A 288,358-nucleotide genomic window follows, 5' to 3' on the forward strand; every position below is an offset into this window, starting at 1 on the left:
GTGCAGATCAGTTGCCATGCAAACTAGTACTATTGTACTCTGACAAAATCAACAAGCAATTAAGTGACTAATGTTTGTTTCTCAATATGTATTAAGCATGTGGATAGGAAGAAAACTGGCTACAGAATATTCAAAACAACGTGTGGTACGTAATACAAAACAAGCTTTGAAAGGTCTACTAGTACATAGAGAGAAAAATGTTTTAATTCATGTCATGACTGTAGCACTTTCAGAGTTGTTTCTATGCAGCCTTTGTCTAGAGAAAAATTGACTTTATTAATCCTTCCATCATTAGCTCTTTACACCTTTTGTTATAATGCTGTTTGTGATACCTGTTGTTTTCTCTATATACTTTCAGTACGTACTTTTTAATTCTTCAAGTTGGAGCTTTGCTTTGTAGTATAATTAATTTGATGTCCTAATCAAATAAGATACTTAGATCTCCTTGGTAAGTGTGGTCTGCATTACCTACATGGAGATAACTTAGTGGCAGAGAGCAACTATATATCTGTTCATCAGTAACACATTTGCAGGAAAGAAGAGTAGAAATTCTCCCTACACACATGGATGATGACATGGCATGTCTTTTAAATTAAAGGTCTGTTGAGCATAGGCTTAGTTTTGCATGCTCGAGGGTAATTATGTGCAAACACAGCCCACTGAAATTTTGAACATAAAAATGCAATGATTGTAAACTCTTTACGCAGAAGTCTTCTTAAAATTTTAACCTTGTGGTGAGCAACCTAGGACCATGACAGATGAACTGGATCCGACATACAGACACATTAAAAAAAAAAAAAGGAAGAAAAAATAAATACTTTTGGAAAAGTTTGGATGCAGTTTTAGTCAAAACACACGAATCCTAGTTTCTTCTGAATCAACTTGAGAAAAAAAAGTTCCGGTTCCAAGAAGCATAAATTATGTATCTGCATCTTTTGAGTTGACTCTGATTGCTGTTATTCCCTAAAACATATCTTTTAATGACTTTTTGAATTATCATTAGTGCATTAAGAAAAACTGTAAAACTTAAAACTGCATACAGCTTTGGATCTCATTACAAACCATGTCTCTGTCTGAGACCTAATTCCTAGAAAATTTAAAACTTAGGGCTCTTTTCTGCAATTCTGCAAAATGGGTAATAGCTCTGCTGTTACATCACCCTCTCTGCAACCTGTTATGCATAATACCTGCCACATCGTTAATCTCAACAACTCTTTGGGTTATGGAGCAGGTCCCTCTCCAAGGAACCTTCCCATATTGAGTAAATAAGTGTCCTGGGTTACACAAAGACTCTGGTATCCACCTTATCTTTTCTCCAAATATGCCTACTAATTTAAACTGTGGGGAGGGACTTAAAGTAAGGGTGGTACTCTTATTCTAGGAGAAGAATGTATCCACCAGTGTGAAAAGACTGGAAGGCTGATGACTCAGAGGACGTGGACACCTGCCACCTTAGGCTAGGAGCTGGGTACTGTTTCTTTGTCCTTGCACTAATGACTCATCTGTGATAACTCCCCTCAGGGAGACAACAGGACAATTCACACACATGGCCTGAAGATATTAATCTCTGCTGATGGCCATAATGGATCCACCTGTGCTTAGAAGGTATCAAAGACTTTTAAAATGTCCCAGTGATCCAGTATTATATCAACTCCCTGCCCCAGGGGAGGTACCAGAGGCATTCCCACCTACCCTGAGCCCAATGAAAGACCACACTCCGATTTCACTAGAGGGATGGAGGGTTTCCTTCCCTGACTCCATGGAACTTCTACCACCTGGGGCTTTCTACCACCACTCCTTGGATCTAGGGGAGGGCCAGAACTTCAACAGGACTGCAATGCCACTCTCAAGAGGACGGTGATCATTACTTCAACAGAACTGTGACCATCATCCAGACCAACAGGTTTTCTTTTCCTTTTACTTCGCACCTGGGGAGACCATGTGGTGCTCAGCACAGGGGCTAAGGAACACCATTCTGCTCTTGTCCCAGAGTGCAAGGTTACACATCTGTCTTTGTGAGTTAAAACCAATTTTCACTGTATCACTGTATTTATTGTAATCTTTTTAGTAAATTGTAACTCTGACTTGTAATCTTTCTCGAGCTGAGTTCATTTCTCCTGCCAATTTACTTTTAAACCAGCACAGTAAGTTTAAAGGTCTCAGAGTATTCCAGTGTTTTTGACTTGGGGAGGAAAAGAAAGGTTGAGGAAAATGTTTTCCTAAAAGCAATAACACAAATCCTTTAGTACATTCTAATGACCGGAATAAAGAGGAAAATGGACATTGTATACAGTGAGGATAATTTTTGTGTTCTCTGGATGAACTATTAAATGAAATTATATTCCTAAGAATATCAACAATTTGCCACAATCACAGTGAAAATGCCTTAGTAAAGAAGCTACACAATTGTTCTCTGAAATATTTATTTGAGGATAGTTACTCTAGCTTTCAAAGACTTGAGTGTAACCCAATTTAAATATCTCACAAATTCAGCATCCTCCCAGTGGTCTTCAATAAAATTCAGGTATGATAGACCAAAAAATTAAAGAACTGGTGATGATGCCCACATAATCTCAATTTCATTCTCTTTGAGCATTGCATCCTGTGTTCAGAACTATGACAGTCTCCCAATCTTTCCTCTACAGAGACAAAAGTACCTTTGAAAAATTAAAATACTATACCCTCTTTCCTACTACACACTTTTGCTTACCTCTCAAACCCTAAGGAATTTCACTACTGCCAGAACACCACCTGGCATTGAATAACCTCTCTCTGTTACTGGGGTTTTCTATTTGCATGTGGACATGTCAAGAGAAAATGGTGTGAGAATTGATGTGTTCTACCTAAAAAAAAATATTTATTTGTTTGTTTGTTTGTTTATATGAGTTGTTTAAGTCTGCAAAGCTGGATACTACTGGGCAGTAGTTTTTCTGAGGGTTTTGATTTCCTCTTTCATTGGATTGTCATTGTGTATTGAAATAATATGAATTTGCAGGGGCTGACTATGGGTGAGACAGTACACTCAGATGGCTTCCTTTCTAAAATCTGGATTCTCTTTATGTGATATTTCACAGAACCACAGAATATGCCAAGTTGGAAGGGGCCCACAAGGATCATCAAGTCCAACTCCTGGCCTTGCACAGGACCATCCCCAGGTATTGGAGGGTATTGTCCAAAGGCTTCTTGAATCCTGTCAGGCTTGGTGCTGTAACCACTTCCCTGGGGAGCCTGTTCCAGTGCCCAGCCACCTCTGGGTGAAGAACCTTTTTTTACTCTCTGACCTAAACCTGCCCTGACACAACTTCAGGCACTTGCCTTGGGTTCTGTCACCGGTCACCACAGACAAAAAAATCGGTGCCTGCTCCTTCTCTTCCCCTTACAAGGAAGTTGTAACTGCAATGAGGTGTCCCCTCAGTCTCCTCCAGGCTGAACACATCAAGTGACCTCAACCTCTCCTCATACAACTTCCCCTCAAGGCCCTTCACCATCTTCCTTGCCCCTCCTCTGGACACTCTCCAACAGCTTAATATCTTTATTATATTCTGGCACCCAAAACTGCACACAATATTCAAGGTGAGGCCACACCAGTGCAGAGCAGAGCGGGACAATCCCCTCCCTCGATCGGCTGGTGATGCTTTGCCTGATGCCCCCCAGGACACAGTTGGCCCTCCTGGATGCCAGGGCACGGCTGACTCAGATTAAACTTGCCATTGATCAGGACCCCCAGATCCCTTTCTGCGGCACCTGAAACCAGGAAGAAATAACCTTCGTTTTGTCAGAGCACATAACTAAACCTTAATTAGGTGCTAGATCTTTTGGGGACTTAGCAAAACAAAACTTTCTTCTGGGTACAAACACCCTCCATTCTTTAACTTTGTTTTCAGGACTATGGGGAGCAGGAAGGCTGCAAAAAATCAGAGATCTGTGTTAACGAATTCAAATGGCAATGAACAGTTACTAACTTATTCCTGAAAACTCACAGCAATTTATGACAGTAGCAATTATGAAGACATTAAGATTGTCAGAAGTGAGAGCTACAGCAAAACTGGTTTAAAAGGTAACCTGTTTTTAACTGGGTAATGTATGTTAGTACATGCTTATCCTTATAAGCAAAGCAAGATATATGAATTTGTCTGTGGATATCTGAAGCCACAGATGCCGTATTTAGACTCTGTGAAATAACTCCTCTGTTAGTTTATTCTGTGAAAAATAAAGATGCATTTCATCTGTCTTAATAACCAGCTTGACTCACTTAAGGCTTTTGTTTTGATTTATAGGGTGATATTATAGCATTTGTTCTTTAGCATGAGCATATGTAGTTTCCAAGAGTTACTTGTGTGAGTGATATTACTACAATCAAAGCAATGAATGTGTGTCAGGTTGACTCTTCAGATCAATTGTTATTATAGATTTTTTTACAGTTTGGGTTTTTTTTTTTACAGTTTGAAAATTATTGTCTCACACTGCCTAAACAGTGGATGAATCTTGTCATGTCAAATGCAGAAAGAAAACTGGTATTTACACATTAATGCTCACTACAGGTAGGCCTAAATGAAAATACACATCTGAGCATATTTACATGAGCTATTTACTGATATTTCCCTTCTTTTCTGTATTCTGCAAACTTCAGCAGAAAGTACTTCTTTACGTAGTATTGTGTTTTCAGGCTTGATTAAATCGTCAACAGCAGGTAAAGATGGATGCCATACATTTTTAATTAAGAACTGAACTTCAATTATCTTTAATCAATTTGGAATAAATCAATTAATTGAGTTTCCAAGAGTCACATTTATAGCCTGAGTTGGAAGAGACCCACAAAAATCATCAAATCCACCTACTAGCCCAGAACAACCCCATGTGCCTGACAGCATTGTCCAAACACTTCTTGAGGTCTGAAAGACTTGATGCCGTGACCACTTCCCAGGGAGCCTGTTCTAGTGACCAATCACCTTCTGGGTGAAGAACCTTTTCCTAATATCCAAACTAAATGTCTCCTGACAGCTTCATGCTGTTCCCTCAGGTTCTATTACTGGTCACCAGAGAGAAGCATGATTACACACATGTTCCCAGAATTATGAACGACCTCAAATTTAATTTCTGTTAACAGGTGTCATGTATTCAGAGCCATTACTGGTTAATGCAATACCTTAATAATTATATCTAAATTGTTGTAGTAACATGGAATAAAAAGTGATTCCTTTTACATCTTTCAGTTCTGGAGTTGTGAACAATTCAGATCTATGAATTCTGGATGATAGTTATTAGGCTTCAATTACTACTCTTTCTTAAAATGAAATGAGAACAAGGCATAAAGGAACATGTTACTTAAGTTATCTCATCAACAAGATGAGATACAAAAAAACGCAAGATACAAAAAAGACTGAAGGGGTTTCTATCACCAAAAGACCCCTTTTAATTAAGGAAAAAAAATATAATGAGAATCCAGCAATTCCAAATTATGTATCATAATGAAATGCACTAAAAGAGACAAATTGGTTCACACAGTATTCAAGTCAGGAGAAAGAAAAACATCACAAACTGTGAATGCAGTAGCAGCATTCAACAGTTTAAATAAGAATGGCCTGTTGCCAGCATAGTAAAAATATCTACTTTATAGGATATTTATCTTCAGCAGAAGTACAAATGTGAAAACCGGAAACCAGCCAAGTGAACTACTGCAGAGTTTTGTAGCTCATCTGTACACAGGACAGTGATTCCAATTCAAATAAAGTTCAGTGGCCAGAGTTATACAGTGGAATTGGTCTTCCACATCAGAATGAATGGGAAACTGCAGTATCCAAATAGAGACTTAATCCTGATAATGTAAGTGCTTGAGAGAACAAGGCAGATGTGGCATTTACAGATGAAATTTGGGCATGCAAGCATTTAGCATCTCCAGTATAGTGTCAGCCTATAAAGAGTTATGAAGGTCTTGTAGAATATTAATTTATTGTTTCAACAAAAAAAAAGAGCCACTGTTGATGAATTTTTGAATAAGATGTAGTTGTAAAATGCACTTTTTTATAGTGCCTGAAAATGCTTGCTCTGCTTTAATACAAAGAATGAAACCAACAGAGCTGCTGTGTTACACTACAGTTAAGCATCTAGGGAATATGTAAACGGGACACATCTTTGATATTAGGGCATGGGGCAGTGCCTCCTTTGAGGAGGCATCCTCCTCCTTTATGGGTGGATAGCAACATGGTGGCCAAAGGCTGTTTGGAATAGTGACCCAGGCATCTTGCTGGTATGCAAATATGATTGCAAGTCATATCATCTTACTCCATAAATAGTGGACAGCCCAGGGCCCACTAAGCTCTTCTCTACCACAGTGGGTTGCACCACAGAAAGTCCCCTGGAGCAGGAATGCCTCTCAAGGTACTACTCAAGGATGAGAGATTCCTTGCTGCAGCAGATACTTGGTAAGTGATTAATAGCATGCTAAACTTTGAAATCTTAACTAAGTGATATAAAGGATTGACTGTGCATGACATAAACCACTGACCAAGCTGGCGACTAGCAGTGGATCCATCTGCACTTAGACTGCTCCCTAAGAAACAGTTTAGAACTCAAGGGTCCTTTCTGAACCTCATGACTCAACGGGAGGGTCCCAATGACAGTTTTGTCTGACCCTGTCCTCTATGTAGTAAATAATCAAGTGTCAAGTCTTGTTAAACCGCTGTCACATTTACCACTGAACTTTGTTAACTCTTTGTTTTATATCAGTAAAGCATATTGTTGCTTCTCTCTTACAAGTGAAATACATGATTCCATCTGCAATGGGGAAACCATATAAAGCCTGGAAAGATCTCAAAGAATAACATAAAAATAGGAGCAAAGGAACTTTCTTTGTGCCCTAAGCAATGTTTGGAGCACATGGAATGAATTGAGATTATTATCACCAATACCCAAACCATCACTTATGAGAAGCACAAGGAATAATCAGAGCATGCCATGACTGTTAAACTGAGAGGAGATAAAAATTCCATAGGTATCATACATGCTGGGCTTGCAGGGCAGGTTAAAATGCCAATATAAATGTGGATCTCCTTATCTTTTTAGATGAATTAGTGTTCCTGTTACAGGGACAGAAGTTTCAGGCTCAAGGAAAACCAAGCAGTATTACAATTCCAATGAAGTTCTAACAGTTTTTTTTTTTTCCCTTTTTGGCTATATATTGCTATTTGAGAAGAAGGGAACATCATGACAAGGGCAATATTTTGTATCCAGAATGCTTCCTGGATAGATTCATTGGCCCTTTCTTTTGGGAAACATAGCAATTCTTTACAAGAATGAAAACTTGTGTATACTTTAGTTATAATCTCATGATTGAAACTAACTGCTTATGCGTATGTCCATGTCTGTTCTGTAGCCTCTAAATCCTGTATTGATGTCTGTATATAAGTTCAGTTTGCAACTGGAGAAACTGCAGACCACAGACTGACTTTTAGCTTATGCGTTTAGAAATTTTGATAATTAAAACTTATTAAAAAAATAATGCATTATTATATAGACAATACACTTCAATCCATTGCATTCATTGAGGTCACTTGTCTGAATCATTGTTTAACTCCTCCCCTTAAGCTGCTAAATATTATGTGTGGGACAAACACATCTATTGGCAAAAATTGGTACAGTGTACTTGTTATCTACCTTACCAAGAAACCAAAATACGAAAAAACTTACTAGTATCTTTTGTAATACCTAACTTAATTCATTTATTAGACTGTAAGTGTTACTTGGCAAAATGTTCATCCTGGATTGTCATAATAACTAATTTTTTTTTCAGTTCTGTAAAATCTCTTTGTTTTTATTCAATGTTTGAATTAAGATTTTCCTTCTGAAGGAAATACACACTAGGAACTGCACATATGGAGTAAAAGTTCACAAGATGGAAAACAGTGCAAATACCAAAACAGTCTCTAGTTTTTACCTCATAGCATTGTTTTCGTCAGTTTCTTATTTTTATTTTATTACTTGGTTTTGGTGGTAGACAGCTTTTCATGCCTTTTTGTCCTAATATTCAGTGTTTTCATAGAATTGGTCATCTTGAGCAAGCATATTGGCTACTGAAACACTGATATTTGCAATTCAGTGGTAAAACTTCAGAGAAAATAACCCCTTGGTGTAATATTTGTATTGTGAATTCTGGTATGAGAGCATAGAACAAACTGACAGCAGGAACAGCCTAAGGGATGAGGGGGTATTGTGCACTCTTAAATGCAAGTAACAACTATTTAAAACACTTGTTACTGGGTAACCAGTATAACAACTTCACATCATGTGTAGAACATGAAGACGTGTAGGTCCATATTAAAATCGTATGATAGGTAACTTGAAATGCAGTGCTTGTAGGGATAGTTTAAAAGATAAAAGGATAAAAGAGGGAGGCTAGCAGGAGAGGTAATATTTTGCACTCATGATTCTAAATTACCAAAGCAGTTTTTCTGTTAGGATATCCTTACATATGTGGATTTCTGTGTGCTGTGTTTCAGTAGTACATTAATACTCATACTGTATCTGTATATCCTTTAGTTGAAATGCTTTCAAATTTTTAATAAGAATACTTCAGCAGTTTCATACCTTCCCCTATAGAACTACATACAGTACAGATTTTATATTAGCATAACAAAGATGACTCACTCCTTTTCAGAACAGACCTCGCATTGCAGCACATGGCAAATAAATATATCCTTACAGCCAGATATCCTCTAGTCCTCAGTTTGAAGAGCTCTGTTTTACAACAAACCAATGTGTTTGCATTTTGGCCCTTAGGCTCTCAGCAGACATTTGTAGAATGAGAGAAAACAAATGTCTGGGTTATACAAAGTTAATAAAAACAGATGCTACTAAGACTTCACTGTATCCTTATATTCCATGTGTCAACATAAGTACTGGTTTATGTTGTTTCGAGAAGAAGGGAAAGGAAGGAGCTAGTATTAGGATGAAATGGAAAAAAGGTATAACTGCGCATAAAATTTAGAAGGTTTATTTATGAAAAGGATAATAAATTAATTCTTCGTATTAAAAACACTTTGCGTAGAGAGATCTTCATTCAAAGAAGCACCATGAAGAAACCCATCAATCCTTCACAGGCATAGTGTCTGTGTTCACATATATGGGGACTTCACTTGCATTATCTGTCAAAGTAAAACTGGCTCATTAATGATGAGTACTCAAGGTAAAAGTGAGAAACAAGAGTTATGCCTTAATATTATCATCCAAGTAGTTGGACATTCCCTGTTAGCATGGTTAGTTCAGGCAATGGGCAGTATGCTTTTCTGTTTCTGAGTGTACAGCAGGAAATGTGACATAAATTTGGAATGACTTTCAATTTTGAGCTTTTTACTCAGAGGAGGAAAAAGGAACAAGGAAGGCAACTTCTGTCCTTCCTTCATTATACCTTTACAGTCATTCTTTGTTATGTGAAATAACTCTACCTTTCTGTCTTCTCTCTTATCTCCTTCTTCTTCTGACTATATATGAAGCATAACATACATATGAAACATAGCAGCATGGCAAACAGCAGGCTAAGTAAGCACTCCAGTAAAGCTGGAGTAAGCAGCTGGCTTCTAGGTTTGAGGTTTTTGGTTTAACAAACACATTTTACCTGGTCTTGGGGATATGCATTTCTAGCAGTGTTTCACCATGGCTACCTTCTATTCAAAGTCCAATGAGGACTTAAATATGAACAAATGAAGCATCTTTTATTTTATCCTGGAAATCCCCAATGGAAATGAGGCTTTATTTTTCTAAAAGCACAAATTGAAATGTAATGAAAATGATGATATTGTTACAAAATTGTTGGAGATTCATTCAATGACAGGAAGACTTTTTCTTCTCTTTTTATCTGTTATCTCTGTGGCTAACATGCTTGTCCAGTCTAAATGTTAGACTTCAATTCTTTTTTCTGCTTGAAGAGATTAAAAGCTGTTTCTCATTTTAGCCTAACTACCAGGGTGTGGTCAGCTCTGAAAAAGCACAAGCTTAGTCCTTCCCATTTTGAGACGTTCTACTGTAAAGTAGGTTTGGTTACTAAGGCACCTATTTTCAACTTACTGAAAAAATGGACATCAAGAACATTGTAAATCTTTGCTTGTGGAGCAACTGCTTTATTCTTATGTGTTTTTTAGCTGGTTTGAGTTAGTGTTATCACATTTCTGCTGCAGAGTTTCCCTCCCCCAGACTGATCTGAGTTCAGCTACTCTTGTGAGGGCACTCGTGATTGGTGACAGCTGGAGAAGGGGCTGTACACATTATTTTCTAAAATATCCAGATTTGTTGGCAGCCTGATAAGTAAATTGATCTTGCTCACCACATCAGCTATATATTCATTAATGCTAATACTGTGAGGTTTGGGAATACATGAAAGAAAGAGTCACTTTTGGTCAGCACATCTTACCGAAGTTTGAACTGGCAGTGCATCACATCCCGTGAGTGTGGCAATGGCTCACAAAATGAAGTTTCTTATTTCTTAGTAGAAGAGTCTTTAATTTCATGGATCAAGCCTGCAGAACCTGACTCAAATTTATTAATATCTTTGGGAAAACTAACGTAATATTCTTATGTAAATTTGAATTTTATTAAAAAATTATAATTAAGTACTTTTTGTAACTTTTCCTACCTTAATCCCCTTCCTAATTTTATGCTTTGCCTTAAATAATGTGCACAGCATGATTCTTTGTTTCTTCTCTTTTGCTTGCCATGTTCACCATGTTAAATGTGGTTTTGTTTTTTTTTTTTGTTTGGTTGGTTTTTTAATTGAGAATTTAACATAGGATTTTTGTGACTTGTAGCAGTAGAAGTTTGTTGCTCTAGAACACATAGGTTTAGGAAAGGTTTGTAAAAATCATATTAATTTCTGACACTTGGAAGGATTAACCCAGAAAAGTTTACTCTTGTATTTAAAGGCTATGGTTCTGAACTCATAAAGCACAAACTCATCCTCAACTTTAGTATCTCTCTAGAAATCTAAATATACTGGCTGCAAATATACCGAATATTTAATATTTCCAAAGAAAAAAATTCCGGGTATGGTAAGCAAAGAACTCAGACACCTCCTTGGTCATAATAAGTTGCTCTGGTGTGTGGTTCTTGGTTGTCTTAGTCACATGGAAGCACAGCAGCTGTGGTTACAGGATTGTTACTGGGGTCAAGGTATGAAGGAATCCAAAAAACTAGCTAGAGAAAGCTGCAGCTCCCTTTAAACCAGTATTTCCACCAGTGTTAACTGATACAGTAGTAGCAATTATAATGTGCCTTTCCCACCGACAGACTGACGCTCTGCTCTCCTGAGGAATTCACTGTGAAGAAATTGCTCTGCAATGGCAAACTGAGCTCATTTTTTTATATTAACTTCTCTGAATTAATTGCTTGCTATGCATCTCCTCTCCAGTATACATCTTTTTTCCAGTTAAATAATACCGTTCAAATGTCAGCCTGCCTCTTGCTTTATGTTGGTAGTGGCCTCATTATTCACTTAATATCAATCACCTGTGTGCGACTGAGGTATTTTTGTCATTTAAATTTTGTGTTCCACCTAATGAAATCATTGCCTGTGTCTTACCAAAATTAAACAGCACTGGACTCATGAGATCAGTAGCCTTTACTAGACCCTAGTGATTAGTCCACTTATGCAGTACAATGAGCAAAGGCTTGATACTACTGCCTCTGCCTGGGGCTTCAGGATCCCAGGTGGGTGGAAGACTTTTTGGAAGGAGAGTTCTCATACCTGCATGTGTGGTCTTACTGATCCAGTTTTATGCAAAATCGTTCTGCAGATAATAGGAAACAATTTAACACCCAAATACTTCCTTTGGAAGAGAGAAAGGAATGTATTTTGATATGGTGAGTAGCCATGCCAGTGTCTTAAAATGGTGAAACAAAGCAGCAATATTTGAGGCTGATGTAGCTCCATTTTTTATTTTATTTTCAGGGTATAAAAATTGCTATTACAAACCTGAATAGGTGAAATCTCACTAAGAAAGAAAGATGAATAAGGTAAGATAAAAATTGTGAATATAAGTGAAAACATAACTGCATATAGCTGAAAATTAAAAGAATTTTTAAACTAGTGACAGAAAGTGAGAGAAGAATTTTGAACAGCTTTATTTCCTTTTAATTATTTATCAGAAAAGAAGAAGAAATACATAACAAGCAGATAGAGCTTTAGAGAACCTCTCACATTTTGATCTTCAGGTCATATACCATGACCCAGAAAAACATGAGAAATAATAGTTTAATCTGCTTGAGTGAGCTCCATAATACAGAGATGTCTGCTTAATGTTTTAATCATGATGAAGGTGATGCTTGCATACGCTTGCCCTTATAGCAAGATTTGACAGTCTTCAGTCTTTGTAATGGACCCCTCTGGAGAAGCCCAAGGCTTGTACTACCACTCCTTCCACAGTGCACCCCAGACCAATGTTTTATTTAATTTCCAGACATGCCAATCAAGCACAATTAGTAAAAAAAAAAGTCTCTATGTCCTCTTCTATTCTTTCTGTCTCATAAGACCACAGAGGCATAGTTTAAATCAGTCTGGAATGGTTTGTTCTGGTGATGAAGCCTTTATCAAGATAGGTAAATAGCAGATGTATCTTGGTTCCGGAAATTGGGTCTATGCTAGATGTTTCATTTTATTTTGACAATCAGACTCTGGCCCGCCACCTGAGCATGCTGCCTCAGGACGTTAGCTTGTTAAGGTATCTAAGCCGTTCAAACTTATTTTCAAACACGACATGAGAATCATGAGATGCATGTTGTCCTGTGCCCCTGTCGTTCCCCGCCCGTGTCGTGTCTCCCCCCAATCTTCTCCGTGCTGAACTAAAGGCTTAGAGATGCCATTTCTGCACAGCTCTCCGAGGGGAGGGGGAGAATCCAGGCGACCACTCCAGTTTTTAATGCGAAGGGAAATAAACCTGCAAACAACTTCTTTGCCTCTCCTCGCCCAGGGGTTCCACGCGCGATTTCTATACTTGTAACATATTGATTTTTAAGGCTATTTCACGGGAAAAGCAGAGACAGTGCGAGAGAAGGAAAGGGGGCGAATCCCCTGGCGTGAAAGCTCTGACCACACGGCTTTTTCCCACGTAGTCGTTTCCATTCGAGCGGCCGCCGGGGGCACAGCCGCCCCTCCGGACACGGCAAGGCTGGGGGCAGCGAAGGGCGCGGGGGCGGCTCCTCCCGCAGTACCCGGGGGTCCCCGCATGCCGCGGCCCCGCTGCCGGCGGAGGCTGGGCGGGGCGGCCCGGAGGGGTGACATCATGGGGCGGTGCGGGGGGCGGTGCGGGCGGCGGTACGGGGGTGGTGGCAGTACCGTGTTGGGTGGGAGACGGGATGGGGCGCAGGGTGCATCTCGGCGGGAGTGTGACCCGCCGCCCCGGCAGCGGGCTTTCCGCGGCACCTCGTCCCGCCGCTGGTGAGTGCGCGGGGGGCGGCGCGGCTCGGCCCGGACCGGTGGCGGCGGGGCACCTGCTGGGTCCCGGGTACGAGTGCTGCCTTTTTTTTTTTTTTTTGGGTTGGGGGAGTATGGGTAGGGTTGGGTTGGTTGGTTGGTTTGTTGGTATTTTTTTTGTTTTGTTGTGGTTTTGAGGTCTTTTTTTTGGGAGAAGCGCATCAGGGCACCCGCGCGGGCTCCTGGTGCTACCCCTGGTCCCTCCGGGCGGTGCCGGGTGCGGGAGGCACAGGGCAAGGGCTCCCGGCAGATCCTGGGCTGGTTTGGCCGCTCCGTCGGGCCGGCGCTTGGGCAGCAGCGGCCCTGGCTACTCCGGCCCCTCGGGGGCGATTTCACACCCTCCTCCGCTTGACACCACCGTAAAATGCCGCTTTAATGATCAGGGCTTTCTGAGTAAGTGTGGCACGTCGCGACAAGAGGGAACGCGGGTTTGAAAATCCTGGCATGGGAACCCGGGAGAACCTGGCCTTTGTTTGTAATCAATTTTTAAGTGATTTCTTTTTTAGTTGATGCTCTGTATGTGGGAGGGGGGGATAGAAGTACCAGCCTTACAAAAGGGGACACTAAAAGCTGTGAAAATGTGGACGAAGTTGTTCAGGTTCTTAGTGCTGTCAGCATGTCTTGCGGAGACTCACTGGCCAAGGTTTCTCTTTATCTGGCAGTTCTCACTTTTCCTGTATCGCATATATTTTGCCCAGACTTCTTGGGAACGCAAGCATAAAATGCCTCCTCTCGCTTCTTCCCCGTCTTCTTTTTCCTTGTGTTTGCAAGTTGTGGCCAAGAACGAATTGAAAGGAGGGAAACACAGCCTTATACTGTAATGTGATTTCAGTTGTTTTCATTGCCTAACAGAAAGGTAATGAACTGCCTTGTATTTCTCCTTCTCTCTTTGAAATACTTCGAAGTTCAATTATCTTACTGTGTATGGATGGAGATCTGTAAATCTGATAGTTATTGTCGTGCGTTTTCTTAAATCCCTGTGACAGGGCATGGATTGAAATAAATAGACAAACTGATGTACTACTTGAGAGAATGAGCTTATCTTGCAGAACATTTCCTTTTTAATACTGAACAGCTAATATGTACTCCACCACAGCACTTCATTAAAAAGTTGGGAACTAATTAGCTGTTTCTTACAGCTAGAGTTCCCGATTTTAATTAGAGTTCCTGTCTTCAAGTTTAAACTGATTAAAGCAATGCCAATGCCACTCTGGTTATTTTCAGTGTTTGTTTAAAAAAAAGGAAAGGAAAAAAATTAGTAGTTTTAAGCTCTTTAAACTTCTTGTTGAAAAACAAACCCTTCTGTTTGGGGGTTCTGTCCCTAAGTCTCCTGGGTGTGGGGTGTGAGGAGATGCATGCTGTGTGTATACTATGTTTGAGAGAGGAAGGAAACTAATTAATGGCAATGAAACTCACAGGTTTGCTGTTCACTGGGTATTGGTTTCAATGGGAAAAGGACAATTTAAAAAGTAAAACTGAAATGTGTTAAATAACAAAGATAGCAGTGGAACCTATGAGAACTCAGGTGAATTTCCCAATGTTCAAACCACATACAAGGTTGTGCTGGAGGCAGTGGTGGCAGTTCCTATAATGGTAAAAACTCTGCATGAGACCAAAAGTCTCATGCAAACTTACATAAAATTGTTGTGATGGTTAAATATTGCTCTCCATTATGTCCTGTATTAATCTCATTTGCAATGTGCATAGTTTGTTCTGCTGAAGAACAGTTACTTGCAATAGACTTTAAAAAAAAGAAGCAATATATGGCTCATTTGTGGGTACTCTGCTATATTTTCAACAACTTCTTTACCCTTTTTAGGGGTTTGAGAGATTTGCAAATTGATGATTCCCAAGGGAGTTATTATGTTGATTAGACTTGCATAGTGTCTTTATTCTGAATATTTCACAGCACTCTTGACACTCTTTATGGGAATAGTTTAATGTTTTTCTCACATTGCTAAATACTTGTGACAAGATTTAGCAGTGGGTGCTTTAAAATACAAAAAAAAATGAAAATATTCCATGTGGAAATGCACATGAAATGAATGACACCCTCTTAAGGTGCATGGATGGGACAAACCAGCAGTTCTTGAAACTCTCCTATAGGCTGGCAGCTGACCTTGACCTTAACTCTATGAACTTGTTTTCTTTTATTGTTTGATCCAGGCAGCACTGTAATAATCCTTATGTTATAACAGAAAGTTCTCTTGATTTATCTGACATTTAAAGGATATTATTATTGTTATTTCACAAGGACTGAATTCTGTGCAAAGAAAGCTTGTTTGCAAAACCCTTAGTGTTAATTTGATGTTGCTAGATACTTGCATTTAAGGTGCTTGAATTCTCTGGTGTTAGGTGTGCTGCCAGTAAAACCTACAAAGTCAAATCTAAGTAATTGTGACTAATTTTCCTGTATGTTTGTTAACTACCGCACACATCAACTAATATGATGTCAGCATGGACAATGAGATAAACCGTCTTCTGTATTTTTATATTTGATGTGGGATTTCTATATGTGACTGCTGCAATTTTTAATATCCTCAGAATAGCTGTCTGACTTAGACAACTGGCTTTTATCTTGTGGAGGAAGAAAGTTCATGTGCTATGAACACCTATGTGCAAAAATTAAAGCATTTATTAGATATTTAGAAGACTTTATTAGCTAAACAGTCCTGGGAAACCTCACATATGATCTAAGAGTAAAAAGCCCCAAATATGTATTATACACTTCATTGCAAAGGGCATGGAATCGTAGATTGGTTTGGGTTGGAAGGGATCTTAAAGATCATCTAGTTCCAACCCCCCTGCTGTAGTCAGGGACATAATGGGAATTGGAAGTTTGGGAAGCATGGGAATTGGAAATTTCTCTGTAGTCTGAGGAGTCTTATTGAAATGGTCCAGCTAGGAGTTCATACATCTACTAGTAGTCTTTTCCCAAGACTACATCTCCTTATAGTTTTGGTCCTTTTCTCCTTTTCAATTCTCTCTAGTTCCTGCTGCCACAGCCATGCTGCTGCCAGATGCCTCTTTAATGTTTTTGCTGACTGTTTGCATTACTGCCTTACCCCTTCTTAGGTTTTCAATTTTGATTTTGTTTGGGGTTTTTGTAAGTATATTATACATTCCTTAATCAGGTAGATTTGCTAATTGTGTCCTTTCCTGTGGCATGGGGGTTGGAACTAGATGGTCCATGTCCCCTCCAACCTAAGTCATTGTATGATTCTATGTAGCATACAAGACAATGAAATTATATGCCTTGACTTGAAAAAAAAATAGGATCTTTAAAGAGGAACATCTTGTTATGTGAAATTAAATCCAGAATAGCCTCATCATCTTAATAGCAGTGCAAGTTCAAATAATGACTTAATAGAGGAACTTAAACCTTTAATATGATGAGAATAACCTTGTTAATTACTAGGGTTAATGAGGTGCATTCCTTTAAAGTGAAGAGAATGATCACAGGCCAGACAAAAGGATATCTCTTCTGCTGGATAGTATTTTTCCAATTCATTGGTAAATGAAAAGGGGATTTTGTTCCAGGAAGGTGTGTGATAATACAGCAATTTATATCAGATTCTTCAGGAAAGAGAAATAAACACCTATTTCAAAAGTAGACTTTATGATGCAGTTAAAGCAATTTGAAATGGTAAAATAACTTTACCTGGTTTTGTGTATCCATGCCTTTTTCTTTCCCCAGTTTCACTGGCAACTAGGCATATGCTGAAACTTAAATCTCATTAATTAGAGTTCTACAATTTGAAAGTAGTAGGGATTTTGATAATATTGCATTATTCAGTGTCGTTTCACAACTCCCTTGGGTATTTCAATACTGCTTGTAACTTGCCTTCTATGGAATGATTTTGATACAGAATCATTAAAGGTGCTTTGAGTGATTGTATTGCCACAGTGCTATCCTGTTGGGTTTAGGACAGGTGTACAAGATAGGTCTTATAATGAGTGTATTGTGAGAGGCCTTGGCAATGCTGAGCTGTGGATGGGTATAAAGTTAATATTGGACTACGTGATTATTGAAAAACAAAGGTTTTTATTTTACAGTGAAAATAATACTGTATTTATAGTTCTTTTATAATCTTACAAAATTAATGTTTTTGTATGAGGAATGTGGCTTTCAAGGTGTTGAAAGCATTTCTAGTACCTCGTGTGTAGGAAGAGTTTTAATGTTCCTGCCTGGATTTTATCCCACTAACTTTGCTTGTCTGTTACCAGATTTCTTCACAAGAATGTCTTCCAGAATTGACCCATCTATGCTTGTCCCTATAACATGTGAGCATGCCTACTTTATGACAGTGGTGGAAAGTACAGCACAACATGAAACCTTAGCTTGTTAGCTGCTATCCCGTACTAGCTTGGCTGAACTCTGTTTTGGAGTAGGGTGGCTGTATGTATTGCGTGCTCGGTGTGTCTGTCTGCACAGGCAGCGCTGAGCAGGTGGTTAGAGGCAATGGTTCTTTCTGAATCAGCAGAAGTGTTCTGTGAATATGCACCCACCTACCCTATATAAGAAATGAACAAAGAAAGAAGAGCAAAGAAACTGGAGCTAGATGCAGCTGTTACTGGAAGTTGGAAGATAAAATAGAAGTGCAGTTTTGTTCTATGTAAGCTTTTCTTGATATATTGCATGGCATGGTAGGAAAAGTGGTGTCAGTGTAGGTTAGCTGTATGCAATCTTGAGAATTTTCTAACTTGGGGAGGGTCTGGGGCCATCCATCTGAACTTCCAGAGAGCTAACTTCAACCTATTTAAAGACCTACTTAGAGGAATCCCTTGGATTGGGGCTCTAGAAAAGAAAGGGGTCCAAGAGAGCAGGTTGATATTCAAGCATCACTTCCTCCAAGCTCAAGACCATTATATCCCTGTGAGCAAGAAACCAAACAAAGGGGGCAGGAGACCTGCATGGATGAGCAGAGAGCTTCTAGCAAATCTCAAACAGAAGAAAAATTTATGGGATGTGGAAAAAGGGGCAGACCACATGGGAGGACTATAGGAACATCATCAGAGTATGCAGGAATGCAATGAGGAAAGCCAAGGCCCACTTGGAATTGAGTCTGACAAAGGATATCAGGGACAAAAGAAGGACTTTTACAAGTATATCAGCAGCAAAAGGAAGATTAGGGAAAATGTGGAGATGTTGCTGAATCAGTTGGGTGTCCTGGTGAGAGAAGACACAGAGAAGATGGAACTACTGAATGGCTCTTTTACCTAAGTCTTTACTACTGAGGCCAGCCCTCAGGAATCCCAGACCTTGGAGGTAAGAGAGGAAGGCTGGATAAAGAAGGACTTTCCTCCCAGTTGTAAAGGGTTGGGTTAGATATTGTCTAGGCAGACTTAAAACCCATAAGTCACACTCTATCATCTTTGAAAAACCATGGAGAGCAGGAGAGGTGCCTGATGACTGGAGGAAAGCCGGAGTTACTCCCACCTTCAAAAAGGGCAAGGAGGACCCAGGAAACTACCGACCAGTCACCTCCATCCCTGGAAAGTTGATGAAACAGATCATTCTGGAGGTCATCATCAGGCATGTAAAAGAAAAGAAGGTCATCAGGAGTAGTCAGCATGGATTCACCAAGGGGGAATGATGCTTGACCAATCTGACAGCCTTCTATGATGGCATGGCAGGATGGGTTGACAGGGGGAGAGCAGCGGATGTTGTCTACCTGGGCTTCAGCAAGACTTTTGACACTGTCTCCCACAGCATTTTCATAGGTAAGCTCAGGAAATGTGGGTTGATGAAGAACTGGCTGAATGGCAGGGGGTCCTGATCAGTGGAATGGAATCCAATTAGAGGCCCGTAGTCAGTGGTGTTCCCCAGGTGATCAATACTTGGTCCAGTCTTACTCAACTTATTTATCAATGACCTAGACAAAGGGTTTTCTGATGTTATGAAACTGGAGGTAGTGGCTGATACACCTGATGGCTGCACTACTTCAGCAGGACTTTGATAGGCTGGAGAGCTGGGCAGAGAGAAACATAATGAAGTTCAGCAAAGGCAAATGCAGGGTCCTGCACCTGGAGAGGAATAACCCCAGGAACCAGTACAGGTTGGGGGCTAGAGAGCAGCTCTGAGGAGAAAGACCTGAGGGTCTTGATGGATGACAAGTTGACCATGGGCTGGCAGCATGTCCTTGTGGCTGGGAGGGCCAGTGGTATCCTGGAGTGCATCAGGAAGAGTGTGGCCAGCAGGTTGAGGGAGGTTATCCTCCCCTCTGAAGAAGGTCCAGCAGAGGGCCACCAAAATGATTAGTGGTCTGGAGCATCTCTCTTATGAGGAGAGGCTGTGTGAGCTGGGCCTGTTTAGAGAAGACTGAGAAGGGATCTCATCAATACATATAAAGATCTCAAAGGCAGGTGCCAAGAGGATGGTGCTAGACTCTTTTCAGTGGTGCCCAGTGATAGGATGAGGAGCAATGGCCATTAACTAAAACACAGGAAGTTCTACTTCAACGTGAGGAAGAGCTTCTTTGCATTGAGGGTGCAGAGCACTGGAACAGGCTGCCCAGGGAAGTTGTGGTCTCTGTCTCTGGAGACATTCAAAACCCACCTGGATGTGTTCCTATGTAAACCTGCTCTAGGTGACCCTGCCTTGGAAGGGGGGTTGGACTAGATGATCTCTTGAGGTCCCTTTCAATCTTAACTATTCTGTGATTTTGTGAAGTAATAGCTTGATAATTTGATAAAGTGTGAAACAATTGTTAAAACTTCATCTTAGTCATTACGTGCATTTTTGCAAAGGCAAACTGCATGACCTCAAGTTGTCTTTATTTCACTTACAGCAGTGTGGTTGTGCCTTGTAGACAAAAACAGTAGTCCAAACTCTCAGACATAAGTAGAATAAAATATGTAACTTAAGTCTGGAAGATTAAGAAGAGTACAGTGTACTGGGAATGTTTCTACAATTGCCCACCAGCAACTGAAATCAAAGTTTGGTGTATTTGTACCTCCAAATTGACTTTCAGGTAGACAAAATTAGATGTCAAACATGATTTCTGCAAAAAGGATGTGTTAAATTTGACTGTATTAAAATAGTGGGCAACGTGGGACATGGTGGAAAATGTGGGGTACAAAATACTTCATAACACTAAACAGTTTAAGTACTCCTACAGGGGAGTTTGACAATCTAAAACCAGAAGCTTGTTTCATTTGCAATTCAGAACAACATTCTTCCTTTTCTGTTTATCTCTATTGCAAATTAAGTTCTTTAAATAAGGTAGTGGTCATTGACTGATTTCCATGTAAGGCTTTCTATTCTTCTCATAGGAATAGTTTCTCTATTCTTTTTTAATATCTTTATAAGTACTACAATTAACTGCTCCCTCACATTGTGTTATGTTTTTTCATGTGTTACACAGCTGTAGAGGGGACACTCTGGGGAAAGGACATGGCACCATGGTTCTGCAGGAACTTTTGGAAATGTAATCATCATGGCATTGTATGGTTAGGCCTCCCACTGAGGAGATGTAGGGGGCAGCTGTGCACGCCAAAGTTGTTTTGGTTATGCTGCATCACGGAGTGAAAATGTGTTTGAGGTCAGCAGCGTACTAATCTCTGTTTTCTAGTTTCTGCCCATTAGCTGTCTAAAGCAGAGAAGATTCCAAACAAAAGTACTGTAAGGGAAGGCCATCTTTGCAGCTGAGGGGCCAGTTCCTTGGCCTCCATAGAGTGTAGCTTACCTTGTGATGGCTCAATGACTGTGGGTCTCATGGGAGATAGGGTTCTCCCTCCTTTCCTCAAGGTCCTCTTCTCTGGAGTCTTTTCCAGAAGAAAAAAAAAGCGCCAATCATGTTATAGAAGAAAGGGATTTAGCATGGAGGAAAGTTTGAAGAGGAAGCCTATTACTAATACACTGCTTCAGAAGTGAAATTGATGTAACATGAGCCAAGTTAGGTATGTATTATAGGGACAAAATTTTGGCATGAGATAAAGTAATAATAAAAAAAGAACTAACATAAGATTTCTGGCCAGTGGAGAAGTGAACTTTTGGAGCTGTCTTCAGACAGGACAAGGGTGTGCATGTGTTCCATGCTGTCTAAAACTTCCTCATGAGAGGAGGCAAAAGGAAGGTCAGGCACTGATCTCTTCTCTGTGGTGACCAGTGACAGAACCCAAGGGAATGACTTGAAGTTATGTCAGAGGAGGTTTAGGTTATATATTAGGAAAAGGTTTTTCATCCATAGGGTGGGTGGGCACTGGCATGGGCTCCCCAGGGAAGTGGTCACAGCACCAAGCCTGCCAGAGTTCAAGGAGTGTTTGGACAATACTCTCAGGCACATGGTGTAACTCTTGGGGATGGTCCTGTGCAGGGCTAGGAGTTGGGCTTGATGATCCTTATGGGTCCCTTCCAACTCAGGATATTCTATGATTCTCTTTCACAGTTTTAAGGAGAAGCCCATGTCTACTGTAAGACATTGTAGGACTTAAGTGTGATGAAAGGAGACTGGGAGAATAATATGGACTGCAGCATTAATCCTTGTGTATTGCTGGAAACCACCAGCTAGAAGCTCTTTCTGTAGCAGAAGGACATGGTGTGAACTCCAGATCTCTGATATTCAGGGTTGGCTCAATGCAGAGGCAGTTGCAGTGAGCTCTCTGTTGCTCCTGTTTCAAGGACCTTGATGCCATCAACTGGACTAAGGAAAAACCCTTGCTCAGAAATAGGCTTCAGAGTGAAAGTCCCATGTGCTAGCACAAATCTAATCATGCTTCCTTGGCTGTCATAAGAAAGGGATGACTACGGTTCCCAAGGGAAGACCTTCTACTTCAGCATTTCCAGTATATGAAACTGGCATCAGGCTGTGTGACCAGTCCTTGCTGCGTAATTTATAAATGCAGGCACATTCCCGTCCTGGCCTGTGGTGGATAATGTGCTATGCTACATCATTACTGCTTCAGGCTCAGAGGGTCTGTGCTGCTTCTTTGGAGAGAAACATAAAGCATGGTTTCTGAGTGCCAGCCCCCTTCAAAAGATGTCTGCTATCTCCTCACAGGGGTATGATCTCTTCTATTTAAAATCTTTCTGCCAAGTACACATCAACGAATGGCACTGGAATTATTACTCAGTCCCATGTAGAAAATTTCTCTATGTAGTGATGGTATCAAATTGTCTTTCTCTGTGCTAGCTTTATTTGGGGGTAAACAGCCTTAAAGAGTCAGCTGATGAGTGTGGGTTTTTGTGAAGTCAGATGTTTCCATAAAGCTAGTAAACATAACTCTACAGGATTGAAAATGTTTACTATGAACTTTCCTTGTTTGTATAATACCTTCTTAAAAATCAAACAGTAAAATCAATGCCTTAAGTTAGTTGAAGTCCTAACAGATGATCTGAGGTATTGGATGGAAGGTGGCATACCTGCAAAAAAATCCAAATTTAATTCCATCTCAAATGCTGATCTTCACAGTTGGTGGGATGCAGTATTCTGTAGAGCTGAGAGAAAGGGACTGCCTGTCTATTAAAGGCAAAATGCTTAAAAGAGATAATAACTCTTTGATAAACTCTTGCTAGAGTGAAGAACTCAACTTTGCAATTTTATATGGTTATGTTGAAGTTGGTAAGGTGGGTGACTTAAGGTAGAGCAAAGCCTAAGAAATTAAAGTCTCACAAATTGTATTTTTCTCCAACAAAACACAGAGGAAAAAGGGAAAAGAAACAGATAACCCTTGAGTGTTTTCTTGATAAGTTTATTACGTGAACAGTCTCTTGCACTTTGTAACTTTTTTCTAAATTTTTTGAGTCTTTTGAACAGCATTCATAGTAATAGTGTACTGATTTCATTCTGTCCTCCTGTGAAAAAACTTTAGTGCAAACCCTGTTTGGTCAGTGTTTTAAAACAGCCCTGTTTTATTTAAGTAAGAAGATGAGGGCTTCAGTTGCATGTGTTTTGCTTTGAAAGAGAGTGATGTTACAAAGAACAGATTTTGGCAAGCGGGAAGAACTCTGATTAGAAGTGACAGAATGTGTAAGGGGCAGTTTTTATCCCTACTGAAAGGGTGGTTGAGAAATTTAAAGAGGAAATGATAAAAAGAATTTTATGGAGAGGAAGAGAAAGGTAAGATTATTGAAAATGGAGAAAGGCCTAAGCAGACTAGAGGAAAACAAACTGCTAAAATCTGAGATGGTGTAGGGTGGAAGTGAAAAGGAGGAGAGAAAATATCTATGATAAGAGAAGATTGATAGAAGTGGGTGAAATGATCTGAGTGGAAAAGTAATGGAAAACGAATCAGAACAGAGATACAGAATGAAAGATGATGATTGCTATGTGTGAAATGGGAAAAGAAAATATTGTTTTAAACATCTGCTGTGTTTAAAAATTCAAAAACCTTTTCTTCCCTTGTGCTAGAGGAAAATATCAGGCCAGTTCTGCAGCCTGAGAGGGATGAGACTGCCAGAGCTCCATGCCCCAGGTCCACCCAGCAGCCAGGCTGAACACACATTCCCAGTACACATGCACACAGGTGAATGTGCTCCTCCACCCACTCCAGGTGCTGCACTGCAGACACATGTTCCCATGACACAGCCCAGGCTGACTCTTGCAGCCACTTGCCCCAGTCTCTCTGGTGGCTGGCAGTCCCACCCCAGTTGCTGTGCTCAGCCCCCTGTGCACACATGCAGAATGAACAGAACCACTCACCCAGAAAAGAACTAGAAGGGATTTAATAAGCAGATAGGACAGACTATACTGATCAGAGAGGAAGTGCATGACCAGGCAAGTGACTCAACCAGCAAAATATTTGCATGCAACTGGCCCTTTTTATCCACTTACTCCTCTATTTTCTCACGCTTGTTCCTCCCTAAATCATGTGAATCCATCTCTGTTCCTGCCTTTCGCTCCTCCTGTAAACATCCCATAGCAAGTCCTGTGCAATCCCCAAATGCCCTTCCCCTACGTCCCATAATGTGTCCCACACCCCTGGGCACTCACATGATGGGTTTAACACCTGGACAGTGTGACTGAGGCTCTCCTGTGATAACCCTGGGAAGAGTCTGGATGAAGCCTCCCTTCCTTCCAAGTCCCTAATTTGTGTTCCTACCTGTCATTCTGAAGCCCTGTGGTCCTTGGGGTTTGTAGAGAGAGTTCTCTAATGGGCTAATTACTCCTGTTGTGGACCTGGGAGAAGATGGGCAAGATATTATTTGTGTTCCCCCACTTGTCACTGTCTCTCTGTGCTCCTTTGTTGGGGTTAAAATGAGCTTTTATCATATAGTCTAACTGTATACAACCATCTTCATTTGCTTATTGGAATTTTACAGAGTAAAATGATGATAAAAATATTTTGTTAAATAATATGTGGGAATGAAAAATATTTAATTGTTTTAGAGCACATTCTGTCTGCCTCCTTGTTTGGCTTTATGCTGTGGAATACAAATTCCACATGCATGATGTGTGAAATCTAGTTAAGTTAGATTTTTATTTTAAAACTTGAAAGGGATTATTCTTCAGTTAAAGGACTAGTCAGTAGCACTAAGCTACGGTATGGTTTACAACATTACTTAAACATCTGTGAGGAATCCAGATAATGATAATTGTTAAAAAACAAAAACCAAGGGAGTGCTTTTGATTGCCTGTGGTGATGTTGTACCTAATTGAATGGAACTCATTTTTTCTCCAGAATTGCCACCAGTATTTCTGTATATGTCTTTCAGAACTTAGGCTACTTCTAAAGGCTGTAACCATTATAATTACTTCTTTTTAAACCACAGTTAAGCATATGTGTGTTCTGCAGAGCCATCATTAAGATACACTTGAACTCATGAAAGAATGATTGTATTCATCATCACAACTAAGTTTTCAGTGCCTTCGGACTGGAGTCAGGAGCTTGCACAGAGAAACTATCAAGCTGACTTAGACCTTGCAAAGGGTATTGGAGTAAGGAGCACAAAGTTCATCAGATGTGTTTCCAAGAGTGGGAATGGGAAACATTGAAAGTCTAGGTTTGTCTAAAAAACTACACTGTGTGCCATGTTATACAGAAGTAATTCGAGTTGCCTGCAGGAAAAGATGTAGAAGTATGGAAATGGAAATTAAGTTGGAATCTGAGTCCAGATTGACTGGGAAGTGGAGCAGCTAGCTAATTAGGCAGTGATTGGGTAGTGTACTTTTTTTGGTTTATTTTTTTTTTTTAAGGGGGAAAAATTAATCCAGGGAATTGCAGGATTATGGTTTTGACGTCAGTGTTAATCAAGTTCTTAAAGTGCTTTTGTAGGAAGGGGTATTTCTGTGTATATTAGTAAAAGAAAATTAGAAAAAGGTATTAGGAATTTATCGAGGAGACTGATACTGTAAGGAAGTGTGACTGATTAAGGGTCCCTTTGCCTCAGCTGTGCTTACATAGCTGTCTTTATAGCTAAGCTGTAAATAAGATCAATTTTGTTTTTAAGAAACAAAATGCAGTGTCAACCTTTTTTGACTTGTATTATGTCATTATTTGGAAGCTTGACTTCTATGGTAAAATGAAATGTATAGAGTAAGTACTGTATAAATGTGTGGGAATAATCACATGGAAAGAATTACTTGGAATGAGGCAATGCTGATAGGAGAGGAAATAACCATGTTGGCTGTGTATAAATTTACTGTAGAAATTAGAGTTTCTAATCGATAGTCTCCCAACTGAAGGTATTTTATTTCAAACTATATCTTACTGTGTTAGAGTCTGAGATTTATGAAGAAGTTTTCATAAAGATCATGAGATGCCTATCAGAACAAGGAACTAAATTCATGGAGCAAGGAACTCTTTTTCTGTAGTATTTTCCTAAAATAAAGATAAAGTGAACCAATATAGTAAAAGCATATTTGACAGCAGATGCAGCTCTCTGTCCAAGGTGGTGTGGGGAAAGGTTTTCAAACAAAAGCAACCAGTTTCAACAACTACAGCAAAGTAAAAACAATTTGGAGGTAACAGCATTTTCCTTAGAAAGGCAATGGAAATTTTAACATGTAGAAATGTTAAATTACTAAAAAAAACTAGAAAGGAGCTTTCTTGGGTAAAGTTCTAAAGTAGGTAGTTGAAATGGTAGTTTAACAATGTGATAAATGATGAATACTCTTCTTTTATCCTAATAATCTATTTAAAGTCAGCATTTCTTGATATTTGACATTGGTCATTGTTACTTACACCTTTTGCTGGGCTTTAAACTCCCTGTGTGATGTCTGCCAGTCTTTTGAGTAGAAATTTTTGAAGGTTTCAGCAAGGTCAGAGAGCTGAGCTGGGGGGCAAAAGATAACTGTCAAATGCAGAGGAAAACTTAACATACTGATGCTTCAGGATAGGGCCCTTGAAACAGAATAGATTGATTCTTGTCTGAGGAACGAGTCCCCTTCCTCAGAAGATTTAATTGCTTGTGGAAAATAGTAAAACTCAAAAACACCTGGTTTTGCTCTAGGAAGACCTAGACTTCATTGGCTAAAACCTCTGTAAAATTTAATGGCTGGGCCAAAGTGGGATTACTCTGAAATCACAGACGTGAGTCCTTCAGGCTGTGGGAGATGAGGGTGTTGAGCAGCCCAACTGACACTTGCTGTTTGCTGCCTGGGAACTCTGGAAGAGAAAGCTGCTTAGAAGTAAGAGTCCTGCAAAAGCAAAACTAGGAGGAGAAAATAATAGGGAAGGGAACAAACCCAGAGAGATGAATGCATGAAACCTGAGGAGTCAAACTGTAGGATGGGGAAGTGATATCCAGAGTCTAGGCTAGAAAAATGATATGTGCTAAAAAATAAGAATTGATCTGGTAGGATGTGATTCAGATAAAGATACTAATGAGAGAGAATAATAAGGAACTAGTTAACAAGAACATCAGCTCAACACAGCATGTGTGGTTTGAGATGGTGAAGGCAGACAGGCAGGTGTGCCCAAATGAAGCCTGGTTGATGTGCTAGGGTGACAACAGCGTACACAAAATGTCCCATTAATTTGAGTTATCGATCACACAGGTGATAACACCTCGTCAGTGTTACCTACTTTGGCTATTACAGCAGACCCCAGTTGCTCTGCAGGTTTCTTTGGTGTATGTGAGTATGTATTACAGATGTGTATAATACCTTTTTCCATACCTTTTGTCCCCTTTCCATAGAACCGTTGCTCAAAATTTTGATGTGCTGGGGATAAATCAGAGCTGTATGACATTTTTATCTGTAGAGCTCTAAGCTCATTTTATACTACACAGTGAATACACAATAGGGGACGAGGACTTTTTGTAGTCAGGCAGCTAAATGTTGCCTGGGATATATGGCGTATATCCTTTTCTACCCACATAGGTCCTGTTTGATGCTAGACCTATTTTTTTTTTAAAGTTTGTTTATTTAGTATTTTTAATTTTTTTTTTATTTGCAAATGTGTATTTTCACCGTGTCATTCTTCTCCTTTTCTGGATGCCTGATCTGAAAGTCAGGATCTGATCTGCAGAAGAATTAGATGATTAGGAATTTTAGTGCTTGCTTGCTGTAGAGACTGTACAGCTCTATGTGTTAGTGTCTGGAGATATTTCTGAGCCAGGTATCATGTCTACATTTAAAAATGTTCAGTATTATTCAGGAAATGATATTACATTATAATGGGTACCTTTTGGTTTAGCAAATTTGTAGAAGAGAATTCTGCTCTCGCTTTTAATAATTTAGCCTTGGACCTAGCTTCCTACTTTAATATTACTGAGGAGTAGTGTGAAGCTTACTCCAGTTCTCTTTCTGCTTCGCTCTGTAGTGTTATGGTCTCCATAGGACTGCAGCTGTATGAGTTTTACTTTCATTCCTCTGAAATAGTCATTATAGAGCTGGAAGGTTGTCCATGCCTTAATGCCGTGTTGGCTGTGCGGTTCCATAATCGTTCTTCATGCATTATGTTGTCTGCAATTCCCTGTGCAATCGTCGCAGTTGTTGTGCGTTACTTTAAATGTACAGAGAGAATGCAGATGCTTTACTGGAAATGGGAAAAGAAATCTGTTTTTTTCCCTCCAGATATTAACTTTTCGATTTCACCTTTAGTTAAATAAGAATCAAAGCCTATTTTTGGATCTCTAAATTACAACTTTATGCCTCACTATCTCTACACAATACTGTTGAAGAATGCAAAACTTCGTTATTGCAAGGGCAGTGAATTATGCTCTTCTATGCTGACAAACTAATAAGAATTATGACAGACAATGTTGCTTTTTGGGCTAATAATAAAATAGTTTATTTCATGAGAGAAGAAATAATATAACAGACATCTGAGAGCAGGATCATTAAAATTGTCTGAGGAAAATGTTTCTTTCCTCAATGTTATGAACAAGAAAAAATAAAAATAGGAATAAAAATGCTGTTTAAAGTATAATTAATCCTGTGTGTTATTTGCATTTTAGGATTATTTAAATCACTTTCCAAGGAAGAAATGCTAGGAAATAAAACAGATGATGTCTTGCAAAACTGACAGAGAAACTAGGCAACTTCTGGTAGTGTTTAATTGTTAGTGTTCTGGGAGTGCACCAGTCAACCAACAGATAGATCCCTCAACTTTATAGAAATACAAATAGATTGACTATTAACATCTAAACAGCTATATGCTACTCCTGCTTGACTTTTTCTCTTTATTGCTTTGGAACACAAAAAGATTAATAATGTTTTTTGATCACAAAATATGTTATAGAAATAAATTAATTTATGGTAAGTTGTTGTGAAAAAACATGTCCTATATTTTCTTAAACTATTTATAAAGTAATTTTTTAAGGAAAGATTTTTTAAAATAATTGAATAAGTTTATAATTAAGAAAGCAAAGGGATAATGTGGGCTTACTTGCCTAGACTATAAAATGTCGACATGAAACAAGATGTATCTTCCCTAAACAGGCACATTTAACTTAAAATTCATAATCTTTTTTCCTTGATATTAAAAAAACCCCACAACTGCAGCTATCCAATTCTCATTCATCTTTTTTCTTTTCCCCTTGGTAGAATGATTTCTGCAGCTTGTGTTGCATAAAATAGTGTTAAGCAATGCTTATTATAAGCCAGGAAGCCTAATGAAATATTTACATGAACACTTAACTAACAGACATAACTTTTAGGATTTAACAGACCACCTGCTCTGCAACTGAAATAGAGCAATGCTGTTTTTGAAACTAGTTAGTTATTTATGGCCAAGGAAACATCCTGGATAGAGCTCCCAGAAAGTTGTTTGCTCATCCCATTAATTCTTTTAAACCTTTAAAAAAAATTACTTGACAAACCATAAGGCTTCCAGAAGAAAAAGAAGAATGGGGGTGGGGGGAGAAGGAAGAGGAACAGAAGGAGAAACTGGTAAAGAAATGCAGTCTAGAGTAGCATTCAAGAGTACATTCTCTTAAAAAAGGTCAAATCTTTTGCACCTCCACCTTATTTTAATAGTCGACTAGTTTAACACATTGTTCTTCTCCCCATATTCGGAGCTGCTTGTGCTCTGCCTTCAGGCCAGAATCTGCATAATGCTCTGTTACTGTGACTGTTACCCAATTTGCTGACTCTTTTTCACAAACCTGATTAGCAAAAACACAGCTAGTGCCGGCTCTGGAGCAGTTTGTGTGTATTCGTCCACGTAGATGGTTTTTGTGTGGAGGGGCATGTGCTAAACTGAAGTAAACCCTAGCCATTGCTGTGATTAGAAATATCACCAGTTTAACTGCTGGCATCTTTTTTTTTTCCAGCTATGGAAATCTAGGAGTAGACAGACATATCAAAATATTTTTGACTGTATCTGTTCCAGCAAGGACTTTATCAGAGTGAAATAGATACATCTTTCAGGTGTAACATCAGATAGCAACTAAATGCAACATTTTGCCTTGCAGGGGTGAGTTTTCCTTGTCAGACACAGTTGCTACACTTCCATTTTTGCATTTAAAATTGTTATCAAGTTTGTTCAGTCTGTGACAGTGGTATGGCCTTTCCTCTGTGCTTGTCTCTAGAATGAGATGAAATGAGATACAAGGAGTTAGAAGTCAATGCTGTTTCAACAGCTTTCATACAACACATACCCTTTTTTTTGTAAGTTCACCTGCTCAGACAGGCAATGAAGAAAAGCTTCAAAATCTGAATAGTCACATAGGTTGAAAGACTCTAAAGAATTAAATACCTAGATATACACCCTTGACAAATTAACTGTTAGGCAGTAAATGTGGAATTACAAACAAACTTACATATTCGTATTTTCACTCGGACTGGCCACTTCTGTTGTGAATATGAAAATGAAATTTTTTTTCTGGCAAAATGAAAGTAATTGTTCTAAACTAGACCTGAGGGGACTGGTCTTTTTCACAGGCAAGGAATATAAAATATCCTCCTGCTAGATCAATGTTTGTTTTTTTTGTTTGGTTTTTTTTTTTAATGCTGAAGCAATGAAGAGCATGCCTTCCATTTCTGCAGTTGGCTGATGGTTACCCCTACTGTCATGTAGCTACTATATTAGTATGACATATAGCAGTAATTACATGATAATAGTAACCACGGGGGAAAGGTTAGCTGTCATACTCTGCAGGACTGTACAGGTGGTGCTATAAGTGGCTGCTCTTTCTCTTGGTGGACAATTGTAGTGTCCTCACTGGACAAACACACCAAGCCTTATTCCAGCCTCAAAGCTGAGAAAACAGGCACAAACACCATGCATCTTAACAGGACATGATTAGAATGTTTCCTGTCTTGAACTTTGTGATGCTGAAAAAGTAAATATTCTGCCACAGCTCTCATTACTACTGTGTTAAGCAAGGTCTGGTTTTGACAGTAGTCCAGTTGAACTAACTGCTTATTTTTGGCATAATATTCAAACTGTTAGACAGCAAGTCTGACTTTCAGTCAACATTTTAAGCTTAGGCTTTGTGTTTTGTCCTGTAGTGAATGCTGTAACGATTGCAGAACTGGCAGGTACTGCAAGTACTTGGAAATAACAGAGGCTGTTTCAGGTAGCAAAACAGTTGACAATTGTGAGCATTTCTGCCAGGAAACGTTGCTTCCCAGTTAGGGAATGTTCTGTAACAAAAAATCCCCTGGATGGTTTTATTTCTAGGTTGGAAATTGTTTGACTGAACCCATACCTTGTAAAGAAAGCAATAAAAAATGGTTAATGGAGAGTTTTTTTGAAAGAGCTGGTGGTCTAATCCCCTTTCTACAAATCAGTGTTTGTTTACTTACTGGAGGATTTTAGAATCAATTTAATGTTCATTGAGACTCGCCTACTTTTGCCTTGATTCTCTGTTTCATGTTTCTGTGGTTATTTTGGGTCAGAAGATATCTTCCTTCAAACTAAGTCCTCTTTCCTAATTTTGTTAGTTTAGGTACTGTATAGTAATTAGTTGTATTTGTTGAGAACCTATGTTCTCAGTGGAAAGCATTAAATGTGAAACTTGCTTGTTAGCTGTTGAAAGTATACATAGTTGATAAACAGTTGCTACACAGAATACCAAAAACATTTTCTTTAGAGAGAAGGATTCCCTACCTACATATCAGTATTAGTGTTGTGGAAAGTCCTGAGCACATAGTTGTCTTTCTGGTTCATGGCCAAAATCAAGACAGAGGAGACAAATGCTGTAAAGACAGGAAGTAAAAGTATTCTTTATGAGGAAAAGTATAAGCTGTTATCCATAAAGATACTGTGTGTTGGTATCTAATTATCCCTTGGAAACATTCCCATATGGTACATTGTCATAATGAAAGACTACAACCTACAATTTATGGGATAACCAAGAATGGTCTTTGCAGATGGACATCAAGAAAACAGAATTTAGATAAACTCAGCTCCTGGCCTTGCACAGGACAACTTCAAGAATTGCACCATGTGCCTGAGAGCACTGTCCAGATGCTGGTTTTGATGGTCATCAGCTTTTGGCTTCTTTGCTGGGATTTCCAGGAATGACAGTTTGTGCTGTTTGTGATGGCTTGACTTACCTTTGCTGATCTTTTTTAGAGATCTGTAATAGATATATGAGGGTTGGTATGAATGAAGTAGAAATGGTGTGTTTAGCAAACAGAAACAGCAGAAGCGTTAAAAGAAAAGAATACTTCATTTGGGTCAAGACCAGGATACCCTCTGGAAGAGCAAGTGACTTGTCAGTGGAAGCTTGTTATGTGCACTAGTACTTTTCCTACGTGCCCAACAGACTAACAGGCTATAGACCATATTCCAAATGAAGAAAAACAGATTAGAAAACAAACTGGCCTAAGATTTATGGAGATTTAGGGTTTTAGTGTAGAGGATCACCCCACTCCTGGCTCCTAAAATCTATGAAGATCTGTCCAAGAACTATTTTGTTGTTTCAAGTTCAGAATAAAGCCAGAAACATTGTGAGGATTTGATAGCTGGTGCCTCTTGTCCTTTTTGTTGTGCACAGGTGATCCTGGCATCTAGACAGATGTGTCACTTGTGGGTAGGTGAGTTTGAGATTGGGAGTGAATGAAATCTCTGGAAGGATGAGTATGAGTGAGATATTTTCAAATTAATATCTTCTCCTTTTGTAAGAGCTGATGTAGAAATTTGCTGCATAGCTTTCCCTACTACCTGTTTTATGCTGAACTGAAACCTCTGTCCAGTCACAGACTGGAATAGCCTTCCATTTCCTTGTCAACATGAGAACTGTTGGCAGGGTTAAGAGGTCTCAAAGGTGGAAACAGGCTAAACCAATTTATGGTTTAGAAAAGTCTTGTGTATTACCAGAGTACTAAAATTTAGTCCATAAATGAAGAATGAGTCAGAGGGGAAGGAAAAAGACTGGATGGGGTTTCTTACTGAGTATCTTGTATTAATTAGACAATTTATTTTTAATATAAACATCTGTTTTTATTTTTTATTGTAATATATCAACATTATCAATAATAGTAAATTAATGAAACTAAATTTTAAAATAGTATTTCAATATATCAACACCAATAATAATTATTTTTAATACAGGCAATTTTGAATGGTTATACAGGATCCCCAAAGGTACCAGCATCCTTTGATGTGACTAAGAAGCCTTGGGAGTGCAGGAGGCTGTTTGACCTTTGCTCTCCGTGGCTATTTCAGCACCAAAATGTGGCATTATCACTGTTGGGTTCCCTTTTTTCTTAAGAGATGTGTTATCACTGATATTATTTTCAAAGGAGATAATAAGCAGAAAATATAGAGAACAAATAGGAGGCAGTAAGAAGAAACTATTTTTATAGAGTTCAGGCAGTCGTCAGGAACAAGCCTGGTAAGCAAGAGGTATTTTGCAAGCCAGAAGAATAGCCGTATGGCACATGCTATATTTTTGTGAACTGCCTTTTCAAACTGAAGAATGTAGGCATCAAGATAAACATTTGTACTTCTGTAGTTGAGCATGTGTTATAGTCAGTATATGTTCAAGCTTATGCAGCAAACCAGTGGGAAAGACTGCGTAAGAGACAAAAACACTTGCTGTCTAGCAGTTTTGTTTAGGTTTTTTGTAGAAGGTGTTGTTATTTACATTTTGTTTGTTTTGTATCTTTTTTTAATGTTTAGTAGACTATAACATGGTACTCTTTGGGCCTGGAACCATATTGTTTTCCAGGGCCTTGTATATAGTGTAATTAACTCCCTAGAGTGAAAGAGGGAAATTCTTCAATGTGCTACTTGATAAAAGCTATGCAGACCTGTAGGAAGAGTAGAAAGAGAAACAGCGAAGTACCTGATTGCTTCTATGTGTCCCTACAACTTGGCTGGGGAAGAACCTAGGTTATTAAATTGAGCAATGCTTTTAAAACAACTCCCCAAACTTTCCTTATCTTATTCTCTGATCTTTATTGGAAGCCTTTAAAGTAATGGTGACTTTTTGTTTTGGCTTTTTGGAAAAAAAATCATAATTCATTAAGCTTAATGGGTAATGATACTGAGTTGCAGACATACTGAATGTTTTTTAAGACATCTTTTCCTAAATGTTTATGTAGCAAACCTGGGACTTGTTTTGTGTGCTCTTTTTGAAGTAACACGATTGGAAGCCGTGTGGTAATTTCACTGTATTAATACTTTATTTGGATTTTATTTTGTATAGATATGGTTTGGATTTCTTAGTTTCTGAGAGGGAGTGCAGCTGAACCAATGAGCTGGGAATAGCAAGAAAATAATGCCTTATTTCATGTTTACAGAAGTCGCGCCTCAGGTGAAACCATTGTCTTTAATTTACCTGTTGAAAGAAGTGGTGCATTTTAAGGGTTAACCTTTGACTTAAACCTAGAACTAAAGTCTGTCCAATGAAAAAGCTGCTAGAAATGAAAGGTCATACAAAATGCAATGAATTTTTGAACTCCTCAAGAACGATTTCTCAAAGTACTGTAATTCCCTGTTGATTTGCCTAACCAGAGAGACATTTCTGTCACTGTTCACTGAACACAGTTTTTCTCATCATCTCCATGCAAATATAAAAATTCTAAGCAGAATACAGCTTATGGAAACAGCAAACAGCCTAAACAAATGGTCAGTTTGATTCCTTATGAAATATGTCAAATTGGGTCAAAAATTTTATCAGCTTGAATCAATTCAGTAACAGCTGACCTTGGATATATTATTTTCCTTCCTGTTTCTTAGCAACAGGAAACTTTTGTGCAGGATGGCTGCTTAATACCCTATTCTGTTTTGGAAGCTTTTATACCTAAAGAAGAACAGATGGTCTAAGGAAATTTTATTTGTCACAATCAAGATAGAGAATATCTATAGATTATTTTTTTCTCATTTTATTGTCCTGCACTTACAATTACAAAGTATTTCCTTGATGGTTGTAAAAAACTTTGGTCAGGAACAAAGAATAAAAGTAACAGTCTTCAGATGCTACAGGTTTGGTTTTCTGTTTTTTGTTTTTTTTTTTAAAATCATCATGCTTAAAAATACATGTGCTCTTACTTCTGTGATTGCATTCATAATACCAAGTGGGAGAAAATGTATAATTATGTTCTGTAAGTGATGAACTGTTCTTGAATAAATGAAGAAAGCACTATCTACAATGTGATTTTGTTCACTGGCATTTGCTTAATCACTCTCAAAATCTATCGTGTGATGTGGTTTCCTTTCTCCTTTTTTACGGATTCCAAAGGTTCTTTACATTTCAGTGTGAAGAATCTTTTTTAAAAGGTTACTTTTATGTGACTTAGTGTTCACAAAAATATGATGAATCTGTAGCTTTTAAACACTATGTTGTAACACAGAAGAAATAATCTTCTAATTCTTTCTCAAAATGCTGTTTAGTACCTTTCCTTCCTTGTTCCTGAAGTTCCTCACGCAAAGAGAAGTAGCTTCTCTCCATCACTTAGTTGCTGTCTTAAGAACCATCCTGTAATGATGCTTATAAATGCCTGACAGGGAAGATGTCTGGTTTTCTGTGATTTCTGGTTTGTCATGGAGAACAAGTCTTGACATGCAAGTTCTGATTAGCAGGTAGAGCTTTTTTAGCTGCAGAGTGTGATATGAAACTCTTCCATCATGAAACCTCCTCATCGTACCTGTTGCCATATTTCTGTGTTGTCATAGGGCTGTCATGGTTTAGGAACAGCACTCCCTAATTTAGTGTCCCCCAGTGAGACTCTCCCAGCCAGACACTGCTCACTCGCTCCTCTCCTGTCCACTCCCTCTTCCCGATCCAGGGATGGGGTTGAGAATTGGAGGCACGAAAAGGTAAAAATTACTGATTGAGATAACCAGATTTACTGGGAACAGCAATGAGATAAAAAAACAAACAGTGACATCAACAATAACAAAAGTGCTAATAACAAAAGTGTGCAAGGAGAGGATGATCTACATGCAAAATGCTCACCAAAGCCCAAGGTGACATGACCACAGCCAGTGGCACCCCACCCTGATCACTCTGTCTGCCACACTTGCTCCTGAATGAAAACCATGCCCTTTCTTCGTGGAAGTGAGAGAGAGTCCCCTTTGCCTGCCCCAGGCCATTACATAAGATGGTATCTAATAACACAATGTCTTGACCACACCCCCTCCCCTGATCTGGGCCAGAACTAGGACAATTGTGAGCTACCGTATTTTAAGAGTTAGCCTAGAAATATTTCTACTTGCAACTTCTGCTTGGTGCAAGAAAAGAGAATGTTGTCTTTTTTTAGTTCCATTAAAGTAAAATTTTTCTGACTTCACACATTTTCACATGAAATATTTTGAAATTAAACTGAAGTGTGGAACTTCACTATCTCTTTTACACCTTCGGAGAGGAGCTCTTCCATTTTGTTGTGTGTCTTTTTCTTGTATTTTAATTGGTTGGGCTGAATAAAATCTAGAGGTTTATGTTTTGACATATTCACCCCCATCCACTCCCTCATTTCCAGATTTTACATAAAAATTAATTCGAAGCTGAAAACAAGCTTGTCCTCTAAAAACAATAAAACTCTTTACATAGGAATGTTTTGTGTCTCCCAGTGAATCCTTCCAAGCCTTGAGTCTGTTATCAGTCATACATCTGGTGATGGCATGTTTGATCCAGAGAAGAAAGAGGTATGTTTTGAAGCATCATTACTGTGGCTCCAGGGAGTCTCCAAAGAAAACCAGGAAAGAAGGAGAGAAAAGGTGAAAGTAGGAAATATTTTGTTTTAATTTTTTTCTTCTTTCTGTCGTCTTTCCCACTATGTTTTGAAAGGAATGATAGCAAAAGATGTCTTTTACTAGGTACTTCATCTAATGTTAAAAATAAGCTTTGGTTCTTGAGATCTTTCATGGAAAATGGCCACATGAAGCTACTTGAATAAGTGAATTGCCTAGTACATTATCTTGCTCTTCTGTGGTTTTGTCTTTCTGAGAGTTAGCTCATTAATGAGAGGAAAGGTGATGAATCTCTAGGCTGTTATTATATCTGGCTCTTTTATGCAGAAATGATAGCCCTCCATATTTTGATCTTTCTATGACTAAGAAGATCAGTCTAGGAAGGAAGAACTCTTCAGTCTTAGTGGAGTATTTTCACAAAGCACATATGTGAACTTAGAAGGGCTGAAAAAGTAAAAATTTGAAGGATTTTTTTTTTTCAGGACAAAAGACCTCCCTTATTTTTTTTTTCTGAGTTAAAGTTCTTTATGAATGTTTTGTTGTGTAGTACTCAAGCACATCTGAATAGTGTGAGTGGCAGTGAGCATGTCTGCTCATCTATTATGTTCACTAATAGATCTCCATGTTACTTAACTGAATCTCAATAGTTGCTAAAGGAGTTCAGGATTTTGAGTGGTTCAAATCACATATTAGTTGAGAATTTAATTTGATCACTGCGAGTGCTGCTAGAACTGACTACTAGTGAAATCAAGTTTATGATTGTGTTTTTCAGAAAATGATTTCTTGCTGGGACAGGTGGTGTTTGGTTTTTTTTTGTTTTGTTTTGTTTTGTTTTTTTTCATTTTTAAGTAAAGCAGCTAATTTGTGCCACTTCAAAAGACTTGACAGAAGGTGTGAGTGTACTCGAGTTCTGAACTATGTAGAACAAACTCATATCACTATATCTGTCCAACACAGATTATAGTTTCCTGTTACAACAGTCTCTAATTGTATGTCTCTTTCTAAGGCACAAGATAAGCCTTTTATGGACACAGGGTCCTCATTTGACTATGACAAGTGATGTATGGGCTTTCACCTGTTGGTTCACTAAACTTCAGTTCCTCCTTTTCCTTTCCTGTTCCTCCTCTTTCTGGTCTTGCTGAGTCAATAAAAAAACAGAAAACCCCCAAAACCAAACAAACATTAAAAAAAAAGCCAAAGAAATTACACCTAAAAAATCCCACAGCCCCCACCCCCAAACATAACACAACCAACCAAGCAAAACTCCCCATAACAGAAGAAATAAACTCCTAAAAGCTTATTAAAAGTCTTGCCCATTACTATTAAGATAAATTCAAAATTAGGAGATTGCTGCTGCATGAGGTTGGCATTTATATCAATGCATAAACTCAAAACAACCAGATCAAAATGCTAAAGAAAAGGAGAATATGGATTGATATAACTGTAGCATCTAGAGCACATTCCTTTCTTTTCATGCGTTATATTGCTCTTTAAACATGTTAATTCCTAAGATGACCCTTTCTTACTTTGCTTATTTTAGATTTCTTAATCAGGAATATAACCTACTCCCACTTGCCTCTTTAAAAATAACCTGGTGGTGTCACAGTTCACTTTTTAATTTGAAAAGCTGGATACCATATGTAATCCATTGTAATATAACTCATCTGTCACATTCACTTTGACTAACGTACCTTGGCATCTGTTAACTGGGTCTTGATAGATGGCATCATGAATGGAGTTTCGGATTCCTAATTCATGCTTCATTTTTCTGTATCAAGCAGACAAAACTTAGCTTGGTCTTGTTGAGTATTTTGTCCAGAAGAGCAAATATAATACAAGTAATGTCAACAACAATAATGAAAAAAAGGATCCACTTAATTGATGCAGGTATATATTTTTTTTTCTGAATTCAAGTTCTAATATGTTCTACGTTATTAGTACTCAGTGTAAGCAAAGTTGTTTGTTATTCCAGATGTTTCATAATTTGGTTTTAACCCCCGCCACCCCCAATTCTTCTTTTCATTCTTACATCAACTTATTTCCATATTATTGTCATCCCATGTCACCTACCTTTTCCACTTGTAAACATGTACGGATTTTTTCTTGTTGTTCAATCTCAAGTTTAGCAAATCATGAATTCTTTGCAGGTACTCATACCATATGATCTTGCATGGTTATTTAGGTAATATAAAACAAATATAATGAAAATGAGAGCATTTTTAATTTGTCTTTAAAGCTAGATGTGGCAACATAAACTTGCAAGCATTTGATTTTCTGCAGATGTCTCTGAGCAAGGCTATCAAATATGCATAAGCAGCAATTTTGTGCTATAAAATTAGATCATAATGTTACTAGCATGTGGTGGTCTGTTGGAAAGTTTTATAATACAAAAGCTCCCAGAAACCTGTCTGGAGAATGTTTCAAAGTGAGTGTACCTGTGTTGTCCATTGCTGCCTATACTTTCAAACCTTCTGCATCTCAGAAATGTAAATGCAGTATGTCTGTCAAACGTTATAAAATAAACATATTCATTGTTTTCACACATTCTATTCTAGTTCTGATAAAAACATCTGAGGCATTTGTAGCAGCTCATTAGACTTTTCAGAGTAACCCTGTACTCCCTTGTTTTCACCTGTGCATAAGATAAAATAGGTGGTTGGTTTTAAATAAGCAAAAGGGGAAAATAGTCCACGACACTCTCAACCTAAACAAACAAACAAACAAATTCCTTAAATCTTAACCATTAAACCTTGTGATGTGTCTTACTGGCTTATGCTTTAATTATTTCCCTTGAGGTTTTTTTGTGTTTTTTTTTTTTCCCTTCTCCTTGGGAGGAGAGCAAATCCAGTGCATCTGCCAACATTTTTATTTTAGTTTTCATGTTAAAACAGTTGCTCAGCTATGTTCTCTGAACTCTCACAAGAGTAAAAATACTTTAAATTTTTTAAATATGTCAGAATTCACACATACCCACATAGAAACTTGGAGTATGATGCGTCATCTAATCATTCTTCTCAGTTTTGCTCCATCTTCCTTGAGACTGTTCCTGTCTCTTTTCACTTTTGAGTGAATATTGGTGGAATGGATACGAAGATAAATGTGTACACTCTTGGCTTGTAGCAGTTGATCTGTGCCCCTCCTGGGATATTGGCCAATACTGAATTTGTCATACTTTTTACATAGAAGAAAAAACAAACAGAACTTGAGAAAGTTTGGGGTAGTCCAAAATTTTAATGAGTAACTTCTTTCTCACAGCATTATGAGATTCTTTTTGAAACCTGTAGTATTTATGAGAAACATATATGAAGAATTATCATAGAATCATACAGTCATTCAAGTTGAAGGGCGTCAAACAGCCAAACACCACCCCAGCATCTTGCTCACTCCCATCTCCTGTAGGACAAGGAGAAAATAGAAGGAAGGCAAGTGTGCTCACGGATTGAGGTAATGACAGTTTAACAGAAAAAGCACAAGTCTGATGCTTAAGCAAAGCAAAACAAGAAATTTAATTCACTGATTCCTGTAGTCAGGCAGATGTCCAGCTGCTTCCTGCATGCATCATGAGTGCCATAACCGTGACTGTTTCCCTTTTTTCCTCCTTCCCTTGAGCTTTTATTTCTGAGCATGACATTGTATGGTATGGTCTGTTTGTCATAACTTATCTTAGCTGATTGACTTGATACTGTGCTGGCACAGTTCAGCAATAGGTAGAATGCTGGTGTGTTGCCAACACCATTTTAACCACAAATAAAAATCCCAGCACCATAAGGCCTGCTCTGAAGAAAGTTAATTCCACCCCAACCAGACCTGGTACAATCTCTGCCTCTTATTCCATACCATTTCTGTTTCATCTGGAATTGATCTGTCTAGCTGCCTGCTTGGAATGGGACTGGCTGTGAAGGTATACAGGCTGTTCTGGGCCATGTCTACTTGTTCTGGATATTTTCAAGAGTGAAGATTCCTCAGTCTTCCTGGACAGCCTGTTTTGGTTTTTGATCATCTTTATGAAGAACATTTTTTTTTCTTTTATCTAATCTGAATTTCTCTTTCTTCAGTTTACATTCATTGCCTCTCATCTTTTTGCTGTGGATTTTTCAGCAAGTATGGCTCTGTTTCTAAATAGTTGAGTGTGGCACTGTGATGTCCCCTCAGCATTCTCCTTTAGAGGCTGAACAGACATAGTTCTCTGAACTGCTCCCTGTACATCCCGTACTTTAGCCCCAAACCATCTCATTGTCTTTCCAATGTGTTTTATACTGGGGAGCATAAAATGGAATACAGTACTCAAAAGGTAGTCTGAAAGATGTGGATTTGAATAACCATTTCCCTTTTCTTGCTGGTTCTGCTGTAGCTACTGCAGTCTAGGATGTCCTTAGCATTCGGTTTCTGCAAGGGTGCATTTTTGACTTATATTTGAATTGTCCACCAGACCGAGCACATCCTCTTGTGCAAAGCTGATTTCTGATCATTTAGCTCTCACACTGGACTTTCGCATAGGGCTATTCCATCCTAGTTATAGTATTTTGGGTTGTCTTTTGCTGATTTTTCTTGAGATTTGTCAGCCCAGTCAGTTGCAATTCTTCTGAAGCGCAGCCAGGTACCCTGGTTTGTGTGAACCCCTCCCCTCAACAACCAGTGAATTTGATGAGATGCATTCATCCCACCATCCAGGCCATCATGGAGGTGTTAAATAGAGAATCATGGAATCATAGAATATCTCAAATTGGATGGGACCCATAAGGATCACCAAGTTCAACTCTTAGCTCCTTGCAGGACTACCTAAAACTAAACCAGATGACTAAGAGCATTGTTCATATGCTCCTTGAACTCTGGCAGGCTTGGTTCTCTGGAGAGCCTGTTCCAGTGGCTGACTACCCTCTCAGTCAATAACCTTTTCCTAATGTCCAGTCTGAACTTACCCTGATGCTGCTTCATTCCATTTATTTGTGTCCTGTCACTGCTCACCAGAGAGAGGAGATTGTTTTAATGATACTGCTCATCCTGTGCTCATAGGGTCAACAAGTTGAAGGGACTGTTGGGAAGTTGAGGCTTGCATACTATAATTTCTATTGCTGCTAGAATGCAGTCTGTTAGAAAACTAATGGTGACTTACAGGTGTAAGTGTCATTTGGGTTTAATTTATAATCAAATGGTAAGAATTTATAAATTGTCAGTACTCATTCTTTTGGGAGATACTGAATGCTTGGGGAAAGGGCTAAATAATAGTAATACGGATAGTAGTAAGAGAAGGAAGGGGACTATGGAAACCTGACAACAATGTAACATTTCCCTGGGCAAAGCAGTATTTTAGATTTTTGGATATATTCCTCATTTGTTACTTGAGCTTTAGCGAATCTCTGTGTTTAGAATAATTCTGTTGCGTTTGTTTTATTTATTTTGTCCAAGTTCAGCAGAGGTACAAGCATTTTTGTAAAACTTCTAGACTCCACCTGAACAGACTCAATTTATACCTGGATAAGATACTCAGAGATAGCACTTGTTTTTCTAATTCCAGATAGGATATAACAATAGAATAAGATGAGACAGTTACAGGGAAACACTAACAAGATTTCATTTCCTAAATGTTATGTCAAATTTGATCTAATCATTGGCAAAATCAGCTAAGCTTTGATTATGCCCCTTTAACCACTACTTTTTTCTTGCCATTTTTTCTTTTTGTTTTCCTTTATATGCCAGTATACGGAAAAAAATTGTTTGTAATGTGTTTTTAATTTCTTCAGCATTTTTATTAAGGCCCGTATTTGTAAGTATTTTTCCTTCCGTAAGTTCTACGTCACTTATGAAATACTTTGCAATAGTACTGGATGAATTTAGTGATTTAGGCGGTCTTTGGAATAACAAGAATAACAAAAAAATTAATCACTAGAGAGATTATATTTATTTATTCAGAGAATTAATTAGTGTATATTTCAGCACTTTGTTATTTATGGCTTGTGTTTATTTCCATCTCCCCCACCCCTTCCCTTTTTTGTAATTATATATCCTGAAGCAGAGACATCTTTCTCTTAGTAGTTCAAACAGAGTTTTTCAGTGGGTTTGCTCTGCTCTGAGCCCTTGGAGATTCTAAATCAGGGCACCAAGAGATATTTTTTTTTATCAGAAGTATCAAAGCTGGTTAAAAGCACAGAAACAGTTGAAAATTGATGGGCATTTTCCTGAATCGAGATAATTTTTATGCTCTTTTGATTTCTGTGTCTAATACATAGCCGGAAATTTTGCAAAGACTTGGTTAGCATAACTGCTACATAATGGGTGGAATTCATGAGCGAGGTAATATTGGTAGATATTTAGTAGAGTCCACAAGATTTTTGTAGGAGAAGCTATACTAAGTGTGAAGTGGTGGAAAGATTTTTAGCCACAATATTATCTGTAAATCTCTGTCTTTCATTACTTGCTGTTACATACTTTAATGGAAGTGTGTTAAATAGAGTGTTGCTATTTTTTGTTAATTTGTGTATTTTGCACTCTGAGATAAAATGCTCATTTTAATTTTGGGTTACAGAGCTGTAAGATTTACTGTCCCTGGGTATATTTTGCTTTTTTTACAAGTGGTTTAGAATCTCAACATTAAATCATAATTGACCTGATGAGTTCTTTCCTTGCTGTCATGGAACAAATGGGTGGGAAGAGCACATGTCAGCTTTGATGTCACCCCTCTTGAGCACAAGCTTGAGGAACACCTGCTGTTAAGGCTGTTGACTGTTATGACACTTCATTGAAAGACTGAGAACTTCTTTGTTTCTACCCTATTTTTAAACTAGAAATGTCTTCCTAATACTACAATTTATCATGTTATAGCAATAGTGTTAAGTTGCTATATATGTATGCAATTGGTTTTAGATATCATTTGATTTCTGAATGATTGGTCAGTGAATGCCATAATCATGTTTCGAATTCTTAGTAGGCGGTGTGAAACTTCCGTACTTCCCTTGCATATGCTTTTCAAATTATAGAGTAAATTTTGGTCCATCTGTTTGTGAAGTGACTGCTGAATCTGAGAATTTAGAATTTAGCAGAAATGCACGTAAGAAATAATGGTACAATGTATTTTTATGTACATGTAAAATTCTACCTAATTTTTGACTCCAAATACTAGCAGCTTGTCCAAAGTTTTGTAATAAATGAAGCAAACCTTGATTTCTGAAAGTTTTTCACAGTCTTTAGTTGTTTCCCCATATTGCCATTATCCTTTCTTTATAGAATTAAATTGGGAGGGGAAGGAAAAAAACTCCAACAACCTCATGCCAAAGAAAACCTGCAAAGTTAGTTTTTTTTCTCTTCTCTGATGTCACTTATGTCTTTTCTTCCATGTTTTCAGAAGTTAAAGCTATTGCACTTCATATTTTTCTTTCCTTTCTGTCTTCACTGTTTCTGCCTTGAAGTCTGTAAAATGACAGAGTCCAAGCTTGTTTCCTCACACTTTTAATTCCTTTACCTGACATTTTATATCCACTCATAGTATTAGACATTATTCCACTTCCTTGTGTTTGTTCTTCAGAATTCATGGAGTTATTTTATTTTATTAGAATTTATTTGGTGTTTTAATTATGAACCATACATCTTTTGTTCAGTAAACCTACCAAAATATTTTTCCTGTGTGGAAATTAATTTTTTTTTTCTTAATATATTGGAAGGATTTTCTGCAAAGAAAATTTTTTCTTGTTTGTTCTTTGTCTGTTGGTAAACATTGCAATGACTCCCTTTGCACTTCCTAGCTTTCTGAGCACTTATGCTAAGGCCTACTGTAATTTTCTGTGAATAGCCCAATTTGCATACAGAGAGTTGTCAAACATATGACTAATCTTTGCGTACAACATTTCTGTTGTGTTTTGGCATTCAAACTTCTTTTTCATATACATGTAATGTGATATATCCAAGTCTGCAGTATTGTTAATTTGCAACAACCTCGGTTTTGGAGTAGTTTGGATTTTCTGTTTGTGAAACTTGTAACACTTCTATTGTTTTTTTCCTTCCCCCCTCCCCCCTTCAGTTAACTTTATTGAAGTACAGTTTCCCAGAATCTTGACCCTAACAGGAGTGGATGGGATTTCTGTCTCCAAGGGGAAAATTATTGCTGTTCTGTCTAGGGGAAAATTATTGCTGTTGCGTCGATTTGTAGCATATTTATAATGCTTTATGATATAACCAGAAAAAATAGGATTTACCTATAGGTGAATTCTGGAATACCTTTTCCAGTGAAACAAAGCATGGATATTTTTTGCCAATTAAAAGTACAATGTTTGGAGTAATTTTAGATTTGTTTTTAATCATAGAATATTTGATGTTGGAAAAAACCTCTGGAAATTATGTAGCTCAGTCTCCCTGTAGGGAGTAGGGCCAACTAGAACAGTTTTATGAGGCATGTGTCATGTTAGGTTTTGAGCATTCCTAAGGACGGAGACTCAACAACCAGCCTGGGAAGAGCCTGTTACAGTGTTTGATCTTTACAGCACATCACCCAACATTGTGGGGACAGGCAGGAGCACATGCAGGGGTCAGGAGGGTACAGAGGACAGCATGTCAAGGCTTTTTCTTGTGTTTAAATGTATTTCAATTTGTGTCTGTTGACCTGTGACTGGACACCACTGACAAGTCTGCCTCTATCTTCTTTAGTTACCAGCATCAGGTTTTTAGATGGATTAAATCCCCTGAGCCTTCTTGTCACCAGGCTGAGCAATCCCAGCTCTCTCAGCTCCTCCCCAAATGAGTCTGCTTTAAACCACTTTAAGTTACTTAAAGAGTTGTGCAAAAAAGGGGATGACCCTTAATTTGGGAAGATATGAAGGTGTAATTTGTAAACAAAGGTAGGACTTGCTTTGCTACTGATGTACTGACTTTTATATAGTTCAACTTAGTGTGTTCTTGAGATCTTGAATTTGAGCAAAAGGATTATGCTTTTTGTCAAGTTACAATTGAAGCCGTGTGAAATGGAAAAAAGTATTATCTAATATTTATGGAACTAGTTTATTTACCTCAGGGGAGGAAAAAACAGAAAAAAATTGGTCCATCCAGCTCTTTTTTTTTTTTTCCCTAAAAATTGTCTACGTCTTTATTTGTATCATGCATTTAATTTTTTCTTCTTGGTTCTATGACTGACTTTTAATTTTTAATGTTGCAATGCAGTTTCTGGTTAGATAACGGGGCTGCTTTTTTGTGTTCATTTCAATGATTATTGAATGAGTTCTTTTAGGGTTTCTTTTTAGTCACAATATTCATCAAGTTTGACTTGTTCATTTGATTCCAAAATAGGATTGGGAAACTGATCTTTAATGTTCCTCTAAGGTGTTCAAATTAGTTGGAAGTGATAATACAGTGAGAATCTAATGGTAGTCCTCTGCCTTCCTTCACCTAATGTTGTTTTCTGAGCAGACAAGTAAAAAAAGGAAAGCTGCATTCTGGGGAAGAGAAAGTTTATATCTGACACTATACCATGCTGCATGACAGTGCCTCTTTTACTCCTGTTTCTGTAAAGCTTTCTGGTAAATAGTATATTGATTTTACCTTTTGGGAACAAAGTGCCTCTGCATGAACAGCAGTAGAGTGCTTCAGGCCTGCCCTATATGATCATCTCCTCTGAAACACAATCTGTTGTAAAATATTGCAGTTATAGTTGATCCTCTATATCCTGTCCAAAGAAGAGGTCAACCCCCCTTTAATCTTATCTTTCTTTTTATACTGCAATAAATTGCAGTATATATTAATTTCATTAATGTTTATAGTCTGGTTTTATTTAACTTTTTCCTTTCTCTTCCCTTTTTCCTTTCTCTTTCCTCTTCCCCCCCCTCCCAGATTCTCTGTCAGTGTTTAAACATGAAGAACATAAAGACAGTAATATTTGAATGGGTGATGAAGTGGAGAGTGATAAGGTCATTACAAGGGTGCATCAATAGTAGCAAGGACTTCAAGGGGCTGGGTCAATTAGTTTAATGGGACAGGGGCACAGGAGGTGTTTGTCTCAGTTCCTGCAGTAGCAGGAATGAATGAGGAGAGGAGTACGAAAACCCATCCTATCAATATGTGGCTAAAGGATTGGTGCCACCAGCAGAATTTTTGTTTTTTCAACCATAGGGCTAATTCTATGGTACCTAGCCTGTTAGAGTCAGATGAACTTCATCCATCTAGCAAGGGCAAAAGGACTCTAGTCCATAGGTTGTCAGGACTTATCAGGAGGACTTTAAACTAGGTTTGAAGGGGGGAGGGGTTGAAACCAGGCTCTCCAACTCCCTGAAAGGAGGTTGTAGCCAGGTGGGCGACGGTCTCTCCTCCCAGGCAACCAGCAGTAGGACAAGAGGGCACGATCTTAAGCTCTGCCAGGGGAGGTTTAGGTTGGATATTAGGAAGACATTTTTTACAGGGAGAGTAATCAGACATTGGAATGGGCTGCCCAGGGAGGTGGTGGATTCACCATCCCTGGGGGTTTTTAAACCGAGAGTGGATGTGGCACTGAGTGCCATGGTCTAGTAACCATGGCCATGTTGGATCAAGAATTGGACTTGATGATCTCAGAGGTCTTTTCCAACCTGATTGATTGTATGATTCTATGATAAGTTGTCTGTCCTTTCCCAAAGTTTGCTAAAAACTTGTCCTGAGGTATATTTGTCTATTTCAACTGCCTTGAAAAATATAATTCTGCGTTCTGAAGCCTCAGATAATATCAAGGAGTAGTCCTGCGGGTTATGTACGTGGAAATACCTTACCTGCATCATGGTCATGTTTAACCAAAAAAACCACATTTATCTCTTTGATTACTTTGTTGTTGAAAGAAGGCTTGTAGTTGAAGCAGATGAAGTAGGCAATGCTTTCAGCTAAAGAGTAATTTTATGTTACAGGCAGTGATTCCCTTAGAGTTTAGATAGACTCTTTAAACTGTTCTGTGGATAGAGCAAACCAAGGAGAAGAAATGAAGCATTCTTGCCCTTTATTATAATCTAAAAAGAAATTCTTTGTGGCAATATATTTCATTCAAATAATCAATGCATGGAACTTTGGAAGAATAAATTGATATCTGATTACCTAAAACTATAAAAGGAGAATACAGAGACACAAAGAGCTTATACTTCTAATTCACCTTGTCCTTTCGTATGGGAAACCTGCTGTACTTGTTACCAATATGTGATGGTTCAGAACAGAAGAAAATTCTCTTGGTATAATGACTTATTGTTACCCATTAATTAATTCAAACTGGGAAATTTTTAGAGGCTCATAAAGTGCTAGGGAAAATGTGTTTTTTAAGGGTTTAATTGTGTTGACTAGTTATTCTTTGCCACCAAATGTATGCTCAGCATTTTTTTATTCTATTCAATAATGTTCCAGCTTATTTTGTTTGGCCATACTGCTTCCCACAAAGAAACTACTAGTTTCCCTGTTGAAGGAAGGAGTAATTTATAGAGAACATCTGAAGTTCCAGAAGCTGCTGAAAAGATCCACAGCTCAAGTAAAAAATCCCCCCACACTATGCAACCAAGTAGCTTTTCCAGTATTGAAATGTTTGATACATCTTGAAGTTTGATTACTTTTTTCTTGTAATGTCTGTGGCTTGGTATTTTTGAAATGCTGTTGTAGATGAAAGAAATTCTTAGCACTTCCTTTCTAAAATTTTTTTAAAATCTAAGATTAGAGGCCTTCAGGTGTATTTGTAAATAAAATTTCAAGTTGGTGTGTAGTTTTCAAGGGATAAAGTAGTAATATTTTTCAAGTACTAGTGGGTTAGGAGAATTCAGTATCTAGCTTTGGTGTTTAATTTAGAATTTATCTTTTTGCAGATTTTTTGGTTACTGGACAATCTCATTGAAAAATTAATTCAGAACAGGAATTAACCTGTCTAAACCTAAGGTCTGTGAAAAGCCTGTCTCTCAACTCTCTGTATGTAGATGAATTATTTCTGAATTGTTTCTGCATCACTGTGAGCAAAATCTAGTATCTGATTCCATCAAATGAAGGAAAGGGGAAGAAACAAAAGCACTACAAACACTCTGGATAGGTAGCACAAACTACTCTGGGCAACCATCACAGCTGATGAACCCTAGACATATGTTGATTGGCAGGTACTTGTGGAGGGCCCAAGTGCAGCCTCACATTCAACATGGTATTGGCCAGAAGAGGTGCTCCTCCAAGCAACTTTTGGGTGTCCTTTATGGCTGGAGACTATGCAGCCTCCCTGCAAAACCTGTTCCATGAACTCTCAGCTGTCTGGCAAGGAGGAGGTTAACTACTACTAATAGACAGATTTGCCACAAAGACAAAGAATAATGTGATTGCTCCATTGTATTTAGCCTTGAAGGGCTGCTTAGAAGAAGTTGTATTTTCATTCTGTTAACTGTTGCATTTTCTAGAACAAGACCAAGTAATTACACGGAAGAGTAACTTTATCATAGAGGTTCCTCTGGACACAATAAAGTAGCTGTTCTGCTGCTTTGCTTTTGTTATGTTTGTAGTCTTCTGTGCTTTCTGGTCAGCATTCTTAGTGTAGACTGATGGTGCTTGTCGTATTCCAAGTTATTTCCAGCAGTTAGTGCTGACTGGTAAGATTCCAATCTCCATACAGTTGCCTTATTCTGCCTTAATCAATTCACATACACTCAGGTATTAAATTCAGCCACAGCTAGTGTGTGCATGGATTACTCTTGATTTCACACTTGTCATGTAACAGAGGCTTCCTGACAGCAAATTCTAACCTATTTTGTTTATCATGACAAGAAATGTTTGTCTAAATAAAGTTATAGGGCACTTACAGATGTTGGGTGTACTGGTAAGACTCTTCTTACCGTGTTCAATAATAAAGCAGCAAAATTCAGCTTCATGTGACGGCACAGAGCAACTACAGCACAGTTGTATACATAGATAGAACTTCATACAGTGACATGTCAACCCATAATGGAGCACTTTAAGGGCTTGACAGATCTAAATGGGTTAGCGACTGATAAACTAGGATGATAGTTATTTCAACTGAGATCTTTTAAGCTAACTTGCCCAGCATTTTTGTGTAGTTGAGAGGCATTAGTGTCTGTCTCCATTTAAAGTTCTACTTGAAGGGTAGTAAATTCTCTGGGACAGTAAATGCTAAGTGTTTCAGGATGCTGTGTAATGGTAACAGAGGCAAAAAGTGGTTTTTTTACTGTATGTGAAGAACTGTTAGAATTGATGATCTGCATATCTTACTACAATTTTTTTTTTTTTCCTGGTTTCCTGGAATCTGTCATGTGTGTGAGTTAATCAGCTCTCAGTGGAATTCTCAAGTCTATTTGTGGAGCGGTTTGTATTAATAAACTGGCTTATTAGAGCACTGTAGGCTGCTCTGTGTTTGACAAACTAACTGAAGTGTTCACAGGAATTGGTTGGTGTGTTTTAATTTGCTTACTGGTAGACACTGTCTGGCTTTCCTATTAAACAAAAATTTGCAATACTTAAAAAGAGGCAGTCCTACTGAAAGTTGCAGCTTTCTGGATACCCATTAGGTATCCCTTATAGGCAAATAGATGTTCTCTTAAAATAAGAATAAAAATACTGTGGAGAAAGATTGAGAAGACGCTTTTGAATTATTTTACTTTCTTCATGGCTATATGTAAGATACTGATGAAAAAAGAAAAAAGCTTTAGTCCATCACTCTGTCTTCCTATTCTTTGTGCAACCATTAACAATGGAAAGATTTGGGGTTTTTTCATAGAAAAAACAAATACTAGTGTTCTGTCTGTCTGTTCAGTAGTATCTAACATGTCTTAGGTTTCAATTTCCTTTCTTATCCACTGAGAAACTTTATTCAAAGGATTTGTTCTTTCTGAGCCAACAAAGGTCCTTTGGAATGTAGTCTTGATTACTCCATCAGCCCTATTATTCATCTCTGAATCAAACCTCATCCTGGAGGTGAGATGGATTCTGCAGCTAGCTCCATATTCTGCTGAAACCCTTTCCTGTCCTGCTTCCTGCTGTTCAGGGGCATTGTTGTTGCCTCAAAATGTCACAAATCCCCTATAGCCGTCGCTAGGGAAAAATAAAGTATTTATGGAAAATTGCAGGGGCTTTTCAGAGACTTCAGATTTATGGTCAGTATTAGGCAACATTTCTAGGAACTGTAAACGGCTTCTTTTCTGTTTGTTTTTGGCAGGCAGAGGGAGGGAACACTAGTATTAATCTAGTAGCATTTCAGCTGTATGTACTTCAGTTTGTGAATACCACAGAATAGGGCTGGGACATGCATAGACTCGTTGAGAAGACCTACAGCTGTGAGGCAAAAATTCTCTAGCATTATGAAATTTTGTCTTGAATTAATTTGTTACTTGGAAACAGCCCAAAATAATAGTAATGTATTGTTCTTTGTAAAGTTAATTGTGATAATCCAGTTTGCCATTAAAATTGAAGTGTTACAAAGGGGTAAAAGAAGAAAAGAGTATCTAAAATGAATTGAAAATTGGAGTGACCATTTTTACTCTGAAAATGTTCCAATAATTTAGTGGTGTTTTATTCCAAATTACAGTAATTTGATTTTTTTTTTTTAAATATCACATGAGAAGGAGGTTCTGAGGAATATGGCTCTAAAGAGACACTGATTTTAGTACGTCCCAATGAAGTCAGTCTGTCGGCTGACTCCCTGGTCTTTCCTCATGGAGAGAGGAGCCACTAGAAGCCTTTGGAACCTCATAGTACGCTTTAGGGATTTTGAGCAGAGAGATATATGTAATAAGATTATACCACAGAAACGCATTTGTTACCTCCTTGGACTGGGTGTGGAAAGTGGATGGCAGACAAGACAAGCAAACGAAAAACTCATAAAAAAATGTAGTTGGGAAAGCAGCTGAAGGGAAGAGTTTTGGATGAAGCAGAGAAAGCAAACAAGGCAGAAAATGTCTTTTTCAAGACAAGAAAGAGTGACAAAGGAGGATAGACTTAGAAGAAAGAAGCAGTAGAGTTTACTGAAAGAGTATATGCAGAGGAAGAAAGAAAGGTGATGAAAGATAAGGCAGCCTGAGAATTTGGGTAGTACTGTCATGGAAGATGGTGAAGTTGCCTCCAGAGAGTGTGTAGATGGAAATTTTTAAGAACTCAAATAAATATTACATGCTTAGGCAGCTGAGAGAAACCCCTGGTTTTTATTTTTGGCACTACTGCCTCTGGGGAAAACTGCTAAAAAGTTCATGCTGTGCATTTTCAAATAAACTGTGGTGCAGAAAGATGCTAGTAAACGTTGTTCAAGCTTCTGAACTACAACTGAGCACACATGTTCTTCTGGACCTATTTTTCAGCGCATTCAGTCAGTGGGGGAATTGGTTTGCTGCTATTTTAACTACATATACTAAAAATATTAACTCTATTATTATACAGTTCAGTAGCTAGAATCAAAATGACGTCAGATCCAAGATAAATATGGTTTGTATATACCACAGGAAGCAGTGGAGTGACTTGAAGTTGCAGGGCTATCTGGTCCTATTTTGCTTGCCAGTTCCTTATATCCACAGATATTTTCACTCCTTGTAAATAGTTTTTTTTTGTATCTGGTTTCACTTGTCTGTTATGCATGGATCTTTTATCTCTATATTGTTCTATATAAAATTAAATGGAAGTTTACAGTAAAAAACAAATACATGTTAATCACCTTGCAGTTTTTCCACCTCTATTATTAAAATCACATATGTAACCCAATTAGCATTTGTAAGTTTTATCAGTATTTCTAAGCGAGATACTTTCTCACTGCAAGTTTAAAACTCTAAGAGTAGACTTGGTCATCTCTTTAAAAACACCTATAGAAAGCTGAGCAATTTACATATCTGTCTGGATGTTCTGTGTAAGAAAAATGAAGAGTAAATAAAGCTACAAAAATTAAATTAGGAAAATGTTTTTTGAATCTTATGAAACAAAAAATACTGGTTTTCAGAGAAAACTGTATAGTCTTCTAAATGTAGACGTGATAGTTTTGTAAAAAAGGAATAAGTTGGATATGATGAGCTGTGATATGTGATCTTTATAAAGGCCATGATATTTGTTTTGAGCAGTAACTTGCAATTTGTTTCAGATTTTTTGTTTTCTGAAAATCTCTGCACTGTTGTGCAAAAAGTTGTTGATAAAAGTCCTTGTGAAAAAATGCTTAATTAGTAGCAGAAGGGCAATGGACTGTTAAGAAATAATAACTGAATTGGAGCATACATACTGCAAGTTAGTCAGTTGTTACTGTCAGTAAAAGTAGGGGGAAGAAGCGAACTCACATGCCAGTCGTGGATTTTATTATCTTCTAAAGATCCTGCAACTGGCAGTGCCTGCCATTTTCAAATTGTGTAAAAATGTGCTGTTTGAATTTCTGGCACTTGCTAAGTTCCATTTGTATATTTTCTATATATCCTCATCTAACTAAGACTGTATTTAAAACATTGCAAAGCCAGCAGTTGGAAACTCTAGTAAAGATTAAGAAAGTAGAAATGCGTATTATAGTGATTTTTAACTCTCTATAACAGATGTGATTCAAATTGATGTAAGATCGGTCTAATTCAAATAAAATAGATTAATAATAGTGAATCTTACATCAAATAGCGATGCGTAGGGAATGACTGAAGTTGCAAACTGGAAGTGTGGGATATTAATTACTGATTATCTAGTTCCACCAGGAGGTTAATATTAAATATGTATTGAAAACCATAGCTCATTGTTTTAAAAGTGTATTTGTAAATCCAGGCAAAGAAAAAAATTACTCCAAATTCAGTGTTGTTCCTTTTCAAATTAGACAACTTAGATTCTTAAATTTTCTCCTTCGTGGAATTTTTATGAATGCATCCTAAAGAGAGGATTCAAAATTTTTTTTGTTGTTGTTCTAACTAGTGAATCTTGACAATGCTCTCAGGTGTAAAATGTTATTCTTGGGGTGTCCTGCACAGGGCCAGAAGCTGGACTCAGTGATCCTGATGGATCCCTTTCAACTCAGCATATTCTATGAATCTATGATTCTATTCTATAAGGAAGAAACCTGGATGTCTACGTGCCCTTTTTATCTAAGGGATTCAAGTGACAGAGACATTTTGATCAACAGCAGTGGTGGTAAAATAAGATATTGATATGAACAGAAGGCTGAAGTCTCTTTCAGAAAGCATATCTTAAAGATCTCTGTTTAAGGGGCAAAGCAATGCAACACAAACTGGAAGAATGTTATGTTGTATAATTTTTTTAACAGTGGAAGTGATAAATTTTTATACTGCATTGGAAAAATGTTTTGAGTTTTCTAAATTGCATCCAGAGGGCCATTATACATGAAAAAGTGAATTTTTCCTATAAGAATATTAAATACCTATGAATTCTTCTGCATAAACTATGATGTAGTACCCAAGATTGCCATTCTAAAATAATGATAATTGCATATGCAAATCCAGATGGCCTTTGGGATAAGGTTCAAACAGATGACCTTTTCAAGATAGTTACAATTTGAATTTTGTTTTCATCTATGTATCAAGCCATTACTTAAATGAAAAATTTAGCTTGGCAGAGTTGCTGCAACAGATCTGAGATGCTTGTTCTGAAAAGCAAAGTGGTTTGTCATTTAAAGACATTCCAATATAAGTCGAATATTGGTTTATACGAGGCATATTCTATATGTGTCTATAAATGTATTTGGAGAAGTATATTCAAAACTCTTCAGTTTCCAGTATCACGTCAGTTTAGTTTCTAAGGCATTCTCTACTAATCATTTGGCTTCCTAGGAACACTTGAAGTCTAATATAGTTAGTAATGTATGGAAGTATATTCCTTTTCCTTCTTCCTTTTGCATGTGTCTGTGTCCATAAAACATTAAAGTCTTCTGAGTGTTATAAATGACCATTCTGATAAGGGTACTATTTATGACTTCTTCAGGAATAAATTGCAGTTTTTCTAAAATTGGTGAGAGACTGAATGTTAGTGTACTTGTAGATCAACCAAGATACACGTTTGGCTGCTTTTTCAGTATTGAATTTAGTCATGTTTGATTTGTTGGGCTGTTCAACTCATTTAATATTGTGATAATGAAAACAAATCACTCTTGATATATGCAATCTCCTAAATTTACACTGAAAACTAGAGATAAATTATCCAGGTGTTTTGAAGGTAATCAAGTTAGTGTATGATCTCATTCATATTAGTATTATAATGAGAAGCTATATACATTCACAGAAGTAAAATAACATCAGTATAAATGTTTACCACCATACTGTCACTTTCAATGTTGATACTCTGGCTCCCATTTTTTGGTTTTTCCACTGAAGAAAATAAGTTGAAATGCCAATCTATAACCGTTCTATTTCATTTGTAAGTAAGGTATTAAAACAACACAAGAATTTATCTTAGGAAATAGGACTATATTTTGATTTCATGTACTAACAAAACAGTGATAATTTTTAGCCTCTGGAAAAAAAAGCATCTTACATGAAAATAAATATTTTAGTCTTTGAACAATGTTTTTATGATAGAGTTTTTACTTTTTACAGTGGTACTTTTTAGAGTAACTTAAAATTTGCATGTGTATGTATTGTCAAGATAAACATCTTCAAGATAACCTACGTTTTAAAAAGCTGTTTGGTACTATTTTTCCAAGGGAGAATACCAGCTAGTAAAAATAATGGTTTGCTTAACAGCTTAAACAAAAATTGTCTGAGAAAATGTTCCATATTTCTCTAGTATTTAAAGAGAACTTGGGCAGTAATGTGAAAATTTACTGGAAAAAATTTTCGTTTACTGTTGCTGTCATTTCTCTAAAACCAGCAACTTTTATATATTGTGTATTGATAGAAGTCCTTGTGAAAATATACACACATACACAGTCACACCCCCCTCCCCCTCAATACAGAAATAGAGTACATGTGTTCACTTATTTGTTAAAGAACACTGTACAAATCTTTGCTATTGAGAAATGAGGGAATAACACAGTGGAATGTACAACAGTAGTAATGGAATCATACACAGTAGTAGTATGCTAGAAACATTGCTGACCTGATTCAAACCTCTGCCTAAGGTTATTGGTTCAGTGAACTTCTGATCAAGGCTTAGGGTAGGAATTATTACTGCCTTATGACTTGTGTTGTTGCAACACAAAAGCTTTGAAGGGAAATGATTTTTAAAAATCAGGACAAAGAGCATCTGTAGTGTGGTTTTGGGATAGTTGGGATGCTGTGAATGAATTATGAAGGGCTTAAAAATGCTTCACTGTTTATTGCTTATGCTAATTTCTTCTGGGCAATTAATGATGTACCTTTAAAGTAGGAGGACTGCACTGTAGGGTATTTTAGGTACGCCTGACAGGTATGCAGGAATACTACCAGGAAAGGAATTTCTGGCATCTGCTGAAAAAAATCATGGCAAACTAGGGTGTGGCGGCTCTTTCACATATATGGGCATATATGTGTATTTTGAATGGAATACACATAATGCTATGACAAATTCTGTTGGAAGATTCATAGTATCACATAGCTAATTAATTGCTTTAAGAACAATTAGGATATTTAAAAATATGTAACCTACTATTTGAGGAAAAGGATGACTTGGAGGAAGAAAACAGGAGAAGGTAGGTAGCAAAGGGCTAGTTTTTGCAGTGTAACTTGAAATGTCAAGCATTTTATCTAGCTGACAAAGATTGTCATCAATGTAGAATCAATATTAAGTTCTGACAGGTTGTTAGATTGGAAATTGGGAAGAAGACAAGACGGATGAATCAAAAACCCTGCTCAAGAAATATTATATTTTAACAGCAACAGTAGTCTACTTAAGATACTGCTTGACTTCATTCTTCTGAATCATAATGCGCATATGAAATAGGTGGATCTCTATTAATGGTTTATTTGTATCCTTTATAAAAACAGCTGGTTTTCATGGTAGCATTGTGGGCATATGTTCTCCACACGTGCATAACTTCTGTTGCTCAACCAGGAAGTGTGTACAGATTTTAAATCTTTTCCAAGGAGATGAAAGTTGGAGACATTATGAATACTGGTATATTACTGGTTTATATCCTCTGGTTTTACTCATTTGCCACAGTCGTGATTTCTTGATCATTTGTAGCAGTTCTGAAATCTGGAATACACTGTGTATGAAACCTGTGTGTTGGCTTCATTTGTATAATGATATAAAAGTTCTTGATTATAGAGGTATCTTCCAACTTGTAAAATATCTCTTCCCAAAAGATTAGATGTTAGGTTAGTTAACACATCTGGAATTGAATTCCATTTGCAATACTACCTTTATTCCATTCATTTGACTTCATAGAAATGAATGGTAGAGGTTTAACTTCCTACAGTAGCAATAAGGAATGAGTAAGGATTAGTGAGGTATTTTTATTTAAGATGGCTGAAGGTAAAAATAATATAATCACATAATGGGAATTAAACTTTTTCACTGTAATTAATACTTCAATCCATGAAACAGAAATTTCTGTTCTTCCAGTGCAGAGGTTAAAGCAGCTGCCTCCAAAGAGTACAAAACCAGAGGAAATATCAGTACTATCCTGCTGCCAGAGAGTGTGCCTTAAATGATACTGCCTTCATTTGTCATTTGGTCCCAGGAGGACTGACATCAATAGCGTTCGCAGCAGGACTGTGAATTAAAGTTTCTGGCCACCCCCTTTCCATAATTTTTATCTCTGTGTGGTTCCCAGGCTATGTGCAGGATGGAACAGGACTTGAACAAAGAACAAAAGCAGGCATTTGAACTATGCAGTCTTAGCATAAGAGGGGACTTTCCTGAAGACCCTCTTAGCTGTAACAGTTTATGGAATGCTTTAAAAACTGGAAAGCTGCAAAAATAGAATTTAATTATTCACCTTTATTCAAGCATTCCAGTTTGATTTACATTCATATATGACATTAGGTATCCAACAAGAAATATGTTTAAAAACAATTGAGTTGAAAGGTCACAATCTGCCATGAATAACCTACATATAAAACCTTGTTGAAATGGGAAATTTCTTTTCCATAGGAAATGGATATTTTAAAACATAACTTGAGTTTATTTAAACTCCTTTTTCAGCAAGTCTGACTCAAACCAGTTTTTTAATATTTTAAATTGTTAAATGTGATCTAAGGTTAGAATGTAAGGATATTTGTGTTGCTAGTTTTTTTGGTTGAAGTTCCTACTTAAGAGTGTAGACAACAATATTCCTATCCTTGAAAGCTTCTTCACTATTTTATAAATGTGTTTATTCTGTTTTAACAGGAGCTGGGTAGCTTATCTTTGAAAACGTATGTGTGTTGAGCTAAAGCTGTTTCATGGTAGATAGTATTTATAAAATGAGGTCATGCCCTATAGGTGCCGAAAGCTGTTTCAGTTTCATTTAGAAATCACAACAGATTTTTTTTTTCGATAGCTCATTCAAATGCCTCATCTGTGGAATTTTGTCTAGCGTGGCAAATTGTGGTTTTGTCAAAAAATTCTATCTTGGGCACAAAAATTTTCCTGGTTAAAGCCTTCTTACAATTGTTCCTCAAAATTTAAAAGAGAGGATACCATCCACAGGCTACAGAGACGTGGTCTGGGGCAGCATTTTCTTCCTTGTGGATAAAGCTCTCTTTGGTTTGATTGCTATGCAATCCCTTTCCGGGGGGAGGTTCTGCTGTTGAAATAATGGTCTCCTTTTTTTACCATCATCTCTGCAGAGAAAGGTGAGCTGCAATTCTGTAATCAGTGAAGGGAGTCATAAAGTACACTACACTTGAAAGATAATTCTAAATGCAAGGAAATCAGCTTGTAGTCACTGTAGTCCTGTGAATTGTCGTTAATTAAAATAGTTATGAATTCAAATGGTTAAAAGCTTAATTAGTTGGTGACCTACACTACTCAGCCCTGGCGAGGCCACATTTAGAGTTCTTTGTCCAGTTCTGGCTCCTCAGGACGAGAGAGACGTGGAGCTCTGGGAGCAGGTCCAGTGGAGGGCAACAAATTTGATTAAGGGACTGGAGCATCTCTCTTATGAGGAAAGACTGAGGGAATTGGGTCTATTCAGCCTCAAGAAAAGACAACTGAGAGGGGATCTCTTTGATGTCTATCAGTATCTGAGGGAAGGGTGTCAAGAGGTGCCAGGCTCTTCTTGGTGGTGCCAAATAATAGGACAAGAGGAAATGGGCAGAAACTGATGCACAGGAAGTTCCACCTGAATATGAGGAAGAACTTTACTGTATGGGTGACCAAGCTCTGGAACAGATTGCCCAGAGAAGTTTCCCTCACTGGAGATATTCAAGAACTGTCTGGACACAATCCTGTGTAATGTGCTCTAGGATGACCCTGCTTGAGCTTGGTCCCTTCCAAGCTTACCCACTCTGTGATTCTTTGACTTGCACAAAGTTTTCTGACAGAATAATATATTTTAGAAAGAGGAGGAAAACATGTAGAAGCATCATCTTTTCCCATAAAAATGTGTACTGGAAGATCATACATTGTTCAACTTGTGCTGCAGTTTCTAAAATGTTGAGAAATCTTACTACTACTAAAGTTTCTAATAATTTCTGCATAATATAATTATCTCAACCTTCAGTTTTCAGAAGGTGGCAATCCATGGCTGGCAGTAACAGCACATTATCATCTCTCCAATCACATTTTCTGTTTTTTTGTGAAGAATGTTTCTTGATTCATATTCACCAAACTGTTTGTTATGTTTCAAACATGAAAATTGTTGGTGGGTGGCGTAGTCTCTCTTATTGTGCGTGTGTATCAGAAATCATCTGTCATCCGATTTAAACTTCAATTTAGTCAGCAGAGCATCTCAATTTAGAGAAAATTGGACTCCATTATAAAACAAAATTGTGATAGCATTATGGTTTTATGGTAATGTATGTAATTTATTGCTCTGACTATTATGCAACAGATTGTAGAGTAATGTTTTGACTTACTCCTTTAAAGATGCTTTGGAACGTGAAATTATGAAATTATAACATTACTCTTATTTGAATTTTTTTCTTTTTTTTCGTCAAAATTTTAAAGAGACATACATTAGCCTCACTTTTATGGATAACATTATAAGGAATTTTCAAAATGTATTTGTTACTATGAAAGAAGTAAATGAGGGATACAGTATTTGAACAAAATATGGTGAAGGTGTTTATTCAAGAGTGAAATGAAGATCTTCTAGTTAAGTTATGGAATTCCAGCTGGTTTTATTTACCATAATCTCCTATTTTCTGCATGCACTTGGGTGCTATCTTGTCTCTGAGCAGGTTAAGTGCTAAAGTTATGAATACACAGATGTTAAAACAAACAACCTTCATTCCTTGGGAGGAACTTCATAACAGTTTTGCACATATTGAACTATAATGGCAATTCCAAGTTCATAAAAATTTCTAAATGGACCTACCTACTGGCCAAATTCATGTAATCCCTAGGAAGCTGTGTTCTGTCATTTTGGATTTGCTCTTCTCCCTTGAAATACTAGAACTTGTGCTATTGGTCAGCAAGTTATTCTGCTCCAGAAGCGCAAGGTCTGAATCTCTTGTGGCTATTGGTCAACTGACAGCTTCCCTGCAAAGTGAACGGCTTCTTTCCATCTAGAAATGTGGTTTGTAAGGGATGTGGCAATCCTATGAGACCTCTCTGCTGTTTTTGATTATCAATTTCAGCCTATATGCCCACTATGCTGTGATTAGAATATGAGAGATATTCACATACTTAAAAATTGCATGTAGCTTAGATTTTTTTTTTAAAGAGGATAGGAACAATATGCATTACTTTCCTGACAGAAAAAAAAAGAATACTGTGGTTTTTAAAATGCTTCTTATTTTGCATCACCATGTCCTGAGTACAACTATTCAGTAGACAGCTATGAGGAACTGTGTGCATGTAGGTCAAGTACACGCATTCAGAGTCACCCTGGGTTTTCATTTGTTTTTGTTTTATTAAAATTAGATAAAGCGCAGACTGTATCTAATTTTAAATCTAAAAAAAAATCTAATTTAAACCTAAAACCTTCATTTTCATGTGATTTTAAAGTACTTTATTCTAAAAATTGTGAAGATAATCAGGGAATTCCAAGTTGTATATTATTAAAAAAAATAATAAATTTTAAGTGAGGTTGAAACAATGATTATATGAGCCACTGGCAACTTTCCTTTCCCTTCTATGTGTGAGGAGTAGGGAGAACTCCAGGAGTTATGTATGGGCAAAACTTAAATCTGCCTTAAGTAAATTAATTCTTAAAATGATATGTTAATTACTTTCCATTGTTGACAGTCCTCTGGCACCCTCAGAGTTGTTGTTGATATTCATGCAGTTTTGTGCAGTGTCTTAAAGTTGGTGTGTGAATGAATAATTTATGTGAAATGTATTGTTCTTTAATCCTCATACAACAAAATCTGTGATGTTGGTGATAAATCATAATCTGTTTGGAGGAGTTGTTTTCATTATATGGAATAGTTCAAGCAAGGAATTTGCAGATAAGCTTTGCTGATCCTGGAAGGAGACCTGCTTTGTCATTACCTTGCAAAGGTGGGAGATCAGATGGCAGGACACTTGAGAGATGTACACTTTGGTGGTAATTTTAAAGAGGGGACATCAGTGGAGGAGAATGGTTGTCAAGTCTTTTTTTTTATATGAGGATTTTATGAATTATTTGACAGACAAAAAGGGAAGCTTCTGCTAAACTTTCTCAGAAAATATTTTGGTTATTTTTTTCATTCCAAAGATTAAACTTTGAATTCAGGTTTAATCACCTTCCTGATTGTTTTTAAATCTTTCTTCTTAATATGTGCTTTTTGGAATACAGTCCCAGAAAATACTTTTGGTAGGGATTCAGTATTGTTATTGTCCTCCTCTCTACAATACACAAATGTGTCTGCATTTTTCAGCTTACCTCACAATTAATATTACTGGTCTTTTTATGCTTATAAGAATGTTTATTCTCTGAAAATGCTTCATTCGGTTGATTTCCTGTAGTACATGTTATTTCTGCCAGGTTGCAAAGTAGATGGACACAAGGAGTAAGATCCTTACTGAGATAGCTAGAATTAATTTTCTGGTAACAGAGGTGAACCACATAATGTGGTGCAATGCATGCCTTTTGTACTATAGTAAAGCACTTGGCTAATACAGTGTTGGAGCTGTTTTTTTGATCAGTAATTAACCTAATTCTGGAAGCTATCCTTCTCTAACAAAAGGAAACTGAGATTTTCTTTGCCAAACTTTTTTGTATTAGCTTCCAATTAATTAAATTTATATGGATTGTTTTGTTCAGATCCTTTGCCTTTTTTGTAAGTCGAATTATTTATTGCTTCATGGTTTTGCAAGTGTTTTTCCTACTGTAAGCATTTTTCTCAAACCAGGAGATGTAACTACAGCTTTAATAGTGTCTTTCAGTGTAATGGATTAAAAAAGATTCTGAGGAAATTGGTACAAGCAAAGTTATAATTCTTTGTGCTATTTTTCTTTGCTTATCTAATGACAGCTCTTTCTGCAGAATAGACAAGCTTTTATGTCTCTCTACAGCTGTATCATGTGACTGCCTTACTACTTTGAGCACATTTCTTGATAAATTCTTAATATTAGGCAACAGCTTTTGGTCTAGAATAAAGGGCTAAAGACAGCATAAATGCCAAGCCAATTTACTGAGGATTTTTCTTTGTCTACATCCTGCCTTTTTAACCTAAATGTACATCTTTTTGTCATAGCCATTTCATTTTGGGGTTTTGAATTTAATTTATTCTAAGGCTTATCAGTTCTTGTAATGGCCAAGACCTTAAAAAAAGAAAAGTATAGAAAACAAACCCAAGGCAACAGCAACAACAACAAAAATAAAACAACAAAAAAGAAAGTTTTTCTGCCTGTAAACTTTGCAAACTAAATGAGGAACAAATTGATAGACACAGACAGGTGAGAATGAACAAAAAGACAAGATGACAATATTGACTAAAAAAAGAAAAGGGATCAAAAGTTGGTTCAGTTATTTGTTGCAACCTCTTACATTCTCATATTATTAATGTAGTTTCATACATTCAGTAAAGCATGTGGCATTATATTAAATCTGGTTTTCATTTACATCCAAGAGATCTTCTGTGTAGACGAAGAAAAATATCTCCCAAGGGAAGGACTGTCTTTTCAAAACTTTTTGGTTTTCCTCCTAAGATTGGGTCATTCATGGTTATCTTGTACTTGATCATTCTAATACCACCTTGTCCTCAATTTCACTTGTTCTTGGGAGAATATGGATAAAGGCAAAAAGATGTCAGTGTGACCATACAGAGTGATAGGAGGAAGAAGCCTTAACTGAGAATGAGGCATCCATGAAAGCACTTCTCAGCTAAACATGTGTTGAATTGTAGATGCGTCTGCTGGAAAGGACTTCAGGGGTTATCAAGCCCAAATTTCAGGCAGAGCTGGGCTATGGCCAGCACTGGGTCACGTCTCCCTGGACTCTGTCTGGTCTTCAAGGATGTGGAGATTCCATATGTCCATGGACAACCAGATCCAAACCTGCATTGCTCTTCTATGGAAATGTTGTCTTGCTGATGTTCAGCCTGAACCTCCCAAATGCCAGTTTGTGGCTGTTTCCCCCTGCTTACTGAGAATTTGGCTTCCTTGTCTTTGTGGTTCCCCTTCACATCAGCTTGCCCCCATAGCCTGCCATTAACCAGGCTGAGCAAGGCCAGCATCCTCAACCTCTCTTTGTGCATCCTGGGATCCAGTCCCTGGACCATTGTGACAGGCCTCTGCTGGATCTCTCCAACTTGCTTTTGAAGTGAGGCTGCAAAAGCTGGCTCTGTAGTATGCCAATCTCATCAGTGCAGACTGTAAGATGAGAATAACTTCTCTTGTTCTTTGGGCCCTCCTTGTTAATGATGCTCAGGGTGCAGTTTGCCTTATTCATGACTAGAGGGCACTGCTAGATGCTGTTTAACTTGATGTCCACTAAGTGCTGGGACCTGGTGTTGACTGCTGGTCTACACTGCAATTACACTGTTGGAGGTGTAAAACTTTGTGCTTTTCTGTGTTAAACTTAGTGGGGTTCATGACGCTCAGTCCTCGACTTTGCTGAGGTTTCTCTCAGTCAAAGTTCTACTGTTTATGCCAGCTATTTCTTCTACTTCAGTCTCATTTGCAGATTTGCTAAGGATACAGTCCAGGTAGTACTGTGAAGTATAATATAATGATTGGTAGGGATGACTAGCAAGAGGAGACCAGCAATAGGAGGCCAGCAAGAGCAAAAGGATGATGATTTTGCTATTAATAACATGAATTTGACCCTGATGAGACCTACCGAGGTAATCTTTTGAATGCACAGAAGAGTAGTTGCTGCTCCTTTTTTCCAGATATTGAACTTGGAAAAACTAACTTATATCTGCTTAAGACAATATTTATTGTAGGGAAGAAGATAAAGATCCTGATCTTTATCCATAGGTTCTTATATAGTTTATTGTGTTTCAGAGAAACCCAAACTGACTCTTTGGAAATTGTTCCTTAATGAACTGTGTCCCAAAGTAATAATCTTCAGAGCAAGTGATATAACTTATAAGTTGTGTTTTCTCTGATTCATGCTCTGCCCAGTCTATCTAGCCATGTTCTTGCTATCCTGCCTCAGTTTTCCTTTTTTTTTTTTTTTAAATTCTTACCAGTACATGTCCAGAAGCTTGGTAAGTAACACAGTCCACAAGAATGTGAAGGATGTGGTTAACATGGATTTAGTCTTCTCAAGTTCAGGACGAAGTTAAACATGTTTCTGTTGCAAGCTAGACAAGTTGTCCTGCCTAGATGTTGTACGAAGTGAGGGTAGTGTCTTTTGTCTTCAGTGTTCTATGAGTTTTAAAAATGGGAGTGCTTACTCCTATTCAACAGTAAGGATTCCTGGGCACATGGAGCAACTCACTGCACCCTTGAGTAAAGTGTCTAAATTTTTTAGAAGATAAGTAAAACTGCACTCCTGCCCCTCTTGACCTTGCAAATACAATGATGTGTGTTAAGAATTATGTTGAAATTATTTTATTATTTCAGAAACAGGAAGTCTGTTAAATCTCTCCATGCTTGCTCATCAGTCCTTGAGTTATCATTATGTTCTCATATACTCTTCCATTCAATAGCATTAAAACTCAGAGTTGACCTGAAATTTAGCAGTTATCCCATAGGTAAGAATCTTGTCTTCAAGCTTAAATTTTAAACCCATGAAAACTCGAGTATAGAAGTAGTTATCTATACAGCTTTTCAACGTCAGCCCTATTTCTGAGGGAGACTATTCTGTGATTGTCAGAACAGGATAATTGAGTAGCCAATATGTAGTTGCCACCATAATTGTTGAAGTCAAAGAACTTTTTTTGTTGTGTATCATTCAACCATTCAACTATCACTGGAGGGAAAAAAAACCCACTTAGTAGCTAGCTGTGTGACGAAATTACAGCTTAGATTGCCATAGTACTTTTTGAACAAGCCTGTGTTTGCCACTTCCAGACAAAGAAGATGCCTTTACAGTAGATGTCGCTTGGAGTACTTCTGTTGCAAAAGGTTGAAATTCTAGTGTAACCTACTCAGATGATTAACTTTCTCAGATATTTTCATTATTATTTACTGTTTCTATGTAGTTTTAATTGTTTGTAAATTGTTTACACTTTTCTTCTAATGAGGTGCTGTCATTTGTTTTCTGTTTCTGAGCTGATAAAGGGCTTGTGCGCCAAAAGTTTCTCTGTGGACTTGCTTGCTATCAGCTGGTTTAACAAAAACGTGCCTTTCAAACTTTGCCTCTTTATAAAACAGATTATGATTTGCTAGGATAGTGATTCAGTGGTGTTGTAGTAGAATTTGTTGTAGTGCCACAGCAAGACAGTGAGAAGATACAAGCTTTGAGTGTGTGCAGTTAATTAGATGAAATGTATTTTGACAAGACACCTATTAATTAGAAATTAAAATTGATTTTCTTTTTGCATTTAATTATGTTTTATTTAAGCTCTTTGCTGAGAAGCTTTTCATCAGCTGTTAGGAGTTTGTGTTCCTGAATTTCACTGAATTTCATGAAGAAATGTAACTCATGTCATCATAAGCTTTTATGTGCAGAGCTGTGAGTGTGATTTTCTGAAATTATTTCCAAGATAAGGATGCTACATATCTATGGAGTAACTGATTTTAAGAGCCAGTTTAAGCACAGGGGATAAGCTCAGATCACATGTGCAGCTAACTATGCTGCTGTACTGTGATTTATGCTTCCAGTGCTACAAAGACTTATGTTGAAATAAATAAATATAGCAAGTGTTCTACTACATCCACATTAAGTTATAATAAAACCTTCCACCAAAGTGTAATACTTAAATGCATTATCTCAGTTTGACAGGGTTTTTTCACAGAGAAGATCAACAGTCTTCTCTTGTTGCTGTTCCTTTTCCTTCCCAAATACTTGTTTTGAGAATTTGGTACTGAAGCTGTTGAGTTACACTAATGGTATAATTTTTCCTATTTAATGCACTTTATTTAAAAACAAAAACCCCACTGTGTGTAAGACGTTTTCCTCTTACCTGCTTTCCCTTAAGTGCTGACATGAAAATTAACTGTGTGAAGATTATTTTTAGTTTGGAAGAATTGACTTCTAAGATTGTTCTCTCACATCTATCTTCCCACACTGTTCCCCAGAGAGTGTTGTGAGGTGTTCACCGTACTGTAAATTTCCTCTCTCAAGTTGTAACATAGCTTTTGGAAATATGTTTTTTTTCTTTTCGAGTACATGCTGTGTAATATTTTACTATCTTGATGGAAGCTGGAGAGAGACAAAATAAGGGGTAGGGAAGCTTCTAACCTTCAGCTCATTCCTTGAAATACCAAGTTTTCTTCCACACTTAATGTGTCAACATTATTAAGTTCACTAATATGGTTATACCTGGCTGTGTGCTTTTGTGAGCACTTAACATGAATGGAAATTTGATGACTAATACCTTAAAAGATAGATAAGGAGCTACATGCTAAACTGCCTCTTCACTGTAACCAGGGCCCTGCTCATTTTGTCTCTTCATTTCACTGCACAGCACTGAAGGCCAAGTACTCAAGAGGCCTGCCTCTTGTGTCTCAAGATCTTGCATTGAATTGGCTTACTTTATTGCTCTGATCCAAACATTTTTATAATCTCTTTCATATTTTTTTTTTTAATTTGCTGATCAGATATCATGCTAGTTAGAGTATGTAGTGAATTTAGGTTTTGGATATTGCAAAATCCTTCTGCTGTAACAGTTCATAGAGCAAAACAGCACAAATGTACCTGTAAATGCATGATGTTTCCTTTGAGTTACTATGGGAGCTGAACGCAGGGGCTGATAAAGAACAAGTACTGGCAAAGAAACTGCTCTTCTGAGGAGTGAAAATAATACTAACCTTTAATTAAAAAACTGTCTGAAAATATTTCCTGAGACTTTTGTATTGAACTTGACCTGAAGAAGCTGAAGCAGTGGAGCTGGAAGAGTCCTCACCATGTTTCTTCTTCTGGGAAATAGTGAACATAGAATGTGTTGTCTGGACCATAATGCCTGGGTGAAAGGAAAAAACTGAATGGTACCTCTGACACTTTTAAAATATCCTGATACACAGATTTGAGTGCTAGTACTGCCCTTGGTACTGGGGAGGTGGGGTGTTTTGGGTTTTCTTTGGTGGGTTTTTTGTTTGTTTGTTTGATTGGTTTTTGTTTGTTTTTATTTTCTCTGAAATACCAAATAATTTGTTTGTTTAGGTAAAGTTCTCAGTTCGGGAGTTTTTGGTTGGTTGGGGTTTTTTGTTTGTTTGTTTGTTTTGTAGTGGTTTTTTTTCTAGTTTTCTCTATTTATTTTTTTTTAACTCGTATCCAGACACAAAACCAGTATATCAATGGGATATACTTCTATGTGTGCACATGGTAATAGCTTTACATTTGTTTCTTTGTTATTTTTCACCATTCTTGATTCTGTCACTAACTTGTAGGGGGAAACCTGTACCAAATAACTAAAGTGCACAGAAAACGTACTTGATTGTACATTCATCAACTTTTTGTGGATTGCATCTATGTCAGGGTTTCTTGGGATGCTCTTTCTTGCTGGCATATCACTTAGTTCTGGTATGAGAGAGGGAATTCAGCTTAGTCATTGAAAAATAAAATACAGTTGATGACTTCTTACTATTGTGGTCATAATCAATTTGTGTTTACAGTATTTATTTAATAAACCCTTAGTTTGCACAAGTCAACACTATTATTTTTATTTTAAAATGCAAATCACGAAAGTGTAACTGTAAAAATAAGTAGACCATAACTGACCACAGGACATGTTATTTGGCAGTAAATATCCACGTTTGTAAAGGTAAGATAGGGGTCTGATTTAAGTTATGCCTTTAAATGTCAAATTTTACAAGTTTTCCTTGCAACAGGAGTAGCAAGATATGACAAAATTGCTAGAAAACTGGCAACCGCATGAGGCTGACATGAATGTTCGGCTTTTGTCAACTGGAATAGTCTTTGAAGGAATACATCAGTGCAAGCAATTTTGCATTAGTTTTTCCTTAAAACAAATAAAGCGGAAAAGTCCTACCTCTAGCATTGAGACAGTTTTTCACTGTTTTTACCTTCTGCAAAAATGCAGTTTTACAGCTAGTCATATTTTTTCATTAGATTTTAAAACTCAGATCTTTGCCAGCCTTTCTTTGCTTTTACATTCCATGTTTCAGCAAAGCAGATACTGTCTGAATTTTTAATTTTAGCTGACAAAAGTTTTTAAGAGTAAAATCACCAGAAGCAAGAATGTGATAAAGTAGCAAGCAATATATTTCTAGCAGAGGCCTAGCTCTGAATGGGGTTGCATTTAGTATGTATCTTTGAATTCTGAATTACTGCCCAGACTTTTTTTTTTTTACCTGTTTTTATTTATTTAATTCTCTAGGGTCTGTGATTCTCTTTATCTTTATTTGAGATTAACCTAAGCTATTCAATGAATGAAGTTTTTGTTGTTGTTTTCTTATTTCTGAAAGCTGCTCTTAGCCTGTTTCTCCAAGTCAATTTCCTTTTAACTTTTAATCAAACCTTTCTTAATAAGTGATGTCTGCTGGCACTGTTTTCAGTATAGTGTCTTTCAGCGAGATACATGATGTCCGTGGGATTTAATTCTTTTAGCAGTTCTTTTTTATCTTCTTTTTAATAGGCTCTCTCATTTTTGTGTCATTTTCCTTTTGGAAGTCACATACATCTGTGGTGGGTTTTTTGGCTTTTGTGACTCCTGTAGGGATATTGAGTCTGAATGCATTATTAGCGTGCCTTTCAACCGAAAAAAATTGAACAAGATCCTTCATGCACTCTGGGATTACATCTCTAATGGTTTCGCTAACCAGCTCTCTGTGAAATGATTATCATAGCGCTAAAAGTTTCTTCTCTGCATTGTGTCCCTGTGTGATGTGTGCCTGATATTCATGGGTATCTGCCATTGCAGTTGTATTTCTTTCCCTCTCTGCCTCTCTGATCTCTCCCAGTGATGGTGGTCAGTGCTGTCATTCCACTAAGGCAATTAATAATCCTTTGAGCTCTTACATTCGGATCCAGGATCACTGAAATCTTCCTTCTTACAAAAATTCAGTCAGAGGCCAAATACTCCGCTGGACTCTTAATGTGGGCACCTGAGAGCTGAGACTTTCTACTTAGAAAACTTCATTCTGCTTAATACCCTGTTGTCATTCCATTGAGAAAACAATGTATCAAGTTCCAAGGCTTTTATGGCTGGTCCACGAGATTGGGCGTTTCACGGGAACAGGGCAATAATTACAGAATTCTTCAAGTGTGTCCCTGTTCCATCACAACTGATTATCCATTTTCTTTCTGAACACTAACTCCTGCCTTGGTGGGGAAAAAATGTACATGCCATGAACATCTCAGAGCTCTTCTCTACTGTAATGATGTATTGTTGTTTTTTGTGTTATGCTGAAATAGTACAGATATCCAAAGGATGTACAAGGTAAGAGTGAATTGCATCTCTAATTGAAACTAATAGGAGTTCCTGGCTCTTTTTATTCAGCCATCCGTTGGTCTCCATGTTCTAGTTAACTCCACATGTATTTGTTCAGAGTATTGTCCATTCAGAATGTTACATTACAGCTAGTAATAATTGACTTGTATTTTAATGCTAATCTGTACTATTTAGCTCCTGGGTCCAATTACTTATTGTTGAGGGGATAGGGAATCAATGGTGATTTTTCTCCACCTCTACCCTAGATTATGTGAACTACATTGTAGCTATTTAAAATTCAAAAAATTGCACAGTTCATGAATAGGGTGCTATTATTTTGCTGTTGACTACTGACTCTCAGTATATATTCCTTTTTGTGATGGAATAGAACACTTTTTTTGAAGCATGATACTTCTGATAGGTTTTTTGTCTAGCCTCAGTTTAAAGTGATAATATTTGTAGTAACAGCAAAAACATTCAAATAACATATTTTGCTGAGAATTCTGTGATTCTGAAATATGTAAGTAGAACTTTATCCATTACCAAAATCAGCTCTTTGGTAGCATTTTTTTTGCTGCAAGACTGGTGAAATTCATAGTAATGCAGAAGTTTTTCCCATCTAGCTTCGTAGATGAGTTTTATGAAATACCACTTGGTAAATAGCTCGGTGAGAGATCTGTTGAATTAATTTTACTTGAAATTAGACAGCTAATTCTACTTATAGGACTGAATATAATGCGACTAGTTGTTGCATTGAAAGATAGAATTGTTTTGCTTTCTTGTATGGCGGAAAAGTAACCTTAAAATAAGACAAGAAAACATTGATTTTATATAGATCTAGAAGTCTTTTTTGTATATTAAGTGAAAACAGTAATACTCAGCTTTTATGTGGTCCTTAACTTAATCAATAGTTTTGATAACAATGAGGTTTATGTATTAAGTGATTGTAATAACACAATCAAAGTACAGGCCCAGCCACAGATGTAAATGCTCTAGTTAGATTAGAAGAACCGGATGGGACAGAGGGAGGAAGGTGAGTCTTACTGTTCTCCTTCTTCCACTGCTGCAAGACTGTAAGCACCACATCAGAGTTAATCTTAGTACCTTGGAACTGTATACAGTAAAAACTGTATGATCAGTGCATTTATGTTCTAGTTCAATCCCCTGCCTTCTAAAGTGCCAAGGAGGCTAAAGTTATGGGGTGTGTTCATCTGTGTTCATTTTAGACTCTCTCTCTCTCTCCAAACTGCAGTACTTCATCTTCAGCTCCCTCAAACATATGAATATTGAGAGATACCTAAATTTAGTGACTGTGTCTTGGTTGAGATGCCTACTGTTCAGGTTTCCACTCTGTATTTTGTCAGCAGTCTATGTAATATTAAATACATTTCTGTGTTTACATTTTTATTCAATGTAACTACATTGTAGAGTTTTGACTTCATAACCGTAGATTATATTATTCCCAGCAGATTAAATATAAGGAAAGCAATAAGTCAGCAATAAGTTCTGTGTGAGACAGTGACTTTGCTTGCAGGTAGGCTTGTTGTTATAAAAATGCTATGAAACACTGAAATCTTGGCTTTATAAATAGTTATGAAGTGTGAAAAACTGTTAAAAATGTAGGGGTGAATAGGGAAACTTGTACAGACTGAGCTTGAACTAGTCACAGAGTAATGAGCAACTAATTCTCCATATTATAGTTATATTTTAGTGCTGCTGTTATAATGGAATATCTAATTGATGCACCGAAACTTTTAAAGTCTAGAAGAAAAATTTCTACCTGGTGTGATAAGGGACCTCCTCCTGCTAGTTCCTGATTTGTTTTATTACTTGTCTATCAAACTTACCATGAAGTTCTAGGACATGGCAGGAAAACAAAACGTCATAGGAGAATTTGCTTCCACATAGGCATAAAAATGACCTGTAATCTACATACTTGAAAATATTTCCTATTTTAACATTTGATTCTTACAGAATTCATAAATAGGACATTCCTTCAATCAGAATGTGACATGAAGGGTATTGCCATGGGGGTTTAGATGAGGTGGTGAAGAAATTTTCCTATTAATTCAGTAGAAAGGACTGGTGTCCTCAACTGAGAAGCCAATACAATGAATCAGTATTAATGAGTCTACTTCAGTGAATAGATAAAATAATATTTACTAAACAAACAACAAACAAATCAACAACAACAACTTTAGAAAAGGCATAACAAACTTTAAATGCACACATAGTTTTAAGGCTTGGCACTTTTTCCTTTAAATGGCTCCATTGACAAATTCTGACTGTACACAAAAGATAAATTGAGAAAACTCCAAAGTCAATTGTTCTGCAGGATTAAGGGATGGGGTAACTTTCACAAGATTCATATTTGAGCTGACTGAAACTAGACATATATTTTCTGTCTTTAGTGATTTGTTCATTCCACAAGAAGACAGCCTACATTTTTCTGAGGAAGAAAAAAGCAAAGTAAAAAAGATAGTATTTCATGCTGAAAATGCTGAAATTCTTTTCAGATGAATGAAATGCCTAATTTGCCTCAATCAAAAACAGCACAAAGCTTTGACTTTTACGTCTGTGTTCTTGAAAAAACAGGCCCCATATTACACCATGCCAAATGGAAACATAACGTGCTAAGATGAATGTTTAAGAAACACTTGAACACTTCAAGAAAACAGATAATTTTTGTAATTTTTGGTTAACCAGAACTCTTTTATATTTTTGTTTTAACTGACCAAAAATGGCCTATATTTATTTTATCCTTTTGGTAAACCAAAATTAGATGTTTGCACATCTGTAGATATAAAATATTTGCACATTGCCACATCCTGCCCCATTTGTTCATTTCCCTGTTTACAGATACCCAGTGCCTTAATATTGTCCTGCATAACATATGTTCTGAAATTTGCACAATAGCGTATTATAAACTGCTTTATTTTGGATCCCACCTGTGTCTTTACTGTCATGTCTTAATACATATTGAGCCCACAGACCTGTGAGTCTTGAAAAGAAAGGTAGAATTCTGTGTTTTTTGTATTTAAAATATTTTTAATTACTTTAAAAATAATTAGATATAATGTAATTTTCTTTTCAAAAGGATATTACATACTGTTATTGGACTGCTTAAAATGCTGAATTTCTATCTGAGTAGTACGTGTTTGAGTATGATAAGTGTTCTTGCATTTTTCCAGTACTTGTGTGTTATTAATAACTTTTTGAATACTTAGGAGTAAAATAGATATTTATTGGTTTCTGGAATAAGGAAAAATTTTGGTTATTTTCTTTTCAGATATTTATTTCAGCAGAAAGTGTTGGAATGAATAATAGATATCAGAGGTGGAAAATAAACCTGTTAAGCTGTAATTTGCACTTCCTCAGTATGGCATAAAAGTATTTCTTATATTTATTTGCTTTGTTACACTCTAAAAGTCCTAGCTCTTTCAGGTTCATACTTTTTAACAGGTTTTTTTTATAGCCTGATAAATATTACCATACAGTAGTTTTCCTTGGCATCCCATTTTTTTTCCTAACTTTGGACTATTATTTCTAATCATTGCAACATCCTGAATAACAGATCATGTTTTTATATATATATATATATATATATATATATATACACACATATATACAGTTAGAGCATATAAGAGTAATCCTTTCCTCCTATAATCATCTTATTTCTTTTTGTTCTCTAAGATAGATTGCTTCTTTAGACTACTTCCTGAAACTTTTCTGTTTCTCTGATGACTAAGAACTAATTTTTAGCTTCATTCATTAATCAGTGAAACTCTTAGAAGAAAAAGACACATACTATATCCTTATCTGTCCAATAGTGAAATACCATCATTACTAATAGAGACCTTTGGGAGGCAAAGTTGAAATTGCATATTATTGTTTGGTGCTGGATTCACCATGATTACATTTAAAGCTGTAGTTGTTAAATATAAAGCTTTTGGAAGTGGTATCCTATGTGAGGAGGATTTTCTCTTTGTGAATACACTACTGTTCTAAAAAAAATTGGAAATTGTGGATTGACAAGAGTGATAATTTGTTCACGAGTCATTGTGCTAGTCAGATTCTTGAAATAGTTTTGATTGCTGGTACAACAGCATTTGTGGAAGACTTAGAATTTTTCAATGGCAAAACTTGCTCTTTTTCAAAATTCTGTGTCTCCTCTTGGAAATTTTTTCACTACTTGAAAAACAGCCTAGCCGCCTAAGTGCTTTGAAGAAGTCTAAACATTAGGGCTAAAGAAACTATGGATCATGAATTATCTGTTTACTTCAAGAGAGCAGATTTTTTTCTGAATTAGCCCTTTGTCTTAAGCCTTTAAAGAACCCTCAGCACGTTAATACGGTAAGCAATGAGCTCCCTCAGCAGTTTGCTTGCCCACCAATTCAACTTGATTATTATGAAATCATAACCATATAACCTCATATTATAACTGTTTTTTATTCTGAAATGTCAGAATCTATAACACAAAACTGAGAATGTTTCATAGCATTGAAATTAATTTTTTTTTTAGTTGATAAGTGTGATGGCAAATATGTGAGTAAAGTGAATGACCACCATGCGTACAGAAGGCAATTTTTTAAAAAAAATCCCTGCTTCAGTGTTTGTCATGAAAACTGTAATACTCTATTACAACAAAAAATATAACTGTGCCCTGAAACAGCACACAAGATTTGAAATTACTTTGAGAACTATTGATTTTAAAGTTCTTGAAGAGTGTCTGTAATCAGCATAGCAATTTGACTTCTTAATTAGACTAGTCCTGTGAGAATTGGCTCCCCGTACAGTATGTTTATGAATCTAATCAACCAGGCAGCAAAAAAAACCCCAAAAAACAATTATAGAAACTATCTTTATTTTAACTCACAAGGGAGCAAGAATTTAAATACTGGAGCTCTTGCTTCTGTGATAATTAAAACATGGATCTGAATGAAGAGAAAGGCAAGAAAAATATTACCCTGAAGAAATCTGTTCACCACAAAATGAGGTCCTTGGCACTTAACAGAAACAGGAAAAGGACAAAAGAAATTCTTGGACTGTGCCATAAAATACAAGCTACCTGCTGGACTAGTGGGCATCAAATTCCGGTTTCTTTTTCTTTGGGGATTTATCAAGGCACAATAAGTCATATGTGAGAGTTTTTGGTTTTGCCATTGCAGGTCAATCAGTCTGTCATCTGGATTAAAAGATGAATAGCTAGAAACAGTGGTTGGATTCAACAATATACAGGTTTCTTATTTTCTTCATTTAGTTTTTCAATAGGATAGTTGTTCATTCACCATTCATTCACCATTCACCATGACTCCTAAGATTTTGAGCTCTGTGTTTGATATTACAACTGTGTTGGCAATTGAATGGTGTATTGTGTTCTGCAAACACATAGCTGTAGTATTTGTGGATGTTAGTCTGTGTCTGTGGTCTAATTATTGCCTTTTCTTTCCTTAGGGAAGAGGTTTTGTGCACTGGATTTTTTTCTTGTCATTGATAGAAAAGACTTGGTCTTTGGTTTCACACTTTGATTATGTTTAAAATTTGAGTTTGTAAATGCCTGTGAGAGAGTTCTGAGGAGTTCTAGGTAGGTCGGGAGTATGTGCCAGAGCCTTTTACAACTCGAAAGCTCTGGTTTCACACAGACAAACCTATCTCCTGGGGCAGGCAATTCTACTTTGCTTTTGTAATGGACTTGTTAGTTATGTTTGTTTATTCCAGACATCTTTTACAGTCTTGTAACTTTACTTAAGCTAGACCATTGATTGCCTAAAACTGTAGACTGAAACCTTGCAGTCAATACTATGCCAGGTACAGAGCAGGAGAGGAAATTTACATTCTTACAGGCGTCATTTACCTTAGTGTAAATAGCCATAACTCCAGCTATGAATCCTGCCTATGAGTAGTTTTCAATTTAATATCTTTTATTTAAATTACTGAATCAGTAGAAAGTATTTATAGCAGCAGGCATTGATGTCAAAAGGCCATCTGGGACTTTTAAAGGGAAAGGTACTTATTACTTTTTTTTTCCTGGTTCACATCTTCAGGTTTTGCTTTCCTTATTTAGCAGTGATTTTTCTGAGGGACTGCTGGCAGTAGTGGGGCAGGTGTGTACACTAGGCTTACTGAGTCTTTTGGGAAATGCCCAGTCAGAATAGCAGTTGTGGATGCAGTATGCTCTTTGAAGCAGTTTAATAGTCACATGCTGTCATTCTTTTTCTTGATCACACAAATAGAATTTGGATAAAATAAGGATATTCGTACTAACAGTTGGAGAGAGACTTTCAGAGTTTGAAACACAATATCTGATATAATGAGATGTGTTGGAAAGTGTTTACTGTGAGCTATGAATTCTTCCTTAATTAAAAGATACCTGATGGCAGCTCTAAGAATTAGAGGTATTTTGTTAATTTGACAAGATCTAGTAATGTACGACGTTAGGCACAACCACAGCCACGTGATCATGAAAACTAAATCCATTAGGGCATGTATGCACTCGCTGTCATGCTTGCTCTCTGGCCCATTGACTGGACTCTTGTCTTGGAGGCCAGAAGCATGCTTTTGTGTATAGACTCTGTAGGCCTTGCTGATTGGTGTTTTGGGAAGATTTGCCTTAGTGGTAACTGTCTTACTGGATGGAGGGTTTTTTGTTTGTTGGGTTTGGTTGTTGTTTTTTTTTTTTTTCCTTTTCCGAAGGATGTAAATCTTTTTTTCTCTGCAGTTTGGCATCTCAACTGGGACCTGGAAGATGATGATCATTTTCTTCCTCAATTCAGTTCCATTTCAAGTGAACCATAGTAGGAGGACAATTTTCAGCCTCTACAGATGATGTGAAAAATATGCTTGATGATGTATCATGGGGATATTTACTAAAGTGCAGCAGAGTGACTGAGTTTTGAGATGATGAGCTTTGAGTTGCAGAACTTGATGTCTGAAGTAATTAATGACAAAAGCCTCCCAGCTTTCATTTTGGGATCCTTAAGTGTATGTTAGCCAACCCTTAGTGCTTCAGTGAGGCAAAGTGTATTGGAAAAACATGAGCAAGTAACAGAGAACAAATGCTATTTAGATGGTGGGAAGGGATCTACAGAAATCATGTGTTTCTCATATGAACTTTACTTGAAATCATTCCAAAATTGCACATCTGTAGAGGTGTTGTCTACCTCATCCCTTAAGAATCTGCACTGAGGTGTGATGGTTTCTCTGTGCAGTTTGTTAGTTTGTTTGCAGTTTATTACCTGCTCTGTATCTCCTTCTGCTGAAGGGGGCATAGCTGGAACATTGTGGAAGGGGGCTGCCTTCCTTCAGATGCTAGGAAATGGTCGAGGTAGGAATCTTGGGGAGGAAGGGGTGACTGCTCCTTGCCAGCAGACAGCTCCCAGGATTTGCCTGAGGAACGGCTCTGGTAGTGCTGGGTTGTGCAGGTGGTCGGAGACTGCCTTAGCTGCTAGAAAGGCTTAAAACAGGCAGTAAGATGGGCTTATGAGAAGCAGGAAGGCTTCTGTGGGATCAGTTTTTAAAGATGGTTAGAAAAGTCTTCAGGAAGATTGAAAAAGAACTGCCTGGAGTTCATTAGAAACCAGATGCTTGCCAGAATTTCAGCATTGGTTTGAGACCAGTAAAAGAAACTCGCTATTCAGGGATGGGATATGGGCAAAGATGACTGTGTGCAAAACTTTTCATTCTGCTTACCCTTTAGAACCAAATTTCTTTATTCCAAGGTTTCATTCTTCGTTCTAACTAATTTTCAAGAAAATCACGCTACATCAATTTAGATGCCCTTTTGTTGTACTTGATGACTTCCGCCTAAAGCAGTAATGCAGGTAAATCCAGTGAAAACTCTGGCACATTTGAGTGGCCATTGCAGTGTGCAGCAACACATGCAAGAAGCAGAAGCAAAGTGCTGCTTTGTTTAAATTGCAGAGCTTGCCTTCCCACCCTCCTTTTTTTTTTAAGATCTTATCACCCTTTTTCAATTCTAGTGAGGCCCCCCTGGTCTTCAAAAGTCAGCTACTGGAAAAGCTTTAAAGAGACAAACCAACGACTGTATTGTCATGTTTTCAGGGACCAAATAGTAACTTGAATTTATGAAGTGTAGAATATCTCAATGTAGCAGTGGTTTGAAATGCTGGCATTCCCTGAGTATTTACTAGAAAAAAGTCTGAGAAGATGTACCTTCCTTGTGCATAAGTAAAATGGAGTTGGGCTCATTTGTTTGGGGTTTTTTGTTGTGTTTTGGTTTGGTTCTTTTTCTGAGAATGGGGAAAATAAAAGTTTAAGCAAAAAATGCTTTTGGTCCTCTGGCAGTTTCTTTTTGAAGATTTATCTTAGCATTAGCCATTCGCTTAGAAATTCAGGGTATATATGTTGTCTGACACGTATGTTACACAGATTTTGTAGGGCAATTATAGTTTTGGGATTTGGTTTAATAATGTAAAGGCATAATAATGCACCCTCTCTAGTAGAGGAAAAAAAGTTATGCAGTGGAGGCTTTGTGAATATAGTATATGGAGTTGTGGACTGAAAATGTTAAGTCAAAGAGGCTAGCACTGGTAAGACAGTGCTTTGCATGTTTCTTCTGTTTCAGGAAATGTACTACCTGAGGAACTGACTTAAACTTTTAGCTCCAACTTTAAGACAACAGTTTCATTATATGTGCATCTTAGATATGCAGGAACTCCACCTGTACTTACCTTAGCTTGTTAAGTAAGATTTTATCAGTTTAGCAAAGAGGCACACTAGGGTAGCTGGTCATCTAAATGTACTAACACTCCTTCTGAGTGGCACTATCACAGACAGAAAATCTTATTTCCTCTTTGCAGAAGTCATAGGATAGAGGTGAAAGGCTATGTTAGGATACCTCTCTATCTTAATTTTAAGATATCCCCAATGTATTTTTTTATCATAAGGAAACAAACTTCAGATTCTTTGAGATCTAGTGAAGTTTATGCACCCTGTCACTGGTTACTTATCCTTCACTCTGTGCTATACTTTCTTTTGGTTTCTGAAGATGTAGATTCATAAACAACTCTAAGACAGAAATACCTCAAAAATTCTCCCACTTTTTTCCTTCTGCTTTTATTTCCTTCTTTAATTCTAGAAAAAGGATCATTTGAGCAGCCTCCTGGTAACTTAGCATGGAAGAAACCTAGGTTTAAATGAATTCAGCATAAACCCCATAAACTAGTGATGATTTTGATTGTGAAAAAATTCCAGCTGGATTCAAAAGTGGGAGAAAATGTTTCAGGGAAGGTTGAACAGCTCCTTGTACGGAATGAAGGTCCATAAAGGGAGACAGCATTTGGGGGCAGGAAGGTATGTACAGTACTTCTTCCTCATGACAGCTTGCTGGATGTTGCTTGACAACTAGGTACTATGAATTCTCAAATTCATGAACTGAGTTCTCTTCAGTTAAATATTAATTTAAATGCTAGATTAATGTTCTATTCACAAAGTGTCAAAATAGAACATAAAAGGAGGTTATGGATGAGTTGACATAACTTTTAAATTGTAAAATAGTAAGTTGGAAATGGAAAATGAGAGATACAACTCACTTCATAGAGAATTACAAACTCTGAGATTTTTTTTCCGACTTTCAGTGATATGCAATGTCTTCTTTGTATAGTGAATGAAGATGGCTGGGATTCAGATTTTTTAATGGCAAAATTTGCCAGGACTTGGAAAACAGATGGTACTTTGAAAAATCTACACAATAAAATTCAAGTGATCACATTATGAAATAATTTTAGTGTAAGGCAATTGAAACAAAAAATCATGTAATACTTATTCCTGTAAACACTTTTCCCCGGTTTATTTGTTTTAAATTTTTTCTTTTTGCAATTCATTGGGTGCTAGTGTTGCTGATGAATATGAGAATTGTTACTTTCAAAGCAACAGGCAGTCAGACATAATGAGAATATAGTGGTTCAGTTGTTTGTGAAGTCGACTCAACGCAAAAACATAGTGGATCATGACAAAACATTGTGTAGACACATTAATTCTCAGAGAAGACTTTTATGGGTTCCCTTTTTAAAACCAGAGATGTTAGTCCTTAACAGAATCACATAATAGTTGAAGTTGGAAGGACCTCTGGAGATTGTCCAGCACAGCTTCCCTGCTTACAGCAGGGTCACCCAGAGTAGAGTGCATAGGGCTGTGTCAAGTCATTTGCTGAGCTTATACAAGGATGAAGACTCCACAAGCAACCTTGGTGACATTCTCCAATTTTTGCCCAATCTGTTTTTCCTGATGTTTAACTGCAATTTCCTGTATTTCAGTTTGTGCCCGTTTCCCTGTGTCCTGTGACTGGGCACCACTGGCAAAAGCCTGTCTCTTTCTTTTATGCCTTCCATTAAGTATTTATAAACATGGATGAGATCCCACTTAGGCTTCTTGTCACCATGCTGAATGCCCCCCATAATAATGAAAATGGCATTTCTAAATTCTTAGAGTATAATTACTGAGTTATGGTTCCAGTTCCCATACCTTCATTCAGTTCCTATACTTTCATTGTGGCTGAAAGTTTGCAGTTCAGCAAATAAAATATCCAGCCTTCAAAAAGAGACATTTGTTTGAATGTGCCCTGGCACCTGCCAATCATTTAGTGAAAACTCATGGCAAAATTTCTGTACAAATCTTGAAATATTTTGCAAACTTGAAAACTTTGGGGATTCACTGAATGTGAGGTGACCACTCAGAGTGTGGTCATGTAAAATGGTAACTATGGCAACTGCAGTGTGTTGAAATGGAGAGTAAGCAGAGAGCTTTATATGAAAGAAGTAATATCCTTGGACATAGAAAACATTCTCAGATGAAAATTATATATGGGCATTTTTTTTGTGTGAGGTTGTTTTGTTTTCTAATGTCAAGCAAAATTAAGCTTTCCATGACTCATCCACTTCCAAGTTTATTTTAATTGGTACTTCAGGTTTCAAAGAGAGGTTTAGCTCATGTTCCCCCATAATCTAAAGCTTGTGGAATATTCCTAGGGCTTTAAAGGCATTAACACCGTAGAATTAAATCAAAGGAAAACTAAAGCTATGAAAATATGTGGCTTAAAGTTTTTGTGTCTCTTCTAGTTTAATGAGAAATGAAAGAACAATAGCTTTTGAATTTTGACAAAGACTGTATGGAATAAATGTAGGTGAATGGTAAAGTTGCTTAAACAGGCATGTTCATAGAGAATGCTGTGCAGTATTTTGATTTGAAGCCTCTGGGAACAGAAAATTACTGGTATTTTTCAAGGCATTCTAAGATGCAGTACTTGCAAAAGCTGTCATCGGATTCTGCAACACTTGCAAGTCTTTTGAGAGCACCTACACCTCTTTATACTGTATCAAATCTCTAGCTTTTCTGATTTTTTTTTAAGTTCTATTTTTCTGAATTCTCTTCAGAGCTGGATTTGATTTCTTGTGATTTGTCCCATCAGTGCTGCTTCCCGTTATGAACCTTTTGCATGAGGAAGACTAGGTAGAAAAAGGAAAGTAGCTGTATATCTTGCTCTCTTCTCCTAAGATAACAGTTCACAGAGTGTTCCGTCAATACGGAGAGAAGTACTTTGTTCTAGAGCCTGAGTGGTCAAAATTGTAAAGTCATTGTTAATGACAAAGGTTTTTTTTTTTTCTTTTCTTTGGGTACTCAGGTTTGTGTCTTTGAGTATCTTAATGCGTAGGACAAGATTGAATCTGGGTCTCTAAGCGTCTTGTCAAAATGTTCTAACTGTTAAGAACATCCCTGCCTTCCTCAATATGCTTATAATGTTTTGAAGTAAAGGTGAGCCTCTGTCTGTTTTTGTTTGAAAGGCAGAACCAAGAGTATTTGGCAAGAAGCGTTTTGTTCATCTTGCTTTGAGTGTTGAACTCTCAAAAGCTGTTATTGAGCTTTGTGCTGTGATTTCTGAATTTTTCTGTCATTCTGAATTAGACTAGGGCCAAGCTGATGATCATGAAATTATTAAACGAGTCAGGTGTAGGAACTATGGTGACATGACTTTGTCCTCTACCATGGTGACGGAGAAAGCATGACTTTTAATCGTCTGTTTTGTCATCGTTGTCATTAAATATACATAGGGTGAAATCTTCACCCTACTGAAGTTTATGGCACTTATGCTATTAACATCAATGAAGCTATGACTTTACAAGTTGTATATTATAGAGAAAAAGCAGAAGATTTAGATTCAGGTAATTCTCATGAAATTGTTTTTGCTTCTATTGAATGCAAGTGTTATTTCATTTTGCAATTTTTGTGGTCTCTTAAAAATAATCATGTAATCTTTTTTTATCTTATATGAACATGGCCTTGCCATATTGTCTTGTTGTTTGTTACAAGAAGTGCAGTAGCAGGACAAAGAGCAAGGAAGCAGAAATAAAATACCAGTATGGATTCATTTTCTCTTACCAGTGGATATCTTCCCATTCCCCAGCACAAATATGCACACTTCTTACAATGGCAGATACTTTCTTGAATATTTCTTTGAATCATGTTTGATTCTAATATAATGCAGAAGTGAATGGAAGCAGAAAAATCAGCAGATGTTGAACTAACAGTTAAATAGCTGAAAAGTGAGTGGAAATTTTCAGTTAAGGAATGTGGTATCCAGTACAAAGACTCAAGGAATTCTTTGTTTTTAAATTAGTGGGTTGTGAAAGATTTTCCTACACTTGCAGATTCCAACTGTGGAATATATTCCAACTACTTGCAGAAAAACGTGCCTCCTCGTAGTTACCAAGTGTAACTCCTGGTAATTAGCATTCTAGCAAACTGTGGCGATGTCATTAGCTTAGTTAACCTGTAACCAATGTCGGGGCTGAGTTGGCATTTGAAGTTGCTCAGGATTGTTGTGGCTAAAAACAACATATCCAAATAGGATACAGGATAAAGCTTATCCTGTCTTCCAAAACATCTGCCATTTTACAAAGTTGTCTATATGGAGTAAAATTCCAAGATTTTCCATTTCCTGCTGACGGAATTCTTCTACAATACAAATACAACAGATTATTTGTATTCTGTCTCTATTGTCACACAAAAGATACCGTAGGAAGAAAGGTGATTTTTATCTTTTTCGCAGCCTTACCAAATTGCAGTGCAATTCCTGGTCTCCCTTCCTAATACTTGCACTCTAGTCTGCTTGTCAGAAAGGGAGAGAGATGGCAAGGTTGAAAGGTGATCTGTTGTGCTGTTTCATTGATGACCAGCCAGCAGCACTGACTGACTTAATGCAAATGAGAGCTAGTTTTGCTCAGAGATCCAGTTTGAGGTAGTAGTGTGTAATTCTCGATGGTAACCTAGTTTTAAAATTAATTTTGAATTTATCTTTTGATGTCCTTTTAACCTTTTGGTTTCTTTTGCTGTTAGGTACAAAGCATAGATATGCAGAAATTGCTTTGAATAGAAATGCTTGTCACCAACAATCTTTTTCTTAATCACAATTTTTTTTAATCTTTGGCTTTGATTATGGTAGTATTGAATCCCAGATTGAAACCAGCTAATGGATTTTGCAGAGAAAAGGCATAGTTACTATGGCTACACAGCACCCTGAAAGCTTAAAAGGACAAAGGATAAATGAATACGGACCTGGCTGCTCAGCCATTTCTAGACTAGATTCTAATAATTTAAAGGCTTTATAGCCTTTTAGACACCGTCAGAAAAAGCAGGATGTTAGTCCTTTAAGAATTTGTATTTTATTTTTCGATTAAATCATTACTTCTGAAGTAGCATATTTGAAAAATATTTTTCAAAACATGCTCTACTTGTGATCAGTTTATTTCATGTGTATCTATTTCTTGTAATGAAGTTGACTATTACTGATCATTTCATCACTGATGTTTTTACTCTGGTATTTCAAAATGAGCCGAAATCTAATCCTCCTATGGACAGGTAAACACAGAGTAAGTGTGATTTGATGAAAACTTACAGTAATATACTTTTTATAGCTTTCACTGTAATTTTGACTGAAATGTTTTTGCCTTTGATTTTCTTGCAAATCAACCTACACATTTAAGAGAAACATTTTGTATATAGTAAAGCATAATAAAGTACATCCATGGTTAGGTTTATACAATTAAGGATCGACTTACCAGTTTTTAGCATCACCCTGGTGACTGATGGCAGAAGTGCTACCACCTGTCTTTGCTTGAGAAATAAAATGCATTAGAAAACATAAACATATCCCTCATCAATCAAGGGTATACTTTAATGGCCTATTAAAAATAATACAGAAGAAAGGTTTTTTAGAGTGTAATGATAAAATAGATCTATCTGCCTACTGATGATTGTAAGCACCGTACTTTGGCTGATGGGTATAGAAAACCATTGGGAAGGTAGGAGTTGAGCTTGCAGGTGCTTTACTAAAGAGGTATTTAATGTGCTCTTATTTGCAGGCAAGAGGGCTCTTGTATTTGTATTTTGGATTTTTCTCTCCAGCAACATTTGCATATATTCATAAAGTGTACTGGACTTCCTGCATATGCAACAGACCTTGTTGTCCTTCTATTCAGATCTATCTTGTGCTTCATAGAAATACCACATTTGCTACATTAGAACATAGTGTCATTTATGTCTAAGACATGCAAAGAAGCCTTTCTAACTAAAAATATCAAAATTATTGTACAAAATTTCACCAGAGAGACCAGCAATCTAGACCAATCTGTAAAACCTGTTTGAGCCAAGTTTCAAGGGGAGCAAAAGAGAATGCCTGGGAAAACACAAGGATAACCTGAGGAAATGTATAGGTGAAAGGAAGTTTCGTGGACTAACCCCAACCAGCAACTAAGTACCAGGCAGCCACTTACCCACTCCCTGCCTCTGCCCTCCAGTAGGAAGGAGAATCAGAAAAAAAGTAAAGCTCATGCATTAACTGCAGTTTAATAATTGAAACAAAATACAATAGTAATAGTAATAATAAAAACAACAAAACAATAATAATAGTAATGAGAAGAAGAGAGAGGAATGAGTCTGTGATTCTGTGAATAAAACCCAAGTGAAACGAGTCATACACAATACAATTGCTTACCACGTGCCCATCCTATCCCAAAGCAGCGATTGGCCCCTTCTGGCCAACTCTCCCAGTTTATAAACTGAGCATGACATTCTGTGGTATGGAATATCCCTCTGGTCAATTCAGGTGAGCTGTCCCAGCTGTGCTTCCTCACAACTTCTTGTGCACCTCCTCACTGGCAAAGCATGGGAAACATGAAATGTCCTTGATTTAACGTAAGCACTACTGAGCAACAACCAAAACATCAGTGTTACTGACATTACTCTCGTATTGAACCCCAAACACAGCACTGTGCCAGCTACTAAGAAGAGTATTAACTCTGTCCCAGCCAAAACCGGGACAGGGGGTGATGCTGGTAGAAAATGATTGTGGGAATTTAATCCTGCTCTTTATTATGGATCTAAAATTGCTAAATTGTGGTGGGTCATAAAGTAGCTATAAGTTATAAATTAAAGTATGGTGATGTAGAAGTGACCCAGAAAGTCTGATTACCTTTCACATCTCCCTAGGGAGATTTGATTCTAGTGGTTTTGGACAGACAAATCTAAAATAAAGATATCAGACTTTGAAATTCAGTAGGCTAATTTTCCTAAATTAAGACAATTCTTTAATTTACGGCTTGAAGAACAAACACTTGTGTTGCAATTTCACACAGAATCAGTGTGCTCAAGACTAACATGATATTTACTGAGGGGTATAGAATTTTTTATGTGCTTCCTTTAAGAGAGTTTTTCAGAAGATTTTCACGTAAAAATGTATATTTCTATCGTGTCTTAAATTCTCAAGATATAATCTCAGGTAAAATATGATTTACTTTCATGAAATCAGTGTTCTTCTTTATCTTACATGAAAATGTATTGAGAAATTTTCCTCTTATATTTCTTTGATCATTGTAAACATGAGGATGTAAAATTTAGATGGGCTAATAATGAGTTGTAGGTGATATCTATCTGAAGTTGTCCCATAGTAAGCAGCCATTGTGGGCCTTTAATTCAAAAACTTACTTTCCAGCATAGTGTAACCTTATTCTTTAAAACTTGTATCATGCACAATTTGTTTTGCTCCATGTAACATAATGATTTTGAAATTTTGATCAAGTAAAAACTACTATCATATTGACAAGATTTTTTAAATAACATATATCTCCCACCCTGCCTTAGATTTTAAATGTAATTATTTAAATGAAATTATGGGATTTATTTATGGGTATTTGTTAAATTCATTTTTTGGTGCTTTTCATTTTTTCTTGATGAAATACTCCATTTATTTATTTACTTGAATACTGCAGAAAAATATGCTGCTTGAAATTCAGAAGGGCTTTGACAGAAGACTGAGACTATATGATATTTGATGTTGCTATGGGAAACTGCTTTGCAAGAACATTTGCAGAGCAGATGGACCATGATAAATAAAACAGATACAGGTATTGAATAGATATTGTTTAATGTTCTGTGCAAAAACAGGAAAACAGGAACTTAAATCTATGTAACGTTCTTTGATTCACCCTCTTTTTAATGGATGTGCTGTTTGATATGAGCAGTTCCATAGTGAAGTTTTCCTATAAATTTTATTTTCAACAAATCAAAGAAAATGTCAGGTTTTTCTGCTTCATCTTCTGTGTTATGCAAAACAGTAATGTCCTAACTTTATGCTGTAATCTACTGCTTTTTGAGATAGCCTCTAAAGATACATCTAAGCACACAAACACTATGGAATGAAAAGTCCTTGTGTTTCAGATGTTATAATTTTGTTAGCTTCACATGCTCTTGACTGTTGAGAGCTCGTCTGTAACCTTATACACTAGCTTTTTTTCCTTGATTTAAAAAATAAAAAGGCTAAGATACATACCCTGTTTAAGAACTAGAATGTCTCTGTAATCATGTGTTTGGCACAGAAGTTTGTTTCCATAGCAACATGAACACAAAAGATATCCCTGTGACGATATAAATAAAATGTGCCTTTTTATGAGTATATATGTACAGAAACATGCTGTTTATTTAACATGTATTCTTTGTTCTCCCTGGCAGTGAATAAAAGAGGCACGTGCTGTTTGCTTTTTCTTTAAGGAAATAGATCATTAGAGAATTTGAAATATAATTTCTAGTCATATCTTTTCAACAGCTCAAATTCTAACTTCTGAAAAGCAAAGCTTATGGAAAAAGAAAAGCTTAATCTACTTCCTTGAAGATGTATGATTTGAACTGCTAAAGGTTTTTTTTCCCTCTAAGTAATATATTGACTACAAAATATTTCTTTGAACTTTCTACGGTCTAATTATGCTTCTTTTCTCATGAGTTATAAAACTTACTCCATGGGTTGATTACGCCACATGCAGTGGAACAGTTCTTTGGGTCATGCTGTCATAAACCCGTGAATGCTTACATAAGTGTTGGTGTTTTCATTTACTATGAAATACCATGAAATACCAAACTCCATACAGTTGATTCACATTTTTAGTGTGCATGTTATCCAATTTTTTTGAGTAGTCAGAGCAATGTTTGTTTGCTTTTTCAGTATATCTTTCCATTATGAAACGAAATACATTTGATATATTTGTTGTCAATCCATTTTAAAAATCAAATGTGAATATCTGCCTGAAGTTCTACATTTATGTATATTTGCTTTCTCATGGGAAACTGGGAGAGTTAGAAGCAGGAATTATAGAGGAAAATTTTTGTCTTTTACAATCACAGAATCACAGAATTGTTAGTGTTGGAAGGGGCCTCTGGAGATCACCTAGTCCAACACCCCTGCCAAGGCAGGGTCACCTAGAGCGGGTTACAGAGGAATGCATCCAGGTGGGTTTTGTCTCTAGACAGGTGGGTCATTGTCTCTAGAGAGGGAGACAATGAACTGGATCAGAGTATCTGAATTTTTTCTGTTGCTTTTAATCTGTGATTGTAAAGTCTTGCCATTAATATCAGAGAGGCCAAAAGTCATATTGGCATGACTATCAGAGTTACTGTATGTTGCTAGCTTTCAGCTATAACCTTTTTATTCCTTTTACACTAGCTAAAGCACAATGAGGTTGATTGTGCATTTTTTTCCCATGCATCGTGGAGAAGAGATTTCATGGGTGATTAATTTAAACTCTTTTCAATTTATTTTAAGCAAAGACCAGTTAAATAAAACACTTTACAGAATCATAGAATTGTTGAGGTTGGAAGGGACCTCTGGAGATTTCCCAGCCCCCTGATCAAAGCAGGGTCACCTATCACATATTGCCCGGGTCTATGCCCAGTTGGGTTTTGAATATCTGCAATGATTCAGATGTATCTTGGGCAACCCATGCCATTGGTTGACTACTCTCATAGGAAAAAAACACCCACAACATTAAGTGGGATATCTTGTACTTAATTTATACCTGTTTCATCTTTTCCTTTCACTTGATACCACTGCCTTCCTTACTCTGCCCCCAACCAGGTATTTGTAAGCGCAGAACAGATTCCTTTTAGTCTTCTCTTCTCAAGGCCTCCATCTCTCATACCCTCTCCTCATACGAAAGGTTCTCCAGTCCTTTAATTACCTCCATGGTCTCTTGCTGGCCTTGTTCCGCTAAGTCTATGTCTCTCTTTTTCTGGGTAGCCCAGAACTGGACCCAGGTTCAGGGTGGCTTACCAGTGCTGAGTAGAGTGGAAGGGTCACCTCCCTCAATATGCTGATGATACTCTTCCTGATGCAACCCTGATAGCTGTGTGCCTTCTTTGCTGTGAGGGCACATTGCTGGCTCATGGCCAGCTTGTTGTCCCTCAGGTCCTTTTCTGCCAACATGCATGGGATTATTCCTGCCAAGTGCAGGAATTTGCATTTCCCTTTGTTGAATTTTGTGAGGTTACTGTTGGCCCATTTCTCAGCCTGTCAGGGTCTTTCTGGATAGCAACACAACCCTCTGATGTATCGAATACTCTTAGTTTTGCATTATCTGTGCACTGTGTCTCACCTTGCAAGTTATTGATGAATTTCTACTGAAATTTTTGTGTTTCATCAGTTTGTCAGGGAGAAGACAATGGGAGGCTCTGAGAGAAACATTATTTAAGTCAGGATAAGCAATGTTCAGTGTTCTCTCCTTGTCCACTGGGTCAACCTTCGGTCAGCCTTCTTTTTGTGAAAGGCTATCAGGTTGGTCAGGCACAATTTCCCCTCCATATATCCATGCTCAATATGCCCAAACAACTTCTTATCCCACTTGTGTTTGGTAATGGTTTTCAGGTTTAATTTCTCCATTCCTTTCCCAGGAGTCAAGGTGAGCTGTGACTGACTTTCTTTAAAGTAGAGATGATATTTATTTTCTTCCAGTCCTCAGAGTTTCCTCCCTCCACCCTGATCACTGTGACCTTTTTTGATGTTTCTGTGGTTGAGTGCTCTCACGATGACATCAGCCAGTGCTCAGTACATGTGGGTGCATCTCATTATGGTTTGTGGATCTGTGTGTGTCCATTTTGTTTAAATGCTTCCTAACCTGATCCTCCTCCACTGAGAGGAAACCTACCTTGCTCCAGGCTTTCCCACTGGTCGCAGAGACCTGAGGTTGCTGAGAGATGGTTTTCTTAATAAAGAGTGAGATGAGAAAGGCATTCAGTGTGTTGGCCTTCATATCGTTTGTGAGATCTTCATCAGCAGTGGGCCACCATTTTCCATAGTCATCCTTATGCTGCAGATAACACCAGCAGAAACATTTTCTGTTCCCTTTCATGTTCATGTGAGCTATTTACCCATGTCTGTGATCCCAGTGAAGTTGTCATTCTCCAACTGCATGCACCTCTTAATTCCGCCTGTTCCCTATACTGTATGTATTAGCATACAGGCTCTTTGGAGAACTGATTTCCTGGAAAAGGTAGGCTGGTAGGCTTTTCTCTATGTACATGCACACAGTTGCAGTTGGACCCTTACAGCCCCGGTTTTTTGCTTACAAATTTCCTCCTGTTGACATTGCCGGACACTGTTTGCTTGCCAACCTGGTCCTTCACTTCCTCTTTTGATTGCTGGTAATCCTCTCCTAACCCTGTTATTCCTAGTTTGAAATTCTCATTACTGGATTGGCCAGCCTGTTGGCAAAAATATTTTTCCCCACTTATGTGGACAACATCACTGCTAAACAATCCTCTGTCCTCATAGAACATCCCATGATCATGTGAAATCCAAAACCCTCTTGCCCACACCAACTGCTCAACCAATTGTTGACATGTGGGATCTGTCAACTCCTTCTTCACTCTTCTGCTTTTCTGAAAGCATTGAGGAGAAAACTGCCTGAGCTCTCCATGCTCTTGACACCCCTCCCCCACACTCCCTAACACCCCCCCCCATACACGAACAGCAATGTAGTAAATGTTAAGTGTTTTATCTGTTATACTCTTTTGTGAGCAAATTTATGTAAAAACATTGCTGGAGAACTAATTATATGTTTTGGCTTTTTTTTTTTATTAAGCTTTATTTATTCTTGAATGTTATTCTGCCAATGCTGCATGGGTTCGCTGGTTATAAAAAGGCTTTTTCCACTAGTGTGGCTGATAGAGGGAAAATCATGTATAGTTTTCCTGTGCTCAGGAAAATCAAGGATTTATCTCAAATCAGTCTGAAATTCTACAGAAAGATTAATGGTTATCAGTATCTGGTGAAGAATTTGATAAAAATTGTTTAAGACTACCTTTCAGTTCCAGAATTTTTATTGTAGGTTGTATCATCTGGAAGACACCAGCGTAAAATGTTATCCCAAACCTTGCTTCATAGCATGTTTTAAGACAATTAAATAGACACTATTTTAACATTCTAACTGGTTTCACATGTGTCTTTTTTCTGTTTGTTCTAGGAAATGAACCCAGGAAGTAATGTGAAGGGTCATGTGAAGCTCTGTCATAGCAGAAATTTTCTAAAAGATTGCTTTACCTGTAAGTTCTTCTTTTCTGTTGTTAAATGTTAAATTGTATTGTACAGTTAGAAAAAAACCAGTTTATTTTGAACTGGACTTGCAGCTTGATTGTGAAGAATATCTTATCAAGTGCATTATGTTTAACACCTACTATTATTAACTTTATATTTTAGGGAAGAGCAAGCAAATGTTTTTCTTCTTTTATTGAGGTTTTGAATCTAATGAGCAAGATTTTCATACTGAGTCGTTATAGGTTATGCATCCACTGTGATGCATGCTAAACTGCAAGAGCTTATTTTTCAGAAGTTCTTTTAAAAGCAAATGAAAGGTGAAAATCATCCAAACTTATATGAGAGTGTGAAACTTTACCACTAAAATTCTTTAGCAGATTGCGTGTGCGGATGCCTGTTGTGACTCAGACATCTTCGGTTTTCAGAGTTATTAAATTATATGATTGTGCCCTTTACAGTTGTGTCACTTGTGGCAAAGAATTTTCTTCAAGCTACAGTGAACTTGTTTAATTTTACATACGTCTCACAGTAAACTCCACTTAGGAATTTAAACTGTTGTTTTCATCTCAACTCCAATTGTCTACATCAAAATATTTAAGTGAGATGAACTTGTCTTCCTAGCAATATTGCAAGAAAAAGTATTAAAAGATCCATTTTACATAAAGAACCAAAAACATTAGGCTTGATTTTGACAGATACACGTACGTGGGGGTAGAACTGAGAGCAGAATTCTGAAGTTCTTAGTCCCCGTCAAGTGGTATAATTCAAAAATATATAGATAGGCCTAAAAAGGGTATCATGAAGGCGATTGGGAGTTTGCAAGCTAGAATTTAGGCAGGATATTAATTTTCTCCCTTTTGTATGTAATTGTCATGATTTGACTGAACATCAACTAGATATCAAGATCTTGAAAACTTTAAGGAAGAAGGTACTGATGAAAAATGTTTCAAATTTGATAATAGCAGTTTTAAAAAACTTAAAAAAATAATGATTTCAGAATTTTTTCCTTATTTAGCACTCTATTTTAAAATAGCAGCAAAGTCTATACATGGGCAGCACAAGTAATTTAGTTTGACATAAAACCTGCAACGAAATAAAAACTTGGAAACACTAGTCTTCCACAATTCAAGTTCTTTATGAAGTTTCAGAAAATATCTTGATATTTATTTCTGATTTTTTTCAAAAAGTTCTTCTTTGTCTCAATATTTTTTTAATGCTCTGATGTAACTTGAGACAACCATAAATTAGGTACAAACACAAGAAAATCTGTCAGAAATTAGAATCTTAATTCTGCACTTTGAGTTGTAAAGTAAAAACTGAACATTATTGTCTTTCTTGTATTAATATTCACACAGACTATTTTAAGATAATTCAAGGAGACTTTTACAATTAGTCAAGAAACTGCTGCTTTGATAATACTGTCTTAATAACTGAATTTGTCAGATTTTCAGTATTATTTAGCACTAGTCAGACAAGTGGATTTCCAGCATCATAATGGTAGCCTTAAAAAACCCTACACAAACTGATAAGAGCTAAGATTGAGTTAGAATTGTCTAATATATTTTAATTTTGTCTTCTCTTTCAAGTCTGTTCATGTCTTCATGTTTCCCTGAGAAATCCAAGTATTTTATTTGTGTATACCTGTAGATATAGAAGTGTGTGTCTGCAGATGTCTATCAATTAGAGATATTTATATTCATTGAAGATAAGACAACATTTGGGACAAAAGTACAGAAGTGACTTGGAAAATTCTTAGGTAATAACATGAAGAAAAGTCTTTGATAGGATGCAAACATGTTGTATTGCACACTGAGCAATAAAGCACATTTGCAGCCTCCCAGACAACAAATACGTTATTTGGAATCCTGCAAATATGCTGATTTCTGTCTGATTTTAATATTGTGACTGCATTTGAGGACAAAATAGCAGAAAAAATCTATTACTATATAGTTATAGACAATTTTGAAGTCTAGTTAAAGAGCTGGCAATGTGTAAGCATACTTCCTACCGAAGACTGCAATTGATTTTATAATTCACATATTCAATCATTATATTGGTATAAATATATATATAAACAGAATATATATATATATATAAACAGAAAAGTCAACATAGAGAGGAAAAAGGATGTTATTATTACTACTACTATTATTATTTTCTGAACACAGGTTGCTACGAGAGAGAAATCTAACATTTTTAACCATCAGATAGTTCCAACTTATTTTTCTCAAGTCTTTTTGTTAGAAATAATTCCATACTGTTGATTGTTATATTGATTAAAAGTCTTTCTGTTATAAATTTATTGTACCTGGTAGTATTCTGGCTGTCATGACATACAGAAATGTAACTATATAACTCATTGAGATTTGTAGATCATGGTGGCAATTACTTAATTTTGATTTGGTTTGTAATTATTATATTTTTCTCCCAAAAGGAATTTGCATGTATTATTTCTATTAATGTTAGCTGGTGAACAAGTCATACCATCATAGAATAGTTTGTGTAGGAAGGGACCTTAAAGATCATCTAGTTTCAACTCCCCTGCCATGGGGAGTTTTCTCCTATTCTTCTCATGCCCTCTGAAAAAAGAGATCTGAAATCTTCTCTTGATTCCACTGGCAGTACAGAGTTGGGTCAGTTGTTTGGAGATCCTGATGAGAGTCTAGTGCAAGTAGGGAAAAAGGTGAAACTAGCCCAGTTAAAAACCAAAAACACCCTACCAAAACCAGGAGTAAGAATTGATGTCTTTAGAAACTGGTAAAGAATAGCAAAGATTTTTTGTTGTAGAAAATTCCAAGACCCTAAGAGCATATTAATTTCCAAGGAGTGTCTTGCACAACTCTAATTAAGGTTTCAGTCATCTCTGAGGATTGAATCTTCCACTGCTCTCCCCACGCCTGCCTTTTGTCTTTCTGAACTAAACTTAGACTTGAACTTCTATATCATGTGTTGCCTGGCGTAAATTTTCATGTCGGGTTTGGTGAATATATTCAGGTTATACAAGTTATAACTGTAGCATTTTTGCATACTGTAAGCATCTTCCTGATCATAAGCTTGTACGGTGCTAACTTGCAGAGTAAGGAGAATAGAATTATTGTAAAGGTCTTTCATCTTTTGCTTTATTACTTATTAAGAAGATTTTTTTTTTATAAGGGGTCTGTTGAGGAATATAAATAGATATATCTGAACTGATGACACTAAGAAATACAGCAGCTGTCCCTGTTGCTTGATAATTTGCTTTGCTGAGGTATAATTTCATGCTTTGTTAAAATCAGACAGATATTACCTATGATTTGCTGAAGGTGAACTAAGAGGACAGGCTCTGTGAAAATTCTATGTTTTTAAAAATATATGGTACCTAATACTAACTGAAAGTAGTGGTCAGGAAAAAATGTCCTGTAAGTTAAATATGTTGACATAGTTAAGACCACTGATGAAACTAAAACAAAATATTTTATTCTTTACAGACAGTATGCAATCAATGTTTTCTTTAGGCATAAACTTCCTAAATCTCAGGTAGTGTCAGAATGCACATGTAGACATCAAAATGGTACTAGTGAAAATGTGCCTCTGTCTTGAAGCTACTGTCTTGACCATGCTGTAGCAGTAGCTTGGAAGGGAAGGAATGAGTACCATTATGTAGCCTGTCATTTTTACTTCAACTGTTTATTACACTCATTAGCTATTACTCCACAATTAGTCTATAGGAAACGTTATCTGGGATTAAGAGCCAGTGAAAATTGTTTTTGCTGAGTCTGTTTGCAAACAGTTGTTTGTCCTGCAAACAAAACCAATGCATTTTAGAGCATAAGTCATAATGATGTTAGAAAAAGTGCAAAGAGAATTCCCTATAGTTTTTAATTCACGCCAATTTACAGGAACAACGATTTCAGGTGAGATATGGTTATTGTTAGGCTGTATGTCTGCATCTCATACTACCTGCCTTTGGGCAAAAAACTTTGTTTCAGCTTCCTGACAGATGAAAAGTTCAACTCCACTCTCAATAATTTACGCAGTGTGGAGGTATTGTATTGTCAGAGAGATGCAAGGGGTGCAGCAGGACCTCCAGAATGCCCACGCAAGTACACTCATCTCTGAGAAGCTTGTTTGGACCCACTGAAAACAGAACGCTCCTGAGAAACCTCATATTGGTAGAGAAGCAACTTACATTTTTTTCCTTCATGTTGCCTAGGGGTTGATGTGTCACTGAGCATTGTGTCTCCCTCTTCTAAAGGAGACTTAAACTCTTCTAAAGTTTAAGATGACTGTCTCAGGAGATGTCATTTGCAGGATTACTGTTGCCATAGACTACTGATACCGTCTGAAAGACTGTAATGATTGTTACTTTCTGGTGCCATCTACAAAACTAGAGAGGATACTTATTAATGTAATGAACCAAAGACAGCACTGTTCTTGTGGGCACATTCACGTGAGGATGGTCTAATGATTCTCCATTTCCACTGCCACCTCCGTAGTTTCCTGGAAAAAAAAAAAGTGTAAGCTCTTGGCTCAAAACTTGAATGAGAGAGGCTAATTCATACTTCTGTAATTATTTTGATTGCAGTTTATTGTTGTAGTCTATTTCAGGTAAACCCACACTGCATGAATCATAAGAAATTGCTAGTTAGAAAACAGTTAAAATGTCAAGAGATGCTTTTGCTCCTCAAGTAACTAGTTTAGCGTTGATGTCAGGTCTGTGTGGCTATAAGTTTGGGGTTGTTTTTGTTGCCTTTTTTTTTTTTCTTAAATCGTGTGCATTGTAAGAGCATTGCCTTTCAACTATGCAGTAATCTCTGATAGGTTATTTGTATTTTTAGATTTTGTATGACTTTTGTACTCGGGCTTCAAGATATCCTTTTTATACAGCTATTGCTTTGTAAATAGGTTTGAAGTGAGTGCAACTATAAGTAGAAGGTTTATTGAAACAGAAAACAATCCAAAGAGTGACATAAGATATTACTGACAAACTGACATGAGGGCAGTAGGAATACTGATGTGCTTCCTATGTATGTTTCTATTTTTGTGATTAATCAGTGAAAGGAGTCAATAATCTAAAAGAAGTAAACAAGCAAAACTTGCCTGTTCTGCTATCTGCAGCTTTCTGTTTACTAGGAGGTAGGACATATCAGCAGCTTATGGTTTTTTTGCTTGACTGGCCCAGCAGTGTACATAGTCTATATTACACGGAACCGCGTAGAAGATCTTGAGAAAACAAGATTTTGTGCACTATTGCCACCTCCCATTACTAGCATTGCATAACTGTTGCTGCAATCTTTGGACTTCCAGGTTCAATTATCTTGTTATGGGTGGTAAAATTGGAAGAATACTGCTGGTAGGTAGTATTTGTGTGTTTAAATACTTAAAATACATAGTTATAACTGTAGTTTGTAGCTAGAATTTCTAACAGGTACACCTTGCAATATGCCTTGATTGTTCTCTGACTGGGAATGTGGCTAGACTAGAGCTGTGTGTGTGCTTGCTGCCTGCATGTGAGGGTTCCCTGCTGAGGGAACCCTGTGCATAGGTCAGAGAGGTATGATTGGTATTAATCTTGCATTAATTTGGAAGGTACTGTTCCTGGAATGTTTTACAGCAATCATTCAAGAATTCCTGCTAAAGCAAAAACTTCTTTAATACTCTTTCGTGTAAAATGTCATAAAAGTTAATTCCTGAGGCTACATTAGCACTGACATCACTGACTGCTGTTAATTTCAGAGTACAAAATTTGTGCCAACATCTGGCTTAACAGAGGAGAAAATTTGCTTTGGAGTGTAGACTGTGCACACTTTGAGTGGCTACGGTTAGATGGTATATATAAACTCTTTCCCCAGTGTGTATCAGTCAAAGAAAGAGAAATGCAACAACTTCCATTTTGAAGTGAACTTGGCTTTCATATTTAAATGATCTGTTGAAGAGGTGGCAGTAGTGTGCATCTTAAAGAAGGAGGTTATATCATCTATATTTTGTCTCAATTGACATTAGAGGGCAGGAAGATACTGGAATGATCCTTACAGCCTTAGTTTCCTGGGTGCTCCCATCATGAATCTCTCATGGTTTCAGCAGGTCTGATAGCCTGGCTTTCATGTGCTCAAACATGAACACCCCTGAGAAGGGAGTGCAGCTGAGCCTGCTCCTGACATGGAGAAAGAGCAGAGCCATGACACTTGAAGGTTAGAGCTTAGGGTACCTGGGAGGTGTCTCTGCCCTCACGTGTACTGACTTGGCAGTGGGAGTATATGTGTGTTGTACTGGAACTGTCTTTGTGTAAGATGTTACAGTGAAGACATTTCCTGAGAGCTGACAAAATGTAACTGCATTGGTCATAAAGAGAAATTGAAAGCAAAATGTCAACAATTCTTTTCTGACTGTAGATAGACTGAGATTTTTGTTTTGGAAGAGATTGTATTTTATTTTAAATAATGTTTTTTTCTTCCTAAGCAAATCACACTATATTTAAATGGAGCTAAATATACAAAGTATATATATATTCTGCATAAGCAGAGTTATAATGAGACAAACAGATACAAAAGGAAGCTGTTACTGTTTTTTTTCCTGGAAGATTTCTCTAATTTGCAGTGTTTTTAATAGTCCACATAAATCAATTTTCAAAGATGTCTTCATGAATAAGGACTTTGTTATATTTGACAAATGCATTTAAGTACAGTTATACTACTACTGCTATTATTATTAGGTGGCATGATGCCATATTGAACACCTTGAAGTAGACAGATGTAACTCATCTAAAGAGATGTAGTCATAACCAGTAACAATTAAAAATATCTTATTAGCTCGTGAAAGTCTCATCTGAGACCTAAAGTTTGATTTTGCTAATGTATCCTAGAAGCAATTCTTTCAACAAAATGTCTAATTGTCTTCTAATTCTTAATGTTACTATGACTCTAACTGCAACCTGTAACTGAATTATTTACTCTAATTTTATGCTTTATAAAAATTCTAGCCTTTTACAATTTATGAAATGTTTTCCTTACAATTTCATTCAATAGGCCCTTGTTTTCTGTCCTGGTAAAATTCTTCATCTATTGTTTTTGTGTATCTTTCGTTACTTTATTCACTTTTGTTCTTCATCATTCCTCTCCTCCAATTTAATAGTCTGTCCTTTTCATCTGTCTTTCTGCCTGTCGAAGTTTTGTGGGTTTTGTACTGTTGAGGTGAACCTAATGGGGTGGGAGTGTTGCAGTGAATGTTTATGACCTTGTGGCAATTGCTTCTGTGAAACTGGTGACACATCCCTCAAAAAAACAGAGAAAGCAATTACAGTAACAGTTTTGGGGAGTTTTTTTCCTACTTCTTTCTTTTTATGTTGGTTATACAAAGCTTTGTTTTGATTCTATTATGCTGTACCTGTAATGTGGTTACTTTATGTTAAATAAGTCATAGCAATAGTCTCTGTTGTTTGTTGCAATAAAACTACCCCAATAACTAATCATGCTTAGTTGTTTTCACATTTGTGATCCATGAATGGAAGAAAAGATGATATTTGCAGACATAAGTTGAGCACTGTTATTATTGCAAGAAGTGTGAGGTAAGAATGATTATAATGATTCTTTGATATCAGTGAATTTTTATCCTTTTGTCTTTTTCTTTTTAACAAGTGTTCCTATTTTAATAAAACTGGGTTTCCAATTTGCTAGATATGACATGCATATTAAGAAATATTCTTTTCCTATGGGAGTGCCTACCGTCTAAATATACAGAAAACACATGGGTTGAAAATAAGGTTTTACAGTGGTAGCTTTTTCTATAAGCAGAGCTTACTTGCTCCATCATTTATGCCTTATGTTCTGGTTGAAAGAAAGTTTCTTAGACTTTAAGTTTCTTACAAGGAAAGTTGTAATGAAGTGCTTTTTCCCTAAAAGTAAAAAAAGAAAATAAAGTGATTATTGGTTAAATGAAGAAATTGCACCCGTAACTGAACAGACAGCGTATGAAGGCAGATGTTCATGCTTGCGTCATACTCGTAGTCATACACTGCCTTGAGTAAACTGGGCTATGCAATTTAAAGAAGGGCACCTCTCAGCTTTTTGTTACTCATGTACTACCAGGGAATCACGCTCAGGCGACAGCGGGGAGTTTCAGTGCTTTTCTAAAGCAAGCAGTTCCAAAAATTGCAACAGTAGGGCACTTGATCTAAAACCAGATTTGTACCTGCTATTAATTGCATCCGGGGTGGATTTCACAGCATGCAGCAGAAAGGGAAAATTTTTTCTTTGCGTCACAAATGTAATGAAACTCTTGACCCAGTGCCACTAATAGCTGTGGCTTAGTTGACACAGTCTTGTAGCTTTTTTAAGTTAGTAGGACAGCAAGAACTCAGGGCTGTGAAAAGTATTTCATTCTAAGCTGAGTAATAGGAGAGAGCAAAGCTGCTTCATTCATTGCTTAGTGTCTCATAGACACCATCGTTTTAGTCTTTCTGGTAAATGCATGTTACAGTATTGTTATTATAGGTCTTATTCTGTCTATTATAGGTCTTATTCTATCTCATGTCACTTCAGTTTTCCTTACCGTTAGTGAGGGGAAAATCCTCTAGCGAGGGGTCATTTTTTAATTGCATGTTCCATCTGAAATGACAATTTCAGTGAGATAAGAGAGCTCTGGGTTTTCAGTTAAGTTTGTTTAAGTTTACTACTTAGGCTGGAAAAGCCAGTGGGATGAGATTTAGGTGATAAAATGCCTTTGCAGGCAGCTGAGGAATACTGGAGGGAGTGAGCAAGAACTGACTAGGAGGAAGTTCTACTATCTATTAATGAGATAGAATGTTATTTTAAGGTAAATGTTTATTAAAATACTAATATCTACAAAGTGTTTATCAATGGATGATATTAGAAAAAAATAGTAATCAGAACAAGACGTGCCACAATAGTTTTTGTGAATATTGAAAGGTGCAGGCTTTGTTCACGGTGCTTTGAGACTCATCTTTCTGGGAAACATGGAAATGTTATCTATGCATTCTTTTCTAAAGAAATTTCACAATACTTCTCAAAATAGTGTTTACCTGAAGTGGAAATTTTGCTAACTTCAGAAAATATTGTTTCAGCTTCAAAAATATTTTGTATTTTTAGATTTCTTCTATTTTGACCTGAACTGGTTCACTACTGTCATGAAACATGTTTGATATTTAATATGTCTTTTTTATGCAAAGACCAAAATTTCACTAAATTCTCTTTGAAGAAAATAAAGGACAAATCAAGAATATCTTTCAAAGATATTCAGTGTAGGTTAAATCCGTCAGTAAGTGAAAAGGATACAGTTTTCAAATACGATCATGGTGGATTTTCCAAGGAATTTGGTGTCAAATTGCCTTAGAAATTTAGCAGGCACAAGGCTTTAAATTTATTTAGACTCTTCAGAAAATTCAAAGCCTAATCCCAGGTTAAGGCACTAAGTAAGCGGCACCCAAAGTAGAGGATCTTTAGGTGCAGAATTTAGAAATACTCTTAGGAAAAGGCTGATTATATTGGTTTTGAGATATTTTTGTTCTTTTTTTTTTTTTTTTTTACTTTTCAGCTAGCATTTTTTTCCTGTGTGCCTATTAAACTGACACAGTATAGTCTAATAGTGATATTGTCCAAGGTCTTTATTAATTTTCCCCAGTTTTTTTCTTTTTCCGCTGTTTTGTAACTGTTTTTACTTCAAGTATGTGTTGGATTTCCTTATGCAGTTTCAAATAGTTTTGTGCTGGTATATTCAAGTGGTATATGCCTAGTTACTGAACCTGATATTTTTGTGCATTGGAGAAAGAGGTTTTCCACAGCTATTAGCTGAAGTTTGTGTAATGTGGTCTGATATCTGCATATAGCATCTACTCTGAGACAGCTGCTACCCTTGCGTTTTTTCTACACCGGGTACCTGAATGAAAATGAAGATATATTCCCCGCTTGCAGTGTTTATTACTAGAAAATGTACTGCAAATGGAAATGTACTGCAAATGGATTGTGCACACCAGATTGCAAGTCTTTATTTCCCATTCTCTGAGCAGCACAGATACCCTAGGTCTTAAAGTTAGGATTACACTGTAACACCTCCAAGATGTGAAACCACTCCCATCTATCTGCTTCTGAACTTCAAACTTATATTGAAGACATGAACAAAATCACAGCCTTGGCACAAATGTCACACATTTCTTACACAGCAAAGGTCCACCCTTAAAATTATGCTAGGCAAATACACAGACTGAAAATGATGGAACAGGAAATCATTATCTGAATTTGAATTTTAACCATTGCCCTCCCTCCCCCACAAGAAACTTTTTTCAGTAGGAAACTACAAAAAGCTGTCAGCAGGACACTGACAAATCTGACCCTTCATTAATTTAGGCTCCTGATAACCTCTTCAGATTCTTTTAAAAAATGCAGTTATTCAGTGAGAAAAACAAGAAAAAACTTATTTATGTCTGTAAATATTCTTGGGAAGGGTGGCTTCAGAATGTGTACTGGAGAGCAATTGTAACCTTTTTCTTGATTGTTTTTGATTGGTATGGGCGAATGATGAAAAATTGTGCTCACTACAGGTGAAATTGCTGTGTGGAGAAGCTTGACACTCTGAAGTGCTTAGTGGAACTTAAAAGAACTGTAACTGGTATTTGGTCTTCTCAGGTTTGATTTTCTTCCAGTGCTTAAGTAGCAGTGTGATTACAGAACAAGTGCTTTTCATAGTCTTCTCATACTGCACAGGAGTTAACTCCAAAAAGTACTACTTTCATGTACTATTAAAGAGAATTTAGCTTTTTATTGAAGCCTGAAAGAACACGTTTAGTCTTATCTTCCAAAGCTAAGCATCCAGGCAGAGGTAAGATAAAAGTATGATCAAATTAATCATGCAATGTTTAGAAAGCTGGTAATGGGTAACACAAAGGAATATGTAACTTAAATCTGTGGTAGAGGTGTGTTAATTTGGAATGAGTATTTAAGACACATAATCTTCAGAAATACATAGAGAGAGTGCATTGAATTGCCTGCGCGTTTATGTTGACGGGTGTGTTTCTTTAGGAAATGATTTTATTGTCTTTCTTCTCCTTCGTGTCTCCTAGATGAATTACCACTGTTGGATGCTGAGCTCCATGGAAAAGTAAAAGACAAAACAACCCCCTCCAAACTCTTGATTTCTTGTCAATTAGTAACGTGTTAAAACCTGAATAGTTCGTATTTCCGTATTTCTCCTCAAAAAATGTTCCCAGGTCTGAAAGTAATCATCAGATCCTTCAGAACAGGAGCTTGAGGGATTTGTTTTCTGAATCTGGGTTCGCTACAATTTAAAATGAGAAAGCTGTATTGTGATAATAAATTCAAAGCTAGTATTGCAATGTCCATCTAAGTGTAATAAATATTTACAGAATTAGGTAAGCATCATAATACCAAACTACATTTGATTAGAGATTAATATCTTTGTACTACTTGTGTGACTCTGCTTTCGATATACTTCCAGTTTTAAGATTAAATTTTAAAGTTAATTCCATATTTTTTGTCTTGTAGTTTAACAACACTTGGAAATTCTTTTTATCTGGAGAAAATAAAGAGGGATGAAGAAAAAACTTGTGCATGTTTAGAAAAATGCTGTATCACATATTTCTATACTTAATTGTCTTTATTTAATCAGAAATATATTCCATGTTTGATAAAGAAGCAACCTTTCTGATTTCATTAAATTTCTCAGGCATGTAGAGTTTCACCCAGGGAATATGTTTTGTTTGAAGTCAGTCAGTGACCCCTGTAAAAACGTTTAATTAACTTTTGCCAATGTTAATATAGTTCTGTTATACTCAGCAGGCTGGATGAGCTCCCTCTGGTGGCTCATTTACATTGAGGGTCTGTTTCCTTTCCTTGGTATCTGTTTACTCAAGCAAACAAGGTTCTGACCCCAGGTATCAGCCAGGCATCAGTTCCTTCTGGACTTATGCTTTATTGAAAAACATCAATAATTTTCTTACAGAATGATACAACAGCATTTAAATTTACAGCAGTTTCAGTTAATTTGCAAAATAAATAAAGAGATACTGGATAACATTATAAGGAAATAAAATTTGATTACTTCCTTCTACGTATAAATCACACAATAGGTGGGTTGCAGTAATTTAGCAGTGGTGCCCACTTAAAATAGTGTTTACTTTTAAACTTAGGAAATATTTTGATATTAAACCAAAATATTTGGGTATTGACCATGAGATTGTGGAGTTCAGTATCAGGCAAGGAGGAAGCAGGGCAGCAAGTAAGAATACAAACATGGACTTCAGGAGAGCAAATTTTGGCCCTTTCAGGGATCTTCCTGGAAGAATCCCATGGGAACAAGCCCTGCAGGGAAGAGGGGTCTAAGAGAGTTGGTTGATATTCAAGAATCACTTCCTCCAGATTCAAGAACTATGTATCCTGGTGAGCAAGAAATGGGGCAAAGGGGTCAAGAGACCTGTGTGGAAGAATAAGGAACGCTTATCAATACTCGAGCATAAGCAGGGAACACACAGATGATGGAAGAAGGGTCAGACCACTTGGAATGAATATAGAGAGGTTGACAGAGTAAGTGGAAATGAGACAAGGAAGGCCAAGGCCCATCCAGAATTAAATCTGACCAAGGATGTCAGGGAAAACAGGAAGAACTACTTCAAATACATCAATAACAAAAGGAAAAATAAGGGTAATGTAGGCCTCTTACTAATTGGAGGGGACACCCTGGTAACAGGGGATACAGAGAAGGCACAATTACGGCAGAATGCCACTTAACATCAGTCTTCACTGACAAGACCAGCCCTCAGGAATCTCTGACTCAGGAGACCAGGGTAAAGAAGTGTTGAAAGAAAGATTTTCCCTTAGTCAAGGAGAATTGGGTTAGAGAACACCTAGGCAGACTTGACATCCACAAGTCCATGCTGAGAGTGCTGGCAGACACTATGGCTAAACCGCTCATGATCATCTTTGAAGTGCCTGAGGACTGGAAGAAATCAAATGTCACCCCAGTCTTAAAAAATGGCAAGAAGGAGGATTCAAGCAACTACTAGCCAGTCAGCCTCACCTCAATTCCTGAAAAGGCAATGGAGCACTTCATTCTGGAGACCATCTATATCCATATGGAGGACAAGACGGTGATCAGAGGTAGTCAGCACGGATTCACTCGAGGTAAATCATGCTTGACCAACCTGATTCCTTTTTACGATGAAACAACTCCCTGGATTGATGAGAGAAGAGCAGTGGATATTGTCTACCTCAATTTCAGCAAGGCTTTTGATACTGTCTCTCACAACATCCTCATAGAAAAAAAATCAGGAGGTGTGCACTGAATGAGTGGGCAGTCAGGTGGACTGAGACGTGGCTGAACAGCAGATCCCAGAGGGTCATAATCAGGGCACAGGCTATAGCTAGATGCCTGTCATTAGTTGTGTCCCCCAAGGTTCAATACTGGGCCCAGTATTGTTTAATTTATTCATCAGATCACAGGAGGTGATTCTGCCCCTCTGCTCAGCCCTGGTGAAGTCACATCTGGAGTGCTGTGTCAAGTTCTGGGCTCCTCAGTACAAGAAAGATATGGAGCTCCTGGGGCAGGTCCAGCAGAGAGCAACAAAGATGATTAAGGGACTGGAGCATCTTCCTTACAAGTAAAGGCTGGGGTAGCTGGGCTCATTCAACCTTGAGAAGAGACAGCTGAGAGTGTCTATCGGTATGTGAGGGAAGGGTGTCAAGAGGATAGAGTCAGGCTCTTCTTGGTGGTGCCAAGCAATAGGACAAGAGGGAACAGGCAGAAACTGATGCACAGGAAGTTCCACCTGAACACAAGGAAGAACTTTTTCACTGTGCAGGTGGCTATGTACTGGAACAGATTGCCCAAAGAGGTTGTGGACTCTCCCTCAGTGGAGATATTCAACAGCTGTCTGGATGCAATCCTTTGCAATGTGCTCCAGGGTCTGAATCACAGAATATTCTGAATTGGAAGGGACCCACAAGGATCATTGAGTCCAACTCTTAAGTGAATGTCCCCTAGAGGGATCAAACCTACAACATTGGCATTGTTGGCACCATGCTGGATGACCCTGATTGAGCGGCGAGGTTGAACCAGTCAACCCGCTGCAGTCCCTTCCAACCTTACCCATTCTGTGCTTCTGTAAAGCAAATGATTCAAGAATGCGCAGTTTGTGTTTTTAAAGTGGGTTAATCCTGTGGATGAACTGTAATATGAGTTAAAATGAATCTTGGTATCAGAATTCATTTAAGCTATTTCATAGCATTAAAGAGAGGCATAATACATCTCACTCTTTATGGTCTTCTTAAAATTATGAAGCCAGGGCAATTTGTGGGTCAAAACCACCAGCAAATTTAAAATGAATTCGCCATCTCTGTAATGTTAGTTTCCACAAATCCTTTCTAACTCCATACTGTTGTAATTTAATGGGATCCTTATCATACTAGCATTGAACTGTCCTCTCTCTGAAGCAGTGGGAGAAGTTTCAAACCCAAACAGCCAATGCAAACTGGACATAAGGTTAAAAACTCAGTTCAATATAGAAGAGTTCATTTTTCAAGGTATTGTCAATAACTCTGGTTATGGAATAGAATACTAAAAAAATAGAGAAGTTATAGTTCTTGGAATATGAGTATTTAGCCAAAGATAAAATTTTGCTTATATGTTTCTGAAGGAAAGGAAGATAAAGGAGTCACAGCAGATGAAAATAGGAGGGAACTAACAATATTTATAAGCTTATAAGATAGACATGTAAAATAAAGGCAAAAATACAGTATAATCAACAATAGACACCTGTAGGAAGTTGAGGAGAAATATCTTATAAAAAGTCGTTTGAATGAATATTCATTTGCATGTTTTAATTAATATCTTGCATTTTTCTTATCCCTTAAACATCCTGGCAGCTGAGATTCACAAAACAAATAATGCTTAGCAAACATCTTTGTAGGCTTTCAGTATTCACACAGATGGACCTTTTATTTTTTGATCACGAATTGTGCATCTGTCTTTGTTCTTTATCAAATAATGATCCAGAGCACAGTTCATAGCATAATACTGTGCACCTGAATATCTGCATTAAAAATAAACAGTCTTGGTCTTCCAGTCTAATATGTGGCTAGTAACAGAAGCAAATGAGCTAGCAAATGATTTTCTTTTATGCAGGTCTTTTATAACAGTTTCTCATTCTCTTCAAGTTCAGCTTCTCCTTGATGCTGGTGATCAGAATTTGAGAAGTAAAAGGTCTAGTATTTGAGGAAGTTATTGGTGTACTTTTTTCAGGACTAAGAAGAATTGGAAATAACTTGCTTTATTGGAACTGTGTTTACATTCTTGCAGCTGATGATAACTAGCATTTTCCAGTCATCCTTTCATAAAGAAATACGCTGATCCTTACTATCAGTCTGTGCTCCTGGCTGCTACCTGAGTTCTTTTTCCTGTTCTACCAGTGCCATAACTGCTGCTTGTACTATTAAACTTCATCCTGTTTCTAATGCTCTCATCTGAAAGACTTGGACAAGTCTTCCAGCGTTATGTCCTTGTCCTCCTGTGTTGATTGACAGCTTTGAAGGTTGACCAAGAAGTTGAGTCCATTCTTAGCAAGCAACGCTGGAAGTCTTTTAAGATTAATGGATTCAGGTTTGCAGTGTTTAACCCAAAACTACAAGGGTGGATTCCACTGCTTGCTAAATTGTCATGTTTCTATCATAAAGACTGTTAACCACCTTATGATAGAGAACTGTTTAAATACCTTTTTCATCTGTGTCATTAAGAAGTGGGAAATAATGCGAAAAATAGTGGGAAGTAATATTTTAGGTGGCAATATCTTTATTTACCCTCTATTCTGAAGAGGCACATGGACAACAGCATTTAAATTTTGTATGCTGGTCAAAATGGGCAGCTAGACAGCATGGCATGCAGATTAATTCCACCACTGCAAAACCAGGAATATAGTTTTATACAGTGTAATTTTATTAAATATTACTGCCTTTATATTGCTGAAACTCAGCACCGTTTGTAAGCAAACTGATGGTTGAGAGGTTAATGTTTATCACAAAGGTAGATATTCATCATACTTCAACTAGAGAAGTAATAGGACTTTTTAGTACTTGTGGGCATACACACAAGTTGGGTATTGTAAATTAGAATGAACATAGGATTCCTGTCTGTGTAGTGAGTAGGTAAGTGTCACTGCAGTATAAATATTTTTTTCAGTGGACACTGATAATTTCAGTTCTTTTGTAATGTAAATGCACTAAATATGTAGTCTGCCCATTTTGCCTAAAACTTGGTCATTGCCTTTTTTTACTTATAAACAAAAAAAGCTCCAAGTAAACAAAAATTCTAAATGGGCTGTTCAAGTTACTGGCAGTTTGTAGAACTTTGCAAGTCTTCCCTTGTACCCTATTTCATGGGGACACTGTAGTGTGGTAAGTGAATAGTATGCTTGGTTTAATTTAAATAAACTTAGTGCACACACTACATTGGAGGCATCTGTGAAAATCTGTGTTTGGCAGTGAAAATCAGTTGGTTTTAATTCTGTTATCTAGGAGATAATGGAGATAATTTGTTTTACCTGCCCCGGGGCAACATTTTATCCAATTTACCACCATTCTTTCATTTCTTATCTCACTTTTATCTAAGTTTCGGCTGGTTAAACTTTTATTTGAGGTACTGGTGATATTTTAATTCAGTCTCAGATATTAGTTTTTGATTTTTTAGCTTGCTTTTTGACTTGTACCCTTCCATGAACTTGGCTTTTCTGATGTTCTAAAAATGTTCTAGACTGTTCTACTTAGGCAATATATCTACACAGAATATGCAAGTGGCAAATAGATTCTTTCATGTTTGCACTCACTTCTGTTTTAGCTTCTCCATGGAGGAGAAGATGACCTGTGCTTAGTAATGCTGTTGATGAAAGGATGTGTAATAATGTACAATATCCTGTGAATAGCGACATAGAAAAATATCCAAAGACATTAGTTGGAAATTTTCAGTTGATTACTTAATACCTTTAATACACTTATATTGCTGTAACATGCTGTATTACATGCTGTATTACATTACATGATAGTTCTCAGCACTTCAGTCAATTGTGAAGCTGAAGGAGGCAAAGGAAAAAGCCACCAAAACCTCCCTGAGGATCTAGTAACATGATGACAACATTCAAGTTTATACCAACTCCATGTAGTATTTAAAGAGTGACTTCTGATATGACATCTCACAGCCATTCATTCCGATTTGTGAAGACTGCAAAATCTATTCAGGTTTTTAAAATAACTTTTAAATGTTGCTTTTGATGAGGATGCACTTGAATGTGAGTTCTGCTGAAAACTCTTGCATTTCTGATGCTCCTCCATTTGAAGCCAGCCCACAGTGCAGAACAGCATTTAGGACACACTTGTCCAGATGGCAGAGAAAAACAGGTTTTCCCATTCAGAGGAAAAGATACCTGAAATCTGCTGCTTTGGGATATTTGTGTTTGGCTAAAGATATCTTTCATATTTGCTGTAATTCCATGACTAACTTTGAACTGTAGTAGCCTTAAAGGATGAGAGAAGATCTAAAGGAATTTTTCATTTTTCTGAAAACTCATTTGGTTCTAGTGTCATGTAACTTCAGGATGCTGTGGAAATCCAGGGGATTGCTTTATATCAGTCCTGTTTGGTCCGCATTAGGCTACTGCTAGCTGCACGATTAATTTAAGTGTTAGAAGCTTCTGCAATTTAAAGTGACTGTCCTTCATCCTGGTTGATCATTATCTAGTATGCATCTACTTCCACAGCTGCTGTAGTGTTCAGACTTTCTTCTTTGTATCTAAACTGTGATTATAAGACAAGCTATCCCTGTTAGATGGTAAAAGGAGCATAGTATATACAGTGTTTGTAGCTTTTCTGTTTAGTTTTCGAGGACAGCGAAAGTCGTTCCTAAATCTCAGGACTATAGATGATATGTCTGTAGCCTTTTGTATATTGCGTATTCATAGCCAATGTATCTTTTTGACAAATAATGTGGAGTCCAAACTACCAACTTGTAAATGTATTATGTCCACAATGATTTTTTTTTTAAATTCAAGATAGCTTTTGGCTGAAATATCATATGGTAGGTACACTACATCTTATCTAAAGAGCATTTTGTGTGAGCATAAAAGAATTAGAATTACCTTTGCCTGATAGTGGTATTTGTGGAGGTAAACTTATTATGGTTTTTTTCAATTAAAGAATCTTGTAAAAATTTGAGATTCCGTAAGTGATGGCAACAAGGCAGAGATCTTATATATAAGCTGCCAGTGAACTGGCAGTACACTAGTACATTGTTTCCTTGTAACTGTGTTAAAAAAGGGGTTGTATTGCTGTTTTTCATTCTCTCATTGACACTTGCATCACCATGGTTGAACTATTGACCCTAGCTGATCAGATTCTCTTAGTTCGATGCAGTAGTCTTGTGTAAATGGGTATGGTGAGAAGATAATGTACTCCTTATTAAATTAAACTAAAAACATTGTGTGATTGTGTGTGTATATAGGGTTACAATTCTTATCCCTTTTTGTTGTCAGATTCTTATGGAAATGCTTCCAGGGATGGTTTGTGCAGGGAATGCATGTGTCCTGAGTGTGAGAGAGCCATGGGGAAATGGAATAGGTGAAGAGGTTGCATGTGTTTCTGGCAAGAGCAGAAACATACACGGTGGTCTACTGCTAGGGAGCAGACTTACATTGTGAAACTCCCAGCCTTAAAGGATGGGAGATCTGACAGTTCACAAAGTATGTACTGAAGGGAGTGTGTTGGGTGACTAAAAACGAAGTTGGATCTCTTGGCTTATCTGAGTTGGGATTAGTAGGGTTTCAAACCATAAGCAAGAGGAGGGAGAGGTGACACTTCTCTCTTCTGTAGTTACTTACTTCAAGAACTGTGAATTATATTTCAAAATGTAAATCAGTTACTAATGCATATCCAACAATAGATCTCTTCTCTGACAATGTCATTTTCACCTGCTCCAGGTGACCAATTCTTTTATATCATTGTTATCTTCTTGAGACTAAAACCCTATCATGCTGCTTTGCAAGGCAGCTTCATACTTCACTGAGCAGTTGTCATGCAGTCCTTCGGGTGAGGCATGGCACTGAAATTATGGCTCTTTGGGTGGTACATCTGCCAAAATTAGCATTCTTTAAATAGAACACCGCAGGCTGATCACCGTGGGGAATGAGTGGAAATAGATATATTTTCTAATGAAGAGGGTTGTGTGTGTATATATAAAATCACTTTTTTTCCAACTTTGAAGTATGTTGGGACTCTGGGAGCTAAAAACACATTGTAAATTGAAATTGATAGTTTCATCGTTTCTTCAAGATGTGCTCTGATGTTGTACTGCTGTTCTGAGATCATGGGTGTATTAACACCTGTGCAAAAGTTTTACGTTTTATAATTCTATCATAGTAAACTTGAAAAAGCAAAAGTTTTCCATTCCAAAGATGGAAAAGTTTAGTGAAAAATGATCCCAACTGCACCTCTGCCACTGACTTTTACAGTGTGCATTTGGATACGTCTCGTATTTTCTAATAGCTTCGTTATCATGAAGTAGTGGTACTCTCTATATTTCTAGATATAGCAGTATGAGGCTTAGTTGTTTTTGCCACTTGTTTTAGCACTCGGACTAAGAGGAGCCATGTCCAGCATATGTACAGTGAAGGCAATTGCATATTAATTTAAAATCTGCACATGGTGAAGAAATGTAATTAGTGAAACAGTCAAGCAGAATGTGAACATGGACCTCCTTAATCTTAGAATATAGCCCTTGTTTTGGACTAGGGTTTTTTTTTGTTACATATGTATTAACGTTATAGGTTCACTCTGGGGGGAAAAGAGGGGCCACACAACTTCATAATTTTAAAAACAACTAAGCACATCACACCCTTTAAGGTATTTATTCTGCCTAAAACAGACATAGATGGGATTAAAGAGATTACTGGTTAACCTAGAAATCTCTGATTTAAATCTCAAGTTCATATGATTTATTGGCACAGTATCAAAAGGCAGGTTGATTTTTTTTTAAGCTTAACTAGACACAAAAGCATATATAAAGGAAAGTTCCATTTTAATACCACAAACCCACTACTTTTCTATCAATGTTTTTATCAAAGAGGTGAGTGATTATCATGACAAAGTAGAACCAGGCTTAGGAATTCTTAATCTGGTTGTGCCTCGGAGGAAGGAAAAGAATTTTTCTGTAGCTTTAAAACTTTGTGTTAAACTGAAAAGGAACATTATAGTCAAATTTAAGATTACAGTTAGACTTTGCCTGCCTGGTGTATGACATTTCTTGTCTTTGAATACTTCTGGAATAAATTTTTGACTTATCACTGTCTGGGTAGAGTTGGAGCTTGTCTTTTTTTCTTTATTTATATTCAAAATTCAGAAAAATCTCCCTGTATACATTGGAACCTATTTAAACTTACATTCAAACTAATTTTGAAATATAGGAGATGAAAAATGGAGTAAGCATGTAAAATACAACTAAAAATGTGTAAAGGGACTGTATAAATGGCAATAGACTTTACTTTTTGTAAATCTATTCCATGACTGTGGATATATAGAATATATATATATTTTATAAATATATAAATATAAAAATGTGCAGAAATACACATGTCTTGCAGCATCTGTAAACTCCTACTACAGATTATGTTTCTCTGTTAATGCATTTGGTAAACTCTTATATTACAGTGTGTCAATATACCTTAGTTTAGACCAGTGATGTAAAACTGAGATGACAGCATGAGCCAGATCCCAATTTATCTCAGGCTAGTCCCTTGTAAGCACTATTAACTCAGACTGAGAAATAATAACTAAAGTAGTGGAGTAGTGAATCAACAGTATTTTAAATCCTCCCCACATGGCTTTGTAAGAGAATCCAGGCTGTATATAATGCTATTATTTCTTGTTAGAATTCCAAGTGCTACTGTGTACAGCTAGAAATTATTTAAATCAAGGCTTGGATAATGTTTTTTTTCTTTAACTGACATATTAAAACATTGTTGGTGTTTGCTCTGGGTGTTTTTTATTTTCTATTTCATTCCTGTGTTATTTATACAGTGCTAAGAATTTGACTTCTGATGTAATAATTTCTTTACTATTTTTAATCAAAATCAATTTTGCTGGCATTTCTAATGCTTGTCAAGAATAATAAAATTTTTAAGGAAGCATAAATGTTAAGAGTTTCCTTTCTTCATATCCATTTTTGTAATACAGCACCTGGGATATTCTTCTATTATTTTACATTTTAAGGGGGGAGAGATGCTGAAACAGTTTTTCTGGGTGTTCCTCTTCTTGTTAACTGAGAGAACTGAAGTTGTTGGGAGGGAGAAGCTCACATAAATGACATTCCCAGAGCGCGTGTGAGTACTGTAAAGGCACGTGTGTGTCTGCCTTTGGCTTGCCCTGCTGAGCTGGCTTCTCGTGATGTCTCCGGAAAAGACAAGTGCAGCAAAGGGTTAACGTTTTACTATCAACCTCAGAAAGGCACATTTGCAATCCCTCCCAGTCTTGTCTTCCTTTTTACACCTCATTTGCTCACCGCTGCTATTCACTTCAAGGCAGATCCTTTGACCTAAGCAGATTATTGTAGACGCATGAAGGACACAGCAAGCTATCCTGTGCTTTTAAAGGAGGAGATTTTGGCTCCAAAATAGGACACTAAGCTTTTCAGCCTTCTGCTGCTGTACCTAGTCAGCACGAGGCAGTGTCTGGGGGTGCTTAGTGGACTCCTGTGGAATCGGATGGGAAACAAAAGCAGAAGTGGCAGCTGCTGCAAATGTGGGAGCCTGTGCCGTTAGTGGGAAGCGATTGCTAATAAAGGCCTGTGAGACCCGGGTTTCCTTGGTTTCCATGACAGTTATTAGGTAACACAGAAATTGAATTGTCTCCCACAGTGCTCTTGGGGGATAGTGGTGTGAGGGGGTGCTCCAGGGACACAGACTTGCAGCAACTCATCACTCTAAGCATGTGAAACTCTCTGGATTGTTGCACCTTACTTCTTTGTTTGCTGTGTCTCATTTGTGTTTGCAATTTTCTCTGCTTTGCTTTTTTTTTTCTTTTTCTTTTGATGGAAGACCCTGGCATATGCTATACCATTTCTCAAATAATATTTTCCCCTTTTTATTTAGAGCTGAGCTTGGCAAAGAAAGGATATGAACAATTATACAGGTGGGCTACTCGGGGGGAGTGAAGATATAAGGCATCCAAACAGGTACTGGCAACCTGCAGCACTGTAAAAATGCCCCTCCAGCAGATTTCTGTAGTTCCAGCACGGGAGACTGCCAGCAATGGGAGAAGTTCAATGGGCACAAACAAAGAGAAGAGCAAGGAAGTCGAGGTAAGAGGAAGGTTTTGATTTGCTATGGTAGGACAAGTCTGCCTTTGGTAGTCAGTAGGTTTGGCCGCTCAGCAGGATGCAGTGTGCTGGAGCGTTGCACAGTACACATGGGTGCAGCTTTAGCACACTGCAGCAAGATTCTGTGATAGCATCATGTCAACATTACAGAAAGAAGGAGCCTATTTTAAAAACAAAATAAATAAATGAAGGAAGTTGGAAACTGGATTAGGGGGTTCTAACAATTTCATTTAAGTGCTTGCAGCCTGCTAATACTGACAGTCACTGTTCCCTATAAGCTGTAAAGTAGCAGTTTCTTTATAACAAGTTGGATGAAAAAGTAGTTTTAGTAAAATTCCTATCTCTGCTTAAAACCAAGAAAAATACCATTCTAAAGCTTGTCTTTCTAATACACGTGTTATTCATAGGCAACATAGGCATGAGCTCTATGACTTAGTCTTTTAGAGGCATAAGTGTTTAGATTTTTATCCCTTGACTGACTTTCTTTGATTCATAAACATACAAAAGTGTTGTTTCATCAGTAAATATCATATCCTGTTGTCTCTCAGTTAAGAAGAAACTGTAGATTTGTATTGTATTAGTGGTTAGTAGAAAAAATACAGAAAATCTGTGTAATTTTAGTGGTATTTTTACCTACCTGTTGGAATCTCTTTTGCTACGTAGATCAAACATGCATTGTGCAAGACCAAAAAAAAAAAAAAAGACATCCCTTCCAATCCCAAAACATAAGTAGTCTGTTTGTAGATGTAGCAGTAAATGTATATAACATAGACATCTGCTTTTTACAGACATGTTTCTTGTCTCTATGTTTTTCTTTTTCTCTCACTGTATGGAAAATAAGGAACTATTGGGAAAACAAACATGATGTCTTTTAAGTATTGTCTGAGAGACTGTGACAAACTGCATCCCTGAAAGGAGTCTTTGTGTTTGTGTGACATAGTTTGCAGGAAACTGTTAAGTTCAACAGATGGTTGATATTTGTAACAGGTCTGTGTTTGTGGAAAAGCATTGGGTCTTGGTTTTTTTTTTAATTTGAGATAATTTTTTTTCCCAACATTTGGCTATAAAAAGTTCACTGAATATGATTATTCTGTTTTTTGTTTGAGCACTTCTGTATAAGCAGCATCCTTCCCTAGAAGTAGTCTCCCGTTGTTTACTGATAGCATTAGCATCAGAGTTTCTAACATTTTGAGATTTGTGTCCTGAAATGGAAAACTTTTGCTTTTTTTTTATTCTTTTTTTGACTGGTTAAAGATGAAGGTTCAGGTGGAAACTGTATTAAGACTTGGGGCGCGAAAAGTGGAAATATAGAATGTTACTTGGCTTAAAATTGCTCTCTGAGATTCTTGTTTTAATTTGATCATTGGAGTTAACTGAAGAATACATGCAACATTCACTCTGGTCAGATAAGTGTGGTCGTTAATTTAGGAGTGGAGGAAGTGCAGAGCTTCTGCATTGTAAGAATCATCTCATGCACTTTTCTGGGTTTTTTTTTCCTGTGAGGGCTGGTTTGCATCATTTCAGCAAGACTCCAGTGTCTCGGAAAACCAAGTTTCTTCTTGAATGTTGTGGAAGTCATATACCAGAAATTATCAAAATGGTATGGATAATGAAGTTCATGAAAGTTCTCATCTAAAATTAATATAAGAAGTACCAAACACCAACCTAAAAAACTCGCAACCAAACTTCAAGTACGTGGTACTCATTGCTAAACTGCTCTCTGCTGGGCAGAGCCTAATCATACTGCTTGAATATGTGCTCATCCCTTAAGGTTTATGGCTGGAATTTATACAGTGTAAAAATCCCTAATGTTATTGATAGAGATTGTAGAGTGGTAGAGACTAATGTTTTTCACATAATATCTGCAGTTTATGTAAACTATGATGTTCAGGTTTGTTTTATGGATGTAGTGTGGGAGAATTGAACCAGCCTTTTTATTGGCTAAACAGAGATTGCTCAGGCTTATGTAGATGGTCTTTTATCTCAGCAAATCCTGCACAGCATGGTCCTCACAAAGGGAAACTTCCTTGCTGGTACTCAGTGTATGTATCTCTGTTGGTGAGGGTCTTCTGGGTTCATGGTATCCACTGCTGTTGTTTCTGCAAGTACCTGCTTCCTCTGCCTTTCCATTACAAGCTTTTTGAGGTGGAAGCTAAATAAAGTAGTTAAATGGGCCTCTAGCTGAGAGCATCAAGCTGGTTCAGGTTCAGGAAGACACGAACAAAGGAAATGTCTGAAAGGTCTTCCAGTTGCTAGGATAACAATTGTTAGGATTGTATGCCAAATTCTGTTACTGCCAAAGAATTTTATATGATGTCCATACAACAGCATTAAAATTAATGAAGAGTTCATCTTCTGCCTAATTGCAGAGCTTGCTGCAGTGAACTATTTCCAGGTTCATGGTGAATTACATAAATCTACCTGACTTAATCATATACAACTGAGGTTCTTAATGATGCAACTCATTCTGTAATGCTTTTCTGTCATTTTTAGATGCCCATAGGCATGCTTTATCTGAAGGTTTTAATGTGTCTATGCACACTTATAGATAATTGCCAAACATTGGTCTATCTTTAAGAATATTAATTGTGGTACTGATTTGGAGCCACAAGTGCCCATAAAGAATATCTGACCAATATTAGGATTAGAGGTGTGATAATGGCTAGAGAGAGCTTTTACAGACAATCTTTCTATGCAGTATCCTTTGTGGGAGCAAAAACTTTACTGCAGTCTATTCCTATAATTTTTGAGTGATTTGCCTCAGTACCTAGCAGAAGTTGTAGCTAACCATGGAATTTACATCAGATTTAACTATAGAGCCTCTTTGAATATAGTCTGAAGATGAGGTAGGTTTTTTCCATAATGAAGCAATGAAAATGCTTAGGTGTTGAATAATCTGTTGCAGCAGCTGTGCACTACATTTCAGTATGCAGGTGTAATCTTTTGCTAGTTTGTTTCACTGATTTTGGAAAAGCTTAAGAGTCATTAGTGCTACTTGTTTTGCCTCAAACATTTAAGTGAACAGGCTATCTTTCTTATTCTTTTAGTTGGAAAAGATTGTTGCAGAAATGAAGTATAGAGTATAGAGTGCATTCACAACATGATGTGGGCTTTGTTGTTTTTTTTTTTATTCAGTACTTAAGTCATCTTTCTTCAATATTTGAGAAATATCATCACTTTATAGTGAAGTGTAGAATTATGTTTCTGTGACAAAGAAAAACACTTGGGTGTCTGTTTTCAGAAGACTTTACTAATAGAACTGTTGTTCAGAGCGAATCAGGTCAAATTGTCATCAGGACTCCAAATCTAGTTATAGTTTTGAAAACATAGACTTCAGTGCCTTGAGACCAGGGCCATATTAATATATGACTCCTATTTTATATATATATAGTATTTAAACAGTTATGTTGAATTTCTAGTTGATCTTCTCCCCTGTGATAAAAAAGAAATGTATATGATTCCTCAAGAACATTGGTTGATGATATGCCTGCTGTGGCTGATAGTTTTATTGTTTGCTTGTGAGCATACACAGTGATGTTCATAAAGTAACCTCTGTTTACATTGTCTTGCGTATGTATGAGCATGGATTATTATTCTCAAGTGTGTTAAGTACAGACAGAAAATTTCATATTGTAAGAAAATTGGACAGGGCAAGTGAGTGAAGGTTAAGCAAAAATACTACATAATGCTAACCAAGAGTTTCCAAGGGTCATAGGATAAACTGCCATGACTACTGTGGAAAAATAAACTTTAATGTTGTATACTCAGAATGTAAAAGCCAACAATTGATGTCATGATATGGGAGAGAAGATACTCCTTGCTGCCAAACTAAATTTATAGACACTACACCTTTTCAACTTAACCAGTTTTCACTATGTGATACTGGAAAATTTACATGTTGTTTTTAAAAGGATTAGTACAGTGAACTTTTGTCCATCAGAAGGAAAAATTAGATCTGTTTATCTGAGTGTAATAATTTCAGAGTACAAGATACTTGAATAAAAACCCCAGTGACAGAATCAGTCAGTGATTTGGTTATCTTGCAAGATTTTCATTAGAAGAAAAGAAAAAAAAAGGCCTTTTTAGTATGGCTTTTGGACACATTCATATGATGATATGACTTGCTTGTTATAGTGATGAGTCTTATTCTGTTGCCCGTAAACCAAACCAAATATCCTAAAGATGTTACAAAATTTGATATTCTGTAATTACTATTAACAAGTAATAACTTAGCCTTGTTATTGTTGCTTTACTTTTATTTTTGATTCTTTGCTCATAAGTTACTGGTAAATGGTTTTTTACTTACACCTACTGTGTTTCTGTAGTCTTAATATATTTCCTTGTTCTGGCAGAGGTGATGAGGACTGTAAGTTTCCTTCACAGAACTTCATACAATGTAGTAAGATGCAAGAAGGAATCCTCACTCCAATGTTTATTGTACTTTGACGTGAAATTGAGTTCTGCAGTCTGCACAGTTTTGTGCTGTGAAAGAAATATTGGACCTCTGTGTGTTCTTCAGCAGTGTTTTCAGGTTTTTGCCATATCAAAGGCAGCAAGAAAGCAAGAGACCTGCAATTTTGGAGGCTTTAAATGTTACCAGGGAAATACTTTGACATTTATGGAGGGAGTATGGTAAATTAGATTTGAATTTTGTGATTTTACTGTAGTGTTTGTACCTTAAAAAAAAGTAAAGAAAGAAAAAATGTGTTGCTCAAAATGATGTGTGCTCATTTATTGTGAAAAGCATGCATTTTTTTTGTAAGCAGATCTTCAAGTCAAAATTGAAACTGAAAACTCAATTTTTTGAGTAGCTGTTAACATTTCTTTTAAACACCAGACTAGAGTTTCTGCTAAGGTTTACCTTTAAACCTGTAAATAGTTTAGGAGATATTGACATGTTTTTTAAAGGAGGAAGCAGTAGCTAAATGCTCTTGGTGGGAATTGTGTTATATTTACCTATGTTATCTCACTTGTTCCTTACTTAATTTTAAATAGATGTAATGATAGATGAAATACTTTTAAAGGCATACACTTCTTGTGTGATACAAAGAAAATAGAGTTTATATATTTCTATTAAATGATTTTCATGTTATTTTTTTTTAGGGTTATATTAGGTTTTTTTGTTGTGATTATTTTTTGTTTGGTTGGTTTGATTTTATTTTTTTTTTTAGATAAGGAGGCATAATATTTAGTGTAGTTAAAAATGTTAGTGGCTTTGATCACTTTACCAAAGGGTGAAAATAGAATAACTCCTGATATGTAAAAATGTCACTTATACCAAGGCATGTGATACAAGGAATAAAAGTTTTAGAATTGTGGGATACTGATGAAATTATACTCAAGCCAGATAGATGACTTTGATTTTGTGGCTGATTATCGTACAATCTCAAAGTTTCTTAGGTATAAATTAGGTATAATTTAATAGATAAATAGATACAGTTGGATTTTTTCCTACAGGAAGGGTAAAGATGTTTGTTTTCAAAGACAAATGCTTGAAAACAGTCATATAATTACAGTCTCTTTAGGAAGTATAGTTTTTTATTCAACAAGAGATATGGGGATGGGAGAATGGAGAGGGGAAGCTCTAGCATATGAATCAGATTACTAATGTACTCTGGCATTGAACTATGAACTCCCTTCATAGTTTTTTTAATTTAAAGCTCATTTTGGACTTGATGTCACATGAAATTTATGAAAAATCGCTAATCCTGTTTATTGTCAATGGATTGGTATTTCTCAAAAGGGAGGTTATTTTCCTTTTCTTGACATGACCATGGTTTGGATTTCTACGCTATGTTTGCATGGAAATCCCAGTGTATCTGCAGTTATAAGACACTGCTTCCTGGTGAAGTTTTTATGTATTTTTTTTTGGTGATATATTGCTTTTGTGTTCAGTGGTTGAAGTTCTCCCAAAGTACAGCTGTAAATTTGACTGAGGCTTGCTTAGTTATCTTTAAGATGCTTTAGAAAATTAGGTTCTTTATCAGTAAGTCTTCTGGCCCCTGTTTGGGAACTTTATTATTTTGATCTACCATGTGATTCTTATGACAAGCAATTTCATGACAGTGAGAGAAATGACAAATGCGACCTAATACAGGCTAGATTTTTTTCTAATAATTTTGGGTCCTTGTTCCTTTTTAATATTTCTGTGAATAAAAAACATTGCTACCCATAAGAAAATAAGAGATTGCTTGCTGTGCTTTTTTTTAGCATGCTTTGGGATATATTTTCCCAATTTGAGTTTCTGTGTATTGACTATGCATCAAATACAAGTATTGATTTTAAAATTGATCTTTTCACTGATAAAGGATTTGAAGCTTAAGATTCCATATCTCAGTAGCCTTATGCCTCTTTATGTTTGTAGCCAATGCTTACAGTCTGCTGGTGCATGTCTTATGATGCTGCTGAAGTTTAACTACAAGTCTCATGAAGAGAGCTCTCATAATTCCTTTTATCTCTGGAATACCCAGTTCCAGTAAATTGAAAGTTTGTGCTTGTGTTTGTGTTTTCCCTCTCCTACTCTAAAATGTCTCTGAGTTTAAAATATTAGGCTTCAGATTTCATTTAATTTCGTTTTCTTTCTAATGTTATTAGAAACATCAGCTCTATGTTATTCATTAATGTTATTAAACATCAGCTGTTTCACATTATGGGATGGGATGATTTAACTTTAATAAGAAGATAGAGGATGGTTCTCAACCTACTTTAAAGTATTAGTAGATGTTTCAACTCTTCTTCTAGGCTTTGAATACACAAGACTCATGACTTCATTTCCCCATCAGTGCTATCTTTTAAAATTGTCACAGCAGGAACAGTCTGTGTAGACAGTAGAAGCATTTACTTGTTTAGAATACATTATTCTACTGTATTCATGTTGTGGAATGAAACTTTTCAGTCATTAGCATGATGCCTATACCTTCATTTGTCTCAGTTATTAGCCAAATGTGCCCAGCTATGTAGTCATAGGATTATGTGAATATAGAAGGTTGGGACTATTTTAGTGTCAATAATAAGAAAATTGTCTCTTGGAGCAATTAGATGATTGTCTGCATCCATTGGCATGTGATCCAAAGGAAACCCTTTTAGTTTACTCACTAAATAAATTTGAGATTACAGCTGTATTTACAGCACCATCATGCTGAAAAGTTTAAAGTACAGTAATGTCTTATTGATTTTAAAGAAGTGTTTGTCTTATTAGAGAGATTTGTTCTATAGTGGCAGTCCAAATAAAAGAAAAACCCACGCTGTCATCATTTCTCTTAAGGAATCACACTTGCAGATGCTTAAAGGGAGAATTTTCCATTCTGTACTGTATCATTTCTGCAGTAGCCTGTTGCACTGGCTTTGTTGGTTTGTGGGGAATGAAGATACAGCTAGCACTTCACCCCCTTATTGCTCCTTATAGTTCTGGGCAAGAAATCAGAAACCATCATTTCAGTATGGGATGTAAATGTCAAGTACGTGGTGCAATAACAAAATGAAGTATAGGTAAGGGTCAGACAGCAATACTGTGTTAGTATTGCTGCATTGACTATATTCCTTCCCTTTACTTCAGACACTCTCTTTCTTTATCTTTGAGAGAAAAATAAAATGCTTCTGATCGCTTGACTTCTCCAGTGGTATGCAAGTCGTTATTACAGTGCAAATGGTTAATTGGACAAATCTTGTGAAAATAGTGCATTTTGTTGGTGAAATATGTTCTGAAGACGTGTTTCACTTTTGACAGTGAACCCTGCAGTGCTGGTGAGTAGGGACCAAGATGTCTGAGTATACTATATCACATGATGGATGCAGCTAGAAGTGGTTGTGCTTAGGCAGCATACATGGCCCAAAGAGGAATGGGTAACTTTGTAGACTGTGTGCCTGGAAGGACACTGTCTGCAGTGCTGGGTGAGAGAGTGAAAGGTGCTGGCATTGCATAGGACAGTGATTGCATGACTCTTGTGAAAGCTTTACTGCTCTCCCAGTTTTCTGACCACTTCAGACTTTTGAGCTGAATACAAGAGACCAGACACAGGTGGGAATGTGGATTGGGTTTCCCGAGCCCTGTGTCAGGGCTGTAACACTGTTACTGATGGGAAGCGACCGGAATGCCTGTTAAGACCTTCTGATGCTGCTGCAGTCTCCTCCAGTGAGGAGAGGTCACAGCATGCACAGGGCAGTGCCACTGTGAGCTCAGCCTATCCGCGTGCTGTGCTTGAAATCTGTTTCAAGACTCATTAGTGAGGAATCCCCTCTGTAGCCACTGTCTGCAGGTAGTGTGCTTTGGCCCTCCTGAGCCACAGTGAAAGTACTGAGTGCTGGTTCGTTGATGGTCTTCTTCATAGGATCCATGGGTAACCATTTAATGCATGAAAGTAGTCGTATTTTTATGGTAGTTTTGCAGCTGTATTTCTTTCCCCTCCCCCCATCACCCATAAATGCCGTTATTTGAGTCATTAGAGCAATGTCCATCTAAATTATAGTCCACTTAAATTTGATGGGCACCTCACAGCACTCTGACTTTGGTTCTAATTCCAGATGTATTTTTCTGTGCTTTCATTTTTCTCTTCTGAAATTTGTGTGGCACTGCTCCTTCTGCTTTCATAGAACATTATGAAATCCCATTTTCTAAGGGATATGAATGTGATGTGTTGTATTGTTTCCTATAGGTGGATCCTGTAGGTAAAAAGTTTCCATGGAAACAATAAACCCTTCAGCTTTTACCGTTTCCACCTAATCATGAAAGTTCTGTGCATACAGTGCAGCTTGGATCAGCTTACTTCTCATGTGGAGGTTCCTTGCTTTTTGCCATTTTAAGCTTTGTTTAAAATACAAATGTTAATCACTTATCTTTTGTGCATGTGTTGAGTGTGGTTGAGAATTTGGACTACTTGTTTCATTGTCCATTTATAATTTTTGAATATTAACTCATAAGAACTAAAAATCATAACTTAGAAGAGGTTGGAAGAATAATAGTAGAATTTGATGCAGAACTGTTGAATCATAAATAACATATCACTTGGTATTTGTGACCTCCAGGATATAGCTTGTCATTCTTGAAATTTTTAGTGCCTGATCGTATGAGTGTTTGAGGATTTTTTTCTTCAATAATACAACCTTTATTTATGTGACCATGAATCATGTTACTGCTCTTCTGTGTTTTTAGCAGACAGGTGGATGGACAGTTTAATATTCCATAAATTATTTCAAGGTTCTGGTTTTCCAATCAGGCTCACAGTATTCCTTTCTGATAAAACAAAAAACTCAGTAGACTGGTCAGGATAGTGCAATGCCAAATGTACAAGGAATTAAAAAGAGTAACCGTATAAAAAATGATGGGCTCCAAGGCTGTCATTCAGAATTGTCTGCTTCAAAACATTTCAAACTGAAAAAAGAGTCAAACCATTCAGAATGGGTTTTGCATATTTTCACAGATTGTGTTATCAAGCTTTTTCTCTGCAATTGTAATTGTAAGACAGTGGCTTCTAAGAGAAATTTGGCATTCTTGCTTAATAACATGACTTAAGAATGAGCATTGCAGTCTTTACTTGCAGAGGTGTCATAGTCTCAGTGTCTGCCACCAACCAACCTGGGCAGAAGATTTTGAGTTAAATTAAGATCTTAATATAGAACTCCCTACTTCTGAATTGCTGCTGTCTGGTTGTTACAGGAGAAATATGACAGAATCAATTTTCTCTCTGAAGCTAATGTAACCATTATTGTCAAATAGCTAAGCTTAAATAAATAGATTATGACATAACTGGGAATAACTACTCTGCTGCTGCTATTTGCAGTTAAGTCCACAATGCTGCCATACACAAGTGAAGGACCTATTCTATAACACCTTGGGGTACCACTTTAGTGTCTGTTCTGAAAAAGGTCATTAACCTACAGCATTTTGTTAACCTAATTTTTTCCTGAATTAGGGGAAAATGTAAAGATCTGATGATTGTATTTTTGATTCATAAAATGTTTTCTGATAAAATGATTACCCCAATTTATACAGATATCTCTGTACGGTAACTTGATGTGCAGATACGTTAAATGCAGGTTAAATGTGTCTGACTAAAGTTTAACTGAGCTCTTCCATGTGACATCTTTTTTTTCTTGTTTGTTTTTTTCCTTGGAAACCCTACATTAAGAATTGACACTTCCTAGTGTGCACAAGCATATTCTGTTTGCCAGTCACTTTCTTGCAGAATAATGTTTGGCACTGAGTAGAATCGGAAGGGTGGAACTCTTAAGAACCAAATGCTGTACTTCTACTAGTAGTGAAGTATTACTCTGTTCAAAATAAAACCAAGCAAACCCTGCTGATGTTCTAGCTCTTCTATGAAGTAATTAGTCAAAGTATACCTAGCCTTTAAATCAAATGCTTAGACTGCAAAATAAGTTTTATATCTCCTTACATTACTAATAACCAAGATTTTGGTGACACTCAAAATAATAATGTAATATTATATGTCACATAAGTTTAAGTGGCATTATGTGACATAATAGCATGTCTGAGTTCTCACACTTGTAGTGCAAATACCTATTCCCAATTTTATGCTGCTTCAGTTTAATGAGAGAAAAACTAAATGGTATTTCTTTGGTCTTAACTCTGCCTGGATTGCTGCTAAGATTTTTAATGCTGAACTACTGTTTCAGATATGATTTATAGAAACAAACTCACTGTCCTTCCCATGATGAAGAAGAAAAAATCCTTATATTTTTTGCTTTGCATATTGCTCTGTGTGGTGGGGGATTCTTAGTTGTTAATTGTGCTGTCTTTTATAGTCTAGATTGACTGCTGGAGCTATGTTCAATATATTGTCTGAGTAATTAGTCTTTTTTTTAAACAAAGACTTTTTTTAAAAAATCTTAACATGTTTATTTATTAAGAAAGTTAAAAAATTGCAACTTATTACGTGCAGAAGACTAATTCTGAAAAGAGGTTGTGTCATGTGGGACCCTTATTTTGTCTAAGCTCATCTAAGTGCAACGTAGAAACTTTGTGCAATCTAGAAGAGTGTTGCAATAAACATTTGCCTCTTAGCAGATGCTTTTTATGTTTTAACCATTTTATTAGGAAAAGATATAAGAGGAACATGTAAATACAAATCCTGGTAGGGAACAATCGTGAGCATTCACTTGGCATTCATGGTAAAAGGTATATGAATAAAAATATGAAAATATATTTAAAAGGTATGCAAATCCCTAATCTTGAATTTTGTTGTTTCGTGAAGCAACAAAACACTGAGTTTTGCTGGTTTTCTATGAGAACTGATCTCACTGTGTGCTGAGTGCTTCAATGAGATGCTAGATGCTTTCAGACAAGGAGATTTAAGAAATTTCTGAGGCATCAGGCATCTTTTTCCTTGCTAAATCAAAGGCCTGGCTGGTATTTCAACTAAATAAATCTTAGCTGAAGATACGCTGAGATCTTCTTTCTGTCCAGGAAGGTGTTTGGATATGAAGCACAAGCTTGTGTACTACTTTGGTTTTTGTTCTTTAGGTACCAAGTCTCCCATGTTTCTTAGGGTAATCTTTTGACTTATTTTTCTATCTAAAGTTAGAAAGGTGTGTTGTGGGGGTTTTTTTGTTTGTGTTTGGATTTTTGTGTGTGTGTTTTTTATTTGGTTATTTTTGTTTTGTTTTGGTTTGGTTTGGTTTGGTTTTTTTTCACATGATGGACTTTGGCTGTTTTACATCATTGGTTATCCTTCCTTCATCTAATGGGCTTGATTATTTCTGGTTATTGAGTACTGTATGTAGGAGCCGTTTTGGTTGTAAAATTAGTTCTATAAAGAATGTTAATTCTGTTCTGTACCAGGGGTCTTTTTTGTATGGATTGTTTTTCTGTCTCTTTCAGCAATTTGTAGGGTCTTGTTTTTCATGGTAATCCCAAAGGGCTTTTTCTTTCTTTTTTATGCCTCATGCCACTACCTGTGATAAAATTTCTCTAAAATTTCAACAAATTGAGACTATCGGATATAGGCTGAAAGAACCTCCAAGGTGATCGTTGGTCTGTATAAACAGTACTTACTTGTGAGTGACAATCAAGTTTTGAAAAATTTGAACTTCGGGCAAAAAAATGCCCAAATTTACTTCTTTTTGGTGTTAAAACACTGACTTTGGAAAAAATGGAAGAAGGATGGCATTTCAGAGTAAAAATTTTATGCCCTAATCAACAGGGAACTTTTACCTGCTGTCCTCATAAAGTCAATTGCATTTGGTTTAATGTTAGGGCCACAAAAAACCACATTACAAAACGCTGGCCTTCATTCTGCACTGAAAATTTATGTCTGAATAGCAATTATTTGTCATGATGTAAAATTATGAATATAAAAACAGGAGAGTGGGTCACTGTGAAAATCAATTCAGAACACTTTACACACTGAGTAGATGCTCCATAAAATTTATCTTACACAAAAAGAGATAAATGCATGGGCCATAAAGAAGCGTGCAGCAGAAATGCCAACTGTAAATTTGCACGGGTTTTTTTTCTGTGTAAGAACAAAAGGTTTAAAGGAAATACCTATCAAAAAAATCCCCACACTGCAGAGCTGAGCAGTGAGGAGAAGGTACCCCTTGGCAAAGGTGGCCATACTGATCCTATTCTTACTGTGAGTTTGTACAACTTTCATGACTTGGAGAGCAAGAATCTGCAACTTGAAGACACCAGATGAGTGAAGTGTGTGTATGTGCATATGCCTGCAAGTCTCCAGAGTCTGACTTCTGTGTGCAGAAGTCTCTGGCATAGGTCAGAGAGTATAGTAATTTTCTGACATAATTACTTTTTCCCAGTGTCACCTGCATCTGAACATATTTCTGCAATTACATTTAATTTTTTGGGTTTTTTGTTTGTTTTAATAGGAAACTTTCTTGAAGAAAGATTGAAATTATGTGTAAAAATGAAGCAATAGCTCATTAAATAATAAATATTGAAGCTCATGATCAAACATTTAAAATATCTGTATCATGTTTACCTAGGGTATGTGGAATTGATGAATGGGAAATTGTTTTCAAATATTTCTAAACATCAAATAATTATTCTTCCCACATTCTCTTTATTCATTCTTCATGACTGCATAAAGGCTGTACCTCTCTTCCCTTATGACATTTAAAAATGAAGCTTCATGATACCCAGTATGTTCTTAGCTTTCAGATTTGGAGTAAGAGATTCAGGGACGAAGAAGTATGTATGATACCTGTGAAATAATACATAGCTGTTAAATGCAGAGTTGTATTACAGCAGGCAGCATTTGCAGAATTCTCAGTTAATACTAAGTACCACTTAATCAGTGTCAGATATGTTTTAAACTGCACAACTTAAAATAAGAAATTTATAGACTTGAAACAGAGAGAGGATGCTAGGGATTCTTGATTGTAATATTTGACGGTCCAGTGGTTCCCACCTCTCAGTGAGATAGTTAAAATGTGGTGTTGGCATAATGTATTTAATTTAAATGATTTTTCAAGAAATGTATTTTTGCATTTTGAGGTCCCTCAAATGCAAATTTCAGTTGTTATTTCTTAGAGATATTAATGTGGATTTAATATGAGAAAGTTCTGCACATAATATAGGACCTTCTTAAGGGGAAAAATATGTATTTTCACAGGGGAATTCAGGGTGTTGTACCTGCAAGAACAGGAGAACAATATGGCATAAAACCATTTAGTAACAGAATATAAAATAAATCACTAAACAAAATGGTAAAGTGGGTGGACAGCAATTTCTGTTTTAAGATTTCTTTTCTATGAAACTTGCACATACTGTAAGGACACACAAACACTGATCAAGGCTCCTGCTCCTCTGACCCAGTTGAGTAGCACCGTAGGCTGCAACAGGGTCAGTTGCTCCAAAGGGTCTGTATGCTGAGTCCTGGCTTGCAGCTGGCTTTTTTGAGTAGCCAGCTGTTTCACATCAGACTCAGCCTTCTACATGTTTTTGGCACCCGTAGATGGTTTGTCACTGAGAGGCACCCTTCTTCACTTTTTGTTGCTTTCTGACTTGGGTGGTCAGGTTAAACTGCCAATTGCTTTGTTGCTGGATAGCCCCCAGCTAATCCCCATGAATCTGAAGGCAATTAGTGGTTGTTACCTGAGTTACTGTGACTTTCTGGCCTCTTACCTTGAATATGTTACAAGGACATAAAGTCGTATGACTGCTTTATTTTCTTTTCCTTGCATAGCTAACCTATGGAATAGGATAGACCTTCTCATTTGGCAGGGATTTGGGTCAGCCTTCCCTATGCCATTTACATGTGTTATCAGTCACAATTATATTTGGTTTTCAAATTGTCATCTAACTGGTGGGCATACCTATGGTTCAGACCTTGTTTTATCTGAGTGATGCCTTCAAGTAAGCTTTGCCCCATGACACACACATATACGTGCGTGTATGTGCATATATTTTTTTAAGAAGCTTGCTAAGATAACAAATTGGCAATATTCATAGTTCGTGTTGCTCAACACTTTTCATTATGAAGGTGTTTTTTGTTGGTAACAGTTTTGCTGGGCTTTAACTGTTTGGCCCAAGTGCTCTGTGCTGTCTCTCAGTGAAAAATATTCAGAAGAGATGATACAGGTATGTCCCTGAATAAAGCTGGAAAAATTGCTTCCTTTGATTGTGTTAAAGATTTAAAATAAAAACATACTTGGAGTTCCTAGTCTTTGCTTAACATTTGTTAATAGTATTTGCTAAGTAAATCTGCTAAAACAACAATAAAAAAATCTAAAAAATGATAAATTACTACTTTCTCTTTCTGACAGTATTTATTTAAAAAAACAATTTTCATAATACCTTGAGAATACACTCAAAGTATGACTTCATTTTTAATTTGTTTTTAGTTTCATTAAAAAATTTAATTCTGAAATGAATTATAACGTTATGATTTTTCTCTTGATTTGAAGTTTCCTAAATAAGGGAGAGGAATTTAGATAGCAAACAGCTCAAAGTGTATTTTCTTTACTTTTTTTTCTGCATTATCATTTCTGCAACTTCTGAGATTATCTGTCTCTTTGTTTAATCTGTTGAGTATTTTATGTGCTATCCCTTTACTTTCCTTCCATTTAATCGTAGTAGGTCACATACCAAAACTTGATCTTTTCTTAAAAGTTCCTCTCTTCAGTGCCTGGTTTAATTTCAGTGTATTGGCTGTTCAGATGGTGCAGACAGTTTTGTAGTACTGTTAAGTCAGAATGGTGATATTTACTGTGTGAAGTATATATTGCTGGTTAATAAAGTGACACTCATCCACCTGCAGTCAGTTAATGGATTGATATTATTTGCATATGTCCCCTGATATAGATCTCTTGTTTGACATGATTTTTGTACCCAACTTTTCAGAGTTTTTGTTTCTACAGGGAGGCCCTTCATTTTCCATTTTATCTAATGATGCAATTTAATGCTAGTTTCTAGCACAGAATAGCAGTTTAAGAATTTATCTGACCAATGACACAAGAATGTTAGATTCATTGAATTTTGAGGGTTAATAATTCAAATTTTCATCATCTATGAGACATGAAAGATATTGACTAACATAAATGGTATCTGATTCCCCTGTCCTGTGTCTCCTTTTTCCTGCTGAGAAAGTCTGTACAGAAGGCTAGAAGCCAGCAAACATGTGGCATGATATGCATTTTTATTTTTTTTTTCCGTAGTAAAATCAGATGAAGATGTTGTAAACCAAGCCTATTAAAATTCAAAGTATGCAGATCATTGCAGGGAGTGCAGGTTACGTTTTTGCTTCAACAGACACCCTGTTATTTTACACAAAAGCTTACAGTCATTTGGAAATACTGTATGAATTTTAAATTTGTTTCAGTATCACTAGTTGTAAAACTCCTATCTTGCTCTCCACAGTTTGCTATGCTAAAACTTTAAACATCTCCTGCTTCCAAAATGCAAAAGACTATGATGCTATTTAAGAGTGAACAATAAAACTATAGTTGGATGGGTAAATCAGCAAAATTTGCAGCCCTAATAAACTGCAAACACATTTGAGAGGCTTATCAGGTTTTATTGTCTTGCACTAGGCATGTAATACTGTAATCCTTACAGCAGTTTCTTACCATAAATCAGAATTGCAATAAACAAACACAGAAGAAAGTTTTGGTAGTTTTGAGTGCCTTCTAATATTATTTGTTAAATATGAAACTGATAGTTCTCTAGAAGGCTTTAAACTTTTAAAGCAGATAGTAATAAACTTTCTGCTCATCTTAGCCCTCTACACAAAGAGTATAGTTTCTTAAATTTTCCATATATCCAATCACAATTATGATAATGTTGATCCTACAAATATTTTCACTGTGTTCTCTTTTTCATAATTACTATATGTAACTACAGTGACACAAAGATAAATATAAACAGTTCTTGCTCAGAAACATAGAAGAAATTAATGAAGAATGAGGAAAAAAGTGGTGCAACAACAGTAAAAAAAGCAATTTGGGGAAAGTGAATCCATTACTGTGGGCCACACAATTTTATTTAATTTCATTTTAATAAGATCTGTTATTTCTTCCTACATGTGAATGTGTATTTATATGAAGACAATACCGAGCATTTATACTAAGCATAGGCTTAGTCTTAGTGAATTTGTTGCTTGTACCATTTCTTTATAAGGATTTTTATTTTCTATTTAAAATCCAAATGGTCTTATGCGTCAGGATATAATTCATGTTACTACTAAATCATCCAGTTAGCTACTTACTGTTCTAATTAAAAGGATTAAAAACATAAAAGTTCACTGTTTGTTAAAAGAATGGGTTTTGGCTGAGAAAAGTAATGATGTCAAGTTCAAGAATATTATGTTTCTTCACAAAAGGTTGAAGTCCTGTTACAAAATAACTGTTAAAAAGGTGAATCATAATTAGCTTTTTTGAAAAGTAGTGAATCTTCAAACAGTTTACAAGACTCCTTTCTTTCCCCTACACATAAAGGAGTAAGTGTATTGATCAACATCTTTGGGAATCGATGGCAGCAAGAATGCCTTCGTTCCCCTGTTGATTAACAACATGGTTTTATTGAAGCAGATGAAATGAATCTTCAGTAATCCGTGAAGTATCAGGGTAAGAAATCAGTAGAAATAAAGGAAAAACGTTTCTTGATTTTTTTTCTGTTGTCATTGTTTGTTTAGTTAGTTTCATTTTGAATTAGTAATTATAATACAGAGTAATTTCTTTTCTCATTAATATCCCATCTTCAGTAAATCCTAATTAAAATGTAACAATTGGTATCTTACTGTTACATTAAATATAGCAAGTATAACAGATTTTTGCTAACAACTTTGTTATTGTGCCTTGAACATACCCTCTTAGGAAGTACACTTTTACCCATGTCCCATCCTTCATGGGACCATACTCATTATTCATTGTTGTTTCTAATGTAGGCATGAAAGCAACTCTTTTTTTCTGCTCAAAACGAAGTGAATGGATCCCTGGCTGTTTATGATGGTGTGAACATGGAGTCAACATGGAATGAAGTAACAGAGCAGAAAAATGCTTGCACAGCTAATGCAGAATGCAGCTTCTGTAGCCTTAGCAGGAGCGCCAAAGTCCAGACTTAAAAAGTTTGGGCCATGGTTGTGACAGTTATTTTGCAGCCTTAAATTCAGGATTTGATCCCAAAATCTAGACCTGAGCTAAGGTAATATAATAACACAGAAATAAGAGGAGTAAATATGACCTGCAGTAGTGAAGATGCAAGGGTATAATTTGAATGTGACTTACTGCGCCTAATTTTCAGGAACTGATGAGAGTTAAGCTTAGATGAGACAAATATTTTGGTGCCAAAATACCCTTAAGTGCTGTGACAGACATTTAGATACTAAATTCCTTTAAAAATCTGAAGTTTTTTTCATAACCATAGTTATTTGGAGATGCTTCATTGTATTATGTAAAGGCATGACTTTTATTTGTGTTTTCTTTCCCTTATTAGAATGTAATGAACTCAATTCAGCAAACAAGTTCTCTAAGCCTAACAGTGCTCAAGATATACTCCTCTTTGTGTTTGCTAGAATTTAACAACCAGAAAGTCTGAACAGAGTGAATAATTTAGGATTAATATGCTTAAAAGGACACTAAGTTCTTAATTTTGAGGTTACTCTGAAATACATTTGCTTCTTTGTTGAAGTAGTTAAGAATGTAGATTGTATATTGAAGGGATTTTATAAGCAGAGAAACCAGTGAGAACCTACTCTAATTGGTCTGTGGTAGTATATTTCCAAGAAACTAGATTAGATATAATTGTCTTGGGAGGTTAAGCAACCCTCTTATCCCCATTAGTGTACTTACATAATATATGTTTTAATACCGTCTGACAGTAAGGCTACTGATAAACCATAGGAGATATGCAGATTCTCAGTGTTGCCTTTTCTTTCTCAAAGGCACAGAACAGATACGACGATTCCTGGAAATATGGTTTTCTTTCTTATCCTCTTTTTGTCATGACTTATTATGGGCACTTGTAATTTTCCCACTAGCTCGGCCTCAGGTGTTTAGTTGTTCTAAAGGAAGGAAAAAGGTGATGTGAACAGCTGAGAGCTTTTTCCATCCCTTGGAAGAGGGTTGTGCAGCTAATGATATCTGGTTAATTTGATGGTAGAAATAAACAGTAGGAGGAGAAAAATCCTGACTTTACAAGTTTTGGGTCTTTTTCTGTAGTGAAGAAAAGTGAGCTTCTCTGCAAAATCTTTTACACCTGGGAGAGGTATTGAATGTGTAAAATTCCATGCTAATTGTAAAATTTCTGTATGATGTTACTATGTAAACATTATTAGTTAAAGAGCAGATTCAGGTTTTAAGATTCAAAAATCCCTCATTAAATCCTATGAATACAGTACCTTTACTAGGTGTATTTTAAAAAGGAAGTAATTTTCTCCATGTACTTGGCATGCCCCCAACAGTGCAACACTGTCAAAAATATGTGAACTTCTTGAAATGTCTTTCAGTGGCTCAGTAGAATTTGTTTCATCACTGTCGGTTTTAGTCATTTGACAAACATGAGGACTTGCAAGTGCTGTCTCCTTTTGTTTCAACTTTCTTGCTAGGATTTAACCTATTCAGAAGCTTCTGTTTCTGTTGGGTTTTTTTGGGGTTTTTTTACTTCTTTTTTGCTTGGGTTTTGTTTTTTTTTCATCTCTGAGTCATTAATAAAATTTCTTGTATAAAGTTAGAGTATAAGAACCACTATCCAACACTGAAATTAAAAAAAATGGCATTCAGGTTTAGAAATGTTTTGTTTCTTGTATACATTTTAGATTACATATTTTCCTGATATTATACTTCATGCTTTCTGATATGACCAGTGGCTGTGATAAAGAGGCTATTAGGGTGAATTGTGTTGGTCTGATGTGGGAGGACAAATAAAATCTATTTTGGTTTAAAAAGCAGCAACAGCAAAGACCACAACAGAAAAAACCCAACCCAAACCAAAATCAAACATCCAGATTTGCTACGTTTTGTTGTTAGCACATTTCACTAATTCCACACCACCCTTAGAGTGCCTGTTTGAAAAGCAGTTCTTGTACACACAGTCTTCTATGATGGGTTCTTCCAGTATGTATTCACCCATCTTAAAGATGGTTTCCTCCCCCACTGAGCTCTGTGTGAGCTGAAGTTATTTCGAGCAGTCTGGATTGGCAGAGGGTAAATCATTAATATTAATGCCTTTACAACTTCTGCATTTACAACTTCATGAATCCTTCTGGGGAGAAGTGCTGAAATCCAAGTTCTTGATTTTACCATGATAATCTTGAGCTTTGCATCCGTAATGGATTGCATATGCTTATTTAAGAAGCAGGCAAGTTCTTGCAGGGTTGGACTGAACTTTTAAAACAATCTTGCCTTCTGAACTTCTCTGATAGGTCATAGTATACACATATACTATTGATGGCAATAGCTGTTGGTAGTACTAGAAAATATAGGAGAATTGTATCATGTTGCTAACTTTGCTGAGAAGGGCTGTCCTCTTTAGATATACAGAATTGTAAAAGAGTTAGATTACGTGAGTCAATAAAAATAATCCTCAGATGGAATTGCATATTTTTTCAGTTTGTCTAATTTCAGTATAAGGCCTGCGGGTCCTTTTGTTTGACAAAACCCTGGATTTTGTATTTAATTCCAAGTTGTGTCTTTGAAAAAAAGCCTTTTTTTTTTTTTTTCCAGAACAGCTGTCCAGATGTTAGTGTCCCAGATGTTTTCTGTATTAGGAGCTACTGCATTTTTTGCTTCAGAATACAATACTCTGTGTGTGTGTGTTTGAAGCTCTCAGAGCGTTTTTGTAGGCCCCCTTCAGATACTACAAGGCCACAGTTAGATCACCCTGAAGCCTTCTCTTTTCCAGGCTGAACAATTCCAGTTCTCACAAGATTTCTGGTGGACTACGTTTTTAGAAGAGGAGGAAGATATGTGAAAAGCTAATATGATCCAAAAACTTTTTGAATAACAAACTTGTGTTTTTGAAGAATTTATTTGTAGCCATAGGTTTTGCTTTTTGTTTGAATGAATAAGCTGCATAGCAGTCATGGTGATGATAATGTTATCTTTATTTTTTTGTTGTCTTTAATTCCCCACCGTTGATATTCATCAGTGTGTGAAAGCAACCTAGAATTATCCTATCTTAAATATAGAACGTACAAAACAACCTTGGGAATTAAGTGGAAATATTACTCTAAATAGTTAAAGCAGTTTAATGTACTTTCTGTGTCTTTCAGCCAATTGCTTACCTTTTACTACAAGGTCAATATTGATAGCAGCAGTTTTAGAAATGCACAAGTCCAACTGTAGAGCTTACCTACATATGTAGGGATGACTGCATTGATATATTTTCCAGTCTGTACTTGCCTTCGCCCTTACCTGTGATGCAATCATCTATCACACAGCAATTTATTGTTGATTCACAAATCTCTCATTTCAGCCCCAAATTTTGTGTTTAATTGGACTATAAGCTTACGTGCTGAGTTTTGCACTTAAACCCAAGTTACTTAATTTTTATTCATGTCTAATTACTTTTAATTGCACAGTAAAAACAGAAGATGGTGCAAAAAAATAGACTGGATTCTGATCTTAGTGTGCAATTAATATTTTTGTTATTAAATTCCAAACACTTTTATCTGCGGGGAAAACAGTGGAATTGCAAAGGTATGAAGAGAGAGCATTCTGCAATGTGCTGGGATTTTTTGGATAAACATGAAAAGACAGAAACTTCTTTTCAAAGCCTAAGCTGATTTATCAACATCTGCATTTGGAAAATTTATGTAGTATTTAACATTTCATAGCAAACACTGAAGAAGAAATGCTGAACCTGCAGCACCATTTTTATTGCCACTAATCAGAAACAAATTGCAGTATATACTTGGTACTACTTAGTTTACTTTGTGATACTTAACTGAGCAACTTTTTCATTTGAATGCTTTCCTAGTGAAGTATCTCAAGGGGGAGAATTATGAGTTTTTTAAAAAGTCACTTTCACTGTGGGATTGGCTTGCTGCTGTCAGTGTGCCAAATTTGAAACCAGATTGCAAGTTGTGGAGTGAGTTACAGATCCTATTTTCAGCTATCTTCATCTATTGCTGAGAAAGTATGAAATAAATGCTGTATGGAGAGTGACAGAAAAACACCATGGAAGGCATCCACTAAATTGAACACTAAGTGAAAAAGCACACACCTCTACATTTTTAGACTAGTTAAGTTTTGTAGCCCTTCCTCAGTTTCATATTTCTTCATTCCTTACAAAATGTTGGGTAACATATTCGCACAGAATATGCTATAAATTTTATCCATCTGTAAATCACTGAAGCACTACAGTGCATTTAGAATTTTAGTATGTATAAAAATTTAAACCCTGGTTATGTTATTTTTTTTCAAACTGTCATCTGTCACTGTGCGCGAACAGAAATGTTACATCTTTTTTCCCCTTGTCATTGTGCTGTGCCCACGTGGAGGACTGGGTTTCTTCCTTCCTGAGGTATGTGGGGACATAGTCATGAGTGTAAGGAAGAACACAGACAGCCTAGGCAACAAGGGGGAAATAGATCTGACCATATATACTGTTCCTGATCATTCCTCATTCCCAGCTGGGCCTCTTGGCAAAGTATTTATTTTCCAGACCAGTTCTCAACTTATTCTTTATTTCAAATCTAAGTTTGTCCTCAGCAAAGATGTGCTTTCCTCCTGAATCTCATCCTTCCTCCATTGGCTTTGAATTTATTCAAAAAATATGCCACAATATACTGTGTTTCATTACTTTAAGGTTTTAAAACTTGAGTTAAAGGATTTCAAGAGAATGATGGGCAGAAATTGAGTATTAGATCAAAAGCTCCATATTTCAAATAACCAACACTGCCTTAAAGAGCGAGACATTTACAATTAGGTACTTTCTAAATTGCAGCTTTAGCTAATAGTAATTAGTAGTTTCGCTAATAGCTAATAAGATACTGTCTGAAGTATCACACAAGAGGTGTTATATTTTAGATTAGCCGGACAGAGTGTTGATTTCTAATCTTTCATTTTTCAGAGACGTTGTACCAGCAATAGTGTGACCAGCAGGACCAGGGCAGTGATCATATTCAGCACTGGTGAGGGCACACCTCAAATACTGTGTTCAATTTTTTAGGGTCCCTCACTACAGGAAAGATATTGTAGTGCTGGAGCGTGTCCAGAGAAGGACAATGGAGCTGGCGACAGGTCTGGAGCACACAGGAGAAATGGCTGAGGGTACTTGGAGTTGTTTAGTCTGGAGAAAAGGAAACTCAGGAGGGACGTTATTAATCTCTACAACTACCTGGAAAGAAGTTGTAACGAGGTGAGGGTCAATCTCTTGTCCCAAGTAACAAGTGACAGGACCAGTTGCTCCAGGAGTGGTTTAGATTGGCTATTAGGAAAAACTTCTTCACTGAAAGGTTAATCAAGCACTGCAGTGAACACACTGCCCAGAGAAGCGGTTGAGTCACCATCCCTGGAGGTACTTAAATGATGTGTGTATGTGATGCTTGGGGATGTGGTTTAGTGATAGACTTGACTGTTGGTTTACTGGTTGGACTTCATGACCTTAGAGGTTTTTCTGTGACTGTCAGACAATGTTGCAACACAGAAGACTGATGCTTCTGCTGATAATTAAATGTTATGTCAGTGCTATGCCTTCTAGTGTATGTTTGCTTCCAGTTCTTTTATCAAGAGAGGTTTACCATACAACAGTCAAACTGGACTTGCTGAATCTTGTGGTTATAGCAGATAGAATATGGAATTCTTGGCTCAAAAGTGTGATACAAGTTCCTTGAATTCTTTAAAATTAATTGCACGAATGCAATTTTTTATTTTGTTAAAGTCCTTTGTTCTTCAAATGTTGTTGAAATGAGGCAATGAGCTCACGATTGACATTATGGGAGAGAGACCAATTAACTTTTTAAAATCAGCATTTCTATTTTTGATGTCTGAGGTAAGGAAGGCATGTCATATGTGAGGCTATCAAGTTGACCTTATTCATGTCTAAAACACTAACAGAAATGCCAATTCACAAAAAATTATAAATGTAATTTTTTCATTTAGCATTTGAAAATATTTTTTTCGTAACATGAGCTGAAATCAAGTGTAATGACAGGAGGAGTTACATTTATATGGGCATATTAATCTGTTTATAGAGAAATTATGCTCTCAGGAGATTATAATATATGATGTTATTTGATCACTACCAAAAGAAATTAAACTATGGACGTATTGTTTTGGAAACTTGTGGGTTTTGGGTCTGTTTATGGTTTGTTTTGTTTCAGTACAGAACACTGGAATTTCTTAAAAATTCTGCTATATTGGGTGCCTTTAAAAGTTATTGAAGCTAGAGACTATTCAGATTTGTTACTGGCTTTGTTTTTCCTGCTAAGCTGAGAAATATCTCTACAAACTTTATTGTGGTTTTTCTCCTTTCTTTTTTTTAAATTTCTGAAGCAGATGTTTTTCCTCTATGTGAGACATAAATTGTAGGATGTTGTAGAGGTGATGAAGTTTACACTTTTCATAGCCTTCAAAAGTTGTTGTAAAATCACCAGCTGCGTTCCCACGGGTTTATCACTCAAATGCTCTACTCTTGTGATCCTTGAAATTCAGTGAATGACAGATTTCACTGAGTCAATTCTTGAAACAAATAGTATAGTTTTACTTAATTAGGTGAAACATAATCTTGAAATATGAGATTTCTATTTTTTTCCAAGTCTTAGAAATCCTTCTTAAATGATTAAGCCCATATGTTCCTCATGCTGTGCAAAACTGTTCAGAGGGAACAAAGCCAGTTAAAAATTCAAGGATCTAGTGGAACTAAAAAGCTGAAGAAGGTGCATAATGTTGAGTGTTTGCACCAAGATTTCCATCTAGAATTAGGGATTAATGGGTTTTCAAAGCCACAAAACTTTAAATTTCTGTTGGTGAATGGAGGATTCCTGACAACCGAGATCACATTTCTTAGTGACATGTACACTGTCAAGGACAAAGCTGTTGGGCACATAAAACTGCAAGTCTACTGGCCCCTTTTAGGCTCTGTAAATTATATATAGGACTGCTTTACCCTCTGATTATGGTAGGATTGGAAAGATAGGAATGTTATTATGAGGCAGTTTTTATTCTCTCTACTTGTACTACAAAATACCTTGTGTTGCAGAGATGAAAAAAAAGGTGCATATCTATGAAAGACCTCACAAAGTTTATGGATGTCACAAGTTTAAAACGAATGCTTAACATTAGTGAAAAAGTCATAAAAGAATAAATGTCAATATATTTTTTTCCAGTAAAAGAACCAAAGAGGGAGAATGCTTGGGGGAGGAAATTTTCCTTCCTAATTCTCACTCCATCCAGTCCCGGTAAAGGTTGCTCATTGCATAAATCCTGGAAAAGTGATTATTAGAAGCATTTTGTCTTTAAAAGGCATAAAGTAATGGAAAGTGGTAGGCACCTATATTTCACAGGAATCAGAACAATAAGAGAAGCTTAATTCCAAGCTGTCACCTAAATGATATTTGTGAAGTTGTAAAATTAATTTATGTTAACATAGACAAGTAGCAATCAGTTTCTCACTGGAATAAAAACCCAGATAGTATGTCTCCAGGGCGTAACAGAATTTGACCTGCAGAGAACTAGTAACCTCATCTTCACTCAACCTGATTTCTATAGGAATGACTGTGCATCCTTTCACAAAATCTTCTGGTGCCTCGAGTGTCAGATATGTTTTGCTCAGGCGCAGCGTGGCCCCAGCTGTCTTCTCATGTTCATGCTGTGGCTTTGCTAACAAGCCTTCACAGGCTGTGGTTCCTGAGGAGGGCAATGCTTCTTTGCCCTTTCAGAAGTCAGCTTGTATGTGGACTTAGTTAATAACCATTTTACACCTAAAGTGCTTTAACCCATATGTCTGTGGTTATATCATACATCAGCAAATGTAGGTGTTTGGAGCCAGGCTGTCTCTGTCACTAACTCTGTGACTGCATCAGAGGCACAAGTAATTTGTAACCTGTATGGTGAGTGACATATGCATAATGCAGAGTTTTCTATGTGTTAATTAATGTTACAGTAAAACCTATGAGGAAATAAAAATTCATGATTTGAATAAGGACCTGGGAAGTACAGTAAACATGGTTTCATGTTCTGGGTTTTTTTTCTTCTCTCTAAGTGATTATTTTCCACTGCGTCTATGAAGTAATGCAAGAAAAAGCAGCGTGTGACCCTGGAACTAATGGAGTTACCGTGCACGTATAACAGGCTGTTATAATTTTGATGCTTTTCTCAACTTATTATTTGATTTGTCAGCTTTAATGACTTTCTTCAAGCAATAAGTGGGGCACAGAATAAGGGTCTACCTATCTTGCTTGTCACCTACCAAGGAGTCTTGGTTTGGTTTTGACTAATTGACACAAATCGGAAGATTGACCTGCTGCTTCATTTCCAGAATAATATATAAGATATTTACCTACAGCTTGATGAATGAAGGTGGCAAACGAATTATTCTGTACAAAGACAGACTGAATAGTGAGTCTAAACTCTTAACACAGAGTTTAAATTGATGCTATGCTGGGATTGCTGCTGATTGTTTCCTGTTAACTCTTTGTCTTGAAAGAAAATATTGAAATTTTGGAACCCGAAATTCCCACTCCTATATATTAATTACTTTACTATAAACCTGTGATAGCTTCCTGCTGACCTGACATACTGTCTGAACTGATTAGTGGCTGTCTATAGAGTGTTGTTTTAACACAGATGTATTTATACAGCATCCCCTGACATGACTGTGGTAGCTACTAAAGAAAACCCAAATTAGTAACTTCCCATACTGTTTAAAGGGTTCACCTTTTTCTTCTCTGTATATTTTTATTATTTACCAGTCTCTGAATGTGAAAAATGTACATTATAGTACTGCAGCATGGGAGCACTTCAGTGGCAAGTGAAAAAAGAATGTATAATTTTTGCACTTTTGATAACATGCCTCTTTATACTTGTACTGAGCTAACATGAAGCAAAATGTATTTTAATCCCCGGTACTGTTTCTATTCCAAAACTTCTTTGATACTCTTGTAAATTTAAGGACTGTATGGTTCTTTCTGCAAAACTGGAAATCCTTCTGTAGTAAAGCTACTGCTCTACTGAAAAGCAATTTTGAACTGGGACCTCCATTCTACACTGCCACTCGTAGGCTTTTTCCTTGTTGGGAAAAAAACTTTCTGGGATGAAATTTTGCATAGTTGATAATAGAAAGATGTATTTCTTTCTGTCTTATGATGGAACTTACATTTAAATGTAATTTTTAAAAAGAAGCAAAAATAGAAACTATGTTTTACTCAATGTTGTGATCTTAGATATCAGCTGGAGTTATATTTTTAATGCAAATATAGTTTTTATTACAGTGCAGGAAACATAAGACATAAAAAATGCATAATGTTAGTCTGTATTACCAACAACTGGTAATTCTTCACTCAAACTTGAGTTCCAAGTCAGTGAAGACTTAAATAAATACATGTGCAGGGAATCAATATGTTTTGTATCTGAGAGTAGTCTGTCTGCCCTGTCCTGACGACACCATGTCATAGTACTTTGTGTTGGCATAGGTAAATGGATTGTCATTGTAAACATAGTGGTGCATCTCCACTCTTGGTCTGGGGATGTCCTGATGCTTCAAAATGTGACAGAGCTTCAGCATGAACATGAGGTTTACAGACTGTCCTTCACTGCTTGACCTGACTGTAAAGATTTGCACAGTGGATTAATGAGTCCTTAAACAAGGAAGTTCAGCAACTAAAAAGTGCCCAGAGACCGCTTGCATGTTGGGCTAGAAGATTCCTAAGCTGCCTTGTGTTATTGTGTGCTCTCTGCACATTTCATTTTCCCATTTTTCAGATCAGATGAGCGTGTTTGACCCAACTGTTTGAGTGTCTTGTTTGCACTTTGCTATTTGTCTTTCGCTTATTCTTACCACTTCCACCCAATTATCAGGGGTCTGACCTAGATTCGCTATAGCCCAGAGATTGCCTAAGCTGAGAGAGGGGTTGTGCTCTTCATTTTGTGCTTGGAGTCTTTTAAAATAAGTACTTCAGTAGCAACAGCAAGCCAGTCTGTATGTAATTATTTTCACCAGCACATTTCTTTTCCCGTCAAGAACTTCTTGAAATGCTTCTTAGTTTTGTGGGTGGCTGACCTATGGTTAAATACAGCTTTTACTTTCAAAGTTAGTTTTTCTCTGCTTAGCTTTCTAAGTAAGTGTTAAAGTTGAATATAGGCCAACTACCTACATGTGCTTTTGCATTCATCTGTTTTCCATTATTTTGTGTTTCCTGGGGCAAGATTGTTTTCTGTGGAGCTATATATAGAGAAAGAGTCCTTAATAAAATCTTATCTGTTCAGCTAGTACTTGCAAGTGTGTTCTCAATCCACTCATGCATTTGAGGAAGAGAGTGGAATGGCTTTGGGAAACTTACTCTAGTTAGCTTGTTGAGACTTGTCGCATGGCATATATTTCAAAATTTTAGACAGGTCCCCTGATATTGTAGTGAAAATTATTTGTTTAAGTTATATTATTTTTGTAGATGTGCTTTTCTGAGTGCTTATTTAATTTTATAAGTACCTTGGTTCGACCATCTTGCCAGAATTTTATTGGTGAAATTCTTATTTATTAACTTTTTCAACAAACATTTCTTCTTAAATATATTTTTCTGAAGATAATAACCTACTGCTAGAATGGAAGGTTGCTTTCTTGTTTACTTCAAATGTAAAAATGCTTTGATTAGAGATGTATATATATGAAAATAAATGGTACAACAGAGAGCTAAAAATGTCAAAGTAGTACAAACCTTAATAGAACCTTAAAGAAATAAAAATATCTAAATTGACTGTTGTAAAACCTCTTCAGTGAGCTCATAGCAAAGCATATAAATGTCTAAATAAATTAAATTTGAACATCAAGGAACTGGGAAGCTAAAGAATAAAGGCATAGCCTATGTAGCAGCTCAAGAGACTATTTTATATTGGAGAAATGCTATATATTTTAGTGATTGAAACAAAAAGGATACATAGATTAGTGCTGAAGGCAGAAGAAGCCAGAGTTGATAAATGAAAAGGGAGAAATTTTCAGAAAACCGGAAAAATTGCAGTCTCTTTTGATGGCCTTTGGACTATGCATTGCAATTGCATTGTCATCAGTGGTATATCTTTGGAAAGCTAAGGCTTGTCTCTGTTATGCCTCACCTGTAGACGGGGCAAATAAATGAAAAATATGGGGTATTCAGGTGTTGCGGGCACACTACATGAAGATACCTCATTAAATGACACTACAGAACTTGCACTGAGCTTATCTGAAGTGTCATGTGACTGCCTAGGGAGGTCTCATACCACTGTGCAATAGCTCTCGTGAGGGCAAGGCTTATGGCTTAGCCATGGAGCTGCTCTTCAGTGCAGCAGCTAAGCAGCTTTTGGAGCAGGACCTTTGTACAGGACTGCACTAGCGAGTGTTTTATCACAGCTCTGCCAGACCACGTGTCTCAGCTGCCACGGGCACCTTTGTGCTGTGCTCTGCAACTTGCTCTTGTCTCAGTTTCAGCACTGGTATTCCGTATAGCCTAGAAGAAAGAATTATGGGTGATAGCAAAGTCAGAGGAGGCAGAGATCAAACCTGGATGGCACAGGATGGGACTCAGCTGCCTGAGGTGCTGCATCACAGCCACGGCAGAGTTATATATCTTTCTGTGTTCACTCAGTCACCAAAGGGAGCCAGGGAGCAATGCCGTGCCATCAAGCATTGTGGTTTTTTTCTGCTGTACACTCAAGATCTCAGTTTGATAACATTATATTTTGTCAGTATCCTTGATAATGTCATCTTCCTTTGAGGTTCTTTGGAAATACTTGCAAGAGGTGGATACCTATATTGTGCTTTAATTAGCAAACAGAACAAATACTACATCTTTGATTTTTTAAAAATGGTTTGTGAAAAGTGGCATATTAGAACTGTGACAGGCGTATGATCTGTGTGAATCTTAGCTCACTGAGAGCTGTGCGAGCTGTGGTTATAACTGCATGTACTGCATTCATCTGTTTTCATCTCATAAAGAAGCAAACCGCAATTTTCTCTATGGAGAATAATTAGTAAACCATTATGGTCTGGTATTGAAATAAATTTTAAGGCTTAATTTGAAACTATTTGAAGACACTCTTAAGAATCCCACTAATCTCAGTTTAGAGTGCTGTACTGATATTCACCCAATCTACTTGCACCTCTCCAGATTTATTATCTATTCAGCAAAACTTTTCTTTTTATTTCACTAACTACAAACATAAAAACTAGGAGTACGTAATCCTTCAGCTTTTATTTTCCCTGCTCAATTTCTCCAAGCATTTCCTAATTTATTTTTGACAGCAACCAGAGCAACAAAAATAATTGCTTACAATAATTATGCCACCATTATATTGCCTAATGAGAACCTCATTTAAATGAAGCGTTATTTTAGCTATTTGAGTCATAGTTTTGTACCTATTCATTCACTTCTAAGGCCTACTTTTGCATTTGTTTTCTGTACATTGTGGTCAAAATTTATCAAAGTAATACTATTCAAATGTTTATTCACATAATGATTAGATTTTAGGTTAACATAGTCTTTACTTATGTAAGAGACTAGCTATTTAAGCTGTTACCAGTAACTGCAGCATTAGGCCAGTAGGCCAGTAATTATATATAACTTAAATCCGTTTATCCTGAAAAACCCTGAATAGGCCATCTGTCATGGTTTTCTGCTAGCAGAGGTCAGATCTTAAGTCATGATCTTCACAATTTATACCAGAAGGAGCAGGCTATGAAAAAGAGTTAATTGCAACAGTATATTTTAATTAGTTTAGTGGTAAACAACTATTAAATGGACTTATTTAATCTTTGTTGAAAAGGAAACAAAATTTTCTGCCTTCAGTAGGTCTGTCACAAATTTTCATTAATCATCATTTGGATTTTTTATCAACTTATTAGATGGTATACCCTGTTAATCCTTGATGACAACATAAGTTTTCTTCAAACTATTTAGCAGAATTTTTTTTATCATAATACATACAACTTAACTTTAATAAATGTTCTAACAAGTATCTTCCAACAAAATGTAAAATTTCACCTTCTGACTAATTTCAAGTCTGTAGTTGTTAACAAGAAAATAGCTGCACCTTTGTTTCCAGAGGTGACTCTGAATTTTATGTCAACTAGCATTCAAGTCAACTATTTAATGATATTCATCAGTCACAGGATACCTACAGGTTTGTGTTGCTGGATATGGCTGTAATTCTCACTAATCATAGAATGGTTTGGGTTGGAAGGGACCTTAAAGATCATCTAGTTCCAAACCCGATGCCATGTGCAGGAACACCTTCCACTAGACTGGATTGGTCAGCACTCCATCCAGCCTAACACTGAACGCCTCCAGGAATGGGCATCCACAGTTTCTCTGGGCAACCTATTCCAGTGCCTCACCACTGTCGCAGTAAAGAGTTTCTTCCTAATAGCTGATTTAAACCTATTCTCCTTCAGTTTGAAGCCACTTTCCCTTGTCCCCCCATGTCCTCATAAAAAGTCCCTCTTCATCTTTCTTGTAGGCTCTCTTCAGGTACTGAAAGGCCACAATTAGGTCACCCTAATCAGGAGTGCATTTCTTGCAAACACTGTTTATTAAAAATAAGCATAAGCTACGTGCAACCAGAAACCAATTAAACCAATTATGTTTTATAAAATTATCTAATGAAATACGAGGGCAAATGACTGATGGTAATGACAGGTATTGTTACTCACTGTAGAAGAGATTCTGAAAGCTATCTGAAATGAGGTAAGAAAAATTTAAGAGACTGGCAAAGATAAAGTAGCAGTGTCATGCAATGAAGTTATCACAGATTGTGTTACGAAGAGCAGTAATATCTAAATAACAGAATAAGCCTTTCTTTGCATCAGTGATGGCCAGTGTCTGGTGTGGGTTCTGTATGACTGACCTATCATAGGAGCAGTATCCGAACTGCTCACTAGCATGAGCTTTCTATGTTTAGGGTTGTCACTGGAATGTGGTTTGTGACTGCCCAGATCCTTGTATTTGACAGAAGAACTTCTGTTAAAAATGCTTCTCTGAAAAAGGGGAGATACTTCTGTTGGACCAGACATGCTCTTAGCACACTTTGGTGTGTGTACTTCTGGTATTTTAATGAAATCTGATTTTCTCTTTCTTCTTAAAAACTAATTTAAATTCAGTATTAACTATCCACCCTTTGATACAGGTATGTTTAATGGTTGAATTATGTCTTTCAGACATCTAACTTTTATAGGGTATAAAAAAAATAACTCTTTCTGTCTTTGTCTTCCTATTTTATTTAAATAGTGAGCTCTGCCTGATTCAAAGTGAATTTTATCTTACACCATAAACATAACCTTCTTCTTCTGCAAATAAACCACGTAGGAATGAGGAAATAGGCTTTTTTGTGAAATAGGCTTTTAATTTTACATAAGCAGAACAAAGTCCATTAAAGAGTTACTGTAGCTTCTTAAGTACATTTGTATAACTGCATGCATAACTTCATGAGTTAGTTAATGCTTTAGCTTATTGTGGATTTTTTGCATGTTAAAATTTTCTGCTATTTCTATATCTTCCTTGAAGGGTTTTCATCTGCCAAGGGCTGAGTATGGTTTATCAGGTGCATTTACCAGTCATGTCTTATTGTTGATTGAAGCTTTGATTTAAGCTGCTTGGCAATCATGTGTGGTTAAATATATGCAAACTCACAAAGCAAAAACATGTACTTTGTTCTTGTTCTCAACTCTGTGTTTGTTTCAAGGCTTTTCTCCTTTCTACTTAGGAGTCTGATGCATCTGGAATTTACATGGAGAGGTCCTGAGGGAAGGTTTAGGCACCCTTTCATCACTCACCTGTATCAGGAGCATGCCAGGAGCACATACTTTTGCCTTGCTTTTTGAAAGTCTGAGGACAATTCAATGGAGGTTTTTAACCTTGAATAAGAAAAGCATTTCTGAGAAGAGTAGCTGTGAAATTAACAGCAAGAAGCTTTTAGAAAACAATCATATTTGAGGATGGTATGGATGTTGCTTATAAAAATAGTTAAAAAAGAGAAAATAGAATTAAACTCTGCATAGGCAAATACAGATTTGTGAGTATCTACATGTATAAAGATTTTTTTTAAACGTTAAATCAGTAGCCATAAATATACAATTTTCAACATTTTCTTCTGGAAGTCTTTATACATGCAAAATGGTAGAATTAAAATGCTAAAAATTTACCATGGGTAAAAAAACCCTATTGTGGTTTTTCTAAAGAGCTTTGAGTGATTTAAAATTTTCTGCTTTACAGTAGAGATACTCTTCCTTGTGGGAAAAGAAAATAAAGTGTGACTATGAGGACAAACATACTCAATTTTTTTAAATCTTTAATAACCCAAAAGACTATTTTCTTTGAAATCTTTTAAAGATTCTTGTTGTGTTTTGGGTATACTAGCTGTGAAGTGGTTAGACAAAGCAATGTTAGCTGAAATCATTTTTGTACCAGTCATTTTAAATTGATTTATTTTCAATTATTGAATTCTTTTAAGTAATGAGTGAAATTTAGATTCTTAGTTGTGACAAAAAAGAATCAAAGTCTTGAAGGGCTGAGGACAACTTAAAATACATATTAGCAGTGTTACAGAAAAGAACAAAACAACAAAGGCTGTCTTTAGTTGGAAATAAGGATATGGTATAGCACATTAGAGCCACATTAAAGTTTCTGAAAATTGATTAGATAATATAGGTAATAATTTAAGAAGATGCCATACTTAACAGTTTACAGGCTTAAATATACAATTGAAGCAAGTTCTAGAAAACTTGATTATAATAAAATATCTAATGCTCTAGAGAGGGCTGCTGATACTGTGATGATGTTTTTAAGGAGCTCCATGGCTAAGTTAAATGACAACGCTATTTTGTCTTTGCAGCTACAGAAAGGCATTTAGTTGTGCATAATTTGGTTTACTCTTCGAGTAGTACCCTAGTACTTCTGAAAACCATCACTAATAAACAGGACAACATGTTTGAATTCAGAGTCTTAGATACACTTAATGCAGAGGTGTTTGATTGTGTATATCCAGTAGCTATACAAGAAAACTGGTACCATTATAACCTTGGTTGGTATCAGTGACTCATGTCAACTGAGTAATTTGTGGGCATGTGTTTTCTGTTTTCTGTTGGTCTCTGCGTTGTTTATAATGAGGCTAGAACTTTAGGGATTTTATTTGGTATCAGGTAATTTAGCTGATTGCTACAGGTATGGGTTAGGAAGATAAGGTTTTAGTAGCTTGATGGCCTTTCAAGCTATTTTAATTCAATACTGGACTCAAGAACTTATTCCTCTATTTAGAGGGGCAGATGGTACTCAACACTTCTGATGAAAAAAAATAATTTTACAGTTATCAGATTTGTATGTGGAAAACAATTTTTCCTCCCGACTTGAACCACCACTGAATCACCACAGTACTGAATTATACAGGACTTTTACAACTGTTGTCACAATCTTTTTTTTTAATATTGATGGCTGGTTGAGAAAAGCCGATGGCTCACCTGTGACACAAAAAGAGCAGGAGCTATTAGAGATTTCTACTGCATTCAGCCCATCATTCTTTACTAACCCCCTTTTTATTTAGCATTAACATTGTGCAAGATGAACTTGAATCCAAAACTGTGTGTGTCCCTTTGCTTGGCTAAATGATAAGTAAAAGTTTTCTCCTCTGAGAAAATATGAATAAAATAATTATTTTATTTTTTAACAAATCTATAAGGAATGAATTAAGATTGTTTTCAGGCAGTTTATTTGTGATGGTGGTTCTTCAGGTGTATGAGCAAGTGCAAAGTCCTCCTTTCAGTTACGATCTGTGCAGTGGTAGTCATCATTTTGATTGCTCAGGCCAAAAAAAGAATTGCTAATGTTCCAAAGGGTTCTGCACACCAAGAGGAACAGGATAGGACTGTAACTATAATTGGATGATTCCTTGTCTTCACAGCTACAGGCAGTGTAGAAAGGATTGACTGATCACTTACTGAGGGGTGGTGGTTGTATCACTTTTTGGAATGGTCTTCTTGCAAATCTTTGGTGGGCTCTTGCTTGAGGTAGATTGCACCCACTGGTCTTGGGCACCCACTCCACATTTGTGGCTCAAGCAGACTGTGGAGCTCTAAACAAACATGTTTTTTAAAGGCTTTGAGAGTCCAGACTTCTTGCCAGCTGACATTACAGAGGATCTGCTGAAGATTGCTAAAATTATGTATACCTGTCTCAACTGTGTAGAAACTCATAACTTAATGACTTCAAGTAGTTAGCTTTGTCGTATTGAACCACAGCTGTTGCCTGGGGTTTATGGTTCTTCATCAGTTCTAAGTAGTATCCAGCTGTGCAGTCATTTTGTAGAATATTCCCTTGACTAAATTATTATTTCACTTCATCTGTGATCAAACTCAAACTATGTAGTTTGCTTTACATGTTGTATGCTTTTATGTTATGCGAAGAGTTGTATTCTCAGGTTGAATTGGCTAATCCCAGGAGTGAGTTCTCCATGGAGTATGCAATCATGGAGTATGCATTACTTCTCTACACTAAATATTTTTCTGAAAGAATTCACTGTGCACTTAAAAATGCAGCAATATAGGTTCATTTCTGCTAAATATTTACTTGGAAATTTGATAGACAATCAGAAACAAAGAAAGTAGCCTCATACTTAAAGCTATATTAAAATATAAGCCTATAATAATAAGATAATAATTCATCAGAACTAATAGAATATTAGAAAAGGTCTTCACTGAAGACCTGAAACTTTACCTCTTAATCAGTGATCAAGAGTGTGATGGTTCAAAAAGAAGCTTCAGCTAACTACTCATGTGAGCTGCTGCTCATCAGTAGGTGTAGCAGACTTTCAAACTCACCTTAGAGCTCTGGGAACTTGGGAAGCGTAAGTTTTATTTACATAGTGTCTTTTAAATCACTTAAGTTTACTAGGTTACTTTTACTCTCTTTGCAAAAGCATGTTTATGTGCATTCTGGGGAAGGATGTATGTGAGTGACCATTTAAGGGTTGGGGTTTGGGGATTTTTTTTAGTGGTAGAAAGCTTGTCCAAACTTGGGACAATGGTCAGGAAGTTTACAATCTGAACATTGTTCTGGAAAGAAATATTTTTTAAATAAAGATTGAAACAAAGTGAAGACTTCCTTCGAAGTTATAGGCTTTTGTTTTTTTTATCCCAGGTTCCTGTTCTTTCTTCAGGAAAGTACCAAAGCAGTAAACAGGACTCCAAGGTAGTGAGATGCACCAGTTGAATGTGTAGCCACCTTGTTCATAGTGTACATTCAGAGGAACAGTGAAGTCTGTGATCTTTTCAGAAATAAAAAGCCAAAAACTAATACATAATTCCTCTGGGCTGTAACCTTTATTTAGTATTCTTCTGGAGGAGACTTAAATTATTAAGTTTAATCCAAATATGCATTTTGTGGTTTTGTTCTGGTTTTAATTTTTTTAAGGTTTTTTTTTCTCAACCCAACGTTATTAGAAGTCAGACTCCATTGTTTTTCAGTCTTGCTTAGTTGGTAAAAAGTATTTGAGCACATGATACAGAAATTATCTATGATTTGCCATAGAAGCTCAAAAAACCCTAAAAATTCTGATTGGTTGTCCCATATTAATTGCTTATCTTTCCAAGTTGCAGAGGAGGACATATGAATGCATATGATTCTCCTGATACTTTTTCTCCAGTTTCACCTGTATGTACTTCATGATATGTTGGATATACAATGAGAAACAGTTAAACATGGATTTATTTTTTGTATCTGGGTACAGGTTACTTAAATGCACAAACTGGTACTTTCTTTACTCTCATAAACATCGAGTTTGGTATGTAACGGTCTAGTTGCGTTTATAGAACTAAGGAAAATAAACAGTCTTGTAGGGCTTGCAAGATGATGGATGCTCTAATCCAGTGGAAATTTTGACTGCTGCTAAGTTGGTGACAATGAGTTTAGTCGGTGCTTTAGTTGGATTTTTCATTGGGAAGCTTTTCCTGCATTGTGTTTGTGCTCTGGAGGACTGAGTTCTTTTAAGTTGACACTGAAATATTTTATAATGGAAAAATGGCTTTGACTCTGCAGTCAACAGACTGTGTGGCAGTCTTCATGTTACTATTGCTTTCCTAGCATGATTTTTTATCTCACGTTAAGATTTCAAGAGACTGAAAAATTATGAGTTCATCTGTAGACTCGCTCACCTAACCACCTCCAGTACAATGAAGCTAAAGCTAATTTCCAGTTATTCCTAACAGTTCCATGAGGTTCTGTGGGGAATACAGCTTGGTGCATTTCCTACTTCAAAAATTATATATTAATGGTCAAGTGTGGAAATGGTAGATCTGTTGTTATTCAAGAGGGGGCTGTAGTTTGTCAGACTCAAGCATATTTTGTGTACTGCATGGAGATGTATTGCAGAAAAAATAAACCTACTTTACACGTGCATAATATTCAGTGACATTACATAGATGCTTCTGTGCCATGTAAGGTCTTTAGCATTATTGTATGTATGTTCCAATTTTATTCAGCCTAGTATTCCCTGTTTGGAATACTAGGCACTCAATCTGGTAGGTTAATCTTTTTGTTTATTATGTCTTATGATGGTACAGAGTAACAAGTTTTAAATTAAACACTTTATAAACAACCAGATTAGAAATTGCTTCAGACATGGTGGAGAATAAAATAGCCCAAAGTTATTCTTTGTAATTAATTAGCAAAGTTTTGCACTGAATACCTCCATTACCAATTTCAAGTGGGAAAAATTAGATTGTGAACTTTTTAATGTGTTTATGAAGACTTCTTACACTCTAAACCCACACTTTAGTAGTGCTGCATTTCCTGAATGCGTTAGTGTTATTTAGAAGGTGTTTTTTTTATTGTTACAAACTAAAAAATAAGTTTGCATGCAATTTACAGTTGGCACATAGCATTTATTGCTGTTGTGTGTCCATTACTTTTTGCTATTTACAATGCATCCTAATGAAACACTTCAAGATAAGCCAGGTATTCTAGTGTGTCTGGGCATAAATGCGCGTTTGTATGTTCTTACACTGTTGATTCGCGCTTAATATTTGCTACTGCTTTAGGGCTGTTTCTAGTTATTTCAGGGAATGTGGGGTTTTGTGTCCAAATGCTATATGTTTTTCAGGATGGTGCTAGTCTCACAGTTATTTTGTAATAAAATCCCTCTAAAATAACACTTTTTAAATTAAAGTGACAACTTGATTTAACAGGGAAAGAAGGCACTGCATTTGCTGACACTGAAATGGTATTAATGCATGTAAAGTGTGCTGCAAGTGCATAGCTCTTTTCTAACCTGCAGGGTATCACTCTTCAGATGTTATTTTAAAAATATGTTTATTAACTTGTTCAGATATAACTTAAAAAGTTGTTGTTAAAGGCATGCATCCAGAGACATGCACACAATGATTTCAAAGTGTCAATGTTTCAGGGAATCTAAATTATTTTCAGAATTTCAGAAATTGAGAAGGGATAAGTGGAAGGAGAAAATGTTGGGCTGGTGCCAAGCGATAGCTCGTAACCCTCACAGACTTCCAAACAGCACAAGAACACCCGAGGTCTCAGGTGATGCTTCACATAACTCTTCTTTGGTGAGTGAAAAGTTGCATTTCATGATGGTGGCATGCTCAGATGAACTTCAGAGGTGTTACATTTAATTTATTTTAAAAATTGTACTGTTTGCCATTGCTTGCATTGCCTCAGTGTGTGAAACCCTTTGATATTTACTCTTTCCATTTGCTTTTTTTTCACCTTTTTTGTTATGCATGGTCCATTCTGACTTGCATGCTGTCTATAAATCAATATTGGTGTTTTGTGAATGGTAAAGTCTTTAAGCAGGAGATGACCTAATATGGATTACTTACATTCTTTGTGATTTTAATCAGTGCTATGGCATTTGGTCCCTGATGAATACAGATGGACAATATCTAAAGGTACCTCATTTGCTCTTTGTTCCTGGCTGTAACAGGAACAAAGTATAGTATGTCTAAACTTGTGTTAGATGACTGGATTTTAAAATTATTTTCATATCTTAAACACGGTGTTGCAAGTGATGGTTGAGATAGCTTGCAGAGCTAGTAATAGTAGATGTTCAGGCAATGTAAAGTTGACAGTTTACATAGTGGAGTTAATGTGAATCATATGAAATTCAGTAAAGTTACTCATTGATAAGAATTTTAACCCTGCAGTTTTTGCTCATTGAAATAAAACCACTTGCATCAGTAGACCTCCGCAGGTGAGTAAGAACTGATACTTGTATGTAAAGGCTTCAAACTGCCGTGCATCTAAGAGAAAAAAATTGTTTACTTGTCTACTTGTTTTAATTCAACTGACTTTTTCATACTACAGCAAGACTGATTATTTGAAACGTATTCAGTTAAATATGCCTGCTCCAATTTGATTAGAAAGTGTAAAGTAGGCACTATATTTTTCTATCCTAAGAAGCATGAGTGTTCAGGAAGTACTACCCTCCAATTGTTGAAACATGGCCAGGTTGACATTTAAGCCGAAAAGTGAATAATTATTCCTAACCACTGATGAAGTGTGGTATTCCAAAGAATTATAAATAAAGAGACAGTGGTCTGCTTGAAAGTTGTTGAAGTTTTGGTGAAAAAAAGCCCATACTTAATGTGACAAAATTATTGCGTTCAATGGTGAATTATATAGAATGTAAGTTTCTGCTACAGAAGAGAACACAAAAAGGTAGCATTAAAAGTGGAAGATTTTGCAGTTTACTGTATATCCTAGATTGTTAGTATAACTCACCTTCATCTAGAATACTTTAAGAGAAGGGTTCACCTGAAAGACAACACAGTCATTGGTCACAGCTAACATGGCCTTCATGAGGGAAAAGTCCTGCTTATCCAACCTGATTCCCTTTTATGACAAGGTAACCCACCTAGCTGATCAAGGGAAACCAGTTGCTGTAATCTTTTTGGATTTCAGTAAAGCTTTTGGTACTGTCTCTCACAGGATCCTTCTGGACAAACTGTCCAGCACACAGCTGGATAAACATATCATGTGGTGGGTGAGCAATTGGCTCACAGGTCAAGCACAGAGGGTAATAGTGAATGGGGTGACATCAGACTAGTATCTTGTCACTAGTGGGCTTCCACAGGGCTCCGTCTTGGGCCCTGTCGTCTTGAACATCTTCATAAATGACACAGGACTGGAAGGGATAGTTTGCAAATGACGCAAAACTGGGAGGTGTTGACTCCCTTGAAGACAGGGAGGCCCTGCAGAGAGATCTCAACAAATTAGAGGACTGGGCAATCACCAACCATATAAAGTTCAACAAGAGGAAGTGCCAAATTCCGCACCTGGGCTGGGGCAGGCCTGGATGTACCTACAGACTGGAAAATAAGATGTTGGAAAGCAGTGCTATGGAAAGGGACCTGTGGGTCCTGGTCAATGGGAAGTTGAATATGAGTCAGCAGTGCCCTGGCAGCCAGGAGGGCCAACTGTGTCCGGGGGGCATCAGGCAAAGCATCACCAGCCGGTTGAGGGAGGTGATTGTCCCGCTCTGCTCTGTACTGGTGTGGCCTCACCTTGAATATTGTGCAGTTTTGGGCACCACAATATAAGAAAGATATTCAGCTTTTAGAAAGTGTCCAAAGGAGGGCAACAAAGATGGTGAAGGGCCTTGAGAGGAAACCGTATGAGGAGCCCTCTTACTGAGGGGAAGAAGAGGGCAGGCACTGATCTCTCCTCTGTGGTGATCAGTGACAGGACCCAAGGAAATGGCCTGAAGTTGTGTCAGTGGAGGTTCAGGTTGCATATTAGAAAAAGGTTCTTCACCCAGAGGGTGGTTGGGCACTGGCACAGGCTCCCCAGGGAAGTGGTCACAGCACCGAGCCTGACAGAGTTCAAGGAGTGTTTGGACAGTGCTCTCAGGCACATGGTTTGACTCTTGGGGATGGTCCTGTGCTGGGCTAAGAGTTGGACTTGATGGTTCTTGTGGATCCCTTCCAACTTGGCATATTCTGTGATTCTGTGAAATTAAAAAGCAGTAATTCTATGAAAAGAGAAATTTCATGTACATTATCCCCACATTTAATTACTATTACAATTTTAGTTTCACATTTAATTACTTTTACAATTTAGGTATTACTAGTAATATGAGGTATCATTAAGGAATTGAGATATATGGAAATTTGCATATTTTGATTTCTGCTTGACTGCTAGTCCACATTTAATTTGGTTTGATGTTCCAGAGATAAGCATTTCAATATATCAGATGGGATTTAGAAATGATAAACTGGCAATATAGTTCAGAATTGTTGAATCCATAAGGTTAGTATCTTTTAACCTTATTAATACTAAAACTTGTTCAAAAATAAGTTTGCGTGAAGCTAAATAGACTGCTGCTTAGTTGATGAAGTGTGTAAGAAAGCCAGAGATATAAACAGCTGAGGAAGATATTGTGTGTCCCTTAATGTCTATAGAATTATAATCTTCTCAACAGGAAATAAAACAGTAATAATATCTCTTGATGCCTGCCAAGCTTTCCTTTTCATTTTCTTTGCTTCCTACTCCTTTAACCATTGCTTTTACTTTCCCTCACTTCTGAAGTAAATGATATTCAGTATAAGCTTTTACTTTCAATGTCTTTGCAACTTGCAAGCTGTTGACTGAAATTCCTTATTTGACTTGTGAATATTTTTAATCTGAAAACTTGTTTCAAATCAATTTTGATTTTGCTTAGTAGTCTTTGCCTTTCACTATTGAAAAATTTTCCATTAGGTTTTGAGTGAAGATACAGACTTTAGCACTGGAAAACCAAATATAATGAAACAGCAGAAAGTAAAAAATATAATAAATTATTTGTTCTAAGGGTACAAATCCACTTCTGATGAGCTGTTCAAGTCTCTTCTTTCTGAATTAACCTTTCATTTCTCACAGCTCCTCTGTGGACCTGATTCAGCTAAGGCTTTTTAAAAGACTTTCTATTTAAAAATAATCCCTAAAATGGGTGTTTCACAGTCCCACTTTTCCAAAGGTAAATGCAAAGAAAATTTCAAAGAAGTCTCATTAATTTTTCATAAAATCATAGAATAGGTTGGAAGGAATCTCAAGGATCATCTGGTCCTTTCTTGGCATAACCACAATCTAGACAAGATGGCCCAGCACTCTGTCCACACAAATCTTTAAAGTTTCCAGAGATTGTTTCAAAGGCTCATTGTTCTCATTACAAAACATTTTCCTCTTGAATCTCATCTGAATGGCCCCAAGAGTAGTTTGTACCCATTACCTCTTGCCTTTTCCTTGCGACTCCTTGTCAAAAGGGAGTAGCCACCTCTTTGTAGCCACCCTTGAAATATTGGAATATAATGATAAGGTCTTCCCTAAGCTTGCCTTTCTCAAGGCTGAACAAACCCAGTTCTTTCAGCCTTTTTCCACATGGCAGGCATCCCAGTCCAACTGATGGAAAGAAATGTTTTTCTCTCTTAGTGGAAGAAAGAAGGAAGTTTGTGGAGTAGGAAGCAAGTTATGATCATTAACAAATAGTTTTTTTCATTACATGGGTAAATGGAATACTGAACAGCGGCACAGGAAAAATACAAAAGAAATTGACTCACTAAAATATTTAAAGAGTTTGATCAAATCAGTTACACCATTTCCCTCCCCACGGCCACTTTCTCACTCACCCTCTGTGGAATGGGGAAGAGAAGCAGAGCAGAAAAGTGAGAAAAATCATGAGTTAAGATAAAGACAGTTTAATAGGCAAGGCAAAAGCCACAAATGCAAGCAAAATGAGGAATTTATTCACTGCTGCCCATGGCCAGGCAGGTGTTCAGCCATCTCCAGGAAAACCAGGCTCCGTCATGCAAAATGGTTACTTGGGAAGGCAAACACCACTCTGAATGTTTCTGCTTCCTCCTCCTTCTTCTTTGAGCTTTATATACTGATCATGACACCATAGGGTAGGATTTATCCCTTTGGTCAGTGGGGTTCAGCTGTCCTGGCTGTGTTCCCTCCCAGCTTCCTTGCTGGTGGGATGGGATGAGGAGCAGAAAAGGCCTTGATGTAAGCCTTGCTTAGCAATAACTGAAATGACCCTGTGTTATCAACACTCTTTCCAGCAAAAATCCAAAACATAGCCCTAGCTACTATGATGAAATTTAACTTTATTCTGGCCAAAACCAGTACAGGTTTTCCTCCAGTGATGATAAACTGAGAAGCTGGGGTTTAACTGTAAGTTATGCTAACTATGTGAAAGTTCTGAATAGTGTAGGTATGATGTATCACTAGATGATCTTTAAAGGTCCCATCGAACCCAAATGATTCCTTAAATCTATAAATTTATATAAACCCCCAAATTTAATTTCAGAACAAGAAAGATCTCCTGATCTGAGTTTGAGGTCTTTGGCTGCCTGATTTCCCTCAAAGTAATGTAATTCCTTGGTGAAAATTGTATGAAATAGGGTCATCTAGGTTTCCCTTAGCAGTGTAAGCCTTGAATTTTAATCTGACAGGGAGTGAGGGGATGTTTAAAAATTTAATTAAAATTTAATTTTAATTTGTTATAGAAAAACTGTGTAATTTAGTACTCAAAAACTAGATGTAAGAAAAGAGTAGTTATCTAAGAATATGGAGTTGGTTTCATCTGAATTATTTTCTTATTTGTATACCTATTAAGTAGATTTTATTAATCAGGCTGCAGAATCAGCTAGGAAATCCACAATATTATTCCTACAAAATTTTCTATAGACAGTGCTATTAGAAATCTAGTAGTGACTTTAATAGTAACCAAACAATGTGTATCTGTGAATGAAACTGTGGGAGAGATTTAACAGAGAAATGTAATTTTAAAAAATGCAGAATTATTCACCCAGTATAATGAATTATATGATGTCCCTTAATATCTGTTTATGTTAAAGTTATGGAAACTGTTCCTCGTAATGTAGATGTTCCACATCCTTCTGCACAATGCTGCATGCTGCCCCACAGGGCAATTGTTTTAACTATTTATTGCTTTCTAATTTACAGGATCAGCCTAAGCTGTCAGTGGCCTCAGAAGCCATGCCACCCCAGGCCAATCTTGTTGATTTTCCTTATATTTAAAGCCAATTAGCAGTTGTAAGCTTGGTTACCATCACCTTCTATGTTCTCACCACGAATGTAAAGTCGTTAAGAGTTCATTTGTGTTTCTTCCCTATGCATACAGGAACAATTAGAGCAGGGTAGATGTAGGCCCAAAGCTTTTGGGTAAGTCTCCCCCAGTGCTCAGTTTCTTCCCCACTGCATATCAGCATCATTTAATTATTTAAGAGCAGGGCAGATGTGGTCATGTTTTTTCTTATTTGAGCAGTGATTTTAGTTAGGATTTCCCCGTCAGAGGCTTAAAATGGCAGTCCTCACTTAAAGAATTTTCATTTCACTTTTTCTGACCAAAAGCGAAGGCCACACAGAAAATTAATATAACTTTGCATTTGTAGACACAAAAATAAATATTGGAGAGAAAAAATAAAGGTTACCTGAATGCTGGCATCAGTAAGACAATAAGTTTTTATTATTGTTGTTATTACTATTGTTATTGTTATAACAAAAACTGTTATTGTTTTTGTTGATCATATTATATTGTAATGTTTTACTTAGCTCTATAGCTAAAATTATATTTATGTTTTCTAGGTGTTAGATATCTGCATTTGCTATCAGTGAAATTTGCAAGAAATTATTTTCTGTAGATAAAATTACTATAAGAGGATATCAGCATAAAATATTTGTTAAATATCTGTGTTACTGTTTGAATAGGTTGTATTCAATCCTTTATTCTTTCCTCGGAATATTTCATGCATCTTGTTTCTCATAGCAACATGTGTTCTCAAGACTCTTTCAAATCTATTAATTTGTTTTTTTCTGTATAGTTAAAGCTGTCTCATTAGTCTGTTTCACTTAGGAAAAAGTGTCATTTCAGTGTAGAATTTTTATTTTTTTTTTTTTAGTTTTGGAGAGGAGACTTATGTCTGAATACCTTAGACTTGTTCACATGAGTTTTGACTGAAAGTGCAAGAAATTATTTTTCTAGCAATTTTTGATACGTTCATAAAACCTTAGATTTAGTTTAAAGTGTGTAAAACTCCAGGTTGTATGATGCTGGGTTATAGATACTGAAACAAAGAGGAGATTGGCGGATCACCTGTTTTCTGTCTGGGAAGTGAGTTCTAGAAAATGAGAAAATCAGACAGGGCCAAGTAATTAACCTAAGTTTTTTATAAGGTGAAATGGGTTATTCTCATTCTGACTCAGTGAAGCCTTCAGTTCCATCATTAACTGAACACCTTCACTATAGTGGGGAAGTCAAGATAGGAAGCATCAAAGAAATGTCTCTGCTCTTTCATTTATTGCCAAAGTAATACCAGCAAGGAGAGCTTTGAAAGCCCATCATGTTAAAAAAAAAAAAAGAAAAGAAAAAAAAAGGTAGTCGTAGAAGATGATAATGCAACTTTATCTTATTTAAAGTCTCAAGGTAATACTAAATGTTTAAGTTGAATTGCAAGTTTACTTATTCCCATTCCTGAGGATTCCTAATTTTTGTAAAGTATTTTGCTGTCTAATACTTGAATTACAAGACCCCAAAACAGTTTAAGATCTTTACTGTGCTGACTGCTACAGTTTGTGTAACTCAGTTCTGTAAGCAGAAATATGTATGCACAATTTGTTTGAATAGTGTATACTAGTATCATTTGCATGCTCAGGGGGAAGTATGTGCATGTAAGTTTGTGCAGTGTATATATATATATATATATATTTCAACCTTGCTAGTTTAAATTGTACTAATCATATAAGTTTGTGCAGTTTCTGCCACATGATTCATCCTCACTGTGAAATGGTTTGCAAAGTAATTATTACTGCAAAATATAATCCAAAATTTATACTTTACAGGAAAATAGAGTTGTACATGCGCACAGGCCATTTCATGCATTCATGTTAGCACACAAGTCTTGCTACAGACAGGGCTGGAAGAGGAAGAAAATAGTAAAGTTACACGGAGCTGTATGTCTCCCTAGATGCTTTCCTAATGTATTCTTCTTGTTTTCTATCCTCACTAAAAGTCTCCCCAGCAGTAAGAAGGCTTTGGTGTTGGTTTTGTGTCACAGGAGGCTACACAGTGCACCACACTTCTGCAGCTGGCTGTTCTTCCAGTGCAATGCTACATCAAAGTGTTGTGGAGCCACTTCTGCCCACGTTCAGCTCCATCTTCCAACCAAGCTGTGGGGTGATTTTTCTGCAGCATATCAGGGGTGTCTTGTGAGCACCTAGACAGCTTGAGTCGTCATTGCAGTTCTCTGTTGTTCTTCCTCTTATCTAATAGAGAGATGCTGTAGCATAAAAGATTAAGTAGGGCCTCTTGCAATCTACAGCATGTATGAGTTTCCCTTTTTATGAGATTTTGTTGGAGGACTGAGGTAGGAGAAGGTCTGGGGAGAATTCAGACCTTCAAGTAAAAGATAACCTTTATAAGTGGATTCTTCCAAAAATACTCGGTGGGAAGATTCTGAAATCTAATGTTGTCTCTCTGTTTTCCAGTTGGCAGTGTCACTGAATACTTGCCATTGCAACTGGAATTGTGGTGTCTCCTTTAAACAAGGAACAGAAAGTGCTAGAGTGCTGAACTGAAGCAGAAAAAGAATCATCATGTAGGTTAAAGCACTGACTTGTGTTTTATGTAACTTCTATGTAAGTTTGTGAAAGCCATTTCTACTATATTATTTCAGCCTCATTAGTGTGAACTAATGAACACTCAGGATGAAATTTCACTTAAAACTGTAAGGTGCTTAAATCCTGTAGAGATAAAGCTGTTAGACCTATCCTGGTTGATAGTGGAAGGATTAAAAAACTCTGAATAATTAATACAAGGGAGGAGGATAAAGTATGGCAGAAGACCTAATTGCTTTCTCGAAATGAATCAACAGATAGGCTGCAGTTTAGTGTTTGTTCCACAGGAGATAACAGCTTGAACCAGGTACCCTGCTGCAAGCTCAGAGGTGTTAGTTCAAATCTCAGTCTTGGAAATGCCAGTCCTGTCAATTTAATTAAAATGGCTATGTGGTCAAGGATGGCCATATGTGGATACTGACCATATGACTTCTCTTGACTCTGTTTACAGAGAAAGAAAACTGCATCTGACCTTGTTAGGCTAATTACATCTGTGGTTAATCTTATATTCCCTCCCCCTTGACCTTTCATAAAGTATGAGATGGGAGTAATAGAACGAGATTAGGAAGGGGAAATTTAGACTGAAGGTAAAGAGCATACTCTTGCCAATAACATGTCCTAGGCTGCTATGTGATTTTATGTTTAGGGTTACAGGAATCCCACATCTGTGATCCTTGAAATGTGAAATGGAAACATTTGCCCACGATATTTGTATTAGCTTTTTTTCCATCTCTGATTTTTTTGTGCATGTAGGGTTCTTTCCTATTTCTAAAGGAAATATGTCCTAGATTTTCTTGCCCTGCTAATTCTTTTGAAAAAATCAATGGCACGAATGGTGCAACTTCTGTACCAGATCAGTTAACTATGATTTGTCTAATGATTAAGCATTGTTTAAATAGAAGTGTTTGTATTTCATCCTTTGTGAAAATCTGTTTTTTTTTTTGATAAAGCATCTGTTTGCTATTTCTGTGTCTCATATTTCAATTTTTTTCTCTTTTTCAATATGCATTGACCCTATTTACTTCTTAACCACATAGGTTGCAATTTCTATAACTGAGGTATTGGTTTTTTATAAGGTATTGTATATAGATCTTAGGTTTGGCCCACCTTACATTAAGAGGAGAGGCACCAAATACTTTTAGCATTTTTATATCCAAAAGTTAAACACTAGTTCTTTTCATGATGGATGGAGAGAAAAATAGTGATTTTTTTCATGTGACTTTTTCTCTTTTCTGTTGTTTTGGAGAAACAAAATTTTATGATGTGCAGTATAATCATGATCTGACAGAAAAAGATGAAAAGTAAACTAAAATTGACTTCACAGATGTATTGATATTACGAAGAGGAGGTCTTGTTTTCCCTTTATTTTCTACTTATGCAGAAATGATCCAATTAAATTTTGGGAGGTATTTGTTATTCTTAGCTTTAATATGGTATTTATTGTAACACAAGAAACATGTTCTAAGTTGCAGTGGGGAATGCTCATGTGTGTAGTCTACACTTTTGTTTTTCAGGCTATAAATGCCTCATTCTATCAGTATGTAAATGTGATAATAAATGTATTTTGAGTTTTATTACTAAATTAGAATACTGCACCTTTTTTTCTGCTGTGAGAGAGAGATTTTCATCCTACACATGTTTGATTTTTTTTTCATTTAGAATCATAGAATCATTTGAGTTGGAAAAGACCTATAAGCTCATTGAGTCCAGCCATAAACCTAACAGTGCCAAAATTAAAAGTTTCCCCAAACAACTAATGTTTCTGTCTGTTTGGGCTATTCTTCTCTAATATTTACTAAGATACTAAAAGCAGTTCTGGGAAGGCTTTGGTTTTGTTTGTTTAAAGATTAGGTTTCTAAAATGTGTATGAAAAAACCATGTTAAAAATTCTTACTTGAAAATGTAGTTGGCTATAAAATATTTGAATTTAAAATGATTATGTCATTTTTCTAAGAACTTGTATTCCTTCCACATAAATTAATCAGGTAGCTTATAGCAATTTTGCTTCCCTTTCCTTCCTATGTTTAAAATATTAAAAAAGGATCAAAAATGTGAAGGAACAAATACCAAGGGTAAAAAAATAAATTGAAAGATGTAGAAGATTGGATTCATTCCATGCAATCCCATTTTACTCTTCCTGGGTATAATTTGGCTCCTCACAGTGTTTGGAGTCCCAGACAAGAGTCTATTGGGGGCAATCTTTTTTGTCAATCAGTCCACAGTTGGTGTTTTCAGTACAACCATTGGAAGAAATATATAAGGGAAACACCTAAATGAGGGGAAAGGTGTATTTTGGAAGAAAAGTGATTGGAAAAAAAGCTCATTTACTGAAAAGGCTATTAATTTGAACTTGTGTTTTCCCTAGACAAAGAACCCCCTCAAAACAAGCAAACAGTAGAAAAATCTCCAAACCTGAAATAGCTGCTCCTTGTATTTCATAGAGTAGCTGTTGAGTGCAGACTCTGACTAGTGTAAGTTTGAAGGTAGGCAGAGTAAATTCATGTGCAGTGAAATTTACAGTAACAAGATGATCGAACAGGAAGCATGTTGATGTTGGTCCATCTAATGACAAACTCACTGTAGATGAAGACCACAGTGGCAGTAGAGATGCTTCTGAGGGCTCCCAAGGTACTCTGTTGATAAACTGGAGTGTGGTACATGAAAACTGTAGACTCAGACTTCATGTTTAGTGAAGAAATATAATTTTACCTATTCAGATTTAGGCATATACTCTTCTTAGTAAGTGACACTAATTTAGACTACAGTAGTTCCTGATGCTGAAATAATTGAATTAATTTTTATGTTATGGAAACTTGCATTTATTCAATCATGTTTGATGTTTGTTTTCTCTGGATAATATTATTTCAGCATGTGCTAATTGCTTAGTGTAATCTTTGTATTCTATAAATATTAATGTTCATGAAATGTTAATAACAGCTGATAAAAACAAAATGCAGAAAAATGAGCAATTCTATTAATAAATTTAAATTATTTTATAATTGCATAGATAATTACTAAATTATCAAAATATCAATCATTATGCATGTAGAAATACAGTAGTATGAAATGGATTGAGTATTTTATACAGACTAAGTATAATTTCCCTTCAGCTTTGTTGCTGTTGTGGGTTCAGGCCATTTTATTTAAAACTGAGGTTATAAAATCCTGAGGATCTGATCTTGTGGATAGCCAATTCAAGATAGTTATGTCATTTTAAAGAAGTGCTAATCTCCCAGTACTTTAAATGTCTAATGATGCTGCCTATCTGAAAATCCTGGTCTGTAGTCAAAAGAGGTGTTTTCCGAAAGTGTAAATGTAAAATTTGATTTTAAATCATTGTTTTGGGATTTCGATAAAAATGGACTGACTTTTAGAGGCACCAATAGAAAGTATAAGTTTAGAATATCTGAAGCGATGCATCTCTGAGTTGATGATTTATTAAAGTGTGATTTTAGGTGCAAGATCTAATTTAGATAGCATCAAATTATCTGTGGTTACTGAAATCAAGGTCTTACACTGGAATTTTTTGAAACAATGAGAGGGTGATTTAGGCTGAACTTTTTTTTTTGTTCTGTAAAGGAGAATGAAAATAAAATGAGGAAGATAATGGAGGAAAAATAGGATGAAAAGTGAATTCTATATAAATACAGTTGTCAACTCCACATTGATAAGTATCTTTTACAACTATGAGTTCACTTGTTCTCCAGAAGAAATTTTATTTGTTTCCAAATGCTTTATCACACCATATCCACAGTTCACCTTGGCTTATGTATTAAGCAGTATCAATTAGCTGAGCATTCACTGTGTTGAGTCTTCCAACTGAGTGCGTTGTTTGTGGTATTCTGTGGGTGCCTACCCTTTTAGCATGCAAGTATGTTTAAGATACAATGTAAAAAAAATTGGAACATCCATCATTAATCTGCTGGTTTTGAAGATTTGGTTCTAAGGAAACAAAAAAATTAGTTTTTACATGCACCATCATTGACAGGAATCACAAATAGTCATCTTGCTTCTGATTTCAGTATTTTAATCACTGGAACTTTAATTTTTCCTGCTTGATCTTGAATGTTGATCATATTTTCTTTCTCAACATAGACACAGAGAATATACAGTATATCATGATTAATATAAATGTGGTTTTTGGAAAACCTTTTTTCCATGGCTCCAAAGAAGTGATTAAAAGACAAAGAATTCTGTGAGGTGTAACAGTAAAATTTGGCTTTAATGCTACAAGTCACCTAAAAGATTTTTGTACAAAAAGCTTTCATGTATTCCATGTCCATACATAGGGTGTAATCAAGAAATGCAAACTCCAGTACCATCTTGAAAGTATGGTCTGTTCTTCTTAAGAAAAAAAATACCTTTTTACATGAGTTTTCTTAGTGAGTTCAGATATGAAAGATACTCAGCATTATTTAAAAAATCCGCTTTTGTGACATAGGTAACTACTTACATTATTATCTTCTATCTCTTGTTCAGACGTTATTGGTAGGTTTTTTTTAGAAAGAGGAAACAAGGTGAATCACTGCATTCTTAAACCACTGCAGCATCATGTTTCTGCTCCACAGTGTCCTTTCTGTCACTGTAGTGTGGAAAATATTGTGATTGCAAGTTGTATAGGGCTGCAGGAGAGACTGGTGCATGACTCTTTCAGCATAAAGTCATGAATACACTGCCCTGAATTTAAACTGGCATAAAGATCTTGTCTGTCACTCACAATTTCTTCAGAATTTATTAATATGATAGAGGTTAGGTGTAGGTAGGTTGTTTTTTATATTTTTCAACTTAGTTTTTAACATTTGAAGAACCATTTGCAAAGAGATACTTTTTAAACAATGTGGATTACAGTAGCATGAGTTAATGCTTTGGTCAGTCTGTGCCTGCCATGGAAAATGCATTGCTTATCAGCTTCTCAGATGCATGAGATGTGCAATTAGTGCAGCAATTTTGTATATTTATTCTGAATTCAGAGTGGTTAGTAAAACAATTGGTTTCTTGCAGATAAAAAAACTAATTGAAAGCAATTTAGTTTTGTACATGAGAGAATTCAACATGGTTTGGTTATCTATGTATTTATATTTGGGAGGCAATTAACTGCATAAAGGCCACTCAGAATGGGAGGATATGTTTGTGCATATCTATGTATCCGTGCATTCAGAAGTGACTTACAAAATGTCTGCATTAAAAATGTATTTTTGGGTTCAGAATGTACTTTAATTAAAAAACAAAATCACTACGAGTGCTTTGAATCTCCTTGTAATGAGGTCTGTAAACTATGAAATCTCCGATGCCATGCTTCATGATGTATTTTTCTGCTTTTTCTGTCTGATTACAGATTCTAGGCAGAAGATAAGTTTTATAAATAAAAAACATGAGATAAGAAAACTGAGAATCCTTGTGATACAAAGGAGTAATGTAAAGTTTTGCAGTTTTTGTTTTAGTTATGAAGAAACATTTCATAAACCATTCAATTGTCTTGGACTGATTGCAACCACCAAGAAATGTAACCACTTCATTTATTAGCTGAGTGTTTACATTATTCCATTAGCCATCTGAAGCTGCTTCAAGGACAAGATGATGATGATGATGATTTTTACTATTATTAATAATAATATTAATATTCATATTATTTTTCACATGATTAGCATTATTATTTCAATAATATAAAATTTATATATACTTTGGGAAAGGACAAATATTTCCATATCAACCACAAGAATTAAGTTTCCTGTGCTATGATAAAGAATGAGGAGAGAAAATACATTTTACATATTTTTTTTTCCATCCATGGAGTGTGCAAGGGAGTTAGCAGTGTGAAACTGAAACCCAGGACAATTACACATTCACTACTTTGCCCTTCAACCCTAATGCTAAATGAAGTCCAAGACCCAAGACTAAGAAATTATGGCTTTTTAAATACATTGTTTAGAAAGCTGAGAGTGAAAACCAAATGTATTCCAATGTATTTGATCTGTAGGTAATCTTCAAGACAATACAAAAAAAATAGATTCAGAAGGATGTCTGTGAATAACATGTCTGCTCAAGAAAGGTTATTAGTTTTCTCTAATAGCCTTCCAGCCACTGCCTCAGGATTTGGATGGCCTGAGACAGTTATATTAATGGAAGCAGTGTAGTTGAAACTGCTTTATAATCCTCAGTAAAACCTATGCTATCAAGAGATTGCTGTGATGAAACATTCACAACCATGAAGCTGTTTTTGACATTCATGCAACTGCTGTTTTCTTGGAAACATGTATTCTTGTATTGTGTAAGGCTCACTAAACTGAACTAAAAATGAATTTTACTTTGCTGTGGAAAAAATAAATTTGTTTTTTAATAAAAGTCCAGTAATTGTTGAGTTTCTTTGCTTAAAAAAAGTTTTTTGAAAAATTTAATTGATGTATAGGTATAAGTTTTCAGATTTTTTCTAGGTTCTTGTTTTAAATAGTAAAAATTAAAACCTTTCAGTACATTTTGAGCTTGAAAATCACATTCAGAATATATATGTTACATTGTCCTTACTGTTTTCTTCCATGTCCCATCATGTAATACATTCTCAGGTGTGCAAATCTTTCTTCCCCAGACCTAAAGGTCTTTTCAGTTAGGAGGAAGTTTTTGCAGGATTTGGTCTTTCAAATTTCAGAACCTCAGAAATGGACAGCATTGATGTCTTGGGGGAGAGGGGGAGGAAGAGGGGAAGATTTTAAAAACAGTTTTATACTCTTTAACCTTTCACCTCTCCAACCATGCATAAATTTTCAATGTACTTCAACTCACAGATGTGCTGTTTTTAAGATGAATACATTTTTCAATGAATCTTATTTGTAATTAAAGCTTAAATACTGCACATTAGAAAAATTTTTGTTCTGATTTGCAAAATCTTATCTAACATTCAGATTAGAATAGGTTTGGGCAAAACCAGTATGCATAAAAAACACTTGTAGAAGGTTCAGTGATTAAAGTTTCGTGGCTGATTTTTATGGTGCACTCAACTCTTTCTTACCTTCATCTTGGTTGTGAGATGGTAGTCATACTAGTTAATGCTTGGTGAGTTAAGAAGAGAAATCTAACCATTTTAGTGATATAGAAAAGCATCTTTTCCAATGGATAGGGTAAGTAAGCATGTTCATAACAATATTCCTTAGCCAAGATTTGGTGAAAGTGTGTCTCTAAAATACATACACACATGTGAATTGAGGGGGGAGAAAAGCTAAATATACTTGGACTTGGAGTACCTTTTTTTTTTTAATTCCTTTTCCCTATTTCATTTATCTCACCCCTTGCAGTAGCAATGAACACATTAACAAAGAAAATTAACTTTTCATACTGCCGTGAGTTGTGATCTTGTCAGATCTTGTAAGATAAGCCAACCTGGGCCTAATCAGTATTTTAGAGATCCACAGGGTGCAAAAATGTAAGTTGGCAAAATAAGTTGCTCTTCTCTTGTCAAGATTTCTTTGTTTCTTTTTTTTTTTTTCTAGTAGATGTTATTCTTGTGTGGTTTTTAGTTTATCTTTTTCAGGTGCATTGTTTTGAAAATGCAAATCATGAAATTCCACTATTCATCACTCAATTTTTTGACACACAGCAGTTACTTGAATTTGCTTGTTGCTATACTGAGTAGTGGATACAACTTTTAAATAAGCACTTAAGAGTGTAAAATATTAATATTAAGTAGCATGCAAATATGTTTGTAATTCTAATTAAGTTTACTTCTTGCTATAGCTGTAAGCATAATACCTTTATATGAGGCATACACTATACTTTTGGTATAGTTAAAGGATGCTACAATATGACAGAAGTTAGTATTATTCACTCTGCTCCTAAAAGTGAAAAAATTGTGCTGCTATTGGAATTGTTTTTCTGTTTTGTCAGTGTTGAACAATGAGAAAGCAATAATGAAATTCAAATGTAAGAGCTTCACATCTATCTTCACCTAAAAAAGGTGAACCTAAAAATGGCCATGTCTCCTTCAAAAGCAAATGATGCTGGTAGAAGAATAAAAATATTTCTGTGACATGCTCCCCCAAACTAAAGAAGGGATATTTAACAGCACATGATAAAAGTGTTTTATTTCATTAATTTCACCATTTGCATTTCTTTCAATATCCATTGAACATTAACTTTTAACATTGACTAATTTCTCTGGCAGAGTTCCAATGTTTAATTACTGAATTGTGTAAAGATCTACTGCTTGTTACTATTAATGAAATCTCTGGGCTCTTACTGAGATGCATATTGAAATACATTATCAAATTTTATATGGGTTTAGAAAGAGTGCCCTTTATGCCTCTTTCATAGACCATATTAAAAAATTGCAAGAGTCCGAGAGGCCTAGCATGTATTTGCTGTTTCTGTACAATTTTGAGGCTGTGTGAATTTTACAAAGGAAAAAATCATTGTCACTTACTGATACTATCTCCAAAATTATTTCCTCTACCCCTTTGACAGTCACAATTAAAAAAATTCATCTCAATGCTTTAAAAAAATTTATTCTTGTGAGAAGGCTAAATAATGTGAAATACCTTCAAAAGCATTTCAAGCAGAGTGCTACTCCTAATTTCAGGTTTCCCTGCAATGGATTCCAAATAACCAGAGCAGGAGGAAATTTGTCAACACATTCACAGGTGGTGAAAAACTAGTTGAATGGAGGAGGCGAAGGTGGCAATAACTGTTCCATTTTGGCAGATCCCACTGTTTAATGCAGTCTTGGTGCTGTGTGTAGTCACTTCAGGAATGAGAGGCAAGGACATCAGGATGAGTAGTCAGAGTGCTCCCCCAGGATTCTCACCTAGGCATGTGTGCGTTTGACTTTCAGCTTCATAGAGGTTACTGTTATGTCACTTGCACTATTGTTTGCAAGGGATAAAAGAAGCAGCTTTTCTTGGGCTGATGACTTTGTGATTGAGGAATTTGAGGAAGGAGCTTGGAAGTTCAGTGTAAATAAAAATTGCTGACTTTAGTATAGAAATGAAAAAAGATTTTTTTTTAAATTTTTTTTTTTTTTAGTATGAAAGTGCTGAATGTGTTTGGAGGATGGTTTTGGATTAAAATTTAGGCCAGATTTTTTGAGTTTTGAGGATGCTTAGGCAGAAAGGTTCTTGCAAGCAGGGCAGAAACTTTGGAGGAGTAGTTTGTCCTTGAATATCACTTCTTGTAAAGGTTTCTCTGAATAGATGAAGAAAGATGTTAAATTCATATTTTTGTACCCAGGTTAGTTCTTTAGGTACTTGGCAGTAGAGTTTGCATAAGCAGAGTTTATAAACTCAAAGATTATTAATTCTATTTGAAGACTGGTCTTCCATGGTCACTAAAAGACTGATCCTGCCTTGTTTTTTCTGTAAATTCAGCAGTGCAGAATGATCATATGTGTTTCAAAAGTAATTGATGTGCCTCACATAACCTGATTTTGGGATGCTTCAGCATTGTATATCCTTTACAGTGGTTTAGATTCTTTGGCATTGTGTGGTACACTTATCTGAAAGTCAAATCTTTATTTTGGTATGGGACAGAATTTGGCCATAATTTATGCAGACCCTCTGCGATATCTAGGCACTTTGCTAGGAATTGAGCTTTCTGCTTTAACTCCCAGAGTCTGATCTAAGTCTTATCCTCAGCTTCATTTTAAAGTAGTTATTTTTCTGCCTGACATATTTATATGGGAAGTAGTCTTATTTGTTTTCATGAATTAGACAGACAGCCAAGCTACAATACAAATGTGGAAATAGCTTTATGTTTGAAGGCTTTGCTGGAATCACATGCTGTCATTGGAAGCTCTCTCACTGGAAAACCATAATTAACATTTTTGTGATTTTAATGTGATGAAAAGCTAAAAGGGTGGAGATCAAGATGTACAGCTGTGCAGTAAGAAAGGACTGAATACAGACTGTATGTGAAAGCAGCAGAGAGTATTGTCAGACTAGTCCTATAGCCAGGGCTGCAGGTAGACTGTTTAGGTTACACACTTTAACTTATTTATCCCTCAGTTGGAGGCATGATTTTTTTTTTTGCTAGCATTGCATAGCCAATTCATATAGTGTCATGAGGCAGAGTTTTTCTATGATTCTATATTTTACGTTATTTTTTCTACCTGTGCTTAATTGTGCAGTCCTTTAGCTAGTATACTTGCATTTAGAAGTGTATTTTTTATTTATGCTTTACATTAGTTGTGTGAATATTTAATTGTATCTTTTTGGTATCTTTTAACAGCAGCCTCAGAGTATTTTAAACTAAGGTTTTTAAGAGCAATAATACATCTATAGAAATGAGATGCTTGGGTTTTATCTCCAAATCTTAAAGCACTTTTGAAACATTCAACCTGTTTTAGAAATAGTTTGGGGCTTGATATATTATGTGCTTTTTGCTGTTCTCTGTCACATAGGCATTAAGATGTATAAATGCAGGTACTTAAAAAGCTATATTTTTTTTAGTAATTTTATACTTATGTAATAATTTCTTGTTCTGTTGTATGCTTATTATGCGGAAGTGTGCTAGGTTTTATAACTTCCAAGTTAAGATGTCAGGGTTCTTACTAAATATAATACTTGTTTTATCAGGTACGCAGTACGAGATTATAAAAAAATTATTAATTTCAGTAATTTAGTGAGCTAAAAAAAGATGTTGAGCTCCTGATAAATTGATAAATATGAATATATGCTGGGTAGTTTGTGTATGTTAAAACATCAACACTGAATTATACATAAGGCTGTATCCAGCCATATGATCAAATGCCTTATATTTAAATTAATGTAATACCTTAGTAATTTAAAAATAACACCATAAATAAACTATTTGAGTATACATTACTTCTCTTTATCATTTCTGTTTTCCAGTACTCAAGTAGTTGAAAATTAGCTAAGATACAAATTTTACATTGCTTGCAACTAATGGGAAATTTACAATTCTCCCATGGCACCAGCAAGATCATCTGTCCCAAATTCCCAAATTTATCTGTGAAAATAATTAATGATTTTTCCATATTATATGCTACTTTTTTAAGTTCAGTTAGTACAGGAATTTTCAGAGTGATTCAAGTACATGGCATTTTTGAAGAAGAAAAATTATGGTTTTGCATTAAGGAAAACAAAACCAATTACAAAAAAAAAGGTAGGAAAAGGTAAAGATTCAATTTACTAGGGAAATAAAACTAAACTTTTAAATCAATATTGTTATTTTAGTAACTCTAAGCATGCTTAGGCTATTTGACTAGGGGTTAGGGTATGTGCAGGGTTGCTAATTCTTTTTTTCTGAAACAGAAGTTGACTTAAAAATATATCTCAGAGTTTTCGATCATGTTCCAGGCTTCTGACAATAGGCTGGCACAGGACTCATTATGAACACTGGTGGTAACATTCACCAGGAACATGAGCATATCATCAGGTACTTTCTATTAATTCATGTATTTCCAGTGACCTCATTACAATTTTGTGACTATATAGCCATGCCCACATAGCAGGATTCAATTTACTAGTGAATAAATGAAACCAATATGATAGGCAATTTAGATTTTTTCAAGCTGAGGCTTTACACTGAATGTGTAGATTTGCATTAAAGCTTTTGATGTTACCAAATTGAATGGGAAGTTAAGGTGTTACTTCCTCTATTGTAACTAAAGTCTGAATGAATCACCAGTGGCACCATAGCATTGAGTTGATAAGGTAAGCAGAATGCTGAGCATAGAGAGGTGATAATACACTAATGTACAAATCTTCACGTGTCCTGCATCGCAATCTGCATCATAACAAGGCAGTATGTATCAACGGAGCCAGTTCTAGTGTTGCAGATGCGTAACCAAGATTCTCTTAAGAAACATAAAAACATCAAGCCTTGCTTGATTTCCTTCATTTAGGGAAGACTGAAAAATGATTTTTTTAAACTTCTTACCTTATTGTATGTTGCAGAGTCATCACAATCTCATGTCAGCAGTGGGTAGTCCAACCCACTAAAACAGCTGAACTTGTTTATTTATTAGAGACTGTAATTTTGGTATTCTGCTCAGTTTAAGGACTGCCATGATGCATAGGCCACTGGGCAAGATTTGGTTTGGAAGGTAAAATTTACATTGCTGTTTATAACATTGCCCTGGTGTCGCTAATTAAGTGTGTTTCTCATTTGATTTCTGGTTTAGTTTGGGGGAAATCGGAGTTCTAACAGCATGGCAGGGTTCTGTTTTGGTTTTAATGGAGTGCTCATCATTGCACTTAAATGAGGAAATCCAGTGCTATATACTATTATCAGAGCTAAATAGAATAAACAGAGATTAGATATTCACCAGTGTCCTAAGAGACAGGGTTTATGGTATAGCTTGCAACTTAGATATGTTTTATATTAATTTACTGGTGAAATGCATAATGTTACAAAATCAAAGTAGATGTATACTGGTGTTTGCATCATTTATGAAATTTGAATATAAAGTGGTACAGATTTTGGAAGAGTTTGCATTTAGAATTTCATTTCAACTGAACTGACAGTTGTGGAATCCTCTGTGTAGTACAGAAATTACTTGGTCACAGCACCAAGCTTGACTGAGTTCAAGAAGTGTTTGGATGATACTCTTAGCTGTCCTCAGCTGCTCCTCCTACGGCTTCCCCTCAAGGCCCTTCACCTTCTTTGTTGCCCTCCTTTGGACAGTTTCTAAGAGCTGAATATCTTTCTTATATTGTGGTGCCCAAAACTGCACACAGTATTCAAGGTGAGACTGCCCCAGTGTAGAGCAGAGCGGGACAGTCCCCTCCCTCAACCAGCTGCTGATGCTTTGCCTGATGCCCCCCAGGACACAGTTGGCCCTCCTGGCTGCCAGGGCACAATGACTCAGATTCAACTTAATGTTGACCCGGCCCCCAGGTCCCTTTCCACACTGCTTTCCAGCATCTCATTCCCCACAGTCAGTACAAGTTCCTTACTTATACTGTATTTTGCATATTACATCTTACAAGATCTCTAATAACTTGTCTTGATACATGTAGTCTGAGGTCTGAGAGGGTGTACTTACAGAGTTGCTTGAGAGCAGATGGCAATAAAATGCTTGTACCATTTTACACTTCATAGGAGTTTTAAAATCAAAACTTGGGTAATTTATGCGTTGGAAGCACTGCTTAGGCCTGTCGGTATTGGAGGTATTGGTGAGGTTTGGAACAAAAATTTTCATTTTGTTGGCATTAATAATTTGAAATTTTAAGAAATCATATTTCCAGTGAATGATAGACTGTTTGAAGGAAAAAAATTTCCTACTAAGCAGCAATTTTGGTGAAAAAGTTACTCTCTCTAGTGAAAGCTACAAAACATTCTTTCCAAAATATATTATGTGTCTAGAGGGGACTTACTCCATCGAGTTCCGGTCCATGCTGTTATAATTTTCATGTTATTCTTTAATACTGTAAGTTAGATATGGTAATTTAAAATAGGCTTTACAACATGCAAAATTAACACTTTCAGAAAAATAGTCAGTGTGCTGTTATGAATTCCTCAAGAGAACCTTCCTCAGGATTAAAATCTGTATTTATTGAAACTGTAACTGTGAGAACCGATAAATATGAGAGTAAACCACATGGCAGATACAGGAATGAGACCATGTAAATCAGTAGTAAACCCTAGACAAAACTTCTAGAACACTATACATTTGTCCACATTTCAGAAATTCTTACTCAAAAAGATTTAGATTAAATCTTGAGGCTTAACACTAATCTTCAAGGCCTGGGGAAAAAGAAAAATAGTAGCAAAATTTGAAATAGCAGTTCAGAGCAAGGAGAGACAGAAGCAGGGGAAGACCGAATGCCATAGCAAACTGTTTTAGGAGTATTATAACTTTCTCATAATGCAATATTTTCTGTTATGATCTGAGTAACAATGCCAAGATGCTACTCAACTGGGTGTAGGACACAAAGATTTAGAGTTCCAGAAAAGGCATGTTGACTAATGGGCTATAATTCAGTTTCCAGAAGAACAAATGTGAGGTATTGTATGGAGAACATGATTTAATTTCATGGTTGGGCTGAATTATGACTTTGTCAGTAGCAAAATGTGAAGGTCTTTCCTTGCCTCATGTGGAGTCACTCACCACCTTCTTTCCCCAGAACAAAGCCAAACTTGGGGGAGACTGATGAGACAATTAATATTTGTCCATAGTTGTGATAGTTCTCTTTCTTTCCCCAAAGCCACTGAGTCTGTGTATCCTTCTTTAAATATTTCCTTTGAAGTATCTTTTCATATTAAGGGCTTGTGGGGCTATGAATTAAGACTGTTAAGTCTCTAGAACTAATAAAGATCAGCTTGTTCTTTTATTTTTATTTTATCTTGTTCTCATTTCACACTTGTTCATTTAACTCCTTCAGATTTTCTGTACAGTACTCCGTGTAGTGTCTAATGAAGTTTTGTAGTACTAATCTACTCATCAGGGTTTCCAGAGTAATTATTCTCATGAGTTAAAAAATGAAGCATGCATGGCATAACCCTTCTCCTCCTCCCTTCCACTCCCCTTTGCTGGCATCCTGTAAAATTATATTCCCACATCACTATTTGACATCTGGTTTCATTTCTCAAAACTTATCTGGAAATCTTTACTAGGTTCATCAAAGGTCTTTATAAAAAAAATTGAAGTATTTAAATAAACTTTGCTGCAACTTTTGTTAGCTGAGTTAAGTGCATTAAGAAAGGAGGTAATTACTAATATGCTATACACTGGTTTTCCCTATGTATACATATGACCTGTAAAGAATGAAAAAGACACCCTTATTATCCTGCCCACTAGCAAGGAACTTACTAAGTGGATATAGTTTCTGATGATGTTTCTTCTTTACCTCATGCAGAAGTGATCTGTCTAACTTGAAGGTAGTTCAGAACTATAATGGAGTGATGAGTAAAGTTTTTCAAAGCATACTATGGTGAAAAAATCTTGCCTACAAGATTTTTTGTTTTCCAAAAACAACAAAAATAAATCTCCTGTTCAGAATAGGATGAAACTAAGATTTCTCCCCCTCTTTATTTCTTTTTTTCCCAGCAGTAGGGCGGTGTTATCCCAGGAGAGGTAGTAGTTTTGTGGTTTGAATCAGACAAAACAGGGAGTAGCATTCAAGTCTCACAGCTGGATAAACTGATCCCACCAACTAACCTCTCGTGTTAGGTGAGTGGGAACCCTTTCCATATGAAATTTTCCTCAAACTCTAATGGGTATTAAATAGTTTATTTCAAGGAACATCTGATAAAAGAAAATTGAAAAAGAATCTCAACTATATCTCTATTAGTAACTCAGTGTGTTTGTGTTTTTGTGAGTGTGTGTTTGTTTATATGAGGTTTTGTTGACATAGCTTCTGCATTGTAATGACAGGAATGTTGCCAAAAATGGAGTTATTCTTTATATACTTCCAATTAAATAAATGTTGTAAAGTATCTTCAAAGATTTAGATGTTTCTTGCTGTTCCTTGAGTGACTTGCAGAATAAAGCCTACCTGCTGTTGTAAAAATCTTTAGCTACCTGAGAACACTCTGAATTTAGGATTCCATTTGGGTATGTAGTTTCTGGTTTTGGTACCTGAGTGCAAAAAAGGCTATTGTCTGCATCATTACATACCTAATAATTTTAAGTGTGCAATGCTAAATGCAAGAATATGCTGTGTAAAGTGGTACCTTAAGCAGAACGTGTGGAGTTACTAGTTCTGATAAAATATTGTGTCACAAGTATGCTGAGATGCTATCTTTTTTTTTTTTTTTTTTTTTTTTTTGCTACAGGTGTAATACAGGTATAGTGACATATTAATTTTTTTTAAATTAAAACAAGTTTTTTCATAAAAAAATATTCTAAACAAAGATTGAAGTATCACATATCTGCATTCTTGAAAACCTAAATGACACTGTCTTTTATTTCCTAAGAAATGGATATAGACATTCTGTAAATTTCTCCTACCAGTTTAAGGAAATAGTAGTGTGGATAGTCAGGTATCCATCTCAGTCAAAATGTCTAGAACATGTTTGCTTACAAGAACCTTTGACTTATTTATAGTTTGTCGTTTTCTTTATGACTTACTGTGCTTTTTTTCCTACTAATTGGCAATTGAAATAGATCTTTATATCAAGCACTAAGTAGTGGGACCATACTGTCAGAAGTGAAGTATCTTGTGTAAGAATATGCTTGCTGATTTGAAAGGAAGAAAATAAACTTCTGAAAGCCATGCTTTCAAGAAATGGAAAGCTAATCCAAATGACAGAAAATTAGCCAGTCTGTTACTAAAGCTGATCTCTAGCTCTATTTTTTCCACTAAGGACAAATTGGCCAAGTAACTTCAAAGTAAAACTATAATCACAGATAATCCTAGTTATTTTTACCCTCTTTATATGCTTTTTTGCATAGCTATGGTAAATCACTGAATTTAGTTTCCTTATAAATGGTAAAATATTTTCAAAATGTTATTCAGCAGCATTAAGGACATTGTTTAATTTACTCTGAACTTACTCTGTGAGGAAAAGGTGTGGACAAAGCTACAAAGGACTCACCAGAAGTTTCCCCACATACAGATGAATTAACAGTCAAAGATTCATATCACATACGATTTCGTCTTACCTTTGGATGGTCTGAATTCATGAAAGGTTTGTTGTACTGCAGGTTTTGACATTTACATTAAAAAAATATATGTCCTCACAATTTTCAGGGCTGTTGAATTTCCAGTTAGTCGAAACTAAAGTTACTTCCAGTAACTTTAAGATAATTTGCTTCGCATTTGTAAAGATATCTTCCAGATCTGAATTAGTGAAATACTTTCATAAGTAATATTGCACAACAGTTCTATTGAATTGTGTGAAACATTCTCATTTATCCCCATCTTGGTAATTGAAATGACAAATTTCAGTCTTACAGCTCTCCAGTTTAGGTCTCTTAATGTAAGAAGGTCCAAATGAAGACAAACTAAAAGCCCATGTAGCTGGTATACTATCTCAGATGATGGCTCATTGTGAATGCTATGAGAAGGGTAAGGCAAGAGCGTGAGCTGTTAGCATGATTTTCCCAGACTATTCCCCTAGCATCCAGGATATTGTAGTTCAGGGAATTCCTAGCCAAGAAGTAATTTTTTATGTGTTCCCCTTCTGCTAGTATGTTCAGTCACTTTTTAATCCTCTTTAAGCTGTGAAAAAATTGTCATGTGCTTATTAAACATTATCCACTTATGGTATTTACTTTGTTCTAAATCTCTTGTCATCTGGTTTTATTTGATGTTCTCTTGTTCTTGTATTGGTAGACTGGAAAATAATTTCCTATTTTCCATTTGTCTTATAATTTTGTGGCCCTTTATCATATTTCAGTTTATTGTCCTTCTAGTTTGGATGGTTATTTAGTTGTTTCTTGTGCAGAGGCCAATCCATCTGGTGACTACACAAATTTTCCATCAGACTTTTCACTCCTGCAGGAAGGAAGAGGATTACTGTGAATTTTTGTGCCTTTGACATATTGTTGCTCACTGTCTTTTTTTTTTTTCTTGGCTCATATCTTTTTACATACAATCACTCGGAGTGTATATTCACGTTTTCATCCTGTGGACACAGCTTCAACTTTTTGTAGGTTCCCTTCACAGCCGTACATTCAATTTTTTCAACATTAAAGGTACTGAATGCAATGTGAAAATTTACCTGAGTTTCAAGTTTTGAAGTCTGGAACAATATATATTTGTGAAGGCAAGAAAAAACCATCTTGTCTAACTGCTTCATAAGCCAAAATGCAGAATAATTTGGGCTTCAACAAGGTATAAATGAATCTCAGTTATTTTCATATGGATTAATAATGTTATTAATTTCTCTGAACTTTTGAATAGATATAAATTTTTTTTTATATCTATTTTATATCTATGTTTTATCTATATATTTTGTTATATTTGACTTGACAGTGCTAAACAGAATATGAAGTGCTGCAGAGACACAGACCTGAGTAGGTCATCCATTGCTCAACAGTATTCTATCAGCTAAAGACAGAATAAGGCTTCAAAAAAGAATTTTTACTTGTCTTGGTTAGCTTAATTGATAAACTATTTCACAGGAAGCTTAGAGCCATAATAGAGGCAAAGGCAACAGATGGTCAGTAGTAATAAGTAAATAGTTTGTCATGGTGGCCAAGATGAATTCGCAAAGGTATGACACAGAAGAATCTTTGAGAGGAAAGTGCTTTTCTTTTTAATTTAGTCTACTCTAAGTATAAAATATCCTGTATATTGGAATTTCTATACAGTGGTTGCTACAGGAGAGCTGACAGTTTATGGTACATTTTAAATGAAAACTTAATAAACTAGTTATTAACCAACTAATGTTAATTTGACAGATACTAGTCTTGTCATAATTCACTGAAATAAATAACTCCAAAAAACACTGCCTTTTAATGGTAGTTCTGCTTTGTATCATTTTCATAATGAAAAACCTCATGAGCCATTTATTGTATATGTCATTCTTTACTTTTTATGCTTTTGAAAGTGCTTAACAGTAAAAGAGGGGAAATTACCCTTAATTTACCAGTGTTTTTTTAGTTGCCAAATATACAAGCTTGTTGTCATGGAGATCAGTGCACAACTCAGATGCCTGATTCACTGCTGGTAAAGAGAGCACCTTAATGGATTATCACGTAAATGTTTGACTATATTAAATAGCTAAATAAACTGCAGGGATTAGAACACATTTATTTTAGGATGCAAAGGAACTTAGTACTATTCCAACATCTACTCTCAGTCCAGTAAGTACTTGTAAAAGACACAGCTTTTCATTCTTTGCTCCTGTTCCAGGTCACATATTCTTAGCACCACAAAAGAACTTGTACCCATTATAACCCTTAGAGAAGTGCCCTGTAAAACTGAACTGAAAAACTAATGTAAATATGAACTCTAAACTGCATCCTCTTGGGCATTTAAAGAGCAAGAGTGCGTTGGAGACGTGATTTGAAATGGTGTAAAAGTATCTTTTCTTTTTATGTTTAAAGTGGAAGAATAAATTCTTCATAGTGACTGAGCAGTTCAGAGGCAGGACGGGGGTTTCTGCCTTGCATGTTTCACATCTTGCAGCTGATTCAGGGCTGCTGGTGCTAATTTTTTTCCATCACAGAACTGAGAGACTGAGCAAGGCTATGTTAATGTTTTTTTACTGAAAGTATCCCCTAATATTTCTGCAATTATGAGCTTGCTCTCTCCTTACATTGTGGAGATTCTTACTGAGCAGTTCATGTACAGACTTGAGAAGGGAAGAAAATCCAGTGGTGCTACTTCTTCTTTCCAAATAATTGCAGAGGCAAGTTGCTTGCACGATGAGAACATATCACAGTCAGAGGGTGACTCCAGGGATATAGTGTTATCTGTTGTGCAAGAGAGAGCTAGGACATTTACATGACTTCTGTCCCACATGGATCTCCTTACACAAAGAGCTGTTATACTTTGCCTTGTACTTTGGATCTCAGAGGCTTAACATTTTGTCTGTATAACACTTAATCTTCTGCTTTTATCTGAGCCTTCTGAGCGTATTTTAATCCAATTTCCCTGAAAACATAATGTAGGGAAGGAAGTGATCTCATTTCATGCTCACTGTGAGTAGTGAAGGCTGAGACAATTTGATGGCTGAGATGTTCATATTCAGAGGGACTGTAGTTGTGACTGCCTTTTTGCAAACACTGGGTAGGGGAAGGGACTTCCACTGTCCTGTCCAACTAGATTGTGTATGCATTGATTTTAAAAGAGAAATCATATCAGAGCTGTTGTTATTGGGGTTTATGTTTTCATCTTTTATTGGCAGTAAAGTTTCTCCATGTAATCACAGTATGAGGTTGTATTCCTCATCCTGCTAATTGGCACCATATTCAGAAGTTCTGTCAGTTTGTCCTTATCTTTCCTCCTTAGTTTGTCTCTGTGGATGAGTAAGCTGAGTTACATGCTGTAGTGCTTGGATGTATCACACTTCAGTGGTTTTAGCACATCTATTTTCTTTGAATACAAAAGGTTAATTTCATTTCAGTGTAGGTTAAATCTGGATACTGACCTTTACAACTGGAAAAACAGATAGAATCATAGTTTAATTAACCTTCCAACCAGGACACATATTTGAAACATATTCAAGAAACGATATGTTTTAAATACTACTGAGATCACTGGTATCCAGAAACATTATAATTGTCCAGAATTAGACAAAAGTTTATTACTGAAGTGGAGAAGCATAGAGCTGAGTTTGGAAAGAATTAAGGTAAACTGAAAACAGAATATTGAAATTATGTCTTCATACTTTGTCTTTATTGTGAAATAGGAACAGCAAAGAAGATACTGAAATTGTCTAATTCTCTACTGACATTTTCCCTAACCTATCAGCTTTTCCAGCTCACTATGATACTGTTCCGTTGCCCTTCCAAGTTAAAACACGAACAAGTTCTGTAGAATTAGACTTTTTGTGCTGTTTTGAGAGAAACTAAACTCTGAAAGCAAGTAAGGAGAAAGAAATATAGATTTCATCCCTTGACATTGTCTTTTCTTGATCACTCAGCATTTGTAATCAGTTAAATGCCTAATAAAAACATCAGGCCTTTAAACTGAATCTTTAATCATTCTCCGAGACTCTTCTCTGTAATAATTTCTTCTCTAGTATCTCAGATTGTGAAAGCTCTGTTTTGCTTCTTTATAGTAATAATTGGCAAGAGTACTGTTTCTGTATGAGGGAAAAAATATTCATTTGGAGATAAAGATGGTTTTTTAGACCTTAAAATGAATCCTTGAATACCGTCTGTATTTTTTATATTTGTATATGCCAATGTTTGCATGAGCTGGGAGGTCTAGTTGCCAAAAATCTGAAAGGTAACATTTTGCTGAGGATGTTCTATGAGCATCAGATTGCAAAGTGGGGACCACTAACTGAGATAAATGAGCCAGATCTTCAGTGGACAAATCTCCAGTTGACACTGTGTAAGTCACTAGTTAAATACCTGCTTCAGATACAAGTGGCAAAATATTGTTTATTTTCTTAAAATAGTATAACTGTGCTTGAAGTCCTTTCCAACACAGCCTCCTGGAAATATGCAATTGTACTGAAGACTAAAAGTCTAGACCATTTATCACACTGAAATCTACTGAAAGGAGAGGAAGTATGGTATTTATTATTATATTTAGAAAATTACACTAGTGATTGGGTGTAATGTTATTTCACATTGTGCTGTGACTAAGCAAGTAGGATTCCTTGGTGAGAAAGCACAGAAAAGAATAGAATGAAATCACACATGCTTCATTGTTGCCTGCAGTAATGGAAAAAATTAAACTGATATTGAAGACAGTAATTAAAATGTTTCATGAATAAGAGACTAGATAATTTCAGTGGTGTTTTTAGCAGCTAGAGCCTTGAAGACAAACACATGTAAATGTATAGAGTATTGTGTGCAAATACTCAAGTCAATTACAGTGTCAGGATGTTACTCCCAACACATTAGTCTAAATTCTATGCCGTAATTAACAGATATGAATAAAATAAATATATTCTATTTTATATTCTGGTAAGTAGTTATTTATAGCCACCCTGGGAAAGTTTGAATTATTGTCTGTCCTTATTATGCTAGGGGCTTTTTATTAAGCATGAAAGTCTGACTGAGAGGAATTAATAACCATCTACAATGTCTTTGCATTATGGTTAATCAGATATCTTGTCAGAGCTGCTTCTTATATTTTGGTCTTATTTTTCTGTTCATTTGTCACATCTAGAATCAGAAAGTGCAGTCTCAACAGTAAAATCTTCTCTTGCTAGGGTAATGATTTGTCTTCCCCAGGACAGTACTGTTGTTATCTGTTTTTCCCAACTTTCCTCCTCCTTAGCCCTTTGGTGTTCCTCTTTGCATATGAGAGATTTCTGTTTATAGCACAAAATCTTCTAAGAAGGAGTAATCAGTAAATGCTGTGCTGTACGTGTCCATCTCTCAACACATCTTTGAGACTGAATATGTAGGTCATGTCTGTCTGTAGAAACCTGTCATGAATATGTATGACTTGCTTGGCAAATCTGCTAAAAAATAGGTCTGTACCGTGTTCCTCACTTCTTTTTACCTGCTTTATTTTATGTTTAAAATAGGAGCAACACTTAGCCTTTTAATTAAACATCAGGGTAGCTATAAGAAAAAAACAAACTTTTGTATAATAGTTTCCCTCCATCCCCTGACTGAATAAATGAATATATACCCATAGTTAGGCTTGTGAGTTCTAAGAATAAGCCTAGCTTAATTGTGTTTTCTACAGCATGCTTTTATTAATGAATATAATGAATATTTCAGAAAGCAGAGGGGGAAAAAATTGCTGTCATAAAATATTCTAGAGATAACTGAAACAAGGATATAGCATTGCAACAGGATGCCCAGGGAAGTGGTCGAGTCACCACTCCAGGAGATATTTAAAAGATTTCTAAACATGGTGCTTGGGAACATGGTTTAGTGGTAGACCTGGTAGTGCCAGGGTTACGGTAGGACTCAGTGATCTAAGAGGTCTTTTCCAAACTAAACAATTCTATGATTCTGTGGTTTATGAAGGATGAACTGATGTACATAGAAAGAAGATTTGAATTAACTTCAGTGTTAGTTCTAAAACAGAGAAGTGGTTGTAGAGACATATTTTAACTTGAAACTGTCTTTGCTCAAATTTTCTACACCTGAATATATATATAAAATAAATATATCACTCCAGGAACTTTCATATAGAACTTTGCTGGAAAGAATTTTATAGGAATTTTGTCATTCAGGCCCTAAAGTATATATTTTGCTTTGATATTTAAAGAGGGATGAGTTACAATGTTTACATTTATGTTGAAAATTACAAACTTCATAATAACTAAACTAGTTATATTAAATGATAAGCCAAAATCTGCTTAATTATTTGTTAATCTCAGTTGTCAATCTAGCATTAAGATGAATTTAGGGATTTCCAGAAGAGATAGGAAAGATACTAATGAATATATCTGTGCAATCTATGTGCATCTTGGATTCAATTGGCATAAAGTATCTTCATGTCCTTACATTTTTTATTTTCAGCTTGTAAGGTTTCAGACATGCTAGGCCCATAGCACCAAGATTTACAGGGCCTGCTGGTACAGAATAAATTACTCAGTTGGTAACATTTATGATTTTTCAGCTGCATTCAGCAGTAGAAATCCTGACCACCAAAATACAACATAAATTCTCTTACTCCTACTCTTGTCTAGTGTCAGTATTCTCTCTGAGCTCTGTTGTTCTGCATGCATTTCTGTTCTGTTCATGGAGATCTTTGAGATACAGGTTTGCTTCATGTCAGAAGCCAGGCATATAGTCAACAGGTTGTTCTTTGTCCAGTTCTGTTTCCATTTTTTTTTCTTAGCTTTATTACTTAACATATAGAATTTGTGGTTAAGAACTTAATTATCTATAGCTTTCCTCCAATTCTTGTTGCAGTTGGAGTTCAGTGGATTCAGGGTGAATAATGAATCGAATTTGCCAGTGAAGGGTGGAACCTGTATTTTAAAAAGATTTGAATGCTTGGACATCCTTTAGAGGACTGGGGAAAGTGCTATTTCCTTTAATTTTTCCCTTTACTCAGAGGAGTTTGAGTTAAAGGGGCACTAAAGACATAAAACTTGTAATCAGATAAAAGATATAAAAAACTGTGATATTTGAACATACAACACATAATCAAGTAATGTTTTATAGCTCTATTGTAATTGAGGCATTTTGTGTATTTAATCTTTTGTCCTTTGATAAATACGTGGCTGTTAGAAAACTGCTTGACCATCATGAGTCTTTCATCTCTGGTACTAATTGACTGGAATCCAGCAGGTCACAATAACAGGCAGACAGCAAAATGACCCCTGAATTCCCCCTTCTGAAACAAGTTAGTTGGTCCTTTCAATTAAAAAAAAATCTGCATATAGTCATGTTTAACAAAGATAAAACTGAATGCATGCCATACTGTGAATTAAAAATAAAATTACATGGACCACAGGCCATGTCTACTTTCTTGCAAAAAAATCGCTATCCCTTACTTCTTACAACTATTTGCTGAAATATGTGTACTGACCACCAAGAGTGTTCTTACAAGAGATGTTCATTGCAGACACCAGATGTTTGGGGTAGCATCCTGAAGGACGAGAAAAGGATGTCATGGATGAGAGAAAAATCAAGAGTATTCAGACTGATAATTGAACAAACATTGATTGGAGTTCAACATGGTGATGAAAAGACTTCTCTTCAGATTCGCTGAGTCTTACAGAAAAGTAAAGTTTTCGTCTTGTACTGGGAGCTTTGGAAAATAGAGTGCCTAGTGTATGCAAGAAACCAGAGGAGTGGTTGACTGGCTCAAAACAACAAGGTGGGAAGTAGTGGGGGAACAGGGTAAGCGCTGTGGGACAGTGGGTGGGACAGCACACTGCTCCCCCCACCCTTGAGCCTTCTCACCCTGCACTATGTAGCACATGAGCATTTGAAAAGTCAGCCCCAGCCCACACTGTAATGGGGGTGGCTGAGCACGTGGGCCTGCAGGGAACATTGCTCTGTGTAAAATGCAGGCACAGGACTTTGTTGTTGAAATTAGTGTGAGCTCACCTGGGGGATGGCCCAAGCAAACCTGAACTGGTAAAAGCTGTTCCACATGGTGTGCTCCACTACCCTAGATTTAAAAGCTGCTGAGACCACACTAGATCCTAGGGTGGTGACTATCTACCTTTCTCTGTCTCATTTTTCTTTTTCTTTCTCTTTCTTCTCCTGTCTTCTTCTTCATATTGTAAGCAGGACCAAAAAATTCCAGTTGATGCCTTATTAAGTGCCCTGTTGTATGTGCATAAATTAGACTGCGAAGTTAAACTTTGGCAAATGCCTTATTCTATCAGAATGTTCTAAAGTTTGCAAGTAAAAGTTGTATTTTAACCTCCTAAGAATTTTGTTGTTTTTCCCATGCACTGCCCAGAGTAAATCCATTTACCCTCCCTAAACCCGCCGAGCAGACTGTGGCATTGCAGTGTACTAAAGTGCTGTCATGTTGTACAGGATAGAATGGAAAACCAGGATAGAATGTACAGGATAGCAGGGAAAACCATATCTTTATTGATTAAGGGTGAAAATACTTAAATACATTATCTGTAAATGATAGCAGTGTCTAAATGATAGACCCATTTGACTTAGGAGTGCTGCAGGGAAATTATTGTGTTCCATTTCTGTTCATCACAGAAAAAAGACAAAATGATAATTTGATGTTATAGTGCGAAAGATCCTATTTCGCTTTTTGTTCTTTGTGTCAAACCCATTTAAGAAGGGTAACACAGTATGAACAGAAGTGATAATTATCATTTGAAACCAAGAGATGTACAGTGACATATATATGTCACACCTGTGCAGCAGTAATGAAACAAAGGTAAACTTCTAGTCATACATTAGCAAAGCAGATTGGCAGATTAAAACCTGCAGGCTGCTGCATTTGTATTTTATAGAAAAAAGGATATGGAAATTAGTGTTTGTCTTCATTTTCTATAGCGGATTAATGCCGAGAAAAAAAGCATAAAACATTTTCAGTTTTTCAAGGTAAGGTATCTTTATCAACCACACCCAAACACAAAATCCCCATACCATGACTTCGGTATTAAATGAATGTAAATCAAATGTTAGTGCAATCATGCAGGTTGTTTATAATTGCCAGGTAATTTAGACATTAGCAACCAAACAGCAGAAGGAAGAAGGTTTTGACATGTGGAAATCTATCACAAATTATATGGCTTACCTGTTTTAACTAAAGTGCTCTGACTAATATAGCAAGATGGTGCAAATTAAACATTGATAAAATAATAATTAAAAGCTCTGTGTTTTTGCTGAAGAGAAGTAACTTGGCAAATAGCAGTGGAAAACAAAAACATTAGTAAGATGTTTGTAGGTGAAGACATATTTCTAAATGTAACAAATCTACAGACACTATGTGTCAGAGAAATTAGAGCCTTGTACTGAATGTCAATAACCACAGTTCTCTGGTGAAAAACTTAACAGTGATGGATTCATGCAATTACTCTCCCTCTCTGTAGGATCACTTTTGTCTCTAAAGACCAAGCTTTTTAAAATGCCCGTATGCATAGAGAAAATGTTACTCTTTATAGGGTTTCATATTCTGACAAAACAGGGAAAACATTTTTCCATGTTTATTTTTCATTCCATCTCTTTTCCTTTGTATTTACCTTATTTTTTTTAAAATTTATTTATTTTCATAACATTTTCTTCAGTTTTAATTAATATTATCCCTCTGCATTTTCTCATTCAGTTTCATTTGTGGATCATACTTCATTCATCTTCCTAATAGCAGGGTATGTCACTATAAACTAGCAGTTTATTGATTTTTAAATTATAGTCTTCCTATCTTTTTCCCTGTGACTTTTTAATAAGAAGGTAATGGCAGATTTCACTTGTCCGTTATCTGTGTTTGCAGCTTTTAATTTTTGACTATGTGGTCAGCTTTGACAGGCATCACTTGTCTCTTGTTAGAAAAGTACTACTAGGAACTATCATTTTAGCAGCCTTTTTTCTCTTTTTCTTTTTTTTTTTTTCTTTCCCCCCCAAGTATAATCTGAAGAGCATAGGCAGATAATTTTAGTAGGTTTTTCATGCAGTGTTATGCTTGATGCTTGCTGTTCACCAAACAGTTCTTGAGTTGACAAGAACGGATACTATTTTAGATGTGAATTTTTGCATACTAAGTATTTTAAAATATACCTATTCATAGAGAACAACCATGGATAAAATGCCTGTGATTTTTCTTAAGGTTAAAGTACTGTCAGCTGATGGATTCAGTGAGTGAAACTAGCTGTGAAATATGAAAATTTGGCATCATTTAAACAATGGAGACAATAATTTGAAATTATGGGGTTTTTAGATTATGTTAACCTAGAAACTGATTAGGATATTGATGTCCCTAGTTCTGATAGGTACTGTCATTTGGAAGTGAGCTGCGTGGTATAACACTGATTTCTTTTTGAAAAGAAGAGTGCCATGAACCTCTCTGCCAGTAGGTTTAGTCTGTCTATTGCCCTAGATCAAGGAAACAGAAAGATCTACTGGCACCAGGCTGTTGCTACACAACAGTGAACTGCTTATTGCCCAAGTCTATCCTTAGCAACATAGATGGTTTCTTCTTGCTTACGCTTATATATTGGTCTTCTGAAATCCTGCCCTTTTTCAGTTTAGTTCTTTTAACCTGTTGTGGTTTAAGGCCAGCTGGCAACTAAGCCCCACACAGTCACTCACTCACTTCACCTGTGTTGGGATGGAGTAGAGAATTGTAAAAGTGAGAGGCCTTTCGGTTTGCAATAAAGACAGTTTAATAGGTAAAGCAAAAGCCACACACACAAGCAAAGCAAAACAACTTTCTCTACTTTCACTACTTTCCATGGGCAGGCAGGTGTTCAGCCATTGCCAGGAAAGCGGAGCTATATCTCATTTTTAACAGTTACTTGGGAAGACAAATGCCATACTTCCAAATGTTCCCCCTGTCTTTTTTCCCCCCTTAATATGCTGAGCATGATGCCATATGGTCTGGGGGGTCAGCTGTCCTGGCTGTGTCCCCTCCCAACTCCTTGTGCACCCCCAGCCTCCTCGCTGGTGGGCTGAGGTGAGAGGCAGAAAAGACCTTGACTCTGTGTAGGCATTACTCAGCAACAACCAAAACAGGCCTGAACTATCAACACTGTTTCTAGTACAGTGGAAAACACACTCCTATACTATCAACTCTGAAGAAAATTAACTCTATCCCAGCCAAAACCAGCACAAACCTCATTCTTATTCGTAGTAAGCATTACCGGAAATAATTTTCCAATAAAAGCCTCTGACCAGCTTCTTACCTCATGATCAGTCAAGGGCAACTATGTAAGACATTTTTTTTTTACTGATTTGTGTGGAACCAATTTCCAGCTTTATAGTTATTTAATTTGTAATTTTGGCAAGGATTTCTGGGAACTTTTCATTTTTGCTACTTATGGCACAACAAATTAAAATCTGGCTCTTTATGTGATCTGAGAAAGGAATTTCACTTATGTCAGGTGAGTGTTTAGTGTGTGCTGTTTTCTGACTGTATTCTGTGCATGTTTGTGCTTTGTGTCAAGGTTGATTCAATACTGGGTTTGTTTGGGTTTTTTTTAATGTAATGGTATATTTATTGCCATTTAAAATCAGTTTTGACCTTGGACATATGTGCAACGTAGGGAAAGTAACTGAATGTTGTAACATGGAAGATATGCATGTAATTGCAGGTAGAAGCATCACTATGAAAGCCTGAACAGCAAGCATGCTATTGATGCATCTTGGCCTGTGATGGAAATTGCTTTGAGCCTCGTTAAATTGTAATTAGCATTTTCAACTCGAAAGGATGGTGGATCAGATTCTGATACATATATCATGCTTATTAGCAGCTTACACTGAAAATAACTTGCTACACTGAGACTGATATGGAGATAGGAATCTAGCAGACTAGAGATACCAGCACAGAATGCAGCTATAAGTAACACAGCATGTCTGTGCCATGCAGTTGATGGCATTGTAGATTTTTGTTTAAATGATGAAAAAGAAAATAACTTCCTAAAATGTTTAACTCCCTATTGCAGTAGAAGTACCAATGTAAAATTTTTATGGTTTTCTGTGCTGCAAATCTGGCCACAAGGATTACTTAGGTGCATAATAAGTAACAGGACCTATGACAAGTAAAGCATCTGTACATTACGTAGCCTATGAATATGTAGGTTCCTTGATCAATGCTACATACTCTTCTACCCACGTATAAATGTGGCAAACATGCAACTTCTAGGGTAATTAAACTAGCTTTTTTTTATGTCACACTGGATTATGTAGTCTGTTTCCACAAATGACAGTCAGAAAGGCATTTCGAAATGCTTCAACACCCTCAGAAGCTTTGTTTGTGTTAATCAGCTGGTTTTCCACGGTTGTGCGTTACAACAGAGACCTTCAGTCTGTTTAGATTTACCTTCTCTTTTTGTCTTTTCCCTGGTGACCTTGTAGGTGATTTGACATGAATGTTGAACAAAAAAAGTGAAGTTAAAATTTCTTAGAATGTCAAGTTATTTGTTTACAAAGAAGGGAGATAAATTTTGTTACATTTTCAAATATAGACTTACCTACCAATAATTTTATATTTGGTTATTTAGTGGGATGATTAATTTATAAGAGGAATTATATGGCTACCTGTTGGATATCTGAAAGTATGAAAAGAATTAGATAGCACAGAAAATAATTACATGAAAAATAAAAGATAACTGTCAGTTGATGATAGGCTGTTTTCTCAGTATTGTTTTAGAGCTAAATTCTGCTTTGACTTCCTTTCAGAACTGAAATTCCTCACATCAGAGCTGTTTAGGAATTGCCAGTTACTCTGAAACTTGTTAGTATGTTATCACCAGCACTCCCCCTCCCCGCACCCCTTTCCCATAGAGAACAGACTGTACAGGTCCGAACTGCCAAGAGGTAGGTTGTATGCTCTGTCAGTAGTGACACTGTCGTTATCTTCTTGGTATAAATAGTCATAAATAAATACTAATATGCTTGTATTTATTTTAATAATTTAGACCCCAACACAAGAAACTGAAATAGTTTTTGAATAATGCAACAACAGGTGCACCATGGAAGACTGTTATCCTGGCTCTGGCTATTTGCAGTAGCAGATGACTAATAAAGAGTAAATATAAATAGCTAGCTATATAATTTTAGCTGTTTTATTTATATATATGCAATACAGTATATATGGATAATAGAAATGGTAAATATTATATGTATTTTCTTGATTAATTTTATTAATAATTGTTGTTATTTATATTTTATTATTTTAATTAAGAGTTACATCTGTTTCACAGTCTGATATTTCCAGTGAGCTTTTTTTTCTGTGAGTTGTCACTTTGAATCTGTTTGTTAGTATTGGAAACATTCTGGGTTCCACAGTAAAATTATGCATGATGCCCAGTAATTACAGTGTGTTTATGTTTTAATTAATTATGGGCATTGGAGTTTTTGTTTATCAGTTAAAGCAAATGTTGCCTGGTTTGTGATTTTGTCTTTGTGCTGGTTTAAAGGTAAACCAGCAGGGGAAATGAACTCAACTCAAAAGAGAGATTATAAGTCAGAATAACAATTTAATAAAATAATACAATAAGTATAATGATACAGACAAACAATTGGTTTTAACCCACAAAACCCAAATATATAACCCAGCACCCTGGGGCATGACATGTGTTATGACATGACTCGTAGATGAAAATCTGTCATTACAATCATATATAGAACTACAAGGCTGAGGACTGGGTGCAGATGTGTGAAGCAGCACGTGGCACCACTGGGATGCAAAGATTAGAGCCCACAGAAAAGAAAACAAAGACAAAATATTCTCTACAAAGGGGTTTTTTGGGGTGGTTTGGATGTATTTGTATGACAAAAGCTGTTACTTAAGATTCTGCTGTGAACCGAGATATTCTGATTAATTCTTGATGCTGTTTTGCTCACTTCAGAGAGATGAAGTGCAATCCATTAGCAAGCTGCATGGGTCAGCCCAAGTGATGCTCAAAGCCAGAGCAAAACAAGGGGCAGCTAGGGAAAGAAACCAGACAAATGGATTAGTTTAAAATGCGCTGTGCTACCCAACAATACTTAAAATCATTAACCGTGTGCATGAATATTTATATATGAGTCAGAAAGCAACCAGCTAATCTACTGCTTTCCCCTTTAGAATGGGAGCCTGAACTGTTTGCAGCAGTCTTTTAGAAATTTATTATTATTAACCTGTTCCTCTACCCAGACAGAGTTTTATTCTCTTGCTTTAAAAAAACCTGTAAAAACAACTGTTTGTTAGCAATGCAAGGCACATTTCCCAACTGGAAAAAAAGAGCTGTATCTAAGCTTTAGAAAGTTTAATGGGCTTAAATTTAAGATGGTCACTGAAAATAATATCAGTTCAAGAACCCAGTCTTGGGCTGAAGTTTTAGGAGGTAGTTTACTGTCAAAAAAAGAGAGATTTTGCAATTGCTTTAAATTATTTTAATTACTTATTGCATACAGAATTCTTTTCTTGGTATGATGGGGGAGGACAGTGCTTATAACATTCCTCCAAAAGCACTTTCATGAACATGTCATAATCTGAAATTTTGCGGCATTATTTCCCCTTTGTCTTCCTCCCAGAATTTATATTGAAGGCTGAATTACATTTTCAATTATACCTTTGTAAATGATTTTGGAAAAACTGAATTCTTAGAAAATTTACAAACACAGACTGATTTTTCTTGATATTCCAGTAGAATAGCTACAGGAACTTGTTTCTGTGCCATCACATTTTTTAAAAGATACCTGATGAGTGTTTGCTGGATGTAACACAGGATAGAAGAGATGAGATATTGGTGGTACAGGATGTCTGGTAGTAAGGAGGGGCATTTAATTGAGGACTGTATAATACAACATACAACCCAAAAAGCTCATATCTCTCCAGAAGGAGTCTTGCGCATTGTTGTTTTGCTGTTTTGTTGACTGGAGCAAAACACAGTTTAAGAATTTTAGAGATCTCTCTGAATATTTTTTTTTTAACTTTGCTCAAGGGCCGGAACTCTGTGTGTGTAAATTTAGAAAACTCGGTCAGGGACATCAAAAATCCTCATTACAGACATTAAATAATTCCTGGTGAGAAGCGTAATTCTAAAAGGTGAATGCTACTTTCTTTGAAATAATCTGTTTGGAAGGATGTGATAAAACATCTCCTTGATACACAAAAAATTGAATAGATTTTTGAACATATATGTCTTTGGATATTCCTTTGGATATGTCTTTCCTCTACTCTGCACTGATGCAGCCTCACCTGGAGTTCTGTGTACAGTTTTGGGCACCACAATATAAGAAAGATATTAAGCTCTTAGAAAGCATCCAAAAGAGGGCCATGAAGGTGGTGAAGGGCCTTGAGGGGAAGCTGTATGAGGAGCAGCTGAGGTCACTTGGTCTGTTCAGCCTGGAGGAGACTGATGGGAGACCTCATTGCAGTCTACAACTTCCTTGTGAGGGGGAGAGAAGGGGCAGGCACTGATGTCTCCTCTGTGGTGACCAGTGACAGGACTCGAGGGAACAGCATGAAGCTAAGTCGGGGAGGTTTAGGTTGGACATCAGGAACAAGTTCTTCACCCAGAAGAGCTAGGTTCTTGGGTACTAGGACAGGCTCCCCAGGGAAGTGGTCACAGCACCAGGCCTGATGGAGTTCAAGAAGCATTTGGACAATGCTCTCAAGCACATGGTATGATTCTTGGGTACTCCGACACAGGACCAGGAGTTGGACTCAGTGATCCTGATTGGACCCTTCCAACTCTGCAAATTCTTTGATTCTATGAATTTATGATAACTTTTAAAATGTAAATTAGTATTGAATGTGTGCAAAAAAATCCTATTATTAATGTTTAGCAAGCTTGTAGGAAAAGCATTCTTCAATAAAGATAGTTTCTCTTCACTTACAGATATAACAAAAATCAATTAATCCTAACAATGTGAGTACTTTGTAAAGATAAATCATTAAACAGAAGCACAGATATTCTTTAAGGACACATTTCAAAAGTGGTTCTGCTATAACGTCTGTATTTTGTTCTTTGTGTGAATAGTCATGCAAGTTCAGTGGGAACTTCAGTAAAGAATTCTGTCTTTGATGTACGGTTCTTCAGTGCAACATTTTGTGTTCTATTCCTGTGCTTGTCAGAATAAATCTCCGCGAAATACCTGAACCTAGTAATGACAATTAAATTTATTTATTTGGTTTTCTAAAAGCTGTAGGGCCAACACTCTTTCTATTTAGACTGTTTAATGTATGAACTAGTACTTTGCAGAGTGTGGATGCTGGGAGTTTTCAGTTAGAGAGTCAGAAGCTTGTAACTCAAATGAAGGAGATAATGTGCCAGAGAGAAGAATGAATTATGTAAAAAGCCTCAAGAGCTCTAGTCAAGAAACAGATTTTGAAAATTAATCTTGAATAACGGAATGGTAAAGGAATTTGGAGTTCCAGAGTTCACTACACTGTCAGAAAATACAATGTATTTTTTTAGTCCAAGTGATGGGGGTAAAGGCTGCATGCTTTTAGCAGGGAGCTTCTTAACTGTGATCCCTGTCCATAATTTTGAACCACAAAGCGGGATTTAATTTCATGGGTCCATAACTTCTATTATTTTGAGGTCAAAACAGAGTTCCTCTGAACATTGTATCCAGAATATCCGGACTGTATTTCCTATGGTTATAAATGCAGACATTCAAAACTGTATATAATGTTGTTGAGAAAGGATAAGCAATTACCAGAGCTATAGTGGATAGTATGTCATAGAAGTAATATTTGAATCATAGGATACTGCAAGTCAGAAAGGATCATCTACTCCACTTCCCTGTTCAGAATGGGGGCAAACTAAAGGGCAAAGTGTAATAAATGAATGCATAACTTGAAGAAGTCATTTTTTTAAAATTGGTCTTAAAAAAAAGATGAGACTGACAAACAAACCTGAAGGTGGTTGAGTCCTGAGAATTAGCTGCTATGATAGAATAAAATGGAGAGGACTGTGTGGTCAGAGAGTTCAGTGATGCTAGATTTTGAGGGCAAGAGTCTACTTAGTGCTAGTGAAGACAAAGTAGAAAGAGTTCAGTGTATTAATATTTGCCGTGCAAAAAAAATTATGGCACTGAGGGATGCAATAAAAACATAAGCTACCTACAGTCTAAAGCAAGAGAGATATGTAGGCATATGGAACAACAAGTAGTTTTTAAATTATTTTTTCATATAGGTGTGCTTACTGGAGTTGAGATCAAAGCAACTTTTTAATACAAAAATGACAAATAAAAGTGCTTTCTTCTAAATGTTTGCTGACAAATTGCCTAAGGGGTTTTTTTTTTGTCATTTTTGCGATCTCAAAGCTGTTCTATGCTACAAATTATTTGGAAAATGCTAATTCCTAGGCTAGACATGAGCCTTTTGTAGCTGGAAGCTCCTTTATTTTTCTTACCTCTTTACCTCAGGTTGAGGGGAGATGGGTCATAGTCAAGTTGAAAGCCTTTTGTGGACATGTATGCATGAAATTATTAATGTATGTGTTTGCCTGCCACAGTGATGCATGAATTGCAGATTAAGCTACAGAGGTGAAAGCTTTACTTTGGATTTTGATCCCCTGTTCCCCCAAGTAGGTTATCTAACAAACCTACACACATGATATCTAGTTCAACTCCTTCTAGGTAAAAATCAATCTTGTTGACATGAATATTTCACCTGACTGTTTGAACCTACATTCTCAGTGCTGAGAAAAATACTTTCATGACCTCCTTAAGATACATGCATTTACCAAGGAGATGGGCTCTGTTTCTGAAATATTTTACCTTTTTAGTGCAAATTAAACTGAATCTATTGCGAGAAAAGTGTAAATACTGAACAAATTTTTAAACCACTGCTTCACTCCTTCCTTTGGATTACTAGAAAAAAGAAAAAAAACAACAGAAAACAGCATGTGCTGTAGAAATGTAGCTCTTCAACATACACTTTATTAATGGATTTTAGCCTATGGTGTTGGATTGTCTGTATATGTTGTTTGCAAGGCTGAGAGTGGATGGAGGAGTAGATGTTAAATTGAACTACATCTCTGGCTGATTACAATTTATTGTTCTCAGAACATATCTGGCCAGGAAGTAATCTAGTACAGTTAATTTTGTTGAGAGGATGAATTCAACTTTTCAAGCAGGAATGTGTCCAGTGTGACTAGGAGGTTTTTATTAGTTGTCCTGAAACATTCCTTTTCATACCTAAGTACCAGTTTTCGTGAGAAGCTCTGATGATACATTGATCTTTCATTCAAAAAAAATTTTTTTTAAAAAAACTGCAAAACAAACCAACAGTAGTTACATGCTAGCATTAATTTCTTACAGAAATTTCTTTCAACTTTTATTCATGTAATTTGAAAGAATATTGTAGTGGTTTATTTGTTGCGCTGTCTTTCATTGTACAGTCAGTAGCCAAATGGAAGAAAAATAGAGGAAGAGAAACTCTCTGCAGTCACAATCACAAAAACAATTATGTAGAATCCAAATGACATAACTTTTTTTCATCTTTTAATTTTGTTTTCCAGAATGATAAATCCCCAGGCCGTTCCACAAGTCGATCAAGTAATATTTCAAAGGTATGTGGAATCTATTTCCTTTGCAGAGAATTTAAAGAAAACTAAGTTATCAAATATACAGTACTTTAATCCACTTAACCATATATTCATTATATAATATTTTCATTATAAAAATCAGATTTTAAATTTTTGCTGCTGAACATTATGCTTACCATGTAAACTTCATCATAAAGTATAAATGTACAATTAGTTTTTACTGTAATATGTGTAATAATAATAAGCAAATAACAAATGTAGTTTTTTCACCTGCTTTCCACAAGAGTTTAGTGTTACATTAACACTTTGGCTTATGGTGGAATTACTGCTTGATTTTTCTCCCCCTACCCTATCCAAATCATAACAGCTGTAATGTGTAAAGCTATGTATCTGTCATCAGTTTGGACTGAATTCTGAATTGCTTTTACAGGGATTTGTGGTTCACTGAAGCCAGGACTTTACATCTAGATGCTTTTTGGTTTCTAGGAAATGAAGAAGGAAAAATTTAGGAAAGGCAAAATGTGATTTATACTGGAGTTCTTTGGTTTTAACCCACTTTTTTCTGTATTTTTGGTTCAGATGTGGCTGAAATCTTTGCCAAAAAGCCAGGATATACAGGAGGTAAAAGATAAAAACTCAATAACTGTTTGCATCCAAGCCTAAATATCTACCATGTATTACATTTGTATCTAAATATTTAATATTTTTCATTCAGTGCAAGCACAGTATCTTTAAAACTCTTCCCTACAATATTTTTGTCTGTGGGGTACACACTGTAAAACTCTTCTGTTCTTGGAGCCATAAAACCAAAAAACCAAACTGTGATTTTAATTAAAAATACTAGTTCTATCTTAGGTTCTGCTCTTTTACATTAAGAAGAGAATAAAAAAAAGTCAGGGAAAAAGGTGTAGAATGTGGTATATTCTACAGCCTGTTATAGATTATGGCTAAATCTCTTTCAGACTCACTATCTATTATTAAAAATTATATAGTTATAGAATTAAAAGCTTGATCACGGTGAAATTGTATTTATTATTTTTTTAGGAGTTTTGAATGTATGTCTGTAATTAATGTAAGTCTATATTGACTTGCTATTATTTTTTCTCCTTTTTTAAAGTCAGATTTGTGAGTTACACTGTGACAAATCATAGATAGAGTCACTGACATGAGAAACATGGCAGCGACTAGTATTTATTTTAACATATTCTGCAGTAATCAGTATAGTTGCTTATTAGAACAGGACACTTGCACTGTTTTAAGTTGCACTCTTTCAGTGTTGCACTTAATCTTTTTCTGATGTATAGCATAATTCATTGTTTTGGATCAATTTTTCTATGTGACGCTACCTGCCAATGAAGCTTTTCTAATGCTGAAAGACTTTTGATTGGAAATTCGGATTTGTTTGTTGTCCAGTGCTTTTTGTTTCCAAATGTTTTTTTTGGAAAACGGGATGTTATGTATTTGTGTATACATGGAAAAGCAAACATCTGACCTTGCAGGTTAATATTGCATGGCAGAAAGTAATAGTAACAAATACTGCACCTTAAAAAACAAAATTGAAAGTCAGGTGAACTATACACGAAAGGCAAGAGCTGTGTTCTGTGCGGTGTCAGATCTTGCTCACAGTAAAAATTTCAATGGACAGAAAAATTAGAAAGTATTTATTTAAAAATAAGAATTAGAGTAATTAAAACATTGTCTTTTACTGCTTTCATTTGCCTGTATGAATAAGTTAAAAAGGTTCGGAGTTACATCTGTGTGTTGTGTATTCCACCCTCGGTTGTATGTGGAACTTCTGCCCCAGAGCAAAGTAAACGTTCAGGATATCACTGGATTTTGTACCAACCTATTTTTGAAATTAGGTGTAGCAAAGATTCTGCAAATACAAATTCATATTTCATAATTCTCTTAAGTTGTTTATTCAGAGAGGACACCTGAGGTTTGCAGTGTATGTTTGGGCAATTTTGCATGCTAGGTACATTAACTCTGCATTTTGTGCTATTACAAATTGAACTGAATTGTTGAACATTGAATATGTCTTATCTAGACATAATGAGAAGGAATAGCTTTGATTTGTTTGTTTTTCACCAGGTGCTAGTTAGTATTTACCTATTCAATCTAGAGATTTTAAAACCAAACATTCCCTAGAGGAGTGGGGTATGTGTGTGGAAATCAACACTTCAGTTTTACTGTTCGCTTTTGCTGTCCATTGAGAGTGCAGAAATTCAGCAAGTTGCAAAGACTTTTCTTACCTTGCATATAATTTTAACTACCTTAGGCAAATGAAAGGACAAACTACACTACCTTGTATTGACAAAGTGTAGCAATAGTTACTAATTATGGCTTTCAAAACCTGTCTACTGTAATACACATAAAGAAAAACATAGAATTATTGGAAATGTGAGTTATGAACCAGCCTTACTGGTTTTAAATTATTATTATTTTTTTCAGCATTAGACATTTTTTCCCACCCATTTCCTGTTGTGCTGGTGGAAGATCCAACTTTATTCTTCCTTGTAACAGATAGTCTTGTGCAGCGTTCTGGATTTCAGAATTGAAATTTTTCTACCTACATGTGTTTAAAATCTAAGTAAATTAATAATTTGACTTGGTCATTACCTGTTCTCCGTTGCTTAGTTCTGTGCACTGTAGATTTTTTCATTAAACTTCTTACGTCTTCCTAAATATGTATATAATTTAAGAGAAAAGCTAGTCAAAGGAGGATCTGGTTGATTCATTTTTTTTCTGTTGTGGTTAACCAATGGAACAAATCTTGTGTTTGAGTTACAGTCCATAGAGGTTATGCTTTATATGTGTTTCTGAGGCTGCCTGGTTATGTTAAAATGATTTCTGGAAGAAATGTTTCTAAACATTGTAATTATCCTTCTGCATGTTAATTATGATTCAAGAGCTCTATGGAGAAGGATGCTTACTCAGCAGTAAGATTGGAAATTCTCTAATGGGAACTTTGGGCTTATTTTTCAATGCAGAGAAACTCAGGCTTGGAACAAATTGCCTGATTTTTGTTTTGGCTCAATTACTTCTCAAAAGCCTGGAGCAGGTGTTAGAACACTTTTTCTTTACAAGTCTCTGAAGCATCCATCTAATAAAACTCTTTTGAGTTACATCAGGAAGTGAGGTGATTGTTTTGGATTATTGTGTGTGATAATATTCACTGGTCTAATTTAGAATATGAATAATAATAGAGAAAAAACAGAAGGAAAGAATTGTTTTTACAGTATGTTTATGCAAGTCCTATACTGATTTCTTGTGTCAGGTTGTGGTTCTCTCAGTGAGATACAAACAAAAACCAAAAGGCCTGTCAAAGTAGTGCTAACTAAAGTTCAAGATGAAAAATTTATTTTCACTGTATTAACTCTTGATTTGAGCTACTCGGTTTCCGATTCTGAAACAAATTTCACAAACTGGATATCAAGTTCTGTAATAAGTAATATAATATTTATCCTTTTGAATTATAAATTACCATCTAATTTCTTCTGTTGAAATTGAACAATCTTTCGCTTAGGTTTTGATATTTTCAAATTTTTCATCCTCTCTCAGTGAATATATGAGGAGTCCTGTATTGCAGTTTGGATGATTTACACCACTTGAAGCAGAACTCACTTCTACACACTATAGTTTTTTTAATGGGTAAACTTGCCATCATGCCTTTGGAAGCAATACCAACAGAGAACATGTAATATCTTCTATTTGCATTATTGCAAATGCAAGCAAAAATGATAGTTTTTTTAGTGGAAAAAAACATAAAGGAACTTAAAGGGTCTTCTAAAATAAGTTTGTATCATGGATAGCCAGATAGAGGACTGCACTTTGATAGCCAGAAAGAGGATTGCAGCATTTCCAAGATACCTGTTGCATGACGGAATCCTAAAGAGCAATTGTGTGACCCCTTGCATTTTGCTACAGGGGACTGCACTGCTACAGGTTGCTCCATAGTTCTTATTGTTCTTTGCCAATTTCACACTAATAATAAATGAAAATTCTCTTCCAGATTTGTGGTGGGTGGTTTTTTTTTCGAGGAGCTCCACCCTTTCCGAGCATAGCTTCTAGATAACTGTAGTAACTCAGAAAACTTAGGGCTTTCAAAAGAGAAAACAAACCAAGTAAAAAAAAAAGTCCTTGCTCTTCTAAAGTGTAAAATTTCAGTCTTCAAAAGTACTGTTACAGTGACTAATACCAGGTATACAAAACTGGCATTAAAATATGATTGTAAATGTTATGTTAGTCATCTAAATGATTCTTCTTGCTCATAAACAGAATCATTATTATCAAAGGTGAAGACTAACCTGGCACTTAGCTCTCATTTACTGAAAAAACCAACAGCACAAAGTAAACAAATTAGTGAAAAGATTTTATTCACCAAAACATAATTCATTTTGAAGGCAAAAAAACCTAACCCTAAAACTAGATCAAATTGCATAGTGACTGTTTCTGCACCTTTTTTCCCTCGTAGATATAAATGTTTGATTTCTACTTGTAGAGAATACTTCATGGTTTGTCCATACAATTTATGCTTTATTTACAATAAAATCAGCAAAAGGCATGTCTGCAGAATTTGCCTAAGTCTGCCTAAAACTTGAACTTATGAATAAAATTGCATTAAATACATGTTGGTTCCAGGGGAAAACCATTGAAAATAGTACATTTTCAGTTTACTCTTGGATACATTCTTTTTTGGCCTGTTTTAAACTCATGTTCTAATGGGAGGGAAAACATAAAAAAAGTGATTGTATGTATACAAAAACATGTACAGTTATACAGATTCTGCTTTATTAAATCACAGTTCTTACCAGTCATGTGTTTTGAGTGTACCTAAATGTGCCACATTGACACATCCAGACAAAATTGCATATATGTGTGAAATGTGTTAAGAGCCACAATCTTAATGTTTTTTATACAAGCTTACTTAGTGTGTAATGCCTATTTAGTTTCTATGAATACATTTTGTTATCACAGAATTCAGTCCTTCCTATGATAGCCAGTATCATACAGGAGAAGTAGCTTTGATTTGTTTTCAGTAAACAGAGTATGCAAGTTATTACATATGCTTATTGTTTATAATTATTGTAATAATAATTATGGTATGTAACATACCTACTGCATTCTGGAAATCTTTACATGGCATTTATTTTTTCACCATGGCACTCAGAAGCAGATTTCATGTATTTGTCCTAGAAAGAAATTCATTTAAGCAAACTTTATTTCTACAGTGGCACAAAATGGGGTTGGAGGGGACATAGGAGGTTGTGCAGTTTGAGGTTTATTGAACTTCTCCTGTTTTCGTAATGATGTATTGTCAGGCTTTCACTTCTTCTCGTTTAGTAATTTCAATATTCTTTCTACAACTCTTTTGATTTGGCACATTTAGGTTTCTCTCTTCCTTTGGGCTGGAATAAATAGATATCGAATACACACTACAATAGAGTTGTTCAAATATAATAATGATATCTTCATGAAGTAGAATTTATCCAGTTTGTCTCCTGCAAAGTCCATCAGACCAAATGGTGGGTGTGTGCACTCACATACATATGCACTTGTGAGAGGACGGCAGAAATGTCATCTAAATGAGATCTGTTTAGTATATAGGAACATTTTGAGGCTTTTAGTCTTGCAGATAGAAGGATATGTGAAAACAGGTGCCTTCTTTGGAATAGAAAGTCTAAATGGTTTTCTGAATGCTAATACTGACTACCTTTAAAACTTAAGTGCTACAAAATCTAGTGACAAAGAAGATAGACATTTTGTGCTTCACCTTTCCTGCAGGTGAATTTCCATTTAGCTCCCTCCAGCACAACTGCTGATCTCATGTTCTGCAGTTTTTGTGTAAGAAACAGCACATCCCTTGTTCCAATTGCGTATATCAGAGTGTTTTTCCTTCAGAAGTATGAAAAATTTTCATTAAGAAAGTGATAGTGGCTATAAAGATGCATCCTTGAAGCGAATCATAGATCAAAATTATTGTGTTACTCTGATACAAAGACTTTTGCAAACTGTAATCCATCTGATAACTCAGAGGTTCACTAGCAGATCTTCTGTGTCTATAGAAAGAGTGGATTTTTGAGTCAAAGCTGTACCTTGAAAATAAAGATTAACGTAAATCACAGGAGACAGGAGAAAACAACTTAAACAAGCTGATTGAGTCTACAAGTCAAAGTTGTAAGTACTTTTATTGGCTTCATTTTTTAAATAATAGGATAGATTTGCCACTTGCAATTTTGATTTTAGATTTCAAACCATTTTATGACATGATCATACTGGCTTTCAAAGGGGCTGAATGATATTGTTCAGCAGAATCGTAAGGATATTTCTTTTTGTTCCTTTTGTGTTACTTTTCCCTTTCTTCCTTCTCTTCAGAGGCAGGTGGAAGAAGGGGAAGGAGGATAGGAGACAAAGACAAGGTTTAGGGAAGAAATATGCAAGGAATAATTTACCCCCAGAAAATCTGTGAAAACTAATTTAACAGAAATTGAGTTACCAAATAATTTAATGGTTGCTGTAAAGCCATAAATCAGACTATATATAACAGCTTTGAGATCTAAACACAAAGCAAGAACACCATCATAAAGAAACAAATAAAGAAAAGGAAAAAACCCCAAAACTATACAAACCAAAACCTAGAAACCCTCTCCCCCAAACCCATGTGCATAAGTTTCAGTTGCCATCAAGACACAGCTTGTAAGATATACCCAACTTGAGTCACCTTCACCAGGTTTTTGAACTTTTTAGACCCAAGGAATCGTCCACGTAGAGATTCATAAAGGTGATGTGTTCCACAAAAGGTGCATGGTTTACAAAGCAAATATTTTCAGATTAAAATACACAGTCTCAGTTTCCTGCTGAGCTTCTTGCCATGCAAACTGCTCTCATCTTCTAAGGTATCTGTCCCTTTGTGTGCTGATTTTTAAATAGGATAGAGTTTCATCTTTTTAACTGTAATGGCTGGTGGGATCTGGAGGATTCTGTGATGCATCACTGCTATTAGAGCAAACTCAATAGGAGAATAAAAGTATTAGATATATTCCCTGTCTGCCCTAACACCTGTCAGTTTTCTGCAACTTTCTACTTTAGCAATGACGTAAGTTGACCAGCTTTTGGAAATGTCTCTGGCCTTCCTTATTCAGAACAGACACATCAGAGGATTCATTAGCCTTTTGGTGATTTCTGTGAGGCCATTTTATATAAGCTGTCCATTACATCTGGTTTGTTATTTTAAAGCTTCACTCCATTCCTATGTGCATGCTTTACACTTGTGGAACATGTTTTTAGTCAGCTTTTCTGTTAGGTCAAAGTAGAGCCCTTCTCTGTTTTTAAGAAGAGCACAACTTGACTCACATTCTTGAACTAGTTTCAACATGCAGGGCTAAGCAACGTATGGCCTATGAGTACTCCCATTTTTTGTTATTATCTGGAAAATTCTGTCAGATCTTGAACGCCAAAGTAAAGGCAGTCTTGATTTGAAATTCTTATTGCTTTCATCAGTTGAACTTCTCTCTGTCCCCTGTTTCTGTCTTTGCTGGCCTTTTAACACAGACACGTGTGTGACACTGAAGTCTCCTTGTGTCAGGTACATGATTATCATCTCACTTGTCCTGAAAACTCTGTGTTTACCAGTATTCTGTTTGAAAAGAACACTATCAATTCCTGTTGAACATACCAAAAATAATTATGGATGAGTGCTCTGTCATGTCTGTTAATTGAATTGCATATCCTTGACTAGAGAGTTCATCTAAACTGGCCAAGACAGCTGAAGGTGGTGACTGGGGAATCTCTCTCTACTAACAATGTTTTTGAAATGTCAAACATAATCAGCTGGAGTTGGCATTATCCCTCAGACCTCTTCCTTGTGTTGATAGCATAGAGAAATGAGCTGCCTTGCTTATAAATTAATTGTGAGACAGCTTTATTTTGAATTACCACATTTAATTCTGCTGCTGATATAATTTGCTATGATAAAATTAGTGCTTGTTTAGTTTTCCCTTTCCAATAAGCTGTACAATATAGCTGTCTGAAGAGGGACATTCATTTAAGAAATACTATTTTTTAAAAAAATCATTATTCTGCCTGCCAAGTGGAATTAGAGTCCTTCAGCATGAGTCTGATCCCTCTATTTACTAAATACAGTATCTTAAAATATTCAGTGTGCTGCACAGCAATATAGCAATGGGATAGCAATTATAGCAATAAGATCTGTCTACCTGAGACTGTTTCCGACATCTGTTGCATATATATTCCCGAAAGAGTTGGATTGATAAGATGAGAGCAGAATACCTTCAAACTATCTTGTTCAGGTTTGTCGAATATGCCTTGAAGATACACAATTCTCTCTTAAATACACAATCCAACTAATTGCCACGTTAGGTGTCTTCACTCTGAGACTGGAATCAAGACTATAATTTTTATTATTTTTTTTCAATTAGTTTGAGATGTATAGCTTGTAGAGGAGATGGTTAAGAGTGGATATTGCCCAAAGAATTGGGGTAAGCCTGGAGGAAGTGCTGGCAGCAGAAAGCAGATGCAATTAGTGCTATCAGAACAGGGTAGGGTGAAAAAGCAGAGGGGTTTGGGGGCAAAGTCTGGACTAGGCTTCCAGCTGAGTTGAATTTTACAGGTTTTTAAAAACAACTGTGAATTATTATATTGATGTGGCATGTGGTAGCAGGGACAGACTTGACACTAACAGGTCACTCTACTCCTATATAATTTTCAGAGATAAGAATAGATTTATTTACAAAATAAATACCTGTGAGGAACACAACTAAGGATCAGAAAATTAATATCAGAAACACTAAGTTTCTTGATTTTGTGAATCACTGCATCAGTTAATTTTTATTTCTACGGCATCAAACACTTTTAAGATTCAGCTGGACAGGGTGCTGGGACATGTTGTCTAGACTGTGCTTTTGCCAAGAAAAGTTGGACTAGGTGATCATTGAGGTATCTTCCAACCTGGTATTCTATGATTCTGTGATTTTTACCATTAGGACCTAATTTAAAGTAGATAAAAATCAAAATTTGTATTTAAAAGTTGTAGAAGCCAATTGAATAAACTTGCTCACAGGTAAGAATCTGAATTATCTTGTGTATAACTTGGCATTTTGGAGTTTTCTTGCTTTGTTTTTGAAGACTTAAGTGGTGCATTGGCATTTTGTCTGCCCAAGTGTCATGTTTGCTCCAATAGGGATTAGACAAACAAGCTAAAAGCATTCATTATTTTAAAAGATTTTTACATAAATTATTTTTGAAGGAAATAAACTTTTCTCTGAGTTATGTGTAGCTAAACATAACATCATTATGCCAGTGCAGGGGAACTAGAAAGTAAATTTGACTGAGCAGGGCTGAAAGAGTCCAGATCTCCTTGCAGTTGAGAGTGATATATAAGATTTAGGTAATCAAACTGGTAATGTAATTTTTACTTTAAAATAATTAGATTTCCACCTGTCTGCAGTCCCAAATAGTAAGTGTAAAAGCTTTTCAAGGAATTTGTTTTAATTTTTGGCTTGATTTCAGCCTTCTTAAGAACTGTCTAGCTGACTTCCTGCTTTAATAGCTGCTCAAACTTTCTTGAACCAGTGCAGACCTACTGTATGGTTACTGGGCCAGCTTATCCATTCTCCTTATCCCTTCAAAAGATGCTTGTGGCAAGATGATATAAAAATAGCTTTTACAGCATGGAGATGACCTGACCACCAGTTAAGATCAAGCCAAACCCCTGTAGTACAGCAATCCTGAAGGAAGCAATGCTGACAGTCCTGCAGCTGTGAGGGGAAAAAAGAAGTGGGAGCTCATGAGAGATGAATTCGGGAGTCCACACTTGACTCTGGGGCTGGATTGCTTCAGCAGTCCTTCACTGGGGGTTTAGTCTGGAGGGACATTTTTTCACATGCAGCAGCAGCAGCATATAGCCCAACAACTTGGTTCTGGTGATGATGTCTACATACTTTCTCATTAAATAGTTAAGCTATGCCTAATTACATAAAACTAATCACAGAGGCTGAGGTGGAAAAAGATTATATACCCAACCATATATATATACCATAGGTTTCTAATATGCATGTAAGAAAAATTCATACTCTGTCACAGTGCATGTGATTGAAATGTTGCTATTGTAGAAAAGGAGATGTGAAATACAGTTTCTCTCACTGATACTTGTCCTTTTTTTCCAGCATTAGACTGCATGGAGGAACATTAATGTTCCTCCTTGTTCCTCCAGACATTGCAAAAACATTGTGTCCATATGCTTTATCAATTTAATTTCTCAAGTTGGCTTTGTTTTTGTATCTCCAAGTTTCATTCATGGTAGTGAAAAATTAGTAATATTGTTAGTGGATTTTGGTGTATTTTTGTGATATTAATCAATAGGTAAAAAGAGTTACTTGAATTCCAAAAGCTAGAAGATTTTTTTAATACAAAAGCACCATTCTTAAGTCTCAACTGGTATCCAGTCAAAAGCAAAAATGCACACAGTGGTGACTGATGTTTCCAAAAGCTGTATGCATTAAATGTAATGGATATTAAGAACCCTGGATAAAAGTGAAGTGTCAGCAGGTACACTGTACAGCAGGTACAATAATGTAATTATTTTTGCTCATACTACTAATTTTCAAACACCTTTTTGACACCACAAAAATATCTGTGACAGTTGAACTAAAAGTAATTTTAATTACAGACTCTACATGTGACTGAATTTGATTTGCTAGTACAAGAGATTGCAATGACAGCCTTTACATCGTCGTATGATTTGTAATTTCTATTCTTGCTTACTAGTCATCCCTTGCATCTGGTACACAATCTTGTGGGACTCTGAGCCTTGTAGTTTTTTTGTCTGCATTTGGTAGTGATGCTTACAACAGGATAGGTTTCATACTGAAAGCTAATGCCCTTAATCAGCTAAGGGAAGGTAAGAGCTTTAACAATGATTTGTGTTGAACCCTCTTCCCACAAGACTGTGTCTCATGAGGGATCCTGAAAAAACAAAATGCCTTGGATTTACATGTCCATACAGCTCTGCTGCCAGTAGATGGTGAGGCAGATTGAAATGGTTTGCTGTTAACACCATCAAAATATGTTTTCAGTGAAAGTATTGAGTAACTGAATCTGCAAGTTGTAGCAACAACCTTATGAGCAAAATTTTTGCACACTAAATATGTTTTATATCTCCTGCTGTGATCAGTTCTGTAGAGATGCAGCCTGCACTTTGGACTTCTCAGGCTCATCAGTTTAACATTTTCAGCTCTTCTTGGAGATCTGATTGCCTTGAAAACCTTTTAAAACGCACTTTAATTTTCTCACTGTTTGCTCAGTCCAACATAGGTTAGCTTTGGGTTCTTCATCACTTAGCATAATACAAATGCACTTCATGCCATTTTGAAAGGAATCATCATGGTTGTTTGATTGCATGAAATAAAAACAATATCCTTTCCCATCAGACATTTACAGTAGATCAAAATGAAAATTCAAATGTTAAAAGCTGCTTCCTCAAACAATGACAAAAAGTAGTCATGAGCGAATGAGAGCTCAAACACTTCAGTCATTCTTAGTTCCACAAATAGGTTTCGCTTTTGTTCAAACTTCCTGTATTTCGTGAGCTTGTACATGTTCAACAGGGAGCTATGAACAGCAGAAACAGTTACTTTAATTTTTTTATCATGTGGCAAAGCAGTAAAATATCTGCAATGTATTTCATGGACAAAGATTCCAAACTGTCTAACTTATTTCAACAGGCAAGCAGTCCTACAACAGGAACAGCTCCCAGGAGTCAGTCACGGTTGTCTGTCTGCCCTTCCACTCAGGACATTTGTAGGTATGTACTGAGAAAAGTATACTCTAATATGGCTGATACTTGTTATTTGTTTTTATTAAATATTGTATAGCTCTTGCTTCTGCTTAACTTTATTCATAATTTACATAGACTTTAGTTTTCTTTTGATCTCTCTGGTTTTGTTTTTGCTTTTGTTCTCATGTTTTTCTATTAAAATTCATGTTCTCATTTTCATCCTTTTTTTTGTGATTTCTCTCTTTCCACCCACCCTTACCATTTCCATCCCTTTCCTTTGCTTACTGCTTTGTCTAGATCTACTACCTTGCATGACTTGTCAGAAGATGAGCTTGAACATGCAACCCCTGTCATGGTGCTGACCCCTTCTAATAGGGAGTCTGGTAAGAAACACGTAAAGCGAAGGTTTAGGCGGAAAAGAGAAACTGGAGACAATGGTGAGCACACAGAAAAGCAAGGAAAGGGGAAAGACTGTAAACTGCATCCTGAGCCTCCGAGATCCAGCTGGAATGCATCTGATTCATCATCATCTTCGGATGAGAGTCAGTGGGCTCAGGCTAGGAGGAGAGCAAGAGAAAAGGCCAGACTGGCCAGGAGAGGGAGAAGAAACAATAGATCATGCAGTAACCAGGATGGGTCCTCAAGCAATAATGCTGTTGAACTTGTCACCTTGGGGACAGTGGGAAAAAAGAAACAAGAGGTATCTGACCCTGAGAATCCTACTTTAAACCACCGCCGAAGGGTTCCGAGGCTTAAGGAATCACAGTCTTCAGCATCATCTCAGGAAGCAAGGATTTCCTCAAGAAAATGTGGGAAAAGCAAAGGGAAAAGCTACCACAGAGATCGTCAGCCTGCACGTTTCCTTAGACACAGTAAAGATTTGAAGGACTCCTTTGCAGAGGCAGGCTCTGGCAGTGATGCTCTGGCAGTCCCAGATAATGGAGCACCTGCTGGGGCAGGGCCCACTGTGCCTCATGCTGTTCAGAAGCCTCCAGTGTTCTATGATGACTGGTCTGATGACTTAGAAGTGTGCAGGTTAGTCTCTAATAAGAAAGATTTAACATTCTTAGGAGGAATTTCTCAATGCCATGGTCTGAGTGACCTTCTCTTGACTGCTTTCTGTCACTGCTTCTTAGTAATAAACTACTAGGCAGGCCACAGGAAATAATACAAGAACCTTTGCTACAGTAAAGTTAGCATATCTAAATCTGAAGACATACTTCTCTTACTTAAAAACAGCAGTCCTACAAGGGAAACAGATGTTTTCCTTTCCTCTTATCTATCTTCTTGAAGAGGGACCCGCTGTGTCTTCTGACTATTACTGTGTTTTAAATCTTGAGCCAGAGGCAGAGAATGAAACAGAGTGCCAGATAGCTCAATACAATGGGATATGGAGCTTTTCCTCCTTAGATGATCAGTTCAAATCCAGCTTTGGTCCCTATCTGTCATTTTTCATTGACTTATATGAAATAAATTTATGGTCTTGATTCAGTGTCCTCTAAAGTTGCCATTACCCTCAGGAATCTGATGGATGGTGCCTTCAAAACATCCTCTCTGGTGTGACATAATTTGTATGGCACTTTGGAGTGCCAACCACCTCTACACTGTGAATGTGTAGGGGCTGTTAGGTCAGTACCCATCACAAGGATTGGAATGATACAAAAGGATGATTGGGCAGCATAAGCATTAAAATAAGCTTTGGGAAAGGAAAAGCAACACTAAGAGTTCTCTTTGGTTCAGAAGTTCAGGCTTCTGACAGTCTGATGTCCTTGTGTGAAGCGTGCAACCAGAAGGTGAGCATTTTACTCTGGAAATGAGAGCAAGCTAGCCACTTCTGAGCTAACATCCAAATTTGGAGTACACAGCTGGGAGGTCTCGAATTACTTAATTTAGTGGTAAATGAAAATGCACAATCCCGTAAGTTTAACAGAACTGAAACGGGCATTTCTTTTTTTTCATCGCAAAACCTGTGAGCCAGCATTGACTCTCATCTACAAAATGTAAATCAGACTTAGTTTCTTCATATGTTAACCCAAAACTTCTCACTTTTCTCTTCTGGGAAGAAATTAGCGTGGAAATGTAAACACAGTCAGGATGAGGAAGTTCATGATGCCACATCATGCAGTTTCACAGTATACTTTAACCTCGTAACACGATACAAAGATCCTAGTTCTAAAAAGAAAAAAGGTAACTTGCAGGCTTTGTGTTTTTTCATAGCAGAAGATATAAGCCATTACTAATACAGCTAGTGCTATGTGCTCCTTGTTATGCTTACCAAGAAATAAATATACATTTCCATTGTCTGACTGTTGTCTGTCATGATAATTTATGATTCTTAAGAGTAAAGACCAGCTGGTTTTGTACATGAACTTGTATATCAGGAACAGACCGCTGGATTGGGACCTCTTCACCTTATGGAAATGCAAAGAAACAGCAACAGTGGTAACCATATTACTTGAAATGTATATGCAGTGTATGAGGTGTGTAGAGGTGTGCACAGATAACTACTTCAAAAACTTCAGAGTTGTCTTAAATTTCTGAACCACCAAGCCTGCACATATTGAAGATCCAATGTAGTACACACAGGACATGTATAACAGGTCATTTAATAATTATTAAGAATCTAAGCTACCTAAACCTGAAAAAAATATTCAGCATGGGTCTTTATATGGGCTTTACTGTACAGTGTTATATATATATATATATATATATATATATATTTAAGTCTTGTAATATCTATAAATAGATAGATATTAAAGTTTTGTAATTGTCTCATGTAGATTAATCCTAACTGTTGCCCAAGTCACCAAACTTTGACTTTGCTTTGAGATGAAAAGTGGACTTGTCTTTTATCTGTCTTCTTGACCCACTGAATTTTATTATAATTATTCAGGCACTGTTTGTCAGGCTTTTTTTTCAAGGATGAGCCTTTTGGGTGTGCATGCAAACTTTTCAGGCAGACATGTTTAACTGAGGAAAGTTGAAAGCTTTTGACAAGTGTGTGCCCCCAGGCTCACTGTCAGTGGAGATGCACTTTGAACAACCAGTGTTAATATGGTCGTTTAGGCAGCATTACCACCAATTCAGTATAGGCCGTAGTTTCTGGTTTTCAGAACAGGTCATTGCACCTAATTGATTCATGAAACTGTGGTGAGTTTTTCTTCAAATTCATGATCTCGCATCTGAAACAAACAAACAAAAAAGAATAATTACATGTCAATGTAGTTGAGTATAGAGACACCATTTTTCTGCATGAAAAACAGAAAAAGGTCAGAGGACTTGTGATGTTTATTCTAAGGCTGGATTAGCATAGCTGGTTGTGATGTGGAAAATTTATTTTCATCCTAGCTGTTCATATCTTCTGGAGGTATGACAACACTGGGTGAGAGGAATGACCCTCACCTAAGTGGGATTGTGTGGAAATAGCAGAGAAACAGGGATCTTAAACATATCTTGGTGCCAGTTATTTTGTCTTTAAGTTTTTGGAGAGACTTTTTTTTCCCTTTATTTCCTCAGTGTCAATTGTTGACAGTGGAACACTACTGTAAGCAGTTTCTTCAATCTGCGTTTAGCAACATGAGCAGGAATGTGGTAGGACACACCCAATTCCAGCTTAAGCACATTAGTCAGATATAGTACCATGGCACAATATATTCTTTAGCTAGTCTAAAGTAAGCCTCTTAGTCACTTCATGTGAAACATTTGCCCTTCTACTGTCACTGTTTCTTTGTTTTCAAAGTGATGAAACAATGTCATGGCATCAATAATGGTCTTTACAATCTCTTCCCTGAACTACTGATTTCTTCTGGAATCCATTAGAAGGTTTCTGCTTCTGAGATTAGGGACAACATAAATTCTGCTGCTGCTGAGTTGTTTTGGCACATAATTATTTTTTTTTTCTTTTTAAGATTCACAGGATAGGCTTTCTAAATCATACAGTTGGATACCCCTTTTCCTAAATTGCCCTGTGTCTGAGATTTTCTTCATATATACTTTATGCTGGAATTTGCGATGTGGCTTGAGGCACAGCCTCAGAAATAGCTTTCTTTCATCTGCGTGTGGATAATCTCCCTGAAGGGAACAGCTATGTGTGAGACATGATAAAGTGAATGGATTGTGAGGATTTAGTCCCATGGATTTTCACATGGGGATTACTAAGGAAAGAAAATTGGTTAGTTGCTATTACCACTAGTGCATCATAAGTGCTTTGTGTTTTGACTCTGAATTAATCTTAATGGTGATCTTATGGGAGAGTTGAAAGATATTTTCTGTTTGACTAGTTGGGCTTCTGGTGTAAAATAATTTTGTAGTACTGATTCAGTCATTTCAGCAAAACCACATGCACTTAAATAAGGCAGAGTTTCTCACTTTGAAAAAAATGCTTATTGGAAGTCGATTTTTGATTTTGTTGAACTCTCTGAATCACTGTTTATGCAGTCAGGTAATAGCAGGCCCTCATTTGAGAAGTAACTAGAAGAGTACACCATGCCAGAAGACAGGTAGAGATGGGGAGAAGAAATAAAGAAGATGATATTGATTTATGAGATCTGCAGAATCTATTTCAAGTATAATTTTCAAAACTTAGTTTTTAAAAGCTAGTGTGCAAATTTAAAGGCCATTAAAAACTTTGGAAAAGAGTAAAATGGGCATTTCTATATGCTAACACAATCACAGATAGGAAGAAATAGTGTATATTGCACATGACAAGAAGCAATATGATTATGTAGTTTCTCTCTGGGAAATCAAGTATTGTAACAGGTTGGGTTTTTTTCATAATGTTAATTAGTAGAACCTGCAAAAAGATAGTATCTTACATGAAAATACTTACATTCTGAAATATTCAGGTAGAGGAGTGCTCACACAATCAACAGACAGAAAGCTGCTTGGAAGGAAACAAGTCCTTGAGTTAAAAAAGAGAAAGTTGAACAGTTGATAGATATATTTATATGTTTAAATTCTACCACTGATATTTAACACTCATTTAAACTACTTATACTGAAACCATGATGTTGGATCCTGTGAATAAACAGTAGTGCAGAATATGTAGACTTGAAATACCAACCAGAGCCCTCTAAAATCCCTGTAAACTGGAAAATGCTCTACTTCCAGCTTTTAGTGTTTGGCTGAAGAGGGTTTCTGACCTGGGATGTTAGTGCATACCTTCTGGTCTCAGGATGACAGGTTCATTAGGAGCTAAATCTCTGAATCTTGTCCTGTGTGTTCTCCTCACCCCTTCCTTCAAAAGAACTGGGGCTGCTACTTACTTTCCCATTTTTGCAAGGTGACTTTTTGATAGGAATCTCCTGCTTCTTGAGGAATATCCTCCTCTGTATGATGGTCTGGCGGTTTATTAGTCTTTGAAGCAATATGAAATTCTGGTTATACAGTCTCTTTTGGAAGCTCTCCATGATTCACAAGGATGCAAGGAGAGCCAAAGCAAGGCAGGCATGTCTTTGTTGTGGTTAGACTCATTTATCTGGGGGACAACTGAGTCCTAGCTTCTGCTTCTTTCTCTCAAAACCTATTATTATTTTTAATGCAAACAGGTGAAATGGCACCACTTCTCACTAGAAAGCAAGGGTGAGAGGATACCCTTGGTTCTAAGGGTCCCATCACTAAATACTTAAAACTTGCATATTTTCTATATGGAGTTTAGTTCCTTAAAGCTTTGACTTTTTCATCAGTTGGGTGGGAGGAAATCTATATCTTAAGATGCAGTTTCTAGTTCTTTGAACTTTTTCAGTGCAGTTAATGTTGTCAGACACATATCTTGAGTGGCACTGACAGGCCATCTGAGGAGCACTTATTTGTAACTCTTCAGACAGTTAGATATCCTATTTATCACATATAATGGGAGATTAATAGAAGGACAAGAAATGTTGACAAAATAAAATATTTAGTGTGCTTTTGCTAATGTTGTTTGCTTTTGGGTCTCATACAAATTCATATCACTTTTGCAGAAATGAAGAGAAAGCTTTCCCTGGGCCATTATGAAATTCCACTAGTGTGGTGCAACATTTCGAAAATGTGTTTTCCTCTAGTCAGGTAAAGACAGCTGACTGTATGGCATAATAGAAGGGCAGGAGTGACAGGGAAGATCTATACAAATTGATTACATTTGGTATGGAGAATTAATGTGCTTCATTTACACTGTGTTTAAATGGAGAGTAAGACCAATTTGTCATTTAGATTACTTTGTGATTTAAAAGTGCAAAGAATGGAAATGAGATTTTAAAAAAAAAAGCCAGTAAAATGAAAGCAAGAGAAACATGGCACACTGTAACCTATTGCAGGCTGAACATATTCAGTGAATTTAACTTTTTTTTTCCAAGTGATAAATTATGCATGAGCAGAGTTTGATGTTTTTGTGGATTCTGTTTATGAATGACAATTACTTGCTGGGAGTTTTTAATAAAGATGTTTGCTTTCATTTTAGGTTCTAACTATTTAAGAGCACTGTAAGCAGTTTATAAATTGGCAAAAGAGAAAATGACCTTTTTTGGACAGGAGAATCGTTTTCCTAAGAAAAAATCAGACAGTAGTGACAGCAATTTTGTGCATCCTTTTGCAATCCTGTGGAATTGGTTCCTTTTGGTCCAATTAAGATAACCTAGAAGCTCATGGTATTTCATGCTTGAAGCTAATAATCCTCACAGCCAAAAAATCAAATCCAGGGATTCACTTGCTCCAACATTTTCCAACTCTGCTGTTTCTTTCTGACTCAGCTCCCTTTAGCAATAGTGAGATATAGTAATGAGATGTACCCGCTGAACAGGGTAAGAATTTTTCTCTGCATAATCATTATGAGTCCATGTGTGCTTTCCAGTGAAGATCAAGATTTAAGTGACTTTTCAATAATTTCTCACTAAAAGTATTTCTGGAATAGGCATTATCTTCCTTGAGCATATTTATATGGAGAAAATATTTCCCTCTTTTATTAGGGAGATCTGTTAAAAGTTCAAAAGCATTTCTCTTCTACTGGTGTACTTCTGTCCTCAGGAAGATGACAGTATGGGTATTGGGCATCTGCATTAATTTAGTGCCTAGAAGTTGCATCACGATTGCTGTAAACATGCTGCAGTCACAAGGCTGTAGCTCTTCCTAATTTTGAGAAAGGGGGCCTCCATTAGTGCTTTAGTTCAGATAAAAAGCCTGCTTTTGAAGCACATCTGATCATCATTACTTTTACCATAGTGTGGACCATGCTGAGGATTGGTCTCAGGGTTCGCCAACTGTGTTCCCTTTGAGTGAAAGTAAACTGCAAGGTGTATTCCTAGTCCAACCTAAAATCAGTATCAAATCAAAGCAATGTACACCAAGATGTGTCTGGGGTAGTTACCACAGGTTTTAGCCCTAGCTGTTTTTTTTTTTTAACAGATTTCCTAGATTTGCTACATTTTCACTGCAATGCTTGTTAGCATGGACGTAGCTGTTCACTACCCAGGAATGTTAAAGAACAATACAGTTTTTACATCATTACATCATTTATAGCCCTTAAGCATTATTGTACATCATTATGCCTGGGCCCCCATCTGCACTTCTATTTTTTAAAGTCACAGAGGCATTCCCCTAGGTTGTACATTTGCTTATGAGGGTGAAATTTGACTTCGTGTATTTTTAGGGAAGTCTGTAAAAGCTATCTGTGCTACACTACCATAGTTAAACCCCTTGTCTATGTGTAATGGCCAAAAATCCTTGAAAATTTTATCAGGTATTCAAATGCAGTGCCAGTTGAAAATATAGGATCCACAGAAAGAGTTCTGGTGATGCAGAATTCCTGCAAACACTTTTCTACCAGCGCTGCTCCTAGTGAAAAGGTTACTAATGTGGCTTGAAGTGGAAACGGGGCATGCTGATTGATTCTTATCTTTAATCACTTTCCTTTGACAGTAGTCATCTATGGAGTGATACAGATACTGTCATAGAAGAGCATTTGCCAGCTAGGTCAGAGTAGAGCACTAAGTCTCACAGTGCACACAGGACTCCTGCAGAATAAGTGTGTTTTCTACTTCACTACAGAGGCAGCGAGATCAGTCTGTTTTCGTAGTTACTGAAGAGTCAGGTGGACTAGTGAAAGACAAGTCAGGGAAACTGCTGTTTTTCCAGTAGGGTTAGAGATTAGCAGCTATTCCCTTTAATGAGAGTAAAACTGTTAACTGCATGTGAAGAAAAAGCTACAAATCTGTTCGAATCTACCTGTATCTCTTGGAATAAGCAGCTTAGATGATAATGATCTAGACTTCAATTTTGGTTGCTATGATTTTGCCAGAATAAATCACTGTTAGGAAAACCTGAAAGTTTACCATGTGAACTCCTTGTTTCATACTGATTTTATTTAAGATTTTAAACTGAGATTATGTAAGAAATGTTTATATGGAAAAAAAAAACAACTTAATTTGATGAGAAGTGAAGGACAGTCATTCAAGATAGCTCTTACTGGTTTTCTGAAAATAGGCTGAAATTCAATGAGCATATGAATGCCTACAACTTCAGACTTGTTTCATACTTACCTTTCTGCCTTCTATCTTTTACAATGAACAGGGCCATGGGAAACATGGGAAGACAGTTCATAGTCATGGAATTAAAGACAGTATGACAGTACCACATTCTGAAGATACCTCACTTCTGAGGGCTTTGTTTATCTGCATCTCATTGTTTTAATGAGACAAGAAATTCCTTTTGTTTATATATGTGTGGTGGCAATATGCCATTTAGTGAAAGAGATGCTATGCCTTAAACTACTGGCAACTTTACTTACTAATTTGCATGGTCATTAGGGTACAAAGTTTAATATGTCATACAGTTTCTCAATCAAGCATTGCATTTACAGTAAGTTTTTCAGCATCATTTCAATGTGCTTTAAATTCAGTTATATTTTGAACAAAAATAATTACTGAAAAATTATTCTAAAATGTTCACAGTAAACTTCTTTAACTTTCTATTTTTGCATACATTGTTCTCTAAAAGTTTTCTAAATTGAAGTATTTGAACTATTCTGTTTCTGTTTGAGGTGTTGTTTTGGTTGGGAGGGGTTGTTTTGTAGGGAACATACAAGAGCTCTGCAGCAGTTTTTATATGAATTATATAAATTCATAAAACACTGAAACGTATTTTCAGTTTTAGCAATTTTTATTTTTTTTCCTGAAAAATATTTTTCTTAATTTGTTGCAATGTGTGTGAACCTGCTGCTTAAGAACATCCTTTAAAGAATTTTTGTGGATTTTTTTTCGTCTGATATATGCACACTGTTGGCACTAATTTCTCTGTTTGGTACATCTGTGTGCTGAAGGTTGTAGAAACAATTCTCTGCTAGAAAAATCTGTGCTGGGTAATTAAAATACTGGCATATAAAGCAAAAACTTAAACATAAGGATGACAGCACTGTTAGAGTATTATTTCATAAAGATTCACAGTAAGCTTTATTTAAAGAAATATAGATATTCTGTGATCTCAGTGTATAGGGATATGTCTGTAGGTGTATATTATACACATACACACATAAAATTTTGTTTATCTGAGTTGGAAGATCAGCTAATGGATCATATATCCTGTGTTGTCTGGTGTACACATGAATTATAGAGGAAAAGCTTCTTTGGAGACTTGTGCTCATCTATTCCTCTGGAAAAGTAAGGATGTTCATAGAGAGGAATCTTTAAAGCATTAAGCTGTCAAACCTAAAAAAAAATAAAAAAATTTATGCAGGCTGAGGCTCAATTTGTGAATATAAAGGTCTTTAAACTGAAAGGTCAAATAGCTGATTTCCTTCCCCTCCATTTCCAGATGGTCAAAAGTACTGGTTTATAATGAAGGCCATTTATCTACTAAAGGACTAAAAATTTGAGACAAGCTGAGTATGTACAATCTGTAGGTGTGTCTGAGCAACTGAAACTGCAGTTTAAGCATGATCAGTGCTGTACTAGAACTTGTAAATAAATCAGTATAGATTTAGCAAATTATATATTTTTTCTTTATTGTAGAGAGTGTTTTATGTTTTTTCCATTCAACTATTTTCTAAAGTATGCAAGCAAATTTTACTTGCAGAATAAGTTCAGCCCTGTAAATAGCCGATCTGATGCATGAAAGTTTCAGACAGTTATGATCATTTGACAATTGGAAACCAGAATAGAAGTTCTCTGCCTCCTACTTGGTTTAGATATTATTCAGGTAAGTCTGTGCTTTGTATCCCTACCTCCATTCTGCTTGCACAACAAATTTCTCAAAACCATTATTTACAATTTATTTTCTATAATTTGTGATATTTACGATGTATATTATAGATGAATACAGCAAAGGCCAAAGACAGAGAAAATTGTGATGTGGTACTAATGGCTGAGGCAGAAAGTGCAAGTTATCTGGTCAAAGGCTTTAGAAGATGTTTAAACATTTAGCCAAGACTGTTACCATAGCTGTCAGAAACCCATATATTTTTAGACTGTCATTCTAAGTTTAGGTAGCACAAATTTCTTTTAAGCTAATTTCTTCTGGTTAAACAAATAATAAAGAGCTAAATTGCACCAAAGAGACAAAAGAGCATTCAAGCTAATGAAAGCCATACCTTTGGTCATTTTCTCTGGACTTTAATTCCTATTGAAGTTTGTTTTAATTCCAGTTATATATTTCATAGTTAAAAAGCTAGAAGAGACCATTAGATTATTTAGTCTAAGCTTCTGTATAATGTAAGTTCTTAGTGTCACCCTGTTATTTATACATTTGGCTTTTAACTTCTGTCCAAGGAAAGCATAAATGGAACGTATAATGCATATAGTGTTTTTCTGTGGAAGTATTTGGACTAGAGATTACTTCTATTAGTTTCAAATTTGCAGTGTCACTTTATTGAAGATCCCAGTGGAGTTTTAGGCTTGTATTTTTAGCTCTGAAAATAGTTTTAAACAACCTTGGGAGTAGTAGAAATAAAGGCTTTTGGGTACATAGCTTAGTCGTCTAATTTCTAAATAGTTTAAATGCTAAGGCTGTAAAATAAATTATGTATACCTTGAATTTAAATGAACAAGGAATACTGGTTTTCCTTTGGGGAATAGCTTTAATTTAAAAAGAAAGTAATGTTTTCTGTGTAACTCTCAACTGGGAATGCATTTGTTAGAAAAATAACTATTCGGTGTTTTGAAAATTCAGTTCTGCTTAAGCTAGAGGCTCAATAAGAAATCTCCATATAGGAGAACTAAGCTACTGATGCATGTAGCTTGGCTGGATTAGTAAAGACAAGACTGTAAATTGAGTTCTTGTAAAATTTGTCTCAAAAAATGAGCGTGTGTAAGAAGAAAATTGTGGGTATTTTTCTTCTCCCCTCCATTGCCATGGGGTATGAAATCCTCTGCAAGCACCATTGCAGACACTGAAACCTGACTTTAGTGGACCAGGTTTCCAAAGCTTCATTTATTTGTTGGATTTTTTTGTTCTCTTTATATTTCCAGCAAAGCAGCTTTGTTCTGCTTTCATGTTATCATAGATTCATTTTCTCATGGCTCGGAGCTACACCATGGAGGAATAGTGAAGCTCCCAGTTTTGATTCATAGATCTTTCATGTAGACACTGGAATTTCCTTCCCCCCTGCTTTCCAGGAGGTCTTTGCCAGGCTGCCTCCTGACATACACCAGGAGCTCCTGTGCTAGGAAGAAGGTCACCTGTCTTCCCTAACCTGACCAGTAGGAAGACAATCTCATTGCAGGGCTCTCCTACCCCTTTTCTTACCCTAGGAGTGGAGCAGTCGCAGTTTTCTCTGTAAAAGGGTGAGTTATTCCTCAGACATCTTCAGGCGCTTCTGCCTGTGTCTTGTCTGAGGGAACCATTCCTAAGTGTCTAAGGTCTAAGTTTCATTTGTGTGATACCAAGATCTGTGCTGTTACTGCTACTTCTCTATTTTGAAAGAACTCAGGCTTCAGTTTGTTTTTGTTTTTTTCTCTTGCATGCTAGTTTAACACTTCAGGCACTGATTAGGGCTTGGGTGCTTTGGTGCTTTGGTGTGTTTTTCTGGGTTGGGGATGGGAGGGAGTTACTCTTTGTTGAAGTGGGCCTCCTTAATTTCAGGTGTTTGGTTAAGCCTTCTGCTCACCGTAAAGCTTTCTCTGCCTTCACAGAGATGCTTACCTGTAAAGCTCCCATTGGTTTCAATGGGTGAATATTTTCCTGATATGATCAGGAGACTGTTTGTAAAGAGAATAAGATCAGCAGGACATTTGGACAGGTGTCAGAGAAGAAAAACATCAGATTATGGTGTTAGAACACTGACTACTTTATGCAACATGAAAACCACAACACGAAAAGCTCTGTATCCCATCATAGGGTAAAACTGTTCTGGGACCAACCTCTATCTTAGGGTCTGCTTACAGCTGTAGTTTTTGTTTTCCAGATAGTACAGCTGTGTGCTTCAAAGGGACAGTGAAGAATGAAAAAAACAACTGTGACTTTTTAACACCTGCCTCCTAAAAAGTGTGTGCATGTGTGTATACACTGTGTCATATGTATGACTCCAGAGTACTTAAAACTACTCTCTGATTCTTTTAACCGTGTAACTCCAAAGAGGTCTCCTAGGAACTTCTTGTACTTATCATGCTTGATTATTTTCAGCTTGGATTAGATTTGTCTGCCTTTGAGGATTTGATTGGCATTGCTTTACAGACCAAGAACTATTCTGCTCTTAGAAAGAGCTCTGGTATTTGTCTCAAAGGTTCTGCCATGCGTAAAAGGGAAAAACAGTATTATTTCTATTGATTCACCTTCAGACCACATAGCAAATTCAAAGAGAAATAACTAAGCGAAGAGAAATTACGAAATGGCACAAAGGAACAAGGAATGTGTTCCTGGGCCTCAGTCTGAAAGGTCATATACCTGGCATCTTTTGAATGTCAAGTCTGAAGATGAGAAAGCAGTGTAAATAAACCAAGCCCTTTGCATTGCTGGTTGGCGAGTTCCCTCACTCACTCTTGCTGTCCTTCCTGTCAGGATCTGTCACTGTGAGGGCGATGATGAAAGTCCCCTCATCACACCGTGTCGCTGCACAGGGACCCTGCGCTTTGTTCATCAGGCCTGCCTGCACCAGTGGATTAAGAGCTCGGACACGCGCTGTTGTGAACTCTGCAAGTATGACTTCATAATGGAGACCAAGCTCAAACCTCTCCGGAAGGTATGGTGCTTTTGAATTTAATTATTCTCAAGTGTCAGATGTCCAGAATGGCCGTGTAAAGTTACCAGCACAATTAAAGAAATATCTGCCTGTCGAAAATGGCTTTGTTTTTGCTGTTGTTAATGAGTCTCAGTGATTTTATTTTTACATTTAAGTTAGTTAATTTGCAGCAGCAGAAGATTTGACTAAAGACTCTCATCACACATACAATATAAATGCACAAATAATAGTTTTTTGTTCTAGAATTTTTTATCTTCAGCTTTTTGTTATTGGTTCTGCCTATTTTTAAGCCTGAAAGAAATCTTTTCACATTTTGCTCCTGGATAACAAAGTTCACCCAGTAATTTTTACATTGAGCCACTAACTCCTAGTTGAGAATGATGCTTATACCAATGTGGAGACTGCAATTATGAAGTAACACAGTCAATTCAGCTGCATCTGTTGTAACTGTTACACTCATGGGCAAATTAATCACTCATACATTAAAATTAGTTAATGGAATCTAAAATACAGGGTGACCTTGCATCCTGAATGTCAGATGTATGTTATCTGCACTCATCTCTTTTCTAGGATAAATCAACATAATGCTACACAGGCTGTCAATACAGGGAAGGTAAAGGGTTTGTTAAACATGTGGGTTCTGTTTTCTTTGGAATGGATCATTTATCTTCTAATTTTTATTTTAAAATGCTCTCATCCTGGAGTTTTGTTGCATCTTTGAAGTTTGAGTCAATCTAGAACTGGGCAAGTTTTGATTTAAAATAAATTTCAGTGTGAGAGCCCTTGAAAAACATGTAGAAACTATTACTTATGACTAGCATATGCATACACAGTAGTGTTTCTATGGCAAAAGACATCTTGGTTTCGTCAACCTTGCACGGGTAGCAGCAGTTCAGAGAAATGATAGCACATGGAATTCCTTCACATTTCCCATCCAGAAAAATTTTCTACTAAGTCCCTGATGATAAACCACTTCTGAAGAGAGAATTGAAGTTGATTTGAAAAACAAAGCTTGTGATAGGAAAGGAAACAGTTCTCAAATGCCAGGTAGATCTGACTAGGTAGGCTGGAAATCGAAACAGATATAAACAGACAAAAAGAAGGCTAAAAACTTAATTATATTCACTTGCGTTTTAGTAATTGCAGATAAATTTTAACTAATGTGACAGAAAAGAGATAATTGTTTAAAAAACCCTGCCTGTTGCATATCTTTGGGGGATTCTTTTTGTATATATGTTTCTATTTTCCACCCAAATTGCTTAAACCTTTCATCTAATAAGTACTCTCACAGCAGCTACTTTCCTTAAGAGAATACTCAGATAGCAGTGTTTTTAACAAAAGCCTTTTCCTGGTTATGTTAGATAATACAGCATCTTTTAAAAAGGTAAACAAAATTTATAGCTACCAAGGAGAAAAGGAATGGAAAATGTGCATAACTTGATATCAGAAGTAGGAATTTTTAGTTCTGTGTGTTGTCATTACCACCTCTCCCTTATTTTTAAATTGAAAGAAACTAAGGGAGTACTGAGAGACTTAGTAATGTAATTCCTGCAAGTCTGTAATTTCTTAATTGAATGATTGCCACCTTATTCAGCTTATCATTGGTTCTCAGGTATGTTTTATATTTCTGACACAGGAAAGATTAGCCTCTTCTTTCAGGTAGGATATTTTTTTTTTTTTGCTCAAAGCAGTGCTCAAATGTAGTTTATCTATCTGGCAGTATATGCTGGCAACATTCCTCCCTTCAAGTGCAGTGCTAACAAATATTTGACTTGTGTAGTATGGACCCAGCATCTAATTATATATCCTTTCTTATAAGTGACACTCATTTCAGAAACCAAAAGCGAGGTTTCCAAAGTCTGTGCACTATCATCACCATCGTTCAAAGATTTGTGAAACACTAAAGAGTTTATGAGAAGCTGTTTTGCAAACCAAGCATTTTGACAGCTGTTGTAAAGACAAGGCAAGGGAGGAAAGAATGATCATGAGACCTACCATCTGAGTAGAGCTGACTGCTAACTTTTCACCCAAGCATCTTTTATAAAAATCACTGAAAGTGCTTTTTTTGGTCAAAACCTATGTATTTTGCAAAAATGGAAAGTTCCAATGAAACACTGTCAAATTTCTTGGAAGGTTTTACACAGCCCAAAACCTCAGCTGTGCAGCATTCCCTGGTAGTCTGTGTTTTCAGAAGATTGGCACAAAGAATGGTTACCAGAGACCAAAGTGCTATGGGAGAGGCAGCCCTTAATGCCAAATCTCTCCACAATCCTGTCTCCTTGATGCAGGATTTGAAAAGCACTACAGACTCTAGGATTTCCAGACCTTGAAAGCTTTGAGTTTTGCAAAGGGTTGGCTCTGTAGTAGACCTCGAGAGCCTTCAGTCTCCAGAACTAAGTCTGGCCTGGCAGCAGCAAATCAAAATTTCCAAATGCCTGGTATTCTTTGGTCATAATGGCAGGGACATTATGAGCAGTTATATCTGAAAACAATTCAATTCTTGTCAACTTTTTTGTATGCTGAGTGGAAATGGCCAAGTTGACCAAAAATTTATTAATTTTGCTAATAAGCTTTGAGGAATTCTGAAAACAGATTTCATTTCAATGCTTCCTAAACAAAGATCATAGATTTTGTTTCAAGAGAAGAGTACCTATTCAATTCCATGAGAAACTAATTTATAAAAAAAATAAAAAGGAAATTATTTCCCCTAAAGTGAAAGTTTCCAACCAGCTCCAGATGATGGCATTTCTATGGCCATTAGACCTGGATTTGAAGTGACATTCTACAAGTGGAAGGGTTGCATCTCTCAACCAGTTCTGATTATTTTATTTTTACTCTCTCATCAGTCATGATATGAGTTTCTAAAGTTTGGTTCTTGGCTGTGCATTGTTTCATTATGATGAATTTTATCATAATACCTTTCTAACATGCCTACTTCTGGTCTCCTGAGGGGAAAAAATTACAGACCACCGAACTTAATTACAGGTATCTATAATTTTGGTTTTTGCAGTATCACAAAAGCATGATTTAGATATAAAACAAACAATTTGTTTCAGTAGTGAATGACCATCTTTATTTATGCCTTAGCCTTTCATGCACCCTCAACGTTTTATAACAAATTTTTTGTCAAAATCTAAGGTTTTATAGCAGAATCATGTTGGAATATCATGTCATACAACTGTTAGCATGCATAAGTGACAATGTGGAGCATACTAAGTTAACATAAATTAAGATAGTTGCTATTAAATCAGTAGGTTTGTGCCAATGTGCAACAAGTATTAGAGAATCCCAGAAAGCACTAGACATCAAATAAAACTTAGTTTAATCATTTTAGTGAGTCTTTGCATTAAAGTAATCCTATTAAGCATTGATCAACAGGCATTGCAAGTGTTTCATATATGTGAGTAGGTCTAATGACTCGGCTCAATATAAATTTAGAGATTAAATATTAAGCATTGCTTAGTGTGTCTGGTTTATTTCTCATAGTCTCTGTTACAGCTGTCTGTGGTTATAAATAATACAGTTCCATTTGTAGCTTTACCTCAGCATTTGCAATCCATAATGCAGAATTTATAAAGTGACTTTATTGTGGAAGGAATTAGTGGGAAGAAGCTTGTGTGAGTTCCTCATTGAACTCTCTCAGGTAATAGCTTCACCTGGAGGAAACCACTTCTTTAAAAGGATGAAATCCTGGTATATTAGCACCTACATTTCATGTCTCTTGAATTTGGTTTAAAGCGTAGTAGAAGCAGGAATTGAATGGAAATACTGTGAGTATGAAATGGATTAAAAGGACCTTAAAATTCAGAAATGTCTTCAAATGGAGATTTCTCAACATTGTCTCACTATACTTCAAAATATTTTTCATATTTAAATTCTGCTATCTGTTTGAGATGTCTGGTATCTGATGAGATGTTTTGCTTCGATGCATTATCCCAACAGATTATTCTGTGGTGTTGGAGATGAGTATTTTGTCTTCCAATTTTTTTTTTAATTATTTACAAATAATGTCTTATTTATGTGAGGCATAAACAATACTGCACATTGTTACCATGTGGTTGCTCTTGGTCATTAAGGAAGACCAAGTCAATTTTTTGTTTAGGGCATTATGTACCAGTTGAGGTTAATTTTCTTTCTGATAGAAAGGGTATCTGAATGCATTCCTTTTAAAAATAGAAAATTGGGAATTTTCTTTTAGAACAGAGTAATATGTTTCTGTTAAATTAAACAGAAGCAAACCCAAATGCTGATAATGAGAGGAACTTGATCTTATTTATTTTGAATGTGTACATATATCTTTTAAATGTTTACTCCTCTTCTATTCCATATTTGCCTATATACTGAAAATATGATACAAGGTCCCTCCCTTGAGTTTTACACCCTTGAACTCTGTGCAACTTCGTGTATATCCAGCTACTGTTATTAGAGAAGGACAGAATGCTTTCTGTCTGCTTGATATAATTTATTTTATAAATAAACAAGAGTGATAAAAGATGCAGGCCAACTTTAACTGTCATGCAAAATTCAAAGTTTTATGTCCCACTTGGAGATACATGTTTCACGGCTGCCCAGAACAGGGTATTTAGGCCCTGGAGAGAAGTTAGGGAACAGGCTGGCACAAATTTCCATACAAAGTAAAAGTCAGTTCAAGCGTATCAGAGCCCCTTTGTGGTCAGACTAGTGATAAAATCAGTCTGGGAAAGATTTCAACTGTTTGATATAATGCTGATTTAACTGCTAGATCAAAAGCAAATATTTAATAGTTTAAAGATACTCTGTTTGTTACAAGATCATATTGGATCAGCAGGAGCTATGTAACTAATTCAAAGGTAGGGTTTGAGCCAACAGACAACTTATGGGTAATGCCCAGCTGTAAGGCAGAGATTCAGCAATTCTGCAGGCTCCTTAAAAAAATGTGAATCATCTATGGAAGCAACAGAAGAAAATTAGAATGTTGCTTTGATCTATGATAGACAAAAGGAAAATCTAAAGTGAATCTCTAAGTCCCATTTCACTCCCAGACTTCATGTATCACTAGAGATACATCACTTCTGCTCCCCCCTATTGGAGTTATCACTTCATAGGGTGCCTTTTTTTACAAAACAGTTGTCACCTGCACTAATATAAAGTCAGTTGTTAAATCTCTTATCTAATGTGGGAGAGAGGCAGATTCAGCTCTCTTCTCTGTGCTGAACACAGTCTTATAGAAAGACTAAATATTGAAAAATATGACTGGAGGAATTGATTCATAATGGGATGCTTTGTGGATAAATCTTCTTCTTATAAAATCTAGTAGCATGTATGAAAAATTCATGACAACAAAATATGTTAAGGGTGTTGTTTTATTTTTGGTTCAATTTGTGTTTACATTTCTTATTTAAGAGTATGATGATCACTGCCAAAAGTTATATAGCCTGCAGAGAAATGTGCTATGAAATCAAAAGTGGTCATCATTAGAAACTGCTTCTCTTGACGGAGTAGACTCTACAAGCCAGAAGCAACCTGCAGAGTCTCCCAGGAGAAACAAAAACAAACAAGAAAACCAACCAACCAAACCCCAAACTCTGAGCAGTCATTACCATATTGCTTGCTGTTTGATTCTTATTGCCCTGTGCTGTGAAGTATGAACCATCTGGCTTTTTCATCTGTTTTCTGATAAGGCTTATGATAAGAAGTGATAGCAAATATTGCATAGGTCTGGTATCATTGACTTGCTGTGGGATTAGTTCCCTTTCAACCCAATTTGGTGAATACTTTGCACTCCTTAATATAGAAGAAGATCCTACATTTCCTTTTGATTTCTGGTGCAGCTACACCTGCTCTGGTGATTATCTTTCTTCCAGTAAACTGTCTCAAAACATCAGTAGCCTCAAATAATTTCTTGCAATATGTAGGGTCAGACAATTCACCAGTATGCACAAAGGCACAAAGCTATTACTTTCTCATTGGCTGTCAGTCATTACAGAGAATAACTTTGGGCTCAAGGGAGGATGTGTATATTAAAGCTTTTAAAGTAAAAATGATTTCATAGCATTTATATCTGATTGTGATGCCCTGCGGATGCCAGGGGCTACTTTGTTCAGACAGTTGCATTCTTAATTTTTGAGAGTATTAATATATTACTGCTAATTTATCTGTATATAGAGAGCATGCTGTAGTTTGCAGAATAATTTTGTCTTGCATTTTGTGCCACAACAAGAATACTAGTTCTTAGCTTTTTCATAGTGGTAGAATTCGTGCTAGCTTGTCATCTCCATGTCTTTCTCTTCCATTCAAGACACAGCTTTATTCACACAGCTGTTCCAGTTCCCATGGACTTCTGACAAGAAATTCTTGTGCCTCCTACCTTGAAACCATCATAACATAACCTTAGGCTTTCTAAAGGCCTTCTAACCATGATACTTTGCTGGGACACCCCCAATGCAGCAAATCCTTCCTGGAGCTGGAATGAGATGTTTTTACTGTCATTGCTTTGAACTTGCATTCTTTAAGAAGCAAATGAAAAATCTTACACCAGAAAATTAAATGAAAACTATGTCCTCTTCTAATTAGTTGCTAGTACCCAAATTGGCTGCTTCTGCTCATAGCATTTACAGAAGTCAAGGGAATTCAGGAGATTGTTTAGGTCTGGGTATTAGCAGAGTTATCCACATCCACTATTTCACAGAGCCATGAACATGAGCTCTGGGAGGTACAAATCTTCTGTGCTTTCTCAGGCTGAAGTAAACAGTTTGATCTGAGCTGTTTTACAGATGCAACTTGCATCAAAAGATTGAATTTCCATTTTAGTTAGAGAGTCCTACACTATCCTGCAGTTCATTAGCCTCTCATTTTTTAAGAACTAGGGGTCTCCTTTTCATTTTTTTGTTTCAGCCCTTTCAGTGTTTGGTTTTACAGCTTGACCTCATCAATGATTATAACCAAGGAGGGACTGGGTAGCCGAAGCATTGAAATTAATTAAGAGAATCTCTTGATACTGGCTTTGCAACTAAAGAAAATGTGAATGGATTGGTACCCTGGCACACAATGTATAGTTAGTAATATGAAATTTAAAGAGCATAATCAACCCAAACATTGACCTAAACCAGTCATTTTTATTCATGGAGTTTTCTACAAATGCCGTTCTTACTGTTTAATTTTGAAGTTAGTAATTTTACCAACTCTAATGGGAGTGGGCTGCTATTCACGATCTGATTAATGTATATCATTATGTGTCACGTAACTAACACATACAATTTTACAGTTGCTATTTGCCTCAAATTTATTTTGCCTGGAACCTATTGATGTGAGACTGATCTGCTCACAGGCTGATTCTTGCTTGTTGGTGGAATGAATGCATGCTAAAAATGGCTTCTCTTTAACAGAGTGATGTTCTCTTGAACACAGAAATTTCAGTAATTGATCTAAATTATGTACAAATAAGATAATTATGAGTTTATTCAGTATTTTTAATTTTTTTTTGTTAATTTAATTTTATTCCTGTAGCATTTTATTAAAATTACTTGGGAAAAAAAGGAATTTTTCCCCAGAAATTATTGAAGTCTTTATTCATCTGCTCCAACTTGTATGTGTCAAAATTGGAACATATGGTATTAGTTGGAGGTTTTTCAGAATTAATAACTTCCCTCAGGTCTTTACCAGACCACTAGGCTGTAGTTTTGTGTTAATCACAGTAGCTTTCCTCAGCGCAAATTTCCTCTGTTTTGTTTTTATTTAGTTGCATGAAAAGAATCTCTCTCGTGGGAAAATTAAAAGACAGAGAAGGTAACTGTAGCTATTCAGCTATGGGAAGTCAGTAATCTTGCTAAAGCCACATTTATAGATAATAAATAGCATCAGCTCCTTTTTTTAATCTTTGTTGCATGCAATTCAGATGTGTATATACTGTATATATAACTGCAAAAAAAAGGTATGTCTAGGTATGTTTGAACAACAATGTATTTAAAAATAACAGGGTTTTGGTATACAAACACATTTAAACCAAGCCACGTCTTTGTAACAATTCAGACGGATTCTCAGCAGGCTAGACAATTTGACATTGAGAAATTAAGCAGTGTGATGAATACTGGAGAGAAGGCAATTGAAGTAAAGACTTTCTAACAAAACTGTGATCATATATTGTGACTGTGTTTTAGCTGCCTAAAACAACAGATCTTCTGAGAAACTTCACTTCAGTTGGACAGGACTGAAGGATTAAAGGAAATGGAGAGGTGTACAAGATTATGTAATGGAATCTTTGGCTCCAGCATGTTGCTATATCCACCTTGCACTCTAATTTTTCTTCTTTTCCTATTTCTACCATGCTATCCCAGTCTTCATGCTAAATTCATCACGCCATTTGAGAACAAAATACACTCAAATGTGCAAAGGGAACCCATCTTACTTGGTTTTCAAAGACAGACTCAGGCACAGACTGTTGGGGGATGGTTTTTTATGGCGACTGTAGTGGAGGAAGGACTTGTGATTGCTTTGACCATGGCACAATCCGTCTCAAATCCTCCACTGAGCATGTGTCATGGCTGCTTTTGTATTGTCTATTGAATACATACTGCAAAATGCAGCACCTCTCCCTGCTTTGGTTGGAAAGTGAAATCTCAGCATAACTGCCCTTGCAGCAAAATTATGGTCTGTGCTCATGTGGTATGGCAGTCAGATTGATTGATTCTTTTTTTCATGGTTTTCTTTGTGTGTGTGTGTAAGTTGTTGTTTGAGAACTGGACTGAGATTTAAAGGCATTTGCTAATTAGTGACTGGAGGAAATGTCATGCCTTCAATTAGATGTGTTGCTCTTTCAGAAATACAGAGTAGACAGAGGCGGGTGTCAGCTAGCTGCAAAGAGAATAAAAGTGACAAACTAGATCCTTTTGATAGAATGATGGTAGAAATACTGTAGGGAGAGCTGACAGCAGTAGCATCTGTTTCTTTCCTTGACTAACTGTGATAAAAGTTAGTGGAGACATCGATTCTGCCCTGTTTTTCCTTGTTTCTTTATAGGTTGCCCACATGTCGCTTGTTTTTTGAGTTTTGAGTAATAAAGTCATATGCCTGAAGTAAATCTTTCTAGAGCTCTTGGTGCCTCTTTTTCTTAGTACCAGACATAGTTTTGCATTCTGGTGATAGTTCAGTCCTGATCAGTGGTTTAATGTTTTACCTGCAGTTTATCTCTCAAGATTATCTTTTTAGATAAGGTAGCTGAAGCTTACTATGCTAGAAGATAATCTTTTTCTTAAATATCTTACAAGGCAAGCAAAGAAAAAGCAATTTTAAAAGAGAAGTTCATGACAGTACTGAAGACTCTATTGAACAAAAAATTGGTTAAAGTTTTTTCAGTATTCAAAGAGGATGCTTGGAAAATAAACACTGTCAAGTACTTCTGCATTCTATATATTGATGCAAAACAATTTCTAGCTGATGGGAACTAGAAAGAGACGCCCAATATGGAGACATTATGCTGTAACTGTTTGCCATGGGGTTTCTTGCATGTCTCTCTGAAGCATCTGGTATTGGCCTCTATCCAAGACAGAGCATTGGATGAGAGGGACATAAGGTCTGGCTATTCCTATATTTCCAAAGCATAGCATTTTTTTTGTTGTTTAGTCTATGTTGGCATGATTAGGATGCAGGCACTGAAGTTCTTTTAGTTGGTAAAAAACAAGTGTTCTCAATATTACTTCATATTGCAAAACCAGCTACTTCATTTTAGAAATTAGATTCTCGAATTACTTAATTTTTATACTTTTTAATTTCTCAACTTCTATTTTACACTTTTAAGGGTTTGCTAATTGATGTCATACACAGCTAAAAACTGTATGTTTGTGAAGAGTGCATACTGATCATATCACTTAAGTCCAGTGGTTTTAACTGTCACTTAAAAAAAATTAATGTGCGGTCTTGATTTTGATAAAACTGAATAATTAGTTCTTTGCAGATGATAATCTTAAGATGTTTATCAAAGTGAGATTTTTCATTATGTATTTCTTTTATTACTGTAGATATGCATATTGCACATAAAAGTGAATTAAATTGTGTGACTTTAGAAATGCACCCATTTCTGGTTCAGTTTTAAATTTTTAATAGGTATTTTAAATTCATCACAGACATTCATTTGAATTCCAGCCAGCTTTGTTTAGTGTCTCCTAGGGACAGAAATAGTTTTTAGGTAAGCTTCGGACAGGTTTGCCAGAGAATGATTTGTACTAGCTCATCCAATGAGCTAATCAGATGAAGGTAAGGTTGTGCATAGATAGGGCGATATGATGCACCATGTGACATGGGATTTTTAAAATTTATTTTATTTCCTTGTTCAGTGATAAATGTAGCAGGGGTCTAATTATGGCCTTCTATTCTTGATCCTTACAAGAGTTTCATCTCTGGGATGTATCTTTTGAGAAAAGGCAATGACAAATATGTTTTCTCTATTTTCTGTAAACCTGCTCAGTTATTCCTCTCTGAATGTGCTCTGAGATGTGTTTGGGAAAAGAACGCAGCAGAGGTGTTTTTATAGCCCAAATCCTTTTCTTGTCAGCCATGAGACCTGGCACATTCTGTTGGACTGTCTGAGGGGCACTTCTCATCTTGTAGCAGGATGTGGTAAGGCATGTCTTGACCTTCCTTAAAATGCAGTGCCTCGGGTACAGGCTGTAACCACATGTTGTTTAGATGGCAGAGTGGCCCAGAATGCTTTTATTCAAATAACACATTTTGAATTCTCATCTCTTAGGAGTACTTCAAATCTCCACAAGGCTATTTTATTCTCCCAACATGTGTGGAGCCCTGTTGTCCTTTATTACTATTATTTCTTCCTCTTCCACCCACTGCACAAATTCCATTCCCACAAACTACCATGGCAGCTGCTTTCCTCCAGCTGGTAGGTTGATAGCAGTGAACAACTCACTGTGGAGCCTGAGCCCTTTAGTACTGCAACAAGTGACCAGAAAACACTCTCCCTAAGATAAATAACTCTGAGCTATATGTTCAGACTATTGACATATTTCAGTGCTCAGCTCACTTCAGCATACACTGCTCCAGTTAATTTTCCAAAATGCTGGCTAGGTTCTTTGGGTCTGGTTTCAGATAAGAAAGATCTTTTTGTGTGTGTTTTTAGTCTGTGTGCAGAGGGCAGGTTCTACAGCAGTCTCTGGTTAATAATTTTAGCCTTTATTTTGCAGGAGTAATTACTTCAAGATAGAAGTTGGCTCAAACTATTTCTTTAGATTGTTGAAAGAATTCAGAAAATGTTGCATGACTACTACTACTAGGTGAGAGCAGAAGGAAGTCCTTCTAGCTGTGGGTGCTGTTTACATTACATACATAGTCATTTTTTTGCTAAATGATGGATAAGGAGAAAAATGTCAGAACAGAAAAAATATTTAATATTAGCTATGTCATACCCATACCAGCTTCCCCTGTCAGACCTCCTTACATGCAATTTTTAAAAACAGGGTTCCTGAAAATACCCAGGAGTTAAAAGTCCAACCATGCACAGCATGTTGCAAAGCAGCCCATTAACTTCACCTTCAATATTTGGCATCCTCAGTGCTGAGCCCCTGCAGGAGAAAGAGACCTTCAGTTGTAGAGGTGTGAATCTGAAAACCTGCAGTGGTTCTGCAGTTGCTTCCCGAAATCTTGTCTAGACAAAAAACTGTGGCCAGTGTGACAGAAGATAACCAGCAGCAGGAGGCAACATGTGGACACAAAGTGGTGTATGGGGGCAGGCAGGCAGTAAATCTACAATGTGGAAGTGGGGAAAAGAAACCCAAGCAGCAGAGTTTGCAGAGTGCCACTGTGAGGTGTGGGAACAGCTTCTGTGTGAGCAGTGTGAAGCTTTTGTGTGAGCAGTGTGAAGCTTTTGCGTGAGCAGTGTGAAACTTTCGGTTCTGCATTGGGCCATCATGAAACCACTTTGCAGAAAGCTTAATGTATAGAAGGGAATTAAAATTGCAATTTTGTTTCTGTTAAGAGAGGCTGTGTTGGAATCCAGGATATGAAGCAGCATACCCATACTCATAGGCAATGTTTTCAGAAGATACTAAAAAATATCCATATTTATTTGTTACATATTGGTTAATCAAGCTTTTATTAGAAGTGACATGGAAGGAGGCAAATTGTGATCCTTTAAAATAAATATCAGGGATTTTCTCAAACTACATTACAAGAAAGGGAAGTGGCTGGCTACATATGATTTAGAAGTTCCCTGTATGTTATTAGGTTTTTTTTCTTTTTAATTTTTTTTATTTCCCCAGAAGACTCATGACTACATTTTGTAATTATAAGAGTGGGTTATGAAATCAGTAACTGTTCTCTTGAAGTTTCTGAGTGACATAATTTTTAAGAAACAAAAGAAAAACCCGAGGTAGAAACCAAGAACAAGGTACAGTTTTACAGCTGCCACTTTCAGGACTATTCCAAACCTCTCAGGCAGTAAAGCATAGGAGTTCAGACTGAGGTGCACATCGTGTTTTAGAAGTAGTTGTAAGTAGTAGCTGGGGTGGGAGGTGTGTTTCTGATCACATTTACAATCCAGCTTCTTTCCTTTGGCAGTTCATTCTGGCTTCTTGGTAGGAACCTCTGAGGCAGGCAGACGGTGTGCTACCACCCTCCAGTGGTTTGCAGAGCACAGCGCAAGTGTCATGTTCGGAAAGCTTATTCGGAAAATAAAAAGGGGGCTGAGGATATTCCAAGCTTTCTGCTGAGGATACATATCGTTACACTTTGGATTTGTTTGGTGACTTGTGTAAAAAGTCTTTTGATTGTTTTTAGATGTTACAAAGTGTTTTAGCACACCTGTTCTATGAAGCCTAATGATATTCATGCGATTGCTTGCATTTGCAGGACCTTAAACCATCTGCATCTGTGATGATTTCCAGTCAATGTTGGTACTGCTGCCAGGATTAACGAACCTGTGGGTGGTGACAATTGGATGTACAGCAGTGAAGGGATGCTTCCTAGGGGGTTGTGCAAAAACTAGTTTGTCTATCAGTTTAGTGACTCAGTAATTTGCAAATTATTATAAATGTCTCCTCTGGCTGTTAGTCTTCCATTTCTTTCTCTCCTTACAGTCTCTAGAGCCTGTAAGGCTAACTCTTAGGTGTATTAACATGTAAGTTTCCAAAAAAAATTGCATCTGTGTACTTACTTTTCTGTTATTTTTCTGTTCTTGGTGGCATCTTATATTCTGTGCATGGCATGTTACAGTGTCATCAACCTGATGGTTGCATTTTTCCTAGATCACTGATGAAGATAACAAAACATGATGCAATTTATTTTTGTCTTGCTATCATGAATGTGGAAAGCCATGAGAACTGCATAAGCTTCTAAACACAGCAGGGATGAATTTATCTGTGGTTAAGGAGGCATTAAAGCGCTGTGTGACATGAAAGGTAGCACCTGCCAAACTTCCCCACTCAACTTCAGGCTGTATCAAGTCCTGGGCTGTAAAAATTTTCAATATGAGGCTATTGAAAAAATCCTAAAATAGTGAATTGCACTTTTCTGCTCCAAGACAACATAAATTGCTGGATCATGTACTAACATTACTCATTTAGTACAGAGGGACAGGAGTCACACAGTAAGTACTCTCTGTTCAACCAATCTAAAATATGTGAGTAGGACAGGAAAGTTATGGCAGCTACCACTGGGATCACCAGGAGTACAACACAAAGTTTAATTGTATTTCCCCTTCTGAGTTCAGCTCATCACGACTGTAGTTGAGAGAACTGGGACTGCAGCTAGGGCAGGACAAAACCGAGACACAGCTTTGGGACACACTAAGAGCTGTTAAATGCTGCCATATGAGACAGAGTCTCTCCTTAGACCTTTTTCCTTTCTTGTATCCCAATCTGGAAGTACAAGGTACTCTGCAGTGTCTTCCAGTTCCATAACCATGATGGTGGCCTCTCCCAGTCTCTACTCTCCCAGCTTATTTCTGGGGTGGTAAATACGCGTGTGGATAGAATACCCAGGCAGGCAGGCAGGCAGAGTGTCTTGTGGGAGAAGAAAAGGGGCCAGTTAGAGGAAGGAGAGTCCAGTAGGCCTTGGCTTGCTTTCTGGCTAGGTTTGATCATGGGATGTTAGCAAAAAGGCCTGCTTTAGCCCTTTTCTGCTAGCTCCCTCTCCTCATATACTTTCTTGTAAATCTCAGTAGAAGTTTGTGAGCTTGTTCCTTTACTTACCTGTCCTGCTTGTTGGTCATTTGGTTTTGTCTGGTTTTCTTCCACCTGCAAAATGTTTACATTTAGACTCATAGGACCAGCAATTGTCTTTGACTGGGCATTAAGTCAACACTTTGAGGCTTTTGAGTTTGTTAGAGCATAAAATGGCTACAATGAGACTGCACATATAACTGACAATGAAAATCTTGCACAGAAACTTCTCTCCAGTATACCAAAATGTGTAGCACCACGGTTGAGATGACAGAAAAGTTCTGTTTAAGAACAATTCATTCTTCTTTATATTCAATGTTGATCTCTTACAAAGCATCCATAGGTAAGTGAGGGGCTAAGGTAAAACGCTTTTTTCCATCTGGACAAAGACAACTCTTTCTTTGGAAAGAGTCTTTTGCAACACTTGCATTGAATTTTCACTGCAGAAAGGATGAAAGTCTCCAGGTCAAATGCAGTGTAACCCGATGACTGTAATAATATAAGACTGTGATAATAATGCCTCAGACTTTCTGGCTGGCCACTGAATATTACCTACATGAACCACAATGAATATAAAGTGTTGGGGTTTTATTACTTAAAAAAAAATTAATTTAATTCTCCTATTTTTTCAGACTGCCATACAAACCCCTGCAAGTTTTCACTCCTAAGTCAATGTATCAGAAATTGAAATGACGTCTCAGCTGATAAATAAACTGACAGCTCTGACTCTGTATATTACGTAGGAAGTGCTTCCATTTTTCTAAGCAGTTAAGCCTTGTGTTCATTAAGTGTGATCAGCAGGTCAGGAGAGGTGATTCTGCCCCTCTAGTCTGCTCTCATGACACCCCACCTGCAGTGCTGCATCGAGCTATGGGGTCCCCAGGACATGCTGGAGTGAGTTCAGAAGAGAGCCACAAAAAAATCATCAGAGGTCCTTCCAACTCAAAATATTCTATTATTTGTCAAATTTTGGCAAGGGCTAGGAAAGGTTCTAGAGGCTATGTTTTGAGGCAACAGCTCAGGCACATGCAAACTTCAACTGCCATTAGAAACTGAAATTTGTTTGCCCTGGTATGTCCTGCTCTAAAACCAGTGGCAGGAAGAAGTATTTCTGAGAGTTATTTCTCGTAGTGACATGGCATTTACCCCCTCAGCTTTACTGCAACTGTGCTCCTTCGAAACGTGACCTGACAGCAAAAAGTGTTCTGGATAGAATGGCCATACTGGTTCAGGTGTAAGGCTGACCATGTAGCTTAGATGCCATATCCAACCATAAAGAATTTAGGAAAATTTGTTTTTTTTCTCAGAAACAACATTTAAAAACAAACAAACAAAGTAAACAGCCGGCAAAAACCAAAACAATACAAAAACCTAAACAAGGAAAACAAAGCTAAACTCGTGCCTTCAAAGTACATGTATGCCGCCTCAGTGCTCTGCAGTGGCCGAGGTTTCTGTCCCAGCCTTAAGCCGCTAAGGCAGGGCACTGATCTGAGCACAGCTCTCTCTGGTGTTCCCAGGGCCGCAGGGAGGTGGCACTCGTGTCTCGTGCTTTGTACTGGTTCCCTTCCTCAGACGCTAGTGTCCGATTCCGAGATTATTCATTGGAATAGGGGCATTTTGCTTTTAAATGCCATATTCTTTCATCTGTTTTCAAAGACAAACGTTTTAGTAGAGAAGGGTTTTGTATTGAAGAAGGGCTAAAAAAAAATTATGCCCTCACAAGCAAGATTAGAAAATATTGCCTCAAGAGTTGCACTGTTCAAATGCAGGGAATAGCCTATTTAATCTTAAAATAGCTTTAAACTAAGATAGGATCTAGTACCATAATTCAGAAACATATGCCTGGAAGATCCTCCTTGCGTTATTGAGGCTGAGTGCTATCATGTACGATTATTTCCACATAATCATCTTTTCAAGTTTATTGAATTTAATCCTCAATGGAGTTGCATTTCCTGTGCTTTTATGGGAAGGCTGTTACATAACTGCGTTCCTCGAATTTTAATAAGTACTACAAACTAATGTTTGGGCTTTTCTTGTCTCATCACCAGAAGCGCAAATTTAAAATAAATATTCATCTTTTTACCTGTTTATTAACATGTTATGGCTGTACTGCAGTGAAATTACTTTAGATATCATTCACAAGCAGACAGAAATAGAACTCTTCATTCCTCTGAATCTGTGAAAATGAGATGATTGTGAATTTTACAGTGACAATGCACATAGTCCTGTAATGTGTATTACCAAAATAAAAGGATTTGTTAATTTTATTACTGCTTGGGTTTTTGGCAGAAAGAGCCAGAACAGTCTAGTCAGTTTATTGCAAAATTTTACAGGTCTGATTTTTTTAACTCCTCTTTTTTAATTATTATTACAGTGGGAGAAACTACAGATGACAACAAGTGAGAGGAGGAAAATAGTGTGTTCAGTCACATTCCACGTAATTGCAATTACCTGTGTTGTTTGGTCATTGTATGTTTTAATTGATAGAACCGCTGAAGAAATTAAACAAGGCAATGATAATGGTAAGTATCTTTTACCTTCTTTGGTGTTGTTGATAATGCAGTGGCTGGCTTTGCAAGGCAGCTGTATAACCAGTCACACTCTGTTCTTAAATAACAGCTCACAGACAAATGGCTACATCAAATGCTTTAATGCAGAAGTTCTGAATGCATCAGCATTAAAAGCTTATGTTATGCCCCTGCAGAGAGAACTCTATTTTGTGTAATCATTACAACAGCTTAACTAGCCTGCTGGTTCTTGCTAGGTTAATCTCCTATTATGTAGGTATTTCTAAAGCTCAGGCAAAGCGATGAGTCAAGTTCAAACAGCTCGGTGCAAGTTCAGGTCATTAAAATAGCGATTTATTTATATTACTCCCTTGAACCTTGATAGCAAGTAAAACACGATAGAGCCTTTTCATTAACAAGCTTCCTAATACAAACTTCCAAGAGACCGTGTTCCAGTTGTGTTAGTCCTTCATGTGGAACTTAAGAAGCATGGAAAGCCATTCCTGTGTCGTTTCAAATAGAATTTCACTGTGAATGTCCATGTTCCAGTTGTGTGCATTGTGAGGATGGTTAAACACTGGAACAGAGAGGCTGTGGAGTCTCCATCTGTGGAGATCCTGAAAGCCCAACTGGACATATGTAACAAAATCCACGTTTAGTGTAAGTAGGTTTCTTTTTGGGCCATACTTAGCATATGTGGAAAATATATGATAAACTGAACTACTGTTTTCCATTTCAAGTCTTAAGTCTATTTGGTCTTAAATTTAGTCTTAAATGTGATCATGATGATAAAAAACTTTTCAGTTTTGATCTGAACTGACTTTAAGCACAGTAGGGGAGCAAAGGTCTCTCTAGCTTTGTTCTATATTCTGAAGTTAACATGGAAAACAAAACAGGTGGAGCTTTGTGCCTTGCTAGTTAGATAAATATTTGATGATACTCTTGATGCTTGCCTTTCTTGCCTATGAGACGAAAATAAGCAACAAGGCTCAATAAGTCACAGATGAATATATACTACAAAGTCTTGCTTTGCATTCTTTTGAAATGGGTAACCCTGTTTTTTATCTGAAAAACCTGGCCCTGAGGACAGTACTAGGAATGGGTTTGAACTTTTATTTCTGAGTACATCACCTTACTTATTACAACGGGGAAGCTATTTCTGTGGATTAGCTGAATTTTCATAACAAAACAGCTAACATGAATTTTTGTTGTTATACACAATGGAAAAGAATCACATTAATTATTCTTGGTAGGTTCAAAAAGTATTTATGATTTGTATAGAATTCAGTGTTTGCCAAATGTAATGGCTGATTTTTTACACTAAAAGTGGACAAAGAGATGCCTTGGAGCTACATGCAAAAATAAGTGTTTGCGAAGAGAGAACTCTCTTGCCCCAAAATTTGCTTGTCACAGGGGAGTACTTTTACAAAAGCAAACATGTATTTGGGGGGAGAAGGAAGAAACATGTAAATAGTTTGCTTTCTTCTCCATTTTCTCTCTTTAAATGAGAATTGCTGGGAAAAAGACAGTGAAGACTGGAGAAAAACCACTTTTTATAAACATATTTTGAGGAGAAGAAAAACTGAAAGCCCAGAATAATACTAGTAGTGTTTGTTAATATTATGTAAGTTTAAAAATCCTGTTTTAAATGAGTACCTCAAACTATTTAAAGGCTTGGGGTTTTTTTTTCTCCTTATGGAAGTATACCATGCAAATCTCTTAATTGCTGTATTGAGCATTATGCTTACTTTGTGAGAGTGGCCCTTGCATTTCCTATTTGACCAAATTGTGGTGAAGTCAGAAGTGGGAGGCAGTTTCTTGGCTGATCTATGGAATAGGAAGCCCCTTCTGTTTTCTGCTTGAGCCATAACTGCCCCAATAGTGTGTACATACCTGGGGATTCTTAGCAAGTAGCTTCAGTACATTTGATTGAAATTCAGCACTTGATATTCAATGTGTAATGCTGGTAATAAATATAGTTTCTATTCCACAGGTGTCCTTGAATGGCCATTTTGGACAAAACTCGTTGTAGTGGCCATTGGATTCACAGGGGGCCTGGTCTTTATGTATGTGCAGTGTAAGGTTTATGTGCAGCTGTGGCGCAGGTTGAAAGCCTACAACAGAGTGATCTTTGTTCAGAACTGCCCAGACACCATCAAAAAACTGGAGGAGAAAAATTCTTTGTGCACTCAGAGCTCAGACATCAAGGATGCGGTGGTGGTGCCAGTAGCACAGACAGGTACAAACTCTCAGCCAGCAGCAGAAGGAACGACATCTGAGGTCATGCCAGTTTGACAGAGACAGCATTGTTTCTTCTTTGCAGTGTAAGGTGTAGTGTATTCTACACTACAAATGCTACAAGAAAGTAGAAATGACTTTGCATTTTTTTCAGTTAAAAAAACAAACAAACAAAAAACAACAACAAAAAAACCCCATATGAAAACCAAAACCCTACGAGGAAACTGGATCCAGCAAAGCAACTTGTTACTGTATGGAATGTGACCGTTCGTGGAGTAGTTTCGCAACTAGTCAGCAAGTGTAGTGAAAGTGGAAGTGTAGAAAGTGCAATAGAGAACAGGTTTAACAGACAATGCCAAACCAATGTGACAAAAGTACTTTTTTTTTTTTAAGTGGGATGGATGGGAAAGTAGAAACAGACCTGATATAATAACTTTGTTTACAGAGAACCAAAACCTTTAATCTGTTTACTACTAAAAGCTGTATTTGCTATTTATCTTTTTAAATATATGCTTCAAAGAGTACCAATCCAATCATATGCATTAACAAATCCAAGTATAGAGAGCTCTATCACAGCACTCACTCTCTAAGCTTCATACGGCAACGCACGTTCATGTGACTGTAGCGGAGCCTGAATGCTTGGGCAGCTGTGTCAACTAAGGATATTTTAACTGTGCCTGTATTTTTGAAAAGTAAGCAATTCCAACCAGTATAAGCTCATGTCTCCATAAGCTTACAGGTATATTTTTAAATACAGCTGTCAGCAACATAAGTACAGGGAGAAGATAATATGTAGATATGCATTTAAAAGAGCAGCTCTGCTGTTTATTTTACTAATAAGAGTGAATTAGACATAAATTTGATATGCAAAGTATTGAGGCAGAATTGTAAATGAAAAAAAAAGCAGTTTACTGCACGATCACACAAAAGTAAATTGACTATTATCAAAGGTCTGAAAAAGGATGGCACATACTGAAGATGGAAACCATTTCTGGTTTTATTTTTTAAGATTCACGATACAGAAAGGTAGATGTAAGAGGACATACCTACCTACATATCTTAAGAAAATATTCGTTTTTATCTCCTTTTTCTGAAAAGTTAGTTTTTATCTTCCTGGCTGAAAAAAACAAATCAATGGTTTCCTTCTGTACAGGTAAACTTGAGGTGTTAGAGGTTCAACAGTTCATTTGTTAACTTTGTGTTTTGAGCATTGTCATATAAAAATGAAGTGTGAATAGCATTAAAAGGTGCAATAGATAAATGAATGTAGATATAATACTCTGTCCAACAGGGTGAATTATATATAAAGAACCAATTTTGTGATTCACTTTGCATACCTGTGGTGTTTACCATCAGGACGCAAGCGCAAGTATTGACTTGGAGTAGTTATGTACTGGTGTGGACAAGTCTGGGGCCTGAACATAATGTATATTTTAAAAAAAAGTTAAAAGTTTTGGGTTTTTTTAATCTTGTATTTAGGTAAAGGAGGAAAAGCAAACAAGCAGATAAAGAACCAGAGTAAAGAGGATAGGAGAGCACAAGTTCTTTCAAAGGGGGGTATCTGCCACAATTACAAGTAAACTAGAGTTCTACAGAAGGCTTGACATTTCTAATGGTAAATTTTCTCTTTATATACTCAAGTATTTACAATAAAAAAGCAGAATCATCCTGTTCTTGCAAATATCCAGCATGCTGGGCCTAAGATGTACTGGAGTTTTTATACTAGGTATTCCTTTGTAATGTTTACTGGCTTAAGGCTCAGGGAATACTGGAAGTAGCAGTATTAGCAAGAAACGTGTCTTTAATCAGATCATTATGTTCTTTTGTATTGCAATTGCTCATGTAATTTGGCTGTAACTGAGTGATTGTCATCTGGCTAGACAGGACACAAAATCTTGGTGCTTGAATGGATCCTAAACATATGTCAGTATTTGCTGTAAGTTACTCCAGGTGAGTTGGATTAATGTTAAGTTTTTTTATGTAATGACACACAATTTTTATATAAAATAACTTTCCAATTATACAACTGCAGATCACAATTGTAGCAGTTTCTCCTTTGAAATGACATACAAGAGAAACGAAACCATTTCTCCATTTAAAATCGTGGAGGAGACTTCAGAAGGTCTCCAGAGAATGACAACAGTACTAACAAATGCCTCATAACTGCACATGTTCAAGACAGTCTGCAACGACATGGTTTACAAAAAGTGTAAAAGCTACTTGCTAAAAGGTAAATCTCATGATATCTGAAGTTAGACACTTAAAATTACTAACTGCATTTGAATGTTTGGAAGGATGTTTACAATAAACCTGATGAATCATAGCAAAATTTACTGACAACATTATTATGAAGGATAATTAAGAGCTTTCTGAAATAATAGTTTCTTACTCAGTAACAGTAACCCTGCTCCTCTAGGCAGCTTGTTCTTTGAGCTGCTGTAGCATCATGACCCCATTGAAAGTACTTTATCCCTATTTTGTCAGTTTAAAGGAGACAATTCACATTAGGGTTTTTTACAAAACTGAACAAGTATAAAATTTAACTCAAAGAAGAAAATACCTGAGGATTCCAAAAGCAGAATGGTAGCATCCAACAAAATTATTGTACATTTTTAAAAACACACTGAAGAGTCACCAACAGAACAAACAATGTGCAAAATTTTATACTAATGCCTTCACCTTCAAAACACTGTTTTGGCATTCAGCTATATCTGCAACTGAGTTTACAGTGAAATAAAGAAAAGAATGGAGGAAGACTTCAGTTGAAATTCCTCCTCTCCCTTTGAAATACTTAATGTGGACAGCAGGAAAAGAGCAAAATGGGACACTGTGCTGAGATGGACAATGAGCCAAGGCATCAGCAAGAGAGGTTTCAGCAGGCTTGAAGCAGTCTTTAACCTTTTAAAGTATTACAGTATTAGTTCGTGCATCCCATTCTCTTCTCATGTGCAGTGCACATTCTAGAGCTTTCAGGGATTTCATGCAGGATTACAATTTGTTTCTGAAGCAGGGCCCAACCTCTTCAAGAGGGCAAGGAGCTATTCATGCCACTATGCTTTGGATTCAGGTCTTAATTAATAAGGAAAGTGCACAAATACAGACACTAGACAGATGCTTATCAACAAGCAGTTTTTCATTCCCACACAAAATACAATTTTCTGTATTAATTTAATAACCATGGGATTCTATCCTAAAAAAACAAACAAACAAACAAAACAAAACACCCCCCCCCAAAAAACCAGTATACTGAAGATTTTAAGATTCAGACTAAGACTTTGTAATAAAGATGACATCTCAAATAAAGAACCATATCAAACTGCCTGAGTAGCCACAGTACATCTCAGGCAAATAAGCCGACAGTGGAATCTGGCCTGGCTAAACCCACAAGGGCAGAACCTTGCTCTGAGCTGCCATTACCAAGTAGAGCTTAATCTGCATTCTTGTTTAAATGAAGTTTTAATGAAGGTAGACAGAAATAATCTGATGTCAGGTCAGATCTGGAAGTTTAAACAAGATACTCCTAACCTGTGAACATGCACATTTCTCTTCCTGAGTTACAAGCATTAAAAAGTTTATTTCAAACTGGCATAAACATACTACTTTTGACTATCATTAGCATTACAAAGATTCTCAACTAGTCCAACTGTGCCATTGACACACTGTTCTATCTGAAGGCAGTGTTTATTTTTGTTGTGTAGAAAAAATAGTAATTCCCCATCACCAGAGCAGTTTATAATTTCTAATAATGCAATGAAACTCTATGATGAAAATATTTTACTCTGTATAATATTTGGAACTACAAGTTTGTGTTACTTGTTTAACTCCCTCTCTTTTGCAAAAGAAAATGTGTATGTTTTTGTGGGTGAATGTGTACTGAAAGACAGAAGGCAAGGGAAACAAAAGTAATGTATCTGCTTATTGTTGTGAAAAAAATGTATTTGTATTAAACAAATCTCAAATTACTGTAGTATTCTACACTTGTCACTTTGTTATATAAAGCATCACATGCTGAACATGAATTGGCAAGACCACACTCCTGCAAGAAAGGTTAACAATATACTCAGCTGCATACTTCATACTGACAAACCTTGCTAACTACCAGGGGCTAGTTTTGGGTACTATGGCTAGGCAGAATGCTCAGGAAAATACCTCATGGTACAAAAACACTTGAAAAGAACTATGGTTGCTCAACTTGCAGGCATCAACTCTATAAAGAACCTCCTGAAAGCAAATGGTTTTACATCCATAGCATAATGGACAACTAGTACTGGGTTTCAACTCCAGGAGGGTAAGAGGAAGACAGTTTCCTAAGGAAAAAACAGTGCTTTGGAATGAACTGTTTTTGTTATAGTGATTTTGGAATGTCCAACACTAGAAACCTTTGAAGATGGGCTGGACAGTTAAAATACTTTAAAGCTAATCCCACCTCAGACTGTCAGAATGGATCTTGTTCCCCTTTTTATCATTTTATACTTTAGATTTTCTCCTTTTCCAAAAACCTTAAAGATTGTTTTTTTAATGAAAGAAATATTACATGTTTGCATTATAAAAAAGCCTGTGTACTTTGTCAGGTGTTATACCAAAGTAAGTATCCTACCTACAGAGTGTTCTAACCAAGGTGCAAATTTAGCTCTCTACAGAGGGTTGTATCCATCTATCCCATATCTTTCTCCTGGATGGTCAGCTGGGGAGAGAGTGGGCCATTTTGAAACATCACAGTTTTAGCTGGAATATGGCTGATGACTGGTAGTAAGAGAACAGAGGTATAGGTCCCTATGCCTTTTTGCTTTGCTTCAATTGCTTGATGAAGGGTACACTATTAGAATAAAAACACATTTCTGTTTAGTTCGATGTCTGTAAACACATAAGCAAGGAAACATGCTGTGTGGTATTTACTCACACCAAACCACACACACACCCCACCCCAAAACCCCAGCCAATAAAATATTGAGGCTGTTTTGCATGAGCTCTCCTAAAAGTCAAAGAAATTGTAAGTTAACAAAGAACTTGCCAAAAGTACTTTGACTGGTGTACCACATTTTCACTATGAAACAGAGCTCAGAAAATAAGCTTAAATGAGAACAGAATGATTCCAGTCTGTTGGAGAGTGTAGGCCGGGGACAAACTTGCCCTTCTATTACTTGCAAATACTTATAACTGATGCTCGCTGAATCACAGAACTTCCCTTTTTTTTTTTAAACACATAAAAGGTAATATATATGAAAATACAATAATCAGCACTATTCAAAATAAAAATCAAAGAAGACAGGTCAGTAATTTTTAAGTGTGTTAAGTAAATTACTAATTAAATTGAGGAAATACATCTATAATGAAACATGGATCATTACATCTATGTATACATACGCCTGGGAACAACACGATCTACAAAATTTAATCATGGTTCACAAACAATATAGAATGAAAAGCAAAGTAGAAATATTTAGATGGTTTAAACTCAGAAAAGAACAACAAACCTACCAAGTCTTAATGGCTCTCAGAAGAAAGACTACTTACAGAAGCCCTGAAGATAAAGTCAAAAGAAAAAATCAGTCTAGAGCTTCAGGGAGAGGCTTTAGTGAATCTTAAAGCGCCACTTTACCTCCGGGTTTGCTAGCAAATTTTGAAAGCTGGGGAAAAAGAATAGTGTTTTATTAAAAGTATGTGTAGGATTTTTTGAGCACTTCATTTTTTAGCAATGGGCATCATCATTTTATCAGTTTTCAAATCATCACGGTACTGTATTGGTTGATTATGTGTGAACTTGAATATGAGCTGACATGAGTAGGATGCTTCCACCTTTTGGTATTTATTTAGAAAATACTTCAGTTTTTAAAGTAGTGCTGGAATTTTTGTCTAATAACTCAAAAGTTTAATTAGTTTTATTTTTCATTTATAACAGGTAACTAGTTACATATTAAATTCTTCCTTTTAAGAAACCTGAGCAATATTTGCAACCAAGCAGTTAAGGCTTAGGGAACTTGATTACACCTCATTAGCAAAGCCTCTTTACCTTCATGAAACTTACTTCTTTTGGGGAAGAAATTATAATGAATTTTTACTCTTGAAAGAGCTAGAAGATAGAAAGATAGTGTATGTATTGTATCATGCCAAGGCTGACCAAACAAGCCAATTTGAGGTAATTCTGTACTGCGGGCATTTTTTTGCCCTTTACTAGAAAACTAAACCTGGAGGACTCCTTAAGTGGAAAACTTTTTCTGCTGAGGAAAAAAGAGGGGGTTTTTACTACCCTGTCCTATCTGCAAGGTGTCTAGCAAACCCCAGTTTTTAAAAAAGTTAAACTCCAACATACACGTACTTGTACCCCATACTCTATCCTCACATGTGGCAGTCTCATCAGAGAGATAAGTAAATACCCTATTGCATTGAAAGCCAAACAGACAAAAGCCCCCCACGATACTCTATAAGTGTGTTCCTTAAATTACTTACAAATGGCTCAGAAAATGTTTCATATATGTTGTGCATTTGACTTGTTGCATCCCACTGCACATAGTAGAGTTCCATAAGGATCATCACATACTTCGGTAAAAGAAAAAAGGAAAAATACAATACTGAGGGTAAGTTCTTCACTGTATGCTTGTTTCTCCACATCCTAAATGTTGGAAGCCTCATCCCTTTAGAAAAAACTTGTAGAGCAGATGCTGTGATGAACAGTTCCATTAATTTGGTCACAATTTTTTCCAACACTAAAGAATCATAAATTAATCAATTTACATTTACTGTATACAACCAGCCTTGAGCAGGACAGTGTTTTCTATTTCTTTTTGGTTTTGTGTTTTGTTTTTTTTAGTCAACGTTTGCTTTCTCTACATGAAAAAAAAATCATATTTCTACTGGACTTTAATTCAGCTGGTTCTTTCCAGCTGAGACCATCAACAGAGTATGTTCCAGAACCGGAGCACAACTAACAACTCAGCTGTTACTGAAAGTTTGAATGTAATTCAGCCAGTTCCTTAGAGAGGTCTTACCTTTCCAAAGGTGGCTGGAATAAAAGTATATCTTAGTAAGAACGTTGCAAAGTACAGGGCAATGAATTGGAAAGTACATTAAAAAGTCCTGAAGTTCTTATACAGAAGTGGCTGTACATGTTAAAATATTACTTTTTTGTTTGAAATGTTGTATTTTTAATATGACCCCTGATAATTAAAGAAGCATGAATTTTAACTACTACAACTTTGCAGTTAAAAACTGAAAAAAAAAAACCACAGGGACATATTGCAAAGCAGTTATCTCACAAGTTAGAATGAAAAAAAATCTTCCCTAAAATTAATCTCTAACCAGAAAAAGGACCTATAAATTACAGAGAATTATAATAGAGGATGTAACATTAAAACCTGTAATTCTTAGCTACAAATGAACAGAATTCCAAAGTATTCCCTACAGCAAGCTTGTAAGAACGGAGAACATCACATAAATACTTCCCATTCCCACTGTTACCAGCATCTGCTTTCAAGATTTAAAAAAAAAAGATAATAACAATTCAGAACTCCTGAGAGCATTCATCTTTTGTCCACCGTAGGGAAGAAATTCATCAACATACAAAACCCTAAGAGCTGACTTAAAGCACAGGCATGACTGCATTGTGAAATTGATAGAAGAGATTCCATTACCTCATCTCAGTAACATGGGAGGCTAAATGCTCTCTCTGCATCCCCTCCACTCCTGGCCTCTCAGGACAATAAACTCTCAGCAGAGAAATCAATATTTAAGAAATAAATACTTTTGTTGTTGTTGTTGCCACTGCTACATTAGTAGTCTGCAACAACTTGTCTGGTAAATTGGTCTTGCACACCATCAGTTTATGCCTAGGTTATTTTCAATTCAATTATGAATATCTGGCAGCTACATATGATTTTTTCTGGTAATTTAATGGAAAAAATTCACAAGCAGAAATTGCTCTTTTTTCATTACTTGTGCAGTAGGTCAACAAGACAGTTTAAAACCCACCTAAACAAGCAGTGAATATGTAGACTTCAAGGCAGAAAATCCACAGATTCAATGAAGTCCAAACTGTAAACATGTATAGAATCATAGAATCAACCAGGTTGGAAAACACCTCTGAGATCATCAAGTCCAACCCTTGATGCAACACTGCTGTGGTTACTAGACCATGGCACTCAGTGCCACATCCAGTCTCAGCTTAAAAACCTCAAGGGACAGTGAATCCACCACCTCCCCGGGCAGCCCATTCCAATGTCTGATTACTCTCTCTGTAAATAATTTCTTCCTAATATCCAACCTAAACTTACCCTGGCAGAGCTTAAGACCGTGCCCTCTTGTCCTACTGCTGTTGTCTGGGAGGAGAGACCAACCCCCACCTGGCTACAACCTCCTTTCAGGTAGAGAGTGATGAGGTCTCCCCGGAGCCTCCTCTTCTCCAGGCTAAACAACCCCAGCTCCCTCAGCCTCTCCTCATAGGACTTGTGCTATGTACTTATAGTCTGAAAGACAAATGTTAAAAAAGAGGTAATTTCAAATACTTGACTACCACATTACCACACAAGTAATTTCTTTTTGTAATGTCTTATTACTGGATTGTTTCAAGGAATACAGAACATCTCATTTTTCATAACTTTGCATGACAATCTTTTTTAAAGCATTCACCAGGATGTCAGCCTGATATACTGTAATTGCTATGACACCTTCTAGTTACCTTACTGCTCATTTTCCTTCTGTATTTTACACACTGTCATGGGAAAGTGACTTTTTCTGCAATGTTTTTACTTGCAATTTCAAAGCACATCAGACCTTCTATACAAGCAAAAATTTAAGACGAACTTCTGAAAGGCAAAATCTGTCAAAGCACTGAAAAACCACATACACCACTTCAGTTCAAATCAATTACCTTGGCTCAGCTTCCACCAGAGTTCAACACCTCAGATTTTACAAATCAAACAAGATAAATTCCACAACTTAGCTCAAATTTAACACAGTTATAAAAATAACAAAGACCTGCCCTGAACTTCAGCACACTTACTTCTAAAACACAAACACAAAGCAATGACATGACGGCCTAGAGATATGCAGGTGTCAGAGGACAAGACCTCTATCCAGGTTTAAGACTTGCAGTCCATCTGAAGATGCATTAGATCACTCACACATGCTTCAGGTCTGATAAATTTATTCAGGTTTCTTCTTGAATTTAAAGAGGACAATTCTATATAACCGAAATGGACTGGTTTCCTAAATCTTGAAAGGATAGCACAAGCCCATTTTGTAAAGAGGAAAAACCTTAATATACATGTTAGCAGACTTAACACTCATCAGTAACTCTTGCTGCACAGCTATGGAAACACACACCTGGATTGGTATCTGTAAATGAAATCTAGGAAACCCACATAACTATTTACCATGACAAAAACTTGGCTGTTTAGCACGCAGAAGTGTACTAGGGATCAAGTACTAGAAAGATTATCCACCAGGAATAATTATTTCCACATAATTAACAGGTATCTGAGCTGTGATTACTACTGTGTGTACAAACAGTACAATCGAACTGTGACTTCTGTGCCCAATCCAGTACACACTGAGATGTCCTACTTAATGCCTGCTGTGAAATTACAGTTTTGCATTTGCCCTTTTATCCTTTTTTTATTCATCTTACAGTTATTAAAGTGACAATCTGCCAACAACTTCCCTGAAAGACACATTTAAAGGCATTTAAAAAGTTGCTTCATAAAGCAAGCCTGCTATTTAAAAGAGCTGAGCATCTTAATTTTAAAATGCACAGCTTAAGACAGGGGTTAGAAAAAAAATATGGACAAAAAATACAATTAAAAACAGACTGTAGGGACTTTAATTGGCTTCTGAACTGAATTCTACAACACAGTGTAACTCTCTCAAATTCTCTTAGCAAAACATAAAATACTCAGTATCTTATTGAAGCATTTCCAGCTATGTTCCTGACAGAGATTCTCAGAGAAGGGAAGGTACAAGACAAGAGTTCCTCATGTTTAACTGATTATTGCAATTACCAGCAAAATGTAAGGCTTTCTGACCACAAAGTATTCTAGTCTGAATCTAGATTGTTCCTATGACCAGGGAAGAAGTACTCAACCAGTCAGGACTTTAAGATTAAGATTTTAATTATTTATTTATATTTAAAAATTTTAACCAATAATATATAGCTTTACCCAGTAATACACTGTTTACTCTTTACTGTTTATTCTTTACCAGAGGTACACAGTGAGATGATAAAAAAAAGCAACTAGCAAAGACTTCAAAAATATAGTTAAATTTTATTTTTGTTTCTAGTGATAATTAAAAGAGGTTTCTTATAATTCCCTTCACTGTTTCAGCTCTCCAATCAGCTGGTGCTCATTAGGGCCACCTCTTCTCCTTTAATCATTAGGGGCACCTCTTCTCCTTTATTCAAGTCTTCTTTTGCTTCCACATCTGCTACCTCAGGGTGACTGCAAGCAGCATCCCTAGCTGACAGCTTTTTCATTTTGATGTTTGGCAGTTTCCTCAGATCACCATCCCATTCTCTTAGAAAGAAAAAGAAAAGTAATGAAAACCAATTACTAATAGAAAGGAAGGAACAGCAGAGTTAGTTCACCTTTCCTCAGAAGATACTAACTCAACTGAGGCTGCTTTTCTAAATTACCTTATCAGTCCCACTGTGGTATGAATAAGCACCAAAGATTTAACCTGATTTTTTACACTACAGAACCTGTAATTTCTCTATGAAAAAATGAGTACTTTCAGATTTGAAAGATTTCTGAACAAAAAATACATGATTCACTATACAAGATTCACTTTATTCCCACAGACTTACTGTACCTTCAGTTACTTTAGGCCACCTGCTTTTAGGTTTGTCTCATTCAACTCCCAGTCTGGTAAGCAGGTTGGAACAGTTTCTTCATCTGGATGCTTAATTTGCAGATCTATTATGCCACGTACATACATAAAGTCCCTCATAAATCTATGGTAAATGTTAACATGTTGAACAACTGACTTCAAGGGGACATAAAGTGTTAGTAAACATTCATTCACATGGTTAAGTATGTTATTTCAAAAGGCTGCATGAAGGAGAAAAGGTTATTTAAAATATAAGTCAAATCCAGTACTCAATTAATAGAATGCTTTCTTGATTATAGTAAGTGCACTTCATGGATAATTTTTCTCAAGGGCAAAGGCAGCATTTGCCAGTTACAAGATGTTTTTGCTCTACCAAGGCAATACAACAACACTTCTATCTGATGTCCCAGGTCAAGAAGTCAATAGTGTATTTATAAACACAGCAGTGTCTCTTCTTGGAGATTTTTGGCTTCATTCTAACATCCTATGACTTCAGGCTACGTACCACCCCTGGGAGTTAGTGATATATCATTCCTTGCAATGTAAGCATGCCTAAGCCTTTTTTTCTTCTTTAAAGTATTTCATGTGACAGAGCTGTCAGCAAATATGTTCATGCAGTCTATTACCAGGACATACTGACTTGCTGACCCAGATGACCTAGCAGTAAGTTTTGCAGCTCCCAAATCTTTTAACTGGATGCAAGTCTTCAGTTTCCTTAAGACTTTCAACTCCTGTAAACACATACCAACACTACTTTGATCAGCTGAGGTCAGAATTTTAGGTAAAGAGAAAATAAAATATAAGAATACTGAAAAAAAGATACTTAAGTTATAGAAACGGAATTCTAACTGTTGAATCTAACTCTTCCGATGTTTTAATAACAGTCACCAGCATTTCGCTTGTAACAGCTAAGAAATGCCAAAATAGCAATGCCATGCCTACTCCGCTTTTTCAAATGAAAAATTCTTTGACAGTTTTGCCTAAATTCTTTTTTTTAATGAAAAAAGACTTACAATATGTCAACTTCAGAGATACTGTTTTGCATAAACAGGCTAGCAGTGGTAATAAAAAGAACTTACCTGAAAAATTTGAGATGCTTTCTGTTCATGATGTCTGGAATTTCTAATAGGAATTAAATTAAGTTCTATTAGATGAGTTACATTGTTCAAGTGAGTCTCATTTCAAAGAAGGAAATGTGAGCTAAACAGCTGAACATATTACTTCAGAGGGAAACAGCCCAAGAAAATGAGAACAAGGATTCATATTACAAAGTTTCTAGAGCAATATATCATTAGGAAGACCTCTCCCTGCTAAAGAAAAGGAAGTGAACTTTATACTGACAAACTGTTCCAGAATTAAAATGTACCTGTTACTGAAAATCCACTCCTGCCAACTTAGTAAAAAAGGGTGCCCCCTTTTCTCTAAACCTACACATCTGAGAAATAGCAAAAAGCACACAAACTTTCCCCTTAAAAATGTTCAGTGAAGAAACTAGGAACATACATTATTATTTGTTCTAAAAGCATAACTAAGTTCCTCAACCAAGATCAAGGCCTGTTTTAATAGACATGCATTCACCCACATAATAAAAACCCCCAATTCTGCTCTGCAGAACTTATTATAAATATGCACAACAGAAAAAAAGGTAAAATAAAAAAGCTTAGTTTCAAAACTGACCTAAATATACAAGCCTTACTCTAAATTAATGAGTAATTTAGAATAATTTATGAGTAAATTAGTGGTCCATAAGTATTTTGAAATGTTTTTGGAAAAAATTTCAAAGAGCAGCTTAAGTCTCTGGTGCAAACAAGACAGATCAGCAGAACAGTTAGAAAAGTCATTCTGGTAATTCAAGTAAGAAAATATAAGAAACAGTTAAATACACTTCGTAAAATTTACTATGCAGTACAAGAATATTCATGTGTGTGTATGATTTTAATATATAAACACTGGAAACAGTACAGTAAGACATCAGGCGTTTAAACAGAACACATTTTAGAATTTAGGATTTAGGATTTTAGAATATACTACTACTTCCTTCTACCTGCAATGAGACAGTCTGAGAACAAAGAATGGCTATTTGATAACGATTAGTCTCACTCCAATTAAATTATAGTTTCCATTGTTAAATACCTGTTCTATGAACAGGGAAACCAGCATTCTGCGGTTACTGAAATGCCTATTAAATACTGCAGTAAATGCAACATAACATTTATAGACACTGTTGGCATCTGTCTCCTCTCAGAAGCTGATGTTCCGCTTGACTGAACAGAAACAAACGTAACAGTTTTAATAACTGGAAGTTTTCAGTCTTCCCTGTTAACAGAAATAATTAACATATCCTCACAACAAATCCGTATTGCTTTTGATAGTAAAAAGAAAGGCAAATACTTTGTATCAAGACCTACAGGACAGACCATTTCCTGGAGTAGACAAAACTTCCCTACTAGGTGTATAGTTCATAAACTCATGCAGATTTTTACCTAGGCTGCCAAAGCTACTTTGCCTCCGTTCAGTGTCATTCTTTTTTTGGTCAGTCTTGCAGTATTGCAAGCGACCCATGTTTAACATCTTCACTAATTTATGGAGATTTATGCCTTAGGAAGCCTTGAAAACTTTCCAGAGTACAAAATACCTCAGTACTGTCTATGAACTATTCAGATTTCACAGCCAGTAGTTTTCTCAACGTGGCAGATGCTTTCTACCTCTGTAACATTAAATCCACTTTATTTCGGCTTTTAAAATTGTGGCATGTCAGCAACTTTTATATTGTCTTTGAACAAATCCTGAAAATACAGTTCTGCCTTTGTTTATCAGCTTTCTCAAGTCTTACAGTAATAAACGAGTTCATGCTATCAAATGCAGGACTATAGATGATTTTTCTATAACAAAATGTAGCATGGTGATACCTGTGTCACATCTTTGTGGTTAGATAGTCTTTACCATTCAGAAAACTATTCCTTCCTTTCACACTTGGTTATAAAGTTACCAACTGAAGAACAATATATATGCAAAATATTTTGGTAACAATTATACTGGTTTCTGCAGCCTACTTCTCAGTAAATAGATAATATGATACTGCTCACAGCTGAGCAAGGCAAGGCAAGGCAATATTTACCAAATGCTTTTTTTGCCTGCTGATTCCTTGGTTCTGATACACATCAGTGCCACACTGTCCATACTTTCCAATGAAGCCTTGAAACAAAGCCACGGTTGCGCTTGCTTTCTTTGCAGTCCCTTGAACTGCACTCTTGGCAGCAAAGTGCCAAATACTGAAACAGAATTCTAACTCTCACAAGTAGTTCTTCCCTTCTCTCAGGTATTTTACAAGGAGCAGTGCCATTCTGTTTGCCTCTAGGACAGAGCTCAGTGATGGGTTTGGCAGAAGTGGCACCATGCTAATTTGGGCCAACTGTCCCAGAAATAGGCTGAGATTTGTATTTGTTCCCTCTATCAAACCACTGATTCAACAAACAGTTCAGTGTTCTTGTCAGACAAAGCAGGACTAAATGACAAGACTTCCAAATGAAACCTTTTCAACTGACTGTTTTGGGAAAGCACTTATTGGGTTTTACCTACTTATGCAGAACCTTTTCCAAAGAGAATATTCTATCAATTTTATCTAGCCTGCCATCCAGGGCTCACCAACATCACGAGAAAGCAGGTATTCTGAAGGGAGAAGATTCTGTAACAAATCAAGATCTGGCACTAAACTGATCTTTACTACTTTGGCAATGGCAAAATTTTTAAGCTATGCTTACATGTGTGTTTGCAATATGTTGCACAATAAAAATCACTGAGTTGCCAAATTAAGAATAGAAGTAGAAACTCTAGTGCCGTGTGTGGAAATCAAGTAACTCTACACTGCACATAACTGATTTTCTAAATTATGGTGAATTAATAAAACTTGTTTAACTCGGGTGCATCTCCTTAGCACGCACCAATGTCATGGGTTTTGCTGCTACTCGTGAACTCCTTCATTTGCTTTCAAATTTTGTCACAGGAGCATGTTTTTCTGAATTAAAGATAGAAAAAATGGAAGAGAGAAATATGGAGTTAGTGGAAAAGAAATGAAGACAGTCCTTTAGGGAACAGATACTGGCATTTCTAAGATGAACTATTCAGCAATTTATGTGCTTTAACAAAACAACAGTGAAAAATTTAAGTAAGTATTTTTAATGTTTCTGACCCTTTCAGATAGTTTTAGTTCTCTTTCTTTTGAGGGAGAACAAACAGCCTGTTAAAAAGAAGGAAACTGTAGATGCTCTTTAGACAAAGAACCATTCAGTTATCCAAAAATGATCATTACAGAAAACAGCAGCTAACAAACAGTACAGCAGCTACATCAGCAGATACATGGAAATGATACACCTTTCATCTGAATTAAATTGATTTCCTTGTAATGAGAAGTCTTAAGATTTAATAACACTAGTGTGTTTAGTTTTAAAAGCCATTTTTCCTCTAGATTATTATTATGCTTTTAAGAGAACATGCAAGGTGTTTAGAAGCAAATTATCAAAAATGTATGATATTCAGATGAAATAATTATGCTTTTCCACTAAAAGCATGCTAACTCTGAGTTCCAAATAAGTAAATAAATATCTAGGGTTTCCTTTCAATAGCTTTGCTATAAACATGTAAGACCTCATTAAAAAAAAAATATACAAAAATGTAAACATGAGGAAGAAAACTTCAGTAAAATTAATGTAGATTTATTTAAAGAGTAAGTAAACTAAAAGCAGCTGATAACAAAACTCAACAACCTCATCGATAGCCTAAATGTTCCCTATATAGGTATTGTTTGTTTAAAATGGACTAAATTTTCTATATTTTTGGATATCTATCACTTTCATAAACTAATTTTTACATTGCTATATAGAATTAATTTTTCATTTACACATATCTTCAACGGGACAAGAGGAAATGGCCTCAAGCTATACCCAGGAAAATTCGGGTTGGACATCAGGAAGAATTTTTTCACTGAAAGGGTGGTTAAGCATTGGAACAGTCTCCCAAAGGAAGTGGTAGTCATCATCCCTGGAAGTGTTCAAGAAACAACTGGATGTGGCAATTAGTGCCATGGTCTAACTGACATGGTGTTGTTCAGTTAAAGGTTGGTCTCTGTGGTCTTAGGGGTCTTTTCCAACCTTAATGATTCTATGATATAGATAGCATCAAATTTTAGGAGACTTTCATATATGAAAACAATACATATTATGCAGTCTCTTCATAGAAAATGCACATGCATACAAAAAAACCTGAGAATAGGGGGGGAAAAAACCCCAATAAATACTAAGTCAATTATAAAAGCTCCACTCACTACAGCTTCCAGGAATAATAATGAGTTAGAGGCATAAAAGCACTGTTTCCAGCTGATTTCCATTTATGCCCAATCTCTAATTACAGTATTTAGTTGCTATAGTACTTAGCAGCAACTATTTTCTCTGAATGAATACTGTTCTAGACAGAGAGCAAAACCTGCAACAGCTGTGATAACAAATAATGAATGGTTTGAAAGTGTATTTAATATGTGAAGTTGCACTGTGCTCTCTGAATGCTTTACTTACTAATGCTATAATAACCTCAAATTTTGCCTACAATATTTCTGGATTCTTTGTTATTTTTATGTTGTGCTTGTGCATTTGACATCTTCTTCTCTAGTCCTATTGCTTTTTTCTTTCAGCTTTCCACAAAGCAGTAAGGAAAAAAAGAACTAAAACTTAAAGCCAAAACAAAAAGATTTTCTACAACTGAGCTATTTGATGACATTCATAGCATCTATTTTCCTATTAATTTTTTCTCCCTCCTTCTAAGAAATCAAAGATTACACATCAAGTCATACAGATATTCCTGAATTCCTCTGCCTCTGCACATTGCACCGCCAAAAATTTTAAGCCATTAGTTTTCTTTATTTGTACAATATAAATCAGGGTTTGCTGGTTTTGGTTGGGATAGAGTTAATTTTCTTCACAGTAGCTATCACAAGGCTGTGTTTTGGATTTGTGCTGGAAATGGTGTTGATGACACAGAACGTTTTTGTTATTGCTGAGCAGCGATTGCACAGATCCAAGGCCCTTTCTGCTCTTTACCCCATCCCACCAAGGCCCTTTCTGCTCTTTACCCCATCCCACCAGCAAGGAGGATGGAGGTGCACAAGGAGCTGGGAGGGGACACAGCTGGGACAGCTGACCCCAAATGACCAAAGGAATATTTCATACCATATGGCATCACACTCAGCATATAAAGATGGGGGAAGAAGGAGGAAGATGAGACATTCGGAGTGATGGCAAGTGACTGTTACAGGTGAAGGAGCCTGGCTGTCTTGGAGCCAGCTGAACACCTGGTCCATGAGTTCCTTGCTTTCACTCTTCCAATTCTTTTCCCTATCCCAGTGTGGGGGGAGTGAGCGAGTGTGGTGCTTAGTGCTGGCTAGGGTTAAACCACAACATAGGGTAAAGGGGAATATGACACACAACCCAAATCTTGCTGTCTTTTGAGTCCAAGCCACAGAACAATGTAGAACTTTCATGTCTTCCACGACATACTTCTACTGTTACAAGGACTGATTATGTCTGAACAATACTTTAGCATAAAAGCCAATTTCATCACTCAACTCCAACATGATTATTGGTTAAAATAAAATATGTCACTGCTATCTCGTACTTGACTCTCCTCAAAACAACTCTTTGCTTTTTGCACTTTCGTTATCCCTTTGTCCTTCTCCTCATTTCACCAGATTACAGCTGCTTCCCTTCAGTCTAGTTCCAGCTGTCAAATGAAGGTCCAAACAAGACTGCTGAACAGAATTTGTATGCAAGATAGGTGCATTAAATCTCGCTTTACTTTCAAAAATAATGTCTTTAAAAAGAAAAATAAAGATAATGCCTAGAAATTTCGCTTAGAATCTAGCCGTATGAGCAGGTGTGACCACAGAATGATCTCTAATGCTTTTACATACCTATTCCATAGCCCTCATAGAGTTGTCTTTCACGTTCTATTGTCTGCTTGATGACAGTTTCCCGTGAACCATGCTGTCTTCCTTGTCTACCTTTAATACTGTTTTGTAATTCAATCTGCTCCAATTCAGCATTGAATCGACACATATAACTGAAAGAAATAAAATGTATTTATGCTAGATGCAGTCATGCAAAAATTTTGCAAACAGAATTACTTAGATAATCTAGGAAGTTATTTTTAATAATTGTATTTATTTTCTCAATTAGAGATATTTCTTAGACTTGAACAATTACTTTAATCTTTGAAGTGGAATCTCCATTTAGAACTTCATTTAAATCACATGCAGCTTCCAGAAGGATTAGGTTTTCTTATTTGCCTTTTTTTTTTAAACTGTGTTTGCATAAAACAAAACTTCCTCATTATAACAGTTCCCGTACTTTGGAAGACCAGTGTTAAATCTAAGTATTCCTAACTTTTAATTGCTGGATTTTACCACCTCATATATTTTAAAGTAAAATTCTTCTTTGGCATATGTTCTGTATCTTTTTGCAGACTTCCAACCCAAATGCAAAAAGAAAGCTTTCCTGCTTTTGCTGTATTACTAGTGTTGATGAGCATGGAGAACATGCTGTTCATGAACAGTTTAGAAAATATGTCAGAGCTTCTGAAAGAAAACTGATATAGTACACCTGGGTAAGAATACATATCTTATGTTATTTAGCTAGCAGGTGAAAAATAGTGACAAGCCACAGGTACATATATCCAGCAGCACAAAAATTAAGTCAGATTTTTCTTAGCAGACAATTTTCATAGTTCCTGCCCTACAAACTGACCCACCTTGCTACTGTTTAATCTTCTCAGCAAGGAAAATTAAAGGAGTAAGTAGTATGAAATATGTGCATTCAATTGCCATGGAATAACAACTAGGAAATGTATGCCATTACTATTGTCCAAATAATTTAGAGTCCTCCACACACTACAAACTAGATATACTTAAATAATTTAAAAAACCCCCACAGCACGACTTATTAATTTTACTGTGAATATATATATATCTTTCAATATAGAATTAAATGTCAGTAGCAACAAAATCAACTACTTGATATTATTAATAGCAGAATATAAAAAATCCTTCTCTGAGGACTTCACAGATGTTATTTTAAGAACATTATTTTTAAAGACAAATCAAGCTTTTTAATCTTGTTTTTAACAGCAGTCTTACTTTTCAATTAGTTCACCAGCTTCCTTCTTTGTGTACTCAATTTTGTCAGGGTCAAGGTGGCTTTGAAACCATTGCAGTTTTTCTCCTACAAGAATAAATTTAACATTAATGACTGTATCAGCACTGTAGCACCAACACAGATTAAAGTTCCTCAAATTTTTTTAAATATCCCCCCCCCAGTTTTTCAAGACTTTGAATGGCATCATAGACTCTCTGATACTGTAGGTACCAGGTATGAAGGCAGTTGTAATAGAAACATTCTCACATCATTTCAGATGTATTTTATACCTTCCTTACAGAAAAGAAAAAAAAAAAAAAGACATTTACTTGAAATTAGTGTTTAAAATATCACTATATCAATTGCTTAGGAAGGCAACTTAGAAAGAGGAAAAAAACAACACAATGCCTGAGTAAAGTTCTGATCATCACCATTTTTAAACAGTTAAATTGAAAAGGTGCAGTGTCAATCACATGGAAAAGAAAAATATTCCAGGTTGTCTCTCAAAGTTTTGAATTTACATGCTAGCCCAATGTGTCTCTTACCCTACATATATCATCTTCGTTTACAAACAATTAAAAAAAGCATGGAGACAAAGTACAATAAACACATGTACACATTTACAAAGAGTTGTTTGGTCTATATTGCCTTGTTGTCATGTACAGCGACCAAAGATTAGGCTATACTCAGCCCAAGATTCAATCCTGTATAAATTACTTGAGTGAACATGTCAGCTATTTTAGCATTTTCAAGTCTATCTGAAGATTGCAGAATCAGATTATAGAGAAAGAAACTCTAACTGGACTATTTATAAAGTTGGTAAAGCTTAGAATCTATACTAAGAAGCTGCATAGTGTATTCAGTAATAGAAGTTTCTGCTTACCAATGATACTTAAACGCAAAGCTTTGTCAGTCTTCAACCTAGCAGAGAAAAAACAGGTATGTCAGCCAGGAACGAGTGCCATACAGATAATTACCTTTATTTCATTCCCCAAAAAATATATTTTTTTAGTCACAATGAAAGTCAAGGTAAAATTTCAAACAGAAATATTTTCCAAATTGCGAACAGTGTAAAACTTATTCTGTTTCATCTAAAAGATATACTTTTTGGTAAAACTACTACCTGAAATTTGTCCAGTTTATCTATTATGCTAAACAGTTTGTTGGAAGAAATAAGGATGCAAAACTTTCCTCAGAGCAGAAAAAAAGGAATTTCACAGAAGAGCTGCATTGTAACAATTTCCTTAAGTATTTCTGATATTCTGCTGGTATGTTTAATGAGTTTGGAGATGTCAATGCACTGCATTCTTGCAATCAAGCATGCAATGTGAAAAATAGCATTCTATTATCTAATAAGCTTGTAATCATTAAAGTTTGTGTTAAGAAACCAAAATTAAAAACTTTATAAAACCTATCTCAAAGTATTTTTAACTCCACCTCCACCTCTGGCAGGATACTCAAGGCCTTCTGTACTCTATGGGATGTGTGTACACAATTCTGTTTAGGATTCATTCCCATCCTATTTAGCAGTTCTCAAAGAAGACAGGTAATACTGTGCCTCACACTCTTTTGTCGTGAAGGTGTCAGATTCAATCTGCAGCAATGGATGTTGCAATTTTCTGTTGTTTCCAGAAAACAAGTAAATATGAAATTTGTCACTAGAAAAAATATCTTAGCCATGCAAGTTCAGTGTATTCAAGGACCCTTGATAAAACTGAATTTTTATTATTATTAAATAGGAAACTCATAAAGGATGAAGTAAATCATAAAGGATATAACTGACAAAGAACAAATAATGCCAAAATTCATCACAGTTCAAAACTGATGTGCTCCTTCATTAAATTTCTTTTACTCTATAGAATTTACCTGAAGTAAGACACAGAAGTGTGTCACCTGTCACAAAAACTGGAATCAAACGATAAACCCCTCCTTTCCAGACACAATCATAATTTAGTCACTTGTCCACAAAACCACATTATTAAAATAAAGATTAGTTTTTTCAAGAAGTACTTTAGACCATCTAAAAGCCACATAAAAGCAAATGCACAGCATGTGTTAGCTGCTAAGAATTCCACTAATACATTCAAGAAAAGCCTTTTTTACTTCTATAGATACCCCACCACCAAGGGTTTTGCAGTTTGGCATACCTGCCAAAAAAAAAAATGACAACAAGCTAGTGATTAAATAAAGTATTTTCATTTTAAAACAAAAATTACTCTTGCTTGTGTGGGTTAAAGGACAGACCTGGATGAGACTGTAAAAAAGAAACAAAAAAAGGACTTAGGAGTCAGCTATTTTTTTAGAAGCCTTCAATAAAAGGTAGGGCAGGCACCTTCAGAGGACCTACTGCAGGGAGCTTTGGATATTAGCAGCGACCAAGGAAAGGACACATACTCCACCCAGTGGAACTCCACACCAGCAGTCCCTGCTGTGAACTCTCCATGGCAACACTGCCAGCCGAGCACCTCTGCAAAGCGTTGCTATGGAGAAAACTACGATGCCATCTAGAAAAGCTGTGTACATAGAATCGTGCCATGGATCTATGTTCTAAACCACTACACACTGTCACCTGCACCTGCTAGGGTCACTAGATCATGTATTTATGAAGGCAGTGAAGTATATAACCACGATTTTCTTCTGGAAGAAAAACCTTCAGTCTCCTGGTGTACACAACTTATTTCAGTAAGAGAAATAACGACTGATGGGCTCGGATGCTGCCTTATTATAGTTTTCATAAAAACCTCACCTCACTGACTGCCAGAAGACAATAGCATTAACAGGGAGGCTAATCAAATAAGGTGGGTCAAAGAAACTTCCTCTCATCTCCTTCCACACAATGAGTAGTATCTTTTGCTCAAGGGAAGGAGAGGGTAGGGACAGGGATACAATCTTGTGGCAGGCTGTTGCTTCTGGATGATTTTCTCTTCCCCTCGCCTCCCAAAAATCATCTGCTTAGGCACTGAGTATGAATGATTTGTAGTTTTCTTGATGTCTACTAGGTACTTAAAATCTCCATGCTGCTTCAGCAGCTCTTTATCTCAGATATTGTATTCAACTGTTCTACTCTAAATAATAACAATAAATATTTCCCAAATCAGTTTACCCATCATATCCACACATACAAACGTCTTCTTTGGCTCTGAAAACTATGATAGGTTTTTCATTAAGAAAAAAATAAAATAAAAATTCATGGTTGACAGGACGTATTTTGTTATTTCAGATTGCTAAATACATTCCATATTTCTCCATACACATGTCCACTTTTGTTAGCTTGGTTAAGCGTCTTAGGATACTTCCGTATGAAAATCCCTCTATAAGACTTAAAATTTTTGATTTTTGCAGTTCATTTTTTTCTGTAAGCAAAACAAATAATTTTAAAACCTAACATTTTTTCAGTTCCTCATGAAGAATCTGCAAGACCACCTCACAAAGCATGACTGCTGCAAACAGCACAAGTAGAAGCATAGTGGGGCAAGGGAGATTAACAAGGTAGACAATGTAAAACCTAAGGAAAATCAAACAAATAGCTCTTCAAGGAGATATTTGAAGGTTATTGCTTACTCCCAAGGGGTCACTCCATGTCCCTCTTTCACTGTAAAAACTCCTTAGCTCTCATATTTCAGAGCATGACAGTATTAGACTGGTATACTGGTAACGAAAATCCTCAGACTCCTAAAGAAATTACAACGTATGCACGATAGAAAGGAGGGAAAACAACAGAAAAAAAAATTCCAGTGCTAGATTAGCTTAGGTATGAAATCCTAAAGTGTAGAAAAAGCAGTGTTCTACTGGCACCAGTGAACCAGATTTTGCTGTCTCATAAAAACATCTCTGTAACTACTTAACAGAGCAAACAAGTCACCTAAAGGAATAAGGTAGATTAAGAGAGAATAAACTGGTAGTAATATACTGGAAATTGCTGCTGCTCATTAGACCTTGAAGGAACCGAGAAGGAAGAGGGATGCAAGCAGGAAAAAGATGTAATTCAAGTGAACAAGACTTAAGATTGCAGTCAATTTTCCAAAAGCAACTGGTCTGTCTCCTCTTATTATGGTCAAGATTGGTCTTTTGTAGTACAGCCAGTTTCTGGACAGTAAGCTTATTACTGCTGTCATATTTCATTAAGAATGCTTGCAATGAAGAATATCTGGACAACGGAAGCTGTAAAAGACTTGTGCAACATAGTGAAGAATTTCTCCCTCCTTTTACCCAGTGCTGCATTTTAAGTATTGAAATTCCTTGTGGATAATGTCTTCCCTTTGTTATTATTTGTTTGGGCAAAAGATACTTGAATATGCATCTAATAACTACATGCAATTTTCCTTCCTGTTAACATAAACGGCAACATTTACAGTAGTTACTTCTTTCCCTCCAACATATAGAAGAAAAGTTAATAATAGAAGCCTAAACTGTCTCTAGACAAGTCTCTCTCTCCTGTCTCCAGACAAGTACCAAAGGAAAAATAAAAAAACAAACAAAACTAAACCAACCAAACCCAAAAGAAACAAACCACACAAAACCAAAGCAAACGTTGACTGATACTTCTATAAAACATTCTCACCCTCCAGTAACATGCCATTCCAGGGCTTCCTACACCCAAGGTAATACCTTTATATTGAACAGAAATCAGAGAAAATGCACATATGTTCAAAAAGTATTACTGCACAAATTTAGCCAATCACAGAGCATTTTCTGGCAAGGAAATCCACAGCTTAATTAAAATAATACAGATGAACTCTATGAACTTCCTAGATTCACTACTGCCCCTGATCCATATTTTTCATGCTGCAGAAGTGCACTAGCCTGCACAGAGAAACTATCCCCTTTACTCAGGGCTGGTGAGATCATATTGAGAATATTGCTTCCAGTTTTGGGTCCTACCCAACTTCAGACAACTTATTCTATATAATAAGAAGCAAGGTCAAAAAGTACCAGATTTGTAAATGGGACTGGGAAAATAAATTCTGTAGATTACAAGGCAGCTTCTCCTATTTAGTACCAAAAGATTTATTAACTTTCCAACCAGAGAACAGGACTGTGTTCAAGAGAAGCAATTTGGAAAATTGTTGCAAGACATTTAATAGACCTGTAGAAGCAACGTGGAAGAACAAAACTGGTGTGGGCTACCTCATTTTCCTGAGTGTAGGAGTGGAAAGCTTTCCTCCATCCACGGCATCAGAAATTTATTTTGTCTTTTTCAGATCTATGCAAAACAAATGCAAACTTCACCACTATATTACAAAACTGAAAGCTAAGTAATTACACTAAAAGACTTAACACATGTTTAACTCCCAAAAAAAGAAACCCTGATAATTTAACAAGCTGATCATTAAGATAATAGAGATTCAAAAGAAACTGGAACCCTTAACAGTCTTTTAAAAACACTAGGGAAAAAAAGAAATCAACACTATTCGTATCTTTCAATTTAAATTGCTCTTCAAGCGAAGACAGGACAGAAAATAGAACATAGACAATTGGAGGATGTTTTTAATCCAACTAATTTTTAAATGTATTTTTAGAACAACACAACAAAAGTGATCTACAAAGTGCAGACCTGAGAACAACACTAGTTAATTGTTTAGAACCCAGAAGTGTAAGATGTAAAAATCTTATTTATAGATAGAACAATTTACCATCACAGTACGCTTTGGATGGTCCAGACTGACACACTACTCTTGGCAAACAGTTTCTCTATGTAAACTGAAAGGTTACATCCTTTAGCATCAGCCTGGAGGCCTCACACTTGAAACAGTAAGGATTAAGCTTCCTCAAATACAACAGTAACAAAAGGAAAACTAAGGTTAATGTTACTAAACAGAGCGGGAACTCTGGTAACAGAAGACACAGAGAAGGCAGAATTACTGAACGCCTTCTTTGCATTGGCCTTCACTGACAAGACCAGCCTTTGGGAATCTCTGATCCAGCAGACCAAGGTTAGAGAATGCTGGAAGGAAGACATTCCTTAGGTCAAGCAGGATTGGGTTAGAGAACATCTAGGCGAACTTGACATCCACAAATCCATGGGTGCTGATGGGATGCATTCACGAGTGCTGAGAGAGATGGCAGACCCCATAGCTGGTCTGCTCATGGTCATTTTTGTAAGGTCATGGCGTGAGGAGAGGTGCCTGAGGACTGGAAGAAAGCAAATGTCACCCTAATCTTCAAAATGGGCAAGAAGGAGGGCCCAGGGAACTACCAGCCAATCAGCCTCACCTCAATTCCTGAAAAGGCAACGGAGCATCTCATTCTAGAGAGCATCTGTATCCACAGGGAGGACAAGAAGGTGATCAAGAGTAGTCAGCATGGATTCACTCGACATAAATCATGCTTGACCAATCTGATTGCCTTCTGCCTGGATGGATGAGGGAAGAGCAGTGGGTATTGTCTACCCTGACTTCAGCAAAGCCTTTTAACTTTTTGCTGTTGCAAGAGGATCCAAAAGCTAACAAAGCCCTCTAACAAGAGACATCAACGCAGGTGTCCATATCAGTACAACTCTAGCTAAAGATGCTATCATTAAAAGATTTGATTGAGTGTGCCATGTTGTACTGAATAATCAGTACATCACTCCCTTGCTAAGCCTTCTTGTTCATGTTCTTCTTTATGGCAAAGTCACAGATGCAAGCACTAAGAATCAAGTGAGATCCAGTTATCTTTTGTGATTAAGCACTCTGAGTGGCTGTTATGGTGCAAGGTGAGAGAGTTAAGGGAAAAAGTGGTCAGTTTAGCACTAGGAAAATAATCTACAATAAAAACTTAAATTCAACAGTCAGAGAGCACAGTCAAAACACGAAGCAGCAGTAAAAACTTCTTGCACATTAGGAAACTGCCCAATCCTCAACACATGCTACTTGTAAATTCTCACAGCAGCTCTGCTGGAGGCTACATGACACTGCTGTGCTAGTAAAGGGGCCCTTTCTAATTAAAGCAACCCTACAACTTTGCTCTGGATAAGGTTGTACATCAATCCCAACAATAAAGTTGCACAGTCTCTGTACCAGGAGTTTCCAGTTTAACACCTTCAGACATACAAGTATTTGGGATCAGCTCACATGGCCCATCCACACATTATACTTGATATGGTTTATACAGTACTATGCTACACTTTGACAGAAAATGCATTAAGTTACCTTTAATAACTTTCTAAATAAAACAGCCACAGCATAACAACTACCAAGCTGAGAGAATGTAAATTAAAGGCCAGTCTTCCCCAGCTATCTTTTCCCTCTGTGGGAGGGGGAGGTAAAACTTAAAAGCAGAAAACCAAACTTGCCAAGGAAGAGCTGGAAACCACCAAAGAGCAGTTAACTATTCAGCTTTATTCCGAAGTCTCTCTTCTGCTGGAAGGTTTCTAAGTTTTCTTTTCTATAAACTCAGCACTTCTATAAACTCAGCTAGATCCTTAGGAGGATTCAGTTCTCACTGAACTTGAAGTAAAGCCAAAGCAGGTGACTAACCTTCATTTGAAACCACCAGCATTGTGCTACTCAGATTAAAAAAAGCAAAATACTGCGATAACTAGAAACCTACCTTGTAAGGACAACACCCAAAATCAAGTAGCAGAAAAACGTACTTTGTAAAGGCTGATTTAATGAATGTAAACCTGTCAGTTCACGTGGCCCAGCAGTAGACTACAGGCCTTTCTGTTGTTATATCAGCATACCAGTCTGCTTTTCACTACCACTCTGCTTCCCCAAACAAAAAGTATCCTCTGTGATATCGTTCTTTGGTCTGTACACAGATTTTGCAGTCAACTTACTTTTCTTTCTTTTCCTGTTTGTGTACTTCCCTTGCAAGCTGTGCAGCTTTTCTGCTGTATGGATGGATAACTTTCTTCTCTTGCTTCCCTCCTTGGGTTTTTCGTAACTTTGGCTGAAAAGAAATCAAAGATACTATACACTAACAAAGTCAAGTAAAACTAAAGGAAAGGGAAGACAGGCACATACATCATGATTCAGACTTAAAAGGTCATGTATCGATGTCCCAGAAAGCACTTATCAGTTCCATCCTCTCCAACAACAAAATTAGCTGAGGTCAGTACATGCTGTAACAAAACCACTAGGGCACAGAAAACGTTGTAAGAAATCTTACATAGTGATTACTCTCCAAGTACCTATTCTGTAGAAGTCTGCAGGTAGGAAACTAAGATTACCTCTCTGTACCTTTTCAGTAAATGTCCCCATTCAAGCTTCTATCAGACTGTTGCATCTGGGTTTCTGACAAAGGCCATATGCAATTTGTACAGCATAAAAAAAGGGATTTTCTTGCCCCTCCCAAGAGACCCTGAGAATGCCTCACACCAGGGAGCAGCCAGGGGCCTTCCTTTCCTAGCCCTTCATGGCACACAGAGAGGGAATAGTACTCATAAATTTCAAAACCACTGTAACACTACTTTAAGTTACGTTACTTTTTGGTGGAAAAATGTCTGAACAGCACTGAAAGGCTTTATGAAATCATAGGCAATTTAACTGCGTGCTAAAGAAAACACACAAAAGCAAGGAGGTTTTTCCTGCATCGCAATAAATGGCAATCAATAAACGGGACACTTTTAGTACCTCCTATTACCTATGTTCGCATCAGTGCTTAGGGCTGCGGAAAAAAAGATTACGTCAAACACAAACGACCCTGAATTCCTCAGGAACTCTCAAGCGGCGGCAGCTCGCATCGGTTCCACACCGCTGCCCCTGCCCGGCACAGCCGCCCCCGCCCCGCGGCCGCCGGGCCGGGCCGGACCAGAGGGACGCGAACCCCTCCGGGGGCAAACGCGGCAATTTTTAAACGCAAGGTTGGTTCACCGCCGCTCGCCCGTCCGTCCGTCACCCAGGGGACCCGCCGCACCCCCGAGGCCTCTCCAGGGACGCGGTGAGGCCGCTCCCGACGGGAAGGAACGGGCTTAGTGCGCCGCGTGAGAAGCCCCCGCCGGCCCCAGAAGCGGAGGCTACGGAGGCTGCGGAAACTGCACTGCTATCCCTATCACCATCCTTAGCCCTGGCCCTGGCCCGCTCCCTGTCCATGTCCCATCCCGACCCCGCCGCACGCACCATGGCGAGCAACTCTTCTTCCGCCGCCGCGGTGCAGCAGTTTCAGCGCTCCGGGCGGGCACCGCGGCCCTTCCGCGGCGGGGCCGGGCAGGGCAGCGCCGGTGCCGCCAGGTCCGGCTGCAAACCAGGCTGGCAGTGCCGCGCAGACAAAGGTGCGGGCTGAGCCGCCGAACTACGCAATATACCCTGGCCACTACACTCCCAGTGTAACAATAAAGGAATAAAGGGTGCTGTTGCACAGCACGTACAGGTCTCTCTGGAATGAAAGCTGGATTGAGATGCTAGATAGTATCTTTGCTGCAGTTGAGGTGATCGCTAAGAAGTTACCGAAGAATTGGAAAAACATAAAAAATTCTTTGCCTCAAAACACTTAAATTAGGTCCACTTCCGATTTTTACTGCAAATAGCCCCAACTAAGATGAGTTTGACAGACAGGTATCTCAAAAAATCCCCCAAACTCAACAACAATAAACCACCACTGAAGAATGCAGCTGAAACACTGAATTCAAGTCACTTAGGTGACTGAAATTAATGCTGCTGCTACCCAGAAGCTTGAGATAATAGAGAAAGCATTGGTAGTCAAAGAACCAGGTGATCATGATAATGAAGAAATCCCACAGCTGGTGCCTGTGCAAAGAACGAGTTTAGGTAAGCTGAAGAAAATGGGACCAAGTCCAGAAAAAGGTGATAACCTGGGTGAGAAAACCAAAACATCCCTTGGTAAGAGAAAGAAACAGCCTCTACTTCTGGATAGTCCAAAATCAAAACCTAAAGTGCAGGCTTGCAGACACCACCAAAACAGAAAAAAAAAATCCCTATACCCAGCACCACGCTCCCCATCTCAAAGCACGTGTGTGTTAAGAATCATCACCTAAACCATGGGCCTATGGAAAAGCATTTGTTCAGCATTGAGGATCACAGGCTCAACAGAGACACCATCTTTAGGCGTTAATACTTCTTGCTAATCAGGAGATGATAACTGTTCTATCAAATGCTTTAATTAATTTCTATAATATTGAATAACTTTTATATGGTTGAATGAGAGGCAATGGAGATCAGTCCTCTTTTGGTTTGGGTTGTATGGCTTCTCACCAGGCTTTAGAAAGGGCTTTGTGCCCCTAAACTTCCCTGTCCTTGCCAATTTCATCACATAGGCTGACAGACTTCACCCCTGCCCACAAACCTTACCTCTCTGTGATACTGTAGAAGTACGAGACAAAGATATTACAGAAGGTCAAAACATGCAGCCAGGGTGGGCATCTTCCCCTAATGACACCCTGGCACCTGTGAGCAGGCTGTCTTAGTTACAGCCCAGCCTCTGCTTAGGTCCCCTCCTTACACCTGCAAAAGGATAATAAAAATTATTTTCCAGAGTGACAGTTACTATTAAGACAGGATGTATTCTTTTACCATTGTGACCTACCAAACCTCTATGTACAGTATGAAAGATCTGCTTCTAAATGACAGTTAAAAATTCACTGACACCTGCATGTGCCATTATTTTCACATAGTAATGCTTAATACTGAAGTACTAAGTAGTAATTTCATAATACGTCTTTATTTCACATTCCCTGTGTAGACTGATGAACAGAAGTGCAGAATAAAAGTTCTTTATACAATAGAGTGGTGCCTCAAGATTCTGATGTTTCTTACTAAGATACAACTTTCTGCAGATATAGTTCATAATTTCTCTAACATCTCAATGGCACTTGTCAAAGACTCTCAGCGAGTTAAGGTCTCTGCTATTATGTTAAAATATTTTCACTTTTTGAATTAGCAGTAAATTGTTCAGCTTAATGATGATTTTGTTTGATCTTTGATTGTATGACAGGTCAGGGAATATTGTCTTCAGCTCTGAGTACTGCCAGGTAATGTGCCACCATTGGAGACTTGATATTCTTCTACCAGAAACAGTCAAACATGCTTGCAATGTGCAAATGTTTAAGATGTGTAAGATGTTTAAATGTGTAAGAGCTCCAGTATTAGAAATGTAACAAATCTAAACACTGAGATGTCAGGCAAAACATTCCCATTACTTATTTTCTTCTCTGGTAGCAATTGCTCAAATCTGCAGTCTGGTCTCATAACATAGTGTGCTATTAATATTCTAATGCTTGCCACAAATGCATCTTTTACCAATTTATGCCCACATGCCATAAGTTCTTGTGCTAGTATCATCCCTTTAGGTTAAATAGTACTTCTTTCATCCTTTCATTGTCTGCAAAATAAAGTGGAAAGAACAGTTGGGGACCAAAATGTAAAAAAACATATTAATTTTAAAGATTGTCCCTAAACAGGATGCCTCCAATTTTTTTACCAAAATATATATAAGGAAAGTGGGATTATCTAAACCAAAGTCTTCATTCAGCTTGTATCGGAACATTACCTATTTGTGCACTTGCAATAAAACTGTTTCATAGATTTACAAAACTGCTACAGAAGGCAGTGACAGTAGCAATCTTGGGTTTTAATCAAATAATTTAAGATGTAGCAGTCATAGACAGGAAACTGAGCATGGAATTTTAAACTGTCCATCCAAGTAAATAGATTTAGAGTTATGCTGTCAAACAGCACAGTAATCATAGTAGCAAACTAGGCAATAGCTCTGTTTTAATACTTTTCAAATCTGCTTGTGACCAGCAACTCACATTTAACTGAGGGATGCTGAAGGAAGTCAGGCAATATTATAAAATGACAATGAAAACAATATGAATGTGGGGTCCCGCTCATGAATACAAACCAAAGATTAAAAACAGTAATTTGTAGATTCTTTATTAATTTCGATGAGCAGCTTGGAAACTTTGGAGCATGCATGGCTGGAAATGTCAGTAGGTGTGCTGTTCCCATCAGAATACCACAGAAAAACTACTGTGATCTCCATCTAGTTTTTGTTTCACAGAGAAATGCTAGGTGGGAAGCAGAGGGTTTTACTTCTGAGCTGGAGGACATGGTTAGGACAGAAGTGGGAGCCAATAGGTGCCCACAGTGCAGGATTAACTCATTGTACTGAACCTTGAATTTTTGGTTGGAACTTTAAGAAAGAAACACAGACTCTGTAGATATTTAATGGCCAGTTCCAAGGGACTATTATGTTTTTCTGTCATTGACTGTAATGAGACTCTTAGGTGATGATGCATCTGATCTGATGACCTAGTTACAAACCAAAACTATTCACTGTAAATGTGCATTGCTTTCTAGTCCAGTCTTGTTCTTTAAATAGTTCATAATCTGGAAAAAAAAAAAGAATGTTGCTTTTTAATACATCACTCTCTCCATCTACAAAGGATCTTTTGTAAAATGTCTTGACAGCTGTGTAGAATAATTGCTATGTAAGTTCTCCTCAATCATGTATTTATCCTGGGGGCAGGAAAAGACACAAAAATCTGAATTTGGCATGTTAATATCTGGATCTTAATTTACATTTTTTGCATTAATTTTACTGATACCATTGCAAATGCATAAGTTAAAATGAAGGGGAATCTGCTTATGGTAGTCTTTCCTATGGTGTTCGATGATGCAAAAAAAAGTAGGTTTACTAAGTACAGATTAATTATATTCTTTCATCCTTGAACATATTTGCTTTTAAATTCTAGTTACTATGAAATAACACGTGAAATATTGTAAAGCAGTGACTACAGTATGGTACTTTGGATACAGTAGCCATACAATTCTGAGAAGGAGGCCCCATTATAATGACAATAGCATCTATCAGAATTTTAGATATTCTGACATTTACATGTCATATCTTAGACGAATTGACATGTAAGAGTTAGACTTTCTGAATATTCTGAAAAATCTCTTCTAAGTGTTATAACTGCATTAATTAGAATGGCAGTTAAAATTGTGGCTAGCTTAGTTTTAATAAAATACAAATTTTTCAGGGGAGTCAACTAAAGGTTAAAGCAATTAAAAGCTGCATTTAGAAGTGAGAAAAAAAAAAGCAGTGAGTAGGGGAAACTATGTCAGTGAGGGAACAGTAAGCAGTCAGACATAGCTTTGGCAGGATCTGCCTTAATCTGAAATGCGTCTGTAGTAGAACTTTAGTGGAAAGACACGTAGAGTTTCATGAGCATAATCCATATTATCAATAAGACCAAGAAGTACAGTAGAAATAGAAAATTGCAGTTATGCTTACAGTTATTTAGTGGATTTCCTAAGCTAATCTCTCTTAAAATTGTGATTTTTGTATGCGCTATTATCTTATTGAATAAAGGATATAGCCACATGATAGTAAACTTAACAGTAAATATATCACTAACTTTAAATTGTGATTGGGTTTTGTTGTTATTGTTATGTTTGCTTTTCCCTATTTCACTTACTATCTATTTATTGCAAACTTCCTGATGAATTATATGCTCCTAGGAATTCCAGTTTCTTTCTACATATGCAGAGTTCAGATTTGCTCATAGCAGTGAGGCTATGAATGAAACTAGTATTGTTTAAGTATAAATAAATTGAGTAAGAATTATGAGGCACTGAAAATTGGTATGTAATCTGAGTTATTTTTAAATCAACTGTTGGGAGAATAAATCAGCTAACAACTGAGCTCAGTGTTGTCACAGTTGGGTGACTGACAGCTTCAGCGAATCTGAGGATACATTCACTGGTTTAAAAACATACCCTAATATTTGCTGTATCCTGATTTCATAAATAGAATGCCATTTGATTTTAATTTAGCCAGGTTTATGCTTTGGCATTACATTCCCGTCAATTCAAAGCTGTTGTTTAGGTCTACAGTTTACAAACTGTGAACATGTTTATCTGCGTAGCTGAGGCAGTGTTTCTACAAATTTGACTTTAATGACTCAACGGAGCTCTAAATGAAGGCAAGAGGGCCTTGTTTTGAAACCTCTGTTCCTCATGTGGATTTTAGCAGATTTTCTAGCATTTGTCTGAAATTTTCTTTAAATTGCTTATATTCAGCAAATTTGGCTTCTGTCATTGATACTGGTACTGTATTTTGCACTGGTACCTTAATTTTTCTGCTGATAAACTAAGAAAAGGTATGAAAGAAGTACCTATTTATGTAATTTACTCTTCCTTTCGTGGTTTACAATTATTTCTAAACTATGCTTATGTTGCAGGCTACCTATTTCTGCATTTCCTGATTTTTCTAAACACTGCTACTATTTTACATTTTTAATCTCTCCATTCTAATTACACTCAAGCTCTTCCTAATGGATTCCTATCACTAATCAGAACAGCAGCAGACCACTTATTCCTTTTGACAGAGCCTCCTTTAATCAATCTCTTTAACCTTTTAAAATTAGAGCTCTTGCCACTTTATTTGTTTAGGTTTTTAAGAGTCTCTCTGGTGCACTATATGTTTACAATACACTTCACATTTTGAAAGTCCTTGGTAACACAGTAGCTGTGTAGCATGCTCTGCAAGTTTCCAGTTATAAGCTAGTGAGTGTCTAAGTGGCTTGATTTAAAACCTTCTAGAGAAAAGAACCTGAAATGGGCATACAGATTAGTAGTATAACATGCTGTCTCTGTATAGCATGGCATCTTCAGAAACAAAAAGAAACTCTTATGTATTAGATCCTCTAGATGCTCTATTTTGCATACACTCTTCTGGACCAGATTCCACTCAGGGTGCATGTGAGTGTATAAATACACACAGATTTTCAACAGATTCTCTGGAACCCATAGTTTCCTTTGGGCCCTTGGTGTGCCCAGTGGCTTAATGCTCAGATAAAATAATCTAAAGTTCAGTATGTGGGCAGATATATCTGGGAAACATGCCTGAAGCTGAGAGAATAAACTGCTTCTGCCTCCTGTCTGGGCACCCATTTGAAGAATTCCTCCTTATAACCATTCAAATGTACCTATTTGTGAAGTTGCAACCAAAATTCGCAATTTTATTCTTGTGAGACTTTAGCTATTGTAACTTTTTCCTTCAATAGTGAATTGAAGCCACTCTCCAATAAATTTATCAGACCCGTCCTTGATATATCAGGGTATTTTCACTAGACATACACTAGAAATGGAAAAAATAAGGAAAAAATTCTTTGACAATACAGAAGATGGTTGCTGAGTTAGCCTAAAAAAATTATATTTCTATGTGAAATGGAAAAACATGAAATGATTGAAATCTCAATGTTTTGTGTACCACTAAAGTTTGAGTGACAGTATATAATTTCTTATATATAAGATAATTCTTATAATATATTCTTTCCTGTCTGTCTGGTTTGAGTGGTCTCTTTCCTTCTTGTCCTTTTCAATTTTCACTTCAGGCCTTGTAGCTGAAGCAGTTGAGGCTATTACATGAACATATTGTATAATACTTTAGATGAGGTGACTTTAGAAATTCAGTCTTGTCTGAGATTCCAGCAGGTGTCAGGAGGTTTTCTTCAGCTCCTCTAGCTTATTGGGGTGTCATGTGCCTGTGAGGCTACAAATAATTTCTGATTTTGCTATTCATACTGATTTTTCTTCTTCTTTTTTTTTGTTTTTTTTTTTTTGTTTTGTTTTTTTTTTTAAACCTGGAATGGACTTTCTCATTAATGTCAAAAGATGCCACAGTATTATGCAAAGCTAAAATGTGCATGTATAAAACCCTCTGATATTTTCAGTTTAAAATCATGTAATCCGCATAACTTTTGTACCAGCACAGCATGTCTCTACTCTCCTACAATGAGGTTTTTCTTCAGTAGATATTCTGCATACTTTTGAGTTTCAAACTAGGTCTGCAAGACTGATCTGGAGATAGTCTAGATAAACATGTTCAGGCTCATTGATATATACTTGTTTCACAAACTATGTCCTTTTAAATTTTGTTTGACTGATTTGGCTGGTTGCCTAGCTTTCCTCATTAAATAAATATAACTTCTCTTTGTAAACTTTCCACTATCCTAATAATTCTTCTGGTTATCTCCTTAATCCCTTTAATGTTTTCTATTTTTTTCCTCTGATTTCATTAGTGTCTGTGTAAAGAAATTAACCTTTTAGAAGAAGAGGAAAATAATTATGAACTTGGATTGTTTTCGGCTTTTGGAGCATGTAATTGCTAGAGATTAAATCATTTCATCCTCTGCAAAGTATAAAAAAAGTCTCTAAAATCACTTGAACTGAGAAGTACCATGACCCATATTCAGTAGTGTGTTTATTCCTTAAAAACAATCTTACCCTGCTTAATAGTAATATTTGTTTTGGCAGAGGATTTTCAATCAAGAAAATGCATGATTAGTAGCTCCTTATTAATAATATAAATTTAGAAAAAAAATTAAAATGTACATGGTTCATCAAACAAAATTTTGTTGAACCCATTTTTGTGGATATGTTCAGTATCAGGAACATGGCTTGTACATAATGCTGTATGGAAGAACATACAGATAGGGTTTCTGATGGATAAAAGTAATTTGCTGAACTACACAAGAAAAGTTAAGAAATTGAGGTATTAGAGAAGGCAAATTATGTTTCATTTAAGATTGTAGTAACTGGATTGGTCATTGTGGAAAATGTGCTAATTTTTACCCTGAGTAAATAGATACAGAGATCTATCAGTCTGTGAAGTGAATGCACATCTCCACCTATTATAAGAAACAATGGGAGCACAGACTTACAGTTACTTACAGATCTAAACCATTACTGAATGCTATCAGTGTGAGAGTTGAGTTGTCATTATGCAACACAGGGACTGCTGTGTAATGCACTTCTGTTGTGTGAAACTAAAGTTGTCTAAAGGCAAAGATGTTCAGTGAGCTCTGTGTAGTTTAACAGCACTGAATCATGGCCACGAAATCCTGTAAAACTCTCTCTCCACATTCAGGGTTGTTCCTATGTAGCTCTGCAGTGGTATAACTGCACCTACCCACCAAAGGCAATTTGCCCACTAGCTATGACCTGACAGCAAATTTGATGGCATTCTCTGCACTGTGGCTACCATCCTCTTTGTATATTAAGAATTACTTTGGAAAAGAAAACTCACTGGAGTTTAAGTTGTTGTGTAGCTTCTGGTATTTAAAACAGAATAAAAAGAAATTATATTTGAGTATAAATGCTTTCACAGTATTACAAGATAGCTGTATGCCTAATAGGCTATAGCTCTGACCTTTGGTGTTATTATTTATCATTAGTTCCCTTCCCTGTGAAATTATGAATCTCAAACCAAAACAAAAAGTTTCTGGAATAAAGAGAAGGAAAAGATTTCTTTACCAAATAAAGGAAGTTATTTGAAAAAAAAAATTGAAATAATTTTAACTCATTTCCTTAGAAGATCTTCACATTAAATAACATTACATTCTAGAAAATCAGGCTCTGATGTTTGTCACTTAAATCAGAGGACTCTGAGTCCCCTTGCTAACTGCTGCAGAGACTTGGAAGCTATTTTAGGGGGACTCTGGAAAACCATGTTCCCTGACCCAGACTCCCTTGCCTCCAGCATACATTTCCTGCCATGACAAATAAAATGTTGCATCATATTTGTTTTTTTCTGGTTAAGTGACCCTCAAGGTTGCAAGCTCAGGCAGAAGCCTTCCCATCAGTATTGACTTTCACATTATACCAATTGTAATCTGCATGACTAAGCTACTAACCCAGAAGTTCTTGGTTTGACATTGGTGAGAGAAAGACAAAACACTGGAACAGAAAGTCTCTGTTCCTAAAAGCTATCCAGCCAGGCTCTCAGCTTTTCTAATCTGGCACTTCTGTGAAGCTGGAATATGATTTAACATTACCTTTACTTAGGGACAACAGGCATTGAAGCCAATATTTTAAGTTACAGCTCCTGAGGATTCAGGTCTTTATTATTGATCTTGTAATATGACATGCATGGCAAACATAATTCTACTGCTTGTGCTAAAGCAAAGTGTAAATCCCCATTATTTTTAAAATTAAGTACCTCTACATAAAACTGTACAGAAATAACCAAATAATTTCTGCATTTTCTAGTAATTCAAAATGTCTTGAAACCTAAACAAACTGAAGGGCAGCTACTGGTGACAGTATTTCCTGAGGGAATATAATTACAGTTCCAAGTTGCTAGTTCCTCTGCCTTGACTTTTGTTTTTGGATGACAGAAGAGGGAAAGATAATTAAAACCAAGAAGAAGAAACAACTAAAACCACATTAACTGAAGTGCCATAGACTGAAACAGTACAATAGGCTCTTACATGTCTAGAAATACAAAACCATTTTTGCATGTCATTGTCACTGGAAAAACATGGGAAACTGAGAAGTCCTTGACTTAGAGTAAGCACTACTTAGCAACAACTAAAACATCAGTATGTTGTCAACATTATTCTCTTTACTAAATAAAAACCAGCACTGTACCAGCTACTAGGAAGAAAATTAACTCTACCCCAGACAAACTGAGGACTGTATCCACTCCTTATTCCATGTAGGCATTTACATCATGCCTACATCCCACATTTTCCAATACATTCCAGTTAAACATGATCATATTTCTAGTCTTTTGAGATATAATAGATATAGAGAGATATAGATATAGATACGGATACAGATATGTACACACAGATATCATGCCATTGGTCAATGGACCATCCCTGTAAAAGTCCACTGAGTTCATTTACTCCATGACTTTGGGATCCATCTGCCATAACAGTGTTTCAGAGCAGGAAAGATGATGTGTGATTTTGGATTGTTGCATTCTGAAGCTCTGGTTCCATCCTTGTTGTGTGTGCTGGTTTAAAAGTTAACCAGCAGGGGGAATGAACTCAACTCAAAGGAGAGATTATAAATCAGAATAACAATTTATTAAAATAATACAGTAAGTACAATAATACAAACAAACAATTGGTCTCAACCCACAAAAACCCAACTGTATAACCCAGTACCCTGGGGCATGAACAAAGTGGTGTTCCTTGGGCCCTGTTTGAGTCCAAAGTAAAGGAGAGGGGAAGAACCTGCTGGTGAGAGAGCTGCTGCAGTCTGGCCAAAGTGGTGATCACAGTCCAGTGGTGGTCTAAGTCTGGTTGAGAGCGATGAGATGCAGCCTTCCTCTGGATCCCACGAGTGGGTTGAAAAGTGTTCCAAAACTCCAAGAATTATATATCCTCCAGTTCAGGCAGGAATGTTCAGTGCTCCCCTCAGGGCGGGGAGTTCCACAAAGGGTGTGAGGACAGAAACATCCTCCTGTCTCACAGGCCTCTTAACACCTAGTTTATAGCCTGAGGAGTCAGGCTCTATGGGCAGAGGGTGCGAATAGTCTATTGACAACAATAGTCTAGTTTCTGGGAAATGACATGGAAGGCTATAGAATACAGTTTTGGGTTACACCCACCATGATGAACTGATCTCAGCTGTCCTAACTAGGACATTATGCTTGTCCAGTTTCACCAAAGTTCATTCTTCTTCTGGGTCAGTGTGATGTGAATTTATAATATTAAATGGTGTCTTTTGGAGCTGTACAAAAATATTACTAACAATTGCTGCATTGTATCATGCATGATACAAGTTACAAGTGGAAGTTACAAGCAATTATGTCGTGCTGAATCTGGAGGTACATTCAGAAATGCTTATACATACAAGCATACAAGCATCCTGCCCCCCTCCATATTTAAGACCTGTTCATGGGTAGTAGCTTTTCAGTGTTTGGATCACAGAAATCTGTTTTGTATGGTTAACAGAATGCTGTCCCATAACTACACACATGGAAATTGAGGGCAGGGAGCTGAAAGAGATAAGTTCATATCATCAGGAAATCTTAATGCCTCACATGGTGATAACCCATAATCTGTTTTAAATATGACCATGTGTCTTCATGAAATTGAAATGTAACCCATAGGAAATGATCCATAGGCACCATCCTTTGGTCTGTAAGTCTCCTTACACCAGGAAACTATGGGACACTACTATATCTGGAGGTGCTGGCAGTTTACTCGATATTTCAAGGATCTGCTGCTATCAGGTACAAACAATCCACAGAATAGCCCTATGGTAAATTTGCCAAAAGATTTGCAAATAGACTAGTAATTCCTTGCAAATGACATTTTAGCCTTGCAATTAAATTCACACCTAGAAACTTGTAACTGAAATTTGTTGTTTGTTTACAGCAAATATTTATTTGAAACCACGTTGTTTATTTGATTCCTGTGTGAAGAGAACTGAAAACCACCTATCCCCAAAACATATTTACTTTCTATTTTTTCACATACCCTGACTCCCATAAATCTAGCTGAACTATCTATGATGTGAATCTATGCATCACAATTACCTAAACTCAAGTTGTAGCACGAGTCTAGCTTGAAACTTTGTCAGCTTTAAAATTCATCACAAGGTTGTGAACAACATACCCATCTTGGAGTGTCCACCAGTCAATGACTGAGTTGTATAGTTACTTAGCCGTACTGTTGTCCTCCAGAAATCCTGAAATACTTCATGATGTTGGGCATTGTCCTCTTTGCCTTACTGACAAATGACCAGTCTTCACTGAAGTATTCACATAATCAGTTTATACTATATTTGAAATAAAAGAGCTCCTGAGAAAGAGAAGCATTCATTGTGAAATCTGCCATGTGTGTCTAAATGTCTCCCAAACATGAAGTTTGTTGTGAAACATATTAATTGTACAACTCTTGGTGTTTTTTCATGAAAACAACCAGATCTAGTATTTGATTCAGTGTTCCGTTTCTGCTTAGGTACATGAAGTGCAGAATCTACTTAAGTCACACTAATTATTAAATACTGTTGTTAAATAATGAATTGTGTGGGCAAGTGTAGACATAGATAGATGAATTTGAATTTCACTTTTTTTTCTCTGATTAGTAAGGCCAGTTACCTTGGCTGACCCTTCCCTTCTTTAGTTTACAGACAGCTATTCCCCCTGTTGAGCTTCTGAAAATAATTTTATTTGTATAGGCAGAGAAGCAAAACAGATCAATTAGTCAGACTGTAAGTTTGGTACCACAAAAATAATAAGAAAAAGCACTCCATCTCCTGATTTTCTTTTAATTCCCACCCCCCCTCAAAGGAAACTGGAAGCATTTCAGGATGCCATGGGCCATAGTGCAGCCTCGATTAGTTTATAGTGAAACAGGGCCAGAGCAGGGATATACAGCTTTAGTGTATGGCATCATGTGGAATCTAGGAGCTAAATTAACCTGCTATTCTTGTTTCTAAGGATTTAAAAAAAAAAAATTACAACACAGTAGAATTTGAATGACTTCAAAAGGGATGTTCCTTTGCCTCCTTATGCCTCAGTGTTATGTCCTACTGCATTTCACCTGTCTGTGCCTGAGAAGGTCATGGAACAGATCCTTCTAGAAGCTATGCTAAGGCACATGGAGGACACAGAGGTGATTCGAGACAGCCAGCACTGCTTCAGCAAGGGCAAGTCCTGCCTGACCAACATGGAGCGACCCCATCATAGAGGACAATGGAAGGGCTACAGAATCTGGACTTTTGTAAAGTCCTTTGACATGGTGACCCAACAAAGTCCTTCTCTCTAAATTAGAGAGAGATGGATTTTATGGGTGGACAGTTCAGTGGAGCCATGAGCAAGCTCTGTTGCCATGAACTAGCTGGGTTCATTATGTGGTCAAGGGATTCGTGCAGCACTGGCCTGTGCACACCCAGGCTGTTAGGTGGACCACCTTGATGTACAGTGGTCTTTCAGACAGAATATATATCAACACAGAGCATTTCTTGGTACTTCATTGTAGGTACATTTTTTATAACATCAATCAGCTGGTTTGTCCAGATTGACCATGGGTTGCTACTGGAAAGAATCAGATGAATTTCTTATTGGTGTTGGGCTGGAGATGCTGCTTAAGTGAAAAGAAAGCACAGAGAAGGAGTATCTGAATTTATTTTATTACTACCATGAAATTCTGCATAATAGCGTAGAACTATTAATTAACCACAGATTTCATATAACTAATTCTATTTGCCAGGCTTTCAACTTGATCCTATCTTTATCTTTAAACAGCTACTCCTAACGTAGCACTTGCCAAATAGAAATAATCAATACAGAAGGCTCATGATCAAGTGCATGGATATTACTGCTTGTTGCACACATGTATGCAGAATGGTTTGTGGACTTTGTGACTTTGCTATGGCTCCTGGCTTTTGAAGAGTCACAACCACACATAGAAAGTGTGCAGAGAGGCTTCTCTGCATTTAGCTCCAAAGGCCACAGTAATCATTAGATTTGGCATATATTACAGAAAGAAGTATTTAAACATGCACTTGGGGGATTATTTTCTGCAAGATGGTTAGGAGAACTGTTTTCTCAGGTCATAATAGCCATGTTTCTTAGGAAACAGGGAGGTGACGTCTCTCTACAAGCAGGCTGTTTGAACAAGATAGACAAAAGCTTTTGTTTATGACAGAAGAATTCCCTTTAAAAACCTCAGGTTAACTAAATTGAAAGAGAAGTTTTGCGCTATTTGGAGGGGGAAGGTGGTCAGATTTTCCTGCATCTGTTAAATAAAATCCTGTTGAAAAAGCTTATCTGCTTGATTTCAGGAGTTTCTGCTGCTAATCATAAACGTAAAGGTATTGCAGGTGTTTCACTCAAAATAGCAAGAAAAGATAAAATTATCTTCTTAAAGAATAATTTCCATAATGTTTCACACAATGTTATGCAGGTTCTATAACTACCTAGTAATTTATTGGTTTTGCATATTTTTCCTTCTTTCAAATATTTATAGTGCAAAAATAAGGATGTTTGGGAAAGTTTTGCTTTTATCATCCTTGGTAGATCACTGTGCTTTTCTTTTCAGACTTTCCAGAGAGATTCTATTCCTAAATGTGACAATTTCTATCAGGAGGAATTGGTTTAGTTTGTAAAAGTCTGATGTCTTGAAAAGCAGTTTTATACTTTGTGGGTATTTGCTGCTTTCACTATGGAATTGTTCTTTCAGTTCATCTGACACCCATTTATCAACAGCTATTACCATCCACTATTGTACCAGAAAAATTTAAGAAGGGTTACCTAAGGACGTGGCAGAAGCAGGCACTTTAAAAGAAAAGCTTTAATGGATGGTATGAGCAGCATTTTACATTTAGGGTTGCAATTTTTGTGAACTAATAGTGAACAGATTTTAAGCAACTAAAATATGTCATAAATGGTAGAGGGGAAGTCTGCACCTCCAAAATAAAGTGGATTTTTAAAATGAGTGCTAGCATAACTAGGAACATGAGAAGGAGGTAGCATTGCCATAAGCAACCTGAATGGTCACAGAGTTGTAAGAAGCAGAGAGCAAGTTGGGTGGCAGGGCCAAGGTTAGTGTTGCAGCAAGGAGGCAGGGGAGCTTTATGGCTTCCTTGAATCACCAAGGAATACCTGTCACAATAAATTTGAAAGTAAGAGGCATTTCCATGCCCACTATGACTTGCCTCAGCTTGGTCCTTGATGCTCTGTTGAGCAATTCAGTTACAGAGACACACTGCTAACCAGGCAGATGCATTTCAGTGAGGGGAATGGGAAGACAAGCTGAAGCTCTCTCTGATATTACTTGATGGGGTAGTATAATTGGAAGAACCAATATGAAATGCCTGTCCACTAAGAAGTGAAGCTCTTGGTATAAAGAAAAATATTATCTACTGTGAGAGGCTCTCTCTTTGGAAAGCTGTTTTCTTTTTGCTTGTGGTATTTTTTTTCTGTAATGAAGCAATTTTTGTAGGAATATTGAGCTGTCTTGTCTGATACACAGTTGATCGCTGCTGTGTGGACTTTCACAAATGGGTTTTTAGCTGGATCTTTGATAAGGATTTTTTTCCTCTCCACTACCATGTAGCTTTAAGTTATTTAAGATTTTTAGTGGAAGTGACAGATCTAGAACTTGTTCAAAAATATCCAAGGGATCTATTCATGTTATCTCTGTTTGAAAGTCTGGGTTACAGTGCCTAATGCTTACTAGAATAGAATTACTGGACATTAAATTTCAGATGTGTTATATTAGCAGGGTAATACCTTAAGCTAATTCAGAAATAGTTTGATGATAGAAATGAGAATCTTTTATTAACTTTCTTTAGCCAGTTCTTGCACTGGCATCCAGTTATACTGGTTTCTACAAGACAAAGGTACTGTTAATGACATATATTTGTGCCCTGTTTTACTCTAGAACAAGAATTATTGTATGTTAAATTTTAAATCCTTGGAAAAACAGGCATTTTTAAGCTGAATAGCTGTTTGTTTATGGCAGTATCTGCATAATTGTTATCTTAAGTGAATTGGTACAGAGAAACTGAACTGGTAAATGCACACAGAAATCATTCATTATCATCATTACAGTTTTTCTTTTGATCATTTGTTATTACCTTTCTGTAAACATTATAACATTATATCAGAAAGTATTAGAGATGGTGTGGGGTTTTGTTTGTTTGTTTGTTTGTTTGTTTATCATGTGTTACCTTAAAATGTCCCATTTTTGGGTTGGAGTTTTTAGTCGTTTCTAAATGGATCAGACCAAGGACTGTTGTAGCTCAGAGCTTTGCAAGCAGTAGTTAGAGAATATTTTATTGATACATCATTTTTTTAAAAACTAGTTTACAGCAACCTGTGATATGATTAAGGTCTTTTATCACTTAGCAGGTATAAAAGGGTTTTGTGTAAAAGTTCTGTTATGTTGTCATCAATTAATGCAGTTCAGATTTTGACCTTTCAATACTTTTGACAACAAATTTACAAATGAATTATGCATTGTGTTAATAGTGTCCTTTTATAGACTACATTTTCTGTTCAGGTGAGAGCTCATTTCTGCAGGTATCATTCAGAGGGATTATTAGGGATTTCTATTAACTTTTCATTAAAGCTGTCCTTTTATAAAATTCACCATCTTACCTTGTTTGCTAGTAATGTATTTATCAACTGAAGGTCATCTGATCCTTTGATCATCTTCTGTTTTGCTCTATTTAAATACAGATGATTGGCATTATACATGTGACTGCAGATGAGAGTGTACTATTAATTTAAAAGGACTGCATGACACATTATTTGCCACACCTTAATCGATTAAGAATTATCATCTTGTATAATCCCTTCTAAAATAACACACCTCATTAGTTTACTGAGTAAGACACAAAGTCATTAGTTTATTGAATTAGAGAAGGAAGCAAATCACTTTTTTTTCTTTTTTTTTTTTTTTAAACCTGCTGCCTAGGCAAGATCCTGCTTCCACTGATCTACCCAAAAGAATTTTACTAGAATTATTAAACTGAATTGGAACTAGTTTTCTTGGCTGTACTTAGAAATGGTACAGTGGGTGTCTGAGGAGTCATATCTTGGTCTCCTGTTATTTTGGATCACCTTATGTGCCCCAGTCTTGCTCCAATATGGAATACAGACATTATAAGAAGGTGTGCACAGGCCTGGGATGTGCTCCCAGGTATTTCAGCTTAGATATAGTATCAACAGAGAGAAACAGGGAGAAAACTTCTACAGTTGTATTTAATTTCTTCATGGCCTCAAGGTAAAAAGAGAAGTTAACGTGCACCTTGCTTTACCTGCCTGTGAAGCGTGTGAGTTGAGACTGTAAGCATGGCTCCAAAAGGCAAAGGGCAGCCGGCAGAGCCCTCCTCTTTCTTCACGACTCCCGAATGAAGATGAACAAGAAGCATATTCTCTCTTTGAGGCTTTTCTTTCGTTTCTTTCGCCCATGATTACACTGGTGTCTGCAGAGCACTCACCACTTCCGAACACTTGCCCCAATTTAATTTAGGATCCTTAGGGCTCCTGTGATAATTAGTGACTTATTCAATATTATCAGTGACCTGTCTGTTACTTTTTTGATGCAGCAATGCTGGTCAATGGTTGCCAGAAAGTTTTCAAGTTCACTAATCTATTGATACAAGTCCTCTGTTGGATTTTTTTACCTTTGCAGGATACATGTCCTGGTTTCCATCTTAGAGTACAAATGCTCTGAGGTGGTTTGCTTTGTATAGCATTTCACTGCAATTGTTCAGTTCCAGACAAGCAATGAGTCCTCTACCTACTGGTGTCATTTGAGCTTACCCTTAATACCACGATTTCAATTTTTTTTTTTTATTTAAGGAAAGGACTAAGGTAAAAAAAAAGACACTGAAGAATGAAACAAAAAAATATCATCTTGAAGGCTGTTTCATATGGAAGTGCTTTCCTAGCTGTCACTTTGAATCTTTATAGCACATTTCAGCCATAGCAGCCTAGGATCAACTTAGCACTACTCTGCCTTCAAATATTACTTCTCCCAGTTGACTCATATGTCTCATTGCTATACTGGATTCTAGCTTATAGCTGAAGCTAGTAATAGCAGGGTTGATGTGCTTTGCTGATCTAAAAGAAATGGAGGAGATGAACTTTTATATTGGATCATCTGAAATGGGAATCTAAGCTACATATTTATATAAAAGCATTTCCTGTTTCATAAGGAGGCCATATTGTATTTCAACTTTTTGAGCTCTACAAGAGACAGCAGTACTAGTGCAAGCCGAATTGGAGTGCTTGTCCCTGAACTCATGGAAGGTTCTTCAATGTGCTAATTCTCTGCTCATATTTTCCTTCTTGCTGAGGAAAACAGCAGTATTCTGCTGTAACTTCCCTTTTCAGGCAGAAAAATTTACATTGTGAAACACTTGTTTTTATAACTGATTGCAAATTGCATATCATAAAAGTTATCCAATGTGTAATAGTTTCAGTTGTATATAGCTTTCCTGACTTGCTAAAGCGATTGCACACCACTCCTTAATCAACCATGTGTCAACATTAAAAGCAAAGTACATAATATTAAACTTGTTTTCTGAACATTTCTTCCTCTGGCAGTTGCTACACAGCCAACCTCTGCCATCTCCATGCAAACCCTTCAGATAAGGCAACAGAATTTATGCTACTGCACAGAAAAACAGGCCCATAAACCTCTCTGGATTGCTTTTAACCTGGATAAGGCTCACCTTTCAGCTGAGATGAATTCGATGCAAGTGATCAGTGAGTTCATTTTAGCCTGGGCCATCATTACTTCTCAGAGAAACACTTGTGAAGCTGCTGTGCGGAGCATTCTGCTCCCCAAGATGCGGGGGGGAGGCGATTACTGCTCTCGTGCTTGGCTCCCACTGAAATGGAAGGGTGTTGGTTGCCTCTGTATATTCTGAAGCTCTCAAACTAGTAACTTTTCTTTAAGCATATATGTATTCCTATTGCGATGACATTACTTAAACTTCCTTTGCCTCTGAACTGAGGTGCTATCTAGATAGTAAGCTAGACTCAAGTACACTTGGTAGTTCATTGACTTAGTCTGATTTGAACTTTAGATTGTTTGAACTTGAAATTGTTTTCAGGGCCTCAAAAGTAATGGAATAGAGAGGCACATTGTCCTTAAAATTAATATAATAAATCAAGTTACCTTAGATATGAAGATAAGCAGGAGAACAAATGCAAGTCATAGAGACTGGATTTTTCAATTCAGTGTTTCAACCTAAATTAAGTGTTTACTACAGGAAAAAGGGAGAACAAAGCAGGAGAATAAGCCAAATTTCTGTTACAAGTGTAGTTATTAAGCAAAGTTCAAAATTTGATAATAGTAACTTAGATGGGGAAAGGTGGATGACAGGAAAATATATTGTGTTTAGTATACTCTCCTCTGATTTCTGAATAATGTGGGCAGTGTACCTCGCACATGCACTAAGAGTGAAGGAGAATGCATAGAAAAAGATACAGTGTTGGTAGCATGAAAGAATAACTCATACACCCAGTACATGCCCTCTCTTGTTGGTTACACAGGAGAAAAAAAAAAGTGCCCCTGCCTAGAGCCTTCCTCTTCACTACACATCTCAGAGGATCCCAGGGCTCCCTTTAGATGTCACAGGTTTTCTGACTTTGCTTGCTAGTTCATTCCCTGCTTGGTGAATGACTGTGTGCGTACAACATTCTCAATACCTATGACTATATGAACAAATCTTTAAAGTACCTTTATTTACAACACTGCAGTATTTCCAGATGGAAATCAATTTTAACCATGCAAAATTTGTACTGGTGTGAAAGTATTTTGAAGCTTGTATTTGTTTGCAGATAGCAGGTTTTTGTGAAGTATTTTCCTTGACTTTCTGCTTCACTTTGTATGGTGGTATTTGGAAAATAAATCCTCTGTTCAGGGACTTTTTAATTTAAGTAAAGTATTAATAAATTAAAAAACCTTAAGAGTACATGCAGGAGGGAAATAACATTAAAAGCTTTAAACACTGTCTTCTTTTACAGCTGGAGTGTCTGTGTCATAATCTTGGGTTGGCAAGCAGCAGCTGGAGGGAGATAAATTTCGTTCACCAGGAGAGGGCTCCCGCATTCTTCTGATATTACTGGACTTGGGAGACCAAAAGGTGAAGCTACAGAAAAATTAGAACTGCTCAAATCAGTTTATGTTCACAAGTGTGCTACAGATATCATAAATGTTAATCTTACATAAATTAGACTGATTATACATAGGCACTTTTTTTTTAAATAAGGATGCTGTTGCACCTCAGCTCTAGTTCTTCCCTAATAAGGCTGTTGTTAAAGAGTATTAAAATATTATAGAAATCAACTTTCTGAACAGCACTACCACCAATGTGCAGATTAACACTACTATTGGCTTTGCCAAAGAAATTCCAGAGACATATAAAGTTCCTTCATTTTGGGGTGCTTAATACGGTTTAAACACTATTATGAAAATAGAAATTAATGTTTCAGAGAGGAAACAGGATTTTTTTAATATTGTTTATGACTTTTTGCTATACTTCAAATAACCTTATGTATCATGAAGGAAAAATTTATAAAGTGATACAAACATAGAATCAGCATGGTTGTATCTCCTCTTATTATACCTCTTATTTGTTAAAAATGAATGTGGTAAGATCTTTATATGAATGCTGTTGCCTAAGTAGTGCAACATTTCTGTTATAAACAATCAAAAGCAACGTTATTTGTGTTTCTAACAATAGTTAAATGAACTCTGCTTTTTAGTTCTTGTTTACCATTGTAAATTACAGGTTTAGTTCTGCTTACAGACTACAGTAAGCATTATCTCATGAAATCCATGCATGCAAAGTAGATAAAAGTTTGTTACAGTGTGTGCAGTCAGTACAATAGCCAAAGAAAATAAACCATTATTAGTTTGTGTTGTGTTCTTTACATAAAAGCCTTTAATAGCCTGCTTTTTTTTTGTTTTGCTGTTGCTGGTTGTAGAATTCTTTGTATAGTCTTGTCTTTTATAGATGTTCATACTTAAGGGGATAGACTGGAAGTTCTACTTCAGCGAAAACAACCACCAAACTGTGGAAAAGAAACTTTACCTTTCACATATTTCAACAAATGCCAATGAAATAGGTTGCAGTGTTCCTATAGTTTTTAGGGATGTCTTGATCTAGTCAACCTCTCATTTTGACAGATGTGCTCCATTTTTTATAGTGCTACTCTCTTTAATCATTTTCATGCTAGTAATTCAACAGAACCTTTTATCAAGGTCAGACCTGTTGTGCCATGTAATGGAATGTGCTGGGTTTGGCTGGGATAGGGTTAATTTTCTTCACAGTGGTTGGTATGGGGCTGTGTTTTGGATTTGTGCTGAACACAGGGTTGATAATACAGAGATGGTTTTGTTATTGCTGAGCAGGGCTTACACAGAGCCAAGGCCTTTTCTGCTTTCCATACTGCCACACTGGCAAGGAAGTTGAGGGTGCATGGGAGACTGGGAGGAGACACAGCCAGGACAGGTGACCCAAACTGACCCAAGGGATATTCCATACCATACGACATCATAATCAGTATATAAAGTGTGGGGAAGAAAGAGGAAGGAGGAGATGTTTGGAATGATGGTGTTTGTCTTCCCAAGTAACCATTATGCATGATGAGGCCCTGCTCTCCTGGAGGTGGCTGAACACCTGCCTGCCCATGGGAAGCTGTGAATGAATTCCTTGTTTTGCTTTGTTTGCATGTGCAGCTTTTACTTTCCCTATTAAACTGTCTTTATCTCAACTCAGGAGTATTCTGGCTTTTACCCTTATGATTCTCTATGCAATCCTGCTGGTGGGGGAGTGAGCGAGCAGCTGTGTGGGGCTTGGCTGCTGGTTGGGGTGAAATGAAACCTCTACATGGCCCAAGAAAAATGGAGTGAATAGCTTAACAGCAAAGGGTAGTTTGCTGTTGGAACAGTATTACAATGTGAAGTTGCTTGGGTCAGAGCACATGACAGAATGTAAGACTCCAATGACTTAAAATAAATTTATCTTAAAATAATCAAAGCTACATATCCAAATATCTACTTATTTTCCAATACAATTAGTAAGGCCCTAAGATCCTGGATATATTGAATTAATCATCTAGTCCTGCACAGACAGATTTCTTCATTCCACTTCATCTCTGGGAAATGATTCTTCATTCCGTCTCCAAAAAGTCTCACACAGGTGTTTTCCACAAATTTCTGGAAGGTCTCCAATTTTAGACTATTTCAAATCAAGAGGGGAAAAAAGTACCATAGAGTTTGCAGTCTCTTTCACTGCTTTTTTGAGCCATCTCTTCTGTGAAAGGAAGAGCACTTGAGGGCCCCTGCTGACTGCAGGTGTGCGAGGGGGAGATTGGTGTTACATGCCCCTGAGAGCTCCTGGGGACTAAGTGTAATTTGTGTGACATAAACGGCCTTGCAGCAGCTTTTCTGAAGAATGGTCTCCCACAAAACCAGTAAGAGATCAACTGTGCCCTGAATAAGCTTCATTCCCTGAATGGTCTTAAGGAGCAATCTCAAGTAGAGTATATTGCAATTTAGTTCTGCAGAAGGAATGAGGTTCTGAATTTTTTTTTCTGAGTTATTTGCAACCAGGATCAGACGAGGCTATGCTATCTGAAATGTGTTTTCATGCTCTAGGATATTAATTGAGAGAATGTATCATCGAAGCTTCAGACAATTACCTTTATGAGATGTGCCTTGGAACGGATGGAGCCTTAAAAAATACATAATTGTTTTGCCTGTATTTGGTCCCAGTAGTTACATAAAAATAAGTTTAATTTTCCTGCAGTAAACAGCTTTTCCCAGTTGTGCTAACATAAAAAAAAAATGGAGGGGGAAAAAAAGAAACAAAAGAAACAAAAAACAACAAAAACCCATCAGAAAGTAAAGATTTAGATTATATTCTGACCTCTTGCACAGCTTCTTAACGCTTTGGCCAAGAAGCAAAAATCTTTATGAATACTGAATGAATCCCAAGTTGGTGGAGAGCCTCATAAAGCCAAGGGAACTACTAGAAGTTAAAACACAG

The 288,358-nt window shown here is 36.5% G+C and overlaps 2 protein-coding genes and 1 long non-coding RNA gene across 7 annotated transcripts; 1 reads left to right on the top strand and 2 right to left on the bottom strand.

Moving 5' to 3' along the window:
* The first annotated feature begins 13,295 nt into the window (after window positions 1–13,295).
* Window positions 13,296–242,133, top strand: MARCHF1 (membrane associated ring-CH-type finger 1). 3 transcript variants are annotated; one of them, XM_051789521.1, is made up of 9 exons: window positions 13,296–13,420; window positions 90,588–90,666; window positions 151,018–151,157; window positions 194,311–194,361; window positions 206,079–206,158; window positions 206,429–207,166; window positions 219,092–219,272; window positions 235,788–235,935; window positions 237,914–242,133. In XM_051789521.1, exons 3-9 carry the CDS (start codon window positions 151,056–151,058, stop codon window positions 238,213–238,215), a joined length of 1,602 nt encoding a protein of 533 aa, XP_051645481.1. In that variant the 5' UTR covers window positions 13,296–13,420; window positions 90,588–90,666; window positions 151,018–151,055; the 3' UTR covers window positions 238,216–242,133. The 3 variants fall into 3 exon arrangements, with proteins under 3 accessions (XP_051645481.1, XP_051645483.1, XP_051645482.1); XM_051789523.1 differs by lacking the exon at window positions 206,429–207,166; XM_051789522.1 differs by lacking the exons at window positions 13,296–13,420; window positions 90,588–90,666 and adding an exon at window positions 112,788–112,993.
* On the bottom strand, window positions 18,597–219,181 carry LOC127471985 (uncharacterized). Of its 2 annotated transcripts, XR_007904826.1 has the most exons (4): window positions 219,071–219,181; window positions 210,960–211,010; window positions 209,166–209,313; window positions 18,597–18,608 (listed from the first exon to the last, which is right to left on the bottom strand). It is a non-coding gene; the product is annotated as an uncharacterized LOC127471985 (long non-coding RNA). The 2 variants fall into 2 exon arrangements; XR_007904825.1 differs by lacking the exon at window positions 18,597–18,608 and having other exon boundaries at window positions 208,539–209,313.
* Window positions 242,134–248,394: 6,261 nt separating the features above from the next.
* TMA16 (translation machinery associated 16 homolog) lies at window positions 248,395–266,349 on the bottom strand. 2 transcript variants are annotated; one of them, XM_051789526.1, is made up of 8 exons: window positions 266,195–266,349; window positions 264,913–265,025; window positions 258,037–258,074; window positions 257,156–257,240; window positions 255,935–256,083; window positions 250,056–250,098; window positions 248,959–249,100; window positions 248,528–248,663 (listed from the first exon to the last, which is right to left on the bottom strand). In XM_051789526.1, the coding sequence occupies exons 1-7, from the start codon at window positions 266,195–266,197 to the stop codon at window positions 248,965–248,967; spliced, it is 567 nt and encodes a 188-aa protein (XP_051645486.1). In that variant the 5' UTR covers window positions 266,198–266,349; the 3' UTR covers window positions 248,528–248,663; window positions 248,959–248,964. The 2 variants fall into 2 exon arrangements, with proteins under 2 accessions (XP_051645485.1, XP_051645486.1); XM_051789525.1 differs by lacking the exon at window positions 248,959–249,100 and having other exon boundaries at window positions 248,395–248,663; window positions 266,195–266,345.
* Between the last annotated feature and the right edge of the window lie 22,009 nt (window positions 266,350–288,358).

The sequence above is a fragment of the Manacus candei genome, unplaced genomic scaffold (assembly GCF_025592945.1).
Source record: "Manacus candei isolate 608988 ecotype Guabito, Panama unplaced genomic scaffold, ASM2559294v1 h1tg000028l, whole genome shotgun sequence".
Taxonomy (NCBI): domain Eukaryota; kingdom Metazoa; phylum Chordata; class Aves; order Passeriformes; family Pipridae; genus Manacus; species Manacus candei.

What these genes read in the sequence shown, in the direction of transcription:
- MARCHF1 (XM_051789521.1), top strand. Translation starts at nt 151,056, where the DNA reads ATGTTGGGCTGGTGCCAAGCGATAGCTCGTAACCCTCACAGACTTCCA. An exon ending in TCCACTCAGGACATTTGTAG is followed by an intron (nt 206,159 to 206,428) that starts GTATGTACTGAG and finishes TGCTTTGTCTAG; the next exon opens with ATCTACTACCTTGCATGACT. An exon ending in GATGACTTAGAAGTGTGCAG is followed by an intron (nt 207,167 to 219,091) that starts GTTAGTCTCTAA and finishes CCTTCCTGTCAG; the next exon opens with GATCTGTCACTGTGAGGGCG.
- TMA16 (XM_051789525.1), bottom strand. An exon ending in AAACAGGAAAAGAAAGAAAA is followed by an intron (nt 258,075 to 264,912) that starts GTAAGTTGACTG and finishes TTTCTCTGCTAG; the next exon opens with GTTGAAGACTGACAAAGCTT. An exon ending in GCTGGTGAACTAATTGAAAA is followed by an intron (nt 256,084 to 257,155) that starts GTAAGACTGCTG and finishes TATTTCTTTCAG; the next exon opens with TTATATGTGTCGATTCAATG.